The sequence below is a fragment of the Biomphalaria glabrata genome, chromosome 3, assembly GCF_947242115.1.
Source record: "Biomphalaria glabrata chromosome 3, xgBioGlab47.1, whole genome shotgun sequence".
Lineage (NCBI taxonomy): Eukaryota > Metazoa > Mollusca > Gastropoda > Planorbidae > Biomphalaria > Biomphalaria glabrata.
The window spans coordinates 29,290-267,982 of record NC_074713.1 but is presented as its reverse complement, the minus strand read 5'-3'; the positions used below and the strand labels follow the sequence as shown (position 1 = coordinate 267,982).

The window sequence follows — 238,693 nt, the reverse complement described above, 5'->3', positions numbered from 1 at the left end:
CATTTATAATTTCTTAAAACTAAGACTTTCCTTCACAAAGAGGAGACAACTATGGCCTACTCGTGTTCATTTGTTCATGTAGTCGTGCTTAGTGACTGTTATGTCATTGTCTGATTCAGGCAACCTATTTCGTGCTCTAATGGCACTAGGGAAGAAAGAGCTTTTGTAAGAATGTGTCCTTGCATATGGATTAAGAAATAAGCATTTATCTTTGTGTCTTATGTTTTATTGTTACTTTACTTTTGAGTCTTCTGTCCTGAAGTTTCTCTACATTTAGTGATTTGTCTAAAGGTGTTATTCTAATCAAATGTGAACATTCGTTTGTTATAAATGTCACGGCTCTATTTTGCGGCTGTTCTAGCTTATTTACGCTTTCAGAGGTCACATATTCTATTTTTTCTATTAAGCTTGGCATCAAAGTTCAGTAAAGGTAAATAAATTATGGCTTTTATATAGTGCTATTTTCATGCTTATAGCATGCTCAGAGCGCTTTGATCCAATCTGGACCAGGGGGTATCTAGGAGAAGGTTTTTCCGTGCTGCCTTAAGGCGCTCAGTAAACACAACTCTGCCCGAGTCGGGTGTCGAACCTCATAGGTAGCCAAGCCAAGCGCACTTAGCCTCTCGACCACGCTTCCCACGAAGGTAGCACGAAGAAAGGGTCGTCCAAAGAACAGCTGGCTGAACAAAGTAAAAGAATGGACCGGCCTCTCTCTCTCTCTCTCTCTCTCTCTCTCTCTCTCTCTCTCTCTTGGTATCCTGCTAAGATCAGCTGTTGACCATACAAGTGGAGGGACTTCGGTTGCGCGCACTGTCTCAGCATCCAAATGATGACCGAGCCAGTCATTCTACTCAAGGGGGTATATCACATAGCTAAAGATAGGAATCGGAATCAGATGTCAATCCCAAAGTATTATAGTTTTATTTTCTCGTATCTTCGACTCAGGAGAGTTTTAGGTGGGTCATCAAAAGGTGGGGGGGGGGGGTGGGGGGGGGAGGGTCAGAAAGAAGAGTAGGGATGGACACTGGTGAAATGTGGGCTCAGTGGGTAGTCAGTGATTGCGTGGGTAGTTGAGATGGGGTTCCCGCCCTTGTGAAGTCCAATGATAACTACCACTATACTTATATATATATATATATATATATATATATATATATATATATATATATACTATGTGACTAGAGTCTTCAATGAGCTACAAACATTGGACTATACTTTTGGAAAATAAACAATTATGAGGGAGACTACTTGAGCTTTTCATAATGATCTTGACATTCTCGTAGATATGACATAAGAAATGACATAAATGTGGTCATGGTATTACAGCTGACACGATTTTGTCATGGATATAGCATTCCCATGGCATTACACTAGACATGGCAGCCTTTCTTCACTTATCCCCTAAAGTATTTTTATTTGTTTTTTATTTGCATCATATTGGAATCATCGTTTCCATAATCTCGGCTTTGTTGCTCTCTCTCTCTCTCTCGCCTCTCTCTCTCTCTCTCTCTCGCCTCTCTGTCTCTCTCTCTCGCCTCTCTCTCTGTCTCTCTCTCGCCTCTCTCTCACCTCTCTCTGTCTGTCTCTCTCTCTCTCGCCTCTCTCTCTCGTCTCTCTCTCTCGTCTCTCTGTCTCTCTCTCGCCTCTCTCTCTCCATCCTCTCTCTCACCTCTCTCTGTCTGTCTCTGTCTCTCGCCTCTCCCTCTCGTCTCTCTCTCTCTCTGTCTCTCTCTCGCCTCTCTCTCTCTGTCTTTCTCTCGCCTCTCTCTCTCTCGCCTCTCTCTCTCCTCTCTCTCTGTCTCTCTCTCTTTCTCTCTCTGTCTCTGTCTCTCGCCTCCCCCTCTGTCTCTCTCTCGCCTCTCTCTCTTTCTCTCTCTCTCTCTCTATCGCTTCTCTCTCTGTCTCTCGCCTCTCTGTCTCTCTTTGTCTCGCCTCTCTCTCTGTCTGTCTCGCCCCTCTCTCTCTCTCTCTCTCGCCTCTCGATCTCTGTCTCTCTCTCTGTCTCTCTCGCATCTCTCTCTGTCTCTCTCGCCTCTCTCTCTCTCTCTCGTCTCGCTCTCTGTCTCTCTGTCTCACCTCTCTGTCTCTCTCTGTCTGTCTCGAATCTCTCTCTGTCTTGCCTCTCTCTCGCCTCTCTCTCTCTCTGTCTCTCTGTCTCGCCTCTCTCTCTCTCTCGCCTCTCTCTCTCTGTCTCTCTCTTTCGCCTCTCTCTCTCTGTCTCGCCCTCTGTCTGTCTCGCCTCTCTCTCTGTCTCTCTCTCTCTCGCCTCTCTCTGTCTCTCTCTCTCGCCTCTCTCTCTGTCTCTCTCTCTCGCCTCTCTCTGTATCTCTCTCTCTCCTCTCTCTGTCTCGCCTCTCTCTCTCTGTCTGTCTTGCCTCTCTCTCTCGCTTCTCTCTCTCTGTCTCTCTCTCTCTCTCTCGCCTCTCTCTCTCTCTCTCGCTCTCCTGTTTCTCGTCTCTTGTTTTAATCTATTTACGTTGTTACACTATAGGAAATGTTGTTAAATGTGACATCAAACTTACACAACAAAGTCAAGTAGTTATAATTAGAACAGTTATATTTATAAAAAATGCTGTACATTCAACAATTCACGTCACGTGACTCTGTGAGGTGTTTGTTGTTGATGAAGATGATGTCATAAAGGATTTATTAAATAAAAATGAAAAATGATTATAGTTTAATGATTAAGTTAATCTAATCCAAAAATGAAACGAGCCACTTCTAGGACAATTTAAATGACATATTTTGTGAACATATTTTGTGAACATACTTTATGTACATATATATATATCTTATACAGAAATACAGGAACGGTTTCTTCATGTACATCTACATATGTTTATCTAGTCGTGCATGCAATTTGACATTTAAACTCTGCTAAATCATTGGCTGATTCAGGCAACCATTTCCGTGCTCTTATGGCACTAGAGAAGGAACACTTGTACGAATTTGTCCTAGCAGATGGGATAAGAAATGTGCCTTTGTGTCTTTCGGAATAGTTTATTAGTATGATACATTTGGTGTACATGTCACGACATCTTAAGGTTTAAATGTCACAAAACATGGACTGAATGTCACAAAACATGGAATGAATGTCACAAAACATGAACTGAATGTCACAAAACATGGACTGAATGTCACAAAACATGGCTGAATGTCACAAAACATGGACTGAATGTCACAAAACATGGACTGAATGTCACAAAACATGGACTGAATGTCTTAAAAGATGGACTGAATGTCACAAAACATGGACTGAATGTCACAAAACATGGACGGAATGTCTTAAAAGATGGACGGAATGTCACAACAAGTAATTATTAATAAATATCAATACCAATGTCAATCTAGCAAGGTGTGGAATGTCTAAAGAATAAATAAGAGAATAAGAGACGTCAGCACACTTAAGTTATCATAATACTGTTGTTAGGCAGAGAGTCTAGTCTGGCAATGACAACAATGTGACTTATGCATCAAATCCACAAGTTTGTTACTCGAAACTACATGAACTTTGCATGCATCTTCATCTTTGACACTTGCACTGACACTGTCATATAAGCATGCATTCACAAGTCTGGCACTCGTAACTACGTGCGCTAAGCATGCATCTTTTTTTTTTGGCACTGACACTGTCATGACATAATCATGCATTTACATGTCTGGTACTGACAGACTCATTGCTTACGCTCATGTTTACAAATTTCACACTGACATGTCTTTAACATTCCTGCACAAGTCTTAAAAATAACACTTTCATGATTTTAAATATCCACAAGATGTTAACTGTCCAAAAACGGTAATTTTAATACAAAGTTGATAGGCAAAGTTGATGAAAGACTAGAGTTTGTCTGCCTAGTCAAATATCCTTCATACAAAGCCTTAAAATAACACTTTTATGATTTTAAATATCCACAAGATATTAACTGTCCAAACGGTAATTTTAATACAAAGTTGATAGGCAAAGTTGATTGAAAGACTAGAGTTTGTCTGCCTAGTCAAATATCCTTCATACAAAGCCTTAAAATAACACTTTTATGATTTTAAATATCCACAAGATGTTAACTGTCCAAACGGTAATTTTAATACAAAGTTGATAGGCAAAGTTGATGAAAGACTAGAGAGTTTGTCTGCCTAGTCAAATATCCTTCATACAAAGCCTTAAAATAACACTTTTATGATTTTAAATATCCACAAGATATTAACTGTCCAAACGGTAATTTTAATACAAAGTTGATAGGCAAAGTTGATGAAAGACTAGAGTTTGTCTGCCTAGTCAAATATCCTTCATACAAATTCGTGGTCCAAACAGACAGACTTTACAGTTACCCACTTCCCCATCTGTTTGTAGGTATTCTACCCAATGTACAGCCCGGGCAGGGACGTGGTTGGCTAGTCAGCACCTCGAGACTCCTACCCCACAATGCATAACGAAGCCACAGGATCAGTTCATGACCTCATGCCATCCAACAGTCTCGGCCAGTATTGTAAATTGAACAGTAACAAGCCTGGATGAATACTCGCATTAGTGCTTAGGGTTTGGTGTAGTCAGTAATTGAACCAGCGTGTACTAAACTACGTGACGACTATAAACAGTATTAGATCAACATAATTATATCAAAGGTGCCGATCATTTCCACTGGACTCTACGAATATTTTTTATTGGCCTTGCTTTGTCACGTGACACGCGTGTCGTATTTTTCCCAGGCGAAACAAAAAAAGGTTGGGGGCTATTTCTGTAGAGCTTAGACTTACTTAGACTTAGGTCCTCCCCCGCTGTTCGGCGCATTGGGCGGCAAGCTGTCTCCACAAAGATCTTTAACCAGCAATGTCTGAAGCCTCCTCCCATCTGGTGTCCACTGTTCTGAGGTCCTCCATGAAGGTGTGGCGCCAAGTAATACGAGGACGTCCCTGTTTGCGCTCTCCTCGTATTGGCCTCCATGTCATCGCAACTCTTGGTATGCGTAGTTCATTTTGTCGTAGAACATGTCCCGAAAACCTCATGCGACGCTCTTTCACAACCTTACTAAGTGTTCGGCTCGCAGTTCGGCATAGGATTTCCTTGTTTGAGACCCGAACTATGTAACTGACTCCCAAAATCCGTCTCAGCCATCTCTGTTGAGCCACATTTAGTCTTTTCTCAATTTTGACAGATGATTTCCACGTCTCACATGCATATGTTACAGTTGGAATGACGATTGTGTTGACAAATCATTAAAAAGCCAACTAGATTAAACAACACATTAGATCTCTTCTTAACCAACAGACCTGGATTAGTAGTTGATTATGATATTATCCCTGGTCTATCAGACCATGAGATCATAAAAATACACAGTCAGATAAAAGCAGTAGCAAATACAAAACCCAAAAGAAAAATCTTACTCTGGAATAAATGTAACCTAACACAACTACACCAAGCTGCATTAAACTTTCAACAAACATTCTTATTAGAAAAAGACATTAACCAACCAGTCGATGACCTCTGGAATTTCATTAAAAACCATCTTAAAAGCATTATAGAAAATCAAATACCAACTAAATACACATCAAACAAAATAAATAAATGCTGGTTTAATAATAGACTAAAGAAGCTTTGTAAACAGAAGGAAAACCTATATAGAAAATTTAAAGAAACTAATGCAGAAAGAGTTTACAAAAAGTATATAAAAATTAAACACTTAACCCAAAAAGTAAGCAGACAGCTGCAGAGTGAATACATAAACAATGTAATATCTAAAGACAACAACAAAAACCTATGGTCATACATTAAGTCTAAGAAAATGGAAACAACAGGCGTAGCGCCATTAAAAGATGAACATAACATAATACATAATGATAATGAAACTAAAGCAAACATTCTAAACAAATACTTTGCATCAGCATTCTCAGCCCCAGGAGACAAAGACATATTACTGAATTTGAACCAAGTAGACAACATAGAAGATATAGTAGTACAAGAAAATGGAATTCAAAAACTATTAGCCAACACCAAACCAAATAAAGCTTCTGGACCTGATGGTATTCCAGCTAGATTACTCAAAGAACTAAGTAATGAGCTAGCCCCAGTGTTCAAAATACTCTTTCAGGCTTCACTTAACCAGGGCAGAGTACCAAAGGACTGGAAAGAAGCTAATGTCACCCCCCTATTTAAAAAAGGAGAAAAATCTGACCCAGGAAACTACAGACCAGTATCACTTACCAGCATCACATGTAAAATCCTAGAACACATAATATGTAGCAACATCATAAACCACTTAGACAAACATAATGTCCTCACACCATACCAACATGGCTTTAGGAAATATAGATCATGTGAAACACAACTAATAGGACTAATTGATGATTTTTCAAAAGGTTTAGATAATAGTGAACAAATAGATGCTATCTTACTAGATTTTTCTAAGGCTTTTGACAAAGTTCACCACCATAGTTTGCTTAAAAAATTAAAATATTTCGGCATTAATGGTCCACTGCATCAGTGGATTAAAGACTTTCTGATAGGGAGAGAACAAACTGTAATAATAAATGGCTCTAAATCAACACCGATAACAGTAAACTCAGGTGTACCTCAAGGAACAGTCTTGGGTCCACTACTATTTTTAATTTACATAAATGATTTACCAAATTGCATTAGTTCAGGAACAAAAGTCAGATTATTTGCAGACGATTGCATAATATATAGAACAATAAAAACAACACAAGACACAGATATTTTACAAAGAGAATTAGATGAATTACAGAAATGGGAATCAAATTGGAGCATGTCTTTCCACCCAGAAAAATGTCAGTTGTTAAGAGTAACAAAAAAACTAAAACAAATTAATTCCACTTATCTTATTCATGGCAAACCAGTAACACAGACTAAAAACGCAAAATACCTAGGTGTTATAATAAATGAAAAACTGTCATGGAATCCACATATTGATGAAACTACAAAAAAATCAAACAAAGCATTAGGATTTATTAAAAGAAATTTCTATAAATCAAATAAGAACATAAAACTAAAATGTTATTTAACCTTGGTTAGGCCAATAATAGAATATGCATCCTCTGTTTGGGACCCCTCAACTCAAGAAAACATTAAGAAACTAGAACAGACACAAAATAGAGCAGTGAGATTCATAACAAATGAATATTCACATTTGACTAGAGTAACACCTTTAGTAAAATCACTAAATTTAGAAAGCCTTCAGGACAGAAGGCTCAAAAGTAAAGTAGCAATCATACATAAAACACTGAACCATAATCTTCAAATACAAAAACAAAATTTAATAAAATACTCTGAAAGACACAAAGATAAAGGCACATTCCTCGTCCCATATGCTAGGACAAATTTGTACAAATACTCCTTCTTCCCTAGTGCTATTAGAGCATGGAATGGGTTGCCTGAGCTAGCCAGGAAAACCAGTGACTTGGCAGAATTTAAGTCATTGGTTAATATGCATGACTAAATGCATGACGCGTAGGACGTAATCATCTTCTTTTTTGAAGTAACGTCTGTATTATATAAGATAAGATAAGATAAGAAGGTGTATGTTGTCTCAAGTCCAATGGCTTGGCTTGTCCAAATAGGCTGCAGCCTTTGGAAAATGTTCCCTGCCTTTCCTATTCGGCATGCTACATCATGGTAGGCACTCCCATCATTTGTTATGGTACTGCCAAGGTAAGTGTACTTGTCCAACTCTTCAAGCTTTGACTCGCCAAGTCTGACGGGGACAACCTTTGCCTTATATCCCACTCGCAAAATTTTAGTCTTATCCAAGTTTATGCGGAGGTCAGTTTTGAGTGTCTCTCTAAGCTCTCCGTTATTTCTTGTATGCATTTATTTGTAGCCCCGAGTAGTGCAACGTCATCGGCAAAGTCCAAGTCTGTCTGTAGAGCAGTGTTTCTCAAATTTTTTCATTAACGGAACACTTTAAGAGTATTTAGCGGAACACTTTGCTTATTTGTTAGAGAGATTAATTTACGTGGTGACCTATAAGTTCAAGCCGTTTGAGGAACACCTATTCGGGCCTCGCGGCGGCGGAACACTATAATCCGTGTAACACAGTTTGAGAAACACTGCTTTAGAGGGATGTAAAAGTTATTGTTTGTTCATGGGTCTATTAAGACCCTAGTCAATGTTAATATAGAGAGATAGTAAACTTAAGATCACATAAACTAAAGACCTAATCGTCTTGTAAGAAGACCTTGATGCGTGTGGACTTTTCTACTATTCTGGTTTTAATAGCACATAACGATTATAGACATTTCTTCTGAAAAGAAATAGACATTTTCTTGTCTATATATTACATGTGTGCTACAAAGCCGCGCGAATTTCAAACCTACGCGAGCTCCCTCCCAATAGGAAGGCTTTCTGCATGTGTGCTCTCAGGAATGTCGTCTGAACGACATTGAACCCTGCTTACTGCTATTTCCCGTGACCTGCGAGAAGTATGGGATAAGATGGTAACATCAGGAACATCCGTAACAGGTCAAATAAACAAATAGACAAACTAAAGCGTCTTTACAAAGATACATAGTAAATACAACCCGAAGTAAATATAAGCATTCACTCTCTCTTTCTCTCTCTCTCTGTTTCTCTCCCTCTCTCTCTCTTTCTCTCTCTCTCTGTTTCTCTCCCTCTCTCTCTCTCTCTCTCTCTCTCTCTCTCTCTCTCTCAGTGACTCACGTAAACACAAGCATTCGTCACATTGTTATCAGGCCGACTTTCTGTGACTAGTGAGGAATGAAAGGTATAAAATGAAAAGTGCCACTCGATACTATAAACTGTACAAATATGTCAAGCCAAGATAACCGATGTAGACCAACTGAGCAAACAATAATCAGTGATACTTGGTATTACATAGGCTGCATCGATGGAGTAATCGAGTCCGGGCGATTCGACCCTGACGTTTCGGCGCCACTGTTTGTGCGCTGGTCGTTTAGAAAATTTATAGTGACTTTATTTCAGTGTAAAAATAGATTTGTACTTTTTTTTTTTGACTTGCATCAGAGTTACCCGCCTTTACTCTCTAGCCTTATATAGGGTCTACCTAGCAGATGTTATATTAATGTTAGATAAAGTATCTCTTGAAACTTTCTATAGACTCCACTATACTATGTAACTTATATAGAGTCTATCGCTTTAGAGTCATTACAAATTATCAACTTGATATTTTTCTGTCTTTTTGTGATATGTTTTTGTTTGTTTGTTTGTTGTGTGTGTGTGTGCGCGCGCGCGTGTGTGTTTGTGTGAACTAACCTTCTGAACATTGTAGAGGCTGCCGAGAAAAAAAAAAAAAGTAAAGTTCCCCTTTCAGACCTTGTGGTCTATAGGGCAGATGATGTAAAGGTCGTCTCATTCTGTGGCCTACGGTTTACGAGGGTGTCATGTGGCCAGCACAACGACCAACCGTGGGTTCTGGGTTCGAATCTTGGTGAACACTGGGATTTTTTTTATTTTGGGATCTTTTGGCGCCTCTGAGTCCACCCAGCTCTCATTGGGTACCTGCCTTTAGTGGGGAAAAAGTAAAGGCGGTTAGCCGTTGTGCTGGCCACATGACACCCTCGTTAACCGTGGGCCACAGAAACAGATGACCTTTACATCATCAGCCTTATATACCACGAGGTCTGAAAGGGGAACTTGACTTTTTACCTTTAAATAATATTTTGGATCGAATTTCCATTTTAGATTAAGAGTGAAGCGGTCTCTGGTTTTATTTGACAACTTTACACTCAAGTTTCAATATAGTGACTCGAAAATAATAATAAATATATTTCATAAATTAATTTCATTAAAACAATATCTCATTACAGAAAATCTGAAATAAAACATCGATAAAAGGGTAAAATTAATGATTGCAGCCTGATATTTTGGAATCACTTATTTACTGCTGACGGTAGCTTTCTGCTTTAGTTTGTTATATGTCAGATTTTATGTGCCTGAATCTTTGCAAATAAAAAAATAAAAGTTTAATAATACCGTGGTAACTATTAATACCTTAACTTTGTATCTACACATACTATGGTAACACTATCATAAAACACATGTGTTCAAGATAAATAACGAAAGTCTGTTTATATGAGCAATAAATAATGACTTGATTATAACGGTAGTTTTTTTGTATATTAGGCGTTTTCAATAAAAGAATATTATAATTTCTTTTATTTACTAAGATAATTTTTGCAATTTTGAAATCCAAAAATACAGTTAGTCCAACTAGTAGATACATCTTACATGCAGTGTCAACAATACCACAGCCACCATCAGGACTATTCTCTCCCTTTCTTTTGTTCAAGCTAGCTACAAAAGTTTCTGCGGTTAACATGTAGTTGCATAGTTTTAAATAACGGGTTGAAGATAGATCCTGTATGGCAGTGTATGCCAATGACGGGTCGCGTTTGACGGTCTGTACTTCCGTCTTCTGGAGATTCGACCAGTGACAATGTCAAGACAATCATAGGTCGCTGTGCGGCTACCAAAGAAGACTATGTGCACAGATTGTAAGACTAATTTCCTTATGGATAACAAATATTATTATTACAATTATTATATGATCTAACTCTATCAATGTAACCCTATAAGTGATACTCATTATTAAACACCCATATCTATTTAAGTTGCGTTTTTTTTTTATAAATACAATATATACAGAGAAAAAAAGGGGGGGGGGCAGTTGATACCTTGGTTAAGGCTTCTATTCAACAACCTCCACCGTGCAGTGGCGTAGCTAGGTTGGGGGGAGGTGGGGGAGAAGTTAAAAACTCCCCAGGGCCCCGCTTGGTGTGGGCCCTCAAATTTATGTTTTTAACATTAAAAAGTAAATATTACGTAAAATGCAGGGGCCCCCAAAGATTTCAAGCCCCCCCGGGTCCCCAAACAATGGAAAATTCCTAGCTACGCTCCTGCCTCCACCCCCTCCTTTCCACTCAACTTTGTTGGTAGAGAGACCAACTTGAAATTCAAATTGAATACTGTAAAGTCACTTCTTATTTAACGACCCAGCTCATCTTGTTTTGACCACTTCATGATCTGTAGCTCGTAAAAGTTAACAGCCAGACAAAGTAACCTTTGGAGTGGGCAATGTTCAATGTTCTCATTTTAAAGAAAAAATTTGAAAAGGGAAAACCCAAGTTGTTGGTCAATATATTCACAATTAATAAACAGGACAATATCCTCGGGGCAGAATCCGACATGGCCTCTCTTTCAGTAAGTTCAGTCATGCGAGAAGTCATACACTGCTTCCTCGACTTCCTGTACCGTTGTATGGTCCAGTCGATCCTGGGCTAGCCTGTCTTTCAATATGTGGGTCACCTCTCTGGTATCGTTGCGGCCAAGCTTACCATTTTTCTTATGAGTTTTTCTTTTACCCTCATTGAAATGGGATGGAGGTTTCGAAGTGGTTGCTAAAGGCAACAAGAGGGCATAATTCTGATGCGATCTCTGGGGCTCTTTGGCGTTTTCTTTCATTTGGAGTTGTCTTCGCATTGCTCGAGGCGAGTCCATGTTCAGATCTCGCGAAGTTTGCAGAACCCGAGGCGAGAAGTTGGACGTCGTACTAGCTGTAGTGACGTCACGTTGCTGAAAGATGTTTGGCAGCTTGAGACCAGCTGGGACAGCTCCGATCCGCCATGTTGTTTTGGCATAAAGACTCCTTGGCGATAGCTGCGTATCTAGATTCTCCGCGTGCGAGCCGGCGTCCATCAAGGAAGGGCAACTGGGCGAACGTGTCAAGTCTGCTCTCTGGTCGATGATGTCATCGTCTGTCCCTGTAGCATTGCCCGTAGCGAGGCTGGACACACTGTTGCTCTTGGCGCGTTGAATGCTGGGAAGTTTAAAAGGAGTGCTGGTCTCGGAAGTCGGCGCGGATGAATACAGCTTCTTGCCGTTGTTAAACATCCTGGATGATGGCAGGAGTGATTCGTCAGTGCTTTTAGACTTCCGCGGGGAGGCATGTTTACTTTTAGTCAGATCATGCACTGAGTGACAGATAGACGGAAGGAAAAAATCGTCCTTGGAACAAGTTAAGCTGTCCTTCATTCCTTCTATGTGGTGGATTAAAAAAACCTTCCACGTGAAGATGAGACTGCAGAAATACACAGCGACAATATGGCGGCGTTAATCTCTGTTTATACTCCAGAAAAATACCTTACTGATATACATTAATTATATCATTGATAGATCACGTACAATGGCTACATACATGGCCTGTTATGTACACGCCACTGTGATAAGTAGGTGTCACTAGTGATTGTTACAATGACAATTCATATGCCAGTGCCCATTGCAGACGACACTGGGTGACGTCACTGGACTCAAAGCTGATTTAAACAGAAGGCTGTTGTTTCTGACATGTGTAGTAACATGTGTGTTACAGTAACAATGCGTTGAAGTTGAAGGTCATCGCCATGCATGCCTGTTGAAAAAGTAAAAAAAGCGGAAGTTACAAATCAAGAGAACAATTAATAACATTCAAATTTATTATTCGAAAATGACGTCATAGATTATTGTTGTTTTTAAATTTATTATTACAATTACTCCTATTAGCTTGCAAAACTCCTATTGGGTACAGAGTGGGTATTTCGAAAATATTGACAGTTTCTGTATATCATTTGGGGGATGGGGGTAAACTATTACTAATTAGCCACACAGTGAAAACTCTTATTTGACCGTTATAATTTTTCCAAATATTATCATCTTAAAATTAACTTTGGCTTACGGCTTTTTATTTTGAACACCACTTTTGGCGGGAGTTATCGCACTTCACTCAATAGTTTCTTTGTATTCAATAAAGAGTTGAGTAAATAAATAGACCGTGAAACAGACGTAGGCATGAAACAGACGTAGGCATGAAACAGACGTAGGCATGAAACAGACGTAGGCATGAAACAGACGTAGGCATGAAACAGACGTAGGCATGGAACAGTCGTAGGCATGAAACAGCCGTAGGCACGAAACAGACGTAGGCATGAAACAGACGTAGGCACGAAACAGACGTAGGCATGAAACAGACGTAGGCATGAAACAGACGTAGGCCGTGAAACAGACGTAGGCCGTGAAACAGCCGTAGGCATGAAACAGACGTAGGCACGAAACAGACGTAGGCACGAAACAGACGTAGGCACGAAACAGCCGTAGGCACGAAACAGACGTAGGCATAAAACAGACGTAGGCATAAAACAGCCGTAGGCCTACGTGACCATTTTGAGCACCGACTTATTTGATACATCATTAGCTGGTCAGTAATAGAAGTGGTAGTAAAGTTCCCCTTTCAGGACCTTGTGATCTATGGGGCAGATGATGTAAAGGTCATCTGTTTCTGTGGCCCACGGTTAACAGGGGTGTCATGTGGCCAGCACAACGACCAACCGCCTTTACTTTTTCCTCAGCTAATGTCAGGTTCCCATGAGAGCTGGGTGGACTCAGAGGCGCCCTAAAATCCAGAAATTAAAAATCTAACTCTTCACCGAGATTCGAACCCGTGACCGGTTCGGAATCCAAGCGCGTCAGCACTCAGCCACCGCGCCACCTGGTAATAGAGGAAGACTGTGCGAAACTCATTGGAAAGACTCCTTGCAATAATGAAGCATTACATTTAATAAACAGAATGAGAATTTAACAGACTAGCATTGGCTTCGTAAAAGATTTGTTTATTTTTTAAATATTATAGTATGTCACTTGTTGTTTTTTTTCCGAGGGCTGTGTAACTTTCAGAAATGTTTGAAGGCTGTGGTGTTTTTTTTTAAGCAATATACACATTGGTAGCGGGGGTGGTGAGAGGTATTCTGTTGACAGTTGTGGTACAGCCTGAGAAGGAGGATGGCATATACAGAGAAATACTTGGACAAATGACGTGTGCGCCAGGTCGTGTCAACTTATTTCTTGTGATAGCTAGAATACAATGTTGGATGGTGTGATTCGTCACGACATTTTTTATACAACGAGACAGCGGGAGGTCGCTCACAAAGGCCGCGGGATACACATTTGAGACCAAAAGAAAATCCGCTGCCGAGGACAGACGCTGACGGCGAAAAGAAAGTCTTAATCGACCACCGGCGGACAATGATTATGCTTGCCCTGGATGTGGCAAAATAGTCACATCTGGGGCTGCGTAGCCACGGAAAATACTGCATTTCTCATTAATCTTCGGACCCGAAGACAAGCCTTATTATTATTATTATTATTATTATTTATATAATGGGAAAATAACCAAAGTTACAAATGAAACAAAGAAGATCTATTAAACGCGAGTAATAGCAATATATATCATGGATTATTTTGTACAAATTGATTCCAGTAAAATCAGATTGCCTGCAGTGAAGCCCAAACCAAAATTTGGGTAGATTATTCATAAAGACTTCGCCTTAGAGAGTATTAATAAAGTGTTGTTCTATTAGAGAAAGCCCTAAGGTTATTCTCTGTAATCTAAAACACATAATGTGTTAGTGATAGTCAAATGTTTAATTGTGAAGAGTGAAAAGTTTAATTGTGATGTTTTTTTGTTTTTCTAGGGGTGGGGAGGGCAGAGATATAAAAACTATTTTTTGTTGGTACATACAAACTATATAATACCTACATGGTTTGAGTCAACACTGACTTATGTTTCTTTTCTTAGGCATAGGTTTGTAATCTATTTTTAGAAATAAGGGCCAAAATGTTGTAAAATGTTTTACATGTTTCGGATGTTCCTTCAGAGTTGAAGATAATTACTTCCTAGTCCAAACCTCCCGCAGGACGACGGGGGATGGGAGCGGGCAGGGTTTGAACCCGGGACCATCGATAAATCTGTACGACAGTCCAGCGTGCAAACCGCACGACCAGGCTGCCAAGAGAGTAAGAACTACCCCCCCCCCCGCCCCCGTAAACTGGCGTACACCATCAAAGTGATCCAAACTAATCAACCTATAGAACAAAACGTTACTCATTCAGCTAATTGCCTTCCTTTTTTTAAAAAAAATTGTGGTAATAGCTAAACAGAAATTAATTTTGTTTTTATTTCCAAGGTATAATATAAAAAAAAAAAAAAAAAGATGCCAGCATTAACTGCTGTAGTTGTTTAATCAATCTTAGATTCTTTTTAGGGTAATCGATTAGTCTACTACATTTATGGTCAAATATCGATTTAACCAACTTATTGGGCTGACCAACCCATCTTAAACATCAACACATACACACTCAAACACACACACACACACACACGCTATATATCAAAGGTTACGTGCAAAGCAAATACTAGATTGTATCGGCCCATTCATTTTTATGTGGGACACGTAATGGGCCGTATCGAAGTAAATCATTCAGCAGGAGGGTCGCATGGGAAGCGTGCGGTAGATAGTAATCGATATCGCCCATTTTCAGATTATCTGAAAAAAGGGTAAAATAAATTGACTTTGCAAGAGATCGATGCTTTGAATAGTAAAATAAAATGAATCGATGCTGTCAATATTGAAAAGATGAAGATGAAACAAGATGAGTTGAAAGAAATAGTTTCTGGACTCCGCACTAATAAAAGGTTGGAAGTACTAAGAGGTTTGATCTTAAATAGCAGGAAGTACTTGAAAGTTTGATCTTTATGTAGCAGGCAGTACTAAGAGGTTTGATCTTAAATAGCAGGAAGTACTAAGAGGTTTGATCTTAAATAGCAGGAAGTACTTGAAAGTTTGATCTTTATGTAGCAGGCAGTACTAAGAGGTTTGATCTTAAATAGCAGGAAGTACTAAGAGGTTTGATCTTAAATAACAGGAAGTACTTGAAAGTTTAATCTTTATGTAGCAGGCAGTACTAAGAGGTTTGATCTTAAATAGCAGGAAGTACTTGAAAGTTTGATCTTTATGTAGCAGGCAGTACTAAGAGGTTTGATCTTAAATAGCAGGAAGTACTAAGAGGTTTGATCTTAAATAGCAGGCAGTACTAAGAGGTCTGATCTTAAATAGCAGGAAGTACTTGAAAGTTTGATCTTTATGTAGCAGGCAGTACTAAGAGGTTTGATCTTAAATAGCAGGAAGTACTAAGAGGTTTGATCTTAAATAGCAGGAAGTACTAAGAGGTTTGATCTTAAATAGCAGGAAGTACTAAGAGGTTTGATCTTAAATAGCAGTAGTACTAGGAGGTTTGATCTTTATGTAGCAGTAGTACTAGGAGGTTTGATCTTTATGTAGCAGTAGTACTAGGAGGTTTGATCTTTATGTAGCAGTAGTACTAGGAGGTTTGATCTTTATGTAGCAGTAGTACTAGGAGGTTTGATCTTTATGTAGCAGTAGTACTAGGAAGCTTGATATTTATGTAGCAGTAGTACTTGGAGGCTTGATCTTTATGTAGCAGTAGTACTAGGAGGTTTGATCTTTATGTAGCAGTAGTACTAGGAGGTTTGATCTTTATGTAGCAGTAGTACTAGGAGGTTTGATCTTTATGTGGCAGTAGTACTAGGAGGCTTGATCTTTATGTAGCAGTAGTACTAGGAGGTTTGATCTTTATGTAGCAGTAGTACTTGGAGGCTTGATCTTTATGTAGCTGTAGTACTAGGAGGTTTGATCTTTATGTAGCAGTAGTACTAGGAGGCTTGATCTTTATGTGGCAGTAGTACTAGGAGGTTTGATCTTTATGTAGCAGTAGTACTAGGAGGTTTGATCTTTATGTAGCAGTAGTACTAGGAGGTTTGATCTTTATGTGGCAGTAGTACTAGGAGGTTTGATCTTTATGTGGCAGTAGTACTAGGAGGCTTGATCTTTATGTGGCAGTAGTACTAGGAGGATTGATCTTTATGTAGCAGTAGTACTAGGAGGATTGATCTTTATGTAGCTGTAGTACTTGGAGGCTTGATCTTTATGTAGCTGTAGTACTTGGAGGCTTGATCTTTATGTAGCTGTAGTACTAGGAGGATTGATCTTTATGTAGCTGTAGTACTAGGAGGATTGATCTTTATGTAGCAGTAGTACTAGGAGGCTTTATCTTTATGTGGCTGTAGTACTAGGAGGTTTGATCTTTATGTGGCAGTAGTACTAGGAGGTTTGATCTTTATGTGGCAGTAGTACTAGGAGGATTGATCTTTATGTGGCAGTAGTACTAGGAGGCTTGATCTTTATGTGGCAGTAGTACTAGGAGGTTTGATCTTTATGTAGCAGTAGTACTAGGAGGATTGATCTTTATGTGGCAGTAGTACTAGGAGGCTTGATCTTTATGTAGCTGTAGTACTAGGAGGCTTGATCTTTATGTAGCTGTAGTACTAGGAGGTTTGATCTTTATGTAGCTGTAGTACTAGGAGGTTTGATCTTTATGTAGCAGTAGTACTAGGAGGCTTGATCTTTATGTGGCAGTAGTACTAGGAGGATTGATCTTTATGTAGCAGTAGTACTAGGAGGATTGATCTTTATGTAGCTGTAGTACTTGGAGGCTTGATCTTTATGTAGCTGTAGTACTAGGAGGCTTGATCTTTATGTAGCTGTAGTACTAGGAGGTTTGATCTTTATGTGGCAGTAGTACTAGGAGGATTGATCTTTATGTAGCAGTAGTACTAGGAGGATTGATCTTTATGTAGCTGTAGTACTTGGAGGCTTGATCTTTATGTAGCAGTAGTACTTGGAGGCTTGATCTTTATGTAGCTGTAGTACTAGGAGGTTTGATCTTTATGTAGCAGTAGTACTAGGAGGCTTGATCTTTATGTGGCAGTAGTACTAGGAGGTTTGATCTTTATGTGGCAGTAGTACTAGGAGGTTTGATCTTTATGTGGCAGTAGTACTAGGAGGTTTGATCTTTATGTAGCAGTAGTACTAGGAGGTTTGATCTTTATGTAGCAGTAGTACTAGGAGGTTTGATCTTTATGTGGCAGTAGTACTAGGAGGTTTGATCTTTATGTGGCAGTAGTACTAGGAGGCTTGATCTTTATGTGGCAGTAGTACTAGGAGGATTGATCTTTATGTAGCAGTAGTACTAGGAGGATTGATCTTTATGTAGCTGTAGTACTAGGAGGCTTGATCTTTATGTAGCTGTAGTACTTGGAGGCTTGATCTTTATGTAGCTGTAGTACTTGGAGGCTTGATCTTTATGTAGCTGTAGTACTAGGAGGTTTGATCTTTATGTAGCTGTAGTACTAGGAGGTTTGATCTTTATGTAGCAGTAGTACTAGGAGGTTTGATCTTTATGTAGCAGTAGTACTAGGAGGTTTGATCTTTATGTAGCAGTAGTACTAGGAGGTTTGATCTTTATGTAGCTGTAGTACTAGGAGGTTTGATCTTTATGTAGCAGTAGTACTAGGAGGTTTGATCTTTATGTAGCAGTAGTACTAGGAGGTTTGATCTTTATGTAGCTGTAGTACTAGGAGGCTTGATCTTTATGTAGCAGTAGTACTAGGAGGTTTGATCTTTATGTAGCAGTAGTACTAGGAGGTTTGATCTTTATGTAGCAGTAGTACTAGGAGGTTTGATCTTTATGTAGCAGTAGTACTAGGAGGTTTGATCTTTATGTAGCAGTAGTACTAGGAGGATTGATCTTTATGTAGCAGTAGTACTAGGAGGCTTGATCTTTATGTAGCTGTAGTACTAGGAGGTTTGATCTTTATATGGCAGTAGTACTAGGAGGTTTGATCTTTATGTAGCAGTAGTACTAGGAGGCTTGATCTTTATATGGCAGTAGATACACAGGTGGAAAATGCTTATGCCTGCGCTATTTGTGGCAAAATACTGCATTCCTCAATGATCTTCGGATTCGAAGTCAAGCCTTATTATGACTAAAAAACTCTGAAGGAACATCCGAAACATGTAAAACAAACATTTTATGTTGTGTATTTATGTTTCTTGTTGTGTGCTGTGAACTGATCTGTTCTAGTGTGTCAAAATGTCATGGTGTCCAGGTCAGCTTGTGTGTGTGTGTGCGTGTGTACTGTGTTATTGTGAACAGTTTTGTCCTTCTTGTTCAATAAAGCCTAGCACCAAGACATGTCTTCCCGTAGTATTTTATTAGGTCACAACATTATATAAAAAATATAAGTAAGGTCTGTAATTTATACGATGAGAAGAGAAGATAATCAGAATTTCAATCATTTCTCATAGCATTCGATGATATTTCTGATGTCACGTGTTGAATGGGTGGTGACGTGTTGAAGAGGATGACGTCAGGCGAGTTTAAGACGTCACTTAAAAAGACATACTGCATGTAAAGGAATCTGTTCATCTTAGTTTTTTTTTTCCCTCGTATATTTTAAGTTTCATAATGACTGGGTGTAAGTTATCGCATTTATTTCAATCACTGGCCTGCATAAGGAATAGTCTCAAAGTTCAATAGATATACTAAACCAGTGATGCCCAAAGTACGGCCCGCGGGCCAGAACCGGCCCGCGACGTGGTTACATCCGGCCCGCCGAAAAGTCGGCACAAAAAGTAATAAATTCTCCCCTCTTCAAAAAAGGTTGAAAATGTAATTTTACCTTTGTTAGGGCCCTCACTTTTTCTCTGATGGATTGGTACCATGACCTTTAACGAGTATGAGTTTCTGAAATGGAATACTGAATGTAGAATCTACCCGGAGAAGTGAATGGGCCTTTTTTTGGTGGAACATGATAATAAGCCAACATATTTGTTTTCTAAAGAAAGTCTGGATGTTTAAAAACAAACATATACAGTGGCATTATAAAACAAATATGAAGGCCCTCTTGGTTTGAGCCGCGTCTAAAAGATTGGTTAAACTACGCCTAGAGATTTGACCAAAAAGAGACAAGAAAATAGTTGGTGGTAAAAGTAGCTACAATGCTGCTCTCATTTTAAGTAGAAATGAAGCAAAATTTTTTAGACGCGTAAAAAATGATAGACTTTAACTATCAGATTAATTAATGTAAGAACTAGATCCAATAGTTCAAATGGTTTCAGGTGAATTTTGATTTCATATTTTACCATTTTGTTGATGTGGCCCGCAACACGCGTGTCGAAAGTTAAAATGGCCCGCAGGTCAAATTAGGTTGAGCATCACTGTACTAAACAATAAACAATCTATTCAAGAAAAAAAAAGTCCATACGTCTTTCAGGCCTTGCGTTCTATTGGGCAAATGATTTCATCTGTTTCTGTGACCCACGGTTAACAAGGGTGTTATGTGGCCAGCACAACGACCAACCGCCTTTATCTTTTTTTTTCCCAAAATATTGTCAGGTACCCCGAAAATCTCGAAATTAAAATCCAAGCCTTCACTCGGGCTGAAAACCTAGACGCCTCGGTTCGGAAACCAAGCTTTACCGCTCACCCGGTGACACGACAAAATAGCGCCGACAAAATAGCGCAGACAAAATAGCGGGAAATTTCCCGATATAATAGCGCATATTTATATATGATGTGTATAAAAAGTACCGGATTTTAGTGAGTGAAGATCCTGGGCTGCATTTTTGTTTCATCTCCGGCAGTGACTGACCAAGTCAATCATTCATTTTGCTATTTCCTGTCCGTCCTTGTCTAACACCATGTGTATGGGGTATCTAGGAGGGGTAGCACCTCTAGTGGACAGGCAGTCGTACCTTCTTTTTGAGGATAGCTTGGCTCACTCTTGGTTCCCACTCGGTACCCAACTCTCTCCTGTGGCTCCCAGAAGCTGTAGCATGCGCAGCGGCCACACCCCGGAAACGGCATTGACTGGCCGGCTAAACCAGGTAGAGGGTATCTGACGTGTCCATGGCACTCAGTACACTGAGGTTCTGTCAAACCTAGCATGTGAAGTCTGGACTTGGCGGCCTGTGCGTAACGTCACAAAACTTGACTAATCGGACAGAAAGGCAAGTACCAGCACAGTGCTGTGGAGTACTCAAGAGCAGGACAAGACACACAGAAAGTCTCTGGTCATCCACTGCACCCAAACTTGTCCCCGGACGTCTTGACCAAATCTTGCTTCCGGAAAAGGACGGGCTTTAGGGCGAGAGAGTGAGGTCGACGTGTTGCGCGAATCCTCCTCACTTTAATCCAAATTCCAGCGCAAGTCACTTGTCGTCCCCCCCCCCCCCAATCCCCCCTGGATGGCAAAGTGGTCATCATCGAACCACGATGGACGAACTATATATATATAAAGTTCAGAATGGTCAATTTGGATTGTAGGCCTAAAACAACTTCCGTTCTCTCCCCGCCACACCCTCCTCTCCTTATGGTACATAACAAAAATCTGTATTTTTTTTAACGCTGCGTAAATATGACAAATATGGAAGTATCTTTACTTGTTTTTTGAAGTGCACTTTTGGAATTTAAATAAATGACATATTTTGAAATTATTCATTGTAGCTTTTTATCATTCTAGCATTAAAATGTTTGCATATTTATATTTTAAGATATCCAAAGTATTTCTTGCAAAATGACGAAAAAAAATTTTGCGTGCTATTTAGGCGGCGCTATTTTGTTGGCGCCGTTTTGTCGGCGCGATTTTATTTGCGCTATTTTGTCGGGTAATTATAATAAGCCAAAATGAATAGTTTAAAAAATGTATCATTTATTTAAATTCAGCCACCGTACCCCCATCTATTCCAGATGACAGAATCAATAGAGAGAAGACTCTGCTTAAGATATGATATGAAAAAAAAACTACCATGTAATCTAACTCTAGCTGCAGTATCTGTGAAAACTATTTTTCTTACAATTGTATCATCTAGCTCAGTAGGGGCATTAGACCCTATCTAAAATGTATCTTACATCTAATATATTACAGACGATAATCAGGGCCAGACCCAGGTCACTGCAACCTATGCGGTCACAGTGGGCCCCACACTTTCACAGGCCCCGCGCTAATTCTAGGTGTAAATGATTAAATTAAACCATTATAACTTATACATAATAACAGGGATTCGGCGGCCTCCTGATCTTCCTGAAATCTCATGTAATTGCAAAATATATCAAAATCTAATTTAATTAAAATGTTCTGAAAACTCATAAAAATAGACACAAATTGTCATTTCGAGATGCCAAACCTACACGCGATAAAAAAAAAACCCGGCATTGTCAGCTTTCATCTCATAAAATTTTATTACAAAGACGAATATATTTTCTAATACGAAATCTTAATTTTGGCGTTATGATTATCCCTACCCAGACTGGGCCCCGCGCAATCCGTTTCGCATAGGGCCCCGCAATCGTTAGGGCCGGCCCTGACGATCATTAGGCATAAAGTAGGTATAATGCATCCAACATTACAAACATGTAACAGATCTATTATCTATAGAAATAGTTTAACTTACGTCAGTGAGACGTGGCTCAATCAAGGCCTCAACGGAAATGCTACTGAAATTAAGACATCTACTATCTATGAATGAGAATAACTTACTTCAGTAAGACCTAAAGGTAATTAAGTCCTCAACTGGTCAACTGCTACACATGCACACACCTTGATTTACTGTCAGACAGTCAACAGACGTCTATTGTGATTGCTTCTCGTTGTCTCCCCTGCGAGTCACTCCTTTTTAACGATTGTTCAGTAGGGGGTCTCCGGCCGAACACTTCAAAGTGGCAGGTCGATAAGACCTGGAGCTGCCAGTGGCGTGACAACTCCGGCCCCATAAGTTTCAACATATCTCATAGTGACTGATAGTCCAACAGTCGAATGCCGATTGGCAAAACATACATACAACATATTCTTCTATTTTTTAGTGGAGAAATATCCCATTATCTTCAAATAAAAAACAAAATGAAATAAAATACTCTGAAAGACACAGAGATAAAGGCACATTACTCGTCCCATATGCTAGGACAAATTTGTACAAATACTCCTTCTTCCCTAGTGCTATTAGAGCATGGAATGGGTTGCCTGAGCCAGCCAGGAAAACCAGTGACTTGGCAGAATTTAAGTCATTGGTTAACATGCATGACTAAATGCATGACGCGTAGGACGTAATCATCTTCTTTTTTTGAAGTAACGTCTGTATTATATAAGATAAGATAATGTTGAATCTTTTATTTAAGTATTAATGTAAATGTATATTTAATGTGTTTAATTAGGCGATGCCAGATTATATTTCATTAACAAGCTTGTGGTAGCTTGCACGAGATTCTCCGCCATATTAAACACATCAGTTGAATATTGGGCTTGTTTCTAAATTAAGTTATAGCCTGTCAGTATATCAAAATCACAGTTGCTTAAAATTTTCAATGCAATCTCGGGAACAAAACAGGGAGGCTAATAAATAGTTAACCAAGTCAAGCTTTGTTACAAAGTATAGAAAATAGTGATGAGCATGGTGTGAATTGGTATAGAGACCATAGGCGTAGTCAGGGACCCCCCCCCCCCCCCCCGAAATGAAATCCCCCTCCACACTTATAATATAGAATAATATATACTTGCCATATATTACCTGTGACCCGCGGGTCTTAAGTTGCGTATCACTGTCGATATAGTCATTGAGAGTGTTTTGGAAACAATTCAACGAAATAATAATGTTAAAAGAAAGCGAATTCGTGAATGTAAAAATAGCATGAATGGAGCTATCAAAATAGCTAATCGACCTAAATCTATTTTTTTTTTAATAAAAACATTTGCCTCGTAGGCCTGCATATATTTAGATCTATAGAGTCTAGATGCTATTATGATAGATGTAGACCTACTATTATAAGAGTGAATTCAAGGACTCAAGACGCTTATTAGTTACTTTATGTTAGAAGGCCAAGTGGATGGAGCTTGCAAAACCCAGGATGTCCAACCCAATGTGTGGGTGCCTGGTTAAAAGCTGGATTAGGGCGCGCCGGAATGTGAGGCGCGCCCCATAAACGCCGTAGGCTCTAGAAGGTACGTTCCCAGATGTACGACGTTGCATTTAGTCGCCTCACTGATGGCGAACTTTCTGGCGGTGGGAGAAACGAGTCTAGACAATCTCTCATTATACCACAAGGTATTCGCGGCAAGCGTGACATTAGAAGCTAGCCCAGCGAACCCGAGTTCCTGAGTAGGTAGCATTGATCCCATCTGAGGAGATCGAATCCAACAGTCTAACATGCAACCAGTTTCGCCCGCACTCGGGTAATTTCACTCAAATGGCTTTACAAAATTTATCTATTAAACCCGAGTATGGGCATTACTCATCTGATAGGCCCCGTACTATCAATCCTGACGACGGGTTGATGTACGATAAGTTAGCTACCGTCGTTGTCCTTCAAGATGTCCGCTCACTAAGCTCACTTTATGTTAGTATATTTAATATCCCCCATATAGAGCCTCATGTAGCCTGTTCGATCATGGTGTGCGTGCGTGGTGTCCCTCATGGTTGGGCGCCAGATGTATGTCTCCGCGTCTCTGTGTGTAGGTGTGTGTGTCAGGACACTGTCATAGAGAGACACAGTCCAATGTTTGTTTTTCATTTTACAAACAACAAAAGACTTCTAACATCGAATTCGATTCTCTGACCACGACAAAGATGACTCAAGTTACCATTCGCTTGAACAAACAGAAAACTCAAAGCCCTTAGCGACTATACCGATTCAATACAAGCTGTATATCCAACTTGATCCGTTAAACTGGATTTTTCTGAATTAATTTACACTATAGCAGTGTCGCGTTCATTTTTTTTAAAAGACTTATTGAATTGTTATGCAAAGTGTAAAACTGTACGGTAAAGCTTTGTATTATTGTTATTATTATTATTATTATTATTATTGTTATATTTAGATTTATATTTAGTTATTTACTAAGAAGGAAAATTACTGCCATTGCCGTAACTGGCTGACTTTCTGAAAAAATAAAATAAACATAGAAACGAAGACAAAAGAAAATGAAAATAAATTATAAAAATCATAATGAAAACATTTGTCTTTAAATTTTGTACACGACAGATTTGGAGATTCATATGTAAATTATGAGTGAGTCTGGTGTGAATGTACACTTTGGTTTCTTATAGTTATAATGTTTTTTTGTTTGGTGTAATGCACAAATTGTAAGACAAATTTCCTTACGGATAATAAAGATTATTATTATTATTATGTTAGAAACGAACGTGTAGTCATTCTCTGGCACTGCCAGGGTCGAGTTTCGTTAAAGAGAAACAAAATTCAGTGTAGTCCCTTTAACAGTTTCCACTGAGGAATTTTCTGGTGATGTGGCAGGTCTGCAGCAGTACCGCCCTCTGACAGGCAACGAAGATGTTCCTAGGAATGTTTAGGGCCTGGAAGGTGTCTGTGAGGTCAGTTGTTATTATCCCCTCGGTTGATATAACAATGGGGTATTTTGGATAACTTCCTTAAACGCTTAATCTCCAAACCTTGGTTCCCATATTTTGTTTGCTTTTCTCAGTTTTTCTTCTTCTTCTTCTTATTATTATTATTATTAAGTATTAATAATGTAGTAACTCCAGTGGCGGACCGAAAGGGTTAATGTGTGTGCGGCCTACTGATACACACGACCCAGGCCAATCACACAGGTCAACGGGTCAACGGCTGTCGATAGACAAGGGACAGTACTGCTAGTTCACGCAAGTATGACCTGTGTTGTGGTCATGTGATCAAGAGCCTTCACGGTCGAGAGACACGGTGTGTAACGAGAGACAGTTTTTTCCAGAACAGCAAGGCATAAGGACTGGTACCTAGTGAGTCCTCGAGAATGTAGCTGTACGAGCTAGAGAGACTTGTAAAGTTAAGTAAGGCAGTTCTGTTAAGTTCAAGAAAGCATTTGAATTGATGTAGCCAATTGTGTTGAATCGGCTGTTGATGTAATTGTCATTAAATCGCCACTTTGTTACTAGAAGCTCTTGTTGTCAAGTTCTTGTGTTAGGTGTGCTGTTGTGTTGTTGTTAAGTAGTGTTTGCAGAAGGCCTGATTGAGAAGATCGTATACGAAGTTAAATAAATCTAGCAGACATATCGTATAACTGGTAGCCCTAAATGCAGATTCTTACTAATAGTCATGATAACAACATATTGAATAGCACAGACAATTGGGGGAAAAAAAGAGGGGGGGTAACAGGTCTTAAAAGAACACAGTAAAATAGAATTTCTAATGAAGACAGATCTAACTAATTTGAAACAGGTTAAATCTAGTTCGATGAAGGCTGCACTAATTAAGTTGACTTAGCAGTCATTTGACTGCCGACTTGCACGACTGGGCCTTGCGTGCCAGTAATGTGGGTCATTAATTGGCTCTACGCGGTCTGTGTGAAGAGCGTTCGAAACAGCTGATTATACTCAGTTCAAAGATATAAAAAAAAATACCCAGAAACCTAGTATGCTGCCACTAAAAATAACTGTTCACATTCTATAAGTTTTCCTCGTCTAGTTAACAAAGATGTGTTTATATTTGTTTATACCGTAGCGCAATTGTAGAAAAATATTCAATCGTGTTATGAACGCATTGCAATAAGAAATGTTTATGCTATTGAAGAAATGTACCTAGATCTAGTGGGAAATACTCAGCCAATGAAGTACTGAATATGAGAATCGCTATTTAAATTTAAGGTCGACAAGAGCGATCGCCCTTGACTATTTTTAGTACGCGTCACGACTTAAAAGTTAGTTAGAATATAATGGAGCTAACCTATTTTAAGTTAGAGTATCTGTCTAACTGTAACCCCTGCTAAACTTTAACCTAGGCGTTTGAACAGCTCGTATAAGTTATATTTAGATCCTATCTAAAACATTAAAAACAGTCCGGCAATTATTTACGCTTACAAAATATTCAGAAACACTCGAAGCGATTTTATGATATAGTCCACGTTTAAAGATCGTCACCTAAAGTGTGCCCTTGTATGTCATTTACATGTTGTAAAAGCATGTCGTAATGATTTATATGTACGCTATGTGCTGGTTAGGTCCGGCGTCCATAATTGGCGGCGAAGTGAATTTAGTGGCCAAAAATGAAACATAAACTTCGAGAAATAAAATAAAATTTATTTAAAACTTAGAAAACTACAAGAATTACATTGGGCACAAATGTGCGGGAGGTGGGGGTGGGGGGGGCGGTGGCTGAGTGGTTAAGATCCTGGCTTCTGAACCTGGGGTCCTGGTTGCAATTCTCGGTGAAGACTACGATTTTTAATTTTGGGATTTTTTAGGGCACCCCTGAGCCCACCCAACTCAAATGCGTACCTGACTTTAGTTGGGGAAAGTAATGGCGGCTGGTCGTTAGGCTGGTCACATGACAACCTGCTCATTTAGGCTGGTCACATGACAACCTTCTAATTTAGGCTGGTCACATGACAACCTGCTCATTTAGGCTGGTCACATGACAACCTGCTCATTAACATCATCTGCACCACAGATCGCTAGGTAAGAAACTTTACTTTACAATTTTTACTATTTTTACTCTAAAAAAAATTGTTTTTAGTCCTATGCGAAGCCTTTAGCAATCAGAGGCTGCTGCCTGGTTTGCCTATGCCTAAGACCGGCCCTGACGTTACTGACATAAAGTATTGCCAACAAAAAATTAACTTTAGAAACATTTCCTGTTTGTCTTTTTTCCAACATTTTGAACGGTCAACAATGTCCAACGTTATGCTGGCTAGGTCTTTCATCTTTAAATTAGTCAGACTAAACAATTTCTAACAGTTCCACAATTTGTCGTGTGGAAAATTCAACCCCCAAGAGTTACACTTTTTTAGATGTAGTGTCTGAAGTGGGCAAACAGTGTTATTAACTAGTTCCGGCTGCTATCACATATCCGGGGTCGCCATTTGGTTACTATAATAAGTAGTTTATTTTTAGCTATTTCGTAATTAGGAATTTCTGGTTAAGGCTAATATCTAGTTCAGTTATATTTTTTTTTAATCCAACCACAGAATAAAAGCAAGTCAAAGATAAAAAAAATTCTATAAGTTAAATAGGTTTTATTCAAAGTGTACTATATCTAAAAATCGAAATTAATTAGAAATGCGTGCTTTCATCGGCTATATTTTGTTTCTTTACCATTATTTAGTGAATTTTTTTTTTGTTTAACTATTTAAAAATATCGCGTTTTTAAACAGACATTTACAAACGCGAACCGGAAATCACTGGCTTGTGTCTGATTTAGTTATTGTTTTTCTTTAGATTAGACAATCGTAAGGTCTCTCTCTCTCTCTCTTCTCTCTCTCTCCATTAAATTGTAGAGCTAAAACAAGTCTATCATGTTATATCCTTACGTTTAATTTACAATTTACAGTCATGTTAGGTTTTAGACAGAACTGAGAAACTAAAAACTGGTCACCACTTCAATGATTAAAATCTAAACCACTGATAAAATAAACCTGGTTATAAAGTGTCCTAGAAACTAATCAAGACACTTGATCCTGTCATGAGTTCACTTTAGGTGAAGGGGTTGTTGACATGGCTTGTTGACTTTGTCTCTCTAGTTGTAAATATTTCACTGAAGCTCTTGTGATACTCAATACATTCCTGCAGGGCTGGATTTAAATATGTGGAGGTCCCAGGGCTGGATTTAAGTATATGGAGGTCTGGATTTAAGTATGTGGAGGGCTGGATTTAAGTATAAGAAGGGCTGGATTTAAGTATATGGAGGGCTGGATTTAAGTATGTGAAGGGCTGGATTTAAGTATGTGGAGGTCCCAGGGCTGGATTTAAGTATATGGAGGGCTGGATTTAAGTATGTGGAGGGCTGGATTTAAGTATATGGAGGGCTGGATTTAAGTATGTAGAGGGCTGGATGTAAGTATGTGGAGGGCTGGATGTAAGTATGTGGAGGTCCCAGGGCTGGATTTAAGTATATGGAGGGCTGGATTTAAGTATGTGGAGGGCTGGATTTAAGTATATGGAGGGCTGGATTTAAGTATGTAGAGGGCTGTATTTAAGTATATGGAGGGCTGGATTTAAGTATATGGAGGGCTGGATTTAAGTATGTGGAGGTCCCAGGGCTGGATTTAAGTATATGGAGGGCTGGATTTAAGTATATGGAGGGCTGGATTTAAGTATGTGTAGGTCCCAGGGCTGGATTTAAGTATGTGGAGGGATGGATTTAAGTGTGTGGAGGGCTAAATTTAAGTATAAGGAGGGCTGGATTTAAGTATGTGGAGGGCTGGATTTAAGTATGTGGAGGGCTAAATTTAAGTATATGGAGGGCTGGATTTAAGTATGTGGAGGGCTGGATTTAAGTATATGGAGGGCTGGATTTAAGTATGTGGAGGGCTGGATTTAAGTATGTGGAGGTCCCAGGGCTGGATTTAAGTATATGGAGAGCTGGATTTAAGTATATGGAGGGCTGGATTTAAGTATATGGAGGGCTGGATTTAAGTATGTGGAGGTCTCAGGGCTGTATTTAAGTATGTGGAGGGCTGGATTTAAGTTTGTGGAGGTCCCAGGGCTGGATTTAAGTATGTGGAGGGCTGGATTTAAGTATGTGGAGGGCTGAATTTAAGTGTATGGAGGGCTAGATTTAAGTATGTGGAGGGCTGGATTTAAGTATATGGAGGGCTGGATTTAAGTATGTGGAGGTCCCAGGGCTGGATTTAAGTATGTGGAGGGCTGGATTTAAGTATATGGAGGGCTGGATTTAAGTATATGGAGGTCCCAGGGCTGGATTTGAGTATTTAAGTATGTGGAGGTCCCAGAGCTGGATTTAAGTATATGGAGGGCTGGATTTAAGTATGTGGAGGTTCCAGGGCTGGATTTAAGTATGTGGAGGGCTGGATTTAAGTATGTGGAGGGCTGGATTTAAGTATGTGGAGGGCTGAATTTAAGTTTGTGGAGGTTCCAGGGCTGGATTTAAGTATGTGGAGGGCTGGATTTAAGTATGTGGAGTGCTGGATTTAAGTGTATGGAGGGCTGGATTTAAGTATGTGGAGGTCCCAGGGCTGGATTTAAGTATGTGGAGGGCTGGATTTAAGTATATGGAGGTCCCAGGGCTGGATTTAAGTATGTGGAGGGCTGGATTTAAGTATATGGAGGGCTGGATTTAAATATGTGGAGGGCTGGATTTAAGTATATGGAGGGCTGGATTTAAGTATGTGGAGGGCTGGATTTAAGTATATGGAGGGCTGGATTTAAGTATATGGAGGGCTGGATTTAAGTATGTGGAGGTCCCAGGGCTGGATTTAAGTACATGGAGGGCTGGATTTAAGTATGTGGAGGTCCCAGGGCTGGATTTAAGTATATGGAGGGCTGGATTTAAGTATGTGGAGGTCCCATGGCTGGATTTAAGTATGTGGAGGGCTGGATTTAAGTATATGGAGGTCCCAGGGCTGGATTTAAGTATGTGGAGGGCTGGATTTAAGTATATGGAGGTCCCCAGGGCTGGATTTAAGTATGTGGAGGGCTGGATTTAAGTATGTGGAGGGCTGGATTTAAGTTTGTGGAGGTCCCAGGGCTGGATTTAAGTATGTAGAGGGCTGGATTTAAGTATGTGGAGGGCTGGATTTAAGTGTATGGAGGGCTGGATTTAAGTATGTGGAGGGCTGGATTTAAGTATATGGAGGGCTGGATTTAAGTATGTGGAGGTCCCAGGGCTGGATTTAAGTATGTGGAGGGCTGGATTTAAGTATATGGAGGGCTGGATTTAAATATGTGGAGGGCTGGATTTAAGTATATGGAGGGCTGGATTTAAGTATGTGGAGGGCTTGATTTAAGTATGTGGAGGGCTGGATTTAAGTATATGGAGGGCTGGATTTAAGTATGTGGAGGTCCCAGGGCTGGATTTAAGTATACGGAGGGCTGGATTTAAGTATGTGGAGGGCTGGATTTAAGTATATGAAGGGCTGGATCTAAGTATGTGGAGGGCTGGATTTAAGTATATGGAGGGCTGGATTTAAGTATGTGGAGGTTCCAGGGCTGGATTTAAGTATACGGAGGGCTGGATTTAAGTATGTGGAGGGCTGGATTTAAGTATGTGGAGGGCTGGATTTAAGTATGTGGAGGGCTGGATTTAAGTATGTGGAGGTCCCAGGGCTGGATTTAAGTATGTGGTGGGCTGGATTTAAGCATATGGAGGGCTGGATTTAAGTATGTGGAGGGCTGGATTTAAGTATATGGAGGGCTGGATTTAAGTATATGGAGGGCTGGATTTAAGTATGTGGAGGTCCCAAGGCTGGATTTAGTTATGTGGAGGTCCCAGGGCTGGATTTAAGTATGTGGAGACACTGTGGCAAATTTTTGTGCAGACCCCTAAAATTTAAGATTTAAGCATATGGAGGGCTGGATTTAAGTATGTGGAGGGCTGGATTTAAGTATATGGAGGGCTGGATTTAAGTATATGGAGGGCTGGATTTAAGTATGTGGAGGTCCCAGGGCTGGATTTAAGTACATGGAGGGCTGGATTTAAGTATGTGGAGGTCCCAGGGCTGGATTTAAGTATGTGGAGGGCTGGATTTAAGTATATGGAGGGCTGGATTTAAGTATGTGGAGGTCCCAGGGCTGGATTTAAGTATATGGAGGGCTGGATTTAAGTATGTGGAGGTCCCAGGGCTGGATTTAAGTATATGGAGGTCCCAGGGCTGGATTTAAGTATATGGAGGGCTGGATTTAAGTATGTCAAGGTCCCAGGGCTGGATTTAAGTATATGTAGGGCTGGATTTAAGTATGTGGAGGGCTGGATTTAAGTATGTGGAGGTCTGGATTTAAGTATATGGAGGGCTGGATTTAAGTATATGGAGGGCTGGATTTAAGTATGTGGAGGTCGCAGGGCTGGATTTAAGTATGTGGAGGTCCCAGGGCTGGATTTAAGTATGTGGAGACACCGGGGCAGGATTTTTGTGCAGACCCCTAAAATTTTTCAAAAGCTGTAATAAAGATCCACTTATGAATGAAAATACTTATATCTAATAATATGTTTTAAGTATATGGAGGGCTGGATTTAAGTATGTGGAGGTTCCAGGGCTGGATTTAAGTATACGGAGGGCTGGATTTAAGTATGTGGAGGGCTGGATTTAAGTATGTGGAGGTCCCAGGGCTGGATTTAAGTATGTGGTGGGCTGGATTTAAGCATATGGAGGGCTGGATTTAAGTATGTGGAGGGCTGGATTTAAGTATATGGAGGGCTGGATTTAAGTATATGGAGGGCTGGATTTAATTATGTGGAGGTCCCACGGCTGGATTTAAGTATGTGGAGGTCCCAGGGCTGGATTTAAGTATGTGGAGACACTGTGGCAAAATTTTTGTGCAGACCCCTAAAATTTTTAATTTTTAAGTATATGGAGGGCTGGATTTAAGTATGTGGAGGGCTGGATTTAAGTATATGGAGGGCTGGATTTAAGTATGTGGAGGTCCCAGGGCTGGATTTAAGTACATGGAGGGCTGGATTTAAGTATGTGGAGGTCCCAGGGCTGGATTTAAGTATGTGGAGGGCTGGATTTAAGTATATGGAGGGCTGGATTTAAGTATGTGGAGGTCCCAGGGCTGGATTTAAGTATATGGAGGGCTGGATTTAAGTATGTGGAGGTCCCAGGGCTGGATTTAAGTATATGGAGGTCCCAGGGCTGGATTTAAGTATATGGAGGGCTGGATTTAAGTATGTCAAGGTCCCAGGGCTGGATTTAAGTATATGTAGGGCTGGATTTAAGTATGTGGAGGGCTGGATTTAAGTATGTGGAGGTCTGGATTTAAGTATATGGAGGGCTGGATTTAAGTATATGGAGGGCTGGATTTAAGTATGTGGAGGTCTGGATTTAAGTATATGGAGGGCTGGATTTAAGTATATGGAGGGCTGGATTTAAGTATATGGAGGGCTGGATATAAGTATGTGGAGGTCCCAGGGCTGGATTTAAGTATGTGGAGACACCGGGGCAGGATTTTTGTGCAGACCCCTAAAATTTTTCAAAAGCTGTAATAAAGATCCACTTATGAATGAAAATACTTATATCTAAAAAAATGTTACATTTTAGAAGAATGAAATAGAGTTTTTGTCAATTCGATCTCACTTTCCTATTAAAAGAATATTTTATATTGTATATTTTAGTTTTAAAAGTGTATATTATTTCGTTTGTGGAGAATAATGCCCTTGGTAAACACACTGCAGTAAGTCCGGATTTTGCATTTACTTATTCCGAGCATGCAACACGCGTACATTTATTTATTCCGACTTTTTTGCACACAAACAACAACAACAACAACAACAACAAAAACACTTAAAAGTTTCTGAATCCATCGAAATTCGGATATATTTTTATCTTTATATGCTGATGCATCTATCTTTTAGAGTCCCTGGGGCTGTAACCCCCCCCCCCTCCACCCGGCCTCATTTAAATCTAGCCCTGTATTCCTACAAGAAACAATACCAGGAACAATGAAGATTAACAGCTGAGTGGACAACATCAAGGAATGCACGAACATTAAGCTGGACAGAATGGTTCCTTTGTAGTGTTGTTGTTTTTCATACCATAAGATGCCTTTTTTTTTTCTAATTCAGTCACTCGTTATGTTTAGTATTTGAGAATTTACAGTACAAAATAAGAAAGTTTTAGTTGATTCAAGCAGTTCTCTTGAAGTAATTTCTCTCCAAGTAATTTCTGTTCAAGTAATTTCTGCAGTATACTTAAATCTGAGATAACGTAATTAGAATATCTGATATGTTGAAGCCCAGAGCAGGGGGAATAATCAACCAATCATATTCCAGTAAGACCAGCACGAGAGACGTGTCCCGGGAACAAACTTTCATCATTGTCCGGAACGAGCACCTCAATGAGGCCAGAATTCGTCTTGTTGTCTCCCTTAGACCAGTGTGCCTTGACACCGTGTCCAGATATCTACGCAGACACTCGTACGTCTTGGCCGGAGCTGACCGGTAGCAGACGTTGCTCTTATAGTCTAGTGTTTCCAACGGAAGCCCCTTAAAAATGTCACGAAATTCATTCTTGAGTTCAAGGCCGCTGCAGAACCAATGAGATTTGTTGATCATAGTTTCATAGCTGACGCCATGATGTGACAGACAGGGGATGAACTCGACCATCGCTTTGCCACAGCGAAATATTTTGTCCGACAGCAAGCAATACTTCTGAAACAAGTTGAGAACACAGAGTTACTTCATTGGGAAAACGGAGAGAAAAGGACAAGAGGTTTAGAGAGTTTGAGTACAGGAAGACACATTTTAGAAGTGAATGACACTGTGAGGACGACACTGTAAGAATGGAATGGAGGGTACCAAATCAGTGGCGTAGCTAGAATGGGGGGGGGGGGGGAAGGGGGTGTTCGAATGTGAAAATCCCCCGGGTCTCCACTGGACTGAAATGTGTTTTTACATTCAATATTACCCCATTATCTCATGTCTTGATGTCGAATGTTAAAATGCAGGGCCACTAAAGAGGTCTGGCACCCCAGGCCTCCAAAATCCTAGCTACGCCACTGAACCAAATGGCCAAATAGACTTCATGACAGATAAAGATAAATTGTAGGCACGCTGACTGAGTGGTAAAGCGCTTGGCTTCCGAACCTGGGGTCCTGGGCTCGAATCTCGGTGTAGACTTGTATTTTGAATTTCGGAATCTTTAGGGCGCCTCTGAGTCCACCCAGCTCTAATGGGTACCTGACATTAGTTGGGGAAAAGTAAAGGCGGTTGGTCTTTGTGCTGTCCACATATGACACCCTCTTTAACCGTGGGCCACAGAAACAAATGGCCTTTGCATAATTTGCCCTATAGATGGCAAGGTCTGAAATGGAAACTAAAGATAAATTGAGGTGAAATGTGTGGCTGAGTGGTATAAACAGTTGGGCTAACAAAGGGGTTAGGGTTTAATTCCCGATGTTCAGGAGGGCTTTCTGATTGGGATTCGACTCGAGGTGGTAGTGTTTTCTGACCAGCTCAACAACTTTCTCCTAGACAGTGGCGTAGCTTGGGTGGGGAGGAGGGGGGATAATTTGAAAATCCCCCCCCCAAATGAGTGTTTTTTACATTAAATATTAAATATTACGCAAAATGCAGAGGGCCCCATTTAGGTCAAGCTTTCCCGGCCCCCCAAATGATTGGGAATTCCTAGCTACGCCCCTGCTCCTAGATAACCCATTCCCCTACATCTCCTCAAAATAGATTGGACAACAGAGCACTGTGCATGTTAAAACATGAAAGAGTAATTTTTTTTTTAATCTTTAACACCATCGATAATGGGATGTTTGATAATAAGCATTCTTCAACGTCATGGGCTATCGCTTGTTTTAACTGATAGTTATCTGCAAACAATAATTAATTGTATACTGTGAAGCTAGTTGGACCCCTGAATATGTTGTTTCAAATAATTATTCATTAATCCTCTCTGTCCTTTATCTTAGTTAGAACCTCTTTCAATGGCAGGCCCGTCCGTTCTTATATGTTGTCCTCCCATCGCTTTCTCTGTCTGCCTCTTCTTTCTGGTACTGTTCCCTGAAGGAAGGTCTTTGCGAGCCCCGAAGATCTTGTGATATGGCCATAGATTTTAAGCTTACGTTTTTTTTACATCATGGGGTCCAATGGCTGTAGTAACCCTGTCTCTAATCTCTTGGTTTGTGATGCAGTCCTTAAATGTGATACCTAGGATCCTTCTGTAGCATCTCAATTCCATTGCTAGGATCCTCCTCTCTAGCTCTGCAGTCAGCGTCCAAGACTCACAAGCATATACAAATGTGGCCATGACCAGGGAGCGCATCAGTCTGATTTTGGTGCCGATGGCTAAGCCTTTGTCTTCTTTTATAATACAGATGTTACTTCAAAAAAGAAGATGATTATGTCTTTCCTTATTAATAATGGTATCTAAGCTTATATGGAGTCTATGGACATTTTTTTCTTTGTTATCTTTATAGAAACTTTTTTTTAACCACCTTATATCTTTCTTACTTGTAATTTGTTTTAATGTCATCTCTTTGTTATACCTTGACACTTCCCTGATTTAGTTTCCTCACATAGGGCAGCAAGTTCTCTCCACGGAGATAGGTCATAGGCAACTTCAAGAGGAGAAAGAAATGCTTTGATTTATCCATGGATTGGCTGAACTTAATAAATACATGTATATTGACTGTAAGCATAGTTACAACACCAAGTCTTAATGCACGGCTACCATTATGTTCTTCGGTAAAACGTCGAAATTCAGTTGGTTGCTTGGTATATAATGGCTGCCTGGTCGTGCGGTTTGCGCGCTGGACTGTCGTTCGGATTTATCGACGGTCGAGGGCTCAAATCCTGCCCGCTCCCCATCCCCCGTCGTCCTGCGGGAGGTTTGGACTAGGAAGTAAACTATCTTCAACTCTGAAGGAACATCCGAAACATGTCAAACATTTTACAAACATAATCCATACAGGGGCGTAGCTAGGAATTTTCTATCGTTCGGGGGCTCGGGGGCTTGGCCTCTTTGGGGGCCCCTGCATTTTGCGTAATATTTAATTTGTAATGTAAAAAAAACACTCATTTGGGGGGGCCCCTTTCAAGTGGGGGCTCGGGGGGATTTTCAAATTCTCCCCCCTCCTCCCCCCACCCTAGCTACGCCACTGAATCCATAAATCCTCTTTCCTTTTTCTGTTGTGTCTCAAGTTCTCAACCTGAGTTTCTATTTAGTATCAGATGTTAGAAAAAAAACAACAAAGTTACATACCAAACAGAGTGTGTTTGTTACAATTTGTAAACCTAGTGCAAACATCTCAATGTCAGGAGCTGCTTATCAAATTACAAACTCAATATTCACTTCAACAAGTTCTTGTAAGAAAAAAAAATGCTTTGAAAAAAAAAATGTATAATATAATGTATTTCCTTTCTTTCTCACCCCCCCCTCCCGCCCCCCCCCCCCCCAAAAAAAACACTCTAAAAAAAAATAGCATAACGCATTTAGATAATGGCTATGAGTTTGGTTTCACGAGATGTGGTAATTTAAACGCCCCCCCCCCCCACCCTCTCTGATCCTTCCTCTCGAGATCCACCAAGTTCCTTTCAAACGTGTCATAGTTCCCTCCACCTTGACAAGTAAAGTCTCTACTCAGTGTGTAGTCTGTGTCTAGACAAATCCTCGCTAGAATGACAAAAACTGAATGGAATATTTTGGTGTAAAATTACTTTAATCTTTAAACGCAGCGACCTCATTTGTGACATAGATTTTAATTTATGCAAATTGAAGTTTAGCTTATCCACAGAAAAAAAAGAGACACAGGGCTTTAGACATTTTATGTTGCTTATCAACTAGAAAATAAAAATTCCTATCTGGAAAAACAGATCAATGACCATGGAGGCCAAGATCCACCTCACTGCGATCATTGCCCCAACGGCAACTTACGCTCGAGAGACGTGGATGTCATCCATTAAGATTAAAAAAAAGGTTTAGATGTGGCTCAGCAGCCATGGGTGAGATAGATCCTAGAAATAACATACCGATATTGTGTCACCAACAGAAACGTCTTTTGCCGCACGGGCATTCGCCCCCCACCTGTGAAGTGGTGATTGAAAGGTGTATGAGAACTGCCGGACCCCCACCTGTGAAGTGGTGATTAAAAGGTGTATGAGAACTGCCGGACAACACCTGTGAAGTGGTGATTGAAAGGTGTATGAGAACTGGCGGACCCCACCTGTGAAGTGGTGATTGAAAGGTGTATGAGAACTGCCGGACCCCACCTGTGAAGTGGTGATTTAAAGGTGTATGAGAACTGCCGGACTCCACCTGTGAAGTGGTGATTGAAAGGTGTATGAGAACTGCCGTACCTCACCTGTGAAGTGGTGATTAAAAGGTGTATGAGAACTGCCGGACCCTACCTGTGAAGTGGTGATTAAAAGGTGTATGAGAACTGCCGGACCCCACCTGTGAAGTGGTGATTAAAAGGTGTATGAGATTTCGCCGTACCCCCACCTGTGAAGTGGTGATTGAAAGGTGTATGAGAACTGACGGACCCCCACCTATGAAGTGGTGATTGAAAGCTGTATGAGAACTGCCGGACCCCCACCTGTGAAGTGGTGATTAAAAGGTGTATGAGAACTGCTGGACCCCACCTGTGAAGTGGTGATTAAAAGGTGTATGAGATTTCGCCGTACCCCCACCTATGAAGTGGTGATTAAAAGGTGTATGAGATTTCGCCGTACCCCCACCTGTGAAGTGGTGATTAAAAGGTGTATGAGAACTGCCTGACCCCACGTGTGAAGTGGTGATTAAAAGGTGTATGAGATTTCGCCGGACCCCCACCTGTGAAGTAGTGATTAAAAGGTGTATGAGATTTCGCCGTACCCCCCCCCCCCCCCACCTGTGAAGTGGTGATTGAAAGGTGTTTGGGATTCGCCGGAATAATCTTTATGAAAGCTGTAACACGTTTACCAAAGTCAGCCATGACATGGAAGCCGAAAAGAGAAACGCAAAAACAAGGGTATCCACGTAAATCTTATAGTATAAAATACAGACGTTACTTTAAAAAAGAGGATGACTACGTTCTACGCGTCATGCATGTTAACCAATGACTTCAATTCTGCCTAGTCTCTGGTTTTCATGGCTGGCTCAAGCAACCCATTCCATGCTCTAATAGCATGACGTAACGCCTTCTTACAAAGTCTAAAATCTGTGGGCATAAGCTGGGAAGAGGCTCTGGAGGCTGTCCATCATAGATCTCCGTGGAGAGAACTTGCAGCCCTATGTGCGGAAACTAAATCTTGAACTATGAAATGTCAATATCAGACAAAGAGATGGCATTTAAACAAATACAAGTACGAAGGATATAAGGTGGTAAAAATAAGTTTCTACAAAGACAACAAACAGAAATGTCCACAGACTCATATAAGCTTTGATAACATTATGAAAAACAAATATGTGTCTGTATACAAATTTTAGTTAAATTTTAAAAAGTCTTTAATTTACTAGAAAAAAACGTTGAATTAATTGTAGAGGAGGAATAAATGTTTCCATTTATCTATGGATTACCTGAACTTGATAAATAGATGTACATTGAATCCTTAACCCTTAAAACGCGTGTGGTAGTTTAGCCTCTAAACATCATAATTGTTATTCCAATTTTTATGCACTCATTGTAAAACAGCTCAGCACTTTAAGGGTTAACGACACTTTTGTTGAAGGCCATGTAATCAATAGTTTAGATAAATCAGTATTTGTACTGATACCACAAGGAAACAAGGATAATATTGATAAAAAATGCAATTAATTTAGTGGGGGAAAAAAAAGAGATCTAACAGCGCCATCTAGTAACAGAAATATAAACGGTTCGAGTCTTAATTTACCTCCATCATATCTGCAAGGGCTGGACCGGAAATCTGAACATTCGTCTTTCGAAAGGTTCTCAAGTTTGGAGCATATGACGTCTTTTGACATTCTTGTACAATATTAGACATGGACTCGTAGATTCCTTTCTCGCAGTTGAAGTAAGCTGGGGACAAAGACAATGTCCTCAATTCAGACAAAATAAAATTAAAGCATGTACAAAGATAAATATAATAAGGCTTGTCTTCGAGTCCGAAGATTAATGAGGAATGCAGTATTTTGCGTGGCTACGCAGCCCAGCTGCGAACTATATTTTTAGCCATAGATGATAGGAAGTCCGATATAAAACCTACGACTATCTGTTGTTCACAGGCGTCTCAGACTTCTGTGCCACTGTGGACTGCATTTAGTGTAAAGAGTGACCTGCGCGAGCCAGGCATGGGTTGCCTGAGCTAGCCAGGAAAACCAGTGACTTGGCAGAATTTAAGTCATTGGTTAACATGCATGACTAAAGGCATGACGCGGAGGACGTAATCATCTTCTTTTTTGAAGTAACGTCTGTATTATATCTAAACGATCGTAAGAGGAAACGTGGGAAACGATTAGGCTGAAGGGTAGCAAAACAAGACTCCCGTGGGGGTGCCTAAGGGGGTGCGAGAGCATCCTCATTGCACTGTGCGGAGTTGTAAAAAAGCTCCCACAACCTTGTCACAATCCAGGCGCTGTTCCTCAAGGGACCGTTACATAATAAATGGCGTGTCCCGCACGGTTAGCCTGGTATAGAAAAGGAAAATGGCGGGGTCTTAGTGTACGCGGCCTCTTGCCACAAGTCTGGCCCACCCGCCAGACAGAACAGTGTACACTGTTCTCATTCAGGCCGGTGAGAGGGAGCTCTTGTTCACTTTTGCTGGCCTAGAGTTCTACCTGACAGTTTCAAGAAGAAGATAAGATAAGAGCCAAATATAACGTTAAAAAAATAATCTGCGCAGGCTGGAAGCAATACAGTATTGTAGATAACTAGAGCACAAAGATAAATATAAATTCTACTGGAAATCTACGTTGTTCTACAGATTCTACTATTCTACTACTGAACTACAAATATGTAGTAGGTCCAGCTTTGTTTCTAATTCTATTTGATTTCAAATTGTACTTCGTATGAAGAAACAAATCGTCCAAAGATAAGCTGGCTCTGGCTGGACAACGTGAATAGATGGACCGGCCTCTCTCTTGATATTCTGCTAGGAACAGCTACTGACCAGAACGAGTGGAGGGATTTGGTTAAGCGAACCGTCTCAGCACACCTATGAAGAAAGTTTAAGGACATAAAGGAGGCGGTGGTTTAGCGGTTTAGCGTTGGCTTCTGAACCTGGGTTCCTGAGTTCGATTCTTTTGTGAAGACTTGGATTTTGAATTTCGGCTTTTTTAGAGTCCACCCAACTCTAACGGGTACCTGACCTTAGTTGGGGAAAAGTAAACGAGGTTGGTCGTTGTGCTGGCCACATGACAACCAGCTCGTTAACCGTTGGCCTAAAAAACAGATGACCTTAACATCATCTGCCCTGTAGATCGCAAGGTATGAAAGGGGAAACTTAACTTAACCTTAGATAGACAGATGAGAAAGAATTCTACTTGATTGCAAACTTAAGTTAGTCAGTCTTCTATTCTAATTCTATTTGGCTGCAAGCTTTAGTTAGATAATTATCGATTCTAATTTTATTTGTTGCAAACCTTAGTTAGATAATCATCGATTCTAATTTTATGTAAGCTGATTATTGTTGGACTAGGTTGGGTTATATTTCGAAATAAAGAATCACCCTTTGTGTCAGGATTTTGTGATTTTACCATCACAAAAGAGATACAAGACACCGATAGCAAAGACAAACAGACACAAACACTCTTTTGTTCCCCTGGCAATCAAATCATTAAATAAGAACAATCTGGTATAAACTTTGTCACATGTAAATTAAGAGTGAGTCTGGTGTGAATGTACACTTTGGTTTCTTATAGTTATAATGTTTTTTGTTTGGTGTAATGCACAAATTGTAAGACAAATTTCCTTACGGATAATAAAGATTATTATTATTATTTCTGTTGTACTGAAAATGTCAAAGGTCGTGGCATCAGACCTGTCACGTGGCAACGAGCGATTGGCCTAAACTGCCCACGGTTGCGATAGGCTTATATAAGATTTATCTCAATTGTACTGCAAATTGTCGTTGGACAATCACTCTAGTGTACTTCAAACAAACTTGTATTGAAACAGTGTCAACATCTTGGTAATAATAACAAATAATGACAAAACATAATATCTTCTAAGTGGGTAATAAAGAACGAAGCGATCGAATCCGCCCGAGTTTTTTTTTTTGTTCCAGTTTCTTTGAAGACTTGTTTCTGGTTTCTAAGTCCAACTAAAATGTCTTTTATTTTCGGTAAGTCTGCTGAGTTTGGCAGAATATTTAACAAGCCAATGTTTTAGTGTCGGTTCAATGGTGCATTGACGCTGGCACTGGTGTGCACACACGATAGACTGAAAGCAAACTTGACTCTCTATTCTTCCCGCGGACCTGGTGTCCTGTACTCTAGTGGAGCTGCACGCTTCATTGACTCCCTTAAACCTACGATGGGGAAAACAATAGAGTCAGGGAAAACTAAGACTCTACCTACTTATTCTCCCCCCCCCCGCCCTCCCAAACTTCATTGTTTCCACTGACGTCAACGTTCAGTACAGAGTCAAGGAAATCCTCTGTTGTTTTAAATCATTTCACCAAATAGCCAATAAAATAGAATATGTCTGTTTCAAAAATTAAATTGTTTCCTTTCAAAGTTTCCGTTAATTCAAATTGTGCAACTTTTTAAAAAATACATGATTTACAGAATTAAAAACGTGACCTATACTGATCGAAGCTGTTACATAATATACACGTCACCAATAGTAAAGACTGATAGATCTAGTAAGTACCATTTACCTTTAAGACTAGTAATAAATATGAATAACTGAGAGGACGGGAAGAGGGGGTTGGGGCGATTCATTCATTGAAGACAGAGCCGTTGTATCATAATGTGTCAAAACAGACTTCGTATCATTATGTGTCAAAACAGACCTCGTATCATAATGTGTCAAAACAGACTTCGTATCATAATGTGTCAAGACATAGGCTTTGTATCATAATGTGCCAAAACAGACTTTGTATCATAATGTGTCAAAACAGAGGCTTTGTATCATAATGTGTCAAAACAGACTTTGTATCATAATGTGTCAAAACAGACTTTGTATCATAATGTGTCAAAACAGAGGCTTTGTATCATAATGTGTCAAAACAGAGTCTTTGTATCATAATGTGTCAAAACAGACTTTGTATCATAATGTGTCAAAACAGACTTTGTATCATAATGTATCAAGACAGAGCCGTTGTATCATAATGTGTCAAAACAAACTTTGTATCATAATGTGTCAAAACAGAGGCTTTGTATCATAATGTGTCAAAACAGACTTTGTATCATAATGTGTCAAAACAGACTTTGTATCATAATGTGTCAAAACAGAGGCTTTGTATCATAATGTGTCAAAACAGAGTCTTTGTATCATAATGTGTCAAAACAGAGGCGTTGTATCATAATGTGTCAAGGCGGAGACTTTGTATCATAGTGTGTCAAGACAGAGGCGTTGCATTATTATATATCTAGACAGAGGCGTTGTATCTCAAATTATCAAGTGAGAACTGCTGTATCTGCTAATGAATAGAAATAGTATCTTTAACAAGCTATCTTTCAAATTAAAAATAAATAAATAAATGTAGAATGTCTCTTCAAGAAAGGAAAAAAAAAGTCTCGCCACATACAGCCCGCGTGTCACAAGTTGCCAACCCCTTGACACTAACATTACATCACATCAGCAGAATACAAAATGTACTTGAAATTTCAGAACAGTTCACTGCTACTCACAAATCGAATACGAGACTGAGGTCATAAAGAACACAGCACAGCAAAAAGTACTTGCGGTCATGGTTCAAATCCTCTCTATGCGACAACGAAGAGGCTGCTCTAATTACGGGTGCTGATTAAAGCGCTCGACCTAAATCCACAGAATATTTTCAACCGCTGAAACCAGAGTCTAGCATAAGTTATGATCTCCTAAAAACCTACTAATTGAATTTATTCTGAAAGATTGTATCATTTAACACGAATAAATCCACCCAATCAGAATGCTGCACTAATTAAATTTGAGAAGTCTAAAAGATGATATCACAAGATGGCAGACAGCTTTAAGAATATAATTTCGGCAAAAGGTTCTCTGAATAAAATAGTAAACATTCAGACACACACTTGAGCAAACGCACGTAATCACATACAAGTTATCATCCACACACACAGGGTGGGAAACAGACTCACGCACACGCGTACAAAAACTATGTAGAGGAAACGTAATGGAAATAAAATTGTAAAATCTGTTTCTACAAAATAGTTTGTCTAAGGCGTAACCAGTAGTAGGGCTGAAACAAGATGAGTAGGAACAGATTGACTAAAAGAATATCATAGCAGCACAAAGATACGCACACAGAGTCACCACAGATTCACTACAGATTCACCACAGATTCACTTAAATAACAATAACAGATACACATCCAAACACACAGATATTTAAAAAAAAAACACAGATGCAAACAGATACTCATCCACAGATACACATCCACAGATACATACACACACACATTTAAAAAAAAATCACAGATACACACGCAGATACTCATCCTCAGATACACATCCACAGATACATACACACACATATTTTTTTAAAAATCACAGATACACACGCAGATACTCATCCTCAGATAGACATCCACAGATACATACACACACATTTTTTAAAAAATCACAGATACAAACGCAGATACTCATCCTCAGATACACATCCACAGATACATACACACACATTTAAAAAAAAATCACAGATACACACGCAGATACTCATCCTCAGATACACATCCACAGATACATATACACACATATTTTTAAAAAACAAATCACAGATACACACGCAGATACTCATCCTCAGATACACATCCACAGATTAAAAAAAAACAACAGAGACACACAGATGTACACGCAGACACACACAAACACACACACGTGCAAACAGGTACACACTCACACATACACTTATACTAAGGTTGGCTCTCACCCCAAAATACGGCTGTTTGTTTGTTTGTTAAATTTGTTTCTAAGATTTGGATGTTTCTTCAGATTTCGAAGATAATTACATTCTAGCCCAAGCCTCCCTCAGGAAGACGGGGGATGACAGCGGGGATAGCTCGAATCAGGAACCATAGAAACCAAACGACATTCCATCCAACATACCACACGACACTCACATAAACCCAACACATCACGTAGATCCGCGTCACAAAGTCATCAATCGTCACAGAACCAAATCTGAAATTGATAAATTGAATTGGTAAAAACAAAAATTCGTTTAAAATGAACGAGCTCTATATTTAATGTTTAATATGAATGGATTCGTCAAACTTTCCAAACTGAAAGTAAAAATGTGAAGCTTCTTCTTCAAATTATTTTGTTATCATCTTTTAGAGTTAGGCCTGGACACCTCCCCCAGAGAAGCTCTCACCGCTCCAATGGTTGTTTACTGAGATGACTGTATCGTTACACGGAACTCTCTGTCTTAGGAGCGCAGCTTAATAAGCACCTAAACCTCAACCTGTGGGTCGCGACCCCTTTGGGGGTCGAATGACGATTTGCCAGGGGTCGCCTAAGACCATCGAAAAAATGGATTGTTTTGTCTATTCTTCTATTGCGCTGTGCGTTTGCGGGAGGGGGGGGGGCGGGAGGTAGGGTCGTGGCAGAGTAGGGGATTGTAAAAAGGGGTCGCCGAGCATAAAAGGTTGAGAACCGCTGACCTAACGGCAACGTGGAAAAACGTTCTACCAGATACCCCCTCCCCCCACTGGTCCACAAATGAGATTGGACCATAGCGCTCTGAGCATGCTATAAGCATGAAAGTAGCGCTATTTAAAGATGCAATTAAAAAATTAGCTAAAGTTTCGAAGAGAATAAACTCACTAACAATGTTTGCCTCGATAGAAGTAAAAAAATCTATAAGAATGAGTTATCTTTATATGAGAAAAGAGTCCTTGTAATCATAACTAATTTCCGTAAGGATCAATAAAGCAGTCTTAGTCTTAGTCTTAGTCTTAAAGAAATAAATTGAAGAAGAAACTTCACATTTTATAACAAGTTCGACAATCGTTCAATAGTTGTATTATATAACCAGTCATAAATATAATATTCATTTCCATGATGGCATAAAACATAATATAATACAATCATTTTCACAATATCATTCTGTCTTTATCAATTATCTGGGCGGAATGTAGCCCACATTATAATACTTCCTAGAAACGCCTTTGGGACTTTCTGAAATATTTAAAATCAATTTGGAAGATTAGTGTCTGGACCATTAGACACTCGCGTCTGTGTCCGCCAGTAGTGTAGCTCTGTAGGATTGTTTTGAGCTGAACTAAAGGTTTATTTAGGAATTATTCTGTTAAAATTTTGGGTTGGAATTTTTACATTGCTTCAAAATCAATAAAACAGAAGTAATGCGTAGGACGTAATTATCTTCTTTTTTGAAGTAACGTCTGAAATATATAAGATAAAAAAAAAAGATAAAGATAAAGTATAACATTGACAAAATAATTCCTCTGGCAATTTTGTGGGAATGAAACTACGACTAATAAACAGACAAGATTTGTTTAATCACTTGACAAGGACAATAGTTCTTTTTGGTCTAATATTTCTCTCTCTCTGTATCTCTATCTTCCTCTATCTATCTATCTATCTATCTATCTATCTATCTATCTATCTATCTGTATGTCTGTCTATCTATCTATATATTTATCTATTTATTTATCCATCTCTATCTATCTATCTATCTATCTATCTATCTATCTATCTATCTATCTATCTATCTATCTATCTATCTGTCTGTCTGTCTGTCTGTCTGTCTCAGTCTCTCCTCCTAACAATGATCAAACATTGTTGCTAAATATACACCATATATACATGTAAAGAAAGAAACGCCCAATTACTCAATACTGCAAGATTTATGTTCCTTATTCAGTATACAACAAAATTAATTACAAACAGTAATAAATTAATTTGTTAATTTTTTTTTATTGATTCATGTATTGTCTTCGACAACGAATAATTGTGAATAGTTTCAAGCTGATCTGACTATGGGAAGTGGGAGAAATAACGTGTACAAGTTTTTACCTGACAGAGTGAGTTGAGGTACGTTTTGTATATACAAACCTCTTGCAGGACGAGTGATAATGATATGATTGAAAACTCGGGACCACTTTCTTTACAGCGGAATGGGTGGCGGACAGACATAAACCACCTGGCTACCTGTCACTGGTGCTCGAATTCAAATTCGACTCGCTCCTTCAAATTATACGATAATTACGTCCAACGCGTATTCATTAGTCAGTCTAGATGTGAATCTTAATTTATTTATGCTATACAAATACATTAATAACATACTTCAGAACATAGTCTTCTTTTAGCCTGCTTACAGATGGTTAGGTAATAGATTAACCCTAAAACTATTATTATAGCTTTTTTATAGCGCTACTTTCATGCTTATAGCATGCTCTGAGCGCTTTGGTCCAATCTCATTTGTGAACCAGTGGGGGGAGGGGGTATCTAGGAGTTGGTTTTCCGTGCTCAGTAAACGCAACTCTGCCCGAGTCGGGTGTCGAACCTCGAGCCCCCTTCTACGTAGCCAAGACAAGCCAAGTTCAAGCGCACTTATCCTCTCGACCACGCTTTCCAGCATATAGATGTAATGAGCTTACATCGACAGCAAATATTCAAATAATATAATTACATTTCTTTACTTTAAAAGTGTAATGAGATTGGTCCTACATTTGTAAATTTATCTCACAAGTTTACAGGTAGAGGACAAAAAAACAAGGCTCTCCGCGTCTAAAATGGCCTCGCACCTTCTTATTAGTCCTAAAATTTGTGGCCATCAGCTAGGAGGAGTCAGTGAAAGTCGTCTATGAAAGATCTCTGTGGAGAGATTACCGCCTAATGCAAACACACGATACGGGAGGACCTAAGTCTAAGTAAACACGTCTGTAATCTATAATAATAAGTCTTTTCTTCGAGTCCGAAGATTAATGAGGAATGCAGTATTTCCCGTAGCCACGCAGCCCAAGCTGTGACCTACATATTTTGCCACAATGAGGCAAGCATAACGATTGTCCGCCGGTGGTCGATTAAGATTTTCTTTTCGCCGTCTGCGTCTGTCCTCGGCATCGGATTTTCTTTTGGTCTCAAATGTGTATCCCGCCGCCTTTGTGAGCGACCTCGAGCTGCATCCTTCTGAAGCCGCATGCAACCAGGTGCTCTCTGTAATATATAAGTCTTTAAGCAACAAACATTCCTTCAATTAAAAAAATGAATATGAGTTGAACGTGATCAAGTATAATTCAAGAGAAACACGGAATATTTCTTCTGTACAGGGGCCTTCATGGAAATAGGGGGCACTTTAGGGATAACAGTTTGAGAAACATCGCCATTGCAGACGCAAAGCTGTGTAAAAAAAAAATATCACGTCATTAAATTTGACTTCCTTGGAAACTAAAACCCAATCATGGCGAATGTTTACACATAGAATGTGTTCAAACCATTGAAATGGTTTCATGTTAAACATTTTCACTAAACAAATACAAATGTCTATACTACATAAAGCAGAGGCTTTCTTTTCAATAATCAAACCAATTTAATAAATTATAGGCTGTCAGGTAATATGAAAAGGATGTAGATCTAGTCTATATTTTTATAATATAGACCTTATTATAGATCTAGGCTTATAGACTAATTGAGTCTAAGAGTGACTTGAGTTGAGTCTAGTCTAGCCCTAGATCTCGTCTAGTGTCTTGCTCTAGTTTTAAAGAAGGCTAGAGTTGTAGATTAGATCTATTCCTAGAAGTATAGACCTAGATCTCTTCTAGTGTCTTGCTCTAGTTTTAAAGAAGCCTAGAGTTGTAGATTAGATCTAGATCTATTCCTAGAAGTATAGACCTAGATCTCGTCTAGTGTCTGGTTCTAAAAAAAGTCTATAGAGTTGTGGATAAGATCTATTCCTAGAAGTCAAGACCTAGATCTTATCTTCTTATCTTATATGATCGAACCAAAAGTAAATGAAAAATTTTTATCATGATCTTGAAACTAAGCCTATACTACATTTAAATAATAATAATAATAATAATAATAATAATCTTTATTGTCCGTAAGGAAATTTTGTCTTACATTACCCCAAAGGTAGACATATAGATCTAGATCTACTTTACGTACAAATAAATCTAGTTTCTTGTTCGGATTTCAAAAGAGAAACTTGTCCTATCTTCATTATCTTGCACGCTGCCCAGCCAACTTTTCACTGGACGACACTGACGTCATACTCGCGTCCACTGTTCCTGGAATGGTGACCCATAGAAGTGGGGGGAGGGGGGGAGGGATTTGGTTACGCACCCCTACGAAGTGCAGGGACGGACGGGATAAGTTCGGCTATAAACATCTAGACTAGCGCTACACTAGATTCAGATAGTGTTCTAGATTTTGATCTACTCACAAATCTCATATCAACTAACTCTGTCATTTTGCACACGTTATATCTCCCACCTCCAATTCTGGGATCAAGTTGTCCTTATCAAAACATTAATTAATCATCTTTTTTTTTTTTTTTTTTTTAAGTTACGTCTGTATTATATAAGATAAGATAATTCATCAAAAAAAGAATATTTTTTTTTTAAATTTAATTAGTGGTAAATAATTTATTTTGTTTGAGTAAAGAAAAGGGAAATAAATCTTACAATATCGAGATACTTGACTTGTACGGTTCTTCCCCTTATTATATACGAATTTTTTTTATTTTTATATATTTTGTTTTTTGTTTTTATTTAGATTCTAGATTTATGTTATTATTACATTCCATTCTCATCTAGATCTTAGATACAAATAGATGTACTTTAAGCCAGGGGTTCTCAACCTGTGTGTCGCGACACCCTTGGGGGTCGATTGACGATTTGCCAAGGGTCGCCTAAGACGATCCAAAATATGGATTGTTATTGACTACTCATCTATTGCTGTGTGTGTGTGCGGGGAGGGACTCGCGGCAGAGTGGGGGATTTAAAAAGGGGTCGCCGAGCATGAAAGGTTGAGAACCGCTGCTTTAAGCTATTTCCAATTTATTTAGCACCGGTACATTGGTTTTAAATTTAAGTTTAAACTCCAACATTTCAAATGAAACTTAAAGTTCAACACTTTAATTAACAGGCACGACGGGATGAACACATGAAGGAACGTCCCTAATTTATAAGCTAAGATAAGATAAGATGGTATATATTACAGACGTTACTTCAAAAAAAGAAGATGATTGCGCCCTACGCATTTCATGTGTCAATCTAGTCATGCATGTTAATCAACGACTTAAACTCTGTTAATTCGTTGGTTTTCCTGGCTGATTCAGGCAACCCATTCCATTCTTTAATTGCACTAGGGAAGAAGGAGCACTTATACGAATTTCTTCTAGCGTATGGAATAAGAAATGTGCCTCTATCTTTGTGTCTTTCTGAGCATTTCATTAGGTTTTGTTTTTCAATTTATAAATTATAGTTATAGTTGGTTAAAAATATCACGAGGTCACAACAAACGAAATTTTTTAAAAATTTAAATATAGATAGATTCTTGCACTAGTTCTTATCCAAGAAAATACCAAGGTTCCTTCAAAAGAGAAGATAATTACGTACTACACGAATCCCTGTTTTAGTATTAATGTAGTCGTGTATGTTAATTAAACTTAACTCTAGGTTTTCTTGGTTAATTCAGTCAGCGTTGTCCATGCTCTAATAGCACTAGGTAAAAAGGAGAACTTATACGAATTTGTCCTAGCATATGGAACTAAGAAATATGCTTCTTTCTGGGCATCTTTTTTGGTGTTGATTTTGTATTTGTAAGTTACGGTTCAGTGCTTTCTATATTATTGCTACTTTTCTAAATTCCATATAACGTTTTGTGTTTTTCAAGGCCTAAAAGGCTGCAAAAAATGTCGCAGAAAAACAGCTTCCATGGTGACCTCCCTAAACTACAGCCACTTCCGGTTATACTCCCCGGTCAAGTGAGAGAGATGAATAAAGAGGAGAAGCTCAAAGCCCGGCTGTATTCCTACGCGCCTCTTACTGCGCCCATCAATCCGCGAGCCCTGAAGTTCAAAGGTGTCACCCAATGCCAAGCCAGGAAACTCACCAAGCCCATTGAACGCAGAGTTGAGCCATTGGTAGGTTTTGAAGTTGGTAGATTTACACATAAAACTTGAATTTCGTATTTTTCTTGATTATGGTTTATAGCATTTATTTGAATTTACAGCATTCATATGATTAGCTACTAGTTTTATGTCGTAAAATTAAATCACAAAATAACAATCGCCCTCTTATAGTTGTATGTAGATGTAGTTAATGTTGTAAAAATGTTTGCAAAATGTTTTACATGTTTCGGATGTTCCTTCAGAGTTGAAGATAGTTTACTTCCTAGTCCCAACCTCCCGCAGGACGACGGGGGATGGGAGCGGGCAGGGTTTGAACCCTGGACCATCGATAAATCTGGACGACAGTCCAGCGAGCAAACCGCACGATCAGGCAGTTACCATATCAGACTTTGCAATCTAAAGGACAGGTGATATAGAGATCTTGCTTTTCTATGGCCAGGCCGAGCGCGTTATGTGACCAGACTATCGACCGACCGCATTTACTTTTTCACTACTAATGGCAGCCAGGCAAGGACCCATTAGAATTAGATTGGCTCACAGTGCCTTTATAAAAAATCACAATACCAGTCTTCATAGGTATTCGAACCCAAGTCCCTTCGTTTCGGAAGCCAGCGATTTACCACTTAACCAGCATTCCCCATAGATAGATAAAGTACTGAAAACAAAATAAATTTTATGTGGGTCGCATTTCTAGAAATTAAAATGCAACACAAAGAGAATTTTTTTTTTTTTATTTCGTTTGAAAACGAGAAAATAAAGGGCGTGGTCTGTGACACCGCTTTTCTTTTCATAGAATATGAAGATGAACCTAAACTGTTTATAAATCAAGTATTTTTCCTATTTGAACAGCCTTCACTACAAAAATATCAAGAGACCCACCAGCCGGAATTCCTCCAAAAGAAAGAGCTTGAGAGATTGGAAAAACTCAGAAAGTTAAAAGAGGAAGCGGAGAAAGCTCAGAAACGAATGAAGAAACAACAGCGTCAAAGTTTAACGGTTGATGTGGACAGCCTCCAAGACTTGACGGCCTTGAAAAAATCGGTTGGTCCAAGGCAAAGTAGAATGTTGATCAAAGTATCATTTTTGATACTTTGGAATGTTTGTAGCATTATTTTTAGAAAATGTTTGCTTGTTTGTAAAAATAGTTTCCATGTTTCGGATGTTCCTACAAGGATGAAGATAATTTACTTGCTAGTCTAAACCTCCCGCAGGACGACGGGGGATGGGAGCGGGCCATCGATAAGTCCGAACGACAGTCCAGCGCGCAAACCGCACGACCAGGCAGCCATTGACATTCTGTCTGGTTCTTGTTTAGTTTTCTGTACCCATGGATTACTCAGATCTAGTAATTATGTCTGTTTAAATCGCCCTAAATTGTGCCGATGTCCCATGAAATCTAAAATCTGAGTCTAAATTCAAATCTTTTAATAAATTAAATTTACATCTTGGAAAACAAAGTCTCAATACAGAGAAACAAAGTCTCACCACAAATTTACGTTAGAACAACCAATGCATTTATTTATTATCTTTGTAAAAATGAGCTAACTACAGTTTGAGTTACCTGAGCATTTTTGTAAGTATTTTTTCAGTCTTCTACAACTTCCGAAGTGGAGCCATCAGTGGTTGAGAAATTTTACAGACAGACTTTTCCTATTGTAACCTATGTAAGTTGTTGACACTGACCTATACATTCATGTTATAAACTATGTAAGTTGTTGACATTCACCTATACATTCATGTTATAAACTATGTAAGTTGTTGACACTGACCTATACATTCATAGTAAGTTTTCGACACTGACCTATATAAGTTCATGTTATAACTGTTTTAGTTGTTAAATATAATCTAAGTTGTTGTCACTGACCTATATAAGCTCATGTTATAACTGTTTAAGCTGTTATCATAATCTAAGTTGTTGACCATGATCTACATTGTTATATATAATCTAAGTACTTAATACTGACCTATGTATTCATGTTAATGTTCTTGTTGTCTTTTATGTTGTTAGATAAGATAAGATAAGATAAGATAATTTTATTGATCCAATCAAATGGAAATTCAGTTTGACTACAGTTGACAACCTCAGCGTAACTACTTTACAAAAACATTATGGATGAAAAATTCGAACAACATTCACTCACGAAACACATACACATTCACAACCAGCGCTTTATGAATTATACTTCTATGTACTTCTCGATAACGACAGGTGATCTTGTAACACTCTGACTGACAGTGGGATAAAGGAGTTTTTAAATCTTTCTGTTTTAGTCCTAATGGAAAGGAGACGACCACTTCGTTCAGATCTTATGTAACAGTGGTTTAATGGGTGCAGGTTATCTTTAAGAATCGTGAGTGTTTTGGAAATGCATCTTTCATGAAAAAGCTCTTCTAGAGATGGTAGCTGTATTTGAGTGATATACGATGCTTTTTTAATTAGTCTATTAAGTCTATGTCTTTGTGCCAGTGAAGTAGTTGATCAATTTACGCATGGGAAACTAGCTTGTAATATTTAATGTTTTGATCCTCAGGAGGACATGTGCTTGACCCAAGTGGAAGAGTCCATTGTGGGCAGAGGGAAGAGCAAGATGGGCAAGATCCATACATTTCAAAGCACGCCTTCCACGGACAACACAATCAAATGTAAGTCATTCTAAATTACGTTTATTTATAGATCTAGTAAATAGATCTACACTTTAAAGAAAGAAACGATGATGAAGAAATTCAATAATATATCGAAGTTTGCATTTGGGCCTCACGTTGGTCTACTGACCAGTCAGAAAACGCACGTTTAAACTGTAAGGCCATATCACTATGTAAAAGTAAAGTTCCCCTCTCAGACCTTTGTGGTCTATAGGGCAGATGATGTAAAGGTCATCTGTTTCTGTGGCCTACGGTTAACTAGGGTGTCATGTGGCCAGCACAACGACCAACCGCCTTTACTTTTCCCCAACTAACGTTAGGTACCCATGAGAGCTGGGTGGACTCAGAGGCGCCCGAAGATCCTGATGTTATCACTATGTACTCATGGCTCATTTCTGAGGGGGAAAAAACCAGAAAGGGAAAGTGATGAGAAGACATCAAAGTATTTAAATATTTAAAAGGGTTTAATTAAAAGTTGAAAGGGAAAGGGATAACGAAAGAAATGGCTTCAAGTTAAAAGTAATATACATGTAGAGTTTGAAAATTAAATCATCACTCAGCTGATACTAAATTTTAAATGTTAAATGTGATATGATTGAAATGTTAAATGTACTATGATAACTAGATTAAAAGTGCTGTTAATATACAGGTTTAATGTGTCATGATTACACAGGTTTAATATGCTAAGATGACACAGGCTAAACCCTAACCAAAAGAACTAAATTGTAAATTAAGCAAAAGAACAATTACGAAATGTCAATGTTATAATTATAATAATAATTATAGCTTTTATATATATCGCTACTTTCACGCTTTTAACATGTTCAGAGCGCTTTGGTCCAATCTCATTTGTGACCAGTGGCGAGGAGGGGGGAGGTAGGGGGTATCTGGGAGAAGGCTTTCCGTGCTGCCTTTAGGCGCTCAGAAAAAAACAACTCTGATCAAGTCGGGTGTCGAACCTCGAGCCCTTTTCATAGGTAGCCAAGCCAAGCGTATTTGTCTTCTCGACCACGCTTCCCTTGTATATCTTCCAGTCTGTGAGTGTATGTTGAGTTGGAAGCTTATAATTTAACTTTATTAACTATTGTGTGTGTGTGAGTGTATGTTGAGTTTGAAGCTTATAATTTAACTTTATTAACTATTGTGTGTGTGTGTGTGTGTGTTGATGCAGTTATTCCCAGTTTTGCGGGCCTGGATGACATGGACCTCATCGTCAAGACGGTCCTGGAGAATCGAAACCGTATCGCTTGTTTGTATCTAACTCCTAAAGTCCCAAAAGACTCAGTGGACTATCACTATTACAATCTCAAGTAAGTTTAGTGACTAGATTGTTGTGTAAGAAACCTAAAACTAGATCTCATTGTACTGACATTGAGCTACCATGGGGTGCCAGGACATCCGCGCTGTTATCAGTAGTAGACGCCTCTGCTGGCTTGGTCATGTTCCCAGAATGCTACAAGCTCGACTCCCAAAAGACATTCTGTATGGTGATCTGACAGAAGGCAATACATCTCCTTGTTTCCCACTTATTAAGTTTACTTATGTATTTCTTTAACATCGACATCTATAGTAGGAGGTACTGGATAGAGCCAACGCCATGGTCAGAAATGTTTCACGTAAAGAGTAGCTCCAGGCTGGAGCAACCTGCCCAGTGTGCGGCCGAACATTCCGGGCTGACATAGGTCTCACCAGCCACATGAGGAGGCACCAAACCCCAGTGCAAAGCCCTCAGCCCCCTGGATGACAAAGTGGTCATCATCGAACCACGATGGACGAACTATATATAGCATTTTATTTATCACACACTCACACTCATAGTTCTTCATATAGATACGCAGAACCACGCAAACACACACACGCAAGAATTATAAAATTGCTTAGCTCCTTTGTTTTGTCGCCTGCATTTGGACCCCCTCCCCGAATGTATGGCTGTGAGCTTTAATAACACTATATATATAGTGCGTCCATCGTGGTTCGATAATGACCACTTTGTCATCCAGGGGGGCTGAGGGCTTTGCACTGCGGTTTTGTGCCTCCTCGTGTGGCTGGTGAGACCTATGTGGGTCCGGAATGTTCGGCCGCACACTGGGCAGGTTATTCCAGCTGGAGCTAGCGTCACTGGCCTTGCTTTTCTTCTCTGGCGTTTTTTCTTCTGCCAGCGCTTTTCTCTTTTCCTCAGCAACACTACAGTTATATTGGCGAATGTTCCGTTGTTTATAAATGCTAGATCGCTGATTTCTTGTATTATTAACAAAATACACTATAGAGCGAAGTGATTTAGGCGCATTCTTTTTGAATTATCCTGCGTTGTAAGGCGTGAATCCTTAACATTCGTTATAACACTGACAGATATAATCTTACACCATGTCCCCACAAATATTTTTTTTTTAATTTCTATAATATCACTCAGACCTTAGATTGTCTATCGAATGTAAAGCGATATCACTATTCTGGTTATCAAATAAAAATGACTGTTCACAAATCTATTAATTACTACTCACTAGTGGTATAACTCTGATGTAGCTTATTGGCACCTCTGCTGTAGTCTCATTGACACATCCGGTGTAGTGTTGTCTCCATGACACTTTGTAGTGTTATTGACACCTCCGATGTATTTTAACAGGGACACATCTGGAATCGTGTGTCTCCTTGATAAATCTGGTGTAATGTGTTTCCTTAATAAATTTTGATGCAATGTGTCCTTGATAAATCTGATTTGATGTGTCTCTTGATAAATCTGATGTATTTTGTATCCTTTATAAATCTAATGTAATGTGTCTCCTTAATAAATTTAATGTAATGTGTCCTTGATAAATTTGATGTAATGTGTCTCTTGATAATTCTGATGTGATGTGTCTCTTGATAAATCTGGTGTAATAAGTCCTTGATAAATTTGATGTGATGTGCCTCTTGATAAATCTGGTGTAATGTGTTCTTGATAAATCTGATGTGATGTGTCTCTTGATAAATCTGATGTGATGTGTCTCGATAAATCTGATGTGATGTGTCTCTTGATACATCTGATGTGATGTGTCTCTTGATAAATCTGATGTGATGTGTCTCTTGATAAATCTGATGTGATGTGTCTCTTGATAAATCTGATGTGATGTGTCTCTTGATAAATCTGGTGTGATGTGTCTCTTGATAAATATGGTGTAATGTGTCCTTGATAAATCTGATGTAATGTGTCCTTGATAAATTTGATGTGATGTGTCTCATTATTATTCTGGTGTAATGTGTCCTTGATAAATTTTATGTAATGTGTCCTTGATATATCTGGTGTAATGTGTCCTTGATAAATCTGGTGTAATGTGTCTCTTGATAAATCTGATGTAATATGTCTCTTGATAAATCTGATGTGTAGTGTAACTCTTGATAAATCTGATGTAGTGTGTCTATTGATAAATCTGATGTAATTTGTCTCTTGATAAATCTGATGTGATGTGTCTCTGGATAGAGTGGCTGAATACAAAGACGTCAATAGAAAAGATTATCTGTCAATGAGCTACAAGTTTGTCACCAGGATTAGGTACGGCATGCAGATGGAAAACATGACCCTCGAGCAGTGGACTCAAGAAGTGGACATTTTTAGAAGACTTAGAGTGGTCAGTCAGTCAGTCAGTCAGTCTATCTATCTATCTATCTATCTATCTATCTATCTATCTATCTATCTATCTATCTATCTATCTATCTGTCTGTCTGTCTGTCTGTCTATCTATCTATCTATCTATTTATCTATCTATCTATCTATTTATCTATCTATCTATCTATTTATCTATCTATCTGCCTGTCTGTCTGTCTATCTATCTATCTATTTATCTATCTATCCATCTATTTATCTATCTATCTGTCTGTCTGTCTGTCTGTCTATCTATCTATTTATCTATCTATCTATCTATTTATCTATCTATCTGCCTGTCTGTCTGTCTGTCTATCTATCTATCTATTTATCTATCTATCTATCTATCTATCTATCTATTTATCTATCTATCTATCTATTTATCTATCTATCTGCCTGTCTGTCTGTCTTTCTATCTATTCATATGTTTGTATTTTTGAAAACGGTTTATCTGTCTGAACGTTGGACTGTCTATCAATCAGTTTATGAGTTGTTAACATTTCTTCACTGCCTATGCTATCAATGATTTTGTCTATTATTAAGTCAAATGTTTACTGTACAGTATAACACCTTTCGCCTGCACCGGAAATGGAAAGCCTTCAACGTTTGGCTGAAGAACATGCAATCACTGAAAACAAATTTATGCAAGAAGTTTTTGAACGAACATTTGTTTATGTTGAATCATGTAAGTAAGAATTCTTTTTAAATGTTCATACGGTAGATGAGCTAGAGATTTGCCATGTCTTTAAAAAAAAATGGGATCTTAGATTACTGCTATTAGAACCTTAAGCTGCAGACCTACAACTTACAAAATTTTTTGCTTTCATGAACTATATAAATTTCTCAAAAGATGTTTGAAACACATAAAGTCTGGACCGATACTTTGTGTTAGTTATGGTACATTCTGTTCAACTTTTATACCTCTCTTTAAATTTATCTATAACGACATTCCATTTTATCTTCCTGTCGGGATGTCAAATAATGTTTTATTGTAATTTTGTTTAAAAATAAAGATACCAGTTTCATTCTTTGCGATCTACGGTGACAGATGATGTAAAAGTTTCTATGGGCGAAGGTTAACGAGGGTGGTCAGCTCAATGACCAACCGCCTTTGCTTTCCCAATGTAAGTCATGTACTTATTACAGATGGATGAACTCGGAGGCGCCCTAAAAATACCGATGTTCAAAACCAGTCTTTTCTAGGATTTGAACTCAAGAAGCCTAGCGCTCTATCACGCGGCCACCACGCTCCATTTTAGAGTGTAGATATTGTAGGTAGTGAATGTGTTATTGAAATACTTTCTTAAAAACATTTTCACATAATTACCTTTTGACTTTTTCCTTCCAATGAAACACATAAAGTCTGGACCGATACTTTTAAGGACCGAAGATATTGAGCTTTAAATGAGGACACTTAAAAAATTACTCGGCTTAGATTCACAACCTACAAAATACATCAAATTATTCATCTTAGTTGAAACTCTTTTTAGTTGTGACCTACAGAGTACGTAAGTGAAGTAAAGCGCTTCTTTGACGTCCTAAACCATATAGGCCAGATCTATTTAAAATTACACACATTCGTTATGTCTGTAATTTGATCTGACTTTATTAATCCATTGTATTTCCTCATATCAAAATGTACGTAAATATTAACATTTCTTATAATTTGAATGTTTAGTGCTGAAGCACTTGGAAAGTCAATCGTTGTTCGTCGCATGTGGACTGGAATGTCTCTCTAAACCAGCGGTTCTCAACCTTTTATGCTCGGCGATCCCTTTTTACAACCTCCCACTCTGCCGCGACCCCCCCCCCCGCACACACACACACATAGCAATAGAAGAATAGACAAAACAAAAAAAAATAATTCATTTTTTCGATGGTCTTTGGCGACCCCTGGCAAATCGTCAATCGACCCCCAAGGGGGTCGCAACTTACAGGTTGAGAACCCCTGCTCTAAACTATACGTCTACAGTCGCACGAAAAAGCGCTGTAAGAGATGAACCATAGTCGTTCTACGACTGACGGAGATAACAAATAGACAAAACACAATTTTGTCTCTTTGTCGTTATTGTGTCAATGTCCATACTTTCAGACCTTGAGACCAGCTATAGTGACAGTGGTGGGCTTGTGTCTGACCACTCGACAGCTAGAGATGTACGTCGTGGATGACCGAGTCTGTTATACGCTGGACTCATTTCTGGACACTCAGAAAGCCCAGCTGAAAGAGGTAACTCTGCAGATCATTAGATTCGTGTTAGCCACGTAATGTCAAACTGGCAAAGGTCAGGGCCAGTCAGGGGAGATAGTATGTTCCTCAACCAACCAAGAACCACTAATCAGTATGTTTGTTAATTAAAGGACATCCCAATGCTTTTTAAAACATTTTGTTTCGTTCAACTTACTTAGACTTAGACTTAGGTCCTCCCGCGCCGTTCGGCGCATTGGGCGACAAGCTGTCTCCATAATGATGTGTCACTGGCAATGTCTGAAGCCTCCTCCCACCTGGTGTCCACTGTTCTGAGGTCCTCCATGAAGGTGTGTCGCCAGGTAATACGAGGACGTCCCTGTTTGCGCTTTCCTCGTTTTGGCTTCCATGTTATCGTGTAAACGGCAGTTCAAGTTCTACTTCTGTGCCGTTTAGTAGTGTTCGAAGTCGAAATAGCCTCTAAGGGAGATAACTAGATCTTAAGAGACATTTGTGGGAATATACGGGTTATCTTCCTTTTTGAGTACTCTCTTAAACCAATAGTAGGTCGAATAAATTATCTCATAACATTTCCCAGCCTTGTTGATAGGCCTATCGGTAATTTTTGCTCTTACTTGGATCCCTTCAGTACAGACAAAATGTTCAAACATGTTTATATTATACTCTAATAGATCTGGCGATTGGATGAAAATACAGATAGATCTAGGTAGAACAAAACATGCTCATTTGTTTTCTGTTTCTTAGACTTAAAATTTAATGTGCAATACTTGTATGTCAAGGTCAAGACACGTCTGGATAGGTTCCGTGATCTGGTGGCGAACACAGTGTATCATGCTTGTAGATCCTGTCTCATAGAAGCTGGTTTTTTGCCAGACGACGACCCTTTGTTCTCAGGTATAGAACCTAGCTGGCCTGGAATTACGCTGTTGTGGGCTAATCTAATCTGACTTCACTTCTGTCTCAATTATTACTTCACATTAACCACAGAATATTATAAGTTAATAATATACTTAACTCTTTCTCTCCTAATCGACGATATCATCGTTGATTTTGACCTCATTAAATTTAATTGATGTTTAATTTTTTTTAACTTGACTTTGAATTATATAAAAAAAGAGCATGCATTTCCCTTTAATTCTGTACCAAACACACCATTTTCTGATAACAAACAACAAAGCTATTGAAGCCCAATCATAACAGGGGGAGTGAAATAGTAATGAGCAAAATGAAGAAATCCTTCAAAACGTGGAAAAATAATTACGGAGAGAAAGAGTTAATAACAACTTTCACTGTTATAAAATGATACCTTTATTTATCACTGGGAAGTTCGTCTAGTCTTCATAAACATCGTACATATAGCACATATCAATCTGTAATCGAGGCGAGGTACATATAGCACATATCAATCTGTAATCGAGGCGAGGTACATATAGCACATATCAATCTGTAATCGAGGCGAGGTACATATAGCACATATCAATCTGTAATAGAGGCGAGGTACATATAGCACACATCAATATGTAATCGAGGCTAGGTCCATATAGCACATATCAATCTGTAATCGAGGCGAGGTACATATAGTACATATGAATCTATAATCGAGGCGAGGTACATATAGCACATATCAATCTGTAATCGAGGCGAGGTATATATAGCACATATCAATCTGTAATTGAGGCGAGGTACATTTAGCACATATCAATCTGTAATCGAGGCGAGGTACATATAGCACATATCAATCTGTAATCGAGGCGAGGTACATATAGCACATATAAATATGTAATCGAGGCGAGGTACATATAGCACATATCAATCTGTAATCGAGGCGAGGTACATATAGCACATATCAATCTGCAATCGAGGCGAGGTACATATAGCACATATCAATCTGTAATCGAGGCAAGGTACATATAGCACATATCAATCTGTAATCGAGGCGAGGTACATATAGCACATATCAATCTGTAATCGAGGCGAGGTACATATAGCACATATCAATCTGTAATCGAGGCGAGGTACATATAGCACATATCAATCTGTAATCGAGGCGAGGTACATATAGCACATATCAATCTGTAATCGAGGCGAGGTACATATAGCACATATCAATCTGTAATCGAGGCGAGGTACATATAGCACATATCAATCTGTAATCGAGGCGAGGTACATATAGCACATATCAATCTGTAATCGAGGCGAGGTACATATAGCACATATCAATCTGTAATCGAGGCAAGGTACATATAGCACATATCAATCTGTAATCGAGGCGAGGTACATATAGCACATATCAATCTGTAATCGAGGCGAGGTACATATAGCACATATCAATCTGTAATCGAGGCGAGGTACATATGGCACATATCAATCTGTAATCGAGGCGAGGTACATATAGCACATATCAATCTGTAATCGAGGCGAGGTACATATAGCACATATCAATCTGTAATCGAGGCGAGGTACATATAGCACATATCAATCTGTAATCGAGGCGAGGTACATATAGCACATATCAATCTGTAATCGAGGCGAGGTACATATAGCACATATCAATCTGTAATCGATGCGAGGTACATATAGCACATATCAATCTGTAATCGAGGCGAGGTACATATAGCACATACCAATCTGTAATCGAGGCGAGGTACATATAGCACATATCAATCTGTAATCGAGGCGAGCTACATATAGCACATACCAATCTGTAATCGAGGCGAGGTACATATAGCATATATCAATCTATAATCGAGGCGAGGTACATATAGTACATATCAATCCCTTGATGAAAACAAATTGATCGGCTTCGCTCCCCCCCCCCCCCCCCCCGCTTTTTATGTCGGAATGTCGCCGCCCACTCGACCAGAGAGCGCACCCAATAGTTTGAGAAACGCTGGTTTAGGCGAATATGTGTATATTGCTTTTGTATCCTGCAAAATAGAATCAACAATAAACAATTTTTAGTTTCAAATTATTAACAAAAGAAACAAAAAAAATTATGCACGGAGTTGAAAAGAAAAATTACTTTAAATTTGAACCTTTGAAATAGAAGAACTTTAAAACATTGCTTTTTTTTTTAAAGAAAAAAACATTAATAAAGCTTTATTTTTTCAGACCATGAATAGACCTGATCAATAAAAATTCTAAACCACAAAACTATATTGTTAAACAAAATTCAGTTAAGGCTATCAATCAATCGGATATTTTTTTTATTTTTTACGTAAACAGAAATATATTTCATTTACAAATATTCTATAAAAACAGCAAACAATATAGATTTTGTTGAAGGCTCAGAGGAAGACGAGCCTATGGTTTACACAATGCAAGCAAACAAGAGAGCCATCTGCAAGAGATTGACAAAGTGAGTTTAGCTAGAACAATAGGAGCTAGCTTTATCACTATTGTAGTCTATGTTGAAATTGTTCTTTTGTCCTGTAGCTATATCACTCTGCTGGACTATGTTGAAACTGTTCTTTTGTCCTGTAGCTATATCACTCTGCTGGACTATGTTAAAACTGTTCTTTTGTCCTGTAGCTATATCACTCTGCTGGACTCTGTTGAAACTGTTCTTTTGTCCTGTAGCTATATCACTATTGTGGCCTATGTTGAAACTGTTCTTTTCTCCTGTAGCTATATCACTATTGTGGCCTATGTTGAAACTGTTCTTTTCTCCTGTAGCTATATCACTATTGTGGCCTATGTTGAAACTGTTCTTTTGTCCTGTAGCTATATCACTATTGTGGCCTATGTTGAAACTGTTCTTTGTCCTGTAGCTATATCACTATTGTGGCCTATGTTGAAACTGTTCTTTGTCCTGTCCTGTAGCTATATCACTATTGTGGCCTATGTTGAAACTGTTCTTTGTCCTGTAGCTATATCACTATTGTGGCCTATGTTGAAACTGTTCTTTGTCCTGTAGCTATATCACTATTGTGGCCTATGTTCAAACTGTTCTTTTGTCCTGTAGCTATATCACTCTGCTGGACTATGTTGAAACTGTTCTTTTGTCCAGTAGCTATATCACTCTGCTGGACTATGTTGAAACTGTTCTTTTGTCCTGTAGCTATATCACTATTGTGGCCTATGTTGAAATTGCTCGTTTGTCCTGTAGCTATATCACTATTGTAGCCTATGTTGAAATTGCTCGTTTGTCCTGTAGCTATATCACTATTGTAGCCTATGTTGAAATTGCTCTTTGTCCTGTAGCTATATCACTATTGTAGCCTATGTTGAAATTGCTCGTTTGTCCTGTAGCTATATCACTATTGTGGCCTATGTTGAAATTGCTCGTTTCTCCTGTAGCTATATCACTATTGTAGCCTATGTTGAAATTGCTCGTTTGTCCTGTAGCTATATCACTATGCTGGACTATGTTGAAACTATCCTTTTGTCCTGTAGCTATATCACTATTGTGGCCTATGTTGAAACTGTTCCTATTCTCCTGTAGCTATATCACTATTGTGGCCTATGTTGAAATTGCTCGTTTGTCCTGTAGCTATATCACTATTGTAGCCTATGTTGAAATTGCTCGTTTGTCCTGTAGCTATATCACTATTGTAGCCTATGTTGAAATTGCTCGTTTGTCCTGTAGCTATATCACTATTGTAGCCTATGTTGAAATTGCTCGTTTGTCCTGTAGCTATATCACTATTGTAGCCTATGTTGAAATTGCTCGTTTGTCCTGTAGCTATATCACTATTGTAGCCTATGTTGAAATTGCTCGTTTGTCCTGTAGCTATATCACTATGCTGGACTACATGGTGATGAGCACCATTCACGAAGTACTGGTCAACTCCGTCATTAACTTTGATAAACAAATGAGACATCTCATAGAGCTGGCTTTTAAGCCCGAAGAAATAGCCAAGCTGAACCCACTGTGTACTGACGATAGCCCTCCAAAAATGGACATCACCATGGACCAGGAGTCTCTAGCGAACGCAATGGCGGCCGAGGAAAATATCGCTGGTAGAAAAGCAACGGTATGTTAGTTCTATCGGTATGTTAGTTCTATCGGTATGTTAGTTCTATCGGTATGTTAGTTCTATCGGTATGTTAGTTCTATGTAATACCAGTTTTGAGAACTTACAGATCAACATTCAGATTTTTTAGGATAAATTAGACAAGGTCAAGGACGCTCTATTGAACTTTAATGTTACCAACTATAATTTTTAAATGATCCACAAACGGAAAAGCGTACAACATTTGATTCTGCATCGTTCAAAAAAGCGCACAGAAATAATTATAAATCCTTTTAAAAAAGAAACACCTAGCTTATCAAGACTTTATTCTGTACCGAAAAGCTAGCGATTTAACGCTTTTCTGCCATAGATGAAAAATAGTAATTCTTGTCATATCAAAATTTTAGTTAATTGCTTTATTAATTTAAAGACACCAATTTATAGTTAAGGTTTTAAAACAATCTTTGTTAAGATACAGTTTCTTATCGCACAGTAAGACTAAGACTAAGACTAAGACTGCTTTATTGATCCTTACGGAAATTTGTTGTGATTACAAGGACTCGTTTCTCATATAAAGACAACACAACAGAAAAATACACATAAATACAACAGACAACATAAAGAGTTCATTCAGCGACTACACACATGTAGTTTGATTATGTTGTTACGATGTTGACCACTTTTGTCATCCAGGGGATTGAGATTTGCCCTCAGTTTTGTGCATCCCTTTGTGATTGGTGAGTCCTATGGGAGCCCGTAATGTCGACTACACCCCGGGCAAACTATTTTGTATTAGTTTGAATTGCCTTGATTCTCTGCTCTGGTAATTTTCAACTGTGAAGGTTTTTCTCTTGCAGCCATTTTTGCTGCAGTTCTCAAAGGCGCAACGCCATGATGCTTTATTATTGGCTTCCGCCTCTTAGTTGGCTGGTTCCAAGTTGAAAGCTTCATGGGAACTCTTTGAGGTGGTCTGACACGTTTTATTTATTTTTTGTCCACGTGACCTATCTTGCCTTCCGTTAGCTGGCAGTGCAGGAGTCTTTAAGGGACGAGGGAGTTGTCCCTTCTTCAGTTTATTTATACATTAAATGTTGAGCGTAAAAAAATATATTTATAAACTAGAAGAATATTTATGTTTATATCATTGAGTTCAATTTCTATTACCCAGGATACAGTTCAGTACTCAGAAAAACATTCGGTAAGTGGTCTTGTCAGAGATGTGTTTATCAGAAACATTTATCCAGGGCCGACGCGACCTAATGCACAAGATGTCATATGCGCTTTGCAAGCTGGCTGCCATATTTGGAGGCGACAGAATAAGTAATTGCATGGCTACCATTTAAAAATAATGGATTTAAATCCTATGGTGTTTTTTTCTTTTTTTTTTTTTTTTTGCTGTCTTTTTTTTTTTATCGTATTCAGCTCATGGTCTTTATTTAGCAGTTAATGATTTCACAAAACTATCCTTTGAAACAGTAAACAGTTAATGATTTCACAAAACTGTCCTTTGAAACAGTAAACAGTTAATGACTTCACAAAACTGTCCTTTGAAACAGTAAACAGTTAATGATTTCACAAAACTGTCCTTTGAAACAGTAAACAGTTAATGATTTCACAAAACTATCCTTTGAAACAGTAAACAGTTAATGATTTCACAAAACTATCCTTTGAAACAGTAAACAGTTAATGATTTCACAAAACTATCCTTTGAAACAGTAAACAGTTAATGATTTCACAAAACTATCCTTTGAAACAGTAAACAGTTAATGATTTCACAAAACTATCCTTTGAAACAGTAAACAGTTAATGATTTCACAAAACTATCCTTTGAAACAGTAAACAGTTAATGATTTCACAAAACTATCCTTTGAAACAGTAAACAGTTAATGATTTCACAAAACTGTCCTTTGAAACAGTAAACAGTTAATGATTTCACAAAACTATCCTTTGAAACAGTAAACAGTTAATGATTTCACAAAACTGTCCTTTGAAACAGTAAACAGTTAATGATTTCACAAAACTATCCTTTGAAACAGTAAACAGTTAATGATTTCACAAAACTATCCTTTGAAACAGTAAACAGTTAATGATTTCACAAAACTATCCTTTGAAACAGTAAACAGTTAATGATTTCACAAAACTATCCTTTGAAACAGTAAACAGTTAATGATTTCACAAAACTGTCCTTTGAAACAGTAAACAGTTAATGATTTCACAAAACTATCCTTTGAAACAGTAAACAGTTAATGATTTCACAAAACTGTCCTTTGAAACAGTAAACAGTTAATGATTTCACAAAACTATCCTTTGAAACAGTAAACAGTTAATGATTTCACAAAACTATCCTTTGAAACAGTAAACAGTTAATGATTTCACAAAACTATCCTTTGAAACAGTAAACAGTTAATGATTTCACAAAACTATCCTTTGAAACAGTAAACAGTTAATGATTTCACAAAACTGTCCTTTGAAACAGTAAACAGTTAATGATTTCACAAAACTATCCTTTGAAACAGTAAACAGTTAATGATTTCACAAAACTGTCCTTTGAAACAGTAAACAGTTAATGATTTCACAAAACTATCCTTTGAAACAGTAAACAGTTAATGATTTCACAAAACTATCCTTTGAAACAGTTAACAGTTAATGATTTCACAAAACTGTCCTTTGAAACAGTAACTATATTAAACATTGTTCAAGATATATATATGTGTGTTTACTCAATATCGAGGGGCGATGGCTGAGTGGATAAGCGCTTGGTTTCCGAACCTGGGGTCCTGGATTAGAATCTCGGTGAAGATTGGGATTTTGAATATCGAGATTTTTAGGGCGCCCCTGAGTCCACCCAACTCAAATGGGTATCTGACTTAAGATGAGGAAAATAAATGCGGTTGGTCGTTGTGCTGGCCATCTGACACCCTGCTTTTTTTAACCGTTTGCCAAAGACACAGATGACCGTAACATCATCTGCCCTATTCAGATCGCAAGATCTGAATGTGAAATTTATTTTTCTTTTACTTTCTCTAGATGGAACATTTACACAACAAAATTATCAACATTTACTTAGAAAACTTTATCTGAAAGATGATGAAAAGCCACGTCTTAAAACGTGGGAAGCGTGGTCGAGAAGCCAAGTGCGCTTGAACTAGGCTACCTAGAAGGGGGCTCGAGGTTCGACACCCGACTCGGGCAGAGTTGTGTTTACTGAGCGCCTAAAGGCAGCACGGAAAACCAACTCCTAGATACCCCCTCCCCCCACTGGTCCACAAATGAGATTGGACCAAAAAGCGCTCTGAGCATGCTATAAGCATGAAAGTAGCGCTATATAAAAGCTATAATAATAATAATAATAATAACACGGACTAGTGAAATGTATGACACATTGGTGTAAAAAAAATATCTAAATCTAAATAAATTCTTTTAAAGCTAGAACTGAATCATTATAACTGCTTCAAATTCGCTTTCTTTCAATCCAACTGTGCCAGGATGATGAGTTGCCTTACAGACCCATGGTCATTACAGAGATCATTCTGACCCCAGAGAGTTTAACTTTCTACCCTGACCAACAGATGATATTACAATCACTGGGTGACCTTATTAAAAGCTGGCAGAATTGTGCCAAGGACATGGAAAATATGACGCCAGACACCAAGTTTGACCCTTTTACTAGGTCAGTTGTCCAAATCGGATTGTGTGTGTGTGTGTATGTGTGTGTGTGTTTTGATTATGATCTATAGCTGTTGTTTTGGAGCATAAATCTAAGAGTTGTAACCTTTAGTTGCACTCACAGATTTTATGCCCAGTACAAGAAGAATATTTTGTTCTGTTGTTGTTTTTTTTTTCAATGTTATGACTTTAAGTAAAGGAAAGGCGTTAGAAAGGAAGTCATGAATGAAAGTCAATTGAACGTTCAATGTGGATGCTGATACAATAAGATGTCTGCCTGGTGGTGCGATTTGCACACTGGACTATTGTTCGGACGTCTCGATGGTCCCGGGGTTCATACCCTGACCGCAGCCACCATCCGTCATCCTGCGGCAGGCTAGGACTAGGAAGTAGATTTTATTCAACTCCGAAGGAACATCCGAAACATGTAATACAAACGAAACAATTGGGCGTTATTCATTGTCTTTTCTTTCTGCTTGTTTGATGTAATGTGCGAAACATAATAGAGTAACTACATAGACATAAATAAATATAGACTGGCCGATTAAAGAGTTTAATGAGATGAAAATTTGTAACTTTCAATTTTGTGTACTTTATTATACAGCATTTATGAACAGTATAAAAGTTAAGTATTCATATCTATTTCAGCCATAACCTATATAAGTATTACATTATTTTCACTAGTGTTTTTTTTTAATCTCTAAGAATGAAGATCATGCAATTTTTCTTAATTCGGAAATCCGAATACAATAGATATACATATTTATTAATGTCTATGAGTAACTACTAATTAAATGTCTTGATTTCGAGAGTACAATAGTGCAGTCTTCCTTAATCGTGTCAGATATGAAGTGCTCTCAGATTTGAAAAGAATGTGCACACTTTATAACTGTGTGAAATATGTTTCTTGTGTGTAATTTTCACGTTTAGTGTTGTAGTTTAACATTGAAATCAGAAAGAACATAAATGGACCTCATTCACCAATCGTAAACAAACAACATTTAGCCACGTGATTCTCTATCTCTTCTATACAAATTACGTAATCCATAAAGGCTGTCACGTGATAAGTTTTTTTTTCCATTGTTTTATCAATATTCAAAAGACAACTCCAAAAACTTTTTCCTCACTCCTCTCCAGCCTCTGACTTCTGCTTTTACTCCCTTATTTATAACCTCAACTGCGATAAACTTATTCGTGAATCTATTCAGCTGATAACAAACCAATTTATCTGACATAATTTTTACTCTCGGTTACATCGAAAACAGTACATAGCATGTGTAATTACAGGTAAACGTACTTAATAATGTTGGTGTGACGAATTGGATAATTACTACAATTACTTTAAATGCCTTCACCATAAGGCTGTGTGAGTCAGATTACCCCAGCTAGGTCATGTGATTCGGATTACCCCTAGGTCATATGATTCAGATTACCCTTAGGTCATATGATTCAGATTACCCCTTGGTCATGTGATTCAGATTACCCCTTGGGCATATAATTCATATTACCATTAGGTCATGTGATTCAGATTACTCTTAGGTCATATGATTCAGATTACCCCTAGGTCATATGATTCGGATTACCCCTTGGTCATGTGATTCAGATTACCCTTAGGTCATATGATTAAGATTACCCCTTGGTCATGTGATTCAGATTACCCCTAGGTAATGTGATTCAGATTACCCCTTGGTCATGTGATTCGGATTACCCCTAGGTCATGTGATTCAGATTACCCTTAGGTCATATGATTCAGATCTTCCCTAGGTCATATGATTCGGATTACCCCTTGGTCGTGTGATTCAGATTACCCTTAGGTCATATGATTCAGATTACCCTTAGGTCATATGATTCAGATTACCCCTTGGTCATTTGATTCGGATTACCCCTTGGTCATGTGATTCAGATTACCCTTAGGTCATATGATTCAGATTACCCTTAGGTCATATGATTCAGATTACCCCTAGGTAATGTGATTCAGATTACCCCTAGGTAATGTGATTCAGATTACCTCTAGGTCATATGATTCAGATTACCCTTAGGTCATATGGTTCAGATTACCCCTTGGTCATGTGATTCGGATTACCTCTAGGTCATATGATTCAGATTACCCCTAGGTCATGTGATTCAGATTACCCTTAGGTCATATGATTCAGGCATGTTGTTTCTTTCATTCTCTGGCCAAAGAAATATATACTTTTGTACTTTTGAATCTCGTGGAAGTTCAGTCAATAAAAACACTGCTGAGATAATTTATTTATAATTAGGTTTCTGTTTGTTAACTGTTTTTAGTTCTTGGGCAAAACAAATATTTTTATTATGTCTTTGTGCAGCGCCATTTTTTTTTTTATTCACTTCTATATATTCAAAAATCACATTTAAGTAAAGTCTTTTTTAATACGTTGAGAAAGTGTCCAAGGGAGACAATAATTGGAACTCTAGAAATCAAAGTTATCGTGTTTTTATCCCTTGTTGCTATCCTAAGCAATACACTGACATATATAAAGATCTATCTCTACTTCAGTTTGGGGGCAAAAAAAGTGATGGTTAAAAATCCATAAATCTGATTACATATAATACATTTGTTAGTATGTTTAGATTTTAAATCATCGAGCTTTTAAGCTTCCATGATGGCAGTAAAAAAAAATTATATGTCTTAAATTATTATTCGTGTGTGGTCTATACTACAAATGTAAATAACTAATAGAAATGACCATTCCTGACGGCCCAAGAAAGCAGTGGCATTGCTATGGCGTGTGGGTGGGGAAGAATTTGAAAATTCCCCCCCCCCCCCGGGACCCCCAAATGAGTGTTCGAAATTTTTTTTATTTAAATATTAAATATTACACCATTATCTCATGTCATGATGTCGAATGTCAAAATAATAATAATTTTATTTATAAAGCTCTGTTAACAAACAAAATGTAGGCTCAAGGCGCTGTAACAACATTACAAACTAAAACACGAGAGCTAAAATGACAGTTAATCTAAAACAGTTTTTAGCAGATAGGTCTTAATGTTCTTCTTAAAAGTGGTGTAGCATGTTGTGTGTCTGAGATCAATGGGGAGTGAGTTCCTAGCTACGTCACTGCAAGAAAGCTTACCTTTTACTCAAATTCTTGACGGAAATATTTTCTAACTTGCAGCCCTCTCATCAATAATAAACAAGAAGAAAAAACTTGCGGGGACGGACCGAACTTGAAGATGGTGCTGAAGATTGATGATGTGTTTCAGCTCGGAATCATCAGCATCATGGTAAGTGGATGCAGTAGGGAACATTTGGATTGATCTGACAACATCTGGGGACCTGGCCGTTTTTGTATGCCATGGACTGTTTTATTTATTTTTTTTTTTTTTTGGCATTTTACGTCTCGAGAGACGATCTTTTCCCTTTGCAACTTCTTGTGTGGCCAAAGAGGCCAAAGACCATGATGATGATACACAGCTGCGATCGCAGGTTGGGCATATGCAATCACCAGGCGCCGTTGCACTTTCACCCTTCTTTCTGCTGCTGTTGTGTATGGCATCTGCAATCCGAGACCCTTCCTTTATGCTCGTCTCTCCATGTGGATCTATCCATTGCCACTTTTTCCCAGCTGCTAGTGCCAATTTTGAAGAGCTTCATGTCGCGTTTGCATACATCCGTATACCGTAACAGTGGGCGACCAGCGGACTGTTTATCTTATTCATAACAGACGTCCCTTCAAAACAGAAGGTAATGACGTCCTATGTGGGTCTATGTGTTGATCAAGTCGTGCTTGTTAATTAGAGACTTAAACTCTACTAAGTTATTGATTTTCCAGACTGAATACGGCAAACCATTCTCTCGACGGTTCTGAGTTCAAACTCTGCTTGCTGTCATCATGTAAGAGGGCCTGGCCTAGGAAGTAGGCTTACTAATCATTTCTGAAGGTCCACAGCTTGTAAAACATTAACATTGATGCCAGCATGTTGAGTGATTGGTTTATGTTTCTCTTATTTTCTTTACTATTGGCATAATAGTTTTTTCGATATCAACATACTGAGTCCTATATTGTTTGAGCTATCGGTGCTGATTAACTCTTTGTCTCCTAACTGACGATATCAACTTTGATTCCACGAGAATGTGGTAAATAATTACGGAGAGAAGGAGTTAAATAATCTGACATTGTAGTCGTTTATTTTCTGTCAACATGCTCATAAATTGATCTCTCAATTTTTACTATTGTTTTACTGATCTATGGACACGAGATTTCTTTGGTGTTTTATATGTTTTAATTTTTCGTCTGAGACTCGTTTTATTTATTTAAATATATAGTCTTGTGTTGAGTATTTCAAATGGAGGTGCGGTGGCCGAGTGGTAGAGCGCTTGTAGAGTCCCTGGTTCGAATCCTGTTTAAGATTGGGATCTTTAGGTCGCCTCTGAGTCCAGCCATCTCAAATGGGGAACCAGACAGTTGGGGAAAAGTAAAAAGCTATTGTTTGTTGTGCTGGCCACATGACACCATCTTTAACCGTGGGACACAGAAAGAGATGACCTTTACATCACCTGTCCCTTAGATCCCAAGGTCTGAAAGTGGAACTTTACTTTTAGCGTATCTGAACTAGTTGAGCTCCTCCACCCCCCATCCCCCCCAAATCCAAACTGAAATCAAAACGAGTCAGTGTAGACGAGTTGACAAGTCCTTTTAGCTGACACAGAAAGACCTTGAGCTAGATCTAGATCAATAGATCTTTTACTAACCGTGATTGGCTCATTGAGAGATCTATAAATGTACTAGATGATGTGTATGTCTAGCGACCTAAGCTATATTTAGATATTTACGTCACTCGCACATTATAATACTTGTGAGACTGACACGGTATTTTTTATTTTTTTTTACGTATAAGTTTGTGTGAACTCTTGAACTTGTCCTAGTTGTCCCGATCTGTTAGGATGTATGTAGATGTTTACAGTAAAATTGTTGGTTAGGATTTCTTTTTGATGTTTACAGTATACTAATCTGTTAGGATTTTCTTAATTCTTTGTAGATGTTTACAGTATACTCATCTGTTAAGATTTCTTTGTAGACGTAATCTGTTAAGATTTCTTTATTGAACGAAAAAGCGAAAAATGTCTCTGTATTTTGCTTTTTATTTTAAATTTGACCAACTGTTCAAACATAACAATGACATACACAAAAGTATTGCAATCTTTCACTGAACATAATGAGGCTTAACGACATAATGTCAATGAAATAAAAGATAACATTGACAGGCTTTAATATAAAGACATTCCAACACAACATTCTATGTTCCTATATATATAAACGTAACGACATTCAAAGACCAATTTGTACGACATTCATGCACTTAATGTCATGACATTTTTGGCGCTTAAATGGCATTCATGCACCAAATTTTACGACATCCATACACGCCATGTTACGACATTCACGCACTTAATGTAATGACATTCACGCACTTAGTGACCTGCTAGCGGAAATCAGGTATGCCTGGCCTATTTTTTTTTATATGACAGTGTTTTTTTACATCATGCGTGTCTTTCCCTTCTATCCGTTGAGCAATCTCTTTAGCGTTGTGATACACACAGGTCAAAGGTCACAGGTCATGCGCTTTTTAAATGTTTCAACCGACACAATATCGAGCGTTCAATACACATCTCGTTTCATAAGGCCAACAGTGCGATAATGTCAACACATTTCAATATCCATCCAGTTAATTGTTTCTTTGAATAAATCTCAGTTTATAAGGTTGAGGGCAGGCAATGGCACCGTAAATTTCATCCAATGGTGGAAGTCGGTTTTCATGTTCTGGTAACAGTTGAAAGCGCTGTATAATGGCTGAAAAAAATAAGAAAAGTTCCATTTTGGCCATCGACTCCCCGAGACAGACTCTATTACCCAGAGAAAAGGGAATGAACTCTTCGGGTTGAATCAGATTACCGCCCTTGTCTAAAAATCTCTCCGGGTTGAAATCTCCAGGATTCTCCCAGACGTTTGGGTCGTGCTGCACCGAGTCCATGTTTGGTAGGATGTGGGCGCCGGCGGGAAAAACGAAACCTTCAGCAGTGAACTCTTCAATCACAACTCTTGGTGAAGCGAACGGGGTCACGCAGGCGTGCCTCTGTGTCTCCATGACAACAGCGTTTAAATACGGAAGATTTGGTTTGTCTTCGATTGTAATCTGGCGCTCGCTGCCAACTCTGGATACAATTTCTTGGTATATTTTCTCCTGGACATCCGGGTAATGAAGCATGTATAGAAGGAACCACAAAATGTTACCACTGGTAGTGTCGGTACCGGCTATGAAGAGGTTCCGTATAACAGCTATCAGGTTTTCTTTATCCATAGTTGTAGGCTTGCCTTCGTTGTGTTTCTTTGCCATCTTAGATAAGTAGCAAGCAATGAAATTGTCTGCTTTCTCTGAGCTATCGTCATCGCAGATTCTTTCTATATTGGCCAGTGAGAATGAGCAGTTGATTTCTTTGAAAATGGAGACAAGCTTTCGGGCGTTGAATAAATCCCCTGGTATGTGGTACAGCCATGGGAACAAGGTCAGGAGAGGTAGATTAGCGAAGTATTTAGTGGCTTTACCCATGTTGCTGACTAGTTCCGTGAAGTATGGGTCTTGGTGGTCAAATCTTCTACCAATAATTATTGAGCAGATGATGTTAGAGACACTGACTGTTGTCAGTAGGCGGGCATCTAACGGTGCGCCCCGGAGTTTGGACAATTCGTCCAGATACACACATACTTCGTTTTGGATTCGCTCGGCCAGGAGATTGGTTCCTAAGCCAAAAGAACGTAAAATAGAGATGGACACCTTTCTCTGCTCAAGCCAATTCTGACCATTGGACTCGGCGATCCCTTTGTTATGTTCCTGCAGCTTGTCGTTGATGAAAGAAGGAGGTACACCCTGAACTGACCCTGCATGATGTACGAAAACTTCTTTGAATGTTTTATAGCCGTTGACTACTATGTAATGGCGACCAGCAAAGTCCAGGCTGTAGAGGTCGCCAGTGGCATGTCTCCATTCTCGCATTTTGAGGCGACAGTTGGTGGTCAGTTGAAACAAATGTCCGACGAAGTACGACGGTGGGGAGGGATAGGGCGGGGAGTTATCCGGCTTTCTTTTTGTTCGGATCTTTTTCGACATCAAGCCAATTGTTAAAAATATGATGAGAAGAATCAGTAAGAACTGCACTATTGGCAGCTCAAAGAAAGTCGCTTGCATTTTGCTCAGCTCTAATAGAGTCTATGGAAATGGGATTGTCGATAATGATTTGATAGTTGGCTGTATTCAGATAGTTATCAATGACTGAGTTAGTTTCCTATTCACATCCAATTCTATAATTTTTACGTATCTGAAAAAGAAAAGAAATTAACATTTAAAAGTGACTTTTAGATTTTTGCATGGGAAAAAATATTTTTCTTTAGAGATACATTACCTTTTTTATAACACGAAAGTATTTTATGTAAACAGAATTGTGATATAGCTATCATATGGGAATAACGGGAGGTACTAGATCTAATTATAGACAAATAATTGGTAACGATTCTTTAAAATTAGGGCAGTTAAAATATCTTGAAATGAAGTTGAAAGGTCAACCTTGTGATACCCCCGTGATTAAATGTCTATGCGGCACCTCATCTACACATGAGGCAGTATTTGCGAAAACTCTGCTAGTAGTAACTGTGCTTCTTTACTCGGCATTATTGTGTGTAGTGACCAAGCTAAGTGACCATTGGCAAATGATTAAGTGTGTTTAATAGGGACTGTAGAATGGAGTCTTTTTTTACACAGAATAGTGACTTAGTTTTGTATTGAAGGCAAGAATAGACAAAATACTGCTGGTGACACAGGAACAAGAGTCAATTTTTCTAATGCAGTCCAACTTGATTCACTAATACAAACATTGGATTGTTTCGGTCAATGACTTAAGAGTCGAAGTGATCTAAGATTGGTTGCCTGCTCAAGTTGTATGCTCTGATTACGCTCTACACTGGCGCCCCTGCGGGAGGTTCGGGCTAGGATGTAATAATGTTCAATTCGCCCGTTAAACAAAAACTGTTCTAAGATTATTTCTAAAACAATGCCAATGTGTTTTTTTTTAAATTACATTTAATAAGAATTGTCAGTGGTTAACTTTTTGTAACAAAGACATGAAACAAGCACATTTAAAATTCATGAAAATTGAACAAGTAAAAAAAAAAAGAATCAAATCCAAGTGTAAAAAAAAAAATATTTTATTTAAAATGTATCCTGTACATATACATTATTGTTACTTGGTAATTATAGCCCGCTTCAAACAGAAGAAATTTCAACATTTTTATTTCCAAGGAATTTAATTTACTAGCTATTACGAAGCCCGCATTGACCGCAATGTTTATAAAACTAATCAGAGCAAAAATACGCTTGTTAATGTTATTGTTTGTATTGTTAGTTTATAGTATTAGATTTTTTTTTCCCCTTGATTTGGACATTTTTTTGTTACTTTTTTAAGCTTTTGTATAAGAAAAAATGATGACTATCTCAACATTTTTAAAGACTTTATTGGACTTGAGTCACTCTAAGGAAAACCCAAATGGTCAGACATATTTGGGGAAGCAAAGTCATGTCCAGGAAATCGAGGAAATCATCCATTAAATAAAATTAAGAAAAGGAAATTAAGCCGCGAATGACTGGTAGAGCTACTGGAACTGTAATCTTGCGTATGCCTTTCAGGTAGGCCTACTGATGCGAGCAAGCATTTTCATCAAGGAAAATGAATAAAAACAATCTGTGGTCACGAAATTAACTCTTCTTATTATTATTATCTTACTATTAAAGATTAGTGAACGCAAAGCAAATGTTAAAAACTTGCTAAATCTCATTTTAAAACTGCTAACAGTGTTCACAAATTGTAATGTATTTTGTTTGGTGTAATGCACAAATTGTAAAACAAATTTCCATACGGATAATAAAGATTATTATTATTATGTTAGAAATGAACGAGTAGTCATTCTCTGGCGCTGCCAGGGTCGAGTTTCGCTAAAGAGAAACAAAATTCATCGTAGTCCCTTTAACAGTTTCCACTGTGGAATTTTCTGGTGATGTGGCAGGTCTGCAGCAGTACCGCCCTCTGACAGGCAACGAAGATGTTCCTAGGAATGTTAAGGGCCTTGAAGGTGTCTGTGAGGTCAGTTGTTATTATCCCCTCGGTTGATATAACAATGTGGTATATTGTTATTTTGGACAAATTCCATAGACGCTTAATCTCCAAGCCCAGGTTCCCATATTTTCTTTGTTTTTCTATCTCAGTTTTTCTTAAATTATGAGACAGTGGTACGGCGATATCGATAATGGTAGCGGTTTTTTCTTTTTTATCGATGAACAGCAGATCCGGGCTTATTATTATTATTATTATTATTATTATTATTATTAATTAGTCTATAATTCATACAGAAGAAATACATTTAAAACTATAAATGCAAACTAAAAATGTTAAAGACAAACTTCATATGTAAAGTTTTTTTCTTAAATCCCCTCTCTAATTACACAAATGTATATTACAAGCAAACTATGTACAAATTACCATAGGCCTACTTTAATGGACTGAAACTTGTAAAATATTAAGTGGCGCATCTGATTCAGCAGTGAAAAATATTGGCGCATGGAACCAAAAAGGTTGGCCATCCCTGATTTACTGTAACATTTGAATCGGTATCTGCGCATTATTAAGACATAACAAGCAATACGCAGCGCTGTTTTACGTATAAAGAAGACAAGCTATAGATTAGGGCCCCCCGCTTGCTTGGGGCTCCCCAAAATCATTATGAAGAAAGAGCAAAGAGAAAAAAATAACAGGGGGCCCCATTTCTCTAATAACTTAGGCCCTTGAAGTCTAAACCCAATCCTGGCAATTACATACATGCACATTCATCAATTTAACTCTAAAAAAATTAGTTTCCAATATGCCCCGAATAAAATAATATACATATAATAGGCTACATATACTCTTACCTGAACTTCTTGATCTAGGTGTGCAGGTTTATGCATTTAGTGTTATTAGATCCTATGTATAATTCAGTTTTGGACAACTTCAGGTTACACTCGCTTATTTCTGATTTGTATTTAGCTTTTAAATTATTGCTTCGTAAATAATACAGGAGGGGGGGGGGATGTTAAAATGTGTACTGAGGGGGGTGGGTAAAGGGGAGGGAAGTAGGTTACATTTATTATCAATGTTTATTCCCTTTTAAGTTTTGTTCAAGGCTTAGAAACGTCTATGTCATTCTAGTCAGAATTCAAATCGCGTTAGGGCAGCACATGTTGTTGTTTTTTTTGTTTTCACGTGACCCCCAGGCCCAGGCCTCGGTACAAGGTGAGGGGAGGTAAACTGTACTAGTTGGAGACCCAAGGTGAGACTCAGGATCAGCAGTTTTAGCAAAGTGGGTTTTTTTTTTTTTTTACCCTACTTCTTTGTCTTCCTTATTCCCTTTGCTCTCTCTCTCTCTCTCTCCCTCTCTCTCTCTCTCTCTCATGGTATCTCCTCGCTCTCTTACCGTCTAAGTTTCTCGCGCCTGCTCTCCCTGTTACTAGTGCGTGCGTGTTTGACCTTCTGTTTCATATTCATCTCATTAATAGGAATGGCTGCCGATTGTTAGAAATTGAAATAGTTTGATGGTGGAAAAAACAAGACATGCAAATCAAACATTTGACAAAACATAAACCCATACATTTGACTTGATCGATAAAAAAACGCCCCCCCCCCCCCCAAAAAAAAAAAAAAAAGACAAGATGAGTGTTATGGGACAATTTTATACATTGCACAGCTACAAAGCAATTAATTCATCAGAATTATGAAAAGACAACTCAATTACTGCACAAATTTGACTACGTGACTTAAAGACGACGCGACTAAATGACGGCGCGACTTTATGTCCGCCTGACTTAATGGCTGCCTGACTTGGTCGATAAAAAAAACGCCCTCCCCCCCCCCCCCAAAAAAAAAAAAAAAAAAAGACAAGATGAGTGTTATGGGACAATTTTATACATTGCACAGCTACAAAGCAATTAATTCATCAGAATTATGAAAAGACAACTCAATTACTGCACAAATTTGACTACGTGACTTAAAGACGACGCGACTAAATGACGGCGCGACTTTATGTCCGCCTGACTTAATGGCTGCCTGACTTGGTCGATAAAAAAAACGCCCTCCCCCCCCCCCCCAAAAAAAAAAAAAAGACAAGATGAGTGTTATGGGACAATTTTATACATTGCACAGCTACAAAGCAATTAATACATCAGAATTATGAAAAGACAACTCAATTACTGCACAACTTGACTTCGTGACTTAAAGACGACGCGACTAAATGACGGCGCGACTTTATGTCCGCCTGACTTAATAACTGCCTGACTTGATAACTGCACAATTTAATTTCTTAACGTTCGTCATTTATAGTTGATTTGTTTTGCGCAAAATAATAATTCTCAAAAAACTAGATGTTCCGGAATATTGCGGTCATCTTGTATAACGTCACACAATTAATCAAGGGGTGCCCACGTGACACGGAGACCATTAAAACAAACGGGGAAAAGGGGGGGGGGTCTTGGAAATAGAATTGTGTAAAGAATAAAGGTGCCTAGAGAACTGAATCTAAATCACAAACTTTTAAGTTTCACCATACTTCAGAGTATTTTGGTTTTTAAAAAGAAAAGCTCAAACAGTGCTAAGACTAAGACTGCTTTATTGATCCTTATGGAAATGTGTGATTACAAGGACTCAACACAACTGCTGCCAAGATAGTCACTTTATCTCGCCTAATGAAAGGACTATTTTCTAAATACACTACTAACTCCAGTTTTCTTAACTTCATACATTTTTTAATGAGATCATTTTTGTTATGTTTTTTTTTTTTAAAATAAGATTTCTTGTTACATTGTTATGAGAACCCGCTTATTGTCGCATTTGAATGCGATTAGCGCGGAGTAATTAATTAAAGAGAACTATTTTCAATCCGAGACAATCGTTTGAAGGCGTTCCGAGGTCATGGAAATGTCTTTATCCTTGCTAAAAAAAAACAAAAACAAAACAAAAAAAAAAAACGTCCATCAAATCTGTGCTCTAAGATTGACATGTCTTGTTCTAGTTCGTAACCTTTCCCGTAATTTTCCGGGCCTGTTTGCTCTACTTTTTTTTTTATTTTATTTTTATTTTTGGTCACGTTGCCGCGAGTCTGACAAAACACGAGAGATAACTTGACGATGCACCTTAACTTTTTTTTTTTCAACTTTTGGTTAAAAAAAATAAAATTAACTCCCCTTTTTTCGTCGTCGCCCCAATTTCTTTGGAAAGTTATTTATAGTACGGGTTATTTTGAATGACTGTCACGAAGGAAAGGTTCTCAAAGTGTTTTGCAATAGCAAAATCTATCATTTTAAGACCAACGTTTCAGTTGAGTCGATTAGATACATTCTAAATTCAATGATAATTCTAAATTCAATGATAATGATAAATCTAAATTCGATTATAATTTAAATCTCAAAACTTAAAGTGCAGCAATTTTTATGTTATCACATTGGTGGCGACGAATATAGATTCTAGATCTTTAGAAATAGTTTGTTTGTTTTTTTCAGTATTTTAGATTAAGATATTTACAATATGTTAACCCCTTCACTACATCCAAAATTGAGTGCTGTGCATTTTAACAAACATTTTTATCCTTTCCTCCTCCCCCCCCCCCCCACCACCCCCAAGTTTTTATTTTTATTCTTTTTATTTATTTTTTTTTAAGTTCGCAAAAAGCAAAAAAAAAAAATCTTTGCGTATTTTTGAAATTCACAAAAATAAATTGATCGATGTAATAAACTGACTCAAGTTTAGCGCAATCTTTCGACTGGGATTAGGGTAGTTTCGTATATTCAATACAAATCTACTTCAAACAGGATGGCTGCCTGGTCGTGCGATTTGCACGCTGGACTGTCGTTCAGATTTATCAATGGTCCCGGGTTCAAACCCTGCCCGCTCCCATCCCCCGTCGTCCTGCGGAAGGTTTGGACTAGGAAGTAATTATCTTCAACTCTGAAGGAACATCCGAAACATGTAAAACATTTTACATTTTACAAGGAAACAAAAATACTTTATGATACAATAAATGTATCGAATAGGCCAGTGTCACAATTTCAATGTCATGATTTGTGGAAGATTTAACTAAGTGTTGAGTATCACTGAACTGTGTTTTAACAAGGTATCTTTACTTTCGCAGATATTTTCTGTGAGCGTGTGTGCACTAAAAATCATAGTCAATAAAAATACAATGAAAGAAATTCATATTTGCTTCAAGAAGACGGACACATTGCATCATCGCATTAACTTATCGTCTGCTGATAAAGTGCATTTCAAGCTTACAAAAATCGATATCTTATTAAGAAGCACATTTAGATTTTTTTTTTATAGAAGTGTGTTTACTTTCAACAAATTTAGACTCTTGTGTTTCTCGTAGAAGCTAAAAACGTGATTGTTTACTTCTAACAAAGGAATGTGTTCCGTGGGTTTCTTTTCTTTTTTTAAATTTCTCAGTACACAAAGGTCACAAGCTTGAGTCAACTCAGTAGGGCACGTGTTTTGTTGTTGTCAGACATTGGCTAAAGCTTTATAAGTGCAACCAATCAAAATATGAGCATCTTATGACGTAGTCAGTTCAAATGCGAAAAAAAAAAAGCTTATTATCTTTACATGTTTACATCTGACAACACACAGAGCGTGGCATTGATTCACGAGGGGCTTAGGAGGAGCTTATGCGTTTTACAGTCACGATATTGGTAACTACAGTCATTCAAGGACCTCATGAGAGCGGAGCTGCTGAATCGTATTAGTCCCTCTGACATTTTTTATAGCATGTCTTTCTTTCTGTGTGGCATGCAAAGCACCATTCCATAATCCTAGAGAGATATACTTTCAACGTAACAGTTTAAAATAGGTGTTGATGACTGTGAATTTAGAAATACAAGAAATAAACAAGGTTACAAAGATAGTCTTGTGTGGAAACAAACTCAAAATCCGGCCCCCGAAATGGTCCACCCAGGCAGGTAAAAAGGCAGGTTTCAATATTTTCAGAAAGAATATCAGAATGAAATTCTATTAAAGGCAAATGACATAGAGGAATGGAGAAAAATAAGGTTGACAATCTTGTGTGGTGCCCAGCGGGCCAAGTTTTTTAAATTTCCCCCTTTCAGACCTTGCGATCTATAGGGCAGATGATGTTAAGGTCATCTGTTTTTTTTTTTTGGCCAACGGTCCACGAGCAGGGTGTTATGTGGCAAGCACAACGACCAACCGCCTTTACTTTCCCCAACTAAAGTCAGGTACCCATTAGAGTGGGGTGGACCCAGGGGCGCCCTGAAAATCCCGAAATTATAAATCCCAGTCTTCACCGAGATTCGAACCCAGGACCCCAGGTTCGGAAGCCAAGCGCTTAACCACTCAGCCACCGCGTTTACGAGATCTAAACGGGACGGACGGACGCAAATACAGACCACACACGATTAATTAACAGCCCATTTCGGGATGTCTTATGTCTTTAAAAAACTATTAATGATTCTCTATTTCCTGTGTTGGGATGCCGTCATTCACACAGCAAAAAAAAAAAAAAAATAAATAAAATTTGCTTTGTAATGTTGGACTATGCTATTTGAGTTTGTGCTCGCCCTGTTGGCACTTTGCACAGAGAACGCGATCACGTTGACCTTGAACTATTGACCAAGCCAACGACCTTTGACGTAAAGAGAGTTCATTATGTCGCACATAATGGGAAAACAGAACAAAATGGGAGGGGAGGGGGCGTGCGAGCAGTAGACACATTATGTACTTGATATCCACTCTTTTGTCATTTCTTGGGTTAAAATTACGTGTTTAATGAAACAATAATTAAGAAACAGAATGAGAGAATACAGAAAGAGAGAAACAGAGAGCGAGACAGACAGAGAAAGATACATTTACAGAGACAAGACAGACAGACACACAGACAGATAACGTGACAGAGAGAGAGGAAAGATATCCATAAATAGAGATTTTGTTTAAAAAGATTATTTGTTTGTTAAGTTCAGACATAAAAACAGGTATAAAGACAGATGAATAAAACACTGATTAGTAAAATGTTTGACATTTCTCTGGAAAGTTGATGACTTAAGAGCTGTGTATTTTTTTTTTTTTTTGAAAATGTTGATTCTGTTACACAGAAACATGAACAAAACATTGGCGTGTGAGTTCAGGGCCTAACGTTTAGCCGTTGTCCCACGGCACAGACAACAGCTTTGACTGCATCTGTGGCATTATACGTCTCGAGATAGCATCTTTTGTCTTACAACTTCTTGTGTGACTAAAGAGGCCAATCCTCGATACACAGCTGCATAGGATGTGAAAACATTACGCAGGTCGCAACTGGGTTTGTGTAGCCATGTGAAACACTGCACTCATCCTTAATCTTGGGAATCAAAGACATTTCCGTTAAAGCAGGGGTTCTCAACCTGTGGGTCTCGACCCCCTTGGGGGTCGATTGACCATTTGCCAGGGGTCGCCTAAGACCATCGAAAATACGGATTATTTTTGTCTATTCTTCTATTGCTGCGTGTGTGTGTGTGTTTGGGGGGGGGGGGGTCGCGGCAAAGTGGGGGATTGTAAAAAAGGGTCGCCGAGCTTAAAAGGTTGAGAACCGCTGTGTTAAAGGAATGTTTACAAACATGAGGGGGAAAGTTGAACTCAATTGAAGCCACAAACTTTGAGTTCTGTATAGGGCTACGCAGGGTGGATAGTATAGAAACATTCGTATTACTATTTAAAACATTATAATAATAAGGCTTGTCTTTGAGTCCGAAGATTAATGAGTTATGCAGTATTTTCCGTGGCTACGCAGCCCCAGCCGTGACCTACATATTTTGCCACATCCAGCGCAGGCATAACCATTGTCGATTTCGATTTTCTTTTCGCCGTCTAAGTCTGTCCTTGGCAGCGGATTTTCTTTAGATGTATCTATGTATCCCGCGGCCTTTGTGAGTGACCTCCAGCTTTTTAAAGCAACAACGCATTAGAATTCTATCAAGCAGATTTAATGAAGGTTTTCCAATAGACGTTCTTCTTATTCTCTTTTGAATAGTCCAAGACTCTTGGAACTCTATCGACCTGTGTTTGAGAGGGATCACAGCAGATGTAAATGTGTTACATCCCTAGCTATTAGGCCTACCGCTGGTTTAGAGGTGAGGCCGAACGCCGAGCACACAATGAAACTTCCCAATATTCCTTCTCTGTACAACTCTCAATGCAATTGTATGCCATAAAAACAGCCCATTGAGGGACAGTTTTTGAATAGTATTTGGGGGCTTTCTTCGAAGGTCTGTTTTGCTTTTCTATTGACCTAATTTTCTAACGACCCTTTCGACCCTGGCGCCTCATTTGAGGCTGAGAGTATCGCCCTGGTTAGATAGAGATACATTCTGATGTATGGATGGCTGCCTGGTCGTGAGGTTTACGCGATGGATTTATCGATGGTCGAGGGTTCAAATCCTGCCCGCTCCCATCCCCCGTCGTCCTGCGGGAGGTTTGGACTAGGAAGTAAACTATCTTCAACTCTGAAGGAACGTCCGAAACATGTCAAACATTTTACAAACATTCTTTAGATTCTATGCTGTCTCTCTCTCTCTCTCTCTCTTTCTCTCTTTCTTTATCCTCCATCCCTCTACTAACTTTCTTAAAGTGAGGAACAGTCTTTGTTCTATTCCATGACTCCCCCCCCCCCCTCTTTTAGACGCTACGCATTTAAGATTGAGCCAATCAAAAATAACTATATTTCAAGAAAACGCATTCGCTACTGATTCAACTTGCAAATTTCCTAATGCATTACTCTCCTTTATTTTGTATTGATCTTTTCATTTCTGTTAAAACATTCTTCGCTTGTTGGTGGAAATATTTTATTATGGTTCATTAGATACAATGTTGCTATTCAGAAAAAAAACTCCTTTATTTTAGAATTAAACCTGAATAATTCCTTTTGTTTGGTGAATATTTAGCCGGGATTTGATTTTTTCTCAATGTTTTTGAGAAGGGTTCTAATGCTACTCCATAAGTAATTGTTTCTGATGTAATTCAGTTCAATTGCATTTATTCCAGAGTAAAATTTTGTTTAAATTTGTTCCTTTTTACATTATTTTATCTGAACATTTTTACTACATTATGGTTAAATAGTCCATGGTCAAAAAGTCAAAGTAAAATGTCCTAATCTACCACTCTGTGGCATTTTACATCTCGAGGGACGATCTTTTCCTTTTGTAACTTCTTGTGTGACTAAAGAGGCCAATCCTTAATAGACAGCTGCGATCGCAGGTTGTTCATTTGCAATCACCAGGCGCAGTTGCATTTTCACCCTTCCTTCTGCTACCACTACCCCAGGCCTATTTAGATCCAAGATGTTATTGACTTGGCAGGATCGGCCTTAGTTACTTGGAGGCACTTGGCTTCCCCCAAATAAAATAGAAAAAATACAGAAAGAAACAGCGAAATAATAAAATTACGCAATTTCTTAAAAACCTGGTCAGTCTAGTGCACTCTAAGAATAGCATTGGGGACAAGTTTAGCTATTTCTTCTCTAAAAAAAATTGTTTTCAGTCCTGTGCGAGGCCCTTACCAAACTGCGGCTGCCTAGTTGGCCTATACCTAAGGCCAGCCCTGAACTTGGTCCTTTAACAACTTGCTGTATTTTTTGACAGGAACAAATGCGCTACTTTATGAATTATTTCTATTTAAAAAATTGTAAAGTATATAATAATAGAAGGTTTCGTGTGAAAATTTCATTTCAAAGTTTTATTTCATTCAAAGTCTTATTAACAATACGAAAGCTCTAGTTCTACCGGACCTAGATCTATGTGATGAGCATTCAAAGTCTTATTAACAATACGAAAGCTTTAGTTCTACCGGACCTATGTGAATAGCTTTCTGCTATACGGAAGTGATACATGGTCATCCTACTCATGGGAGGAAAAAAAAAGCTAATATCTTCCAACGTCGATGCCTAAGATGGGCCTTTTAAATAAGGTGGCAAGATAAAATAACCAAAGTGCTTCGAAAGAGCGGGGTACCATGCGGCCGCTCTGTTATCACCGCCAACGCCTTAGCTGGTCTGGTCACGCCTAACCGTGGAACATATCCTCATTTATTGCCCCAGATACCAGGATGTCAGGGAGAAATTTTTTAGGGCACACAACTTCGATATTCACAACTATTTGATAATGTCGACCCTGGGAAGGTACTGGGCTTTGTCCGGGAGGTTGGGTTGTCTAACAAGATCTGATTTATGAATAGTGATTATATAATATTTACATAGGATTTTTACCAAATTATTAAATTTTTACTACCTTTACTATATTAACTGTGAACAGACCTTGTTTTAAACGATTTAACTGTATAGAATTTAGCCCTTGTTATTTAAAGGGAGAGTGATCCTTAAAGGATTACGGACACGACATGGCCTCAATTGTGCCGATGTGCCTAAACTCAAAACTCAAACTCAAACTCATAGAAAGCCACATTCTGTATGGTGATCTAACAGAAGGCAGGAGAGCTGCTGGTCTTCCAAGTTTAAGGTATACTGATCTATGCAAACGCGACATAAAGCTCTTCAAAATTGACACTAACAGTTTGGGAAAAATAGGCCCTGGATAGATCCACGTGGAGAGCGAGCATAAAAGAAGTGTCCCGGATTCCAGATGGCGTGCACAACAGTAGTAGAGATAGAAAGGTGAAAGTGCAACGCCCCCTGGTGATTACAGATTCCCAACCTGTGTCCGCAGCTGTGTATCAAGGATTGGCCTCTTTAGTCACACCAGAAGTTGCAAAGGGGAACAGATCGTATCTCGTGAAGTAAATATACTAATGTCCAAGTATTCTCTTCATTCCTATGAGATGATTCCTATTCGCTTCGTGATAGAAGGACGCCATTATAAGCTAATAACGTCTTTGTAAAAATAATAATAAAAAAAAAAAACATATGTAAAGCGGCTGGGATTACATATGTTACGCGCATGTGCGTGGGAGTATGGCCCCGGGGGGGGGGGGGAGGTCGATTACGGTAAAATTTAGCCCTAAATCCCCTCCGCGTACACTTGTGGATAAAGTGACCTCATTTGCTTTCCATGAATGAAAAACTCATTCAGCCAATCAGCTGACTGTCTTATCCAGCCAATAAGAATAGGCCTGCGGGCATGAAGGCCTCGACAAAAAAAAAAAAAAAGGAATGCATTAGACCAGCGTTTCTCAAAATTCTACTTGTGACACTCTTGGGCGAAAAAAACAATTCATCCGGGCAGCTAGGGTTTCGGGGGGAACCATGCTATCTCCCTCAGCGTGGTCCACACCTGAGTTAAAAGGCTCTCATAGTAAGAAGAACGCAGGTCACGGTGCAAGAAGGGGGGAGACGAATCGATGTTTAAGCAGCAGAAATGCACTGTGTTGGCGTCTAGTGTGCGATTTTCATTCTAGTTTAAAGTCAAATTAGGAGGCTCTACTCACCATTACTATTTTGCGAAGAATCTTGGAGATAGATACGACACGTAACACTAGGATATCTATAAGTCACGTGATCATCGTGAAGTCCTCTTCAGACGTTCTGTCGCAGACCTTTCTCAACAGATCGTTGTTGGACACTGGAGAGAAATTTGACCATTCCGACATTTGAAAGTCGAAAGGAATCTCGTTAGCGGAGACGTTTTGAAATGTCTTCTTTTATCAAATGTCTTCTTTTATAAAATGTCTTCTTTTATCAAATGTCTTCTTTTATCAAATGTCTTCTTTTATCAAATGTCTTCTTTTATCAAATGTCTTCTTTTATCAAATGTCTTCTTTTATCAAATGTCTTCTTTTATCAAATGTCTTCTTTTATCAAATGTCTTCTTTTATCAAATGTCTTCTTTTATCAAATGTCTTCTTTTATCAAATGTCTTCTTTTATCAAATGTCTTCTTTTATCAAATGTCTTCTTTTATCAAATGTCTTCTTTTATCAAATGTCTTCTTTTATCAAATGTTTTCTTCCATACGCCTCTTGCGAAAAAATGTATACTTTCTAATCTAAATGGTCAAACTTACAAGATAAAACGTCTCTTATGTAAATTATTTTAACTGTTGAAACATTAATAAAAATTTCATATTAAATTTCATATTTTTGGTAACATAATTAAACATAGAAATATAAATATAATGAATGTATAATATAACTACTATGGAAAATACATTCAACATCTTCGTCATACGGGGAGGGACGCTGCCCAGTTTGAGAAACGCTGTATAGCACCTATGCCTACCCAGCTAATTCGATTGGGCTGCTCTGTCGCATTAATATTGATGTGACCTACATCAGCAGACCACGTGATAATGAAACAGCCGAGTGCCGAAAGTTTCCCATAAACATGATATGCATAATGTACACCCACTCAGTGCCTGATCTAGATGTTTTGGGGGCATTAAGCTAAATCCCTTTGGTACACCTGGCTCTACTTTCCTTATTTTTTTTAAAGCTATTAATATTTATGCATTAACTAGCTTCTAAAAATTGTTATAAGTCCAGGGGCGGACTGGGTGTCAAAATCGGCCCTGGCATTTCTATACCATTCGGACCATAATTTGTATATCATCCAATTCTACCTCTCCTCAAAATCATAATGTTAAGTTTGATAAATTATCCATTTCAGACCTTGCGATCTATGGGGTAGAAATTAGAAATTGTACAGATCATCTGTTTCTGTAGATGTTATTTGTTTTTGTGACTCACGGTTTACAAGGGTGTCTTGTGGCAAGCACAACAACCAACCACCTTCACTTTTCCCCAATTAATGTCAGGGTAGGCCTACCCATTATAGCTCGGTGGATCTTCTCCAGGGACCCCTCGGTTCGTAAGCCAAGCTTTTCCGCTCTGCCACCGCGCCTCTTGATTACGGATATAGGCTATTACGATAATTCGGAAAATGTGTTTGATTAAACTAGTATTACACTCTACAATCTGTAAAAGATTTTATTTTAAACATGACCCTCAGATGATTAATGGTATAAGAGAATATTATAAAACCTTTAACAATTCAATACGTGTCATAATGGCATCCATGCGGCCATTTCGGTGGCCTTCCCGGCCCATTTGGGTACCGGCCCACCGGGCATTTGCCCGAATGCCCATATAGCCAGTCCGCCCCTGTATAAGTCCTATTAACTTATTTTCTGCATTTGTATGCTTGTCTCTCTATTTAAAAAAAAAATAAAATTGTAATGAATGTATTATTGAACTGAAAATACCATCAATGTTTTATTGTGTGTCGGCGTCAGTCAAGCTTAGAACGACTATGGTTCATATCGAAGAGCACTTTTTCATGTGACTGTGGCGCCCTATTCTCGAGAGGCACTTCCTTTGGTGGTAAAGGAGCCAGCTATTTTTTTCGTTTGGCACGCTTCTCTTCCAGAGCTGATGCCAAAGCTTTTTCGCTGTCCATAGATTTTATCTGTCTCCACATAGTGCGGTCTAGGGCTATGTCTTCCCAGAATCAACATCAATGTCCACTGCTCTGAAGCCTCGTTTGATTACATATACATATAGGAGGCGGGGATGATCGGTTTTTCTTGAGCCTGTTGCGAGTTGTTCATAAAGGATGACCTTCGGAACACGTTTGGTCCGGCGGACATGACACTGGTCTTTAGTTTTCTTTCATAGTCTTGCTGGATGATTTTTCGCCACAATCAATTTACCTTCTTGCATTAAAGATTTTATGAAATGAAGTGACCACGTAGGCCTACATCTAGAAATGGAATGCTTGGCTTAAACCTACATAGCAACGGGGCTCGAGTTTAGATCTCGACGCCAGCTGATTTGTATTGGCTTTTCGCCTAAAGGCAGCACGGCAGCCTTCTCCCAGATCCAAAACGGATCAACAAAAGACATTGGACCAGACCGCACATTGAACAATGCTAGAGCATGAAAGATGCGCTCCACCAAAGTATCTTTTTTTAAAATCAAATCTTTATCTTATCTTATAAATTTGAGACGTTGATTTAAAAAAAAAAAAAAGAAAAGAAAAGACGTGTACCTTACAATAAATTATTTTTTTTTAAGCTCCATTAGTTCATGGATGATAAACTGTAGGCCTAAATCTTGAACTGTAACTATCAGTATATAATGCATATGCTCTACAAAAATGTATAAACTAGGCCGATATTTCCAAAGTGTAACAACTATTTAGTACGGGTAGTATACGGTACCCCAGGAGTACCCCTTCTAGTAGTCGTGGCCTTGGACGATTGTCACGACGTCCCATTGTAACTCTGGCGCGACAATGAACCGCCTTGCAAATTTAATTTTATACGAATTATTAATAGAAACCTGCACTTTTTACGCTTCACTGAGTTTATAAGTTAAGTTGGTCATGGCATCATTCATGCTTGAAATTTGTATTTTGTTGAGATAACCTTCACCTTGACCTATTTGCATTGCACCAATTTAAAATAGTTAGCTGACAATCTTCTATTCCCTTTCTCATGCAGGTCACAAAACTACGATCCCCACTCAGGGGCGGGCTGGCTGTCATATCGGGCTGGGTATTTTTTTTTTAATACAATGCGGCCCCGTAAATTATATGCCATATAATGGGCATCCAATTATACCTATTCTCAAAATCATTATGATAAGTTAGATAATGTATCGACAATTGTAGGCGTGCATGTGTGGGCTTACGAAACAGAATGTATTTCTACGGGTATGTAGCCTGGTTAATTCTATGTATAGTTTATCGAATGATTTTTTAAACTATTTGATATTACTAAAAGAGTCAACTACATGTATTAGACTTGAAGTGGGAATTTTCTTAACGTGAAAATATACCATAGAGGCCTACTAAACTCGGCGAAACTGCTCTTACTAACAGGTGAAGGCGGATACCTGGGGCCAGGGCCGGCCCTAACAATTGCGGGGCCTTATGCGAAACGGATTGCGCGGTGCCTTGTCTGGGGGTAGGGATAAAGATAATTAAGAATTTGTATTAGAAAATACATTTGTCTTTGCATTATCTTTTTATTAAATGACAGGTGACAATGCCCTTTTTTAATCGCGCGTAGGATTGGCGTTAACCATATTGAATAACACCTCCAAAATGACTATTTTGTCTATTTTCAGGAGATTTTTATGAGTTTTTTATGAGTCTTCAGGAGATTTTTAATAATTTCAGGAGATCTCCATGACTTTTTCGATTTTTTCCGCTGGAACCCTGTCTTAAGTTATAATGGTTTAATTTAAAATTTAATTTAAAAATTAGCGCGGGGGCCTATGAACGTGGGGGCTGGGGGCACTGCAGCCGCATCGGTTGCAGTGGCCTAAAGCCGGCCCTGCCTGGCGCCACAAAACCGTGAGCTTTGGGCAGTCTAGTCTAGTTTGTTAGTCTAGTAAAGCAAGACATCAACATAATCATGCATATGATGTTCACATACAAGGCTCTTGAAGATCCCTATGAATATAAATATATAATAACCATATTAATAATAAGGCTTGTATACGACTCCACCCGTTGTTATTTTGTGTCTTTGTCTCCAATTACAGCAAAACATTGACCGGGCCTTTGCCATTGCTGAGAAATATACTGAAACCATCGAGAAACACAAAGAGTTTTATGCCAATGACATTGTCTTTGACCTCAACAGCGTTCGACCTTTGAAAAGTAAATCAAAGAAGTTTGTAAAATGTTTTACATGTTTCGGATGTTCCTTCAGAGTTGAAGATAGTTTACTTCCTAGTCCAAACCTGCCGCAGGACGATGGGGGATGGGAGCGGGCAGGGTTTGGACCCTCGACGGTCGATAAATCCGAACGACAGTCCAGCGCGCAAACCGCACGACCAGGCAGCCATTTCATTTGTATTCATTGCAGTCATTTTATTTCACATACTAAATCCAAATTTAATTCAGTAGTTTTGTTTTAATTTAATTTGAGGTACTTGGCTTGGCTTGGCTACCTAGAAGTGGGGCTCGAGATTCGACACCCGACTCGGGCAGAGTTGTGTTTACTGAGCGCCTAAAGGCAGCACGGAAAACCAACTCCTAGATACCCCCTCCCCCCCACTGGTCCACAAATGAGATTGGACCAAAAGCGCTCTGAGCATGCTATAAGCATGAAAGTAGCGCTATATAAAAGCTATAATAATGTAATGTACTATTTTGTTTTGGCTTTTTAAGAGTCTTTATATGAGTATCTTTTTATGATTATCTTTATATGTTCTATCTCGGAAATAAGCTGAACAAAATATTTGTTATTGATACTTAAGTATTAGTGTATCCTACAATCAATACCATAGTCTTCACATTGTTAATCTTCACATTTCAAACACTCACATTTCTAATCTTCACTTCACATTCCAAACCTTCACATTCGTAATCTTCCATTTCAAAACCTCACATTTTTAATCTTTACATTCTTTATCTTATAATCTCTTTAAATCCTTTTTTTTTCTTTTTCAGATTCTATTGGACAGAGTGGTAACTATATTAGATTTGTTTCGTTTATTAATAATACTTTTTAAAAACGTAAACATTTCAAAAGTACACTAAAAGACCAAGACGTGCGTTTATTTTTTTTTTATAAAAAATAAGATAAGATAAGATAATTTCTATTGGTCCAATCAAATGGGTTTGACTACGATTGATCACCTCAGCGAAAATACTGTAATAATAACAATGTAGGTGCAAACATGGACTAGAAGTACACAATTGACACAAGCAGAAGTCGCTTTTATATCACTTTTGTTCGATTCAAGATTGATATAGTCTTGATCTAAACTTCTGTTATGGAAAATCTTGATGATACTGTTGTAAACCTGGTGGTGACACAGATGGGGGTAGTGCTGTGTGTTTTTAGCCTACCCAAATCGCCACAGTCCAGCGCAGGACGAGCGGTCAACCGAGGCCAGTGACAGTACACGCCAGTTCGGCAAGGACCAGTGTCGTAAATATGACGCACGCAAGTCACGGCGAAAGTGATCATCTGGAGTGGTCAAGAAGGTTCGAGGCCAGTAGAGACACTATATAAGAGCGAGTGTGTCAGAATCACTTCACGTTACCTCGCTATGTGACCAGTACGAGGGAGAATCAGCACGGTGTGTGAAGTCAGGCGGAGCAAGACTAGGTTTTTGTAAAGACAGTGTTAATGTTGTTGCTAATTGCGATGTATTTGAAATTAAACTGACTGATACTTTGGAGCCCTGAGTTGTGAGGTTCTTTAAGTTCGTTGTGTCGTGTGGTGCAGTTTGAAGAGAGCCTGGATAGTAGGAGAGACGTAACAATACATACAATCTTTAAAATAAATTTCGCCCCATTTTAGAATTGTCTACTACTAGTAGGTTTCACATGGAGCTACTGCAATGATTATGACTTTCAGATTAGTCAACATGAAATAAAGAACCAAACTTGTAATATAAAATATAAAACATATGACTGACTTGGCTGACTTAATCCTGTGCACTCCCAGTGGAGCATAGGGCCGCAACCACACCTCTCCACCGAACTCGGTTCTGAGCAGCTTTCTTCATCTGCTCCCATGTCATTCCAGTACCCTCAGCCTGACTGATGACTGACCTCTTCCAGGTTTGCTTGAGTCTGCCCACTTTCCACTTTCCTTGTGGGTTCCAGTTAAGTGCCTGCCTTGCTACATTTGTGTAGCATATATATATATATATATTTCTTTTCAATTCTAAAACTTCAGTTGTCACAGTCATAGAGCTGATCCACTTAAGCTGTCTCTGACAATTATTACTTATAGCTTATAAATTTTTTTATTACTATGGATATAAATGAGCAATTAGTGGTAAGTGACGTTGGTGATACTTAGATCTAGATCTGTATGAATTGTAGAAACACTGCCCCGAGGTCCTCCATGAAAGTGCGGCGGCAAGTTATACGAAGACACAAAATAGAGCAGTGAGATTTAAAACAAACGAATATTCACATTTGACTAGAGTGTCACTAGAGTAACACCTTTAGTAAAATCACTAAATTTAGAAAGTCTTCAGGAGAGGACTCAAAAGTAAAGTAGCAATTATACATAAAACACTGAACCATAATCTTCAAATACAAAACATAAATTCAATAAAATACTCTGAAAGACACAAAGATAAAGGCAAATTCCTTATTACATATGCTAGGACAAATTTATACAAATGCTCCTTCATCCCTAGTGCTATTAGAGTATTAAAATGGGGTTGCCTGAGTCAGCCAGGAAAACCAGTGACTTGACAGAATTTAAGTCATTGGTGAAGATGCATGACTAGATTGACCTAGGAACACGCGTAGGGCGTAATCATCTTCTTTTTTTTTAAGTAACGTCTGTATCTTATTAGATACGCGTTGCGTTGTCCTATCGTCCTCCATGTTTTTGCTACCCTTAAGACGCGCGATGTCTGAGGACATGACCGCAAACATGTCCCTTTGATTATTTTCAGTTCATGCATCAAACTTCCAAGAATGATATTGGGGTTGAACTCCTCTGCTTTTATTTCTGCCACGCTAAGGTTTCTCTTGAATTGTAACGACTGTTTCCTAGTTGACTGTTTCCTAGTTGGCTGTTTCCTAGTTGACTGTTTCCTAGTTGACTGTTTCCTAGTTGGCTGTTTCCTAGTTGACTGTTTCCTAGTTGGCTGTTTCCTAGTTGGCTGTTTCCTAGTTGGCTGTTTCCTAGTTGACTGTTTCCTAGTTGGCTGTTTCCTAGTTGACTGTTTCCTAGTTGGCTGTTTCCTAGTTGGCTGTTTCCTAGTTGACTGTTTCCTAGTTGGCTGTTTCCTAGTTGACTGTTTCCTAGTTGACTGTTTCCTAGTTGGCTGTTTCCTAGTTGACTGTTTCCTAGTTGACTGTTTCCTAGTTGACTGTTTCCTAGTTGACTGTTTCCTAGTTGGCTGTTTCCTAGTTGGCTGTTTCCTAGTTGACTGTTTCCTAGTTGGCTGTTTCCTAGTTGGCTGTTTCCTAGTTGGCTGTTTCCTAGTTGGCTGTTTCCTAGTTGGCTGTTTCCTAGTTGGCTGTTTCCTAGTTGGCTGTTTCCTAGTTGACTGTTTCCTAGTTGACTGTTTCCTAGTTGGCTGTTTCCTAGTTGACTGTTTCCTAGTTGACTGTTTCCTAGTTGGCTGTTTCCTAGTTGGCTGTTTCCTAGTTGACTGTTTCCTAGTTCAATTTGTTTTCACACGCTTGCTAGACAATACGAAATCAAATCTTCTCAGCTGTAAATATATCAAAGCACACAGCGTCAAGATGACAATGTCATAGGATTTCTCACTTACATTTCAATCTTTTATAGCTTTGAGAATGTGTGTGTTAGATTATTTATTTAACATCGTCTGCTATTTTCATTGTTTGGGGTTGCGCTTTAGTCACGTGACCTGGCTTAAGAATCCCATTGGTCAGTTAAGAAATAGTCTCGAAAAACTGCGTAAGACAGAGTTGTTACTGCGCTTAACAACTGAATAACATCTATATAAACACTACCGTATCTTTTTTTTACATGTACATCTTCAAATACCCATTTTTTGATGACGTAAAGACTGTGATTTTTAATTTAATTTCGGGATCTCTAGGGAACCTCTGAGTCTACCCAGCTGTAATATAATATAAGTACCTGACATTAGTTGGGGAAAAGTAAAGACGGTTGGTCGTTTTGCTAGCCACATGACACTCTTGTTAACCGTGGGCCACAGAAACAGACATATAATGGCAAAGCACCGCAAAATCATTGCCATATATATCAATACTGCAATAATTACCTTCCCTTTTTTCCTATACAGAAGTAAATTAATTAACGGCCACTAATCCATTAATTAATTAGTTAATTTTTTGATTGATTCATGTGCTGTCTTTGACAATGAATTTTTGTGCAAAGTTTCAACTTGATCCGAGAATGAGAAGTGGTAGCAAAAAGAAACGTGTAAAAGAATAATACTGACAGACAGACAGACTAAGTTAATGAAGGCATTGTAAAAACAACAACTAATATCTGTTATAATTATACAAAATGTTTACCAAATATCTTGAGTAAATGTTACAGATTCATATAGAAATGGACATAATGGTTTAGATGATATTTAGATCTAACATTATTTAGGCCTATCTCTTTCTCTCCGTAATTATTTTTCCTCGTTTTGGAAGGAATTCTTCATCTTGCTCATACTATTTCACTCCCCTGTTATGATTGGGCTTCAATAGCTTCTTTGTTTGTTATCAGAAACTGCTATTGTTGGTATAGAATTAAAGGGAAAAGCACGCTCTTTTTATATATAATTCAAAGTCAAGTTTTAAAAAAGTAAACATTAATTTAATTTAATGAGGTCAAAATCAACGATGGTATCGTCGATCGGGAGAGGAAGAGTTAAATGTTGTTTCATTTTCAGACCCAGCATTATTTACAGACCTGATAGTTAAATTCCACCAACAGCATCGTATGGCCATGGCTATCCCTGATCGACTGCCATTAGGATTTTTGCTGATAGATGCACAGATGTTGAAGAAGACATTGATACCTGCACCTATTGAATGTCTTAAAGTTAGTCTTCTTGTTAGATTGGAATACATCTAATAGTGATTATTACTATTATAGCTTTTATATAGCGCTACTTTCATGCTTATAGCATGCTCAGAGCGCTTTGGTCCAATCTCATTTGTGGACCAGAGGGGGGGAGGGGGTATCTAGGAGTTGGTTTTCCGTGCTGCCTTCAGGCGCTCAGTAAACACAACTCTGCCCGAGTCGGTAGCCAAGACAAGCCAAGTTCAAGCGCACTTAGCCTCTCGACCACGCTTCCCACCAGGGAAATAAGAAAAAAAAACGGTGCCGCGTAACATGGGACATAACTGCATCATGGGGCATAAAGAAATAATGATGGGCATACAAATATTAATTCCCTTAGGAAATATATAAAAAAAAACAACGTAAAGAACATTTCAGTTGCCGTTATTGTTTATGTTGGGTGTGTGTCTGAGCGGCAAAAAAACAGCTCGTCTGCCTACCAAAGAGTTCTAATCCCGACTCGTGCCGAGCTGTGTTTGTTGACCCCCCATGAAGGCCGCTTAAGGCAGGAGGGGCTCGTTAGCCTTGGCTGGCTACTCTCTTCGGAGATGGAAAAATCTGAACTCAAACCACTGCTGCCTTGCAGCTACAGCCAAACACGAGAAAGGCTTCGGAACTCAACCCTGATTACATACAGTGCTACACCCCAGCAGAGCCTGCGGTGCTGCTGATCCCAAACTTTATCGGCACTTGCCATTCCTTTGAAAAAAATTTAGCTGCGATATTGGGGGGGGGGGGGGGGACTGCTGTGTGGGCTACATCGTTCAGACCATAGGTAATGCCCAGGCATTCATCTCGTTTCCATGAGATGATCCATAGTCGTTGTACTTCTGAAGGAGGTCATAAATATTAAAGGCAACATGGAGACCTTCCCCTACATACCCCTTTCTCCTCCCCCCCCCACCCTCACGGGTCCACAAAAGAGTCTGTACCATAGTGCACTGATAATGCTTTAGCTTAAATGTATTAAACTTTGCCTACATAAAAATCCTTTTAAAAATATCTTCAATTTAGATCATTTTTTTTAAATAGCGATTAAGTCAAAAAATGTCTGTCAAGTTCAATTGTCAACCATTTATATTTTGTATTTTGTATTTATTATTAATTTTACATATTTCATTAGCCAGTAAACTTTTTAGATCCAATGACAATGTCTAAGTTGACTTTGCCAGCTTTTTTGTTGCTAAAATGTTTTTAATTCTTACATTTTATTTGTCAGCAAATCCACAAATTCCTGCCAATTATCACCAAAAAAGCCATGGATGATATTTTGCTAACTCTTCAAGATGGCGCTGTCAAACTTTACAATCAGCCCACGTCAACCATGGAGTATGTCACCTATCTTCAATTTATGGATGACTTTCAACAACAGGTGAACTCTAATTTTAACTGAATGCCTATTCTATCTATCATTTATCTTATCTTATCTATCTATCTATCTATCTATCTATCTATCTATCTATCTATCTATCTATCTATCTATCTATCAGTCTGTCTGTCTGTCTGTCTCTGTCTATCTTATCTTATCTTATCTTATATAATACAGACGTTACTTCAAAAAAGATGATTACGTCCTACGCGTCATGCATTTAGTCATGCATATTAACCAATGACTTAAATTCAGCCAAGTCACTGGTTTTCCTGGCTAGCTCAGGCAACCCATTCCATGCTCTAATAGCACTAGGGAAGAAAGAGTGTTTGTACAAATTTGTCCTAGCATATGGGACGAGGAATGTGCCTTTATCTTTGTGTCTTTCAGAGTATTTTATTAGATTTTGTTTTTGTATTTGAAGATTATGGTTCAGTGTTTTATGTATGATTGCTACTTTACTTTTGAGCCTTCTGTCCTGAAGGCTATCTATCTATCTATCTATCTATCTATCTATCTATCTATCTATCTATCTATCTATCTGTCTGTCTGTCTGTCTGTCTGTCTGTCCGTCCTTTCGTCTGCCTGCATGCCAATCGAACAATATTGATCTTACTTTCTCTTTCTCTCTATAACTATGTGTATGTGTAAGTGTGTGTTTACATGACTAGATTGTTTTAATTTTTATTTTTTTACTGTTTCAATTGTTAGTATCGTTGACTCTAAGTATGACTCTCTCAATGTTTGACCAGATTGACAGCATGGAATTAAAATCGATTATTGTTAAAGATTTGTACACACTACTAGATGAATTCATGATTGGAAAGGCTCCTGAAGATGCAGTTGTCTTCTCTGTAAGTGGAACATATAATTATACCCAGTGCATTTGTAGAGAGGCAATGAAATAGTAAATATAACGAGGGAAGATGCAGTTGTCTTCTCTGTAAGTGGAACATATAATTATACCCAGTGCATTTGTAGAGAGGCAATGAAATAGTAAATATAACGAGGGAAAAAAAGGGGGGATCACGGACGTAGTGATGTAACGAATGTAATGATGTGATGGAAGCAGTGATGTAATGGAATTGGCCTTGTAATGGAAGAATAAAAGTAGTTATGTAATGAATGAAGTAATGTAATGGATGTAGTGATGTAATGGAAGTAATGATGTAATGGATGTAGTGATGTAATGGAAGTAATGATGTAATGGATGTAGTGATGTAATGGAAGTAATGATGTAATGTATGTAGTGATGTAATGGAAGTAATGATGTAATGGATGTAGTGATGTAATGGAAGTAATGATGTAATGGATGTAGTGATGTAATGGAAGTAATGATGTAATGGATGTAGTGATGTAATGGATGTAGTGATGTAATGGATGTAATGATGTAATGGAAGTAATGATGTAATGGAAGTAATGATGTAATGGATGTATTGATGTAATGATGTAATGGATGTAGTGATGTAATGGATGTAGTGATGTAATGATGTAATGGATGTAGTGATGTAATGGATGTAATGATGTAATGGAAGTAATGATGTAATGGAAGTAATGATGTAATGGATGTAGTGATGTAATGGATGTAGTGATGTAATGAAGTAATGATGTAATGGATGTAGTGATGTAATGGAAGTAATGATGTAATGGATGTAGTGATGTAATAGAAGTAATGATGTAATAGAAGTAATGATGTAATGGATGTAGTAATGTAATGAATGTAGTGATGTAATGGACGTAGTGATGTAATGGAAGTAATGATGTAATGGATGTAGTGATGTAATGGAAGTAATGATGTAATGGATGTAGTGATGTAATAGAAGTAATGATGTAATAGAAGTAATGATGTAATGGATGTAGTAATGTAATGGATGTAGTGATGTAATGGACGTAGTGATGTAATGGAAGTAATGATGTAATGGATGTAGTGATGTAATGGATGTAGTGATGTAATGGAAGTAATGATGTAATGGATGTAGTGATGTAATGGAAGTAATGATGTAATGGATGTAGTGATGTAAGGGATGTAATGGATGTAGTGATGTAATGGAAGTAATGATGTAAATGATGTAGTTTTACAATGATAGTAATTATGTAATGGAAGTAGTGATGTAATTGGAGTAGTGATGTCAGGGACATAGTTACGTAATGACAGTAGTTATCTAATGGAGGTAGTTATGTAATGAAAGTAGTTATGTTATATAAGTTGTTATGTAATGGAAGTAGTGTTGTATTACAAGTATTTGGAAAATGACGTTCGTTAAATAATGAGAATGAGGATAAAATTAAAAAGTCGTATGCTGAGAGTTTAGGCCCCTGTTGTTTGCCTTTGGTCCTTCTCCTGTCAGTGATAACAGTTCTGCAGAACCCAATATCTGAGACACGTCAAGGCCAGGGGTTCAACTGGTTGTCAGAGGCTTTTTGAGACCCATACCATTTGGAAGTATTTAATAGGGAATGGCAGGGCCGGATTTAAGTATGTGGTAATGTGGGGAAACCTGGGGAGGATATTTGTGGGTGCTCCTACACTTTTTCAAAATCTTTTTTTAAAAAATTACTTATTAAAAATAATGTTTATATCTAAAAGAATGGCATTTTTTAGATGAAAGAAATAGAGAATTAGCAAATTTTTTTGCCATTTTCCTTCTTTAAAAAAATAAATATACAAATATTCGTAAAAAAAATAAATATTTTTGAGTTTATGGAGGTTAAGGCCCTGGGTTGACGCACTGCTGTAAATACGGAGCTGCATTTTTATATTACGAACACGCTACAAGCGGACACTTCTTAACCATGTCAGAATGGCCAACCGTAAGATTTAAAGTAGCCTAAGTAGACCTATAGTCGTATTAATGCGAAAAAAAAATGTGAAAGAAATGTTAACAACTTAAAGTTTCTGACCCGTCGAAATTGATATGTTTGAATCTTTATTGTGGGGGTCCCTTTTGCTTTTGCGGAGTCCCCCGGGTCAGTAGCCCAGCCTGCCAGCTCTTAAATCCGGCCATGTGCAGTGGAGAGCTTATATCCTTGCCACTTCCGGCCATAACAACCTTACAGAATCGGTAACTTTCGGGAAGGAGGAGTTCGTTAGCCTTGTCTGGCTAGGTAAAAGAAAATTGAACCTTTGCGGCTATATCCAAACATGGGAAAGGATTTGTGAGTCAACCCTGAAAAAATAGGAGCTGATTACCCTTAGGCAGCATGCAGCATACAGTTCAACATTCTGGCAGAATGTGCGACGCCCCTTATCCCATATTGTATCGGCACTTGATGTTATTAGACACGTCAGCTACGTGGAGAGGGGGGGGGGGACTGATATGTGGGCGACATCGCTCCGAGTATAGCCAATGCCCAGGCTTTCATTTTATTATTTCTGACAGATGATCCACAGTCACTTTGCGACTGAAGGAGGCTATAATGTTTAGAGTACTGTATTAATATGTTATTGGGGGAAAAAAGATACAAGAAAAAAAAACAGCAAGAAAATGAATGATAGGGGCCTATCAAATCGTTTGTATAATATTTTTTTAGTTGAAAGCAGGTCTCTAAGCTTATTGACTTGGCGAGCTACACAAAACGTTAGAATCTCAAGACGCGGGCCGCACAAAATTCCGTACAAAATCTGAAATAATGAGGTTATTATGTAGAGCCTCCCCTTTATCACTCAGCGTACAAGTAAGACAATGTATTATGTATACAAGTAGGATAGTATATGTATGCATTTGAGATTTTAAATATAGTACTCTGTTTTCGTATATTAATTAGCCTGTCTTTTTAGTGATTATTCTAAAATAAAACATTACAATTAAAATTGAAGTTAGCCTACATATATTTTAAACAGTAGTTTGATTTTTTTTTCAGGGGGGGGGGGGGGGTCAGGAGTTGGCTGACCCGCGTGACGACTATTAATTTGGTTATTAGAAGAATTGCGTTTTAAGACGTTTGACGAATAATATATTGCATATATATTGTCTGTCCACTTGCTACGGTTGCAGAAGGGAAAATACAGTATGTATTAGTAATTAGACCATAGCCAGTGGCAGTCTGTCATGGAAAAATAAATGTATGAAGTCATTATGAACATTAGTCCGTCTATCTCTGTCAGTTTTTCCTATGTTCATGTGTAAAAAAAAGAGGTAATCGCGGAATAGGAGGAAATAAAACTTGGGTGTAACTGTGTATGGAAATTAATGGGAAAATAATGGTAATAATTGTTTAGATGACTTGAATACCGCATATGAAATATTATATGCAAGGTTCAGACATTGTTAAGACATTCTTGTTTTGTTCCCAGACCATGGAGCCTATCATCTATAACTCTAAAAATTTGATTGACCGAGCATTGTCTGGGAGAGATGCCATTCTTGAGAAGTTCAACAAATGTGCAGAGAAAGATGGCCAGACTTATTTGTCAGAAGCAAAGAATGTGTTTGAGAAAATGCAGGTTGGACATTTGAAATACCTTGTTTACTTTCCGTATATGTGCATTGTTTATTGTGTTTATTTTTGTTGTTGATTAATATATGGAAGTGTTTTTATACTTGGGAATTTTTACTTTACTTGGTTCGCCCATTTTCTAGTGTAATTGTTATGATTCTGAATGCAAACAAATGAATGACTTTCCCCCCAACAGAATCCAATGCTCCTAGATCCTAAAGCAGATCGGGAAGAAGTCCGGCAATATTTGAATGACCTCTTAGAGCAAATGGAATCTGTGCAACAAAAGTCTAAGGCATTAAAAGATCGTCAAAAGGAGTTGAAGGTTCGTCTGAAGTTCTTTAAATGAGTGTAAAGTAGGTCATTTGTACAGTAGTTCATGATGGTCGTAACAAGAGATGCGTGGATATCAGATTTCTAGTGTGCACCCTCCCCTCAAGAACTAGGTCATGACACCATTGCACAATCAAATGCGTCTTTTGGGGATGGCAACATCCAATGTTCCTTTTTTTTTTTTTGTTTGTTTTGTCAATTTTGCTCTTCCTTTTTTTTTAATTTCCATCCCGCCTCTTCGCTTGCACGCAAAAACTTAACAATCGTCTGCTAAAACTTCATTGATCATGATGGCACGATATGGCCTAAATTGTGCCGATGTGCCTAAACTCAAAACTCAAACTCATGATGGCCAACGATTTTTTTCTCTCCATTACTATATAATTTGTTTGTCCAGTCATTCGTTGTTCGTTTGCAGTCCAGTCATTGGTCGTTTAATTAGGGCATTCATCAGGCGTAGTCTCTTCATTTATTTCATTAAAACCCACATAACTAAACAGATCATTTACGGTTTAGGTGGAAGTAATTAAACTGGACTATCTACATGAAGTCCAAACCGAACTTAAAATGAGAGACGTGATGTGGACATGTATCGATCAATGGGACAACATCGTACAAAGATGGACAGAGGTCAGAAAATTAAATATTTGTAGAAGATAAATACTCGTTTCGATGTTCACAAGTTTTGTTTTATTACAAAGATAGACCAACCTGTAGGGTATGGCAGCAACCAGGGTTAGGCCTATAACTCGGATCTATAGTGATGACTTTCCGAAGCGCTAATCATTATTATTATTATAGCTTTTATATAGCGCTACTTTCATGCTTATAGCATGTTCAGAGCGCTTTTGGTCCAATCTCATTTGTGGACCGGTGGGGGGGGGGGGGGAGGGGGTATCTAGGAGTTGGTTTTAGGCGCTCAGTAAACACAACTCTGCCCGAGTCGGGTGTCGAACCTTGAGCCCCCTTCTAGGTAGCCAAGCCAAGTTCAAGCGCACTTGGCCTCTCGACCACGCTTCCCACCATACGACTATTAGTCAGCTATCCCAACCAGGCAGTTAATTAATTCTGCTCTAAATCTGAAAAATGATTATATGATTATTATTATTATAGCTTTTACAAAGCGCTACTTTCATGTTTATAGCATGCTTATATACGTTATGGTCCAATCCCATGTGGGGAGAGGGGGCATCTGTAGAAGGTTTTCCGTGCTGCCGTTAGGCGCTCAGTAAACACAACGCTGCTCGAGTCAAGTGTCGAACCTCGGGCCCCCTACATAGGTAGCCAAGTTTGAGCGTAATTAGCCTTTCGACCACGCATCCCACATGATGTAGAGGCAGATCTACGACAGCTAAGAGTCTGAGCCCCAAGATAGATCACAATGGAAAGATGTGCTAGAGAAGGTCAGGGCCGTCCATGAGCTGTAATGCCACTGGGATGGATGAATTGATACAAGAGAGCAAAAGTTGACATTTACCTAAGACTGGTCTGCTAGTTTGTCTCTAATCTACATCTTAAGGTACACGATATAACAATTCTTGTCTGTTAAATGCGTTATTTTACATTTTCTTTAAGGTCAAGCCTCTTTTCCCACATCGTCTGCACTTTTAATATCTTCAGGTTCTCGAGTTTTTACCCGCTAGAAGCTGGGACGAGTGTTTAGTATTGGTCATTGTTCAAAAATAACTTATGCATATGAGCTAAAAAAAAAATAGATCTACTTCTTAAAAGATTAACCGAAAAAGAAAATGAAAAAAAAAAAAGTTTCGCAACGCAACATAAAGTTTTTGAGAGCCGTAGCGCTAAACTAGATGTAGATATATTATATATCGATCTATATGCTAATTGTGCTATTTCAGGCTATGTAAAACACGCCAAAGTATGTGTCATTGTCTGCATCTGATACACTTTGACTTTGCTAATTTTTAGCGGTCCCCGAAAGGGGAAAAGACGCTATTAGTTTTGTGTGGAATGTCTGTCTGTCCGTCACGTTTAGATCTAGAAAAGATAGTGAAAATCCAACATCATAATATTTTAGACCATTCAAAGTTCTGGTGCCACGGCTACTTTTTTCTTTTCTAAAAGCGAAAAATCTAATTTTTTAAAATCACTTATGCAACCAGTTATTTCATAAAAATGCACCACTTTTACAACTATTTACTATTAGGGGAAAATGACTATTTAACATATTTGTAACACACTACTACAGACAATATTAGATTTCTTGTCAATTTTTTTTTTTATATTTGTATTGCTAAGTTAAGTAAGTTCTGTTATACTATTTACTACATTTAGAAAAACAAAGTTTACTTTTTTTAAAAGAGAAAAAATCTATAAGTTGGGCATAATTTAAAACAACAATTAATAAATAGTTTTTCATATTATCGCGTGAACTGTAGCGCTGCTTAACAGCTATTAGACACTCCAACTAAAGGATAATTTTTTTTTTAAGGAAATGTTTTGTTTTTTTTAAGAATAAGAGATTGACCCTTTACAAAACAATTATATATATGGCTGAGGGCTTTGCACTGGGGTTTTGTGTCTCCTCATGTGGCTGATGAGACCTATGTGAGCCTGGAATGTTCGGCCGCACACTGGGCAGGTTATTCCAGCTGGAGCTAGTGTCATTGGCCTTGCTTTTCTTCTCTGGCGTTTTTCTTCTACCAGCGTTGTTCTCTTTTCCTCAGCAACCTGTGCGCCAGTTTTCATAGCGCGACGCCATGATCCTCTGTCATGTGCCTGCCACAGTGCCTCTATCTCCCATGTGGCTGGGTCTATGCTGAACGCCTTCAGAGAAGCTTTGAGGGTGTCCCTGTTCTTGGGAGCGCTTTTCTTCCCTTAATTGGCCATACAGTATAGTCGTTTAGGGATGCGGCGGTCTTCTATTCTGCAGACGTGTCCTGACCATCCCAGCTGGGACTGCATCAGGATTGTGTGGATGCTTTGGTGAGCCGCTCTTCGAAGGACTTCAGTCAGTATCTGGTATTTTTTCTTTCCATTTGACATTCAGTATTTTTCGATAATGAAATCGACCTGCGCATCGCCAAGGCAAGACGGTCTAAAACAGACGAGGTATCACAACAAATACAAAGCTAGGGAGCTAGGGATATATCGAGCTATCATCCTCACTACATTGCTCTATGCCTCAGAAACGTGGACAGTGTACAGAAAACATGCTAATAAGAAACTGAACCACTTCCACATGACATGTTTAAGAAAAATACTGATATGTCTAAGATCAATTAGATATTCATTATCAGTTCACAGCTAACTTCACATCCACTTTCACCTATTCTTTGGTCTGCTGGACCGCTGGGGCACCACACAAGATCTGTCAACCTTATTTCTCCATTCTTCTCTGTCATTTGTCTTTGATAGAATTTCATTCCGATGTTCTTTCTGAAAATATTGAAACCTGCCTTTTTACCTGCCTGGGTGGACCACTTCGGGTGTCGATTTTGTGTTTCCACACAAACTGTCTTTGTAACCTTGTTTTTAAAAGTTGCCATGATAATGTTCTCTCATTCAGTATTTGATCATTTTAATAGATGTAGATCTAGCGACTAGCCGCGCTAGGTCTAGAACAAAAACAAAAGCTTTACTTATGTGATACTCGATTTTATTTTTAATTTTGTAATAAATAATATTTGGCCTGCATCACAATCTGGCCGTATTTATTCTTCCTTGAAGTCTAATCTATATATATCTAGATCTATTTATAGAATCTATGTCACAGATCGTAATATAAACAAGCATGGCGTCTGCTACACATTTTCAACAAGTGTGCAGCTCTAGGCTAGCTATCTACGTTATCAATGAATGTGAGTGGCGATAGAAATATTTATAAAAACAACACAGAAAGTCTTAGTAAAAAAATTACGCCCTCACAAGACTAGATCTATCATTAGTATCATAATTATGTAAAGCCTAGATTTTAGTCTCTGCCAGCTCTGCGTCTAGAAGTCTAGAGTCTATACTCACTTTATACTGACATGTGGACATGTCTAGAACTAGAGTAGAGTCAAGACTGTCACTTTCACTTACTCTAGACTCTCAGTTTACTGAGTCTAGAATGAATACTCTGACTATAATTAAGTCTAGACTACTCTAGACCTATCTAGATAAGATCTAGTAATCTAGATCTTGACTAGAGGACTAGTCTAATGATCTAATCAGACTAATCTTATCTGATCTTGTCTAGTGACTCTAGAAGTTACTACTCTAGTCTTGATTAGTCTAGATCTAGTCTCTGGTCTAGCCAGTCGATTGGCCGATGACCTAGCCTAGACTATAGATCTAGATCTATTAGTTAGTATTGGTAATTACTATTTATTAGTCTAGATAATAGAAATACATTTCAATGAATTTCGTTGTTACTGACCCAACACTAATTGTAACATTTTGATGCAGTCAATCTAATAATCTAGTGACTAATGACTAATCATATGAATATGATCTATAATAACCTAGAATAGAACTTTAGATGTAGTACAACTAGTACTAATACTATATCTACTACAAGACAATCTAACTAATAAACTAGAGCCCTTTCATGGCTCCTGGCCTATCAAACTTTTATATAGTTTTATACAGCCCTATCCTAACTCCAGGCACATCTAATACAGCCCTATCATGGCTCAAATTACGGCCAATCTAACTGTATTAGTGTTATTTAATTAATACAGCTTTATTTTCACTCCAGGCCTGTTTAACTAATACAGCACTTTTCATGGGCTTATTTATATAATAATTTGGCTCCAGGCCTATCTACCTAATACAACACTATTTCAGCTACACGCCTATCAAAGCTCCAGGTTTATCTGCTGGTCATATTTAAATCTCAAATAAGTTAAATATAGGAGAGCATCGGAATGGAGTAGCACAGTTATTTCTCTCTCTCTCTCTCTCTATATATATATATATATATATCTTCCCTATAACATGCACATACGCCTACACAATAAACTGACTTTTGACCAGACTTTAGAAAACATTTTAAGTTCATTGATAACATGTGGAGCAGCTGTTCAACTATTCAAAGTCACTAGGATAGGTATTAATGAGTGGTAGATGCATTTTCTTTTTGGTTCTAATAAGAAGGTCACGGCAATGTCTTTCATTTATCAGATGTCTTTGTAGAGATAATTCTGTACAAACTGAAAATTAGGAAAGCTGTGTAAAAACAAAACCATTGTATTGTTAAATAAAAAGATTTACTGCTACATATAGGAAACCCTACTATTGATCTAATAGGGTTTTCTATAAGCATGTTCATCTTAATGTGAAAAGGGTAATCTATAAAATGAATGTCTGCATATGACTGTTAAGAATCTAAGCACTTCACCGTTAGGTGCCGAGTCCCAATGTTTCCCTTGTTTATTTGAATAATAATTTTAATTGTAAGCCCTAATATTTCTTACATTAAGTTTTTAGTGACTATATATATATATATATATATATATATATATATATATATATATATATATATATATATATATATATATATATATCTAGGTTTAGCACCAAGTGCTTGCATTTATTGAAATCATTATATTAGACATGCATATTGCAAGTATTGCTGTAGTTTATAAGATTTTAAACAAAAAAAAAAACAAGATTAAATAAAAAAAATATATATATTTGCAATAAACAATAAAAAAAATTTTAGAATTGTGTATTAATTATTCCTTTGGTTGTGTGTGCTACCAGGTTCCATTCATGAACTTGGAACCAGAGGAGGTGACCTCCACCACTATGAAATACCTGAAGACGGTTCAGATGCTAGAGAAAGGTCTACCACCCAATGATGTGGTCAGCATGTTGAAGAAGAAAGTTGAAGTTATGAAACAGAGAGTAGGTGTTTGTTTTCTATTTATTAGAGTTGTCATTTCTCAATTAAGTTGGCTACATTTAGATGTCAAGTTTTTTTAATTAACACATACATTTTTTTTGTCACGATACATTTTTTTTCAAAATGGCGCTGCACTGTGGCGACATGCAATTTTGTGCTTTCATTAATTAGTTATGCAGAGGAAGAAATTATGAGTGAGTCTGGTGTGAATGTACACTTTTGGTTTCTTGTAGTTATAATGTTTTTTTGTTTGGTGTAATGCACAAATTGTAAGACAAATTTCCTTACGGATAATAAAGATTATTATTATTTAGATGTGAAGTTTTTAGCTATGTTACACTAGATTTCGGGCATACGTTTGGATGTTTCCTTTGTTGTTACCACAATATAAATTGTTTTAGAGTGTGTCTCAGTAGCATTTCAGTACGAAGTAAGGTTATTGTTGGCAGCTTGAGATTTTCAATGGTTTCATTGTCATGGCATTTTATTTGGTTTGGTAGGCCTTGGTGGCACCCATCTCTTCTCCCAAAACCAATTATTCCTTGAGGCTTTCTTCAGACAATGGAAAGTATTACATGACTAATCCACTCATCCCTTGTTTAAGGTTGATGCTGGTTTTGATCAGTAATGCCATATGAAGTTCGTAAATAGTTCAGAATACTTATACAATTCGGGAAAAGAGAGGTGCAGGAGGAAATGTCTTAATATCTATTGCAGACATAATTAAATAATATTACATTCTACCCATACCCATGTGTCAATCTAGTCATGTAGACCAATACCCATGTGTCAATCTAGTCATGTCGACATACCTATGTGTCAATCTAATCATGTAGACCTATCCCCATGTGTCAATGTAGTCACGTAGACCCGTACCCATGTGTCAATCTAGTCATGTAGACCTGTGCTCATGTGTCAATCTAGTCATGTAGACTTATACCTATGTGTCAATCTAGTCATGTAGACCTACATTTAGGAAGTTGAAGGACAAATTCAAGCAGTCTTCTATATTTCACACATATTTGAGCTATTTAATTGGTCTATTAAAATTAAACATTGAAAATATAAAGTACAACAGTTGACTAAATGTGAATAGTTTAATATTAAGAAAGGGCTGAAGTTGATAGAACATATAGAATCAGAGAGTGATCGCAGGCTAGTGTAAGCTACAAAACAATAAAGTTCAATGAAATTTAAATGCAAATTTCTTTTTGATAAGACTTCCAAAATTTGAACAGCACAATTAAAATCAAAAGTTTTTTATTCTTCGCATTATATAAGTGGTGTGTAAATTGTACACTTCTTGAATTCATTTTATTCTTACTCTTGACAAATGGTCGAGCAAAAAACTTTTGTTATTGCATACATGTACTCACAGCTTCAGGTAATAACTGACATGAGAAACCCACATCTTAAAAAAATTTTGTTATTGCATGTGCTCACAGCTTCAGGTAATAACTGACATGAGAAACCCACATCTTAAAAAAAGGCACTGGGACTTGATCCAGGAAGCATTGAATTATAAATTCATCAAAGATGAGCCTCTAACACTTGGCCTGTTGATTGAGATTGATGCATTTGACAAGTCTGAAGAAATGATGGAGATAGCTGGCATGGCGTCCTCACAGGCAGCTCTGGAAGCCATTCTAAAAAAAGTAATTTAACACTAGTATTATAGATCTACCATTGTTTTGCATTTTTTTAGACAATTCATTATTAAGATGAAAATTATCTTAGATTTTTAAGTGTTTTACATTTAGTCCAAATTCTAATTATGATTGTTGGCTACTTCATAATTCTTATAGTAGGCAAATGAATGCATCATGATACTATTTTTAAAGCACCTTTGACAACATTATTTTAACCACCCTTATTGACTTTTTTTAAAAACCAACTTTGGTGGCCTCATATACACCTTTGGAGAACTTACTTTAACAAGCATACTCTATGTTAAAGTTAGTGACTTTGGTATTGATTAGTGTCACATTATTGTTTTATAGCTATCCTGGCATGCACTAGTCAGGGATCATGGAATACAATGATTTATAGTGTTTATTATTTTTCACGTCTGAAACAAGGGTCCACAGTTGAATGGTGGGTAATAAGTCTTGTTCTGAGACCACATGGTCAGAAATCAGTAGACGCCATGGACATAGAAGAAGATAGATGATATATGTATTTGAGTAATTCTGTTGGACTACATTATCAGTTTATGTGAAGTATTACATGTGATTTCTTGATGGCTGAAATTGCCAGTATATTATGAACTGTTGTTTTATTTTAATAAATGTATATCTGTTAAGTCGACTTGAATCAGTGAATTTTAATACATGTTGTGTTGTGCTAATTTAAGTAGACATACCCGACGACAAGTAGTACAACAAATCGTGGTGTGAAGAAGGATATTTAATTAGTACTCAACAGACATTATAATAATACCAGAAGAGGTATTAAAATAATACATTGAAAAAGATAAATTTACAATTAGTAATTCATTGTTTTGGTAAATTCCACTTTAAATTATATCAAACTTATGTCTCAATATCTTGTTCAGGTGGTGGATGCCTGGAAGCATGTGGAGTTCCCTGTACTGCCTTACAAAGATCAGAAAGATGTCTATATAATTGGGAGCACCGATGAGATTCAACAACTGTTAGATGATAGTAACATTAACATCCAGACCATTCAGTCATCAAGACATGTAGGTCCCATTAAAACCAAAGTGGAAGAATGGGCAGCTAGTCTCAGTTTATTTAATAAGACTTTGGTAAGTAGTTAGAAGTTTAGAATGTACACTTTGGTTTCTTATAGTTATAATGTTTTTTGTTTGGTGTAATGCACAAATTGTACGACAAATTTCCTTACGGATAATAAAGATTATTATTATTATTATTCATAATGAAGTATTAAAAGTTTAGAAAGTCTTTCACTTTGTTGTTTCTCCCAAGGGTTCCTCCATCCAATGTTAAATATATATTTTATTAAGTTTCCTGACCTGTATTAACCTGTTTGTTGCCTCTGTATATTCTTGGTTTTCCAGTTGATATTCAGAGGCCATGGTGGCTGATTGGTGAAACACTTGGCTTCTAAACCAAGAGGTCTCTGGTTCAAATCTTGTTAAAGACTGGGATTTTGAATTATGTATGATGCTCCCGAGTCCACCCAACTCTAACTCATTCGTTGAGAAATGTAAAGAGAGTTGTTTGTTGTGTTGGTGACATGACACCCTCATAAAGTACTGAACAGAGAAACTGATGAACTTTATATCATCTGCTCTATAGATTGCAAGATCTGAAACATCAATGTGTACACTTCCGTTAATCTAACTCAGTGTTTTCAAAACTTTTTCCTTAATTGGACACTTTGTACATTCTGAGTATTTAGAGGAACACTTATTTTTTAGAGAGGTTAGAGTTAGGCCTACTAGTTGATCATTCCAGTAGTTTTCAGTAGTAGTATTCCAGAACTCCTATTCAGGCCTCGTAGTACACATTCGGGAAACACTGATATAACTCATCAATCCCGTCCTCTTTTTTTTTTTTTTTTTTTTTTTTTTTTTTTTTTTTTTTGAATTTCTTTCCTATCATGTTATTGTTATTTTTTTTTACCTTCTTACATACAATTTATATCCTGTTTATTTTCTTTAAAATATAAAGGTCCTATTTTTTTTTCAATTGCTTTTTGTCTATTTCAACACATCTTACCTCTGTTACAGTTTAAATCCACCTATCTGACTTTTATTCTATCAAACTTTTTGCTACCCCATTGTATCCTAATTCATTATACTACTATCCTAGATCCTTGTTCCATGGATTGCAGTTTCTTTCCCCTGTCTTTAATTTTGCCATCTCAGTATGAAATAGATTTATTTTCCAGGAATCATGGATCAACTGTCAGAGGACATGGCTATATTTAGAATCAATTTTTAGTGCCCCTGATATTCAGAGGCAGCTTCCAGTGGAGGCCAAACTGTTTGTTGAAGTTGACAGATCTTACAAGGAAATTATGAGGAGAGTAAAGAAAACTCCTCTTGCTATACGTAATGGAACACAGCCAGGTTTGTTTTCAGTTCAATTTTTTACTTCTTAGCCCTACATAATAAATATTTATTTCATTGATATAATCAAAGCTATGGTAATATTTACATTGTATATATATATTACTGATTATGATTATGGCTCTTAATCTTCAAGTTCATTAGTGTAGTGCAACCATTTAAATTTTAGAGCAAGTATCAAATGTAGGCACAGGGTTTGAGAAATCTGTTGTCTGATTCTATTGAAGGTGTCAAAATGTCATTACATTTTTTTTTTTTTTTTCTATTTCAGTAACTTTAGGAAGTATTTGAACAAAACATAAACAAATATTTAAATGAAACATTTCTGCATTAAAAGTAATGAAATCTTTACAGGTCTCTGGGAAACATTTGAATATAACAATGAATTATTGGATAAAATTCTGAAATGTCTTGAAGCCTACCTGGAAACAAAGCGTGTCACATTTCCAAGGCAAGATTTAAGCTTAGCTATAGACAGAAATTATTGTTAAGCTTTAGGTTAGATTACATGCACTAATAGAATCAACGACTTGGTTAATGCTCTAATTAACATAACCTAACGCTAACATGAATGATTAAGTTAACACATAGGTACAAACAGTACACTAAAATCTTTATTTAAACAAATGTCTCTTCTTTATGTCAAGAAATTTTCTTCAAAAAAACAATTATTTAGCTAAAGATTTATTTTATAGTATTCACAAGCAATTTAAATTTTGAATCTTTTTTTCCCAAATAGAATGCTTCCTTTGTTTTATAATTTAAATAATTTTTTGGTCCAATTTTCTCATTTAAACAAACTTTTTAAAATGCAGAATATTAAAAAAACAACTTTGGGAGCTTTGAGTTACCTATAGATGTGATAGCTAAGAAAGTGAGCTAGTGTTTTTTTTTTAGAAGAGATTAGATTGTATTTTTGTCCATATAATATTTGTAGACGGCATAATTTTCTGTCTCTTCTAAGGTTCTACTTTCTCTCCAATGATGAACTACTTGAGATACTTGCACAGACTCGAAACCCATTGGCTGTGCAACCACACTTACGTAAATGTTTTGATGCTATACACAGACTAGAGTTTGCTGTGGTTGAGGGACTTCCACCTGGTATATTTATAGTAGCTTAATAGTGTCTTCATATTTTCTAACTCAAAGCTTGAAAAAATACAAGTAATTTATTACATTTATTTTTTAACTACAGAGGAAGAGATTCAATTTACAAATGACATATTAAGCATGATATCACCAGAAGGAGAGAAGATTGGATTGGGCAAAGTAAGTAGGTTTTTTTTTTTTTTTTAAGGATTTAATGGCTTTGTAATACGTTTTATTAAAATATGGAAACTGATTAGCTTTATATCTAAAATATGATCAAAGACAGGTGCATAAAACAAAAAGAAAACTTAAATAAACCCATGCTTTGTCTGTATTAGAAATGGCAAAATATGCTGGTCACTATTGGGTTTGCAAAGTCATGAGAACCACTATGTTCACCCTGAATCTTTAGAATCAAAGACATTGCCATTAAATACATTTTGCTAACTACTCTGTAAAGCCTAACAAAAAATGGAGAGTTTAGTTTTATGTCATTTTAAAATCTAATTTGATTGTGACCTTAATATTACATTTTCTTTCTACTAAATGTATCTATAGGCCTACTTATATTGGTGTTAGGGACAGTAACAATGATAATGTATTTAGGTTGTAGCTTCAAAGTCAAACATGCCCAGAATTTAACAGAATTAAATGCTCCAAATATAAAAATTTGTCAATTATTCAACAAAGCAGATTCTAATATCAAGGAGAAATGTTTACCCCAAATTATGGATGTAATCTGTTTTACTTACAATTCATTCTTTTTATAGGGCTTGAAGGCAAGAGGTAATGTCGAAGATTGGCTCGGAAAAGTGGAAGAAGCCATGTTCGCCAGTATACGACGATTGTGCAAAAAGTCAATCAAAGACTATGAGACAATGTCATTTCTTTCTTGGATTATGTCAAATGCTTCACAAGTAAGTACAAAACTTTCGTATGTCGTTAACTTCTCAAGATTGCTTATTAGGCGACAAAAGTATTATTAAAATTTCTTCATTTAATTAGTTTGAATACAGAAATAATGAGTACTATTACAATTCTATACTACTACTATTCTTTTGAAGGAATTATTTATTATGTCTATCAGATAGAATGGCTTTTATAAAATATCTGCTATATTTGATAAATAAAATATGAAATTTTTTCGATTTTGCAGCTTTGTTTAGTTTATGCATTATCAAGAGAAAATAAACATTTTCTAATGACATAGCTACACTACAATTAAAGACAGTTTTGGGCTGTCATCAGAATGGTACTATGTTAGAACCCTGCAAGTTGTCATCCCCTGCCATGCTGCAGGCTTTAATTAATAACCTTCAATTTGGAAGAAACGTCTGAAACGTTAAAAACAAACAAATTAAAATCAATTGGGCAAAGTTGGTGCAATGTGTGGCTGAGAAACAAAAAAAAAACGCTTAGCTATTGCTTGGCCACTTTGCAAGGGGGCTCAAGTTCAAATCAGACTTGAACACAGTTGTGTTTGCAGGAGGTAAACCTTCTTCTATGCCCCCTTCCCACCAATGATCCACAAAAGAGATTGGACCATAGTGCACTGAGCATGCTATAAACATAAAAGCAACTAATAAAAAAAAGTATTGATTCTCAGAAATATTTTGGGAGAAATTATAAACTAGGAGGGCTAATTATAAATTAATAGGACACTCTATGTTAGTAGAATAAATAATAGACTACAAGGACACATAATTAACTATTTGGGCAAATAATCCACTGTTAGAACAAATATTCCACTGTTAGAACAAATTTAGATTGATTTGTGAAATAATAAACAAGTAGAACAATATAGGTACTAGCAATACAAATCATAGAAAAGAAGAATAAATTACTTATTATTAGAACAAGCTATTAGGTTATAGGACAAGAAAATAACAAAGTAGAAAAACAAGGACAGTAAGACACATATTGATCTCAGACTTTTGTATATGATAGAGCTAACCATTTTTATCATTGTTCTTCAACATCAATTCTGTTCTTAGGTTGTTCTAACAATATGTCAAATGATGTGGACCCGTGATGTCACAGCTATTCTTAGAGACTCTCGAACAGTTATCAGGGGAATGAGGGACTTTGAACAAAGAAGCTTTACAGTAAAAATTTTTATTTGATTATATATTTCACAAAACTTATCTTTTCTACCATTATGTATCAGCACTTAAAATGTATCAGTACTTACAAAATGACTTTCTATCAATCTATCAACAGGAGTTAAATCTTCTAGCTGGGGCAGTGAGAGGAGAACTTCCTAAACTGGCACGAGCTACACTCTGCGCTCTTATTACAATCAATGTTCATGCACGGGACATAATTTCAGAAATGGTGAAAAAACAGGTCAGACATTTTTTGATATTGAACTTTTTCATCTTCCTAATATTATTAAATTCCATTTGATGGCTAAATCAATTTTTTTGACATCATTAGAAAATACATATTGCTTCTTGCAAAAAAGACCAACAACTAGTCTTAAAAGATGACTGGTGAAATGTGCATTAAAAATTATTTTAAATGAAATGTATTCATTGTAAAATCTGTAATGACAACACCTTATAGTGCCCCAAGTACCCTATCTATCCCTCCATGCTGTGCAAAAAGAAAGACCGTTATGTGTGACCCTTGAGGTAACAGAAATGTTTTACATGCAGCCCTGAGATTACCAAAAGCTTTAAAATCTTGTATTAGAATGTAATATCTATAGTTAATATGTTAAAAATAGTAAGTTTGAAAAAAATCAAAGCTTTACAAATTAATCAGTCAAATGGAATTTTAAAAATGGTAATCCGTTGTAAAAAAGACAAAATCCTAATTGTCCTAAATGTGGTCCAAAAAAAAAAAAAGCATTTAGAAAAACATCATTCAAATAAAAACTAGATCTTCTTTTTAAAAAGATAGAAAAGAAAAATCACAAGTTACAGTTTCATTCTTTCTCTTTTACAAACTGTGTTTTGGGAAAAAAATTTGTTTTTAAAAATAAAGAATAGTTTTGGTTATGGTGATGAAATGTAGCACAGTGCTTTACATCTTTTACATTTGTAACTAAAGGACTCATTTTAGTCTTTTTAGGTCCATGTCATTATCATCTGAATATAAATAAAAAATCTTTCTGGGTTCAGTATAATGCTAGGAACAAAAAACAAAAATATTTTTCTCTCTGTATGTGAATAGAAACATTGCTTGTGCATTGGAAACATTTACAACCTACAGGAGATATATCTTATAAATATGTCTAGTTGTAAGTTGTAGCTGCTGGCAGTTTTAAAATCTCTTTAGCCAAGTTTTTTTGGTGTGGCATTTCTTTTGATCTACTAAGTCTTTGCGAATTCAGTCTTCGTCTTATTCCATTTCAATCTCCTTGGGATTCTTTCATTTGTTTGTTAAATGAAGAAACAACAAAACTTGTGTTAACAGGTATCAGAACTTTTAAGTTTTGACTGGCAAAAACAACTCAGATATTATTGGAATATGGAAGTGGACAACTGTGTTGTCTGCATGTCAATTGCTGTCTACACCTATGGCTATGAGTACCTTGGAGCCTGTCCTAGATTAGTGATTACACCTCTGACCGTAAGTTTATTGATATGGGTATTGTTGGACTATTTATATTTATCCAAGTGACAGGGCATATTTGTTTGATCAACTGACAGGATAAACAATTGAATAATTGGCAGGATAAAACATTTGAATAAAGGGCAGGATAAAACATTTGAATAATTGACATTGAATAACTAAGCCGACATATCTTTTTCATCAATGATTATTAACTGGACCAACATGTTTAACAAATTTACTGAACACAACAGAATAAAGTGCTAATAAATTGTTTAGTTTGTAATAAACTTAATAGAAATGCTTTTAGTTTTTAAAAAAGCAACTACTTTTGTGTAGATCACTACTTTTAAATTGTTAAATTCTCAGTTGCTTAACTAGCCTGAAGATTTTATGATTAACATATAAGTAAGCATTAGTAATCTAGTTGAGACTATTAAATGGGAGCTCATAGTATCTTAAAATTATGTTGGGAATGCCAGATGTTACTTTTTGACAAATAGTTACAAGCCTTTGGTTCACTGAAAGCTCATTCATAGAGACATTGACAAAACTCTTTCTTCCTCATAGGAGGTGAAGTTTCTTCTTTCTAGTTTATGCATAACAACAGCAACCATCTCTATCTTTAGTTTTATAAACATGCCACATTGCTCATTAATAGGACAGATGCTATCTCTGCCTTATGGGAGCCCTACAACTTGATCTAGGTGGAGCACCTGCAGGTCCAGCTGGTACTGGAAAGACTGAAACAACTAAAGATTTGGCTAAAGCTTTGGCTATATGGTGTGTAGTGTTTAATTGTTCAGACAGCTTGGATTATAAGGTGATTAGGACCTTAAATATAATTATGTTTCTTTTATAAAGACTTTATTTGAATTAGTGAATATTGAATATTTAGTTCAAATTATTCATTGACTTAAAAGAGACGCCATGGCTAAGGGGCAGACAAACCATAGCTAAATGGTATAGAGAAGCTTACTTTCATTGAAAACACCATGGCTAATGGCTTACATATTGTTGTGACTGATCAGAATGCATCAAATCATATGAATAGAAGAGCATATAAATGCTTGGGAAGACATGGACATGGATCTAGACTTCACCATGTGTAGAGAAGTGGTAGAGAGACATTCATTGAACAGCCATGTAGCAGCAATGATGTTGTAATTATCTCAGCTGACCAACCAAGCTAAATGGAAAAGACTGGAACTACCAGAATGAATGGGAAAATGCCTATCAAAAATAGGGCTCTATAGCCCCAACAAGGAAGGCTCTATGTGATAGCCATAGTCATCTTAGGACAGAGGTCTATCAGTGATGATAATAATTATTCTATGGTTTGACTCCTTCAGCTATATTAATGTTAATTACATTTTTATTGAGCAATTATTAGATGTTATATTTTATGTTATTGTAACATAACTGATAGTTTCAATTTCCATTGTATTCTTCCAGATGATGGGAGGATTCTTCTCTGGGCTAGCACAGTCTGGGGCCTGGTGCTGTTTTGATGAGTTCAACCGAATCAATATTGAAGTTTTATCTGTTATTGCTCAACAGCTTATTACTATCAGAAATGCCAAAGTAGCTAAGGTAGGATTCAAAAATAACATAGGCATGAAGCAAAAGCAGCAAATATGAAGCATGTCTTACCACCAAAGAAAGTCGATTAAAAAGTGTAGCCTGAAAATAAATAAAATAATAACTAATCAAGATAAAGTGACTTTATCAAAATGTAATTACTTTAATATGGTTATCATAATATAGGATAAACTGTTATAAAGACAAAAATAATTATTTGCAAAAGAATCTAATGAGAAAATAATATTTTCTTATTGAACATTGTGCATGAAAGTAAATACTTAGGCTCTAAGTTTCTGAATGAAGATTTCTTGTGTTTTTATTAGGTCTTACGACCCAGATGAAAGTTTACCTTTATTAGATTATATTTCGGCATGAAACTCAAGGCCTACATGTTTTTTTTTGTTATTTGTTTTTGGCATGAATCTCAAGGACTACATTTTTTTTTTTTTTTTTTTTACATGAAACTCAAGGCCTACATGCTTGTCTCTAGTGTTTCAATCTAGTCCTTTATTAATCTCCATTATTGCCTGCTAAAAGAAGAGTGTTTTTGTTTAAATATTATATGGAAAGGGAGTTAAATAGTCAATGTAATTAATCAGACTAAAACATTGTTCTCTAGAAAAAGTGGCGAACATCGTTAGGCTTGGTTTTTTTTGGCATTATTATTTATGAAAAGTGTTGCAGACTAAGAAATAAATAACTTCAGTTGTACAAGGCACAGTAAATAAAGACACCATATAAACTCCAATAAGTCCTTCATTATAAAATACAAAGGTCAGTGTGAGAAAATGTACCTCATTCCTATTCAACTTATTCTGCTCCTCACAAGTCTATAGACTTCTCTAAGTTGTAGATTTTGAATAATGGGATTGGAATTTTTATACTAAATACTACTGCAAACTTTCCCTATAATAATCAAGTAGATACACGTGTCTATGTAAATATGAATAAATCAGCCACTCTGATTTAAAAAGCGAAACAAAATCAATCTTTCAAAGAGTTATCAGAATAACACACCAATATTTCATTAGAATAACACACCAATATTTCATTAGAATAACACACCAATATTTCATTAGAATAACACACCAATATTTCATCAGAATAACACACCAATATTTCATCAGAATAACACACCAATATTTCATCAGAATAACACACCAATATTTCATCAGAATAACACACCAATATTTCATCAGAATAACACACCAATATTTCATCAGAATAACACACCAATATTTCATCAGAATAACTTACCAATATTTCATCAGAATAACACACCAATATTTCATCAAATTAACACACCAATATTTCATCAGAATAACACACCAATATTTCATCAGAATAACACACTAATATTTCATCAGAATAACACACCAATATTTCATCAGAATAACACACCAATATTTCATCAGAATAACACACCAATATTTCATCAGAATAACACACAAATATTTCATCAGAATAACACACCAATATTTCATCAGATTAACACACCAATATTTCATCAGAATAACACACCAATATTTCATCAGAATAACACACCAATATTTCATCAGAATAACACACCAATATTTCATCAGAATAACACACAAATATTTCATCAGAATAACACACCAATATTTCATCAGAATAACACACAAATATTTCATCAGAATAACACACTAATATTTCATCAGAATAACACACCAATATTTCATCAAATGAACACACCAATATTTCATCAGAATAACACACCAATATTTCATCAGAATAACACACCAATATTTCATCAGAATAACACACCAATATTTCATCAGAATAACACACCAATATTTCATCAGAATAACACACCAATATTTCACCAGAATAACACACCAATATTTCATCAAATGAACACACCAATATTTCATCAGAATAACACACCAATATTTCATCAGAATAACACACCAATATTTCATCAAATGAACACACCAATATTTCATCAGAATAACACACCAATATTTCATCAGAATAACACACCAATATTTCATCAAATGAACACACCAATATTTCATCAGAATAACACACCAATATTTCATCAGAATAACACACCAATATTTCATCAGAATAACACACCAATATTTCATCAGAATAACACACCAATATTTCATCAGAATAACACACCAATATTTCATCAGAATAACACACCAATATTTCATCAGAATAACACACCAATATTTCATCAAATGAACACACCAATATTTCATCAAATGAACACACTAATATTTCATCAGAATAACACACCAATATTTCATTAGAATAACACACCAATATTTCATTAGAATAACACACCAATATTTCATTAGAATAACACACCAATATTTCATCAGAATAACACACCAATATTTCATCAGAATAACACACCAATATTTCATCAGAATAACACACCAATATTTCATCAGAATAACACACCAATATTTCATCAGAATAACACACCAATATTTCATCAAATGAACACACCAATATTTCATCAAATGAACACACTAATATTTCATCAGAATAACACACCAATATTTCATTAGAATAACACACCAATATTTCATTAAAATAACACACCAATATTTCATTAGAATAACACACCAATATTTCATCAGAATAACACACCAATATTTCATCAGAATAACACACCAATATTTCATCAGAATAACACACCAATATTTCATCAGAATAACACACCAATATTTCATCAGAATAACACACTAATATTTCATCAGAATAACACACCAATATTTCATCAGAATAACACACCAATATTTCATCAAATTAACACACCAATATTTCATCAGAATAACACACCAATATTTCATCAGAATAACACACCAATATTTCATCAGAATAACACACTAATATTTCATCAGAATAACACACCAATATTTCATCAGAATAACACACCAATATTTCATCAGAATAACACACCAATATTTCATCAGAATAACACACCAATATTTCATCAGAATAACACACCAATATTTCATCAGAATAACACACTAATATTTCATCAGATGAACACCCCAATATTTTATCATTAGCACACACCAATATTTCATCATAAGCACACACCAATATTTCATCATAGGCAGTGTTTTTGTTTTAGTTATTTTTCCAAATTCTATGTGTCAAGCAGTTTCTTGTATTTTCTAATGTTGCAATTTAAAACTTTCATATATATATTTTTTTTTTACACCACACCATATATTAATATATTCCTGAGATCGTCATAATCGTTATTTCCAATTTAATGTTGACTATTCATTATCATTACCTCTGTTTTAGTGATGGTTTGAGAGGTGGGTGCGTTTATTCTAACTTTTAAAACCCCTAGATAGAAGCTTGGTAATTGCATGTAGTGCATGTATGTTTCCATGTTGGTTACGGTCAAGGGGATTCGGTAATGAAATTGGTTAACCTGATTAGTGTTAAAAACAAAAAAAAATTGTCTCTCTCTTTAGTCTCACTAGATTACTAGACTGGTAAGAACAAAGTTTTCTATGTTGTCTCCCTCTATAGCTCAATAGGTTCATGTTTGAAGGGCGTGAGATCAAACTGGTTCATACATGTGCAGCCTTCATCACGATGAATCCTGGTTACGCTGGACGGACAGAATTACCTGATAATTTACAGGCTTTGTTTAGACCTATATCAATGATGGTACCAGATTATGGTAAGATGATGAAACATCTAGAAGGTCTTTTCCTTAGTAGTATTCAAAAGCCACAAGTACAACAATGGCTAAGTGTTTAGAAAAATCCCAAAAGGCCCAAATCTGCAAGTACTTGTGATGCCTGTCATGGAGGCTTGAACAAACTGTTCATTGTGCAGAACAGGCCATTGTCTTGTACTTTGCATGGTTTGGGCCAAAGTTTGACTCCTACGGAGATTTATTTATGTATTTAATTTATAAGACAACAAAAATAGAACCTAAACCTATGAACCAGTTTAAAGTTGAGTGATCCTTTTGAATGTTTTATTACTTTTAACTCTCAATTTCTTTCTCAGCCTCTGTCATTTGAGATGGCTTGGATCTTATGCTAGATTTGCTATATTGTCTCTCTATTCAGATGATGGGAACTTGGGCTACTTCTTTTCATCTCATTTCAGTATTGATACATTTTCTGCTGTAAGACCAATGAAGCTTTTTCCATTAAGGCCATCAGTGTTGATAAAAATGATATGTAATAAACTTACAGATGAAGTTTATATGTAGTTTATTGTCACTCCGGTACAAAGTGACTCCTTGTAGATAAATTATTTCCAGTTGAAAAATCTGGCCATATTTTATTGCTTCTTTTCTTTTAGGTCTGATTGCTGAAGTTATCTTGTACTCTGAAGGATTTGAGTCCTCCAGAACATTAGCCAAGAAAATGGTTCAAATGTACAAACTGTGTAGTGAACAACTCTCGCAACAAGATCATTATGACTTTGGTAATAACCTTGACACATTTTTCAAAAAAAAAAAGTACACACTCATGAATAATAATGTCCTAGAAAATAGTAGACACTCCTGAATAATTATATCCTAAAGCTAAAGACATGTACACACTCAAATAACATGTGCTTGTATGTTTCATTTAGGTAAAAAGCAAATTTATGATAATGTACACATTTTTGTTTTAGGTATGCGAGCTGTTAAATCTGTCCTGGTTATGGCTGGCAGTTTAAAAAGACAGAATCCTGACAAACCGGAAGATGTAGTTCTGATTCGAGCGCTTCGTGATAGCAATCTTCCAAAGTTTTTGTTCAATGATGCTAAACTGTTTCAAGTAACTCGGTTTTTACTTTTTCATTATTATTATTAGTATAAGTATTACTATTATTTGTTTATGCTTTGAACTGTTATAAAAGACTAACAGCTAGCAGGAAATGAGAAGGCTGACACACTCGCCAAGAGTGGGAGAACAAACTCACAAGTAAACTCTGCACTCTATCCAGAAGAAATGAAGAAATTAATTGTAGATAAAATAAATGAGAAATGGACGAGCTCCCATCCAAATCACAAGAAAGATGACGCTTACTATAATCTATCCCGACAAGACCAACGCCTAATCTTTCGACTCAGGACCGGACACAACAGAATGCGACAACACATGTTCCAGAAGCTCAAAATTGGAACCAGTGAAATCTGCCCATGTGGAGTATCACCAGAAAATGCCGACCACGTCCTCCAAAACTGCTCTCTCTACCAAGAGGCCCGTATAAGACATTGGCCCCAAATCACCCCAATAGAAAGAAAACTATATGGAGAGCTCCCTGATTTGGAAACCACTGCGCAGTTCATCTCATGTATTGGTCTAGTCATATGAACACTCCAACATAACAATGAGAACGATGAAGAAGAAGAACTAACAGCTATATATATAAACTCTTCTAACAAATGTCAAAACAATAGAAAGATGAAGTAAAAACCACAGTGTTCAGCTCTGTAATAAATGTGAACCATTTGATGAAGTGATAAATCACTCTGTTGATTAATAAACCACTACATCTATTCATGTAGGCCCTACTTCTGATTATAAGCTTACTGAACCATACAATAGTAAAAACTGTAAATTATTATTGTGCCATAAACTAAATTATCACTCATATTACATGTTAATAATGTGTATTTACTTACATGGAGCTTGAGCTTTTAATTAGTTTTTAGACAAACAGGTTGTTATCTATGAATTATCAATTAATTTGTGGAAAGTTTTTCTTATGGTTTTATCACAAGCATTAAACAGAATATTTCTTACAGATAAATCAAAATTTTAAAAAAATTATATTGTTGGGTGGAATAAAAAAAAAAAAGTATTAAGAAATAGTTATGAAACGTGTTCACTGAGTGGTTTTATACTGTTTTGCAGGCCATACTTTCAGATCTTTTTCCTGGTGTTAACATACCAGAACATGATTATGGCCAGCTGAAAGATGAGATCATGAACATCCAACTAGAAATGAAGCTCCAAGTGGTGGACACGCAAGTTGTGAAAGTGATACAGTTCTTGGAGACTATGATTGTCAGACATGGTGTTATGTTAGTTGGACCAACTGGGGGTGGAAAGACCACAATTTACAGGGTAGTGTATTACATTTGTAGCCATTCTAATTGTAGTGTTTTAGAGCCACTAACTTAAAAACACTATTCGACAATGTCGACCCTGGGAAGGTACTGGGCTTTATCCGGGAAGTGGGGTTGTCTACAAAGATCTGATTTATGAATCTGTGAACATGTACTATTTACATTAGATTTTTACCAAATTATTAAATTTTTACTACCCTTACTATTTTAACTGTGAATAGACCTTGATTTTAATGATTTAACTGTATAGAATTTAGCCCCTGTTATGTAGAGAGAGAGTAGTCCTTAAGGGACTGCAGGCACGACATGGCCTAAATTGTGCTGATGTGCCTAAAATCCAAATCAAATCAAATCTAGGTACGTAAATATTAAACTTGTAAGTTTTCATTCACTCTGTGACACACAATTCTCAGTCATCACATTCAAGCATATTTTCTACAAATGAAAGATTGCATTTTTTATTAAGTAATGACTTTATGTTCTTGCATTTGAAAAGTTTGAACCAGGACCTAAAAAGCAGAGTTTAATAAGGAATCCATCAAAAGGACATGATCTGCTGCTAGCATTTAAAAAAAATATATAGTCATCTATCCACATTATGTCCTTTTGTTGTACAATGACCTTGTTTCTTAGGTCTATACATAGAAAGTTAACAACAATCAATAATTAAACACATTCAATATCAACTTTCTCTGTGGCACCAGTGAGACAAAGACAAGAAAAAAATTCCCTTGGAATTATGTATAACAATTTGAACAAATTTAAAAATCTTTTAAAGACCATCTTTCACACTTAGAGCATTTATATATATATGTATATATAGTTCGTCCATCGTGGTTTGATGATGACCACTTTTGTCATCCAGGGGGGCTGAGGGCTTTGCACAGGGGTTTTGTGCCCCCTCGTTTGGCTGGTGAGACCTATGTAATGTTTGGCCTTCTTCTTCTTCTTCGGATAGACTGTCAGATGTAAAAAAAATGCATATCTTGTTTCAGCTAATTTGGGACAGGTTCTGAGTTTTCTGAATTTTTTTCACAATTTCATGATGTAGGTGTAGGTTAAGACATCATTGATATTTTAAGGTAATTATGTCTTACATTGAATACAGCTCAACCAAATAAAAAGTTATTAACTATTGCCAAATTTTCTTTGAAAATATTATAGCAGCATCATTAAAATGAAAAAAGAAAAAAAAGACAGTTATTTGGAAAGTAAAAAGATTCAATACAAATTTTGACACCTGGCAGGCTTTGTTGTGCAGTTGTTTAAATGATCTGAGCTCTTTGTTACCTACCCCTGATGTTTGGTAGGGTAGTCAGACTCATTGCTAGTTATTTGGTGCAGTTCCTTCCTAACTATTTAGCTTGTAACCTTAACTCTTTTCATTCTGTTCATAATATTTTTTACACAATTTAAAAAAAAAAAATTCAGTTATTGTGAATGAAAAGATTAACTGCCAATGCCTAAAGTTTTGGTGAATGTGTATTGTATAGTGTTTGTGCTTCAACCTTATTAAGGCATTAGATTAAGCATCAGATCTGATATTACATTGGAAAAGACATAACATTAGAATAGGTATATGTATTTTAATTCTAAATCAATTTACCTTTACCTATCCCTTAGTCTGTTGGACCATTGGGGCACCATGGCAAGATTCATCTACTGTCTTTCTCCATTCCTCTCTGTCTTTTGCCTTAGTTAGAACCTCTTTCAATGGCAGGCCCGTCCATTCTTTATGTTGTCCTCCCATCATTTTCTCTGTCTGTCTCTTCTTCATTTTCATGGTACTAAATATATAATAACCCTATCTATTTAAGCAAAAAAAATGTTTTAAAGTTTTGATGACTTGTTTCATTAGATTCTAGAAAAAGCCTTGACCAGTTTGTACAATCAAGGTGTACAGAATGAATTCTATCAACCAGTTCATGTGTATGTTATGAATCCAAAATCTATTACTATGAATGAATTATATGGAGGTGTGGACAAACAAACGCTTGAGTGGAAAGATGGGCTCATGGGACTGACTGTCAGGTTTTGTGTCAACGTAAGAGTTTAGCAGTTAGATTTAGTTTGAAAATTGGCAAGAAAATATTGCGTTAAGATAAGTGTTAGAATATATTGTTTACTTAACGATAAGTGTAATAGTAGGTTACATTATTCACATGAGTATGAAGTGTAAATGTATATTATTGTGACTAGCCTGTGAATACATTTGGCATTATTTTGAACTGTTTAGGACACAACCAAAGATCATCAGTGGATAGTATGTGACGGCCCTGTGGATGCATTATGGATAGAGAACATGAACACAGTGTTAGACGACAACAAAATGTTATGCTTAGCCAATAGTGAGAGAATCAAATTTACACCTTACATCCACATGATCTTTGAGGTGCAGGATCTAGCCGTAGCTTCACCCGCCACAGTCAGCAGGTGCTTGCTACTGATTCCATTTCTTCATTTTTAGTTTAAGATAATAGATTTGTAATTGAATAAGATATTTTTGTATAGTAATGCCAGGAAAGACTTTTACTTTGACAGTCTGGCTCAGCATCCAATTGTTACAAATATTTTATCATTGTATATTTCTATCAATCATGGATCTAATAACCACAGTTTCGCTACACAAATTAAATTTGTCTAAATTTTGTTGCTTAGTTTTAAAACTTGATCTTAATTTGATTTTAATATATTTTCATGATGATTGTCACATTTGAAGGTGTGGAATGGTTTACGTTGACCCAGATGAACTGAAGTGGTTACCATTTGTTAAAACGTGGCTTGATAAATGGGGTAAAAATATGTCCCCGGAGGCTCCTGCCTATCTTCTCAAACTCTTTGAAATCTATGTTGAAGATGGTCTAAGATTTGTCTCCAAAAAATGTACTCAGACAATGAACCAGGTCAGTATTTTAATTTTGTGTGATCATTCTATTAAGAGACCAAGTCCATTATTAGTTTATATCACTTACTGAAAATAATCATTTGTTAAAATTACACTGAGTCATATTTAGTGATATAAACTAAACTCATTTAAACTCATACGAACTGAAAGTCATATATACTTATCTTATTTCATTTATACCTATTTCAATACAAACAGTGGCCACCAATATAAGACTATTTTTTCATGCATTTATATTAAAATTAGTTACCTTTAAATTAAGTGATTCACATTTCTGATGACACACACACTATTGTGTGTTGATTTGTCTTATCTTGAAATGTAATTTTTGTATGTTGATGTAATTATGACATTTAAATGTTAAAACAAAAAAAAAAGGGAACCTATACACTAAGTTTGGTCAACCCCTTTATGTGTGAATTGTCCTAGAAATGTGAAAAAGTAGCAATTTTTTCACAATTTTTGCCCTAACATAAACATAACATTTCTATTTTTTAGGGGTGGGGGGTGGGGGGGGGGAGTCAAAGTGTCCATTGTAATAGATTGTAATACATTGTAATAGATGCTATGCTTAAGAGTTACTAAGACATAATTGGCAACACATTTATTCATATTGAAAATCAAACAAAATTTTTTTTAAACTTATTTAACAAAAAAAAAAATGTTGTGCAGTGTATATGATAATGTGTATTCACCTTTTTTAATTTCAAGATTATATCAATACAACGTTAAATGGATAGAGATGGAAGGTAGTGCATAATGTAATGATAGAAGCATGCAGATGCTATTAGCTAAGGTTGACCCATCAGGGTGCCAAGAAAGATTCCAGTGCTTTTTAAAAATGATGTTGCATTAAATACAAAGTATCTTAAAGAACTATATCCATACCAGTAAGAACAAATTAGTTTCAATGTAGACTTAAGAATTGTCAACATTTAGATCTGTACTCTTATTTTCCAGGTAGATATCAGCAAAATAAACTCATTTTGTAAGTTGCTTGAAGCCATTTTCTTCTACAAGCTTGGTCAATTTGACTGGTCACTAGAATCCTCCAAGATGTTTCGATTTCTGTGCCAGATCTTTGTGTTTTGTTACCTTTGGGCTCTTGGGGGTAACCTCAATGATGAGTACAGAGATGCTTTTGATCTGTTTATACGACAACAATTTGATGAAAATCAAGATGCCAAGGTAACTGAAACAATATTATGTGTTGATAGTTTCAATCAGATATTCTATTTATACATCATAGACAATTTAGTGCTGAATGTGCTCAGAGTTGATTTCATTGTTGGATAATATAACAACAAATTTTGACCTTAAAGAACTGGGTATATTTCTTCTACTCACTAAACCTATTGACTTTATTAAAAACTAGACCCATCTAGTAAAAGACTACATTGGTAGTGATAGTAGAAAACAATTAACAAAACATACACCAAGGAGTCTTCTTTATAAGCAAAAAAAAATAGTTTTTGTGATTGGATACAGAGACGTGAGTCTTGAGTGCATTTTGAATACTGGTGCTTGCTTATAGCTTACTTCAGTGAGTAATCTAGTAGCTGGAAAGAAGTCTAGATGTAGTGCATTCTAGATGCACTGCTGAAGTACTATTGAAATGACAACATGTTCTGTTTAAATTTGATGTTATGTTGTCCTTAAAAACAATACTGAAGTTATGAACATTGAAATTATTTGCAAGATGGAGTGTTTCTTTATTATTAATATAACCTTTCAGCTGCCAGGAACATATCCTTTATGGAGCTATTACATTGAGGTGGATTCAAAGAGAATGGATCTGTGGGAACGTCTTGTCTCATCCTTTCGATTTGACAAATCCATTTCATTTTTTAAAATGATGGTGCCCACTGTGGACACAGCACGTTATGGCTACTTCCTAGAGAGGTTACTTTCTGTTCAAAAACCAGTGCTCTTTACAGGAGGGACAGGCGTGGGCAAGGTAGTATGAAATTAGTTTACAAATTTACCTTCATTAAAGATGGTGATTTAATGTTTTTGTTTAAACTATAACTAAAAAACATTGTTGCAACTTCTGAATATTTCTTGATTGGTTAATGTTTGTGTAATTGAAATAATTGACTGCATATCGGAAAGAATGAATATATTGTCTCCTCCAACCTGTTCTAGTCTGTGATAGTAAGAGATCTACTTGATCGCATCTCTGAGAGAATGAACTACGTACCAGTTTACATTAACTTTTCTGCGCAAACCAGCAGCGGAAGAACTCAGGAAATTATTGAAGGGAAGTTGGAGAAACGAAAGAAAAATGTTATTGGTAAAATTATTTTTTTGTCTATAACTGTAACATTTTAACTTCTTATACAGTCTATGTTTTAAACTAAATGTCTGATCTCAGTTTTTTTTTGTTTTTTTTTAATGTCTTTTCGGTTAATATCCTTACTAATTTCTTTATTTACTCTCTCAAGATATTTTTAGTACTAAAATTAATTTCAGTAATCATAAAATTAAATATCATTTTATGCTAAAAATTGATTACTTAAAATAAAATAATTTTCTATATTTTCAAAACCCTACCAATTGAGTCAAGGTTTGCAGGCTATATAGGCTACTGTTTTGATCTTATGTGCAAAAAGAATCGACAGGGGCTTATTGCAAAAAAAAACAATTTACATGAAGAGCACAAGTTGAGAAAGAGATCATGTTCTTCCTCAACTACTAACAAACATTTTGTGTTCAACTGCTAATATGCACTTCTCTAATGACCAACAAAAATCTTTTAAAAACTAACATATATGTCTTTAATGACTAACACACATATAGTTCTATAACATCTTCAATGTTTGAAACACATATAAAAAAAGTTATGTTCACTTGATACACTTTGCCATCTATGCTTTAATGATCTAGAGTGGTTCCTTGCCCCAAATGATTGTCTGGATGGGTTACATCTGTTTAACAAATGATGTCTGGATGGGTTACATCTGTTTAACAAATGATTGTCTGGATGGGTTACATCTATGTATAAGTAACACACTTCACACATCGCAACAAATGCATTCAAACAATTAGTAGAACAAACAAAATAGGCTACATTACTTTTTTTTTTTTTTTTAAAGTTATAAAACAAAAAAGTTGTTTGGTTGAAGTTGTGGCATGTTACCCCACACTGGGGTAACTTGACACATGGCTTGGGGTAACAAATCACCCACACACAAATCACCATAATTGGATCATGGTTGTGGCTAAAAGCAGTATGAAAAATAGACTTTGTCCTTTCAATATACCTGCTGGTGGTGAAAGAGTGGTTTTTATATCCTGTTTTGGACAGTTCCAATAGCAGCTACAACAATTTTTTTTCCCTTTCAGCTTTGGCATTTCTTTTTATAATGCCCTGACCCAATGAACTCAGCAAGCTGATTTTTAGTCTATGCTTTGTGTAGTTTTAGTTATTTTTTTCCTGATTCTCTCAGGTCTACCTAGTAAACTCATGAAATGTATCTGAGGCAGTGATCAGTTGCACCATTAAATGTTTTTTTTCAAGTTCTTTCAAGAAAACTTGTCAGGTCTTAATTTAACCTGCATTTCTTTTTTCTTGTTTGCTTTCCACACATCAACTGTAGTTTTGTTTTGTACATAACATTGTGCTGTTAGGTAGTTCAGAGTAATGACAGCATAGTGACATGGTATCTGCTTGCAGCCTAATTGTACTTTTAATATTTCCCACATGCTTCATCAGGATTGGGGGTCAACATGTCCTAGAGCAATTTTTAATACATTAAATTAACCAACTTTTTGATTGATTGAAATTAAGAATAAGAACAATTTCAATGTTTAACTAATGCATGGTGACATTATAGTCTAAAACTGACCTAATGTTTCAGTAGTATTAATGTTTAATTACAAAATTTCAGAAAATTGAACTCCACTTTTAGAACAATTAAAAAAACAATACAGTCCAATAGATGTAGGTGGGGAACAAAGAAGTGGCAGGGGCTATAATTGACCATCATTTATATATGTTTCTATAAGCATCTCAACTGTAGTCTTACATTTTCGCTAGCGCATCAGATTATGTTTTTTGAGGATTTGTGACGACCTGCCCTTTTGACTTAAACCCCTGCCTTTACCTACATATTTGTAAAATGTTCTTTCATAGCTGAAGATAATTACTTCCTAGTCCAAACCTCCTGCAGGATGACAGGGATGGGAGCGGGCAGGGTTTGAACCCTGGACCATTGATAAATCTGAATGACAGTCCAGTGCGCAAACCGCATGGCCAGGCAGCCATCCTATCCTTAATGGCTGACATACAAGACCATAGTAGTAACATACAACTCTTGAAAAGTACCGGTTTACTTACATCTTAATTCCTGCTCAAAACTTTTATCAATGTTTATTATTCATACCAATGTCCTTCTGTCATGCTTTTCTCTGTGTACAGGTGCACCTCAAGGTAAACGAGTGGTCATATTTATTGACGATCTCAACATGCCCAAACTGGACACGTACGGCTCTCAGCCACCTATTGAACTTTTACGACAGTATCTAGACTTTGATGGTTTATATGACAGAGAAACAATGACCTGGAAAGAGATTCAGGTGCTAAAAATAATTGCAAACGTTTTTTTTTTTCATAAAGAATAACAAAATGTTTACTGTTTGAGTGCATGTGTATGAGTTGAAGATTTTTGATTAAACTGATAATAATAATAATTTTATTTATAAAGCGCTGTTAACAAACAAAATGTAGGCTCAAGGCGCTGAAATAACATTACAAACACAAACACGACAATAGAAATCAAAAACTAATCTAAAAAAGTTTTAAACAAGTAGGTCTTAATGTTCTTCTTAAAAGTGGTATAGCATGTTGTCTTTCTGAGATCAATGGGGAGTGTGTTCCAAACCTTTGGTCCGTGCACTGAAAAAGCCCGCAGACCGTAGCTTTTGAGGGAGAAACGTGGCACCACTAAAAGCGTTGAGTCCATTGAGCGTAGGGCTCTCTGGGGGACATATGGAGTAATCAGTTCTCTAAGGTACAGGGGCATCTCATTGTTATATATACACTGATGACAAAGTGTGGCGACCTTGTAATCGATTCTTGTAAACTGATGTACCTGGCATGATAACAACAGCCAAAGAACAATGAGGAGAGTCTTGCAATGTGGACCACTTTTTTTTACCCTTTATATATTTAGAGGGTAGCATTCTTAATATACTGGCTTGCCATGATATAAAATGTTAAATAATTTTAAAAGATTCAGAATGGCTCATACTGGAAACCATCTTTGACTGCAATTTTGAAATCATTAAAACTAATTCCACCTTGGACTGACAAGCTGTGAAGAGACTAAAAGTTGTTTTAAATAGGCATAAATGTAAAAGTATTCAATTTTGTCATTGCAAATATCATTTAAAGAATTCACCTATCCCTTAGCCTGTTTAACTGTTGGGACACCACGCATGATCTGTCGACTGTCTTTCTCCATTCCTCTCTGGTTTTTTTTTTTGCCTTTAATAGAATCTCTTTCAATGACTGGTCATCCATTCTTTTATGTTGTCTTCCTATCTCTTTCTGTGCTGCCTCTTCTATTTCCTGATTCTGTTCCCTGCAGAAAGTTTTTTGCGAGCCCTTAAGACCTTGTGGTCATAAACGAATATGGTCATAAAGTTTTAGTTTTCTGTTATTGACAGTGGTTAGCAGGTCATCTCTGGGCCCAATTGTCATTGTGATCCAGTATATAATCTTTTGTTTATGTTTCAGTCTTTGTATGTGATAATTAGGATCATTCTGTAGCATATATCTATGGCCAGGATCCTCCTCTATAGTTCTGCAGTTCAAGCATATAAGAATGTGGCCATGAACAAAGTCTGATTTAAGTGTGGAGGGCTATACCTTTGTCTTTCTAAATTGCTATGCAGTAGTTCAGTTTTGGTTTCTTTATCTGAAACAATAGCTCTTAGGTATTTAAATTTACTGACACTTGTCAACTTTCTTTAAGCCTCCAATACTAATGTCTATTGGCTATTAGAGTCATAATTAGTGTTTTTTCAACATTGATTTGCATACCCTATGCTGTGTAAGTCTTGTCTTTGAGCAACTAGTAAGCTAGTCCCTGCCAGACCATCTATGTATTCAGCAAAGCACAAGTTAGTAATTTTTCTTCCTTTAATGCTTGCAGTACCTTTGTAATGTTTGATGTTGAAAGCTTTCTTAAAATCTATTAAGACTTGACAGAGTATCCTGAAGCTTAGGATTTTTTTCTGTTGTGCTGTGACCTTGTCTAAAACCTGCTTGTCCTACTAAAATTTTTGTCATCTATTGGTTTTAGATGGTATAATATAATTTTTAACAGGACTTTGCTGGGATGGCTTATGAGGCATGGTAGTTTTGACAGAGTTGCAAATAGCCTTTTTTTTAGCAGGGTGATGATGAGTGATTGAAACCAGGGCTTGGGCCAGTCTCTTGACTGCCAGATCCTGTTGCAAATCTTAAAAAGTGTCTTTATCATCTTTACTCCTCCAGCCTTGTAGAAACTTACCCCAAAAAAAAGTATATATGTGTGTGTGTGTTAATGTCATTAAATGATGGGATAGATTTTGTTAAGAGAATAAATAGGCTTTGCAACACAAAAGTTCAGATGATCAATTTAATTCAAATATTTTCACTCAGCAAAACAAGAGTTCCAAGTAGCACTTTTAATATTTAACAGTCTTAAAGATATTTTGAGTGTTTATTTCACTTAAGAAATTTGGTTTGAAATGACAGTCCTGTTTCTGAATCTATTCTGAAGTGAAAGTTGGGCTACCAGAAGTTATATTATCAGAATTAGAGAATTTAGTGCTGCCAAGAAGGTACAGGTGTGGCAATGGAGATATATAGGCTTTCACAAAATAATCTATCATCAAACCAGAGAAGCCGTTACTGACAATCAGCAAAGTGGACATATTTAATCCTGTGTTCAAGATTCCATGAAATAATCTTTCAAATTCTCTTTTAGTCCATTTTAAAAGACAAAAGCTGATACACTGCTACACAGCTTTGTGCACTGACTCAAACAATTTTTTCTGTTACAGGATGTAACCCTTGCTGCTGCCTGTTCGCCTCCTGGTGGTGGTAGAAATCCTGTGTCACCAAGGTTATTTCGACATTTTTCCATGTTCACCATCCCATCCCCAACTGAAATGAGCCTGAAACAGATGTTTTTAGTAAGTACAGAGTTGTTTTTTTATTGATACTTTTCTTTAGTACAATATTTGTTTTTTGCTTTTGATGTGTTTTCGATTTTCCTTCAAAATTAAAAGATTATTACATTGTAGCCCAAACCTCCCTCAGGTAGTGGAGGATGGTGACTGTGTTTGAACTAGGAACCATTCAAACAATAATCGAGAGCTCCTATCGTATCATCAGGCAACCATTTTAACAAGGGCCTCACTTAAATATGTTATAATTAAATTTTTAATGGTATTGATATTTTATACTTAAAATATTAATATTGTAAAAAATGTTTTACTTATTTCGGATGTTCCTTCAGAGTTGAAGATAATTACTTCTTAGTCCAAAAACCTCCCGCAGGACAACGGGGGATGGGAGCGGGCAGGGTTTGAACCCGGGACCATCGATAAGTCCGGACAACAATCCAGCGTGTAAACCGCACGACCAGGCAGCCATCCCATATTGAGTGTAATATATATTTTCATAGTGATTGTAAATTGTATTGACTACATTCTCAAATGTCAGGGTAAACTGCCTGGTCATTTAGTATTTGTGAATGTTGTCATGTTGGTCACTCCTGTCAGGTCTGGACTAGGATGCTCTAATCTTCAATTCAGATAGAATGTCTGTCCTATAACACACATTGAAATAAATTACATTCATCGTCCCATATGCTAGGACAAATTTGTACAAATACTCCTTCTTCCCTAGTGCTATTAGAGCATGGAATGGGTTGCCTGAGCTAGCCAGGAAAACCAGTGACTTGGCAGAATTTAAGTCATTGGTTAATATGCATGACTAAATGCATGACGCGTAGGATGTAATCATCTTCTTTTTTGAAGTAACGTCTGTATTATATAAAATAATTACAATTTATTGAAATATAAAATGTTTTCAACTATTTGTGGAAAAAAAAAAGATAATTAGATATAATATAACTTTTTTGACTAGGGTTAGGGTTAAATTAAAATACATTTGGTAAAGACTTTGTTGGCCTCTTTCAGTCATTGAACAAAGTATTTACTTAATAATAAAAACATTGTTTAGGTTATTGGGCCTATTATGTTTGACTTCACTTTTACTTCCAGGCAATCATCAATGGGTTTTTACTAGACTTCTCTCGCAATGCCCGTACATTAGCTGAACCAATAGTCAACTCAGCTGTTGAACTCTATTTTAGAATGAGCTCAGACCTACTTCCTACGCCTGCCAAATCTCACTACGTTTTCAATCTGAGAGACCTTTCTAAAGTAGTCCAAGGTCAGCATTCTACTTTATAAATTGTCTGCTACTAAGCATTTAAACAACAAAATTTTATGAAATTTGCACCTTTTCAATATCTCATATTATAATAATTACTGTTGATATAATTATAATTAATTGCAAGATGATATGAAAATAGCTTTAAAATACCACTGAAAATATTGTTCGACTAGTACTGTGAATCAGAAACTATGAAAAGAAAACAAAGCTTTAGAATGTCTAAGTGAAAGAATTGTTGTTTGAAAATTATTATCACCTCAAAGCTCGAGAGTGACCATAAGGCCTAGAATGCAGACTGGTTCTGATTACAAATAAAAGTAAACTAACATTATTGAGAAACAGCTCTTCAATGAAGAAGTTGATAAATTCAATTTCATATCAAACAACTTTAAATAGTTCCACAATAAAAGCACAGATTTTTTAGTTAGAGCTACATTAATTTACAGTAACAAAAGCAGGGAGTTAATTAAACAAATGTTTTTTAAATAGACTACAAAGTCTCACAACAATGGTTTAGACTTTCTGAAGTTTTTTTTTTTAATAGTATTTTTAGATTGATATTTTCATAGGATGAAATTATAGAAAAAATTCTATTTCTTCTTTAACTTTTACTCTTTTTTTTATAACAAACCATTTCCTTGTAATTTTATTTCTAGAATCTCAATTTCATTTTCTGTTAGTATTTTCAAATTTGTAATGACATTTTATTGTTTTGTAGGTATATTGCAGGCTGATGCAGGAATCTTCCGTGAAAAAATTCAAATTGTTCGTCTATTTATTCACGAGACTCAAAGAGTGTTCCATGATCGACTGATTAACAATGAAGACAAGCTTTTCTTCCACAAACTTATGGCAGAAATTGTGTACAAAACATTCAATGAGGTTATGTTTAAATTACTGTTATCATTATTTTTAATTTATTTAATTATTGTTTACAATGTAATCAGTAATGTTAATTAGAACTGAAATAAATACAATCATCAATAGAAGTAATAGCATCAATAGAGGCAAATTACTCTTTATTAATAACTCTTTAAAATGTGAACATTTAGGTCAATGCTCTTAAATTGGTGTAAGAAGTGCAAACAGTCTTGCTCCTATTCATATTTCAATGTGAACATTCAGTCTGATTGATGAATGTTTGTATAGAAGTTTATTCCATTGTTGATGAGCTTGTCATTGTGTTGTAGTTCTAGTAAGCATTTAGCTTACTTGATACAAAACTCTGAATAAATTCTGAAAATGTTTCAACACCTACAACCAACACACATTCTGTCTCTCATCTCCTACTTCTTTCATCAGCTGCTCTTCTTTTACCAACTCATCTTTAGAAATCTGACTTTAGCAGCAACAGTTCTCTGTCAATACAAACATGGGCACACATTCTATAACATACATGTTTAATAGTTTTTAGTTAGCTAAGTGCAATGGAATCTATATTTCATTTAAAAGAGGGGGGGGGGGAGAGGATCTGTGAAGAGTGGCGGAAAAGCTTAAACTGCTGTGCTATCCATCAAAGGGGCTCAATTTCCCGACTAAGAGCTGAGTTGTGTTTTCTGGGTTCCTGAAGGCAGCACAGAAATTTTCTCCCAGATAGCACAATAAAGAGATTGGGCCATAGCGCACTACCTTAAGCATGAATAATGAAGCTACAAACCAGCCTAAATCTCATTAATTCTCCTGACCTGAACTGAGATAGTCAAGATTTTACTACCCTATTTATTTGACCATCATTTTATCACTTGGTCATCCCATCTAAAATACAAATGTCAATTTTTTTTAATTTTTTCAATTAACTCCAAACATCTGACCCTCATCAAAAATCAATGCCAGTAAAGAATTCTTTTAATTATTTTCAGAACTTTGATCCGCATTCATTTATCAAAGATCCTTTACTGTTTGGTAACTTCATGAAGATGGGATGCCCACCAGAAGAGAAATTTTATGAGGAGATATCTGACATGAACAAACTTCAACATGTTTTAGGGGAGGTAACAAACTGCTATTTAATGATTTCTAAAATTTATATTTTGTAATGAAAATTTCATATGAAAATAACAAAATAGAACGATAAAGTTCTAGACATTTGGAAACTTAGTTTTATACTTCAAATAGTAACATAGGTATAATGTTTTTAACCATTTCAAAAGTTATCATCAAGCACTTCATAGTCTAACCTCTATATTTTATTTAATCATCTAAATTAAAATACATCTTATATAGAACTCTACAAAGCTTTTAATACTTACTTATGTAGAAATTCCATCTGTTTGAGACAGTATCTAGATGACCTTAACCTTACATCACCTAAAGAAATGCGTCTTGTGTTCTTTATGGATGCAATGGAACATATTACTCGACTAGTCAGGATGATTCAACAAGAAAGAGGCAATGCTTTATTGGTTGGAGTGGGAGGAACAGGAAAACAGTCATTAACAAGGTTCCATATATAAATATGTATAATATTTTTACCACATTGTTCAGTTAAAGTAATCATTTTTTTACAGTTTTAAAAGAACATTTATAGATACTAGTAGATAAAAACACACCTAAGTATGTGATTTTTTTTTTTGTGTGCAGATTGTCTGCCCACATGTGTAACTATCGCTGCTTCCAGATTGAGCTCTTTCGAGGCTATGACTATTCTTCATTCCACGATGACCTGAAAAAATTGTATGATACAGCAGGCATTCAAAATAAACCCACAATTTTTTTATTTACTGATACACAGGTTGGCAAAAGAGTTTATATATATATATATAGAGAGAGAGAGATACATATGTATGTATGTGAATATCTGTGTGATCATGTGTGTTTGTCAAACTAATGTGATACATATTAATATTTGAAAAATCTAATACTGGTACTATACTATATGGCTTCTTCTATTTGAAAGACAATGGATAAGCCTAGATGTGTCATTGGTTTTAGTTTCTTCTTGAGTCTGGGCAGAATCTGGTGTTATTAAACAAGCCAATTCTTAAGTGTCAAAGTTTGCCACAGTTAGTGTATATGAATGCACCTGTTATAGGGCTATGTGACAGGACAGCTTTCTTTATCATCTTTTTGTCTCTAGCTGCTTCATTCCTTTTGTTCTCAATGAGGTTTGTACCAGTATGCAGAGTCTATCTTCATGCTGTCCAATCTTGGGTGGTGTTTGTACCAGTATGCACAGTCTACCTTCATGCTGTCCAATCTTGGGTGATGTTTGTACCAGTATGCACAGTCTACCTTCATGCTGTCCAATCTTGGGTGATGTTTGTACCAGTATTCACAGTCTACCTTCACGCTGTCCAATCTTGGGTGATGTTTGTACCAGTATGCACAGTCTACCTTCACACTGTCCAATCTTGGGTGATTCTTCTCCCACATACTTTCATTGAAGCCTGTGATCATCAAATCTTGCTTGGTTAGTCTTGGGCATCCCTTGGGTAAGACTACATAATCTTGGCATAGTGGTTGGGCTTAGGAAACTTCCATTTGGCATGCAAGTGACATGTCCAAGCCAACTTAGTCTTTTTCTGTGTCATAATATTATAGATATTGTGTGTATTGGCTAGTTTCAAAACTTCCTGATGGGAGACACAAACCCTGCAGGAAAAGGACATTATGTGTCACAGGCAGTGCAAGGGTAAACTGTTTAATCTATCCTCGTGAAGTATGCATGTTGACCAGCTCTCACTACCATTAAGAAGAGTTCACACTACGCAGCTTTTTTGGTCGCTGTGGTCAGTTTGGTATTTTCCCAGACATAATTAGAGAGTCTTGCCACTGCTGCAGAAGCTTTTTCTTGTGCAAGACTTGAGTCTTGGTGAGACTTATTGTAAGTCTGAACCCTTGACATGCAACAACCAGAGCATTTACTAGTTTTTGTGATCTTTCTTGCAAATGGTAGGTGTGCACCTTATTGTCGTGAACAGCAGTCCCTGATCAGGATATGCAGTTTCTTCATTTTGATGATAAGTCAAGACAGGTTAAAAAGCCATTGGATCTACTGTAGATAAAAGTAGATTGGTGTAAACTGTCTATTTGATCAGTTTCATAGTCATAAATATTTGATATTTAAATTACCTAAAAATTTTATATTGCATACACAAATATTCATTTTATGCCTATACTGAGATCATTAAAGATAACAAACATTTTTAAAATCATTAGATCTATATGAAAACTTGATTTGTAAAATCCTGTATAGAACTATGCATATAGTACTTATTTTAATTAATTAGTCCATATTATTATGTCTTATTAAAATATTTAGTGTTTATGCACTTTTTTTTTTCAATTAGCAACAATAGAATCTACATTTTAACTAGTTTTAGAAATTGTTTTTTCTTGCAATGCAACCCTTCTCCCATCCTCTTGGAAATTTTTTCCAAAACAAAGCAATCCATTATCTCGAAGCCTTTCTCAGTACAATTACCTTTGACTATCTGTGTCTTGCCTTTATGGGTGTCCACTTAATTTGTTTAGATAACATTCCTTTACAAGTAGGTCACAATGATCCCCTCTAAATATGGCCACAACAAAATAACATCCACAAAACTTGTCTACAAAAGATGGTGGTCAAATGCCTTGTCATCAATGTTTCCCTTGCACTAATTTCAATATAATTGACCATAAACATCAATAATCATACATGTGCACCACTGCTCAATAGTTTTTTAATGTGCTAGCTATACTACAACATAAAGACAGAAAAAAAAATATGTGAGTTTTGTCATGTGACAGATTGTGGTAGAAGAATTTCTAGAAGATATTAACAACATGCTGAACTCTGGAGAAGTTCCAAACTTGTTTGAACCTGACGAGTATGAGAGGTTGATAATAGGCTGCAGACCAGGTGCTAAAGAGGCAGGAATTCCTGAAGGAAATAGAGATGCTATTTATGACTATTGTATCCATTGTGTCAGGTACAGTTGACATTATTGTTTTAACCTTCAGGCACTTATGACCTTACTATATTTCATGTATAAATGACTCTAGACCTAATTGTATCCAGTGTGTCAGGTACAGTTGACATTATTGTTTTAACCGTCAGGCACTTATGACCTTACTATATTTCATGTATAAATGACTCTAGACCTAATTGTATCCAGTGTGTCAGGTACAGTTGACATTATTGTTTTAACCGTCAGGCACTTATGACCTTACTATATTTCATGTATAAATGACTCTAGACCTAATTGTATCCAGTGTGTCAGGTACAGTTGACATTATTGTTTTAACTGTCAGGCACTTTTGACCTTACTATATTTCATGTATAAATGACTCTAGACCTAATTGTATCCAGTGTGTCAGGTACAGTTGACATTATTGTTTTAACCGTCAGGCACTTTTGACCTTACTATGTTTCATGTATAAATGACTCTAGACCTAACCGTATCCAGTGTGTCAGGTATGTTTGAACTTTGAACTTGTACCTGGTCATTTGACTTTTCTTTATCCATTTTTCACGTTCATTTGACTTCTCAATGTCCTCCTATAACAGGTTCATTTGGCTTATTGTATTCACTGTCAGGTACATGTAGCTTTTGTTTGCATTCAGTGTGTCAGATAAGTATCCAACATATCATGGCTTATGAAACCAGAAATTGTTCAATCCTTTACCCTTGGAAACTGCCTAGTTCATTTGAATGTGTGGGTGTAGGATATCTAGCACCTGTTCATAGAAAGTCATTAATTCATTGTCATCATGTTCAGAGAATTGTGCTTGTCACTTGACTGGTGTGTAGCAATGTGTGGGTGTAGGATATCTAGCACCTGTTCATAGAAAGTCATTAATTCATTGTCATCATGTTCAGAGAATTGTGCTTGTCACTTGACTGTTGTGTAGCATTACATACATATGGTCATCTTCACCATACCCTGTCATTCAGTCTGTCTGACTGTTGGGGCACCATAAACATCTGTTGACAGTTTTTCTCCATTTCTCTCTCTATCAGGATTAGAGTTTCTTCTGTAGACAGCCCCATCCACTCCTTAATGTTGTCCTCCCAATCCTTTCCTTTTACACCACCTTCTTTATTTCCCTGGTACTGTTACCTGCAGACAAGTTCTTGCGAGCCCTGAGAATCTCACTGTACAGTCTTAACTTGTGTTTTTTAACAGTGGTCAGAAAGTCATCATGGGGCTTGGTTGCCATTGTAAATTGTAATCCTGTTTTGGATTTCCAAGTTTGAAAATATAATCTTTGTATGTGATACAAGTTAACAATTTGTGCATGCATAGGTAAATATATATTTGACGAATGAACAGTCACAGTAAAAGTTAAAAGTTAGGATGGCTGCCTGGTCGTGCGGTTTGCGCGCTGGACTGTCGTTCGGATTTATCGACGGTCGAGGGTTCAAACCCTGCCCGCTCCCATCCCCCGTCATCCTGCGGGAGGTTTGGACTAGGAAGTAAACTATGTTCAACTCTGAAGGAACATCCGAAACATGTAAAACATTATTTTACAAAATAAAAAAAAAAGTAAGACAAGATGATTAGAAGGCACTCAAGAATGAACTATTAGTCGCAGATTGGTTGAGAGCAATTAAAGTGAATTAAGAGTATAGATATCATGTTGTGATAGAGTCAACACTGTTACCCCTTAGATCTTCATTTGGACATTCTTTAAAAGAAAACAAAAGAGCTGAGATTACAAAGGTGTTAAAGTCTAAAATTAATGTGCATAACTAGATTAACAAGGATTATCTGTAGACTGATAAGATAGAAAAATTATTTCGATGGTTATGAAGAAAACTTTTCAGAGAAATAAATTCTTTAAGACCCTGTACTGTAATATTTTAATCCAGACATAATAAATTTTTTAAATATTATTTTCTGTAAAGCAGCCCTTTAAATTTAATGGCACTTTATCGGTCTGTATATTTTTCCAGAAATAATCTGCACATAGTATTGTGCATGTCTCCGGTGGGCTCTGCCTTTCGATCACGATGCCGGATGTTTCCATCTTTGGTCAACTGTTGCACCATAGACTGGTTCATTGAATGGCCGAAAGAAGCTCTTTTAGGAGTGGCACAGTCTTTCTTCAAAACCGTATCTTTAGGATGTTCAGATGAAATCAAAGTAAGTTTTACACTAAATTATTATTTTTTTGAGCATTAGAAAGAACATGTGATTCTCAAATATCTATGATCATTAACATCCACTCAAGACTTCAATTGAAAAACTTGTCTTGCATTTTTCTAGAAAGAACCACTTAAAAAATATGAAGCAAACTAATCATCAAACAAATAATGTTTACTATTTAAGTAAACAAACAAAACTCAATAGTTAAAATTGTTCTTGTTTTAATTTTAAAAAATATTAATATTGACACTTAATACAAACACAGACATACAAGAAATGTTTAATTTAGAGCAAAACAAATTTGAATATTTTGAAGCAAAATATTTTGTCAACAAGTTACAATTAAGTGTAGCATCTGAACCATTACAACAAGAAAGTTCTTATTCATTTTACATTGGTGTATTATCAAAAGGACTTGATTACATAGGTTTGACATTGCTATTTTATTACATAGAGGTTCCTCTTTCTGAACTTGTGACCTATGGAGGCAGATGAATACAACTTGTGTTGTCTGGTCAAGTAGTATTCACTCCAGACTGTCATCTCGATGGTCCTAGGTTCAAACTCTGCGCACTGGTTTCCCTTGTCAACCTGAAGGAAGTGGGGGCTAGGAAATAAGGATATTCTATTCTGAAGTAACATCTGAAACATGTTAAACAAACAAAGCTTATCTGTTTCTATAACCAAAGGTTAACTAGGGTGTCACGTGGCCAGCACAATGCCAACTGCCTTTTCTTTACCTATCATATATCAGGTACCCATTAGAGTTGGGTGCACTCAGGGACCTCCAAAAATCATATATCAGGTACCCATTAGAGTTGGGTGCACTCAGGGACCTCCAAAAATCATATATCAGGTACCCATTAGAGTTGGGTGCACTCAGGGGCTTCCAAAAATCATATATCAGGTACCCATTAGAGATGGGTGCACTCATGGACCTCCAAAAATCATATATCAGGTACCCATTAGAGTTTGGTGCACTCAGGGGCCTCCAAAAAAATCATATATCAGGTACCCATTAAAGTTGGGTGCACTCAGAGCCTCCAAAAAATCTCAAAATTAAAACTCCAAGTCGTCACTGATTTTCAAACTTGAATCCCTCTCATCAGTTTAAAGCCAAGTGCTTTACCACTTGACTTGGATGGCTGCCTGGTCGTGCGGTTTGTGCGCTGGACTGTCGTTCGGATTTGTTGAGGGTTCAAACCCTGCCCGCTCCCATCCCCCGTCGTCCTGCGGGAGGTTTGGACTAGGAAGTAAACTATCTTCAACTCTGAAGGAACATCCGAAACATGTCAAACAAACAGACTATCATGTCCCACAAATTGTGTAATAGTTTGAGTATTTCATTTACAGGACAATGTATCTAAAATGTGTGTAGAAATTCATATGAGTGTCACAGAAATGTCTGAGAGATTCTTCACCGAGCTAAAGCGCCGTTACTACACCACACCCACCTCCTACCTTGAGCTGATCAACTTGTACATTACCATGGTACAAGAGAAAACAAGGTACACTCATTTCTTCTAAATAAATATAATTTGAAAGAAGTGATCATAAATTGCACTTCCTATTAAATCCTAGAATAGAAACTACCTTCTATTGTTCTAATATTTCAAAATAAAAATGTCAGTTCTTCCTTATAAATATTTTTTTGAAATAAAGCCGAACTTATTTCAAATTTTTGGATGTTATTAATGTTAAAACACAAATTTATCTTCGATTGTACTAAATCTTGCTCTTCCTTTTCGACCATTGCACAAATCTATCCTTTTCAGAGAGACTCTTCTCAGCCCTTTATTCTTTCTCTATTTTTTTATCCTTAAAGTAATGTTCTTTTGCTTGACTTTGACATGACTATATATTATGGGTTTAGAATAAGTTATTAGATTTGTCAAATGAGGTTAGTAAAAAAAGTTGTAGTAGAGCTGATGGTTGTAAACATAGTGAGCTAAATCTGGATATAACTGAAGTTTGATCTTTCTATCTAAGTTATGACTGTCACTAAATGGTTCATCTCCTTGGTTCTGGATGCACTGATATATATTGCTGGTGGCTAATTCTTAATGCCTATCCTAATTAAGTCATTTTTATATGCTACTACTATAGTGCAGTTGCAGGTCACAGCTGGGACTGTGTAGCCATGTAAAATACTGTACTCCTCATTAATCTTTGGTCTCAAAGAGAAAGCTTTACTATTATTATAGTGCAGTTGTACTAAAAAGTGATAGTTAATAGTTCAAATGGTAAAATTTGTGTCCACAACCATCAACTAGTTTTATTATAGACATGTTTTAAAGCTAGGATTATCTTTAGTCATAATAAGAGTAATATATTTTTTACTCAGACATCTTATAATGCAAGCACAAATCAGGATCAACTAAAGAGTATTAACATACTAGATTAGGCTGTAGAAAACGTTACTAGCTATATTCATGTTGGTTTTATTTAACGTGCTTCTATTGCATACATTTCTTGTAGTAATATTAAGACTGCTCGTGAGAGGGTAGCTAATGGACTTTCCAAGCTGTTTTCGACCAATGATTTGGTGGACAATATGAAGAAAGAACTTGTTGCCTTAGAGCCTGAACTTAAACAGAAGTCTGCTGATACTGCTGCATTGATGGAAAGACTTAAAATAGATCAAGAGAAAGCTAATGTTGTAAGTTGACATTTGAAAATAGGACTTTTCTATTTATAACATAATGTTTTACGTTTGTACATACATCATTCAATTATCTTGGTAATTATTAAGAAAGTATAGGGTGATTGTTGTCAAACTCTTGTTAAGCTTAAGCACCAAAAATATATATCACTATATTTGAAATAGTATTACAAAACTTAAGTAAAGAAGTCAGTCTATGTTAAAAGATTTTACTTTAAAGAAAAAATCATGCCAAGATATAATATTTTCTTTAAACTTACTGATTTTTAGTAGTGATATAGTATTGATGTTCCTTTTTAAATGTGTTGGCTAAGAAAATAAAATTCTACATAGTTTATCATTCTACTTTTAATATTTTCAATTTTTTATATTTACTAATTGTATTTTTAATGTTAAAGGGCTATTTTGGCGTGGAGTATCTAAAAAAAAAAAAAAACTATGGTCTGAATAGTGCCTAACACAAAAAGATACAAATGCAAATGTACCTGATTCAATCAATAAATAAAAAAGGGGAGACATTATTAATGTAGATAAATTATAGTTGTGGTCTGAAGACCTATGACTTAACTATGTTTGGGACTATTTAATCGTTGATTTGTAGGAAATAAGAAGAAAAAAAAAATCTTAATTGCTCTGTTTTTTTCTATATTATATTGAAATTTAAGGCTATTAAAATTAATGTTCTTGTATCAAATACCTGAAAAGTCTGCACCTCTAGACCATAAGATCTTGAGGAAAACATCACCTTCACCTATCACTTAGTCTGTTTAATTGTTGACCATTCTCCTCCATTCCTCTCTGTCTTTCACTTTAAGTACAATCTCTTCCAGTGACAGGCTTGTCCACTTTTTGATGTTGTCTTCCATTCACTTTCTTTGTCTGCTTTTTCTTCTTTCTCCTGGTACTGAGCAATAGCAGTGTAAACTAATTCACTGCTAATAAAAATTATTAGTGATTACTCAAATTAAAATTTGATTTAGCAACCATTCAACATTTAAGAACATAAGACCTCTAGTCAGTGCACTAATAAGATTCTAGGCTGTTTTTGATATATTTTACTATGTTCTGATTAGGCTCAGAAATTGCTTCTGTGGATTTTTCAGAGCTCTAATCAGTTTAAGCAATATTTGATATGTATGGATTTCTTTCAATTTATCAATCAGGTTCAGAAACAGGTGGCTATCGATGAAGCCAAAGCAAAAACAACTGCTGAAGAAACTCAGGCTATAGCAGATGATGCTCAGCGAGACTTGAACGAGGCGCTACCTGCGCTGGAAGTTGCAGAGAAAGTAAAACATTTTTATTTCTTCATCTTATAAATTTCAGACATTCTTTCTAAACAAGATAATTACATCTTCAGCATTCTTTTAATCTAGGTAATTAGAGACTCAAACTCAGCTAAATCATTAATTTTCCTGGCTGATTTAGGCAACATGTTTTTTGCTCCAATAGCAATAGGGAAGTAGCACTTGTACCAATTGTCCTACCAGATGGAATAAGAAATGTTTCTTTATCTTTGTGTCTTTTGGAGTATTTCATTATGTTGTGTTATTGTATCTATAAGTTATGGTTTAGTATATTATGTATTACTACTATACTTTTTTTAATCTTCTGTCATAAATTGTTATTACTTGGCAAGGTAATTGTTCCTTTGTAATCCAAAATGATCGCAATCTCATTTTCTTTTAACTCAAAGACTGCTATGGAATATTATCTTCATTTTGAAAAACACAAGGCATGTGAAGGTTGGGTATGTTGAGAGTTGTCCACTTTGATCCTTTTTTTGTCTTTTACTGATGACCATAATCTCCGTGTCTCAAATCTCAAAATACTGCCATACACGACTTCATGCCACGAGGAGCAATTAGAAATAGCTTTGCACAGTCATGAATTTTTATTTCACATTCTTTGTGGCATCTCTAGAGAGCTGTCTATATATCACTTGATTGTTCCCCTTGGTAGCACTTTCCAGCACACAGCTCCCCATTAAACATTTGGGGAGGCAATTTTGAGTCATAAGGACTACATGTTCAGCCCATCATAGTTCTTTCTGACCTTTTTGCTGTTGCATGAATACTGTCTGTGACAGCTGTAAGATCTTAAAATCTCATATGTAGTCAAAGATTTTTAACTGGTGAAGTTCTTAGGTGTCAGATATGGGAGGAGATCAGCTTTTTGATGTGACTGGAACATAAGGTCCAGGAATCTGAAGCATAGAAGGACTACAGTATTGTCAATTTTTAATTTTGTAGAAGTGAATAGTCTTCTTGACCATACTTGTTTTTTAAAGTCTGTGGCAAGCAACATGGAAGTATACCTCATCATCTAGGCTGGCATCTACATCCCAAACAGACAAACTTTTTTTCACATTTATTAGTTTCTGGTCATCTTTAAAAATGTCTTCCTTGGCTATTTTATTGGGAGGAGGTTAGTACAGAACATTTGTTCAGAACAAGTTTTTTGCCTTGGTGAAGAGGATCAAGCTCTTTTGAAGACCCACTTAATTTAAGACATGTAGAGCGCAGTCATCTGTGAATAGCAGATCACTGATTTAATCATATTTGGCTTTTGTCTTTACCTTAATGTCTCTGTGATTTTTCTTGTTTTTATCCTGTTTTTTTTTTTCAAATGTTAAAAACATAAAAATAATTTTGCTAATTTTAAACTTAAATAAACCACTTTATTTAGATTTTAAATAGCTGATGTTAAATTTAAACTTTAAAAAGAGTATATATATGAACGAATGACACTCACAAAAAAAACTGCATTATAAACCACTATTCAAATGAAGTATTGCTACTTATCACCCTTGAAGAGTTTGGAGGAACAGTAAATTTATTTTAATAAACTCATAAGCTCTAGCTGCTTAGCTGTAGGCTCTTTGCAGTGGCATGCTGTTCTTCCCAGCTGTTCCACACTGCCTTACAGACTATTAGTTATTCTAGGTTGTTCAGCTCAATTAACTTGTGCAGTTCAAAGAGAAAATAAATGACAGTTTTGTAAGATTCCACCTCATATACTAACATCATGTTCAAGATTAATTACAACACAGAAAATTTATCACTCAGATATATTATAATAAGAATGACTATGATCTGTATTTTCAGGCTTTGTTAGCACTAGACAAAAATGACATTGCTGAGATACGAGTATTTACCAAACCTCCAGAACTTGTTCAGACAGTTCTAGAAGCTGTTGCCATTCTCTTAGGCAACAAGTAAGTGGAATAAACAAACGAAACATTAATGTTTTATACTTGGTGAAAGTCTAATGGCCGTGACCTTCAGTAATTCATTGCACATAAATGTTGATTGCTTATGCAATAATGTCTTTCAGGACAGACTGGGCGAGTTGTAAAGCCATGCTGGCAGACACGAACTTCTTAAAAAAAATTTATGAATATGACAAAGAAAATGTCCCAGCTGCCAAGCTGGCTAAAGTCAGGAAATATACATCCATGCCAAGTTTTGTACCTGACGTTGTAGCCAAAGTTTCAAAGGTAACTTATTTAATTGTCAGAGGAATCATTAAATTTTTTCTAAAAAACTCATTAGACTGAGTCCCAAAAAGCCTGTGAAGTCTGGGAGCGCATGAGGCGCCCTGACTGCACTCCCCCGTGGTGGAGGCTGTCCAGGCCTGAGCAAGGTATTATAGCACAGTGCAGGACAGGCCACTGTCCTGTTGGCTCATATTTCTCGCGGCTATGGCCAAATTTCGATTCGCTGTGCCCCCGCTGCGGGGAAGAAGAGGAAACCCCTGCCTCATATTCTGTTTGACTGCCCCAGATTTGCTGATCTCCGTCTCGACAGGCTTGGGAAACCCAAAATTCTCAACCTGTATGGCGACATTTATGCACTACGCAAGACAGCAGGGTTTCTGGCCAGGGCTTTTGCAAGAGAGGATTTGAGCCTCTCAAGCCCTCACTCTAATGGAGTTTGATGATTATGATTAGACTGAATAATGAAAAAGTAAAAAGCTGGCAACACATGCATTCAATGGACAAAAAAAAAATGGAGGATCTAGATTTCACAGAGGATATCTGCCTCCAAAAACTACAACATGCTCATTTCAAATGAAACAAGGTCATTATAGAAGTGGAGAAAACTGGTTTAAAAAATCAATGAAAAGAAAACTCAGGTGTTGAGAATAAATAAAACCAAGAAAAACCACTACAAGTTCAAGGAGAAAACCTAGTAGAAAGAGATGATATTGTCTATATTGAAAGCAAAGAGGGATGATTAACATACATGTTTAAAATTAGATCAACTAGGCTAGTCATGTGTTTAATATTCTACAGAAGATCTGGTGTTAAAAAAAAACACAACAAAATGTGAATGTGAAATCATTTCTTTTATTTGGATCAGAGACTTGAAGAGTAACACAGTCTAACATTCACCCACAAATGTTGTACTAATAAAATGATCTGTCTGATAAGTTAAGCCCACAGTATGTCAAAACAACTCCACTTTTCATTGAATGTTGTTTTGTTTTGTTTGTTTTTTTTTTTTGCTTCTTTTTTATTTGCCAACCAGCAATCTTCTAAGCAGAAAAACAATTTCTGTATTTGGTGTGAAAATAAGAATGTCTATAGATGCATTAATATTTTTTTTTAGTAGACATTATATTTTGTAATTACATTGTTTATGGAAAAGTTTCATAGTGAATGTACATCTTAAATCATTAACTACTTATTTGAAAATATTTGTGATTTAATGTTTTGAAGACTCTTATGACCACCGAGTAATGATGGAATGTTGTTTGATAAATCTATTCTTCGTCTAGGCTTGTAAAACTTTAGTCCTATGGGTTCGAGCAATTGATGTTTACTCTGCTGTAGCTAAACAAGTTGAGCCAAAGAAACAAGCGTAAGTAATTGGAAGTCAAAGGATTAAATAATTAGCGGTCAAAGCATTAAATAATTAGCAGTCAAAGCGTTGCTATTTTTTAAATCATTCTAGGTATAAGTAAAAAAATATTCAATTATATTTGTTTTCTTAGACTTGTTTTAATATAACTTTAGTGGTCATTAATTAGTAAACTTTGTACTAAATCATAATGATGTCACTTTGAACATGGGATATATATATAGTTTTATTACAGAAGTATATGTATAGTTGGTATATTATTATTACAAGATGTATTATCTCTTCCTTGTCAGACTGGCTGAGGCTCAAGATGTTCTCAATGAGGTTTTAAGTGTCCTCAAAGCTAAACAAGACCAACTGGCTGAAGTGGAGAAACAAATTAAAAATCTTCAGGCTGTCTTTGACAAGAGTATGGCTGAAAAAAAAAGTTTGGAAAGAAACATGGCTGTGACTGCCGCCAGATTGAAACGCTCTTCCAAACTGACAACAGCCTTAGCTGATGAACAAGTAGGTTATTTTAAAATCTATGAGAACTATTGTAACATTAAAATATGATTCTTAGTCAGACTTGGCCTACTGGGCGTAGTTTTTATAATATCAAAGATAAATTGAAATGATCAAACAAAAATATCACCTTGAGGAATAAATTAACGATTTGAAATTATGTGCATTCATTCACTAAAACCATATTTCCATATTGGAGATAAGACATGCCTGGCACACAGTCTTAGAAAGAACTGTGAGACTACAATGAATTTGGCACTTTTTGGTGTGATTTTTTTTCATATTTCTACTTTTAAAAAAATAAACATTTCAGTAGCTCAACTATCTTTGAAACAACATCTCAATCTCTACTAGAAAATCATTTAATTCTCATCTTTATCATTGAAATATTTATTCTCTGCTCCTTGAAATATTTATTCTCTGCTCCTTGAAATATTTATTCTCTGCTCCTTGAAATATTTATTCTCTACTCCTTGAAATATTTATTCTCTGTTCTGCAAGGTTGTTAAAAGTGGTAATGGATATAAGCACTCCACTACCTATAAAATACTTTCAATGGCTTTCAAATAGCCTCTGACAAACAGCCTCTACCTGTTGGATGTTAGATATGGAAGAATTGTTATCACTAACTGGGGAAAATGTGTAACCAGTGCCTAAACCAGTAAGCTTCAGGCAGGAGGGGCTCATTAGCCTTGGTTAGCTACCCACCTAGAAGAAGGAAAACTGAATTCAAACCTCTGCTGCCTTGCAGCTATACCCAAATATGTGAAAGGCTTTGGGAGTCTATCTTGAGGAAAAATAAGGAGCAGACAACCTTAAGGCAGTTTGCAGAGCCTGCGCCACCGCATTTCGCATTCTGTATCAGCACTTGCTGTTCCTTTGTATTCAACAGCTGTGCTGAGAAATTGGAAAATAGCTGTTTGGGTTACATTGTTCCAACCATAACTAATGCCCAGGCGTTCATCTCATTTCTCATTTCCATAGTTATTTTGCAACTGAAGAAGGCCATTGTATTTGTTCTCTTTCTACATCTTGTTTCTTATAGGTTCGCTGGGAGGAAAGTGTTGCCAACTTTGATGTACAGTTGAAAAATGTAGTAGGAGATGTTTTTATAGCAGCAGCTTGTGTAGCTTACTATGGAGCCTTTACTTCTACTTACAGGCAAAAACTTGTAGAGGGTAAGTCTAAACATCAAAAACAATGTACTTTTAAAATGTTTAGATACAGACACCCTTGAAAACTAGTACCATTAAGAGAGCAAACTGGTCGTGTGGTATGCCTTTAGGACTGTCATCAGTTTGAACCCTTCCCACTGCTGTCTGCTTTGGTTCTCAAGAAGTTTAGATTGGTACAGGATAATTTTTTCTGAATGAATGTCCAAAACTTAAAAAAACAAAACCTTTATTTATGCAATGTCTGCTTATACCATATTAACTGATTGTTTTTTGACTAGCTTAAGTCTTGTGTTGGATACATAAATACATTTTTTAGACCTTTGTAGCAGCTTTTGATTTATTTCAGTTGTAAGTTTTCCTAATCGCCCATTAATCTTGATACATGGCAACTAATCATCCTCAATAAGAAAATATGAATAGGACAAAATGAATTAGGTTTTGAAAATGGTGAAGGCTGTTTCTAAAAAATGTTTATAAAATGTGTTACATGTTCCTTCAAAGATAAAGATAATCTACTTTCTAGTCCAAACCTCCTGCTTTCTACTTTTAAATAGATCATTTGAGACTGTATACCTTCCTGGCCAAACATCAAATTATACAATCTTCTTGTTCTCATAACTCTTGAAAATATTACTAGGTCTAGCTTGATTTTTCATTATTTAGTTATGCTTTACTCTCAGATATATGATTTAGTAGTTAGAAACAAAATATTTTACATCAATTATTATTAACTTAGAAGGTGCGGTGGCTGAGCGGTAAAGCGCTTGACTTCCGAACCGGTGTCCGGGGTTTGAATCCTAGTGAAGACTGGGATATTTAATTTCAGGATCCTTGGGCCCCTCTGAGTCCACCCAGCTCTAATGGGTACCTGACATTAGTTGGGGAAAAGTAAAGGCGGTTGGTCGTTGAGCTGGCCACATGACACCCTCGTTAACTGTAGGCCACAGAATCAGATGACCTTTACATCATCTGCCCTATAGACCACAAGGTCTGAAAGGGGAACTTTACTTTACTATTATTAACTTAACTGTATCTTGTATTTCTCACATTTAATTATTTGTTAAAAACTTTTAGAAATATTTATATTAAGAAAGAACATTTTTAAGAAAGTAGCATAACATAACCTAAATATTACTGCAACGACCAATTGACTTGACTGAAATACTCTGATGTATCTAGCATGAATACTTAGATTCATTATAAGACATTTGAATGTATTTAATAATTTGGATACAAAAACTTTTCTACAGGTTGGACTAAACGATTGATTGATCTTCAAATACCTGCAACAGAAAATATGACTCTTGTGTCAGTCTTGGCAGATATATATGAAATTCGACAATGGAATGCTGACGGTCTGCCAAGAGATGCTGTGTCAATTGAAAACGCTGTTCTTGTAACTAAAGGTCGCAGGTGGCCTTTGATGATTGACCCACAAGAACAGGTAAAGTTTCTAAGTAAACAAATAATGTTTCTAGTATGTACTTGTATTGATTAAAGCTGAGTATTATTGTTGACACTTCTTTCAGGCCAACAGATGGATCAGAAATAGAGAGGCTCTAAATAAGCTTAAAATTATTAAATTATCCAATTCCAACTTTCTGAGAACACTGGAAGCTTGCATAAGAGCAGGTTTACCTGTTTTGATGGAGGATGTTGGTGAAGCTTTGGATCCAGCACTAGAACCTGTCTTGTTAAAACAAACATTTATACAGGTAACATTTTTCTATTACATCTAAACATTTAAACACTTTACTGTATACCAAAATTTTCTCTGTGTGTGTAAAAGCTGTGTTTGTAAAAGCAAAAAGGTTTAATGATGGAGTTATGTCTCCTGACTTGTTACAACTTCACGTAATCTACCCTTGGACTCCAATATGTTTTGAGGGTTTGGTCAGCGCAACATTCAATTCATTTCTCCATCTATAACTAAAGTGCTTTACATGACAAGTAACATATCAAGCTTTAAACTCCTTTAGGTATTTGAACCTTTTATGTAACCTTATTGACTTTTTCAGTTATATATTCATAAGTAAGGTCACTTTTATCAAATTTGACATTATGAAAATGCTTCATTTCTAAGGACTTAACATGTTTCTTTATAAGAGTAGATCCAAAAATTTTGAGTTTTTTTGGGGTTGCCTAATTAGGTATATGTGAGGTAAAGCTATTGCTTGCTTTAATCCCAGGATTCTCAAAGAGATGCCCAGAACAGTGTTAATGCAGAGTGTTCAGATGCAAATGTATTGTTGAACAGAGAGGAAAAAAAATGTTAATGTAATCTTTTAGAACACCAATCTTGGTTGCTAAAGTAATCAAAATATATTTTGTACAAAAATAAATAGTATAGTGTTGTAGGTAACTGTGAATGAAAAAATGAGAGGCTAAAATGATAATACATAAAAGGTTAAGGATGACTTTTTGGAATGCCTCCCACCCCCTCCCCATTTGCCAATGCTTTCAATGAATTTCATAGTGTTGTATCTGGTCTCCTTAGTGGTTTTCTTGGAATGTTCCTGGTTTTAATTGAATAGAATATTTGTAGTCGTAACATATTTCCAATTAGAAAATTATTTTCTGGTCAGAGCCTACTTGTTATAATATAGCAGATAACAGATCATCTTATCTTATCTTGTCTGCTTATCATATTCCTTTGTAGATTGAAATCTAGATAATGATATTTTAAACATTCTTGAATATCATTCTCATTATAACTATGTTATGGGCTGATTTATGAGAATTTTTCTTTCCTTTTCTAAGGGAATGAACTAAGTTTTATGTTTAGGCTCACAATAGATTTATAGGAAATATAAGAAAATATAAGATGGAGTTCATTTGCCCCTGAGTCCACCCAACTCTAATGGGTACCCGACTTTAGTTGTGGAATGTAAAGGCGGTTGGTCGTTGTACTGGCCCCATAACACCCTGCTTGTTAACTTTAAGCCATAGAAACAGATGACCTTAACATCATCTGCCCCATAGATAGCAAGGTCTGAAAGGGGAACTTTACTTTTACTTAGCTCGTGTCTCATGTTTACAGGAAGTATTCAATGAACAGCGTTTTGGATGTAATCTTTAAAATTAAAACAAAAGTTAGTTTATCTTGTAATATTTCTAAAAGTAATGAAGTCTATTCACATGTAAAATATTTCACATGTTCCTTCAGATTTGATGGTAATTTCATCCTAACCAAACCTCTCGCTGAACTATAGGTTACGAATCTGGTACTATTGAGACCATCCGAACAACAGTCCAGCCAGCATATCACACTACCTGACTCCCATCAATTAAATGATAAGGACAAATTTTAGCATGAATAATATTATAATAAATGAAATGACCATAAATAGAATCATGATGAATCAACTAGTAATGAATGAGATTATTATAAATAAAATCAACATGAGTGAAATTATAATTGAATTTGTCTTGAATGAGCTTAAAAGGAAATTGGAAGGATAGAACTTGCAGTTAAAAACTCAATTTTCAAAGTGATACCCAATGTGTAGAGTTTTAGGCCAACATTCTGATTAAATAAAAATTACTTTTTTAATCTTTTTTTTCGTCGTCTTTTTTCAGGGTGGGCGTGTGTTGATTCGCTTGGGGGATAGCGATATAGACTATGATCGAAACTTTCGTTTCTATATGACCACCAAACTGTCTAATCCACATTACTTGCCAGAAGTCTGCATCAAAGTAACAGTTATCAATTTCACAGTCACCAAGAAAGGCCTTGAAGATCAACTTCTTAGGTTGAAAATTTCTTTCGCATCTGTTTTTTTTTTTTTCTTGTTACATACATTTTATTTTAGCTCTGGCTTAACATCCAAAGCATTCTTTCAAGACTAAATTAACCAGTCGAATTGTTAAAAAGATTTTTAAAAAAAATAAGATTAGTTAAACTAAATACATTACAATTTTTATTACCAAAATAAAACCTACATTTATGTAAATGTTGTTTTATTGTTTTGATTATGAAAATAGAAATAGAAATTTTTTTTGGAATACAATCTGTTTTTAAATAGACTAATTTTCAATTAGGAACAGTAAAAATTTCAACTAGTTACATTTAAAAGGTCAGACATGAAAAGGTTGTTTTTCTTTCTATTGGATGTAGTGATGTTGTCAGTTTAGAGAGACCAGACTTGGAAGAACAAAGAAATGAACTCATCATGAGAATCAATGCTGATAAGAACCAGCTGAAATCTATTGAAGATAAAATTCTGAAGTTACTTTTTGAATCGGAAGGAAATATATTGGACAATGAAGAACTTATCAATACATTGAATGATTCTAAGGCAAGTATCACATAGGCCTTGAAGTGTGTGAGTTTCGCAGATGTGAGTTTCACGTGTGTGAGTTTCACTTGTTTCCATTGGTAATGTGGGTGTTTATAACCATTAAAGCATCATTCAAATGTCCCAAGTACATCTTGAGGATCTCTCATTCCTTATATCTCTCTGCAGAAGTAACACAGCACTAAAATATTTTTTTTTATAATTCCAGTAGCAGAGTTTAATATATAATAATGATCATATAATTATAATGTGATTTAGAAAACAAAGATGACTAGAAATCAAATAGAAAAAATACCATTATGTTTTATTAGACTTGGTTCAAGAAAAAACAATGTGCACAAGGTTAAGCCTAATTCTAATAAGATTAAAATAGGTCTAACAATGTTACCAGAAAATTATATCATGAGGGTGTCTATCAATACATTTTACAGCTATTGGGAAAAAATTGGTTTTTAGTTGCCAATTTAAAGTAAAAACATCAAGTAACAGTGTAGATACACTTGTTGAAATAAGTTCAGATGTAAAATGTATAGCAGACATTTATTAACTAGTTTTTAATTCTGATCAACTTAAAGAAAAATATTGAATGGTTTCTTGACAGGTCACCTCAGCAGTTATCAAACAAAGACTTGCTGAATCCGAGACAACAGAAGAAAAGATCAGTGTGGCCCGAGAGAAATATCGCTGCGTTGCTGAGAGGGGTTCTGTTATGTACTTTGTGGTGTCTGACATGGGGGAAGTAGATCCCATGTATCAATTCTCTCTCAAGTATTTTAAACAGGTAAAGGAATAAATAAGCAATAAAATCATCTCATTAGTATATGTACTTTACATTCCTAAACCAATAAGTATTGATCTTAGTACCCAAAGTTGATCTCTTTCAAATTGTAGTGGGCCCATGTATAAATATAAATTTTTAAACTTTACCCATATTTACTTAATATACTTTTTGCAAGTATTTATACATGATATTGTTATAAATGAACTATTGATATGGGTAAGGTTAGATTTGTGCATATGACAAGCTCACACAGGTGACAGAAGCCAGCTTACTGCTAGCAGTGAACAGGGACAAGGGACGGCCCTTCAGGAACACTCTACTTGAAAATAGGTTGTGATGTGGTCATGTGATTTGTCTAAAAAAGGTCTGGGGACATTCTGTCATTTCCTAGTAGGCCTTCAGGGGACCTTTATAAAGAGAAGAGGTGGCAGAGTCAAGATAGTCTGGTAGAGTCCAGGTTCAGTTCAGTTCTGGACAAAACAGATAGTCTAGTATGATTCAATTAAGTAGAGCAGTACCTTTTTGTAAGGTTCTCTACAGTGAAGCGCTTGTGCAGTCTTTCAAACATCCAACTGTACAGTATTTGACATAGTTTATTAGAGTTGATAAAGTACCCGGCAATCTGAGTCCAGTGTTTCCAGGCAGCCAGATAGATAGTCATAACAATAAAAACAGATAATTTACTCATGTATAAGCACATGTGTTTTTTTCTCATATTCTTTGACAATCAGTCTATGTCTTATCCAAAATATCCATTATTTACAGTTAAAGTTTGAAATACAGTGTCATTATTAACTAATGTAGAAAATTCATTATAAAATGTTTAGCTTCTTTGTGTATTGTGTTGCTGATGGGCAGAACCACTTTAAACATTACCTCTGTAAACCGATTATAATAATAACCTTTATTATCCATGAATGCTTTGCTAGATGGTATATTAGATGACAATGACGGTATATAAGATGATAATGACGCCAACCTGCAACAAATTTTAGCACTGCAGCTATGGTTCTTGACAAGGCTAGATGGGATTCTTCTGTAAAATCCATATTGTTTCTTTGTGATTAAAAGAATGAATTACAAGGTGTCAACATTTTTGTCATCTGTGCTTCTGTAATAAATTGTTAGGGTTCGAAAACAGGACTAGGCAGTAGTCAAAAGGACAGAGGAGCCATCTGTATGAGTATGGTGTAGAAATGTTTGGTGTATTTTTTAGAAAATCTGAAACAAATTTGAAAAATGAAATGATGCTAGAATAGAGTAGTTGTCTCCCCTACACCCACATTACTCATAAAATTTAAAAAAAATATCCCTCCCCCATCATCTGATTGTCTGAAAGGAAAATTGGTCCAGTCCAAAGTTAGGCAATCATTCCTGAGTTTAATTTGAATTTTAGCCTTTATTTTTCCAATGTTTCAAATGCTTAGGATTTAGTCAGAAACATCTTAACCATTTTATTATTTAAAAATTTTATTCAGCTATTTAACAATACAATCTCAACCAGTGAGAAGTCTGATGACCTTCAAACACGACTGGACATTTGCTTAGAAGAGACTACAGTATGTATTTACAAGAATGTTTCTAGGTAATTCTTGTATTGTTACCTGCATTGTGTCTCATGGTTTCAGTAATATTTACATTACTGGAATTGGTGTAATGCAAAAAAAGCACTCCACTGCCTATAAAAATGCTTCCAATGGCATGCGTCTCAAATAGCCTCTGACAACTAGTCCAACTCAGATATTGGTATGTATTTACAAGAATGTTTCTAGGTAATTCTTGTATTGTTACCTGCATTGTGTCTCATGGTTTCAGTAATATTGACATTACTGGAATTGGTGTAATGCAAAAAAAAGCACTCCACTGCCTATAAAATGCTTCCAAAGGCATGCGTCTCAAATAGCCCTCTGACAACTAGTCCAACTCAGATATTGGTATGTATTTACAAGAATGTTTCTAGGTAATTCTTGTATTGTTACCTGCATTGTGTCTCATGGTTTCAGTAATATTGACATTACTGGAATTGGTGTAATGCAAAAAAAAGCACTCCACTGCCTATAAAATGCTTCCAAAGGCATGCGTCTCAAATAGCCCTCTGACAACTAGTCCAACTCAGATATTGGTATGTATTTACAAGAATGTTTCTAGGTAATTCTTGTATTGTTACCTGCATTGTGTCTCATGGTTTCAGTAATATTGACATTACTGGAATTGGTGTAATGCAAAAAAAAGCACTCCACTGCCTATAAAATGCTTCCAAAGGCATGCGTCTCAAATAGCCCTCTGACAACTAGTCCAACTCAGATATTGGTATGTATTTACAAGAATGTTTCTAGGTAATTCTTGTATTGTTACCTGCATTGTGTCTCATGGTTTCAGTAATATTGACATTACTGGAATTGGTGTAATGCAAAAAAAGCACTCCACTGCCTATAAAATGCTTCTCAAATAGCCTCTGACAACTAGTCCAACTCAGATATTGGATCCGGCTTGAACTGTTATCTGTAAAGAAGAGCACTGGTGCTTTAACAAGTAATCTTCAGGCAGGAAGGGGCTCCTTAGCTTGCTGGCTACCCACCTAGGAGAACGAAAACTCTAATTCAAATCTCTACTCATTTGCAGCTATATCCAAACATGGGGAAAGTTTTCAGGAGTCAACCCTGAAGAAAAATCAAGAGCCAGTGACCCTTGGGCAGCTTACAGTGCTACACCCTGGCAGAGTCTGGGATGCCGATAAAATTTACTCCTTAACTTTATTGGCATTAACCTTCATTTGGAGAGATCAGCTGGTACTGCTGCATGTGTGACATGGTTCCAATCATAGCCTATGTATTCATCTCAATTACATGAGACCGATAGTTGTTTCATGACTGAAGGAGGCCATAAAATAATCAAATGTATCTCATAGTGCCTCTAGTATATCTTGTTTTGTGGGTCATGCTTTATTTTGTAGTATGCTTGGTCCCCTTTCACATCCTTCAGATGCAGATGATGCAAAGGTCATCTGTTTCTATTACTGATGGTTAACAAGGGTGTTATGAAGCTAGCCTTTTCTTAGCTAATGTCAAGTACCCATTATTTATATTGTAAATCTTAAAGAATTCATTAACTAAATTAACTTTGATCTTACTTATAGATTAATGTGACATGTGAAATGAGATATTCCTCTAGTGGTTGCTTTGATTTTCTTTCAGAGGTCTCTTTGAAAAACACAAGCTTGTATTTTCATTTTTGCTTTGCTCAGAGATTATGAAAACTGAAGGGGAAATAACTCCCTTGGAGTGGAATTTTTTTCTCCGTGGACCTATTGGAGGTATAGAGAAGGTACTAGACATTTTGATTAATATTTCTCTTCTTCTCTTATTTCAACTTCATTTATTTTAGGAAATGCCTTCACAGAAATGAAATGACTTTCTAGAGATCCTAGAGATATATATATATGTTATCATTTTATTATATACATTAGGAATAAAAAAGTTTTAAATAATAGTACACTTGTATGGAGTAGTGATTTTCTGTGACCGTGGCTGTGTATCGATGATTAGCCTCTTTATGCAGAAGAGAAGTTACAAAGGGAAGATTTATAAATTTCAAGAGATGTAAAATGCTGAATGCCACAGAATTTTCTGTACATCTTAAAGAATGCAGCTTATTCAAATCAATTAGATTTGAGAGTTTAAATTTATATAACCATTGAGAATCAACACACTTTGTCACCACTGACAAGTTGACATATTTATGGATTATTTAGAATCTCACTGAAAGAGGAAGGTTAAACAATTATAGAACACACAACTTCTTTCAAAATAAAAACTTTTTTTCTTTTTTTTTGTAATTAAAAGCCATTACATTTTCTACAGCAAAATATCCCCAAACCAGAAAACACAACATGGCTTCCATCAAATGTTTGGAAAATGGCCTGCGAGATGAGTGACACATTTGAAGATTTCCGTTACATCCATTATGATTTGGATAAAACACCTGTATGGATAAGACTGGATGAAGGCCCTGAGGTAATAATAATGATAACAAAATGCATTACCCATATAAAAAAATATTAAAACAATCAGTCTCAATCAAACTGAAGGCTACATATCTTAATAATTAGGACATATCTTCAAAAAAGATCGTTTCATTCTTTGAAATCTGTCTCTTTAATCTATTTGTACATAATAATGAGAGACTTAACTCTGCAAAGGCATTGTTTTTCTGGCTGATTCAGGCAACCCATTTCAGGCATAGGAAATAAATAGCACTTTTTAGAATTTGTCCTAGCATTTGGAATGAGAAATATGCCTTAATCACTTGTCTTATATTAAATTGTTTTATTGTGATTCTAAATTATACAAAATATTTTACAGTTTGTGGCATAGTAACCATGGCACAAATGGGTTCCGTGAGCCCAGGCTCATTACCAATCTCTTTAAAAAAAAAATGTGTTTTAATGTTTTGAATTCTTACATTATTTTATTTCCCATTAATTCTGTGATTATAATTTTTAAATTGTCTGCAGTATATTGCCATTTGATAAAGAAACTGATGGGGCCTCCGTACAGGATGATTAAATTTAGTTTTGTCATTCTAGATTCATTGTTTTAATCCTGTGCCCAAGAGTCTCTTGCTACCCCTTCTGTTCACTCTGTAATGCTAGCCAAACACATTTTCTGTAATAGTATATAGCCTAGGCCTGGTGAGCCAATACACATAAAGCGATGAACAATCAAAATAAACCCTATATTTCTTATGGTCCTAAAGAATTCACATTAGTCTGAACACATTTGGATGAACCTATAATAAAAACCTGTGGTTGAAATCATTAATGTATACCGTGTACAGCTCTCTGTATTTTAGTTCCAGTGTTACTCAATTAGACTCAGATGGCGAGTCCAGTCACATTTATTGGGTTGGTCAGTTCTTGGCTTCATATCAGGATTTCCTGACTACAAACTCACTCACGAAGCTCTATTACTATCTTAAAAAGCTGAACACATGGACCAAATGAAGATCGTAAAATAAAGAGCAGATAGCTGCTATCTTTGCACCAAAAATGCAACAGCTTTTGTTGAACCTTATGATGATAATATTCATGAGGTCGAAATGCATTTTATTGATCAAGCCAGTTACCTGATGAAAAAACAACCACAAAAGTGCAAACATAAAAAAAAAACAAAAGCAGAAGATGCAGATTAAGGAGACGCCCACAAAAATTCAGACTTAACAAACAACCAGCAAGCTTGCAGACAAAAGAAACAAGCATGAAGATTAAGACAAGAAACAATTAGCAGAAAATGCAGACATAAGAAAAACACCTTGAAGATACAGACATAAGGAACAACAGGCAGAAAATGCAGACATAAACCTTTAAATTCAAGAGTGTAAATTTGAGCCTCCAACTAGGAACAATTAAGTGACTTGGCATCTTGCACACAAAAATTGTAGTGCTTGTGACAATAACAAAACAATAGTGCCTTGTGACAAAAATAAAGTTTTTTATTTCACTTTCTCTAGTGGGTATTCCCATTTTACATAGTGATTTATCAATCTATCTAAGCAATGGACATAAAGTTTATACAATAACTGTTGGAAATAAAGAAAATGAACAAGATAACAATTATTTTGGTGTATGGTTAGTTTAGTTCTTTCCTTGTAAATTCTAGGCACAATTTTAACCGGAGGGGGTATGGGGTGAATGTTATGAAAATGATTTAATGTATCAGTTGTCGTTGTTATGTTAACGTGTGCTTGTAACTCTCCATAAGAATGTGTTCAGCAAATATTAGAGATGTGCGTTGTGTAGTCATTCAGTGTATTTCGACTCTATTGTATTATTATGTTCCTAACAGGAGGCAAGAGAAAAAAAGTGTTTTTCTTTACAATAACTGTTACAGAATTTTAAAAAGGCTCATTTTATTAACAAGGATATATTTTATATTCAGCTTGACTTGGGCCTTTAGGTCTAGGTTTTACAATGTTATGAATGCAAGAAGCTTGTGAAAGTTTCTGTGTTTTAAAATTATATAGATTATAACTGAGAAAGCATGATTTTTTTTATATCAAAAACTTTAGGTTCGAGCCAATCCTCCTCCGGAGCGCTATCTCTACGCTGTCTTGGATCCCCCTGAATATAACGATGGTGATCTGCCTCTTCCAGATAGAGTTAATGGAAATTGGAATGATCGCCTGACAGCTTTTCAAAAATTAATGTTTGTTAAAGTTTTCCGTGAGGAAAGGGTGAGTTTTCAATTAAAAGTTTTGTTGTGTGCCCAAATGAAAGAGCATCACACTCACGTCTTACAAACCAGTACATAGACCTACTATTCTAACTGTGAAACTGGCAAATGGGATCAAAGGATCTTGCGCCATAGCCTTAAGTTTTCTTACCATGGTCATAGTTTAAATATTAGATCTATGTTCTGCGGCACAGGTTCTCTGTAAAATCACATCACATCTTAGATCCCTGGGTTAGGGCAGTCAAATGGATAATCTAGATCTATGGCCTGCTAACCAAACTCCTTCCCAGTTAAAGGCTCATTCTGGCTTTTTACAATATGATGAATTAAAAACAATGCTTACATTCACAATGTTCAAATGTTTAAAAGGAGTTGATATTCTCTGTAACATGAATTAACTTAATGTTGAGGTAGAAAGACTAATGGAATAGATCTAGATCTAGATTAATCTAAATTGATGCCAGGGTTATCCTTCAATGCTAATAGATATCTTGGGGCTATTGAGATTGTTGATCCATTGAAAATGATAGAAAAAAGTAGCAGTTAGGATCAAAATAATCTTCTAACTATAAAGCACTGTGTGTAAATTTTTTTCAACAAAGATATTTTTCTTGGGTTTTATGTGAATAAAAATTAATTATATCCTTTTTGGATTTATTGTTAACTTTTATATTATGTCAATTCTGTTTTTATCCTAGACAACATTTGCAGTGACAGAGTTTGTTTCTGAATGTTTAGGGAAACAATTTGTTGAAAGTCCTCCTGTCACATTGCCAGAACTCTATGAAAGTATGTCTAAGACTACTCCACTGGTCTTCGTTCTTTCTCCAGGATCAGATCCAATGACATCATTTCTACGTTTTGCTAAAGATATGGGAGTTCATGAAAAGTAAACACAGACATTTTTTCAATAAATATATTCATTAAATTAGTTTTCTACCATAAATACCATAATATCTTGTACCTGGTCTGAAATTTCCCCACTGAGGTCAATATTGTCTTCAAACCCAAGATGGACAAAGGCTTCCCATAAGGTCAAGTAGGAGTAAATCCTTCTTGAGTTTCCATCATAATATGCTTCAGAAATATGTTAATAAGAGCTGGAGAGATAATGCATCCTTACCTCACTCCAATGGATGTCCTAAAACTTTCTCCAACTTGGTTGTTCAGAAGTATTGAGCTGTTTGCCTTAGGGTATAGGGCTTTGATATTATTGATAATGTTTTTATTAGCTGAACGCCCTCATCATTTGCCACATACCATGATGCCAAAATCAGTCAAATGTTTTTTTTTAATCTGTGAAGTTGTGTACCAGTTTATTTAGCTGTTTAAGACATTTTCTCCTTTAACAGTCTAATCTTAAATATATGTTCAAGAATGCTTCTACCTTTGCAAAGGACCTCCTCAACTTTTGAGTCTGTTGAAATTATTTTTAGCATTATTTTGCTTGGATAACTATTAGACTTTATCGCTCTATAGTTTGTTTGTTTTTTTATTGTCTCAAGTTTTCTTTCTGGAGCAGTGGAATAAAAAAAAAATTTGGTTCTATTCTTGTGGCAATATTTTTTTTAATCCCATATTTTCTGGCAGATAGTCCTAAAAAATTTGTTATATTTGAGCCATTGTATTTTAAAAGTTCTGATGGTATGTTATCCCTCTGATGATACGATAAAATACCATCAGAAGGATAGAAGTGTTACTTATTTGAAACCTATCAATTTTTTATTTGTTTTATCTTTATACAGTTTAATTATATATTTAATAAATTCTTCTTTGTATAACTTTTAATTTGGAGCAAGCTGGCTGAGGGAAATTTCTGTGGCATTTTACCTCAGGAGAGACGATCTTTTCCCTTTGCAACATCTTGTGTGACTAAAGAGGCCAATCCTTGATACACAGCTGTGATCGCAGGTTGGGCATATGTGATCACCAGGCGCCGTTGCATTATCACCCTTCTTTCTGCTTCTGTAGTGTATGGCATCTGCAATCCGAGACCCTTCCTTTATGCTCTCTCTTCTTGTAGATCTATCCAGTGCTACTTTTTCCCAGCTGCTAGTGTCGATTTTGAAGAGCTTCATGTCGCGTTTGCATACATCCATATAACGTAAAAGTGGGCAACAAGCGGCTCTCCTGCCTTCTCTTAGATCACCATACAGAATATCTTGTGGAAGTCGATCTACTGGCATTCTATGAACGTGGCCAAGCCAGCCAAGGCATCTTCTGCTGATAACAGAGTGCATGTCCTGGCATCCTGATCTTCCTTATTGGTTATCCTATCTTGCCACCTTATTTTAAAGATCCGCCTTAGGCATCGGAGGTGGAAGACATTCAGCTTTTTTTCTGCCACGAGTAAGTTGACCAAGTTTCACTTCCGTATAGCAAGGTGCTCAACACACAGGTCCGGTAGACTAGGGCTTTAGTATTGTTAGTCAGCAATATGTTGTCCCACACTCTTTTCTGCACTGTGACATGGTGGCCATTGCTTTGGCTATCCTGTTGTTAATTTCTTTATCCAGTAGAGTATTGTTGGATATGATGGAGCCGAGATAGCAAAAGTGATCCACAATTTCTAGTGGTTGGCCATTAATGTTTACTTGAGGTGCAGTATTTGTGTTCTGGACTAGTATCTTAGTCTTGCTTTGACTAATGTTTAAGCCTAACTTCTAGCTAGCAGCAGATAGTTTGTCAACTAGGAATTGAAGCTGAATATCAGAATCAGCCACAATAGCTGCATCATCAACATACAGGAGTTCCCTGATAAGTAGCTTCCTATTCCTAACCTTGGTTTTTGCCCACAGCCTTGATACATTAAATAGTTTTCCAGAGGATCTTGTATGAAGAAACACACCTTCGTTGATGTCGTTGTATGCATGATGCAGTAGGCAGGAGAAGAATATGCCAAACAGAGTAGGTGCAAGCACACATTCCTGCTTGACACCACTGCTTACCTCAAAAGGTGTTGATTGGGCTCTATTGAATTAGACAGTACATTTTGTTTTCTCATGAAAGCACTCAATGAACTTCAGTAGTTTGGAAGAGCAACCTATTTTCCTTAGGAGTTTGAAAAGGCCACTTCTGCTGACCATATCAAAGGCTTTAGTAAGATCAACGAAAACGATGTAAACGGGTCTGTCTCTCTCTCTGAATTTCTCCTGAGGGAAATTTAATTATTATGTTATTATTAGAGCTAACGAAAGACATGACATTTGCTAAATTTTATTTATGTATGATTAGTTATTACTTAATTACATGGTGGTTGTTTTTATTAACTCCTCATCACATTTAGAAAGTAATTTGTAGGTTTGATTCCTTATTTTAACTATTCACTTATAGTGTGAAATCAATTTCACTTGGCCAAGGTCAAGGTCCAGTGGCGGATAAAATGATCAAGAATGCAACCAAATTTGGTGAATGGGTTTTTTTACAGGTAAGGAACAGAAGCTAGCATTTTGTTTTTCTTAGACTTATCTTATCTTATATAATACAGACGTTACTTCAAAAAAGAAGATGATTATGTCCTACGCGTCATGCATTTAGTTCCAATTGTCATTTTCAAAAAGTATATAGGTAATTGTTATATTATAATCTCTCCTAGCCATTGACTAAACAGAAATCAATGGGGTTTTTTTGTATAAAATTAGATTTTTTTTCCCCAGATTTATACAAATATTAATTAAAAATTTGATTGTATTATTTTTAAAAGACTTAACATTTTTTTGCTTTAAAAAGTTATTTAAACCAAAACATTTAGTCTAAATTTAACTAATTAAATTCTTTTTAGAATTGCCATTTAGCTGCTTCATGGATGAATGCCATGGAAGACATTATAAAAAATATCCAGGAGACCAGTTCACTTTTACACAGCAACTTTAGACTCTATCTGTCTTCAATGCCTGCCAAACATTTCCCTGTCAGTGTTCTTCAGAATAGTGTCAAAGTCACTAATGAGCCACCTAAGGGTATTAGAGCTAATCTAAGAAGGGCATTCATAGATATGTCAACTTCATTTTTTGAAGACCACCGTAAGACTTTTTTGTTTTTTGTTAGAAAAATTTTTAATAATTAACAATAAATTCCAACACTATGATAGTATTGAGAGATGATAATGTAGTCCTCTGTGTTAATAGTAACAATGTTATTTACACTATGTATTGTGTATGGATTATTATAGTGTTGGTTTAATCCTGTGCACTCCCAGGGGAGCATAGGGCCGCAGCCACACCTCTCCACTGAACTCGGTTCTGAGCAGCTTTCTTCATCTGCTGCCATGTCATTCCAGTACCCTCAGCTTCACTGATGACTGACCTCTTCCAGGTTTGCTTAGGTCTGCCCACTTTCCTCTTTCCTTGTGGGTTCCAGTCAAGTGCCTGCCTTGCAACATTGGTAGCTGGTTTTCACAGGATGTGTCCTATCCAGCTCCATTTTCGTTTTGTGATGTCTTGGGCTATGGGCTTTTGTCTAGTTCTCGCCCACAAATCGATAGTAGTTATCTTTTCTGGCCACATAATTCCTAATATGCGGCGTAGGCATCTGTTAACAAAGGTCTGGAGCTTTTCCATATGTTATATTTGTTATTATAGTGTAGGTTGATTGATTTTTTTATTTAAAAATGACAAAAAAAAGATATTTTAAAGATTAGTAATAATAATGACTGACTTAACTTGTGTTATTGTTTCTATATAAATTAAACATTTTTTTTATAACAGCTCTGGGAATGGACTGGAGGAAGATCATTTTCGGCATTTGTTTTTTTCATGCTGTTATTCTTGAGAGGAAAAAATTTGGACCATTAGGCTGGAATATTACAGTAAGAGTCATGTTAAGACTGTAGAACTGGAATATTACAGTAAGAGTGTAGAACCATAATATTACATGTTAAGACTAGAACTGGATCTATTAGTGTAAGGACCCCTTCAATTTTTTTTTTAGATATTATTAAAGCTATAACATAAGACATAAACTCAAGTGTTAAAATGACCCATTAATCTAAAAATGTTTTGAAAAGATAGGTCTTAATGTTCTTCTTGAATGTAGTAGTGAAGCAAGCTGTTTGTCTGAGATCAATGGGGAGGGAGTTCGAAACCTTTAGACAAGCACTGAAAAGGCCCACAAACTGTAACTTTTGAGTGAGAAACATGTCGTAACTAGAAGCATTGAGTCCATGGACTGCTGGGCTCTCTCTCTAACATATGGCGACCCCTTTTAGAATCCCCCACTCTTCGCAACCCCTCTAACACACACACACAGCAATAGAAGAATAGAAAAAAAACAATATATATTTTCGATGGTCTTAGGCGACCCCTGGCAAATTGTCAATCGACTCCCAAGGGGGTCGCGACCCACAGGTTGAGAACCCCTGCTCTAGCTGAATGATGGTGTTGTCCTGTATACCTACCTGCTAGCACGGGATTGCAGTAGTCAAGGCAGGAGAGTATGAATATCACAGCTAACTTTTTTTTGTTGACTGTTGTCAAATATGGTCAGATCTGGTCTAATCTGCCCAGCTGCAGATAGAGATCTTTGCAGAGCTGACTTATGTGTGGGTCAGAAGAGAAGAGTTGAGGCAGAGAAAACTCATATTAGCTTAATTTAAAGAACTAAGCCACGAGCTAGCACCAGTGCTCAAAATACTTTTTCAGGCAACACTTAATCAGGGTAGGGTACCTAAGATTGCAAACTAAGTGGATAAAAGAAACCTGGCAGTTCATGATGAATAGGGAATCTATACTCTCTACATTTGTCATGCAGTTTTCTTAATTGCTTTTGTCCTCTCTTTATTCATAGTAATATATATATATAATCCTTCTGTCACGAAAATGAATACTGAAATACTGTATTGCCATTAACACCTCCAGCAAAGAAAACCTTACAATCTGAACAATGAAAAGGAATAGAAAAGCAATCTCAGCCACAAGTGTCATGAAGTTATTTAAAAAAATAAAAAGTTATTTATGTTAAAAAATAGCTGGAAAAAAACCCAGTGAGGCCCTAAAGAAAAAGCTTAAGAATTTTGGGGTAGGGAATAAGGTTTTCTTTTTTTTTTCTGTGTTTCTATTGCTGTTATTAGAACTTAATGTTTGCTATTATTATTATTATTGTTTTTAATGTTTGCTATTATTAGAACTTAATGTTTGTTTTTTTTCCATAAGAATCAACTTTGTTTATTAAGGCTTGTCCCATTAAATTAATTATGACATGAAGCTGATATAAAATAATAAATTGACAAGAGTTGGCCTTAATTAATGCTAATTAGGCATCTGACTGTGTTAAGATATTAAATTTCATTTTCCAGAAAATTCATCTACCTGGTATATTGAAAATAAATTTTTTGACCTTTCCTTATAACAATTATGAAAGACTATACCAGTATAGAGTCAGAAGTAATTGAAGCTGGATGATTACTTATATAATATTGTTATTAAATCTTATTTGGATAAAAGATTCCTGGCAGACATTAATCAACTGGCAAAGGAAGTTATGTATTAGAAAAATGTATTCCCTGTGCTTTGTAGAAAAAAAAAAGAGAGATAAAGAGATAATCAATGTTTGAAAGTAATGAGAGGCTGTATTATGGGAGTAGCTACTGTGATATATGGTAGACTAGATTTGTTCAATTTAAAATAGAAAATGCAATTAGGGAAGAAAAAATGTGTTTTTGTTCAGTGCAGACCATCCTGGCAATGCAAGCTCTAAAATGAATTGGTGGCTCATGAATATTAAAAAAACAAAACAATGCTCAACACACACACAAATATAATAAACACACATACAAAGTATAAATATTTCTTTTATTTTTTTAAAAAGAAAATGTTCAGCATCAAAACATGCAGCAATATGGACCTGTTAATTAAACAACCAATAAATCATAATGAACCTAACACAGTTAACAATATTGATATTGTTGTGTCTCTCTCCTTTGTTTCTTGATTGAAATCAAAACAGCTACCACCAATTGGGAGAATGTGGCAACTCAGATTCCAAATAGGGTGATACTTTATTGAGTCTAATGTATTACATGCCAAATAGTATACTATTGGCAACACAAAATTTCTAATTGAATAACTGTTGTACTGTACTGATCTTGTACTGGACTCCACTGTGCTAGACTGTCTTGACTCTGCAACTCTCTCTATCTCTCTTTATATAGGGTTTCTGAATGTCACTAGTCCTCTCTGGATGATCATTTTTTCACTTTCCTAAAGTAATTCATTTCAAAATATTATCTTTTTAGAAAAAAAATTATGTATGTATACAGTTTTTCTTATAAATAAGTCATATTTTTATTTGTATTTTAGTACGCTTTTAGTGATAGTGACAGAGAGTGTGCATTGCTCAACATGGAAATGTTTTGTAAAGATGGTTACATCCCTTGGGAGACACTGATCTATATAACAGGAGAGGTAGAGTATTGTGTGCATTGTCATTTGCGCAGCATGAGATATAAATATTTTAGTTTCTTTCTAAAACACTAAGCCAAAAATATTTATCTCTTGACTTTTCATGACTTTGTTATAAACGTGTAATTAAAAAGAAAAATTTTAAAGGAAATTATTGTAATAGTTTGAGACAACTTAATAATTTTGGAATTGACCAGACATGGATGCCCACTTCATGTGGAGCGAAAATGACAAAACAGTGCACATTATATCAAAAATGGTTATAGACTTTCTATATGGATTTTGCTAAGCAGCTAGACATGCAATATCAAGCTTTGAGACCAAGCTGGATTAAAGGAGTAACAGAAGTGGGCACATCTTTCTAATGATGCCTTTACTAAATTGAGTCAAGAGAGAAAAGTATCATTTTGTCATTAGACCACAGATGGCTCACATTTAATTATTATCGCATTTTTTAAAATGCTATTGCGCATTTTAACATTTTAAAATAAAATACCACCACAATTTTCAAACTACATACATCCATAAAAGACTTCATACATTAATCTATATTCGTTAATTTCCAAATTTTAGGTTAACATTTATGAATGATTATTTTTTTTGTACAGTATAATACACAATTAGTTGAATGATTAAAAACTTCTTTTATCACCACAGATTACCTATGGTGGTCGAGTCACAGATGCCCAAGATCAAAGATGTCTAAGGACAATTTTAAAGTTTTTTTTCAGACCTGAAACCTTAAAACCAAAATATAAATACTCGGAATCAGGTAATTGTAATGTATATTCAATATAAGGTACATTATAAGGGAAGTCCTATTCATTTATTTGCGGCAGATGTTGATGTTTATTAGCAGGTTTCAAGCTAGAACTTCTTTATGGAGACAGCTTGCCGCCCAATGCACCGAACGGCGCAGGAGGACCTAAGTCTAAGCTAGAACTAAACTAAATTGAGGATCTGTTTCCTTTTTTCATCATCTGTGACTTTCTGTGATCCAACCTCAAAAGTTGCATTTTAGTCTTTATGCAAGTATTACTTCAGTCAGTACACACACACACATACACACATTGTCCTTAACACAGATCAACATATTTTGATGTAAAATACAAATATTCCAAATTGATTTCTCTCATCTGTAAGTTCGTATAGTGTTCTACTAATAATTTGTAAAAAGGGTTTAACTAGGTTAAGGTGCTGGTATAGTCAATAGTTTATGGCACATCAACATTATTTAGATCTCTATTGATTGTAGAGAAGCTGCAGGGTTTAGAAGCGTTGACAACTGATCAAAAAGTTTGTATTGCTATTAATATGCATGTCATAGAGAGGGGTGTAACATGCACTTTAAAATAGTTGCATGGAGTGATCAAAGCAAAATTCCTTTTCAAAATAGGCAAACAAAAAACATACATAAATTATAACCAGTTACAGAATTGAAGTATGAGCCTAATCAAAATTGATATAACAAATTAGAATAAATCCATTGTAATCTGACTTCAGAATCCTATGCAACCTGAGCAAAGATTTAACATAGTGAAAGTAGATTTGATTAAGACTGTTTTAGTCTGTCAGGGTGAGGAACTTTTTAGCTCGTGATACATTGTTTATTTTACTATTCCTCTTATCAGCTGGCAAAAGGGTAAAAAAAAAAAAAAAACTTGGATGGACACAGATCTTGAAAACTGCTCTAACAATTTTCTTAGAAATTTACAGTTTAAGTATAACTAGCTAATTGGCCGCACTTGAAAACTCTGGTTTGACCATTATAATTTTTCAAAATATAAATTTCTTACAATTAAATTTGGTCTGGAGGTCCAGATAATCTATATATAATAATCTATATATATAATAATAATCTATATATTGAATACACATACATCAGCAAGTATTCCTGAATGTATTCATCAACAAGTTCAATAAATACATGAACTTTTTCAAGAATATTTTACATCTTTGAAACTTTGATTACTTGTATTAATATCTAGATCCAGTATTCTAGTCTAGGCTACCCTTTTTTTTAATATTGCCATGTCTGCATCTGTATCACCAAACAAGAATTTTATATATTCTGACTAGATTTATACATGCCCTTAACCTTGATTTATTTCAGGTATGGGGGAGAGGGAATTGTTCTTTTGTTTAAAATGTAGTATTCATTAGTAATTAATAGCAAAGTAATTGCTTACAAAAAGTCATCAGCCTCATAAGAAATAATGTCTTTGAAAAAAAAAAGTTATGTTGTTTTGTATTAAATACAATGGGCCATGGAAGGTAATTTTTTAAATTTAATCTATTTTTGAAGGTATTTACTATCCACCTCTTGTCAAGACATTGGCTACTGTCAAGGCTTACATTGAATCTCTACCACTTATAGATGAGCCAGAAATCTTTGGGCTCCATGAGAATGCAAACATAGCCTTTCAGTTGAATGAAACCAATGCTTTACTTGGTAAGTCTGTGTTTGTTTTGGTAATGGTTGTATAGAAACAAAAACAGTCGCAATTGACTGCTATGTACACTTACACTGGTTTTGTTTTGAAATACTTTAGTTAAGAATATGATTCATTGTCATATAATAAATTGGCATATAATCTTTTTTTACACTGCTTTATTATGGCTTACAACATTGTAGCCATCAGTGAGTCTTATGCTCTATGGAGAGACTCCTTTGCCACTTTTCTCCCTAAAAAGATACAGGGTCATTTAGAACTTACTTTTTGTTGATCTCAGGAGAACCACATTTGATTATGTTCAAGAAGAACATTCAAACCAGTTCGAAACTCTTGCTTTATATATCTGTTTTGCTCACCTATTACCTTGAGCCTACTATTTTGTTAGCAGCACTAATAAATCAATTGATTCTTCTTATTCAAATAAATCAACAAAAAAAGGGTGAGATGTTTGGAATTTAAGACAAAAATTTTTGTTCATGCAGAACTAAAGGAGTAAAACAAATTTTTATCTAGCTACAATACTTGATGTTCAACCGAGAATCGTAGCAGCTGATGGTGGGATGTCTAATGATGATATTACTTATGAACTTGCTGAGGCTGTCCTGGATCGATTGATTGACAAACTGGATATTGAAAGAGCGAATCCCAATATGTTTACAGTACGTACTAATATTATTAGTTCCAAGTAAAAATGGTAGTTTTTAATTCTATGTACTTACTTTACTTACAGTCCATCACCCCTATTGAAGTATGGGCCACCAACAATGGATTTCCATATTCCTTTATCCTAGGCCATCCTTTTAATTCTTAGTAAGCCTTTCTGTTTCTAATATTGTTAGTGATCCTATCATTCCATAGTTCCTAGTATTACATGATAGTCTTTTAGTTCTTGTGATGCTTTAGTGTCTAGCTTTATATAGTAGTGTCTTAGTTTTTATCATGCAATACCTAACATAATAGATTGCTCTCTTGGCATGCAATAATACCTAACAGTAGATTGCTCTCTTAGCATGCAATAATACCTAACAGTAGATTGCTCTCTTAGCATGCAATAATACCTAACATAATAGAATGCTCTCTTAGCATGCAATAATACCTAACAAAATAGAATGCTCTCTTGGCATGCAATAATACCTAACATAATAGAATGCTCTCTTGACTTGCAATAATACCTAACATAATAGATTGCTCTCTTAGCATGCAATAATACCTAACAAAATAGAATGCTCTCTTGGCATGCAATAATACCTAACATAATAGAATGCTCTCTTGACTTGCAATAATACCTAACATAATAGATTGCTCTCTTAGCATGCAATAATACCTAACATAATAGAATGCTCTCTTGGCATGCAATAATACCTAACATAATAGAATGCTCTCTTGGCATGCAATAATACCTAACATAATAGATTGCTCTCTTAGCATGCAATAATACCTAACAAAATAGAATGCTCTCTTGGCATGCAATAATACCTAACATAATAGAATGCTCTCTTGACTTGCAATAATACCTAACATAATAGATTGCTCTCTTAGCATGCAATAATACCTAACATAATAGAATGCTCTCTTAGCATGCAATAATACCTAACATAATAGAATGCTGAATGTGAAAACTACTACATTATTAAAAGCTTCTTATTTAAAGAAAAACAACACAATAGTGCATACAATATTTTTTAAAATATCAAAAACCATGTTGTTGTTTTTTCAATAATATTAGATACGCTTAGTAGTAATTGACAAATTGATTGCGAAATATTGTTTCTTTATCCACTAGCCTGACGCCAAAGGTCGCATAAACTCTTTAACCATAGTATTGATGCAAGAAACTGAAAGATTCAATAAACTGCTTATAATAATCAAGGTACATGTTAATAAGATTTAAATATAGAATAATTAATGAGTATGTTTTATATTATTGTATACAAAGACCTTACTGTTATTATAAAAGGTTTAATATAAACGAAATCTGAAGTCTAGATTTATTTAATAGTTCACGAGGCGAATTACATGAAGATTGCTTATGATATGATATTGACACAGAAATGATATTGACACAGAATAAGTTCCCCTTTCAGACTTTGCAATCTTTATGGCAGATGATGTCAAGGTCATCTATTTTGCTGGCCAAGGTTAACGAGCAGGGTATCATGTGGCCAGCACAATGACCTACCGCCTTTTCTTTCCCCAACTAAAGTCAGAATTTGGAGGATTAGAATTAAAATTTGAATTAAATTAAAATTAGAATTTTGTGGACTCAGGGGCGTCCTAAAAATCACTAATCCAAGCACTTAACCACTCAGCCACAGCGCCCTCAATATCTCATGTAGTGAAATGAAAAATTCTTAACTGTCCGTTTCTTGTAAAAGCAAGTTGGTAGCTCCATTCAATTTTTTAGGCTTTCAATGCATTCAACAACTTGAAAAAATTACTCTGGAATCCTCGATACACTATAATGAATCTCCACCCTGGGACGAAAGCCCTCTTCCTACTATAAGGGACCATATTGAAAACATAAAAAGAAAATCTGACTACAGACCAACAGAGCTCAAGGAAATAGTGAACTGTTTTCTACAAACCAATTATCCTAGCAATCAGTGGATCAGAGTTTACAGGGACGGCTCATCCCATAAAGCCACCACAAATGGAGGAGCTGGAATACTCATCGAATGGAAAGATGGAGGAAAACTAGAAAAATCCATTGCAACTGGAGAGTTCTCTGACAGTCACAGAGCAGAAAGGGAAGCACTAGCACTAGCTGCTTCCATGCTAGCAAATCATCCAAGTGCCCCACACAGTCAGATTGTCTTTCTAACTGATGCGAAAACAACCCTCCAAAGCTTGCAAAACTCTGATTCCTCTTGTATTAAAAACCTCAGAACAGCACTTACAAAGCTCAACAACAACAGCAAAAAAACTGTTATTCAATGGATACCAGAATAGAAAATACCCAGCAATAACTGTTGGAATTCTTGTGATAATGGTGAAATGATAGTAAGTCAGCGCTTCATTTTAAGAGATAATTTGGTCAAGTTTTTTTAAATTTATTTTTACTCCTCTAGACATCATTAGAACAACTGAAAAAAGCAATCAAAGGTTTCGTAGTGATGAGTGAGGAATTGGAGAATGTATACAATGCTTTTTTAAATAACCATGTAAGTAATTTATTGTTTACATTTAGAATGAAGGTAGATCTATCTGTTAAATTTTAGTTTTATTTTTCCCGAAAAACTTCACACATTTCATTGGAAGCTTTAACTTAAAGTCAGCTTCTCTTACACAAATTTAGTTCAAAAAGAAGATAATAATGTCCAACCTGAATTCATCCTGTTACCCAGTGGCTCATGTGAAACAGAGCATTAAAATTCTTTTAACTCATTGTTTTTCTTTTCCTTGCTGATTCAAGCAACCCTTTTCATTTCTCAAATTGTTCTTGGAAAGAAAGATTATTTATATTAATTTGTTCTAGCATATGGAATAAGAAATGTGTCTTTAGCCTTGTGTCTCTGAGTATTTATTATATTAGGTAATGTTATTGTACTTGCAAGCTACAATTTAGTGTTTTAGGTATTACTACTACTTTGTTTTCTAGTGTTTTGTCTTGGAATTCCTCTAAATGTTTAGTGATATCCTAAGGTGCTAATTTAGTTTAATGTAAGTATCCATTTGTGATATGCCTCATAGCTCTATATGACATCTTTTAGATTCTTTATCTATCACATGTTGAAGGATCCCCCAAATTAAGATGCAATTTTGCATATTGGTTTAAGGTGAAATAGAATTTTGTTGTGATATTACTGTCTGATTTGCAAACATTTATGATAAACTATAGTCTTTTGTTTGATTTCTTTATTATGTCAATATGGGAATTCCAAGATACTGGTAGCTTTTCATTTATTTAGGTATTTTGAGTTTCTAGTCCTCACTCTTCATTCAATGTATCATAAGATTAAACATTCATCAAGTCAAGTTGTAGTGGTGTTTCTTGTTTGACATAATTGAGTAACTGTGTCAGGGGGCCAGGACAGATAAGGCAAGGCTTTAAAATACAGCCTGACACATGTATGGATCAACTTTCCATTCATTATGTTTTTTCTAACAAAATCATTGTTGTGTAAATTATATGACTTACTCAATTTCAATAGATTTTTAATTTGGTCAGGGATATTTCTTTCTGTTTGTAAAGCACAAGTTTCTTGCTTTATAGCAAGCTTCTTGAATTATAGTCCAATTCCTTTTGTGGATCAGGGGGAGACAATGGGTTGCCTTCAGGCACTCAGCAAACACAAGTCTGGTCAAGTTTGGAATAAAACTCAGCCCCCCCCCCCCCCTCCCCTCCTCTCAATGGGTTGCCACAGAATTCTTGTTACTCAGCCACACATCTCACATATTATAACAAAAAAGAAAAATAGAACTTCAATGAAAATAAATTATTAGAACTTCAATGAAAATAAATTATGGAATATCTTAAATCCACTGTGCTTACTAATGGTTTAAACTAATCCAGAGTTTTCCAAATCACTAATGTGTTTTATGTAACAATAATAATCAAATAGTTTTAACGATATGTTTAGAAGCACTTTAGTATATTTGATACACATTTTGATACTCATTTTCAGGTCCCAGAATTATGGGCCAGAAACGCTTATCCTTCGTTAAAGTCTTTAGCATCTTGGGTTAAAGACCTGATAATGAGGTGTTGTTTTATTGACAATTGGATCAATAATGGACCTCCTAAGTCTTTTTGGTTGTCTGGCTTCTTCTTTCCACAAGGTTTGTAATTTTGTTGGGAAGTTGTAGATCTAAATGTCAGATACTTACACTATCTTTTTACAAAGTTTTATGTGTCCTATAAACGTCATGAAAATGTGTTTGAAAATAAATTACTGTCTTTTTGGAGTATTATTTTTAAGTTGTAACATAATATGATTGGGTATGACTTTATTGCCTTATATTAAAGGATGAGTTTTGATCTTCCCATTTATGATCACATTGATTTAAGGCAACTGCAGGTGATTGCTGTTAAAACTAAAGTGTCAAAACCATGTCAGGAACAAGTGAAATATAAAAAGTACTTTTAAAAAACTAATAGCATTATTTATTTTGAATCAATAATCTAATTAATTTTTAACAGAGCTAGACTAATAATAATAAACTTGTGTAATTGGAAATACTTTAATTAGTTGTTTTTGTTTATTGCCACTTTAATGCTAATAGCTTGCTCAGTGCACTATGGTCCAATAAGTTTCTGTTGGGGAAGGGGTTGAATCTGGGATAAAGTTTTGGTGCTGCCCTTTCAAAACCAATTTTTTTTTTTTTAAACTAAGAAAGTTGCTTGATTCTGTATTTGAAATGGAGGTCTCAAGTATCTAGGATGGAAGGCTAATGTACTAGTCACTGAGCTGTTCAAGTACTGATAAAAAAATAGAAGGTTTTACAGTCTTAAAAAAAATGTGTCACCTTATTCTCTACACAAGGCTTATCTCACTTTGCTTAGTACATTTAGGACTAATAATGAGAAGGCATGTATTTGAGTCTCAAGGGGGAGTGCAGCATTTCACTCGGCTAGGCTGTCCTAGCTGTGACCTACATATTTTGCCACACCCAATGCAGACATAATTGTTGTAGACATTGCTGTGATCCTACATATTTTGCCACACCCAATGCAGACATAATTGTTGTAGACATTGCTGTGATCCGTTTAGGTTCTCTTTCAGTAGTCTATGTCTGTCCTCTGTAGATTTCCTTTAGATCTCAAATTATGTATCCTTCTGCCTTTGTAACAGACCTACTGCTGTCTTGTTCACAATAAGCCTGCTGTCTGGTAATTAACTGCCTGGTCGTGCGGTTTGCGCGCTGGACTGTCGTTCGGATTTATCGATGGTCGAGGGTTCAAATCCTGCCCGCTCCCATCCCCCGTCGTCCTGCGGGAGGTTTGGACTAGGAAGTAAACTATCTTCAACTCTGAAGGAACATCCGAAACATGTAAAACAAACATTTTAACTATTTGCTTAATTTTGTGATTGATTCATGTGTTGTCATCAACAATCAATAATTGTGCTCATTTTCAATTTGGTTTAAGAATGGGAAGTGGAAGAAAAAATGTGTAAAAGATTCCACTTGTACTTAGTTGGCAAGCAGTAAAAAAAAAAACTAAAACTTATTGAAGACTATATCTTCTATTTATTTACAGGTTTCTTGACTGGAACTCTTCAAAATTTTGCTAGAAAGTACAACCAGCCTATTGATCATCTCTCATTCAAGTTCATTCTCCTGCCATATTCTAGAGAAGAAGCACTAGTTATGGAGCAGTTGCGTACAGTTAAAAAGGGCGAAACAATACCTATGGATCAAAATGTAAACTCTTAGTTAAAATCAAATTATTTCTCTAATAAATCAATATTTATTTTTAAAACAATGGTTAAATCAGTTTACGAAATCAAAATATAGAACTTCAAAATTAAAAACACTAACAAATGATCAGACTTAATATGGAAATATAGGAATTTAAAAAAAAATTAGAGAAATTTAATTAAACTTGTGGTTTTCTCCTTCTCGTCCTCTGTCAGATTTTAATTTTATCATAACATAATGAGGAACCTAAATGCTTCCCAGGGGGTGTGGTGGTCAAATGGTTAAGGGCTTGGCATCCGAACCTGAGGGCCAGAGTTCGAATGTCAGTGAAGGCTGGGATCTTGAATTTCAGGATTTTTAGGGCGCCCCTGGGTACACCCAACTCTGGGGAAAGTAAAGGCCGTTGGTTGTTGTGCTGGCCACATAACACCCTGCTCGTTAACCGTTGGCTTAGAAACAGATGACCTTAACATCGTCTGCCCGTGTAGAAAACATGGTCGGAAAGGGGGAAACTTTTACTTTACTTAAATGCTTCCCAAACATGTTTAATTTAAAAAAAAAACAACAGCATATCTAGTAAACTTATATTTCAATCCTATCTACTTTCAGTTGGATGTTCCTGATGATGGAGTGCTTGTACATGGACTCTATATGGATGGTTTTGCCTGGGACTGGGATCACATGACTGTTGGTGACCAATTGAAAGGCCAGATGCAGGCAAAGTAAGAGCTCATAAAAAAGGCCACATTGGCATTAATGTTTGCAACACGATCTTATTAATATTGTATACAACTTTCATTCAGCTACATATCATCTAGCAAAATGAACCAATACTTAAATATTCTTAAGTACAACATGGGGCAAACTAATAGCCTGTAAAGCCACAAACTTGACATGTATTGCAGTGTGTGTCTTGTAATGGATATAACAAACAAAATGTATTTTAATTAATATCTACTTTTTCATTGTATTCAATATTTAACTGTAACTCTTTCCTCCTTTCTACTGTCTGAATAGAAGCCATCTGTCTTCTACTGACTGAATAGAAGTCATCTGTCTTCTACTGACTGAATAGAAGTCATCTGTCTTCTACTGACTGAATAGAAGCCATCTGTCTTCTACTGACTGAATACAAGCCATCTAACTTCTACTGACTGAATAGAAGCCATCTAACTTCTACCGACTGAATACAAGCCATCTGTCTTCTACTGACTGAATAGAAGTCAACTTACTTCTACTGACTGAATAGGAGCCATCTGTCTTTTACTGACTGAATAGAAGCCATCTAACTTCTACTGACTGAATAGAAGCCATCTAACTTCTACTGACTGAATAGAAGCCATCTGTTTTCTACTGACTGAATAGAAGTCAACTTACTTCTACTGACTGAATAGAAGCCATCTAGCTTTTACTGACTGAATAGAAGCCATCTGTTTTCTACTGACTGAATAGAAGCCATCTAGCTTTTACTGACTGAATAGAAGCCATCTGTTTTCTACTGACTGAATAGAAGTCAACTTACTTCTACTGACTGAATAGAAGTCAACTTACTTCTACTGACTGAATAGAAGCCATCTAGCTTTTACTGACTGAATAGAAGCCATCTGTTTTCTACTGACTGAATAGAAGCCATCTTACTTCTACTGACTGAATAGAAGCCATCTAACTTCTACTGACTGAATAAAGCCATCTAACTTTTACTGACTGAATAGAAGTCATCTGTCTTCTACTGACTAAATAGAAGCCATCTAACTTCTACTGACTGAATAGAAGCCATCTAACTTCTACTGACTGAATAGAAGCCATCTAACTTTTACTGACTGAATAGAAGTCATCTGTCTTCTACTGACTGAATAGAAGTCATCTGTCTTCTACTGACTGATTAGAAGTCGTCTGTCTTCTACTGACTGAATAGAATTTGTGTCTTCTACTGACTGAAGTGAAGTCATCTCTCAGTGCTCGATGAAGTTCAAAAAGCAAGTTTGAATACATGTTTTAACTATAAAAAAAATGACTGACAAAATGGAAGATCCTAAATGGAAGATCCAAAATAATGCAAACAAATATTGTTAGACTTAGAGAAAGTGATGACAGAAATGAAACCAAGAGTGTCCTAGTCTCATCACAATTTATGTGAACATGACTCTTATACACACTACAAAAAATTCAGCCTGAAGAAAAAAAAAAATTAACTCAACTACATAGGACAATGTAATTTAGAAATGCATTCCCTGGAAGATGAAAATCTGAACCAGCGACACAGACCCAAGTAGAATAGTTCTAAAAAATGTTGCTCAGATCTGTGCTTTTATTCATAAGACACTGGCCTCAAGCTAACCTTAATAAAAGTTTAAAAAGAACTATGCAGTTTGAAACATGTAGGACTATTTATGACCTCCATCAATTGACCATAATATAAAAAAAAAGAAACAACTTTCTGTTTTGATAGTCATATTGAGGGGAACAAATCAGAAAAAAAGAAATTACTGCTTTCATTATTTCTATACAAATTGAGTCATCTTTAATTCTTTGTTTCTAAATGATATCCAGTTTGCCTGTCATGCACATGGATCCTCGCCTAGACTATGAACCAGATTTATCTCTCTATCCAGCGCCACTCTACAAAACTGCTGCAAGAGCTGGCACACTTTCCACTACAGGTAACAAGTTAACAAATTTCTTTACAGCTGGGATCAATGTTCTCACAAAACACTTTCTATCTTTTGTTAACTCCTACCATAGCTTTCATGGGCATGTCTGGTTAAGTCTTGCTACAGCTCTCACAGGTTTATTTTCTGCAAGACCTAACTTGTTTATTTTAAGATCTAGCTCTCACTTGTTTCTTCTTTGTACATCTCTCACTGATTTACTCTGTATATAGATATACAACATTTTTTCCTGTTCATAACAAGATTGGTTAAATATCAAGATAGATTTTTGTGTTCAATCGTTTCTGTAGCTAGTACAATTAGTCTTTCTGTAGCTAGTACAATTAGTCTTTCTGTAGCTAGTACAATTAGTCTTTCTGTAGCTAGTACAATTAGTCTTTCTGTAGCTAGTACAATTAGTCTTTCTGTGAATATGAAGAGGATTCCTGAATGTCTCAATCATTTCTGTGTTGAGAACATCCTCATTTGCACAGCTATTCATTCAAAAATTCATTTAGGAAATTGACTAAAATCATGCCTACTACATACCCAGCCCAGCAGAGTTTGGACTTTTTTTTTTAAAGTATGGACACTGTTTATTTGAGATGTATAGGATCTTACTATTACATGTGAAATTTTTCTTAGGAGGCACAGATCAAAAAAGAGTTCAGCTATTGAATGTGTCAAGACTATAGAGACCATGGCTTATAAAAGTGAGGGAAGAACTGTGGACTTTCAGCTTTGTTGATGCTGAGTCCTCGCCTTGGCCCTCCTTGTTCTTGAAGTCTACCAAATGCTGCACTAGCATGTGTAACAAAAAGTTTGTTTAATCATCTATATTAGCATATATTGTTACAGTGCTCCCCAACTGGACACATTATTGCATGTTGACTCTTTGTTTTCTACATTTTGGATGTTCCTTTAGAAATGGAGATTGTTACCTCTTAGCTCATTCCTCCTACATGATGTCCAGCTGGCAGGCTTTGAACTCAGGACTAGGTTGATGACAATCCAAAGTGCATACTGCTCAACCTGTCCATCAATGACCTGACATCAGGCAGTTTATGGTCATAGTATTTCTGGTTACATGCCTACTGTGTTTGTGAAGCCAAAATGTGTACAGGGATAAGATCTGCTTCATTTGAGGCATTCAGGGTGCAAGCATCAGTCAATAGCAAATCTCTAATGCAGACCTATTTTACTTCAGTCTCTGTGTGTTGAATAGACATCTAGGGGTGTTTTTGTGTTTTAGAATATTGTTATTATTGATTCATGTAGGGGTAATTGTGTGTGCAATCAGCTGACACTGATAGCACAGGCCAGAACTCAGTGAGTGGTCTACTGTGATGAGGGATGACACTTCAGGAATGATCTGTATTCTGAATACTATATATATGTAATTCATGATGATAGTCTTATGATCATCAATCACTTTCTAGAAGGTCTTTGAGAACCCTATATAAAGAACAAAGGTGTCAATCTAGATGATTCATGATTGAGGGTCTCACGATTCATTGTGAAGGCAATAGGAAACAGTTAAATCCAGGATGAGGTGGAAAGGCCTGTAGAGTTTGGTACAGCTGTACAGAGTTTAGACTGCAGTACATTTATTGTTCAGTATTCAGTATTGGCTGTGTATTTATTAGACATTAAAGTGTTACATTATTTTTTGGAGCCTGAGTTGGTTATGTTGTGTTGGCAGAAATCCTGGATAGAGTCGTTATAATTTTATATATCTTTTTTTTTTGTCATTCCTTTGGAACTAGCAGCTGCCAGGTGAGGGGCTTCTTTGTGGATGACAAGATCTCCTAACCAAGACCATAGCTTCAGGCTTTGATTTAATAACCCTATAGATGTAGTTTTATAATAACAGGCAGTAATATTCTTTATGCAATGATGTTAGGAGCCTCTGCCCTGGTCTATTATATTCACATTTTTAGAGAAAATTAAAAATAAAAGTTTTTTTTTAGCTGCTGCACCCTAGGTGTATAGTATGATCTATAAATAAAAAAAAAATGTTTTGTTTAAAATGTTTGACATGTTTCGGATGTTCCTTCAGAGTTAAAGATAGTTTACTTCCTAGTCCAAACCTCCCGCAGGATGACGGGGGATGGGAGCGGGCAGGATTTGAACCCTCAACCATCGATAAATCCGAACGACGGTCCAGCACACAAACCGCACGACCAGGCAGCCATCCAAATATTTGTACTCCACTGTTTTGACTTTGCTTTCCTTGTTTCTTTGGCAGGACATTCTACTAACTTTGTTGTAACTGTCCACCTTCCTTCAAGCAACACACAAGATTACTGGATAGCCAAAGGTGCAGCACTCTTATGTCAAATTTCTGATTAATTTTGCTTACAGATAAGTTGTAAAGCATTGAACAATAAAAACAATGTCCATTACAAATGGTTCTCTAGTTATTACTTTGTCTTTGTTCTCCTGTTTGTTTGTTTGTAGGCTCACACAATGTTAGATATGTTAGTGAGCAACTTTTTTCTCTGATGACTATCTAGAACATGTTGTGTTCATATCACTAAAATAAAGTCTTTAACTACTTGAAGATAATTATATTTTTTACCACTATAAAAATGAAGTAAAAAATTCTTTATAAAAATTTCTATTTAGTCATAATAAAATACAATTTTTATACATTGAGCTTCTCTTGACACATGAAAGAAAATAATACTATGTTTCTATACAGTTGAAATTACATGATCCAGGCATTCAAATCCACTCTCATTCAGTCAGAATCACATTGCATAGTTAAGCAATAAATTATTCTCAAGGTCCGCAAAGTTGTAATTGTTGGAAGTGGTAATGGATATAAGCAATCCACTACCTATATCTGCTTCCTAATGGCATATATCTCAAATAGCCTTTGACAACCAGTCTAATTCATGTGTGGCTCATATATTTGAGTCCGGTGGAAGTTGGTTTGGTTCTTAGTGGGGTATAATACCATGCCCCCAGCTGTAGAAAATCAACTGTGCAAGAATTATGGGTGTGATACTAAATGTATAGCGCAATGAGTACTGGTCATTTAAAGTATAAATATTTATTGTACTCTGGTCATTTAAAGTATAATAAATAAATATTTATATCTATTTATATTCAACTTGAAGAAGATGACACAGAAGTCGACTCTCTGATAATATTATTATAGACCGCACAAACTAGTAAGCTTCAGGCAGATGGGGCTCGTTAGCCTTGGTGAACAGGATACTGTAGAGAGACTTGAATTGATAACTTATTGTATTTAAAGGCTGGTATACTATAAATATAATAGAAATATGGAGTGTCCCGGCTTGGCCTCCGGTCTTTGCATAAAAGAAGGTGTATCATGGTTCCAGTTAAAAATCTTACCTTTCCTAATTTTTATATTGAGGATTAACAAAACTCCCACGGGATGCCAGGAAAGGTTTGAACCCGAGATTTTCGAGACCACATATCACTAGACAATATCCCACGACCAGGCAGCCATCCGTAGTTTCATAGCTCACACTATGCACAATAATAAATGTGATATATTATTTATTGCATATATATATGTTTGTGTTTCACATATGTTGGCTTGAGCATGTTTGTTTATTAAGTGGAACATTTTTTAAATGGTTAATTTAATTTGATTAATTTATGGACTATCCAGCTATATATAGGCCTGCTACATTTAGTGAGGTCTTGTCTTCAATTGTTTGCCTTTATCTGTGCCAATAGAAATTCCTGTTACCAAAATCATCCTTACCCAAAATAATTTTTTTCAATTAATTCTACCTTTTAAAAGTTTCTTAGCTTTTACAGACATTTTAGCCTAAAAGTCTTTTGGAAATAGAAATCAATGGATCTAATTTAATGCGCTTGGCAGAGCTCGAAAATAATATAGGTGGGAGTGAAGCTTGATCCTAATAAAATGACCATATGTCCATGCGACCAAAATAAAAATTAATGCTACATTACCAATACCAGGCAAGGTTGACTCATCCAGCTGCAGTCATACAATAGGTCAGCGTGTGTGTGTGTGTGTGTACTGTATCGTTATGAACTGTTTTGTCATTCGTATGTAAAAAGCCTTAGTGTTCTATATAAGGTTATTACCATTGTGTTATTCCACTGCAAAGTCTATGTCAGTGATGATAAAAATGTTAAAAAAAAAAAAAAGGGACACGAAAGGTCATCTGTCGTAATCGAGAAGTACATAGAAGTCTAACTTATAGAGCGCTGGTTGTAAGTATGTATGTGTTCCGTGTGTGAATCTTATTCGTATTTGCATCTATATTATTAGCCTATGGTTACAGTAGTTACTTGAGGTGGTCAGTTCTAGACAAACAATTTTCATTTGATTGGGTCGATAAAAATTATCTTGTCTGAAAACAAAACATAATAAAATACTCAGAAAGACAGCAGAGTAAAGCACATTACTTGTTCCATATGCTAGGACAAATGTGTACTAGTGCTCCTCCTTCAATAGTGTTACTAGAGCATGGAATGGGTTGTCTGAATCAGCCAGGAAAAGCTATGACTTGGCAAATACTAAATCACTAATTAACTAGCATAACTGTATTCTCACAGGCCGTAATTATATTTTCTTTTGAAGTAACGTCTGTAATTCATCAGGCGCAGTCGCAGAAAAAAAAAAAAAGAACGTAGGCCTCAGAGAACCTGCTTTTTATGCAAAGGTTGTGGCAAAATATGCAGTTCGCAACTGGGTCTACTTGGCCACTTAAGGGCAGGGGAAACACTCAAAAATGATAGTTTTGGGAAAAAAAATCGATTTTTAGTTTTCACATGTTTCAAATAGTTCAACATGTTTTGCACGTATTTTACTTAATGATAACACTGAAAAAAAAATTTAATATGTAAAAAATACATTTAATAATGGTCATCTTTTCATAATAAGAGCTGACCAAAATACCATTTTTTTTTACTTGATTTTCGTTAACAATAATTAAAGGGAGCCCGCTATGTTTGGCCTCATTTAAAATAAACATTCTGTCATCGAGAAGCTCATAGAAGTCTATTTATAAAGCGCTGGTTATGAGTGTGTATGTGATTTTCGAATGTGAATGTTGTTCGTATGTGTATCTATATCGTGCATCTATATTGTTATTGTTACAGTAGTTACTTGAGGTGGTCAGTTCTAGACAAACAATTTTCATTTGATTGGGTCGATAAAAATTATCTTACATATTACAAACGTTACTTCAAAAAAGGAAGATAATTACGTCATATCACGTGTCAATCTAGTACCAAGTGTCTGCAGTCAACCCCGCAACGTGTCATACAGCCCAAAAGTATATCCGTGCTTCAACACAGCCATCGCGTGTGTCCATTAGCGCACGAGTTTCTCGTCAAAATAGTGTCAACATTGGCAAGACTGCACTGGGTCGGAAATAATAATAATAATAATAATTTTATTTATAAAGCGCTGTTAACAAACAAAATGTAGGCCGTGAACTGAAAAAGCACGCAGACCGTAGCTTTTGAGGGAGAAATGTGGCACTACTAAAAGCGTTGAGTCCATTGAGCGCAGGGCTCTCTGGGGGACATATGGAGTAATCAGTTCGCTAAGGTACAAGGGCATCTCATTGTTATATATACACTGATGACAAAGTGTGGCGACCTTGTAATCGATTCTCGCTTTCACGGGAAGCCAATGGAGCGTGCGCAAGAGCGTAGGAAAGTAATTCAAGACATTATAATAGGTAAATGAAGGCCTGCTGACCACTGTAAAAAAAAAATATATTATGGCAATACCATTATGTCCTCAGTACTTGCAAAGTCCTTCATTCAGAGAACAATACCAGGAAAAAGAAGAGGCAGACAGAGAAAGCGATTAGAAAACAAACATAAAAGAATGGGAGGGGCTTGTCTTTGAAAGGATAGACAGGGATGGAGGAAGACGGTTGAGCGATCATGAGTGGTGCCCCAACGGGCTAACAAACCAAGGGATAGGTTGAGGTCAATAAAGGCGCCACGACAAATGGTGCAGAGACAGCTGGTTCAATGACACCGAGTTAATTCCAGATCACCCTGGCCTTAAGGTGGCGCCTCGGTAGAAATGTTAGTGGAAGCAGATAGGCGAACATCGGGTAGTGAGCCTCGCTTCTGTCCGTTTTTTTTTTTTTAGTTTTTTTTTTAAATGTCTTTGTAACATTGTTTTGTTTTGTTTTGTTTTGTTTTTTTTTTGGTGCTTTTTAAAAATGTTATTTTTATGTTTTTGTTATGTTTTTTTTTTTTTCAATGTTTTCCAGTGCCTAAAGAGAGAATCTTTCGTCACCTTCAGCCCATTGTACAAATATTCGTGCCCCTAATGCTATCTTCATTTTTTTTTTAAATACAGTTTTGTAGAAACAAAGGGAGGATACTAGAATCAAAGCATACCAAACGACGAGAGAGAGGAAGAGAAACACAAAGAGAGAAAGAAAAAGAGATGTTGACATTGTGTGGATGTGTATGTGTTTGTGTGTAGAGTTATTCCCCTTGGTAAGAAACCTCCTATTGTTGTGCGTGTTATGTAAGAGTGTGTTATTAAACTTTACAGTGTTTCTCAAACCTTTTTTGTCTGGCGGCACAGTAAAAAAAACAAACTACAAAAGTTTCGCGGCACACCACGAAGAGCAACAGATGTTTTATAATAAAAAGAAAAAAAATATTACCTGTTTTTAAGTAATATATTTAATGTTAAGGGTGTGCCTGTTTTTTTTTAGAGCAAATGTGATCTAATCGAGGCTCCAGAGTCGACAAACAAACTCACATTTCATCGTCTATTGTAAGATGTCTCTCTCTTTTCTTAGACTTGATTTCAGTCAGTGCTGAAAATCCAAACTCACAAAACCATGAAGATGCAAATGGAAGAATTATTTTGATTGCTTTTAAACTGATTGCAGGATATAACTTGTTGATTGAAATCTAAAACACATCCAGGCTTTTCTCGGCAAAACTTGACTTAAGAACGGCATCGTTTCTTTAAATCAATTAGCTTCTCTGCTTCTTCAGTTGTCAAATTTGTAGCTTCATTGTTTCCAAATGGAGAGCTGACCCATCCAATCCATATTCATTACTTCCAAGCAGGGGCGGACTGGGTGTCAATTTCGGCCCGGGCATTTATTTACAATCCGGCCTTTGTATATCATAGGGATATACGATAAGATAATAGAGATCAACTGCCTTCACTTTCCCCCCAACCAACGTCAGGTGCCCATTAGAGCTAGGTGGGTCCCGCAATTAAGAACCACAGTCACACCAGGATTCGAAAGCCTAGCTCCTTACCACTCAACCATCGAGCCTACTGTCTACGGATGTAGGATATTACAGAATCTCAGAAAATTTTTTGAACAAGACGCTCAAAATTCCCTTTTATAAGATAATACTATGGAACCTTAATTTAATAGTATCATGATGCCCTTTAGGTGCCCTACCGGCCCATTTGGGTACCGGCCCACAGGGCATTTGCCCGTATGCCCATATAGCCAGTCCGCCCCTGCTTCCAAGTGTTGAAAATTAATGCCACAATGCTGACTGCAAGTGTGTCAAAGTGTCCAGAATTTCGGGGGTGATTTCTTTAGTTGAAGCACATTCATTGTAAGTAGGAAAGCAGTCGAAGACTCCTTTCGAGATCTTACTTTGCCACAAAGACAATGGTAATGTCTTAGTGTCAATGATTACATTGAGAATGTTATGTCAATGATTAGATTGAGAATGGTAATGTCTTAGTGTCAATGATTACATTGAGAATGTTATGTCAATGATTAGATTGAGAATGGTAATGTCTTAGTGTCAATGATTAGATTGAGAATGGTAATGTCTTAGTGTCGATGATTACATTGAGATTGGTAATGTCTTAGTGTCAATGATTACATTGAGAATGTTATGTCAATGATTACATTGAGATTGGTAATGTCTTAGTGTCAATGATTAGATTGAGAATGGTAATGTCTTGGTGTCAATGATTACATTGAGAATGGTAATGTCTTAGTGTCAATGATTACATTGAGAATGGTAATGTCTTAGTGTCAATGATTAGATTGAGAATGGTAATGTCTTGGTGTCAATGATTACATTGAGAATGGTAATGTCTTAGTGTCAATGATTACATTGAGAATGGTAATGTCTTAGTGTCAATGATTACATTGAGAATGTTATGTCAATGATTAGATTGAGAATGGTAATGTCTTAGTGTCAATGATTACATTGAGAATGGTAATGTCTTAGTGTCAATGATTACATTGAGAATGTTATGTCAATGATTAGATTGAGAATGGTAATGTCTTAGTGTCAATGATTAGATTGAGAATGGTAATGTCTTAATTTGTTATTATTAGCATACACCTAACCAATTTACTTGAAACACATCGCTTATTATTATCGTTACCAATTCGAGAACTGCTGTGCGTCTGCTAAGGCGGCCAACATTTTATTCATTATAATAATATATGTGTAGTGGACCATTCCATAGCCTGAATAGCTAACATCCCTTTCCGTCGTAATGGAAAGATCCACTACTACTACTGGTCATTGCAAGTGGAGATGTCATCGCAACGTAAAATCAAAATTTAATAGTAGACAGACTTGTGTAACGCTGCACGTGTGGCGTTCTAAAAACTCCCGCGGCACACCTGCAAATCTTCGGCGGCACACTAATGTGCCGCGGCACACAGTTTGAGAAACATTGGTGTAAAGAAAGGACAGTTGAGTCCAGGACAGCAAGAGAAAAACTGTGCAGTACCTTGAGAGTCCTCGAAGATGTAGCTGTACGAGCTAGAGAGACTTGTAGGGATTAGTTAGGCAGTTCTTTTGTGAAGAAAAGCATTTCAGTTAGTGTAGCCAATTGTGTTTATTGGCTGTTGTTGATGTAATTTGTCATTAAACCGCCACTTTGTTTATTGAAGCTCTTGTAGTCAAGTTGTTTTAGATGTGTTATGTTGTTGGCAGTGTTTGCAGAAGGCCTGATAGAGAAGATCGTAACAATATAAACACACACATACACAATCCATATTAAGGCCACAAAGTGAAAAACAAATAAGCGAAAAGTTTCGCTAAAGACTCAGAATGTGCGAAGTGTTTGGGAAACACTGCACTAGAGACACAATAGCGCTGACTTTGATCTAGGTTTTCCTTCAGTGGACAGTGACTTGAAATTCCCATCTTAAAAATTAATATATGAACAAGAACACATAAAAAAAAATACTTTTTGAACAAAAAAACTACAAAACTTTTTGACCAAACAGACAGAGTTGATATAAACTTTGTACAAAAAAATGGGGGGGGGGAGTATTTGAAAATCCCCACAGGCCCCCCCATTTGAGAAAGTACCCAAATTAGTGTGTTTTTTACATAAAAAAAATATTACGCAAAATACAGAGGCCTCAAAAGAGGTCAAGCCCTGGGCCCCCCAACGATGGAAAATTCCTAGCTACGCCCCTGGTGGCCGCCTGTTCGAGTGATATGCACTTCAATGCTCGTCGTCAATGACGTCATCCCCCCGACGTCACGCATGAGGTTTGGCCTGGAATGAATGATCTTCATTTCAAAAGAAGTGTCCGAAACTTTAAAAAAAAAAACCCACATCACTTACACAATAAACCTGTTTTTTACAAAGCGTATACCAAATCTTGTCTGTCTGGTAAAAAGTTTGAACACGTCATTTCTCCCATTCCCATTCTTGGATCAAGTTGAAACTTTAGCACAATTATTTGTACTGGGGAGGGGGGGCGCGGTGGCATATTGGTTAATCGCTCGGCTTCCAAACCTAGGGTCCTGGGTCCAAATCTTGGTGAAGACTGGGATTTTGAATTTCGGTCCACCCAAATCTAATGGTGACCTGACTTAATTTGGGAAAGTAAAGGCGGTTGGTCGTTGTGCTGGCCACATGACACCCTGCTCGTTAAAAGTTGGCCATAGAAACAGATGACCTTAACATCATCTGCCCCATAGATCGCAAGGTCTGAAAGGGAAACTTTCCTTTTACAATATTGAAATTTATAGTTGCGAATGTGGAGTTCTTCCCCATACCCTAGAAAAGCTTTTTAAAAGTATTTTCATATTTTGCCTTTTTTATGTTCCTATTCTTGTCCAGATAGTGTATCCAGTACTTCTGAAAGACCTTTTTGTTCCAGGTAATTTGCATTGCTGACGAGGGCAAGATCATTCAAAGTAATCTATGTGCGTATTCTGAAAACCAATATGTTCATTACAAACTTAAATTCCTGTATCTAAGTTTATCTATTTATCTATCACAATGACTTTTTCAATGAAAAATCCTTTTTAAACGAATCATCTGAACATGTTAAAATGTGGGTAAGTTAATAGCGTACACAAATTCTACGTTCAAACTATGTCAGCATAGTCTAGGGCCTGGCCTAGACTATTGATCAATATTTGTTTTATTAATATTCCTTCTTACTTAGATCGATCTCAAATTACATAATTCGAGATCATTTAAAATTTAGAGCATTTAAAGCGAAGACCAGAAAGTGAGAACTTAAAATTATAAATATGAATAACAAAAAAGATTACTTCTGCAAGAAGTTTATCTTATTGACGTCTGAAACACAAACATGGCAAACTATAGAGTCAATATTTAACCATTTGACAACTAGAGTGACCGGGATACGCCGCTGCTGGTAGTCAACTAGCCGGTGGAAACGTCTAGTGATGGAAACTAGATAGTCTAAGTACGTGTAGCGAACCAGGCCCGGCCGGGCTTCCCTGGGTGAGCTTTTTTTTTTTTTTTCTCTCACTCGGGGTTGGGATGAAAAAAAAACGCCCGGAACCCAGTCCAAAAAGTCCGTCACGCCGTTCCACAAGGGGGCCGTCATCAGTGTCCCGTTAGCTGGAGTGGCGGTCCTTGCACGGAACAGTGGCGGTTACGGTATAGGAATATGAGACAAGCTCCCCTAAGCTAGCACTGTTCTCGGGAATTTGTAGCGAGTGGGGCCCAGGAACGGGGACGGTGCGCTGTGTACACGTCACGGTCCGGTCTGGCCCAGTCAATCGATATGGCCGTCTACCGTTGGGAGCCCTCAGACCAGTGGCGTAGCTAAAGTGAGGGTAGGAGGGGGGAGCATTTCAAAATCCCCCCGGGTCCACACTTGAGGGGGGGCGCCCAAATGAGTGTTTTTTACATTGAAAGTTTAATATTAAGCAACTGCAGGGGCCCCCAAAGAGGCCAAGCCCCCGGGCCCCCAATCGATGAAAAATTCCTAGCTACGCCCCTGCCTCAGACAGGACAGGGGTGAAGAGCCCCACGTCCAGGCCTGGTTGTTAGATAAAAGCCTTTCTAACCACCAATTGGGATAATGGCGCCTACGGCGACGACGCCCTTCTGGACTTCACTGTAGGTAGAAAACTAGAGCGTGACCGCTATGTCGAAGGCGCCGATTAGAGTCGCCGATTTTGGGTTGTTTCGTTTACGCACGCACTGCTAGTTTTTAAATAACTATACCTTTACTAACTCTGACCTAGAAGAGTGATAGTGATAGCGATATCTACATCTCTGCAGCATGTTGCATTGTTGGAATGGATTTTTTGAAAATTACTTTTTTTTTTGCTAGCCTTCAAAATGAAACATATTTAGGCTTATGTGTAGGCTTTAATAGAATAAGATTCTAATTGGAATATTAATGTTTCAGCTGTAGAATATGGATATAAATAATGATTGGGGTAAGTAATTCTAGTAGAGTAGTAGACTATGAGTATGACTACTCACTAGACGTCCTAGTGACTATTTCATTTTCAGTAAATACTGTAACTATACATTCACCGATTCATTCATCATGTTTAAAGCCATAAATAGGCCTGCAGAGCTCAAAAACATTAAAATATCACGTCATATCATCATCATCACTCCTTTGAGTTCCTCATGGAACATAGGGCCTCGACAAAAACACTCCACTCTCCACGGTCTCTTGCTAGCTTTTTGATGGTGTCCCAGCTCTTCCCGGTCTTCTCTGCTTCTTCAAGTACACTGCGTCGCCATGTTCTTTTTGGTCTTCCTCTGCGTCTTGTTCCCTGGGGGTTCCACTCTAAGGCCTGCCTAGCTCTGTTGCTGGTATCTTTTCTAAGGGTGTGACCAATCCATCTCCACTTCCTCTCTAAGATCTGCACTTCTATGTTTTTCTGTCCACTCATCTCCCACAGTTTGGTGTTTTCTACTTTGTCATACCAGTGTGTTTTTAAGATATTTCTCAGGCATCTGTTGATGAAGGTCTTTTTTTTGTTGTTGTGGCTTCAGTTGTTCTCCATGTTTCAGAACCATACAGTAGGACAGCCTTGACATTAGAGTTAAAGATTCTTAGTTTAGTCTTGTTTGAGATGTAAGGAGATTTCCAGGTTGGTTTTAGCTGTGTAAATGTCTGACGTGCTAGATTTATACGGCGTTTAATGTCTTCATCTGTTCCACCTGATATACTGACTACACTCCCAAGGTATATAAAATTTTCTACTTGGTCTATTGTCTGAGAATCCAATACTATGTCTCCACTTTGTTTATTGTTTACTTTAAGTACTTTAGTTTTTTGGTGGTTTATTTTGAGGCCTACTCTTTTTCCTACTTCGCTTAAAGCTGTGACCTTTTCTTGCATATCCTGTAGTCTGTGTGATAATAGGGCTATGTCATCAGCGAATTCCAGATCTTCCAGCTTTTGTGTGAGAGTCCATTGGATTCCTTTCCCTGCGTTAGAGTAGGCTTCTTTTGTGACCCAATCCAGTACTAGAAGGAACAGGAGTGGTGAAAGAAGACATCCCTGTTTGACTCCTGTTGTAACTGGGAATTCCTCTGACAGCTTGCCACAGTGGGTTACTTGGCAGGTGAAACCACCATAAAGGTTCTTGATTATGTTTATTATTTTATTGGGGATCCCATAATGTCTCATTACAGTCCAGATAGATTCTCTGTCGACACTATCAAAAGCTTTTTCAAAGTCGACAAAAGTTGCATAGAGAGGAGATTGCCATTCGACACATTGTTCTACAATTATCCTGAGTGTAGCTATTTGGTCAGCACAAGATCTCCTTTTTCTGAATCCGGCCTGTTCTTCCCTTAGGTGTTCATCACATGCTCCCTTCATTCAGAAACACCTCCGGGTGAGTGGAAAAAGGGCTTGCTAATAAAAATACCAAAGAGTGGAGATCTATCACAATGTGAGAAATGGCGAGGCATCACTTTGCTGTCAGTACCAAGCAAGATTTTTAGCAGAATCACGTCATATAATTTAGATTAGATCTAGATCTAGTTGCCTTCCAATCTCCCGTTTCACTAGATCTATTCTAACATATATTCAATACTGGATCTACTCATGATCTAGCATCAATTTTTTTATTCATTTTCACTACTAAAAAAAATTGGTCTCAAATTTGTCAAATGTTAATGAGACAAATTCAACAAATTTATACAAATTGCTACCCAAATTGCTACTAGAAACTCTAGATTAGTCTAGTTAACTCTAGTTCTAGATTTTTTCTAGATCTAATTCTAGACTCTACTGACTCTACTATCTAGATCTAGATTCTAGTTTGTCTAGATTACTCGTCTCTAGATCTAGTATAGTCTTGATCTTGAATCTTTATCTAGTCTATCTCTATAGTCTATAATTTATTTATTATATAGTAATATACTCTATAACTCTTAGACTCTAGTACTCTAGTCAGAGTCAGACTCAGACTAGTGACAGTATAATACTATTTATAATGTGTATAACATAGATCTACTGACTAGATGACTATATTGTCTAGATCTATAAAACTAGTTAGTAGTGTAACTATAATTTAATACTATAATAATTTAATAAAGTATAGACTCTATAAGTAGTATAAGTACTATATAACTTATATTATTATAATTATATAATATAAAAATATAGTATAAATAATATTAATGGACCTCATTCACCAATCGTAAATAAACACATTTAGCCATGGCATAATATTGATAAAACAATAAAAAATATGTATCAGGTGACAGCCACTATGGATGGCATGTACTTTGTATAGAAGATATAGATAATCACGTGGTTAAATGTTGTTTGTTTACGATTGGTGAATGAGGTCCATTAACTATATTATAATTTTATTTAGTATGAAAAAAATATAGTATAAAATAGTAGTATTTTAATTAAGTATAGTCTAGTGACTAGTCTATAGTGACGGTATTGTCAGACAAATAGTATAGTATAGACAGATACTCAGATAGTGTGAGATAGTCATAATTTTTTAGTATTATAATTAAGTATAGTCTAGTAACTAGTCTATAGTGACTATACTCAGATAATAGTATAGACAGATAGTGTGAGATAGTCATAGTATAATGATTATGATAATAATGACTATTGTGATTTTCTAGATCTATAGTAATATATTTTATATAATAATAAATTATAATAGATTTTATAATCTAGATCTAGAGTAGTTTATGCTATTCGGACGGACACCCATAGGCCAAAATTTCAAAGTTTGACTTTGATAGCGCATTATTTGACAATGGTTTGACTTAGAAAAGAAATAAGTATCAAAATCTTCTTTAGTTTAAGTTTAAGGAGAATAAGGATGACTACTTATACTTGTACCCCTAACCTATATTTGTTATTATATTTAAGGGCAAAGAGGCCATGTGTTTTCATTTAATGCAGACAAATTTGACTCACATTGTTTTATTCCGGAGACCATATAATTTATTTCAGACAGTCTCTATATTTAGGCATTAATATTAACTAAATTTTTGTTTTTTGTTTATTAATTTAAAACATTTCTAATACAGATGATCTTTTGTAGTATAGTACAGGTTAGGATAGCCATTCTTGCCTAAATAGCTGAATCCTCTATATTCTCTCTCTATAAATCTATCTAGTAGGTCTAGATCTAGGCATTTAACTACATTCAATGTACCAAGCTCACTACAAACATTTGCCCATTTATTCTCTATAAAAAAAAAACAACAAACAAACAAATATAATATAAGATCATTAACATTGATGTCCAAAACTGGCTGTCTGAAATAAATTTGGGTAAGAAAATTGTAATTTAATTCAAACACCCTATTATTTTTGTTGTATAAAATAAAACAACTTGGCTTATGAATCAAATAAAACAGCTCCAAAAACAGAATAAGTATTGCCGGGCTCATTAGCATAGACTTAGCCAATCAAAAAATATAGTCTTAACCCTAGGAAGAGGTAAAGTCATCCGGGTAACATAGGAAAAAACAAAAACCTGATACCATGTAGACATTTGAAATTCTTTTTTCTTACATAAAAAGACAGCTAAATGGAAGGAAATTGGGTAAGAATCATTGGAAATGGACATGCTAGTTTCATATTAAATATCAAAATAAATAAAGATTTAATGACAACAAAAACAGCTAGTGTCCGAATTCATGTAATGTCCGGATTAAATAAACTACTCTATATAATTATATTAGATCTATATTACATTATTAGTATATAGATTCTAGTTTCTAGATCTATCTCTCTCTATATATATATATTTATTTCTCTAGATCTAGTATTTGTGGATGGCTGCCTGGTCGTGCGGTTTGCGCACTGGACTGTCATTTGAATTTATTGATGGTCATGGGCTCAAACCATGCCCGCTCCCATCCCTTGTCCTCCTGCAGGAGGTCTTCACGTCTGACCAAACTATGATATATCTAGATCTATATGGTGACTATGACTATGTGTAAAGTAAGGGACAGTCTACTAGAGTCTAGATCTGAATATATAGATCAAGTATTACAGTAAGACTACGGTATTAGTGACAGTAAGAAAGCCAAAGTGCTGCCTGTAATCCTGTATTGTTGCATGATGTAGAATCTTAGTGCATCTAGAAATCCAGTCCATTCCTGTATGATTTATGTATATGTTGATCAAGTCATGTATATTTATCACATATGATGTCAAGATGATGAAATTTATCACTACATCTAGATCTTATTTAACCTATTTAATACAAAATAGTTATTTTGAAAGAAATACTGTTAAAAGACATCGTAAAATATGAATAGAGCAAATTTTTTTTTTTTTTTTAATGTCATTTTTTTTCAGTCATTTTGCAGGAAACACTTTCCATCCATCCATCCCAATGGCACTACAGCCCATGGAGGGCTTTAGCTGGCTTCAACACATCCCTCCATTCAGATCTCTCCTTAGCCTTTTATCTCCGTCACTATCTGTGGGTCTTCATACAATTGATATATCTCATGGTAAGTACATGTCCTCCACCCTGTTTCATCTTGTATAGCACCATAGATTTTCCTAAGAATTTTTCGTTCCTAAGTATTTAGTATATTTTTGGTAGTCTTTGTCAGCGTTCAGGTCTCACTTGCATACACTGCAGCTGGTCTTATGGTTTTGTATATTATTTTCTTAGTTTCTCTTGATATTGTTTTGTTCTTAAGTAAATGATGGGTGCTATAAAATGCTCTGTTGCCTCCCGCTATTCTTTCCTTTATTTCTGTTAGTGGGTCATTTTTTCAAATTTGTGATTTATGATTTTAATATATGGTCCTATCTTATTGATTGTCTCTTGTCATTGTGAGGTACTTGGGTTTACTGTCATTGACCTCAAGTCCTGCTGGTCGAGATGCTTCTTCTAGTTGTGTGAAAAAACTAGCAATGTCAGACGTTTCTTTACCCAATAAGGCAATGTCATCGGCATAAGCAAGGTATTGTAGAGGTTAGCTGTATATCGTCCCTGTTGGTTGTAGACCCATATTTTCTCTCCTGAAGTATTTAAAAAGTTAGTAATATTTCCCCTTGTGTTTATGTGTATATTTCTTATAACTCTCCAGTGTCAAATTATAAATTTATAATTTTAATGAAAGTTTTTTTTGTTTTTACATTTTATCCTCAAATTTAAATCAAAACTATGTCAATAGCTATATGTCTTCATAAGTTATAACTAATTTAACATGTATTTATCTTTGGAATGTTTGTAAATTGTTTTACATGTTTCGGATGTCCCTTCAGAGTTGAAGATAGTTTACTTCCTAGTCCAAACCTCCCGCAGGGTGACGGGGGATGGGAGCAGGCAGGGTTTGAACTAGAGACCATCGATAAATCCGATCTACAGTCCAGCGCGCAAACTGCACGACCTGGCAGTCAGGATCGTTATCTGGGTAACTATTGTCTGATAAATTGAAATAATGATTAAGTCTAGAAGAAGTAAAACTATGGCATGCATCCTGTTTGGAACTATCTATTCACCTAAATTAATTCCACTAACTTCGATAGTAAAGCAGTTTACTTGCTATGTTGTGAGTCTTTTTTTTTTAAAAGATAAAAAAAAATGAAACATTTGTTGGTGCTTCTGCTCTGGCACTGAAAAAAAAGTAGGTCTGTTGAAGTTAATGAATAATAAAAACAAAGAAGAATATCCAGATTATACATGATTACATTTTGTAGTGTCATTCAATAAGGAAATCTACATGAATTGTAAGCATGTTTCTAACCCTAAATATTTACTATATAAATAAATTATGGCTTTCATATAGTGCTACTTTCATGCTTATAGCATGCTCAGAGCACTATGGTCCAATCTCATTTGTGGACCAGTGGGAGTAGGTTTTCTAACTGCCTTAAAGCACTCAGTAAACACAACTCAACTCGAGTTGTGTGTCGAACCTCTTGCCCCCTTCATAGGCAGCCAAGCTAAGCCAAGTTCAAGCGTAGTTGGCCTCTTGACCACGCTTCCTACTAGGCTCGATTGGTTACCTTGGTTGTGTAAAAGGAAATATTTAAAGTTCTTGAAGTGTTCAGTATCCTCATTTTGTAATTAAACCTGATGCATGATGGACATTAATATTTTTACTTTATATTTTCATATGTTTCCAACTGTGAATTGCCTCTTACTTTAAAATTTAGCTCTAGCTGGATAACTTTGTGCAATAGAAAAATTATGTTTAGATTTTGGAAATTATAATTTATGTGCTACATCTTAAATTCACTATATACTTGTAGAACTATTGCTTGGAATCTAATTGCAAGTTTCTACTGTCGACTGTCATACTAGATATGGTCTTATGACTGCATTAGAACCGAAACTATAATGGAATCTAATTGCAAGTTTCTACTGTCGACTGTCATACTAGATATGGTCTTATGACTGCATTAGAACCGAAACTATAATGTTTGCCCGCCCCCCCCCCCCTCCCTCCCTTCATATGGAAAGCAGGTAAATCTTTCATTTAGAGCCAAATTATATAACCCTTACCGTATTTATACAATAAAAGTGTACTGAGCATGTTATAGTAGAAAGAAGACACATTATAGAAATCTTATACATAAGAATTTGGATACCAAGAAAAAAAATCTTTTCTCTAGTGAAACTAGATCTGTATGGATAATGGTTTGCTTTTAATCTTTAACAATACAGCCAATCAACCTAACTGGTACATCTGGTAACAGGTACATCTCTTATGGCTAAAATGACCAGTGTGTGTGTTTTGTATCAAGGATATGCATGTTGTTGGTTTTGAAAAAATGTTTGATGTGACTGCCAAGGCTTTTTACAAATCTTTTGTATGTGTGTATGTGTTTTTTTTTTAAATTTTTTTAAATTTTATATTGTAATCGGAATTCTTAACCGGTGGGGAAAAAATGTAAACCATTTTGACTGTCAAAAACAGTAAACCTAAAAAACATAAATTTTGTAGTTTTAAACAAATTGAATCACACTTATAACATATATAAAATATAGATTTATAACATATTGAATCACACTTATAATACATACAGGCTGGCTGCCTGGTCGTGTGGTATATTGTTTGAACTTCTCGATGGTCCTGGGTTAATACCCTGCCTGCTGTGTCATCCTGCTGGAAGTTAGGACTAGGAAGTAAATTATCTTCAACTCTGAAGGAACAACTAAAATATGTGAAACATTTTACAAACATTATTTTGTTTTCCTTTCTCAGCACATACAACTCAATTTACTTCTATTGGCTGGAAATATTTAAAGCATGACAGTGGCGTAGGTAAATTACCAAATAGTGGATTTTATGTTGGATTGATCAGCCCTGATGAACTGACCTGACCATTGTAATTGAAACCATAGTGAGTAATAATTTCTTAAAAGCACTCTTCTTACCTCCCTTCCCTCCCCTTAAGATTCTAAAGAAAAAATTTTTAGCATGTTACATTACTAGACTGTAAGACTATTTATGACATATCTGTCAGACATACCTACAGGTTGGAAAACCTATCTATTTGACATACCTAGATGACATATTAACTCTGATTAATAAAAGAAAAAAGTTTTTCAGACACAATCACTTTATTTGTATTTCAGACTCATGACCACTCTATCTGTATAGGTCCTGGTATACCCTGGGATGATGTTCACCCACAACTTTTAACTTGAAATCTTAAAGGAAGTTTTGTAAGTATATTTCATTAGTTTTTTCTGCTTAAAATAATTTATAACAATAAAGAAAAAGTTAAAGACTGCTATTGCATGAGGCTTGTATTAAAAAAAAAGAAAATATAATTACTGACAAATGAATTCAAAAGTTTGATGTCAGCTGGCAGAATATGAACCTGGCACCATTGTGAAAGATAATCCAGTGTGCATACTGCACAACCAGGCAGCCATCCAGTCTTAAAAAGAATGTGTTAATTAATCATTTTATTTAGTTTTAAATTAGACTGTTTTATGTTTTATTTGTATCTCTTTTCTATGGACTTTCTTTTGTTTTAACAATAATTTATTACCAGTTATATAAATTTAGTAGAATGTTTTGCAGCTAAATATCACTACCATTGTTATCTTTAGGCTAAACTAACAAGCATGAATGTCTGGTACAGTAAGATAGGGTTAATGGTCAACCTGACATTATGGTTCATTCATTGGGACAGCTAATGGTGAGTCAATTCTATTTTTAAATATTAAATTAATCTGATGAATTCTTTTGACTCTTTTTGTATTAAGTATATAACTTGGCAGTGAAACAAAGACCAAGGAAAAGAAGCATAACTTAATTTATTTAGGTGATAGAGTAGCGGAGTAGGCCTAAAGTGTCTAATGCAGAACATTCTCAGGACTTAAGCAATGTATTCATATCTTGTACCTTTGCTGAAATGTTAACAGACAGAAATTTAAAGAAGGGAATCCACCTGGGAAATAGTTTAAAGAGTGTTGGTAGACAAAAAGATTTTAAAAAAATAACCATAGACTTGCAATGAAAAAAACAAAAGAGCCTACTGCTGTGCCACACCAGTTGGTTAAAAGAAAGACTTAGCAAAAGAAAATCTGGAGATGCTTTAGTAATAAATAAGTCAGCACTTTAATATTGTATTCATATATATATATATTCATATTATCACATTCCATCTTTCACAGTTTGTGTCTGGCTTGATGAAGTCTACAAACTGACCACTATATCTACTGGACAAAAAGGATCATATTCTGACCCCGTCCCTCCCAACCATTTCCTCTGCCTCATCTTGATGACTTTGAAGGTATACAATTTTTGAGAAAAAAATCACAAAAAAAAATTTAAAAAATGAAGGCGCCATGGTTAAACAGTTAAGCGCTTGGCTTCCAAACCGTGGGTCCTGGGTACAAATCCTGGTGAAGACTACGATTTTTAATTTCTGGATCTTTGGGCGCCTCTGAGTCCACACAGCTCTAATGGGTACCTGATATTAGTTGGGGAAAAGTAAAGGCGGTTGGTCATTGTGCTGGCCACATGACACCCTTGTTAACCGTAGGCCACAGAAACAGATAACCTTTATATCATCTGCCATCTCTTATGTCATGAAAAAAATTATTAGAAGAGTTTATGACATTATGCTGATGTCACATGTTGATAGATGAATTCCCAAAACTTTTATGTACATAGAGCTGTTGAAAAAGGCAATTAGAGTTGAACTTAGTCCAACATAATTATTCCTTGAATGAAATTGGCTTTTCATTGTGAATATTTTTGTCCATTGCCACTGCAGAGAACCAAAAATGTAATAAAACTGTTCTTATTATCTCCTGCAATTTTAAAACTAACCTATTAAAATGCTTTCTGTTAGTAAACTGAGCTTGAGCATTATATAAAATGAATTAGACTGAAACTTAAAAAAACTAAGCTTACTCTGTGTTGCTCGGAATCCTAAACATTTCTCTTTGAAACTTTTTGGAAGGAATCTTTTAATGATTAAAGCTGTGGTATATAAATAAGATGTAATTATTTTTATTTTTTAGGGTACAAATGCACTTGGAGCTTTTGATGGTGTTCTGTTCAATGCAACTATTCCCACATCTCCAGCAGCTGGCTTTGCAGCTATTGGCGCAGACAGCTATGGCTTGGATGATTTTGATAATTATCTGCTTCCGCTCTTCAAAACTCAAACGCACGTTTGCCATGTTGCAGTTAATTCCTTGCCACTCTGGTACTGTGTGTGGTACAGAACCACCTTCACATTTATTTTTCTAATTAGACATTAAGCTTTCCATGTGCTGAAATTTAGCAATGTAGAACAGGAAATAAATTGTCTGTGACAGTTCAAAGTGTGTATACATTTTTTTGACGCACCCTGTAAATATATTGTATTCAGTGATTTTTTTATTTTACCATTTTCTAATATTAGTTTGTTAGCTCAATAACTATTAACCTTTTAGATTGTTATCTTTCATAATGTTAAGACTAGAAAACAAGATCTCAAAATTATATTTAGGACGATGATTACAATTACTTAGTCAATTACTTAAATAAAATAATTATAAAACAAAAGTTATATAAAGACATAATTATACAATGTTTATGTTTTGTATGTTCATAAAAATGTGTATAGCAGTGTTATGGAGTGTGTGTGTGGGTGTTTCCAAGGTAACGTTGAGAAATTAGCGATTGGTTGGTGGATATGCAGTGAGGATGGTGAAATTACAAAAATGGTCTAGTGTAATGCAAAGTACCCAGGGATCTGAAACTGGACAGACAGGTTTTTTGTAGTGAGTTAGATTTTGTTTAAAATACCATTTTATATTATTGCTACTAGATTTATTTCATTTCATCTAGGTTAGTATTAGGGTTAGTGTTATGTTGTAATAAAAGTTATATTTAGTTTTGTTTCATAAAAAGAAGATTTTTCAAGTTTCACAATTAAATATATATATATATCCAAGCAGTAGTTCTCACCAAACTTTCATACACTGGCAGAACTACCTTAAAAAAATGTTCTGCTGGAGGCTGGTGTGGGTAGTATAGAAGAAATACTGCATGCCAAATGGTATCTTCAAGGATGGTGTAACGGGGTGCTCCTGTAAGCACTATAAAGATTAACTCAGGCACCTTTTTGCCATAGAGGAAAGTAGGTTGTAATAGGGTTTATGAAAACACTGCACTCATCTTTTATCTTCAGCATCATTATTATTATTAAACCATTACTCAAATTTTGCTTTGTTATTTTGCCATGTAGCCATTTACTGCTGCTGGGGTGAACAATGCTTAAAAAAATACAAATATGCTGTGTTTTTACTTTGGCCCAGCGGTGGCTCCCACATTTATGTCTTTTGTATTTTTCTATTATACCAGTTCTGTTACTATGCAAATGCAAAAAAAAAAATGCAAGTTGTTGCACTATTGATATTTTTTATACTAATTTTTTATTTATATTATTAATTATTTATTATTATCTAAGCATCTGTTTGTATTTGAGCTGGGTAATGAATATAGATTCTTAAATTTAATTGTTGTTTGTTGCTTTCCTCACTTTTAAACTGTGACCAGGTACATTTTGTCTAGATGGAAAATGGTAATGTCTTAGTGTCAATGATTAGATTGAGAATGGTAATGTCTTAGTGTCATTGATTAGATTGAGAATGGTAATGTCGTAGTGCCAATGATAACAGTGAGAATGGTAATGTCTTAGTGTCAATGATAACAGTGAGAATGGTAATGTCTAGTGTCACTGATTAGATTGAGAATGGTAATGTCTTAGTGTCAATGATAACAGTGAGAATGGTAATGTCTTAGTGTCAATGATTAGATTGAGAATGGTAATGTCTTAGTGTCAATGATAACAGTGAGAATGGTAATGTCTTAGTGTCAATGATAACAGTGAGAATGGTAATGTCTAGTGTCAATGATTAGATTGAGAATGGTAATGTCTTAGTGTCAATGATAACAGTGAGAATGGTAATGTCTTAGTGTCAATGATTAGATTGAGAATGGTAATGTCTTTGTGTCATTGATTAGATTGAGAATGGTAATGTCGTAGTGCCGATGATAACAGTGAGAATGGTAATGTCTTAGTGTCAATGATAACAGTGAGAATGGTAATGTCTAGTGTCACTGATTAGATTGAGAATGGTAATGTCGTAGTGCCAATGATAACAGTGAGAATGGTAATGTCTTAGTGCCAATGATAACAGTGAGAATGGTAATGTCTTAGTGCCAATGATAACAGTGAGACAATGATTAGATTGAGGATGGTAATGTCTTAGTGTCAATGGTGTAACACTATGATTAGAGTGAGATGCACGAGATGATTACAGTTCACGTGAAAATGGGTCTTACACATTGTCAAGCAATGAGGTACCATTTTTGATCACATGACCACGTTTGTTTTAGTAAGCTAGCGCCATGATGTATCAAGAGACGGAGGTGTCTCTGTTTTATGAAATTGGATTAAATAATATGAGTACCTAAGTGGACATTTTTCTATGGATGTAGTTTGTATTTGATGTGAAATAATTCAGGATGATATTTTATGGCTGAGATTGCCTACTTTCTGAACTATTATTTGATGTAATAAATATTTGTCTGACAGAGAGGAGTTTGTAATTATTTTATCCATAATATGTGATGTGTTTAATTAAAAATACAAGAACACTACATCAAGGCCAAAAGAGGCCCTTATACCATTCAATCAACATTCACACCATTCAAGACGGTACAAATGGTTAGATTGAGAATGGTAATGTCTTAGTGTCAATAATTACATTGAGAATAGCAATGTCTTAGTGTCAATGATTACATTGATAATGGTAATGTCTTAGTGTCAATGATTACATTGATAATGGTAATGTCTTAGTGTCAATGGTAATGTCTTAGTGTCAATGATTAGATTGAGAATGGTAATGCCTTAGTGTTGATGATTACATTGAGAATGGTAATGTCTTAGTGTCAATGATTACATTGAGAATGGTAATGTCTTAGTGTCAATGATTACATTGAGAATGGTAATGTCTTAGTGTCAATGATTACATTGAGAATGGTAATGTCTTAGTGTCAATGATTACATTGAGAATGGTAATGTCTTAGTGTCAATGGTAATGTCTTAGTGTCAATGATTAGATTGGGAATGGTAATGACTTAGTGTCAATGGTAATGTCTTAGTGTCAATGATTAGATTGGGAATGGTAATGACTTAGTGTCAATGATTAGATTGAGAATGGTAATGCCTTAGTGTTGATGATTACATTGAGAATGGTAATGTCTCAGTGTCAATGATTACATTGAGAATGGTAATGTCTTAGTGTCAATGATTACATTGAGAATGGTAATGTCTTAGTGTCAATGATTACATTGAGAATGGTAATGTCTTAGTGTTGATGATTAGATTGAGAATGGTAATGTCTTAGTGTCAATGATTAGATTGAGAATGGTAATGTCTTAGTGTCAATGATTAGATTGAGAATGGTAATGTCTTAGTGTCAATGATTAGATTGAGAATGGTAATGTCTTAGTGTCAATGATTAGATTGAGAATGGTAATGTCTTAGTGTCAATGATTAGATTGAGAATGGTAATGTCTTAGTGTCAATGATTAGATTGAGAATGGTAATGACTTAGTGTCAATGATAAGATTGAGAATTGTTATGTTTAAGTGTCAATGATGACTGACTAAGTTTTGGAGGATGTCAGGAGGAGCATACCAGTTTACAGCAACTTCTATTAGTGACCATAAAAAGAGCAATGAAAAAAGGGCCTTAAAAGTTAATCAATTACAATCTTAGAAGCCCAACTACAAAGTACTGTTAAGTAGTGAACTCACTTTAATTTTTATAATAATACTTTGAAAAAGTTTTCTCTATTAAATCAATTATTTTATAAGAGTTAAACATACATTCTCTATGAAGAAAATATGGTTACAGGAGGCGAATCACAATATAATCATCTGTAGTGTAAACAAAATGTTACTTCGTGACCAAAGATTTGCTATTTTCACACAAAAATAAGCACAATGTCATTGTATTCACAAGAATTCATTCAATCTCGTTTTCACTATGCATGAAGATAAACATATTCACATTTTCTAAAGACTCTGGCGTTCAAAATTTTGCACAATGTCATTTTATTTATACACGAAGGTAGCTGCAAAGTCTTGAGACTATATCTAAATCATTAAATTAAGCTTGGTCTAAGACTACCTTGTTTCTCATTATATCTTTTATACTTTGCTAATCTACTTATAAGTCATTAAGCTGCTTGGCTTTGTAGCACTGGCAAAGATATATATATATATATTGTAACGTTTCTCACTACCCAGATTCTCTGCAAACTGTACCACACGACACAACCAATTCAAAGAACTTGACAACTCAGGGCTGAGTAACAGTTTAATATCAAATATAGACATTTCGATTAGGATTTTATAACATTAGCCAATTGCGATTGAACTTGGTCCGTGAACGAATAAAAAATTACGGTTGGGGTTCGATGCTTAGTGGAGAATCTTATTAGGGGGTTGCAGCACTAAAAAGGTTGAGAACCGCTGGCCTATCTCAAGAGTTGCCCTGGCTGTAAACGTCATTGTCTAGGGGGTTGGGTAACTGGAAAGCGACTCTAAGCCTTAGTTAGCTTCTTGACGACAGAAACATTTAACTATGTGGAGGCCCCCGGGGTAGAAATTTTGTAGAGCCCCGTACACTTTTTCAAAATCATAAATTAAAAAATCCACTTATTAATAATAAAACTATATGCCATGTTTTGGAAGAAAGAAACAAAGTAGATTTATTCTACTTTATACTTTATAGACTCTTAAACAAAATTTTTATTGTATTTTTTTAGTTAAACAAAGAAGGTACATTTAATTTATCTTTGAGTTTGTGGAGGGTAAGGTCCTGGTTTGACGCACTACCGTAGAGATTCGAAACTGCATTTCTAAGTTGTAAGCATGATACAAGCATACACTTCTTTCTTGTCAATCGTAAAATTTAAAGTTTTATCGGACACAATGTTCTAAACAAAAACCAACAAACATAAAAGTGGCTGAAACGTCAAAATTTTGAGACTTTAAATCTTGTGGAGGCCCCTTTCTTGTGGATTCACTGGGGCAGTAGCCCCACCATGTCCTGTCCTAAATCCGGCCCTATGAACATAGGCTACTCTTTAAATAGACACATCTCAGAACTTTATAGTTAATGAAACACTTTATTAACTATTCTACGTATTTACGTATTAAGTAGTACGTCCCGTACGCAGATAAACGCAAAAGAAAATACAACGCTCACCAACAAAGACTATCTACGATAAGACTTTCCTACTAATAAGCTCTCGACTTACTCAAACCCAAACTATAGTCTAAACTAACCCTCTGAAAGTATATGCACTCTCTCTCATTTGTGCCCCAGTCACCAACTCGCTCTCTCATCTGTCCTTACACACATTCACCTGGACCTGTTGACCAGGATCTTACAATCTCGTGCAACTATGAATTTATCCCTACCATTATAATAACTAACACGGTTTGTTACACTGGTCTGTAAAAGATTAGTTACTTTATGTAAGACTGGGTGTGTATGATGTGTCTGTCAGATGGACTAGTAAGCAATCAATGAAATAATTACATGTAAGTAACATATCCGGTGGCGCTATGGTTGAGTAGTTAAGTGCTTGACTTCAAAACCTGGGGTCCTGGGTTCGAGTCTTGGTGAAGACTGGGATTTTTTAATTTCGGGATTTTTAAGCGGTCGGTCGTTGTGCTCTATAGCTGTTGGCGAACTATAATAATTTTCTCTGAGTGCTGTGCAAACTGCGTTGGTAGCCTAATAATTTAAAGTCGTAGAATAAGCCAATCATAACTGTAATTAATCAACTTTTTACTTGACAGCCAATTAAATTAGTCCACCGATATCTCATCAGTCGAATCTACACCTGTTTATTATTTAAATTTGTTTTGAGGTCAATTAACAAACCTATTAAAGCACATCTTGTTTATTCTTTATTGTGATCAGATATGAGGTGATGAAGACAATACAACATTTTATTTTACAAAAACATTTTCTTTTAGTTTACAATCTACTTCACATTTGAAAAACCCCGTGTTAAAAACAATCTACAACTCAACTAATAAAATAAACAAACACACACACACACAATTTCACTTTTTACACACCCCTCTCTTGACAATATACAATTGGGGCATTTAAATAGCCCCTCAAAGAACTAACCTAAGTCCGTTACACTTTCCTCTTGAATCGGTGTGACACCATGATTAAACGTTGACGGCATGTTTTTGCGCTCCTCTTTTCGGCTTTCGTGTTAAGGATGACTTAAGTAAACATGTTTCGTCTTGTCTAATTGTCACAGTCTTAGTAGATATTGCATGATCTAAAGTTCACGTCATGTTAAGAGTTTAAAAGACACGTGGAATTCCTGATGTAGAAAACAGGAAGTAGAATGAATAAAGTTGACTTTGAGTTCAGTCAAGTCAGTAAGGTTTTGCTCCCGGTCCAGGAAGGTTGGACGTTGCTTCCTGGACTGGTGTATATATATGTATATAGGATGAAAGTCGATGGACTAATGATTGTTGATTAATAATATTTGAGAGTTGATTTCATTACGTGCTTATTGAATATTAAGGTATTTTTCGTATTTCAATGGATATCTATAGTTGAAGCTCCAGTGTCACTAGTAGTAATTGTTCTTATTGTTACCCGCTGAGATGCGGACGTGATTGATACATTTGATACCGCTGCTATGCGGATAGGATTGTTTATTATTTCTTGACTTGTAGCACTAACAAGGAGTGCAGTGCATTATTATTGTAGTAAAATAAACTTCATGTTTGTCTGCTGAAACGAGCTTCAGTTAGTTTATAATATTCGTCTTGTCACGTGTCTAGAGTACTTCAGGAAGCAAGAACTCAGCATTACACATTGACACTAATGATATGGAAAATATTTCTCAATTGGTAGCATTATCTCGGTATGTTATTCAAATGATCCTTCTCAGCCGTCACTGCTCAGTCTTTTTTCAAGGTGGAGTTGGGACAATGATTGTTTTGAGTAGGTGGATTTCATCTCCAAGCTAATTGATTTGTTTGTTCAAATCGGCCGTGCTTTTTGAAAGATGGCTCCTGCTTTCCAATCCGTGATAACACTGCCTAAATTCGGGTGTAACAAATCAATAATTTAGCTTACAGTTTTATTGTTCAATTTTAAGAAACAAAAAAAAAACACACAATAGTTGTTTGTTTTTAGGGAGAGATTTCGTTTTCCTTGGGGGGGGGGGGGGGACCCCCTGAGCCTACCGCACTGGGTGACACCGACCCTAGTGACGCCACTGAATCTAGCCATGCATGTTAATCAATAATATAAACTTTAGCCTACTAAGTAGTTGGTTATCCTGGCTGATACCACACTCTAATTTTTAGTACCCATTAGAGTTTGGTGGACTTAGAGGTATCATAAATATTCTGAATCTCAAAGCCCTTGTCTTTACCAGGTTCAGAAGTCATGTGTTGTAACCTTCAGCCATTAAATCACCTAATGAAAGATGTAGTGAAAGAAGTGTATACTAAAAAAAAATGTATATGGGTTAAATACATTTTGTCGCATCATAACCTCAAAATGAATTTTTTACATTTTTATTTTTTTTTCGACCACATTTTTCACCTGAAGTCACATCATTATTTTTCTTTTTTTTATGAAAATTAAACATATTGAAATTTTTGCAGCCTATTACCTATGATATACTATCAATAAACTACATGTGAAAAATTATTAGTCTAAATTATACAGAACTAAAGATTTTGAGATTCTTGTGGACAACATGCACCTAAAAATACATTTTGAGAAAAACGCATTTAAAGTTTTTAAAATGATATAAAATATTTATTGCAACCATAAAAATAAAAAAAAAAGGGAATATTTATATAATATAACATAATAGATAATAAAAAAACTATTCATTAAAATGGCCTGATTGATAGGTTGGACCTTCTAGAACCTCTGCCCAGTGCTCATGCTCAATTCTTCGCTTTTTCAATTTTTTTCTCCTGGACACTAATGTGATTGATCTTCTTTTTCTAACAACAAGCTGTAGTTTGACATTTTGCTTTTTCTCACTAGAAGAAATGTTCTTTAGTGTCCAGGGAACGCCTAATATGTCAAAAACTGATTTAATACCATTATTGAAGGCTAAAACAGCAAGGTATGTCACCGTCCTTAGTTTTTAATGTTGCGAATTCTGTTTTGGGGCATCTTTGCCAAATGAGGGAATGAAAAGATTCATTGGCGTTTTGTGTTCCCATTCTTGAACATGTTTTTAACAGATCTGTGTCTGTTATAGGAAATAACAGTTTTCCTATTTCTGATGTGATGGTCTGATTATGTTTTTTGTATGGCTGTTTTAGTGCCTCTGATCTCTTAAAGTGTGACACCAAGATGTAGTGCCATCAGGACACAACCTGTGGTTATGATCTAGGTCTGAGCTCATCATATGAAAAAATGAGCCCATAACAGCCAGCTTCATTTTTTTGAATGTCAGGAGCATTTTGGCGCAGAACTTTGGAATACTTATTTGTAATTTTTTCAATTTTTGGCTTTGTAAGCCTATAATTTAGTTCTTTTTTGTTAGACATTTTTAAATTGTTCAAAGCATTAAACATTCTTTTTGAGATGTGGTTAATGCAGTCCTCTTTTAAGATTTCTACATTATATCCTGAGTTGGTAATGGCAGATGAATGTGATTTACTATCGCCATCACACAGCATCATGCCATAAACAAGTTTTCTGATGCCACAGAGTGAGAACAAATTTTGGATGCTGCTGCGGCCTCCATTGCATTTGCTGAGCCACTGAAGTTTTTTTGACACATATGCTTAGAGGCATCAAAATTTAGTTCTGCAGAGTTTGAATCACAAACACAGAAATAATTTGATAGGACTTCGGTGTCGATGACGAGTCCAGTATCAAAATCAATAACTGTGCCAATTCCTGAATGAGATGAGTGGCCCCTTTTATGCCAAGTCCCATCGAAAGAAACTGTAATAACAGGACAGCCTGTTGAACTTATTCTATCATTTGTAGTCAGAAGTTGTGAAATGTTTCTTCCATGCACAACAGCAGATGCCCTAATCATACATTCTTCACCAGCTTCAATTATAGCAGTGTTGACTATGTTAGCTAGATTGTTAAAAGTATTTCTGTGCATGCAGGGCATACTCATAAGTCCACAAAACCTATCAAATTTAGAATGCGAGATTCCAGATACTTTTAATGCAGCGACAGCGCGTACATTAATATCCAGATGAACATTATTACTTTTTTTTGAGGTCCAGTCAGGCCACAAATATGTTTCACAATTTAGGCATTTGATTTTAATCAAATGAGCCATGCCTTTTGATTGTGTGATGCACATGGTTAATTTTTTGTCGAAGCAATGTGGACAGCACAACAAGGAGACCATTGTGGTCAATTCCATTGAATTCATCATATATGAAATCTTCAGGCAGCCTCTTATTGGTGTTATCAGCGTTAGTAATTGCAGTTAGAATTATTTTTTGTTCAGCTGCACTTTCAGGCTGCGTTGTTGCTGCTTCAGATCCAGCTGCAAACAAATAAAAAAAAATTAGAGGTTCTTTAAAAAAAAATTCAATAGTATGAAAGTACACGTCACATCTATTTATGTACAACATGAAGATTATTTTAAATTTTATAATGCATTTTAGGAATCATATATTGTATTAATCATCAAAAGTAAAAAATGTAAAGAGACATGTTACATGTAGATCTATATATCATGGTTCATACAACTTTTGTGAAAATGAATTCCAGACATTTTCCAGACATTTATCTTATGTTTTCCAGACTTACTAACAGTAAAAAGGATGGCTACCTGAGCATGCCATATGTGCTCTGGACTGCTGTATTTGTGATCTTGGGTTCAAACCCTGCCAATAACTAAGCCCTGTCGTACTGTGGGAGGTTTGGACTAGGGTGTAATAATAATTTTCAATTATTAAGGAACATACGATACAAGGGGGAAAAAAAGTCACTAATCTTGTAGCACTTAGACTTGGGAAATTTAATAGGCCCTATATAGTTTAATAGGCCTAACTTAGTTGTAAAATCTTATTCTTAATCTCATAACTAGTCCAATAGTTTTATAATTTTTATATAGATATTTAGTGGCTTAAACATTAGACACTAGTTAAAAAGTAAAGACATTTAGACTAGCCTAGGTTAGAGGGCCTACCTCTAGTAGGCCTATAATTCTATTGGAGGAGATAATTTTAAATAAAGATCTAGAGATAGATTAACTGTATTGAACTTGAAATTTAATTTGTAGTAGTGGCTTACTTATGTCTAATTCACAATAGGCCTATGCCTATGTGAATACTGACTTGTTTTTTTTAATTAACGGGGTAAAAATTGATAATATTGATATCTAGATCTAAATCTATATCATAACCATACTAGATTATAATTATAGATCTATATGCCAAGTATGCTAGATCTAAATCTAGACTTAGATCAAGACTAAATCTAGTAGTAGATCTAGTATTCTAAGTCTTTTTAGTTTTTGAGTTTAGACTCAAGATCTATATTCTACATTGAATAGATTTGGGGAAGAAAAAAAAAGGAGGGGGGGGGGGGAATCGTGCATAGATCGAGACTAAATCTAGTTGCAGACCTAGTAATCTAAGTCATTCTTGTGCTCTAGTCTTTTATCTTTTAGTTTAGACTAAGATCTAGATCTATATTCTATGTTGACTAGATATAATATACCATAACTTGTTTTCTTTATTTAACTGGGGAGGGGGGGGGGGGGTGAAATCGCGCATAGATCAAGACTAAATTAGGTACTAAATCTAGTAGTAGACCTAGATCTAGTAATCTAATTCGCGCATAGATGAAGACTAAATCTAATTCTAGACCTAGTAATGGAAGTCATTCTAAAGGCCTAGTCTTTTAGTTTAGACTCAAGTGCGCATAGACAGCTGCCAAATAATTAACCTAAAAAACTAGGGGCCTTCGATGGGAAGTTTTACCGATCTTATAGGCATATTCTATGTTGACTAGATATATTATAATATAATTTGTTTTCTTTATTTAATGGGGGGGGGGGGGTAATCACACATAGATCGAGGCTAGTAGAAAACCTTGATCTATTAAGAAGTGGCGCATAGATCAAGACTAAATCTAGTAATCTAGTCTAGTAGAATTTAGTAGATCTAGTAGACCTAGAACAGATATAGATCTAGTAATAAAAGTCGCGCATAGTCATAGATCGAGACTAAATCTGGTAGTAGACCTAGATCTAGTAAACTATCTAAGTCGCGAATAGATCGAGACTTTTAAATCTAGTAGTAGACCTAGATCTAGTAAGTCATTCTTGTTGCCAAATATTTTTGGTTTAGATCTACATCTAGACTCTCTCTCTATATATATTCTATATTGACGTCATTGACGAGATATATTTGTTTTCTTTATTTAAAAAGGGGGGGGGGGAGTTTCGCCCATGCATAAATAAATCTAGGCCAAAAACTTCCCGACCTTTGGTAGCCTAACTGAAATTTGATCGACCATCTAGATAATATAGAATAACATCTTCTAATCATCATCTTTTTTGAAGTAACGTCTGTATTATATAAGATAAGATAACAGCAGTCATAATAAACTAGTTACTAGTCTAGGACTAGATCTATTACTAAATCTGATTTAAGTCTACAGTACACCGTCTAGAAATTGGCCGGCATTTCACCGACATGCTGTGGATTGCGCGTGCTTTCACAATAGATAGATCTAGTAGGCCTATTAATGGAAGCCTCTATGCCCAACTAGATCTAGCAGCCTAGCGTTTTACCGGTTACGGCACCTGAGGGCTGAATGACATCGGATTAATTTTTTTTTTCAAATTCCAGACTTTTTCCAGACATTTAACAAAATTGCCTTGAAAAGTAGCAATTTTCCAGACTTTTTAAGACTGAAATCTGAATTTTGAAATTCCAGACCGCGTAAGAACCTTGATATATGTATTAGATCTTAAAAAAAAAAGACCACGTTGAAGTCCTACAACTACATGATAATCTAGATTTAGAATCTACTAGACTACTATCATAATCTAGATCTAGATGTCTAGATCTAGTCAATCTAGAATATGATATCTATATCTAGTCATTCTAGTTCTAATGTGATCTAGATTCTATGTCCCTAATCTATACTAAGTCCTAAGTAATACTAGATCTAAAAAAGGATAGATCTCTGTTTGCAATCACTTTCATGATATTTATTTAATGTCTAGATCTATATATAATATATAGATCTAGATCTAGATGTGATTCATTGATATGAATAATATGATAAACACGTTGCGTTTGTCGAATTCAAAGATTGATGAAGTTGAAGCAAAGGTTTCATTATCTCATTATTTTATGTGTAAGCACACGCTGGTCTAGTAAATAAAAAACTCTAGATCTAGACTTACCTTTGTAATTATGCATTTGTCTTTGAAGCATGTGGGTTTACAGTAACGTTTTTTCTTTCCAAACATATAACCTGTTGTTGGCATTTCTGAGTTTGAATAATGAATCGAGTGTTGATGTTACCAATGTAGCTTTGATAGTGCGCATGCGTAAATATGGCTTAGTGAGTGTGTATATGAGGATATAGGAAAAAAAAAGAGGTAGTGACGTATTTTGAAAGTTTATATTTATAGAATGAGAAACCATGCTCATAATCGGAACTAGAAAAGTAGACCTTTGTATCGATACCATCTGTTAGGGATAAGAGCGTACATTAGCTTATCAACTTTAGCTTACAAAATGTTGATTTTTAACCAAAACATCAAAATTTTGCTTATACATCTACTTTTAAAATACAAAATTGATGTATAAAGCGCAGTTTTTTTAGTATTCTGATAGAGAATTCGTTTTCTAGACATTTTAAACTATTAAAATCAATTAATTTTAAAATATCGATATTTTTGACCTAGATCGATGTTTTCTCACTGTGCATCCCCCTTAACTACTCAGAAGTCCGATTTTAAAGATCTATCCCCCCAAAAAAAAGCACAAGCCGATTTCAAATAGCCACTACAAATAACAAACAGGTCGATTCAAAACAGAAACTACGAATAATGTTCATATAGAGTCCAAGCAGCGGCTATGAAAAATGCACAAGTCTATTCAATCAGCCACCACCAAAAGAGTAGAAGTTGATTCTAAGTAACCACAAAAAAAAAAAACAAAAAAACATAGGTCCGATTCAAAACAGTCATTACAAAAAAGTCGATTCCGAAAAAGCAATCACAAAAAAAAAAATGGATTACAAACAACAATTAATTTAAGAAATTTCTTGATTCGAAGACAAACCTTATTAAGTCCTTAATTAAGATCATTCGGGAAATACCAAAAATAAAATACAAAAGCTTTAAAGCAAGCCTGCAGATTATCACTATAGGTTGTTCCAAGATTTCGAATCTGTCAACAACTGTTCTTACTAAGCATCTAGGAGGTAAAAAGAACCTGTGCAAGAAATTTCTTTTTAATAGGTGCGACAATGTAAGAGATTTCTTGATTTTCGAAGACAAGTCTTATAATCTCCTAATATTTATTTATAGTTGATTTGGGAAATACCAATAATAAAATACAAAGCTTTGATAGCAAGCCTGTGGTTTTTCGCAAATTGTGGTCCCAACGTTTTGATTCTATCGAAACCCGTTCTTAGTAAGCATCTAGGAGGTAAAAGGAACCTGTGTACTAAATCTCACTTGAATAGAAGCGACAGTTTAAGAGATATCTTGATTTTCAGAGACAAGCCTTATAATTTCCTTATTAAGTTGATTTGGGAAATACCAATAATAAAATACAAAGCTTTGATAGCAAGCCTGTGGTTTTTCGCAAATTGTGGTCCCAACGTTTTTATTCTATCGAAACCCGTTCTTAGTAAGCATCTAGGAGGTAAAAGGAACCTGTGTACTAGATTTCACTTGAATAGAAGCGACAGTTTAAGAGATATCTTGATTTTAGGAGACAATCCTTATAATTTCTTTATTAAGTTGATTTGGGAAATACCAATAATAAAATACAAAGCTTTGATAGCAAGCCTGTGGTTTTTCGCAAATTGTGGTCCCAACGTTTTGATTCTATCGAAACCCGTTCTTAGTAAGCATCTAGGAGGTAAAAGAAACCTGTGTACGAAATTTCACGTAAATAGAAGCGACAGTTTAAGAGATATCTTGATTTTCGAAGACAAGTCTTATAATCTCCCTAATATTTATTTATAGTTGATTTGGGAAATACCAATAATAAAATACAAAGCTTTGATAGCAAGCCTGTGGTTTTTCGCAAATTGTGGTCCCAACGTTTTGATTCTATTGAAACCCGTTCTTAGTAAGCATCTAGGAGGTAAAAGGAACCTGTGTACTAAATCTCACTTTAATAGAAGCGACAGTTTAAGAGATATCTTGATTTTCAGAGACAAGCCTTATAATTTCTTTATTAAGTTGATTTGGGAAATACCAATAATAAAATACAAAGCTTTGATAGCAAGCCTGTGGATTTTCGCAAATTGTGGTCCCAACGTTTTTATTCTATCGAAACCCGTTCTTAGTAAGCATCTAGGAGGTAAAAGGAACCTGTGTACTAGATTTCACTTGAATAGAAGCGACAGTTTAAGATATATCTTGATTTTCGGAGACAAGCCTTATAATTTCCTTATTAAGTTGTTTTGGAAATACCAATAATAAAATACAAAGCTTTGATAGCAAGCCTGTGGTTTTTCGCAAATTGTGGTCCCAACGTTTTGATTCTATCGAAACCCGTTATTAGTAAGCATCTAGGATGTAAAAGGAACCTGTGTACTAGATTTCACTTGAATAGAAGCGACAATTTAAGAGATATCTTGATTTTAGGAGACAAGCCTTATAATTTCCTTATTAAGTTGATTTGGGAAATACCAATAATAAAATACAAAGCTTTGATAGCAAGCCTGTGGTTTTTCGCAAATTGTGGTCCCAACGTTTTTATTCTATCGAAACCCGTTCTTAGTAAGCATCTAGGAGGTAAAAGGAACCTGTGTACTAGATTTCACTTGAATAGAAGCGACAGTTTAAGAGATATCTTGATTTTAGGAGACAAGCCTTATAATTTCTTTATTAAGTTGATTTGGGAAATACCAATAATAAAATACAAAGCTTTGATAGCAAGCCTGTGGTTTTTCGCAAATTGTGGTCCCTACGTTTTGATTCTATCGAAACCCGTTCTTAGTAAGCATCTAGGAGGTAAAAGAAACCTGTGTACGAAATTTCACGTAAATAGAAGCGACAGTTTAAGAGATATCTTGATTTTTGAAGACAAGTCTTATAATCTCCCTAATATTTATTTATAGTTGATTTGGGAAATACCAATAATAAAATACAAAGCTTTGATAGCAAGCCTGTGGTTTTTCGCAAATTGTGGTCCCAACGTTTTGATTCTATTGAAACCCGTTCTTAGTAAGCATCTAGGAGGTAAAAGGAACCTGTGTACTAAATCTCACTTTAATAGAAGCGACAGTTTAAGAGATATCTTGATTTTCAGAGACAAGCCTTATAATTTCCTTATTAAGTTGATTTGGGAAATACCAATAATAAAATACAAAGCTTTGATAGCAAGCCTGTGGATTTTCGCAAATTGTGGTCCCAACGTTTTTATTCTATCGAAACCCGTTCTTAGTAAGCATCTAGGAGGTAAAAGGAACCTGTGTACTAGATTTCACTTGAATAGAAGCGACAGTTTAAGATATATCTTGATTTTCGGAGACAAGCCTTATAATTTCCTTATTAAGTTGTTTTGGAAATACCAATAATAAAATACAAAGCTTTGATAGCAAGCCTGTGGTTTTTCGCAAATTGTGGTCCCAACGTTTTGATTCTATCGAAACCCGTTATTAGTAAGCATCTAGGAGGTAAAAGGAACCTGTGTACTAGATTTCACTTGAATAGAAGCGACAGTTTAAGAGATATCTTGATTTTAGGAGACAAGCCTTATAATTTCCTTATTAAGTTGATTTGGGAAATACCAATAATAAAATACAAAGCTTTGATAGCAAGCCTGTGGTTTTTCGCAAATTGTGGTCCCAACGTTTTGATTCTATCGAAACCCGTTCCTAATAAGCATCTAGGAGGTAAAAAGGAACCTGTGTACTAGATTTCACTTGAATAGAAGCGACAGTTTAAGAGATATCTTGATTTTCGGAGACAAGCCTTATAATTTCCTTATTAAGTTGATCTGGGAAATACCAATAATAAAATACAAAGCTTTGATAGCAAGCCTGTGTTTTTTCGCAAATTGTGGTCCCAACGTTTTGATTCTATCGAAACCCGTTCTTAGTAAGCATCTAGGAGGTAAAAGAAACCTGTGTACGAAATTTCACTTAAATAGAAGCGACAGTTTAAGAGATATCTTGATTTTCGAAGACAAGTTTTATAATCTCCTAATATTTATTTATAGATCTAGTATCGTATTATTTCCGACATTTGGATTTTTCCGGTATTTGGTTTCGCCCTTACCAATATAAACAACCATATTCATATTGGTTTACGTTCGGTTGACGACTGCTGATAAAGTTTTCTGTACACTACGTGTGGACTTATTGTTCAACTTCTTAATCTAGATCTATATGTAGGCAAAAAACGTAAAAATAAATAGATCTTGTAGATTTGTAATTCTAGATCTAGATCTAGAACTTATAAGACCAAGACTTAGCCGGCAAGCTAGGCTGAGATGTGGCAATTCGATGATCAACTAAACAAATTATCATTTTTTTAATCCTTGCCATAACTGGCATGATAACTGATGTCTCTCAATCAAAACTTAGAAATAATTAGAAAAGTAAAGCCTATCAAAGCTTGCAATACACATGTGATCTAATTCTAGACTAGATTCTAGATCTATAGATTTATCTAGATTATCAACAGTTCGCTTTCAGTGGATCTGATAATCTGATTTCACGATAAGTATAACTACTACTACAAGTTGTAATCTAGTACAAGATCTGATCTAGATCTATAGGAAAGGCCCATCAGCGAAATGGCATACAAAGCGAACACCTCCCGGTATTTTTTATCCATTCTTATTTATTTCAAAAGTAACTGCAGAACTAATAAAATGGTGTTACAAAGACATTTTTTTACATTTCCCACATATTCACTTTTGTTTTCCCTCAATAAAATAAAGCGTAGCTAAAGGTCAAAGTTGACATGTATGGAAATTTCATTCTCAAAACATTTCCAGATAAACGAGAATAGGTCCGAACTTAAGGCGATTTGCATATTATGCTTCTAAATTGACGAGGAAATAGTTAGCTAGAATAGCTAAGGCTATTCATTTCGTTGAAAAAAAAATATTATGGGGTGTTCGCTCAAAATGACCTTTTTAACTGAAAACCTATTCAGCGAAACCCCTATTATAAGCTTAAAAAGCCATTAATAATAATTTAGTTACTGATTTAATCTGTTTTTCTTTTTGTCTTATCTATTGTTATTGTTTGTAAACTGAAATATTAAAATAATAGGCCTATTTTTAACCTTAACCCAACGTCTTCGATTTCGAAGATTAAGGATGAGTGCATCACTATGTGTTTCACATGACTACGCCCAGTTGCGACCAGCATATTTTCCTGCATTTTCTTTCCGTCTAAAATGTTTGACTCGCAGCTCTCCAACAGTCTCTCAGAGGTCATATGCTGGCAGCTACTTTCCTCTATGCCAGTGAGGGTGAAATGACGCTTCAGTTGATCTTAACAGCGCTTATACAGGATACGGGGGGGGGGGGGACCTCTGTTTTGCCCTCCTCCTTTTTTTTTAACTGTCTGGTTAACCTCTTGTTACTAATTAATGAGATTAATATGTGTATAAATGTTTAAAAGAAGTGCAGAATTCATTTTCACAGGGTAACCCCACCATTCTGAGATTAGGTTTTCAGATCTCCAAGAGTTTCCCAGGAGAAAATATTCGATTTCAGGATCGGAAAAAACGCGAACTATATATTTAGTAATAAATACAAGAGTTACCATATAATATACATTTATAAAATTACAAGATCTCTCCTGAGCCTTTCGTCTCCATGCCCGAAAACCAAGCTGTTGTAGATCTGTCTCCATACATCATCAATCCATCGCATTCGGGATCTGCCTTTGGGTCAATCAGCTTGTGTGTGTGGGGGGGATCGAGTTGATGGCGCTTAAGTGCACTGAACATAATTTCTTAAAAAAAAATAGTTGAGTAACGAGAGTTTATGAAATGGAGAGTAGTACGACGTGGAGTAGCCTATAGGAAGGTGGCGTGATAGAATTTTGTAGTTTCTTTATTTCTTTTAAGAAAAAAAATTGATCGCAAGTTTCGTAGGCTATATAGACATCAGTTCCAAGCAGAGAAAGGAGATGTGGAGCACGAGAAAGTGAAAACAAATTTAGGCTTTATGCCACAAGGAGGACAATAGTTATAATGCTTCATGGAAGAAGTTAGATGATAGAACTAATTGAAGCATAATTTCCTATATTTTAACATGCTATTTCGCTATTTTTTACGGCCTTTCGCTCATTATGACTCCCGCGAAAATTGCGTTAGCTGATTATGTCCGACCCATACCGCAAGTTGACTTGAATTATAAATTTAATAGCTGATATGGAGAAAAGAGTCAAATTTAGTTTTATAGCCCAATAGGTGAGGAGTCCGCAGATGTTTTCATTATAAAATTCTAAACTAAAAACTGGCACAAAAGCGTTCGCTATTGGTCCTATCCCATAGATATGTATAGATCTAGATCTAATTTTCTTCTACAAGATGACTAGTCTAGATTCTAGGTCTAGTTCTAATTACCACTTTGATATTCACTTTGTAAATAAGACATCAACTACTCAGGTCAAACATTTGTTATTGTTGAAATAGATCTATATAGATCTATAAATAAATGTTAGCACTATTGTAGAAAAAAACAAACATAGAGTCTGTATAGATTTAGATCTAAATCTAAGTGATTTTTTTATCTATTTTTTTTTAAGAAATTATGTTCAGTGCACTTAAGCACCATCAACTCGATCCCCCCCACACACAGGCTGGGCCTGTTCTAATTCTATATACAATAGATACTTAAATCTCTGGATATATAATATAAATAAAAAATAAATCACATTTTATTTTTTGTATCGGCAGTCTAGAATATAGAGTTAGATCTAATTTTTGATTTCTAATAAAAATGATGGTAAAAGAAATTATTTCGATACGACTTGAGTCTATTGACATTGCATTTATAAAGCTAGAATTTTTCAGAATCTATAAATAGTAAAACTTTCATTTTCTAAGACTTAAACTCTGTCCAACACAACATTCATCACATTTTATATTTTTCAGATGAAGATGCATAGCGGGCTTCATTATATTGCTTTTGGAACAGAGCCACATACAGATTAATAAAACCAGCTCTTTTGAGTAACAGGAAGGACTTTAAAACTACATATTAAAAAACAAGCAGCAAAGAAGAAAATTTAAGGCAAGTTGTTTTTCTAAATATTTTGATTTATTATTTAAAATGAACTTCATTGTTTCTTTTGTTGTATGCATAATACAGAACAGCCAAATTATGAAAATAATCTTGACTAGAATTTTTCAATCTAGATTAGATTTAGATTTAACTTTTTAGAATCGATTTCCACAGGGGATGGGAATGGGCAGGGTTTAAACCCGGAACCATCGGTAAGTCTGAACAGTCCATCACACAAAATGCATGACCAGGCAGATATCTTGATTTGAATTACTAACTAAGATACTTTATAAAAAAAAACAACTAGTTCTTGGCGTCCATTGTTATTCAAACAGTTACATAGTTACAAAAATTGATCTTGAAATAAAATGTTTTTTTTTTAAATAAACAAGTTAACTTTAAAGACCTTACGATCTATAAGGCAGATGATGTAAAGGTCACCTGTTTCTGTGGACCACGGTTAACGAGGATGTCTTGGCCAGCACAATGAACAACCACCTTACTTTTCCCGAACTAATGTCAAATACCAATTAAACCTGGTTGGACTCAGAGGTATCCCAAAATTCAAAATACCAGTCTTTAACGAGATTCGAACCTGGTACTGCAGGTTTCACTAAGGGCCTCTTTTGAATGAATAGATCTACAATTTTCATACTAATAGATAAGATAATAATAATTAATATACAAACAATACTTCAATTCATTTCTTTTATTTCCACAAATAAATGAATGCATATTATGATTTGAATAAATATATCTATATATTAAATTATATAAATATTTCTCATTGGATAGCTTGGATATAATACAGGTAAAAAAAAAAATACACTGTCTCACATTTACACATATTTATGTATAATTTAATTTAACTACTATAATTATGAATGTACACAAATTATTTTTTTTAACACACATTATTTCAAATATTCTAGGTAAACCAGCCTATGTATTAGCTGATATGTTTAAAATTCATCCCACAACTGCATCTAAGACGCGTGGGCAAATTACGGCCCGGGGGCCGGATGTGGCCCAGCGGAATGTTTTATGCGGCCTGCTGACACCTACAGCAGACATGCCTATAGTCCCGCATTATGCGGAAACGGCCCGCAAAATCATCAAAAAAGCTCACATGTTCCGCCGTTCCGCATTCACGATTTTTTGTTCCGCCAAGTCTGAATTCCGACACTAAAAAAAAATTGCCATTTTATCATTATTTATTAATAGTGCGAATTGAAAATACTGAGTGCAAAATAAAATATATATAGGTCTGTGTTTATTGTTTACATTTCATCTACTTCCGGACCCGGTGTGTCCTAAATTTACGAAGAAATGGTTGAAGACTAGATCTACATCTAGTTCTAGACATAGATCTCTAGATCTACTGATCTAGTAGTCTAGGTCTAGATATTAGAATTAGATCTATTCTTAGAATCTAGTAAGTGCTAATTAGCCAAATATTCCATTCAAATCCCTTTCTTTTCACGACAATGGTGAATGGCTCTACTACAGTGTCTACAGTCTACAGTTACCCAGTACTCTACTAGATTACTACTATATTAGTATATTATATATTAGATTCTAGATTCTAGATATTAGACTCTAGCTAGGTCTAGTATCATCATCTAGACAATCTAGAATCTAGTCTTAGTCTAGACTCTAGGCTACTAGATAGGTCTAGGTCACTAGACTTCTAGATCTAAAATCTAGACTAGATTTAGAGTAGAATGAATAGATTTCAATAGATCTATATCTAATCTAGTCTAGATCTAAATTGTTTTTTAGATTTTAGATGATTTGATAGATCAAATAGATCTGACTATTCTAATTCTAACACTAACTCCTTGAACTGGTTTCTAAGTAATCTAAGAAACTTTCAAAAGGATTAAAAAAAAAAACGTTATTAAAGATCTAGACCTAAATTAATTAATTAACTTGACTCAGACTTAGACACAGTAAGTCTAAGGCCTAAATAAGGCTATTAGATTGGTAGATCTACTTTTCTTATTACATAGTCTAAATTAGTTTCTAGATCTAGAAGTAGGGCTAGCACTAGATAACTAGATCTAGATTAATCTAGAAGTAGACTCTAGACTCTAGATCTATCTAGAAATAGACTTAGAAGGTGATAGATCTCTAGATTCTAGATTTCTATGTATCATTATGTAAATTTAGTTCTTAATAAGTCTATTATAGACTATAGATTTAGACATAAATATTTAGATCTCTAATATAATTATTATAATCTGTGTTCTTAGACATAGAGGACTTATTAGATATAGATCTAGACTAGTACTAGTAGACTCTTAAATTATTTTAGATCTAGAACTATATACAAGATCTAGTGTGACTAGAGTAGAGCCCTAGAATTAGAAAAGGATAGATAATCAAGTAGATCTAGAATAATCTAGACTAGATTTCACTAGATCTAGTCAATAGATTTAGACCTAGTAGTAACAAATAAAAATTGTTTGTTTTTTTAGTTTTTGTTCTTTAGGAGGGTTTTTGGGCCAAAGTCTTGTTCGGGTCTCTTGATTTAGAATGCACCATTGAAGGACATGGTCAGCATTCTCTGGTGATGGGCAAGTTTCTCTAGTCCCGACATTTAACTTCCAGAACATATATTGTCTCATTCAGTGAACAAGCCTTTTCCTTTGTGGAAACTAAACAAGCATTACTACTGGTCGATTTTGACTGACTGTAATTTGACAGCAGTCACAAGGATAGAAACTAGTAAGCTAGTTCCACAGTTCCGAAACATCATGCACGAGTGTAAAAAGTAAAATACTGCACATTAAGTACAACTGTATATTTGTCAGGATATTTTAATGTAAAATGACAACAGCAATTTGAAAAAAAAAATCGTAAAATTGGTTTAAATAATTGCTAACTCTTGTTGTAATTCCTTAACGTGAAGTGTGGGAAAAAAAAAGAAACGTGAATATAATACAGTGTAAATATGAATTAAAAGAAATTCTACACAGTTAGCTTAGAGTGTCTCTATAAGTTGTATATAAATATGCGGCCCGCCATTCCCAATTTTTAAAATAATGCGGCCCTCCATAAAAAAAGGTTGCCCACCCCTGATCTAAGATATTCGTGTACTGTTTTGGATGTTATGTATGTCGACATATCCGATTTGATTTTCTGGCCCAATAAGGAGAGTCCCAGGCCCAAAAAATTTATTTGTACTTATGACAGGAAGATGACAGTAATAATTTTGAAATTTTCATTGAGAGACCTAGCAGCGTTAAAGCACAGGCACAAACCTATTCTTCCTATTAGCACAACACAGTAAAATATCTGATTGGAACTCATTACTTTCAATAAATGAATTAAAAATATTTATACTAAGCTTTATAGTTTCTTTGGAAACAAATGAAGAGATTAGAGAGAGGATTAGCACTGCGAATGGACCCCACGATAACTTGCTTACTTTCAATAAAACGCAAACTAAAACTCTATGGCCATATCACAATATCCTCAGGGCTTGTAAATGCCTTCCTTCAGGGAAAAGTACCAGGTAAAAAAAAAAGAAGAAACAGATGGAGAAAGAAGAAGGCAACATCAAAGAATGGACGTGCTTGTCATTGAAAGAGATTTTATCCAAGGCACAAACAGAGACGATCTATTGGTCTAAACTGGGTCAAAGGTTGTGACAAAGCAGGTCAATGTTGAGGTCTTCTATAACGATTGGACTCGATTAACTACCCACTTTTAGACTTTGCGGTCTACATGGCAGATGATATAGAGATTATTTTTCTTTGACAAACGGTTAACGAATGAGGGTGTCATGTGGCTGACAAACGATCAACAGCCTTAATTTATCCCAGCTAATGTCAGGTACCTATTATAGTTGGATGGACTCATAGGTGTCAAAATCAAAAACCAAGCCTTCACCGAGTTTAGAACCTGAGACCACTCATCCCCCACGGCCACATAGTAGGCCTATTTTTTAAAAGAAATCGTTAAATTGTCTGTGCTGGATCAACTATCTTGCATAGACAGTAACAACTGACAGTAAATGACTTTCAAAACACATATAATTTATGATATAATGTATAGAGGTGTATGTTTTACAAGTTTCCGATGTTCTTTCAATATGAAGTTTATTACATCCTACGGCGTTGGTGGGGTGGCGGGCGAGGTTCAAACTATGCACGAGTGAGACAACAGAGCGCATAACACAAAACCTGACAACCAAATGTCCACATTTGATATCCCATGAAAAGCTCTTGCTGAGAGAGAGAGAGAGCTTATAGAAATATACTGGCCTACAAACAGACCGAAGTACGGATAGATAGATAGATAGATAGATAGATAGATAGGTAGGTAGGTAGGTAGGTAGGTAGGTAGGTAGGTAGGTTGATTGGTTGATTGATTGATTGGTTGATTGATTGATTGATAGATTGATTGATTGATTGATAGATAGATTGATTAGATAGATAGATTGATTAGATAGATAGATTGATTAGATAGATAGATTGATTAGATAGATAGATTGATTAGATAGATAGATAGATAGATAGATCGATCATGAAAAAGACATGTCGTGGAAATCAACATGCATGCACTCAGGCCTGTCTACCAAGTCAAGTGAGACCATGGGATTGAAATGTTGTACACATAGCACTGGCTTAACGAGTTCTCTATTGAACTCCTGGAGAGTAGTTCAGGTCATCTAGAGCAGCTTATCTTTCTAAAAATAGTTTTCTTAGTCATTGGTCGGCTTTGAGTATTAACTTGTTTTAATTTCCTTTCATATGTTTCGGATGTTCCATCAGAATAGAAGATGAATACATCCTAGAAACCTTTGCCAGAACAACTTGTGTAAAGCAACGGGCGGGGTTTGAACCCGGTACCAACGAGACAGTAGCCCAGCACTCTTACCACGTCACCAGATAGCCATAAATAAAGTAAGCACCCCTTTTTGACCTTGCAATGTATAAGGCAGATAGTGTAAAGATCATCTGTTGCTATGGCCTACTGTTAACGAAAGTGTCATGTGGCCAGCACAATGACCAACCACTTTTACTTTCTTTAGATAGATAGATAGATAGATTGATTGATTGATTGATTGGTTGGTTGGTTGGTTGGTTGATTGATTGATTGATTTATTGATTGATTGATTGATTGATTGATTGAGGGGTTATGGATAGATAGATAGACAGACAACAGGGGTGACTGGCTATATGGGCATTAGGCCTTAGTAGATTATATTTAAAAAAAAAAAAAACAACTAACAACATTTAACAATTTAATAGTGGCATCCATGCGGCCCTTATCTTATAAAATACAGACGTGATTTTTAAAAAAAAGAAGATGCTTACTCTAGTGGGCCGGTAGCCGGTAGGACTATTAAATTGTTAAATGTTTTATAATATTCTTTTTTCAGGGGAAGTGGCCCCTGAGCGAAGTAGTTTTTTTTTTTTAAATATACTCTACTAAGGCCTATCAATTTAATATATCATATTTTCCGAAATAATGTAATAGCCTACATCCATAGAGCTTCATCCTTTTAGGGTCTATACACTTTGCGATTAAAAAGCAATATAAAGCCTTTATTCCTTATAAGGGCACAGTGTTCACTGTAAGCATGTGTACAGCTTTCGATACATTATCAAATTTAAAATAATGATTATGAAGTCAGGTAGACCTAGATCTGGATGTCCATCATATAACATAGGCCTACAATTTATGGGCCGGATGATATTGAAATGACTGGGCCGATTTTGATACCCAGTCCACCCCTAACAGACAGACAGATATATAGAGCACCTATTTTAGACCTTGCAATCCATAAGGCAGTTGACGACGCTTAACTAGAATGTCATGTGGCTAGCACAACGACCAACCGCTTTTACGTTCGCTAACTTATGTCAGGCACCATTAGAGCTGGATGGACTCAGGAGCACCCTAAAAATCCAGAAATTCCTAACCCACTCTTCACCGAGATTCGAACCCGAGACTCATCGGTTAGGAAGCCAAACCACCAAGCAGTCATCAAGCATTTTCTTTCTTACAAATTTTATTTTCGAAATAGGCCTAAATTGATTGTATGCAATCTCCCATAACAAATATTGTTCTGTTACTTTGATATTGTCCTTAGAAACTTTGCAGTTAAAAAAAAAAAAGCCCAGACATATATGCCTTTATGTCTGTGGTAAAAATATAAACTTAAGTAATTGTTTCGTTCCCCTAACACTTCAAAAATAAAACTCGGCCACTTTTGAGTCTTGAACATTCAGCAGCGCACAGACCAGTCGCTAAGGCACTTTAATGATGTAAAGTAAAAAATAAAAGTAACTTTTTTATAACAAAATGAATTTAAAAAAAAAAGTACTATTGTGATATAAATTAAATTTTGGATACATTTTATTCTGAGCGCTGATCTAAAGTATTACCAACAAATATGATAATAATATTCACATAGGCCTAGTATATTAAGTATAATAATATACTAATAATTATAGCCCCTATAATAATAATATCCTATAGATCTAAGTAATTAGTATATCTACTACTAGATTTAACTAGATAGATTGACTTGATCTAGATCTAGATCTAGTTAAAAAGTAGTTAGTAGTAGTAGTTTATATACATTATAAGGCTTGTCTTTGAGTCCCAAGATTAGAGAGGAATGCTTGTATTTCCCATGACTGTGCAACCCCAGCTGTGACCTACATATTTTGCCACATCCAGGGCAAGCATAATTATTGTCTGCAGGTGGTTGATTTAGATTTTTTTTTTTTGCCATCTGCATTTGTCCTTGGCAGTGGATTTTATTTTTGTCTCAAATGTGTATCCCGTGGCCTTCGTGAGTGACCTCTAGCTGTCTCGTTCTGAGGCCGCCTGCAACCAGGTGCTCTCTTCTATGTCAGCTAAGGAAAGTTGACACTTAAGCTGGTGTTTGAAGCATTTCCGTGGAGCACCTCTGTTACGTTGACCACCTTTTACTTCATTAAAAAAGACTGCCTTTGTCATACGTTCGTCTCCCATATGGGATACGTGCCCTGCCCAGCGTAACTGTCAGACCATAAGAAGCCCCTCTATACTGTCTATACTGGCGTTTGCAAGGACATCACTGTTTGTAGTACAGTCTTAACTAGAGATGGGAATCGAACCCAACTTTTAAAGTTCGGGTTCGGTTCGGTTCGGTCAGATTTAAGTTCGAGTTCGGTTCCATGACGAGTATAGTTCGGGTTCGGTTCGGTTCGGTCAGGTCTAAAGTTCGGGTTCGGCTCCGTTCGATGCTATGAAATTATGTAATAGCAAAATTAAGTTATAAGGTTTAATGCAATTTATTAGTTAAAACTTTTTTATTTGAATTTTTACATAAAACAAATACTTTGCAATATATAATAGGCCTATGGGCAATACTTTTTCCAAAATAATGTTGCCTAAATACATTTAAAGCGTTGTAAAAATTTCTTAATGGAGATAGAAATGCAGATGCGGCAGGTTTTCGCTCAAGTCGGCAAGTGGTTTAATTCAGGGCGTGACTCGGCGCTAAGCGAATTTTTTAAAAAGGCTAATATCGTTGTGCTTTCTTTCAGAAAACACTATTCATCATAATAAAAAAAAAGTCGAGGGCCATATTAAATCTAATAATTAAGAGGCAGACCTGGCCAATAGAATTATGCAAGGGACATTCTAGGTAGGCCTACATATTGCGCACGTACTTCTATAATGGGCGTGATCTTTTTAAAGAAATATTCTTCGTGTAAAGACGTCTCTATCGAGGATTTTTTTTTCACACATAAGTCGTCACTATTATAAATTGCAATATACGGAAGAAAATCGACTATTCTGAGACCAAAAAAATGCAGAAGAATCACACTAGCGGAGAAGTTTTAAAATGTTTTCTTCAAAACGCAGTCTTCAGTTGACAAGGTCTTATTAGAAGATAAAATGACATCTCCACTTAATATATTTTAATTTTTAAACATGTAATTATACTAATATTCAGATAAGTTACACTAAAAATAAAACTTTTTTTTTCGATGCCCCCTCTCTTTGTTAGTTGGTCGTTGGTTCGACGCTTACAAACAGCTAGTACAATTGAACCAATATAGGCGTTTTATATTTTTACCGGTAAGGATAGTATAGGTGGACTTCTTATGGTCCGACAGTTATGCTGGGCAGGGCACGTATCCCGTATGGGAGACGAATGTATGCCAAAGGCAGTCTTTTTGTTTTGGTGAGCTAAAAGGTGGTCGACGTTACAGAGGCGCCCCACGAAAACGCTTCAAAGACCAACTTAGGCGTCAACTTTGCTTAGCTGACATAGAAGAGAGAACCTGGTTGCATGCGGCCTTAGAACGAGTCAGTTGGAGTTCACTCCCGAAGGCCGCGGGATATACATTTGAGACCAAAAGAAAATCCGCTGCCGAGGACAAACGCACACACAAAAAGAAAAACTAAATCGACCACCTGCGAACAGTGGTTATGCTTGCCCTGGATGTGGCAAAATATGTAGGTCACAGCTGGGCAAGCGCAGCCATGGGAAAAACTGCATTCCTCACTAATCTTCGGACTCGAAGACAAGCCTTATAATAATATATAAACTTAATAAACTTTAAAATAAAGTTCTTATGTGAACAACTCAATATAGCCTAACTCACTAACTGTTATTACAATATTCACATATTTAATTTGAGATAGAGATGTAATATTAATGAAATATACTGATATTTAAACAAAATCTAGGTCACCACAAAACAACGTCTTTACTCTTTCATGTCTCAAGATTGTTTGCCGTTTCACATTTGCATTACGCTAATTTCAACATCTTTAATGCATAAACACCAATCAATCGCTTAGCCTCTTCTTACCGCCACCAGAAAACACACACACACACACTCTATGACACCCCTTTTTGTCAAGAAGTTGCGTCTCCCCATCCCCCAATTCAAGGTACTAACCATCCCCACCCACGGGAGAGGACCCAAAGTTTGAGAAACATTAAAAATACTGATGATCAATAATGCAAAACAGAATAATAGTAAAAATATTCAGGGGCGTAGATAGGAATTTTTCATCATTTGGGGGCCCGGGAGGGGCTGGACCTCTTTGGGGGCCCCTGCATTTTGCGTAATATTGAATATTTATTGTAAAAAAACACTAATTTGGGGCCCCCCTCAAGTGGGGGCTCGGGGGGGATTTTACATTTCTCCCCCTCCTCCCCCATCCTTTCTACGCCACTGATAATATTCCAATATGGAATACTTCACAATTTTGTAAAAATAAATCACTTAATAAAAGATAATTAAAATTTATTTTAAACTAGAACACAAATGAACTTATTGTAGATATCTACACTCTCTAATCGGCAAAAAATATTTTACTCTCAACTAACAGTCATCTCAAATAAAAGTGACAATATTTTAATGTTGACTTTCTACTTACTAGGATCTTGAATCTAGATCTAGATCTAATTAGAGGGCGCCTATTCGACTCAAAACCAATATTGCAAACAGCCCGCGAAAATTCAAGGTTAGGGGGAGAGTCGGCACGTACGGAAAAACCCATGGGAATCAATGCGCGCCGCTTTTTTTTTTTTCAAAATACCACCACCCCCTCCCAAGTTTTCAAAGTATAATGGAATCATTAGAATTTAAATAAAATATTGAAGTAATTATTTTTTTTTAAACACAAAATATAAAAAAGGGATGCAAAAATTGCAAAATTAGTTCGGTTAAGAAAAGGAGGGTTCATTCGGTTCGGTTCGTACCAAGCAGTTTCAAAGTTCGGGTTCGGTTCGGTCATAAGTGAGGTTCGAGTTCGGTTCGTTCGGTTCGGGTTCGGTTCGTTTCCCATCTCTAGTCTTAACACTGTATGTCCATGATGGAGCGCAAGCATCTTTGGTGAAAGCGCTCAAGAAGTCTTAGTTGTTTTCTGTATAGTGTCCATGTCTCAGAGTCATACAGAAGGGTTGAGAGAACCACCCCCTGGTAGACATTGATATTTATAGGCAGGCGGAGCAATTTGTTCCGCCAAACTCTTGCCTGAAGACATCCAAAAGCGCTACTGGCCCTGGCCAGACGGTTATCAACTTCCCTTGAAAGTGAGGTGTTATTTGACACAATACTACCTAGATATGTGAAGTGGTCTACATTTATAGTACCATTTTATAATTAATATTGTTATAATATAGAATATCCTAGATCCTAGAGATTTAGTAGAGGTCACTATGGAGATTTAGTTACAGTTAGTGTATGAGATTTGAGTCTTATTAAAATTAATATTGTTTGTCTACAATAATAAAATAATCATTTCATATCACCAACAGAAAGAGAGACCTGACAACCCAGCAAGTCCGACACTTCGTTTTTCAAATTAAGGACACAGAATAGAGGTACTTACACAGCTTTTGTAGTTACAAAATAGGTATATGAAGAAATAACCTGTGGTTAGCACGGCCTTTGCCCCCTTGTAGTAAGTGGGCTCATGACTGGAGTCTGGGCACTATGTATGTGGCACAACCCAATCTAAAAATGGTTGCTGCCTTTGTGGAACCTTGAGACAAGACTTGGGTTGAAGAGATTTTGATCCATATCTGGCCTTAAGAGAAATACTTTCTAACAGTCAAATGAATAATGGAGAGCATTACAAGCACTCTGATTTCCTAATTGACTTTTTCAAAGGCTACAAATGTGTATCCGGTTTTAAAAGAAAAAGTTCTGAAATATATCTTGCCTTTTCAAAATTAAAATTTATATAACGTTACTTTTTCAGCATTAAATTGAAAAAATAGGAACAGATGTGGCACAGTGTCTCAGATTAAAATTAACAACCAGGAACAGATGATCTGTCATCTCAGTTAGGGGGGGCTAGGTATGCATATGTTAAAAGTTTAGGAAATGCTGGTGTAGATCTATTTGAAAATTTAATTACATGACTGATCCAAACTTATTGATACAGCTATAGATGCTTAATATAATCTTTGTTTTTCTTTTTTTCTCTGAATACTAATAGCTCTGATGTACTGTTACATAAAAATGATTATGCTTTGTTTTAAATATTTATGTATTTAATTATACTTCAATGTTTATAGAACACATTTTTTGTTTTTGGATAGAACAACACATTAACAATATATTTTTTTAAATTTACAGCTGCAATATATATGGATCCATCAATCAGGTTAAGCATTTTTATTTTATTTAATTATTTTCTTTAAAGCACAATATTTCATACTGTTTTTCATAATTGTAAATTATTTTTAATGTACCGGTATTTTAAAAAATCACCCTGTAATTTATAACAAAACATTAAGCATAATTGATCATCTTTGTTTACCTTTATTTACTTATTTAACTTGTTTATTTCTTATAACATAAGTGATACTTATGCCAGATACATTAGTTGTTGAACCTTTTTACAAAGCTTATATCAACTCTCTATCTGCCTGTATGTTATGTCTGACACCCAATCTCAGATTAAGCTGAAATTTTTCACAATTATTTCTTTTACCTGATAATACAACAATCAATAAAATAATTTAACAAATTAGTAAATAACTATTGGTAATTTATTATTTTGTTTCATATCTTGAATGAGGGAAAGAAATTGTTCCATTACTTGACTGAAGTGGTGGTATAAATTGAATGTCCCCTTTATAGGTTGCCCCTCTAAATGGAAACAAACATACAATCTTCCAGTCATAAGTACCTCACTAGCAGACTGGTTAGCACCTCAGCCCAAGGAGGCATGAGCCTGGATACTAGTTTGAATTCAGGTCATTCCCTTTTTTTTTAAATGCCTTTAAAAATCAATGACAGTAACATCCACCCTGGTCCAGATAAGTGTCATAGCATACTGAGAAAGCTAAAAGCATGGAATGATTCTAAAAAAAAACATTGGTAAAAATATTATTAATTGCACAGATTTATTGTTGTTGTTCAATATTACTATAATTTCTTATTATAATTTATTATAATTATAATCTATTAGAAATTTGATTACATGACTGATCCAAACTAATTGATACAATTACACTTCGGTTTAAGCTTTTTTTTTTTCAAACCATTTTTGTTTTTACAATTTTAACATTAAGATCAATAGTAACTCAACACATGCATGGTTGCAATGCTAGTCATTTAGTGTTGAAGAGTCATGTTTTTTTTTTAATTTATTTTTTTAAGCATTTCAACAGTACCTAGTTTCAGACCTTGCAATACATGGAACAGATGATGTGCATGTCATTTGTTTCTATGGCTGATTAGGGTGTCATGCTGCCAGCACAATGGCCCACTGCCTTTACTTTCCCCCAAAAATTCCAGGTAACCATTAGAGTTGAGTGAACTCAGGTGCATCCTTAAATTCCTGAAATTCAAAATCAATCAGATTGGAACCTAAGATCCCTCTGTTTAGAAGCTAAGTGCTTTGTAACTAAGTCACTTGCCCTTTTTAGCTTAATATGTTATGAAATATATTAAGTTTCAGTATTTGTAAACCTGCTTTCTTTGTCTACATCTTTACAAAGAGATTCAATTCAAATATTGCTAAGAGTTCGCCCTCCTGATCCAAGTGAAAAAGACTTTGCACCATGAGTTCTGGATGTTAACACTGCAGACAATGCCATTATTCTTCACACAAAGCCAGAGCCCACAATTTTCACCTATGACAATGTAGCAGATGCTGACACCACACAGGTTGGTCACAGTAAAGAATGAAATTGTATTCTTAACCTTTAACCTTTAAAAAAACACAAAAGAAATGAATGAGAATGTTTTATCTAAGTTTTTGATGCTACAAACTACTTTTCCTTTAATATTCCTTTTTAATGTGAAACATTTTAAATTGTGTGAATGCTTGGTCCAGACAGTAGTAGAGCAACTTTAGTTTATACAATTAAAAACAAATGTTCACTCTATTCAATTTTTATTTGCAAGAAATTCTATCAAAATTTCTGCCGCTGTCTTAGTAAGTCTATCTATATAATTCAGTGTTGCAAGCAGGAAAAAATCATGTATGATTTGAGATGAAAATGTGTATATTTATATATACACAAGAGATATGATTTACAGTAGACAAATAGAATAGGTTTAGTTTTGAAGAATTGAAGATTTCCTTCTTCTAGCCAGCTTTTTGTTGCTGAGCTGTAAGCTCCTTTGCGATCTGTGCCAAGGAAAAATTTGAATGTTTTTTTTAGCTGTTCCACACTGCCATACTGAGTGTTGGTTATGATAGGTTGTTGTAATATTGTCTGCCTAAGGTGAATTAGATTGGAGCATTCAAAGAAGATATGATTGACAGTTTCAAGAGGCTGGGCGCAATGTTTGCGGAGGGGTTGGTGGGTCTGGTTTATTCTGTTATGGTGAAAATGTAAAGCTTTGTGTCCTGTTCTAAGTTGAAAGAAAGTAGATAGCTGTTTTAAGGGGAGGAAATTGATACTGTTTAGATAAAGCTTGTTTTTGCATGGTCATGCAATTGCTTGCTAACATTGAGTTTTGAGTGTGGCAATTAAATGGTCTGTTGGGTTTTTCCATGGATAATTTGCCTATTCATTTCCCATGATGCCTATGTTACCAAAGATCTATTGTAATGTCACAGTGATGTTAAAATTCAACATTATATAAGATAAGATAATGTTTATTGATCCAATCTAATGGAAATTCAGTTTGACTACAATTGACAACCTCAGCGTAACTACTGTACTGTATAGGTTATCAAGATTTCTTGGGCTAGATGAGTCTGTTAAGACAATAATCTCTGATAGTGATAGTTGTTAAAGACTTTGTTTCTTACTGTCTGTAAAGAAATAAGAGATTGCATCCATTTCGGCTTCAAAGCAGCACTAGGGTACTTAAGTATAAAGTTAATAACATTTGGTGAAGCATAAGCTCTTAAATCATAGAGTTCTGAACTGCCAACGTTGACCAGGTACTAAGCTAACATCTGACTGTGCCATACAGGTCCCTCCAGAAAAAAAAAGCTTCCAAGCCAGTAGAGTTATTTTGGTCTGTAGACCTGTATTGTTACCCAGGGTAATGTCAGAGCCTATCTTTGTTTCACCAGATTTTGTTCACTTTTTTCTGTCAGCAATTATTGTGCTTATGTTATATGTCATGTTTCATTTGTTTTAGGAGGCCTGGTAAATGCTAGCCCTCCAAGCCGGGGGTCCCGGGTTCAACTCTTGGTGAAGACTGGAATTTTTCATTTCAGGATCTTTGGGCGCCTTAATTGGTACCTGACATTAAGTGGGGAAAAGTAAAGGCTGTTAGTCATCATGCAGGCCTTGTGACACTGTGGGTCACAGAAACAGATAACCCTATATTTCACTAAGGGGAACTTTACTGACAACACTTTTTTATTTGTTTAACATTTAAGCTTCAAACACCATTTACGTTACCTGTTAAAAGAATCCCACTTTGTAAACTTTTCTATTTAAATGTTAAAATGGTTAAAGTCCACGTGATCAAGATGTAAAGAAAGATGATTTCAAGTGATGATTGTCTCACACCACTCTCTCAAACTTAAAAGATGTTGCATTGTTTTCAATTTTTAGGTAACAAATTTAAGAGTTTTCTTTAAAATTATCTATTGATAATGCTTAATTTTTTTTTTATCAAGTTTAAGGACCACAGCTGCTCCAAGCCCCCAGCAGTAGACTGCATCAGTGAAGGAGAAGAGGAGGAGGAAAGCAATTTATCTTGAACAACTGAAAAAAGAGACATTGACATCCAGACAGACATGAACACTGCAAATGGTTTAGATGAGATAAGAAAATGTGCGATGGATAAGCTTGAAATCAGTCAAGATAGGAAAAGCATGGACCTAGTGAAGCAAGAGAAATGTGTTCAACAGAATAATGACCAGCCGAAACTTGAAGAAGAACTTTTAAAAGATAAGCTGGATGAATTGATCTCTAAAGAGAAATCACTGTCATGACAAAGGGATAGTAAAACGGACATAGAGAAAAAACTATTGGAAAGTAAGGTCCGAGAGCTTGAGGAGAAACTCCTGGTGATAAGCCCCCGGAGGATATTCCAGCTACCCGTCGCCTCAGCGTGGCGCTCCGGTGGAAACATCCAGAGGTGGATCTCGACAGGCTAAGAACGAGTAGCGAACTAGGCCTTCTAACAGGTCTCCCTGGGTGAGCTTTTGTTTTTTTTTATCTCACTCGGGGTGGGAATGGAACAAGTAACCTGCAACCCAGTCCAAAAAGTCCGCCACGCCGTTCCACAAAGGGGGACGTCATCAGTACCAGGAGCCTGGAGTGGCGACTCCCGCACGGAATTGTGGCGGTTACAGAATAGGAATATGAGACAAGCTCCCCGCAGTTAGTACTGTCCTCAACCACTTATAGCGAGTGGTATGAGAGCGGGGACGGTGCACTGTGTACACGGCACGGCCCGGTTTTCCCATTCAGTCAACCGATATGGCCGCCTACCGTTGGGTGCCCTCAGACAGGACAGGGGTGAAGAGCCCCATGTCCAGGCCTGGTGGTTGGATAAAAGCCTTTCTAACCATCAACGGGATAATGGCGCCTCCGGCGCCGATTCCCTACTGGACTTCATCGAAGGTGATAAGCCCAGAGATGTTTGAACAGGAAATACAGACAGATTTAGTTTTAGAACCAGTCACTAAGAGAAAGATGGAGGAGGAAATAAACACAATGAAAGCTTTAATAGCCAGAAGTTCAGAACATTGCAGTAGAATAAAGTTTGATACAGAAGTCAAAGTTTAAAAAATAGAAAATATGCAAACTAAGTTACAAATGGAGTAAACAAAATATTTTCTATTCCTCAGAATCATGAATCTCAGCTGACAGCCAAAGAAGAAGAACTGCAAAGAGTGAACATGACTCTTCAGGTGAATTTCTTGAGTGAATGATCCTAAAAAAAAGTCTGTCAGTAGTTTTTAAACACAGA

The 238,693-nt window shown here is 36.1% G+C and overlaps 5 protein-coding genes and 1 long non-coding RNA gene across 37 annotated transcripts in view; 3 read left to right on the top strand and 3 right to left on the bottom strand.

Moving 5' to 3' along the window:
• Positions 1-9,795: 9,795 nt before the first annotated feature.
• LOC129924943 (uncharacterized) lies at positions 9,796-22,384 on the bottom strand. 2 transcript variants are annotated; one of them, XM_056022464.1, is made up of 2 exons: positions 22,257-22,384; positions 9,796-12,395 (listed from the first exon to the last, which is right to left on the bottom strand). In XM_056022464.1, the coding sequence occupies exon 2, from the start codon at positions 12,017-12,019 to the stop codon at positions 11,195-11,197; it is 825 nt and encodes a 274-aa protein (XP_055878439.1). In that variant the 5' UTR covers positions 12,020-12,395; positions 22,257-22,384; the 3' UTR covers positions 9,796-11,194. The 2 variants fall into 2 exon arrangements, with proteins under 2 accessions (XP_055878439.1, XP_055878438.1); XM_056022463.1 differs by having other exon boundaries at positions 22,171-22,363.
• Positions 22,385-32,603: 10,219 nt separating this feature from the next.
• Positions 32,604-43,307, bottom strand: LOC129925186 (uncharacterized). The gene is made up of 3 exons (XM_056024015.1): positions 42,912-43,307; positions 38,990-39,135; positions 32,604-33,820 (listed from the first exon to the last, which is right to left on the bottom strand). Exons 1-3 carry the CDS (start codon positions 42,970-42,972, stop codon positions 33,362-33,364), a joined length of 666 nt encoding a protein of 221 aa, XP_055879990.1. The 5' UTR covers positions 42,973-43,307; the 3' UTR covers positions 32,604-33,361.
• A 4,330-nt stretch (positions 43,308-47,637) lies between these two features.
• LOC106070553 (dynein axonemal heavy chain 6-like) lies at positions 47,638-184,559 on the top strand. 20 transcript variants are annotated; one of them, XM_056022901.1, is made up of 87 exons: positions 47,643-47,794; positions 50,079-50,328; positions 51,166-51,357; positions 51,906-51,980; positions 52,848-52,959; positions 54,131-54,269; positions 56,417-56,564; positions 57,141-57,263; positions 58,671-58,805; positions 59,564-59,678; positions 62,046-62,142; positions 63,517-63,760; positions 64,908-64,937; positions 67,225-67,409; positions 70,549-70,657; positions 90,983-91,100; positions 91,896-91,913; positions 95,804-95,955; positions 97,196-97,348; positions 98,098-98,199; positions 101,640-101,789; positions 101,979-102,107; positions 102,632-102,745; positions 107,825-107,968; positions 109,412-109,621; positions 110,521-110,667; positions 111,843-112,023; positions 112,378-112,474; positions 112,988-113,127; positions 113,222-113,295; positions 113,886-114,032; positions 115,110-115,220; positions 115,336-115,461; positions 116,536-116,691; positions 117,335-117,496; positions 118,129-118,266; positions 121,786-121,939; positions 122,575-122,700; positions 122,893-123,038; positions 124,122-124,334; positions 126,195-126,380; positions 126,573-126,769; positions 127,056-127,239; positions 128,202-128,429; positions 128,977-129,198; positions 129,387-129,534; positions 131,662-131,819; positions 134,295-134,426; positions 135,522-135,693; positions 136,415-136,578; positions 137,556-137,687; positions 137,976-138,136; positions 138,277-138,427; positions 140,428-140,609; positions 142,578-142,767; positions 144,124-144,278; positions 145,249-145,429; positions 146,596-146,721; positions 148,540-148,649; positions 148,769-148,931; positions 150,215-150,297; positions 150,591-150,804; positions 151,847-151,979; positions 153,227-153,420; positions 153,506-153,691; positions 155,556-155,728; positions 156,094-156,274; positions 156,876-157,055; positions 158,534-158,640; positions 160,250-160,379; positions 160,916-161,068; positions 163,122-163,286; positions 163,984-164,174; positions 166,619-166,712; positions 167,067-167,307; positions 167,992-168,092; positions 170,581-170,685; positions 171,340-171,454; positions 172,988-173,134; positions 173,652-173,797; positions 174,922-175,008; positions 176,207-176,299; positions 177,764-177,917; positions 179,338-179,501; positions 180,108-180,220; positions 182,049-182,158; positions 184,395-184,559. In XM_056022901.1, the coding sequence occupies exons 2-87, from the start codon at positions 50,098-50,100 to the stop codon at positions 184,496-184,498; spliced, it is 12,549 nt and encodes a 4,182-aa protein (XP_055878876.1). In that variant the 5' UTR covers positions 47,643-47,794; positions 50,079-50,097; the 3' UTR covers positions 184,499-184,559. The 20 variants fall into 20 exon arrangements, 16 of the variants coding, with proteins under 16 accessions (XP_055878890.1, XP_055878889.1, XP_055878888.1 ...); XM_056022900.1 differs by having other exon boundaries at positions 47,644-47,794; positions 110,521-110,733; XR_008776875.1 differs by lacking the exon at positions 180,108-180,220 and having other exon boundaries at positions 47,642-47,794; positions 110,521-110,733; positions 184,395-184,550.
• On the bottom strand, positions 72,506-77,839 carry LOC106070555 (cytochrome P450 2B5-like). Its single transcript, XM_013230480.2, has 2 exons — positions 77,387-77,839; positions 72,506-74,747 (listed from the first exon to the last, which is right to left on the bottom strand). Exon 2 carries the CDS (start codon positions 74,615-74,617, stop codon positions 73,100-73,102), a length of 1,518 nt encoding a protein of 505 aa, XP_013085934.2. The 5' UTR covers positions 74,618-74,747; positions 77,387-77,839; the 3' UTR covers positions 72,506-73,099.
• Positions 184,560-193,687: 9,128 nt separating the features above from the next.
• LOC129925236 (uncharacterized) lies at positions 193,688-205,897 on the top strand. 8 transcript variants are annotated; one of them, XR_008777051.1, is made up of 8 exons: positions 193,688-193,807; positions 198,181-198,338; positions 201,051-201,189; positions 201,425-201,514; positions 201,908-201,996; positions 202,475-202,593; positions 203,330-203,978; positions 204,082-205,897. It is a non-coding gene; the product is annotated as an uncharacterized LOC129925236 (long non-coding RNA). The 8 variants fall into 8 exon arrangements; XR_008777044.1 differs by having other exon boundaries at positions 193,692-193,807; positions 203,330-205,897; XR_008777048.1 differs by having other exon boundaries at positions 193,792-193,807; positions 198,192-198,338; positions 203,330-205,897.
• A 17,922-nt stretch (positions 205,898-223,819) lies between these two features.
• The window catches only part of LOC129925175 (uncharacterized), a 22,551-nt gene continuing 7,677 nt past the window's right edge, over positions 223,820-238,693 (top strand). The window contains exons 1-7 of one of the 5 annotated variants that reach the window (XM_056023933.1): positions 223,820-224,253; positions 227,600-227,731; positions 233,107-233,172; positions 233,933-233,960; positions 235,303-235,471; positions 237,393-237,915; positions 238,572-238,634. In XM_056023933.1, coding sequence (XP_055879908.1) covers positions 238,623-238,634 — 12 coding nt within the window. In that variant the 5' untranslated portion in view covers positions 223,820-224,253; positions 227,600-227,731; positions 233,107-233,172; ... (2 more) ...; positions 237,393-237,915; positions 238,572-238,622. Of the gene's footprint in view, positions 224,254-227,599; positions 227,732-233,106; positions 233,173-233,932; positions 233,961-234,961; positions 235,472-237,392; positions 237,916-238,571; positions 238,635-238,693 lie in introns of all 5 variants that reach the window. The other 4 variants (XM_056023936.1, XM_056023935.1, XM_056023937.1 and 1 more) reach the window with 4 other exon arrangements.

Coding starts and splice junctions, on each gene's coding strand:
- LOC106070553 (XM_056022900.1), top strand. CDS start 50,098: ATGTCGCAGAAAAACAGCTTCCATGGTGACCTCCCTAAACTACAGCCA. Junction 134,427..135,521: donor GCCTGAAACAGATGTTTTTA/GTAAGTACAGAG, acceptor TTTTACTTCCAG/GCAATCATCAATGGGTTTTT. Junction 158,641..160,249: donor ATTTACAAGAATGTTTCTAG/GTAATTCTTGTA, acceptor ATTTTCTTTCAG/AGGTCTCTTTGAAAAACACA.
- LOC129925186 (XM_056024015.1), bottom strand. CDS start 42,972: ATGACCGCAAGTACTTTTTGCTGTGCTGTGTTCTTTATGACCTCAGTC. Junction 39,136..42,911: donor CTCAGTCTCGTATTCGATTT/GTGAGTAGCAGT, acceptor CTTTGTCCCCAG/CTTACTTCAACTGCGAGAAA. Junction 33,821..38,989: donor CCCTTGCAGATATGATGGAG/GTAAATTAAGAC, acceptor AACTTGTTTCAG/AAGTATTGCTTGCTGTCGGA.
- LOC106070555 (XM_013230480.2), bottom strand. CDS start 74,617: ATGCAAGCGACTTTCTTTGAGCTGCCAATAGTGCAGTTCTTACTGATT.
- LOC129924943 (XM_056022464.1), bottom strand. CDS start 12,019: ATGAAGGACAGCTTAACTTGTTCCAAGGACGATTTTTTCCTTCCGTCT.